The sequence below is a fragment of the Calonectris borealis genome, chromosome 18 (assembly GCF_964195595.1).
Source record: "Calonectris borealis chromosome 18, bCalBor7.hap1.2, whole genome shotgun sequence".
NCBI classification, from domain to species: Eukaryota; Metazoa; Chordata; class Aves; order Procellariiformes; family Procellariidae; genus Calonectris; species Calonectris borealis.
The window spans coordinates 8,905,171-9,190,381 of NC_134329.1; the positions used below are offsets into that span (position 1 = coordinate 8,905,171).

General features: G+C 45.2%; 8 protein-coding genes across 38 annotated transcripts; 3 read left to right on the forward strand and 5 right to left on the reverse strand.

Annotated features, from left to right (window-relative positions):
* Positions 1-3,896: 3,896 nt before the first annotated feature.
* ABCB9 (ATP binding cassette subfamily B member 9) lies at positions 3,897-19,674 on the reverse strand. The gene is made up of 12 exons (XM_075167764.1): positions 19,556-19,674; positions 17,295-17,990; positions 16,812-16,926; positions 16,170-16,300; positions 14,630-14,835; positions 13,485-13,682; positions 11,766-11,894; positions 10,202-10,390; positions 9,455-9,628; positions 7,892-8,051; positions 6,867-7,003; positions 3,897-5,683 (listed from the first exon to the last, which is right to left on the reverse strand). The coding sequence occupies exons 2-12, from the start codon at positions 17,905-17,907 to the stop codon at positions 5,345-5,347; spliced, it is 2,391 nt and encodes a 796-aa protein (XP_075023865.1). The 5' UTR covers positions 17,908-17,990; positions 19,556-19,674; the 3' UTR covers positions 3,897-5,344.
* Positions 19,675-27,495: 7,821 nt separating this feature from the next.
* OGFOD2 (2-oxoglutarate and iron dependent oxygenase domain containing 2) lies at positions 27,496-34,351 on the forward strand. Of its 4 annotated transcripts, none has more exons than XM_075167781.1 (7): positions 27,496-27,708; positions 27,795-27,851; positions 29,843-29,953; positions 30,957-31,056; positions 32,137-32,261; positions 32,743-33,000; positions 33,668-34,351. In XM_075167781.1, exons 1-7 carry the CDS (start codon positions 27,586-27,588, stop codon positions 33,941-33,943), a joined length of 1,050 nt encoding a protein of 349 aa, XP_075023882.1. In that variant the 5' UTR covers positions 27,496-27,585; the 3' UTR covers positions 33,944-34,351. The 4 variants fall into 4 exon arrangements, with proteins under 4 accessions (XP_075023882.1, XP_075023883.1, XP_075023885.1 ...); XM_075167782.1 differs by having other exon boundaries at positions 27,520-27,708; positions 29,843-29,960; positions 30,985-31,056; XM_075167783.1 differs by lacking the exons at positions 27,496-27,708; positions 27,795-27,851 and having other exon boundaries at positions 29,936-29,953; positions 30,985-31,056.
* ARL6IP4 (ARF like GTPase 6 interacting protein 4) lies at positions 27,833-46,689 on the forward strand. 6 transcript variants are annotated; one of them, XM_075167786.1, is made up of 8 exons: positions 35,447-35,567; positions 37,387-37,589; positions 37,960-38,292; positions 38,757-38,874; positions 40,304-40,373; positions 40,597-40,772; positions 41,688-43,157; positions 45,117-46,689. In XM_075167786.1, exons 2-6 carry the CDS (start codon positions 37,397-37,399, stop codon positions 40,651-40,653), a joined length of 771 nt encoding a protein of 256 aa, XP_075023887.1. In that variant the 5' UTR covers positions 35,447-35,567; positions 37,387-37,396; the 3' UTR covers positions 40,654-40,772; positions 41,688-43,157; positions 45,117-46,689. The 6 variants fall into 6 exon arrangements, with proteins under 6 accessions (XP_075023890.1, XP_075023889.1, XP_075023887.1 ...); XM_075167787.1 differs by lacking the exon at positions 45,117-46,689 and having other exon boundaries at positions 41,688-41,827; positions 42,999-43,344; XM_075167789.1 differs by lacking the exons at positions 35,447-35,567; positions 45,117-46,689 and adding an exon at positions 27,833-27,851 and having other exon boundaries at positions 41,688-43,344.
* On the reverse strand, positions 41,716-183,080 carry PITPNM2 (phosphatidylinositol transfer protein membrane associated 2). 9 transcript variants are annotated; one of them, XM_075167765.1, is made up of 32 exons: positions 177,533-179,949; positions 174,698-174,926; positions 173,902-174,011; positions 171,190-171,428; positions 170,147-170,242; positions 166,616-166,715; positions 113,151-113,324; positions 96,414-96,628; positions 94,643-94,764; positions 92,704-92,937; positions 85,176-85,499; positions 82,111-82,206; positions 80,291-80,368; positions 77,967-78,071; positions 77,034-77,104; positions 73,493-73,737; positions 72,813-73,002; positions 71,662-71,781; positions 71,106-71,317; positions 66,106-66,281; positions 65,540-65,710; positions 62,691-62,840; positions 57,526-57,690; positions 55,507-55,710; positions 53,535-53,683; positions 50,626-50,742; positions 49,762-49,878; positions 48,950-49,098; positions 48,172-48,321; positions 47,900-48,083; positions 46,482-46,610; positions 41,716-46,201 (listed from the first exon to the last, which is right to left on the reverse strand). In XM_075167765.1, the coding sequence occupies exons 7-32, from the start codon at positions 113,226-113,228 to the stop codon at positions 45,857-45,859; spliced, it is 4,296 nt and encodes a 1,431-aa protein (XP_075023866.1). In that variant the 5' UTR covers positions 113,229-113,324; positions 166,616-166,715; positions 170,147-170,242; positions 171,190-171,428; positions 173,902-174,011; positions 174,698-174,926; positions 177,533-179,949; the 3' UTR covers positions 41,716-45,856. The 9 variants fall into 9 exon arrangements, with proteins under 9 accessions (XP_075023866.1, XP_075023867.1, XP_075023870.1 ...); XM_075167766.1 differs by lacking the exons at positions 80,291-80,368; positions 170,147-170,242; positions 171,190-171,428; positions 173,902-174,011; positions 174,698-174,926 and having other exon boundaries at positions 177,466-179,948; XM_075167769.1 differs by lacking the exons at positions 55,507-55,710; positions 170,147-170,242; positions 171,190-171,428; positions 173,902-174,011; positions 174,698-174,926 and having other exon boundaries at positions 177,466-179,947.
* Positions 183,081-185,593: 2,513 nt separating this feature from the next.
* MPHOSPH9 (M-phase phosphoprotein 9) lies at positions 185,594-217,445 on the reverse strand. 6 transcript variants are annotated; one of them, XM_075167775.1, is made up of 24 exons: positions 217,243-217,442; positions 214,594-214,726; positions 213,533-213,683; positions 212,066-212,155; positions 208,590-209,110; positions 206,590-206,713; positions 204,138-204,228; positions 202,675-202,781; positions 202,138-202,263; positions 200,891-201,327; positions 199,808-199,966; positions 198,619-198,706; positions 197,600-197,815; positions 196,702-196,749; positions 196,262-196,326; positions 194,387-194,488; positions 192,690-192,827; positions 191,814-191,989; positions 190,856-191,020; positions 190,407-190,527; positions 189,495-189,598; positions 188,469-188,680; positions 187,856-187,924; positions 185,594-186,660 (listed from the first exon to the last, which is right to left on the reverse strand). In XM_075167775.1, the coding sequence occupies exons 2-24, from the start codon at positions 214,698-214,700 to the stop codon at positions 186,559-186,561; spliced, it is 3,519 nt and encodes a 1,172-aa protein (XP_075023876.1). In that variant the 5' UTR covers positions 214,701-214,726; positions 217,243-217,442; the 3' UTR covers positions 185,594-186,558. The 6 variants fall into 6 exon arrangements, with proteins under 6 accessions (XP_075023876.1, XP_075023878.1, XP_075023877.1 ...); XM_075167777.1 differs by lacking the exon at positions 217,243-217,442 and adding an exon at positions 216,943-216,962; XM_075167776.1 differs by lacking the exon at positions 217,243-217,442 and adding an exon at positions 215,945-216,746.
* A 203-nt stretch (positions 217,446-217,648) lies between these two features.
* Positions 217,649-226,367, forward strand: MTRFR (mitochondrial translation release factor in rescue). Of its 3 annotated transcripts, XR_012676466.1 has the most exons (5): positions 218,216-219,780; positions 220,125-220,435; positions 221,157-221,399; positions 222,470-222,694; positions 225,884-226,367. XR_012676466.1 is itself a non-coding variant. In XM_075167792.1 (4 exons), exons 2-3 carry the CDS (start codon positions 220,160-220,162, stop codon positions 221,367-221,369), a joined length of 489 nt encoding a protein of 162 aa, XP_075023893.1. In that variant the 5' UTR covers positions 217,649-217,765; positions 220,125-220,159; the 3' UTR covers positions 221,370-221,399; positions 222,470-223,462. The 3 variants fall into 3 exon arrangements, 2 of the variants coding, with proteins under 2 accessions (XP_075023893.1, XP_075023892.1); XM_075167792.1 differs by lacking the exons at positions 218,216-219,780; positions 225,884-226,367 and adding an exon at positions 217,649-217,765 and having other exon boundaries at positions 222,470-223,462; XM_075167791.1 differs by lacking the exon at positions 225,884-226,367 and having other exon boundaries at positions 222,470-223,462.
* Positions 222,778-243,059, reverse strand: CDK2AP1 (cyclin dependent kinase 2 associated protein 1). 5 transcript variants are annotated; one of them, XM_075167797.1, is made up of 4 exons: positions 243,037-243,059; positions 227,460-227,566; positions 226,361-226,487; positions 222,778-223,599 (listed from the first exon to the last, which is right to left on the reverse strand). In XM_075167797.1, the coding sequence occupies exons 2-4, from the start codon at positions 227,535-227,537 to the stop codon at positions 223,532-223,534; spliced, it is 273 nt and encodes a 90-aa protein (XP_075023898.1). In that variant the 5' UTR covers positions 227,538-227,566; positions 243,037-243,059; the 3' UTR covers positions 222,778-223,531. The 5 variants fall into 5 exon arrangements, with proteins under 5 accessions (XP_075023898.1, XP_075023896.1, XP_075023894.1 ...); XM_075167795.1 differs by lacking the exon at positions 243,037-243,059 and adding an exon at positions 241,565-241,777; XM_075167793.1 differs by lacking the exon at positions 243,037-243,059 and adding an exon at positions 237,459-237,955.
* Positions 243,060-250,912: 7,853 nt separating this feature from the next.
* On the reverse strand, positions 250,913-283,703 carry SBNO1 (strawberry notch homolog 1). 4 transcript variants are annotated; one of them, XM_075167799.1, is made up of 33 exons: positions 283,527-283,703; positions 276,786-276,919; positions 276,021-276,125; positions 273,917-274,226; positions 272,171-272,215; positions 271,691-271,791; positions 270,432-270,528; positions 269,141-269,301; positions 268,217-268,350; positions 267,973-268,063; positions 266,865-267,026; positions 266,445-266,580; positions 266,266-266,371; positions 264,852-265,005; positions 263,439-263,621; positions 263,132-263,229; positions 262,292-262,443; positions 261,508-261,705; positions 261,042-261,212; positions 260,781-260,950; positions 259,733-259,864; positions 258,374-258,509; positions 257,835-257,947; positions 257,663-257,734; positions 257,080-257,179; positions 256,474-256,548; positions 256,081-256,227; positions 255,907-256,001; positions 255,599-255,691; positions 255,015-255,152; positions 254,244-254,320; positions 253,273-253,466; positions 250,913-252,329 (listed from the first exon to the last, which is right to left on the reverse strand). In XM_075167799.1, exons 2-33 carry the CDS (start codon positions 276,915-276,917, stop codon positions 252,187-252,189), a joined length of 4,221 nt encoding a protein of 1,406 aa, XP_075023900.1. In that variant the 5' UTR covers positions 276,918-276,919; positions 283,527-283,703; the 3' UTR covers positions 250,913-252,186. The 4 variants fall into 4 exon arrangements, with proteins under 4 accessions (XP_075023900.1, XP_075023901.1, XP_075023902.1 ...); XM_075167800.1 differs by lacking the exon at positions 283,527-283,703 and adding an exon at positions 282,539-282,557; XM_075167801.1 differs by lacking the exon at positions 272,171-272,215.
* Positions 283,704-285,211: the final 1,508 nt, after the last annotated feature.

A 285,211-nucleotide genomic window follows, 5' to 3' on the forward strand; every position in this document is an offset into this window, starting at 1 on the left:
ATATACACACACACAAATAGAGGAATTAGTGGAGGGATCAAAAGAAGCCTTTTCTTCCCAAGAACGTTAGTGATTTTAACTTCATAGCATAGCTAAATAATTGGTATGGGGGGAGTGTGGTTTAGAAGAGTCTGACTCAGCTTCATGTTGTAAATCTAGTTTTACCACTGCCTTTCTGCGTGATCCTGAGTGGAGTTCTCAGCTTCCCTCAACCATAGTGCCTTTTGCTTAAAAAGAGGTGTAATAGCAACTGCTCAGTCCCAGGCTGAGAGCGGAGAGGAAAAGTTCACACTGAACGGTTTTGTGGAGGTGCTCTGAGCGAGTGTCTCTGGTGAAGGGCACTACAGTATTGTCAATATGCTGTCGGGAAAGATGGTTTACAGTGACCTTCTAAGGAGCTTTTCTGTAACTATCTAATTTTTGTTTATGTTGCATGGGGTTGATGGGAGTTCACTGCTCTAGACATCAAGGAACGGATTATTTGAATTAGTCAATGGTAATCTGTATTAAAGTTAGAAGCCGCATAATGCAGAACAATGAAGTCCTCGCAAAATGCACAAATGAACATAACTCATTTGTGCTCAAGTACAACATATATTAAAAATACCACTTCTCCCTATGTAGATATGTTTGGGTTCTGGGGATGTTGGAGAGGAGTGTCTATATTAAACATCTGGTCTGCTTTTGAGTACTTTGATCAGCATCTGCATGTGATTGAGTTCTCAAGTTTGGCCAGAAAAGCCGCTGAGGTTGAGACACAAGATAGGGGTCAGCCGCTTTTGTATAATTATGTATTCTATTTGGACAGGTAGGAAGGTGCCTTTCCATTCAGCAGTTTTCACGAAAGATAAAGGTTTTGTGACAGCACATCACTTGGACAGAATATGACGGATTGCAGATAAACTAGGATTTTAGGCTGCAGGGATTATCAAATATTGCAGTGGTGCAGGCTGAGATTTATCAGCTACCAAGCCCTGCTTCCTATTTGCCTTTGCTAAAATCCTTTTGAAGGGTGACAGTATTCATGAACATTAAAACTGTAAGCAGGCAAAGTACAGAATTGTACTTATTACAGGAGAAATGGAACAAAAAATTGGGAAGATTACAGTGGAAACCATGTCATGGTGAATAAGGAGTCAGGCTTCAGTCTTACGGAGAACTGGCATTCAGCCTAGTTTAAATTAGATGTTAGATTTTTTTTTCTTTTAAAACTTGATCCTGGATTTCCTTCTGTCACCTCATATCCTTTTACGGTCAGTACCACTGTAGCCATGCATATTTATTAGACTTAGACATATTTTGCAAGTCACCTTCACAACAACTTCTTTTCTTTTCCTGGAAAAACTGGTTGGATATGTAGAGACTGAATTTGCAAGTCTAATCTTTGGCGTTTATTAACCCTTATTAGTCTGGTTGCTCAATGGACAGATAAGTTTTCAGGCTTATTTGCAGTTTAATTTCCTTCTCTGTATTAATCACGGTCCAGACTTCTGTTTAGATTTCATAATCTAGATTCCTTCACACATGAAAATGACCTGCATATTCAGAATCCTGGGAGAGAAACAGTGGTCCTGCTGTTTGAGAGAGCAACAATTAATCGCTAGTACTTCTCTCCTTTCTTTCAGGGAGCCACAGGCATGAGAAGAGGAGCCGGTTTATATACCTGCAAATACTTTCTTTGCCTTAAGCTCACAGTGAAGCTAGAGTAGAAGAGGCAGATACTGTTTTTCCTCCCCAGACTAAGACGCATCTCTGAACCTCAGCTAGAAGCACTCTGTCTATTTGCTTGTGGTATTTCCAGACCTGCTGAAGGCCTAGAAAGCGCAGCCACTGAAACACACACAGTTGCTTATTGAGGCAGAGGCTGATGCACTGGGAGACAAGTTGTTGGAATAAACACAGCTGTGTTTTTTTCATTACACTGTGTTCTCATTTACTGGGTCAGTCAGCCACATACCTCGTCTGTGCAAAGGTACAGGGGTAAATACATGTCCTTGGGGAATCGCTAGGACTATAGGATCTACTCTTGAACTTCATCTTGGATAGGGTTCTCCAACGTTTAAATGAAATAAAGCTGTGGTTATGCCTATTTCAGGGAATGGTTAGAGCTTATTAATAGTGAGGAAAACAACTTGCTATGGAATATACAGTCAACCTTTGTAATCAATTGTGCTTTCAAACACCTAAGTGCTCCCAGCTCTGCCATGACAGTCTTCAAGCCCTGGTCCCTGAGTTAGGGTTTCAGATAAACCCATCTGAGTTCCCTGTGGAGAAGACTCTTCCTTTTGAGGAGAAGAAACTTTTTATCTGCATGGCTGTAATTGAGAAGCTCCTGAACAGATCTTGTTCACGTTCCCATGGAAATGTCAACCCTTGGCAAACCCACAACCACAAAATACTACAGTTCAGGGTTTCAGAGGGAACAGTGGCCTTGTTTCCAGGAGAATAGCGTGAAAAACAGAGACTGCCCACAGGCAGCGAGGCCCCAGGGACGAGGCAGCTCCAGGAGTCGACTCGTATTCCAGCACTGGAGCAATTCCCACTGCTGCGCTGGGTTAAGCTCATCTTCACTGCCGGGCTTAGGTTGGCTTATGGGCATCTCTGACCCCAGTCTTCACTTCAAAACGAAGTCATAGTTGGAATGATTTTGAAAAGCGGGATTTTCCTGTAGAGTCGCAGGGTTCATGCTGCGCCAGCATTAAATGAATACTGCTGGATCCCTGGTGGTGTGTGGAGCTCCCCACGGGCTTCCAGGCCATAAGAAAACCCTCATGGCTTTTGCATACAGGCAGATCCACTTGTCACACACCAACAGCACAATGAAAGGACTTGTTCAACCCTCGAGATGTAAGGCTCAGTGGAAAAGTAGCCTTCAGTTATCTGGATGCAAAAGAGAGAATTCAGCACCTGTGGCAATGAACAAAGTCGGGCCCCGTTATCAGCTTGGACTGGTGCCACCAGCAGAGGCACTGCCATTTCCAATGTGCCATTTCAGTTGAAGCTGTTTGGACCTGACCTGGCAGTACAATGCTGGGATTATCATCACAACAGGCTTGGGAAGCAGGGCTTCCTTCCTGAAATTCACTGTAGTCTTTGCAATAAAACTAATCCGATTGTATCCTCCAATTCCCCTTTTTGCAACACTGCCTGGGAGGGACACACACGAGATGATCAAATTCTCTTTTCTGGCATCTCTTGTACTAACGAGTATTGCCCTACCAACACTTCCCAGGGTGAGTCGGCTTCCCTAGTTCCCAGGTAACCCAATTTTTTTCCCCCCAGTTTTTCAATTAAGCAGAAATTCATTCCACTTCTATGAACCGCTGGCCGCATTCTGCTCACAGGTACTGATAAAAAGGCAGAATTAATCACTTGCCCTCTGGCGCTGGGTGGAACCCCCAACCTCTTCATACCCACAGTGCAAATTTTCATCAAGCAGGAATGTACTGGCCATTTACTGGAGTGGTGAACTGAGGAGTTCAGAGCCCGACAGAGGTTTCTGAGTGGAGGGAGATAAGACAAAGGGAGCTCTCGTTCTTCCGAGGCACAGATTTTTATCATGTCACAAAAGCAAGCAGCTGAAAAGATTCCAGTCACAAAGCACTGTGCTTTGAGAACGGGTTAGACTGCCTGCCCTTCCGTGTGAGACTGGCTACCGGATGGGATCTGGGATGGAAACAAGTTCTTAAACAGGTTATACCTACTGCTGTGGCTCATAGCGATTATCAGATGCTGAAGTCTTTTACATACCTAATTCCCTGTAGGTTCTTCTTGTCATTCCCTGCAAGGGAGCCAGAACATGTGCAGTGTGCAGCTGTATTCAGCCATCATCTCAGATGAACATCACCTTGAAAACCATGAATGCAAAAAACACCCCCGCTAGATTGGCTCAATGGTGAGTGGCAGAGGTAGTATTTTATTTTTTGAGCATCCCTCCTCAAGGACACTAAAGAGTTTGGAAAACATCACTAAACAAAAACAAAACATTGCCAACAACAAAAATGCAAAACTGCCGAAAAGTAAAACACAGCAGCATTCAAATATCGGAAAACATGAGAGCTAAAGTGCTTGAGATAATTTCTTAACTATGCACAGTCTGAAGTCAATCTTCCCTGTATAAATGCTATTTTTCAATAGCACCTGCCTGGCTGCATAGGTTTCTTCACCAATCTATGGCAGGATAACACTACTAAGCCAGAGCCATTACCCAAAAGGGCTAGGAGCAACGTATTTCTTTCTATCCCGCGTACTAAAAGTAAGTTAATAAATAATATTCAAAGAAACACATTTTAAAGTTCAGGCAGCTGAAGTCAGACTTCAAGGAAAGTGACTGTACGGATTTCCCATGCAGTGAAGTCGCTAGCATGGCCTGAAGCTGAACAAAGCTTTGGTGGGATTTATAAAGTGCTGTCTTTTAGTATTTTATGCCTGTCTTTAGTAGTGTTTTTTTTAAACCAGCACCGGGGTGGTGAGTTAAAAAAATTCTGAAATAACAGACCAATTTTCAGTGGATGCTGGAGCCAGACAGACATTGCACAGTGCACACAAATATATTAAAAAAAAAAACCAACCAAACCCAAACCAAAAAAGCCCAAAACCCAAAACCTAACCCAATTATGGTAAAACTTTTCGTCCTTAAAAACAAACACCCACCAAGCACCAAGAAGAGCAAATCTGAAAGCAACATCTGCCTCCCGGTCCCCTGGCTCGTTCCAGCAAGGACGGTTACTACGTGATACAAGCTCAGCAGCAATGGTTGTGAGCCTGAGCCTGCAGGCACTCAGTGCAAAACTCTCCCGGCATTCAGCCCCGTGGGAGCGATCCAGTTTTCACCGAAGCCAAAGGGAGCTCCTACAGACTTCAGCAGACTTTGGATTGGCCCCATGGATTGATAGCGGGAACAGGACCTTGTTTTACAGTCACTCTTTTTCTATCCAGCCACAAAAACCACCCCCTGAAATTCCTGAAGGGGTTTTCAATTTTCCCCTCCATGCATGCATTTTACACCCATTACAGTTAATAGCAGTTACACATGCATATCAATGGGAGAAAAGTCCCAGTCGAGAGGAATTACTGGTAGTAAGAAAAGAAACCCAGTAGAAACGCTGGGAATTGCTAAAGACCCAACTCCCTGGAAGAAATCCGTTTCCCTGTTTAACCAGCTGGCATCTGCCCGCCGGACCGTAATGCAGGAAGCTCTATAGTGTGTGTTTGTGTGTGCACGGGTGTGTGACGCGCGCGGGGTGAGCGAACGGGCGTCGTTCTGCAGCGCGCGAGCCCGTCGGCAAGCCGCCTCCTGTCTCAGCGTCCCAGCAAGCGTCTCGAGCGCCGGCCCTCGCCGCTCTCACTTGTGAGCCGTGGTGTTGTAATCGTCCTGTGCCACGGCCGGCAGGGAATGGTCTATCCTGAACTCTTCCTCCAGCCCACCGGGCGCCTTCGCTGAATCCCCCCGGGCTGCGGGTTGGCGACTGTCCGCGCCGCCCCCCTCCAGCCCCAGGATCTGTCTCTGCACCAGCTTGGAATAAAGGCCTCCTTCTTCCATCAGCTCCTTGTGCGAGCCCTGCTGCACCACGCGGCCCTTGTCCAGCACAATGATGTTGTGTGCCTTCTCGACAGTGCTCAGCCTGTGAGCTATGACAAGCACCGTGTGGTTCTGCAAGTCGCCGTAAATCGCCTGCTGAATCTGCGCGGGAGGAAAAGACGTTAGTGCCGGAGCGTCGCTGGCTCCGCTTTGGAAGGAAGAACAGCAGCTTTGTGGTCTGCGTTAAGAAACCTCTGGATGGGAGGTTTGCTCTCCTCCGGCTACGCAGAGGAGACACGACTCCCTGCAGCACTACCAGCACCAGCACGTCCATCCCAGCTCCATCTCGCTGTGCACCCCAAAAGACCGTCTCAGTCCAGCCAGCCCGCAGGTGCGGTACGCACACACGCGCTGCCGGGTCTGATCCTGCGAGTTGGGTTCTTGTTAGAGCTGAGCCCCAAATTTGGAGCCCACGTGGTGTTGGCACGGACTGCGGGAAGCCAATACCTGGTAAATGCAGCTGCTCCGAAAAGCTGGGCTATTTCCTGGGTGTATCGAGGCAAAGCAAGAGAGAGTTGTTTTCCAGCCAAGAGACAGACAATGGCGCTAAGTCTACAGGCAGGCAGATGGCCACCCAGCCACATGTCACATTGACACCCCCGGCTATCCAAAACCAGCTCCTGGCTGGCATCAGATACCGCACGCGTGGCTGAGGACCTGCAAGCCCTCGAGCTGCTCCAGGGTCAGATGCTCGCCCTGCCCCGCACCGTGGGCCGGCAGCGCTCATCCTCCGGGACCAGGAGACACGTCCTCTCACCTCCACCTTGACCTAGCTTTCCCTCACGTCATTAAACAGCGAGGCCAAAGTGCTACTGCTGGAGCTGTTTGGCCATCACATCCCAGCCAGATAAACCCAGCTCAATTCACAGAAAGCTCAGGGCCCTTCCCGCCAGCGTAGTTTCTTTGGTGCCTCAGCTGGGATTTTAGCTCAGGCAGTCCGACGCTGCCGGCTGCAGTTTTTGGGGTCTTCCTCCGTATCCTGTCCTCAAAGGCCGCACAGTGCTGCAGTACGCCAACTAACACTTTTCGCGTTTCCAAAACGGGCAGAGAGCCCTATCTCATCAGGTTTGTCAGGCACTGCCTGCTGCGAGCACAGGATTATTCCCTTCTTGGTGGCTACAGCAGTGTTGGAAGCAAATTCCTGCTTAGGAATTAGCGTCTTACCCAAACCTCTGATTGCACCCTGTCAAGACTAAGCTTGTCCACAGGCTGGAAACCGGAGCTACAGTCTTTCCTCCAGACCCAGGTTGCCTCTTTGGCCCAAGCACCCGAGGCACCTACTCACCGCGTGTTCGCTCTCCGCATCCAGCGCGCTCGTGGCTTCATCCAGGATTAGGATGGGGGGGGCTCGGATCAAGGCCCTGGCAATTGCCACTCTCTGCTTCTGGCCACCTGACAGCTGGGCTCCTTTTTCACCTGCCTCTGTTGGGTCAAGAGAGAGAGAAGAAAGGGTCAAAATAAAAACCAAGAGCTGTCATCAAGCTCAGCTCCCAGCCAGCAGCATCAGGATGGTGTCATGGTTTGAAGCAAAGTCCAGGTACACGCTTCTGCTTCTGCTCGCTTGGCAGAGCACTTTAAATGAGTTAAACATCTGCAGTCCTTCTCTCCAGCAGCAAGTTCTCCACTGTTGTCCCAAGGTCTGAGGCGCTGATGCACATGGAAACAACGCAGAGAAGTCCCTGAACCTGGGAGATCATCCAAACCCCGAGCCCCGCTCCCGCCCTGGCCCATGCAGCTGCGTCGCTGCCATCTCTCCCTGCAAGTCGGGCTCCGGAGGGTGTGCAACCGAGGGGAAACCGGGACCTCTCTGCCAGCTCCCTAAAAACACCATCAGTCTGATCTGCCTCCTCACAAAGTCCCACTGTCACAAACGCATCAGCTTTTATTACTATGGATTTATCGCAGGTTTATTTTCTTCCTCTGCAGTGGGGTGGTACGCAGCTAACTGCTTGGGTTCTGGGCTTTTCTCCTGATCGTTGCACTGAAAAACGGCGAGACCGCCAGTGCCACATCTCCGTAACACCGGGAGCCAGACTGGTCCGGCTGGGATGGGGGACGCTCACCCCGCTGCCACAGAGCAGCGGCAGCAGAAACGCTCTCCGGGGATGGGCTCAGAAGTCCTGCGACAGCTCAGTCACCCCAAAAGGCAGCCCGGGTGCTGCACCTCTCCATGTAACCGCCCCTGCAGTGCCTGCGAGCTGCCACGGGCTCGCGTCCATCGCTACCTGCCTGACTTTCCACCCGAGGGGAGGAGTTCTGCCTTCCCTAGGCACAAAAGGCTTTCGAGTGCAAACGGAGGGATTTTGGTACCTGTGTGGTAGCCGTCTTGTAACTCCGTGATGAAGGAGTGCGCGTTGGCCTTCTGGGCAGCCTGAACAACCGACTCGAAGGAGGCTGAAGTTAAGCCGTAAGAAATATTATCCGCAATAGAGCGGGCGAACAGCACCGGCTCTTGGCTCACCAGGGAGATCTGCCCAAAGGAAGGGAAGAGCAGGGGGTCAGGAGCAGAAGACGCGCTGGCCGGTGTCTCGGATCATCGGCATTTGTTCCTGCTGGGTAAGGACTCAAGCGGGCAGAGCCTCACCATTAAACCAAGACACAGAAGTGCCTCAATGTGAGCTTCCAGTGAGGACGCTAACGACGGGGTGCCCAGCGGCAGCCCCAGCCCAGTTTGCATCATCTGCTGAGAAGCCGTTTCGCAGGAAAGAAAACCGATGCAATGCTGGTACGTTGGCATCTGGGATGGGCTTCCCGCTCCAAGATCCTGCCAGGTTTTTGCTCCAGACCTGTCATTCCCATCACTGTTTGCTTTTCCCAGTATGGGAAACCAGTTGCTGGGACAAGGCAGGCTGGAGAGATCCTCTCCCAGGGCCTTGCTGATTTTCTCTTCAAGGCCAGTAATCACGCTTGGGCCACGTGAATGAGCCCTCCTGCATTGTTTAATCCAAAATTAGCAAGTTACGGACATAGTTGCTGCAATTCCTTAATTGCTTAGCAACAGCCTCCCTGTCCTACCTTACAGCCGTTGCTGCTCACGCTCACATTCAGGCTGCTTTGTCAACCTCCCAGTATTGAAAGAAATTGAACCCTCCAAATTATTGCTCAGAACTGGGCATGAAGAGAGCCAGCGGGACACGGTCATATTTTAATTGACTTCTCCCCATGCTCCTAACACCACACCAGGCTCTCTAAACTGAAAGGCTTGTTTGTCTTTTAATTTTCACTCAGCACGGGCAGGGAATGTAAATTAGTCACACGGACTTTGGCTTTCCAGCCTGGCTCTGATCAATTGTTTGCAGGTTTTCCTGCTGCCTGGTGAGGCCGTTTGCTCTGGGGGCAAACAAAGGCGGCAGTTACTTGCAGAGGAGATGAAGGCTGATCTGTGCTGACACACAGACAAGAGCTGAGGGGCCTGGACCCCTCTCCTGGGCGAACCACCCAGCCCCCCTGGTGCCCCAGCTGCTGCCAGGATCCCGAGAGGTTTAACTCCCCATTAGCTGCGAATTACTTTAAGATCTTAAGGTAGAAAGTGCTGGAGGAATGCAAACCACTTTTTTCCAAACCCAATTTAGACGATAATTAATCCAACAACCAAAAACATATTTCTACTGCGTTGGCCAAAAAATACAAAACAAAACATGTTTCTTGTTCTGTTTTCGGAAGACTTCCCCCTCCCCACGAAACCACTCTCCATCCCTTTCCCTTCCGCCCCCACAAATTATCTGAATTCATTTCCTGGACCACCTCCAGCCTCCAGCTTTCTGGACATTTCAGAAGTTGCCAGATCAAATCCAAAGCAACATGCAACGCTACCATCCATCCCCTCTGAGCACGGCAGGCGATAGCTAAAATACACGTATCAGTCGCTCGTACCACTGAGTGCAGGTACTTGTGATCGTACATGTTAATGGGACGCCCGTCCAGCAGCACCTGCCCGTCTTGCAGAGGGTAGAAGTTCTCCAGGATGTTGACACAGGAGCTCTTCCCGCTCCCCGAAGGACCCACCAGCGCCGTCACTTTGCCGGGGTGCAGGGTGAAGGACACATTCTGCAACGCGGACGGGAAAGCATGCTCAGGTCCTGGCTATTCCCAGGGGCCCGGGGCAGTGGCTCGGGCACTATGCAAGAAAGGTAGCCAAAATCTGGCCACGGTGACCCTCCACCTTGGTGACGTGGCCACATCAGCCACCTCTCCTGGCTCTGAGGAAGCCAGAAGCCTGCAAAATTGCTTCAAATTTGCCTGCTGATGTAGCAGGACCTCTAAAAACTGCAAAGCAAACTAACCTCCTCGCTGCTTCCCCCTGCCCCGTGACCCCAGCCCCTCTCCCATGGAAACGGGCTGAGACAGCTTGGCACAAAGCCCTGTACCGTGCTGACGTGTTTAATGCCTGAGCGGGGAACAAGGGGTTTATTAATAAATCTCATTCCTTGTGAGGGAGGCTGGCCCTAAACACCCGCTGTTCCTTATAATCTCTTTTCCAGCATGCCGTCGAGCCTGCCTTTATGCCTCTCCAAAAGGGCAGCTGACATTTCCCGCGGGCTGGGGATCGGTTGTTGCCGCGATGGAGAAGCGGCGCGTGATGCCTCGTGGTGGGGAACGCTCTGCGCCCGCGGGGCTCACCTGGAGGACCTGCGTTGCAGAGCGAGTGCGGTAGGAAAACGTCACGTTTCTGAACTCCACCTTCCCGTCCACGTGGTCTGGGGCCAGGGACCCATCGTTCACCATCGTTGGCTTGCGGTCGATGAACTCGAACACCTTCTCGGCAGCTCCCACTCCCTGCATCAGGCCGCTGTAGACGGAGCCGACGGACTGGAAGGGAAGAGGCAACGGTGAGACCCTCCCACGGGATGGAAAAGGCAATGCGTGTGACTTGTAAGGAGAACGGCTGAAGCATTCCCAAGTCTATCATCTGACATTAACTACAGTCATCAGACACAGAAAAAGAACGCTTTTCCCCCTACGCAGTGTACAGAGGGGATATATGGGCATATCCAGAGAAAGGGCAGCTAAAGGGTTTGTGCATGGGTAGACCCAGAGGGGAACAGAAGAAGGAAACAGATGGATTGGGAAGAGAAGACATGCATCAGGAGTTACGTGACCTCCACCAGAATCCTCCACCCATCTCTCTGCTCAAGACCAGCAGCTCCCCAACCCAATGGTTGAACAGAGTCTACGTACGGCAGCACCTCGCACCAGCTCCCGAGGGCAGCCGGCTCGTCCCTAGCACACGTCTCACGCTGGACCTTTCTAGACAACCGTTTGGCAGCTGATACGGCTGTTCCCTGCCGGGATATGCTCCTAGTGGATTTACCATTGTGCTTTCCCAACTACAACTGTTGCACGCTGACACCGGCTTCGCTAGAATAAACCCCTGTCACTCTGTCGGCTCTTTTCAATATTAAACCCAGAGCTGCAGAACAGCTTGTACTGCAACTGCCCCTCCCATCAGGAGGGGAAAAAAAAAAAACCCCAAACCAAACCCACACCAAAAACACAGCCTGGAAACACCACCAGAGCCTGCAGTCATCCGAACAGATGGTGAGAGCCGGGCACGCTGCCTCCAGCTCTGCTCTGCCGCTGTACAAAGGCTGAAGCGCTGCCGAAACCACGCTTGGCTGCGAGGAAACCTCGACTTGATCATTTCTGCCTCGATTAACCAAGCTTACGCCTTTGCAAGGGGAAGGCAGCCCTGGGTGGGCTCTACCATCCCACCCACAATCCCATCTTGCTAATGCGCTGCCAACGCAGCAGCTTGCAGCCTATTCCAGGGGGAAGAAAAAAAAAAGTGATATAATTAAGTTTTTAACGAAGCCTGAAGTTTAACAGGCAGCTTTGTAATCCCTGCATCCTTCACGCCAAGAAAGGTGCCTGGGAGGCAGCCCAGGCTCTGCCCTTCAGCGGGGCCAGCCTGACCCCCTTGGTCCCAATTGCCTTCTCAGGGGATGAGCTGCTTCGGCTGCCTTCAGGTTGCGAGGCCACAGCAGGAGGGGAGCGGGGCGCAGAGGGGAGAAATTATTAGTTTCGATAAGTTTGATTAGTTTTGCCGGTGGGCAAAGCCACAGCGCCACGGAGATGCGTCGCAGGGAAGTCAGCGCTGGATCTAGCCCTGCGACTGCCCCTGAACCTTCTAGAAGACAAATATCACCTTGATACGGGGTAGCCCAGAGGGAGAAAACAGACTCACCTCCATGCAGTCTCCTAAGACGAACTCGTAAATGATGAAGGATATCAGGTTCCCGCTTGTCATTTGCCCCGAGATCACGAGGTGCCCGCCGTAGTAAAGGATGCTGACCTGGACCACCAGGAGGGTCAGCTGAAAGCAAGAAAACACCCCAAAAATCAGCAAGGACAACTGCGTTTTGGTGCATTTGTGATTACTCACACAACAGCCCACAATACATGTGCTGACATTTATTCTTTGAGCCCCAAACTGAGCATCCCTGACAGCGCACAGCTGACAGCCCCAGCAGCGAGCACGGATCTGAGAGGGAAAAACAACTCAAGTACATGGGCTGATTTAAGGCGCTGGGCTGAGATCTTTCAACAAAGCAGAAGTCCAGAGGGGCAACAACCAAGGAGGGAGAATTGATCTGAAATAATAGAGCATCTCACGAACTTCTCTCTTGGACTAACGTCCTCTACGCTCAAATTATCCAACACATGCAGTCACCTCACCACTAAAATAAACCTTCTGTTACACGAATGTGACACATTTTAATTTAGAGCCAAGAGTTAATGTAAAAAAATCCTCCTTGCATGTACAAGTCCCTGAAGCATAACCTCAACTCTTGCCTGAAATGGGGGGGGGGGACCACCTACTCTAGAAAGGAGAGATCAGCTCTGATACGACAAATACCAGCCCCTGCCTTTATTTAGCCGGTTTTGTTCCACACTGCCTGGGTGCTCAGAAAAGGGGCGATGCCCTGGTGCTCCGTGCGACGTTTGCGGGACAGGCTGTAAATTCACACAGACAAAAATACCGGGGAAAAAAATTCCTCCTCTATTGCTCTGCCACGATCTGACCTTAAGATCCTGCATTCCCTCCGAGAAAGACTCTAGCAGGGCTGTGCTACATCCGTCGGCTTCTTTCTACGTGAGCCCCGCAGGAGCGGTTTTTGGGGGTTTTTGCCTTCTCTGACTCTCTGGGATCTGTGCTGACCCAGTTCATGCTCTGGCTTCACCTGGGAGCTCAGGAACGATGCTAAAAATGCTCCGATTTTGCTTCCAGACTTGGGAAGCCATAAAGTCTCCCGTGGCTGCACGAGGCCACCGTAACTCATAAACCCTTCATCAGAAGCTACTTAGATCCTTGAATGTGCAGAGATAAGGGCAGCCTCACGTGAGGGTTTTGCACAGCTTTAGTTATCAGACAAGGCAGGAGAAGTCCCAAACCATCTGGTCTTGAATGATGAAAAAGCATTTTGGGGGAAAAAAAAAAACAAAAACCCAAAAAAACCCCAAACCCCAGCAGCCTCCCCCTGCCACCACCCACACGCAGAAAATCTCTGTTTCTGAGCAGAAGCTCAACCAACGCCGCGGCTGTTTCCCAGCCGGAGCCCCGGCGATGAGCTGGCACAGGCACGCAATGCAGCAACACAGAAACACGGGGTTTTCCACGACCTTGAGCGGTTATCAATTATATTCTTATTTGCAAGAGAAAACAGACCGTTCGGTGGCACGATGCAGCACTGCCCTAAGGGGAATATATTTTTTGATGAGTGAAAAAAAATACTAATTAAGAGACAGGGGATTACAGGCAGCGGACATCGAGGCTGGGCTCACCCCGCAAAGCTCCCTGGAAGCAGACGCACGCACATCGTGCCGCGCGTGTTTTGGGATCCGAAGCAACGTCCCCTGCCCGTCCCCAGCCCCGCACGGGGAAGCCCCGGCGCCGGCCACCTACCCCGCTGGACCAGACGTAGTAGGTGTAAGCCATGGCCTCCCGCTTGTTGAGTTTGTACACCTGCTGCAGCTTCTGCCAGTACACGTTCGCCTCCGCCTCCTCGTTGGCAAAACTGCGGACGGTCTTCATGGCGGAGATGGTCTCCTCGGCGGTGTTGTTGGCCTTGGCCAGGGCGTTCTGCACGTCCTTGGAGAGCTTCTGCGGGGAGCGGGGGGAGGCAGAGGGGGCTCAGTGGGCGCCGGGCTGCCCGTGGCACCTCTCCCCGCACGCCCCGGGCTCTGCTGGGCTCGGGAGAAGGCGGCACGGTGACGTTTTCCAAGGCCATAGGCAACGAGGCTGAGCGCTGGGATATATCCCACACCTCGGGTCGGCCTGGGGCACTGAGGGGAACGCATCCCTTGTGCTGTCCCCGAGGAGGGACCTGGGCTGCAGGAGGTGCCGTGCCGTGCCCAGGGCCACTTGGGAAACCTGCGGCAGAGCCACTGCTCCGGGTGCCCTGGTGGGACAGGGTCAGCCTGGCCCAGGAGCCCTTCCAGGAGTTTCCACGTCAGGGAGAGGTCTGGAGACCAAGGGCAGCTCCACTCCTCCCACGAGTGACCCGCAGGAGGAGCCATGGCCGGGGGAGGCAGCACCCAAGGACCCCGCTTTGGCAGCGCCCGTGCACGCCGTGTCCCAGCACAGTGGAAAGCTCCAATAACCAACGCGGGGAGCAGCAGTGCAGGACTCGCACGGTCCGTGGGACGCAGTATTAGCCACAGGGGATGGCCCTTGGCCCACGCTAGCCCCAGGGAGAGGGAGGGAGCTCAGCACTGGGTTTAACCCCCACCCGAGCCACTCCAAAGGGAGAGGAGAGGACAGACTGCACGAGGACAGGCAGGCACACACCGACATGCCACGGGCAAGCTACCTCTCCTGTCAGACCTGAGATGCTTCCGCTCCTGAGCACGAAGCAAGGTAAGAGCCGAGGCTATGCTTGTCTGCCCATACAGGTTTAACGCCACCTTCCCGCCCCCACTGCCGGCAGCAACGCACCCAAGCATCAGTCCCACCAGCTCCAAAGCCACCCACCATCTCCACGATGGCTTTATGAAGGGAACAGCCCAGGGTTGCAGCACACCATGGCCATGCCAGCTTCTCCTGCCTACCTTGTAGTACTTCCCGTAGATGTCAGACACCAGCATGATGATGGGGAAGCCCATGAAGGTGACGAGCGAGAGCTTCCAGGAGAGGCTGAACATGAAGAAGATCACCCCCGTGGCCTTCACCACATTGCGCAGGAAGATGTTGATGTTCTGGGAGACCAAGTCGCTCACGATGGTCGTGTCCGATGTCAGGCGGGAGATGACGTCCCCTGCAGCAACGAAGGGTTGGGGAAGGGGAGAGCGGGGACGCGTCACCACAGCAGGTCACTGCCTAGCCACGTCCCACGTCCCATGCCAGGGACCAGACGTCCCCATTCAACCCACCCCTCGCTGGGGGTCTGAAGGGCGGCACGGAAGGGGGGTGACTCTCCACCACTGCGGATGCAAAGCAAAGCAGAGGAGCTTGAATTGCTGCATGCACAAGGGACATGAAATGCATCTGAAGGCATGAGCTACGTCCCTGGGTCACCAAGGATGGCTGCAGGACAGCAAAGGGGACTGCAGCAACACCCTACACCGGAGGGCACCCCGTGGGCACGCAGACGGGCAGCGGGCATGTGGGTGGAGCGTTTGCTGGGCTGCTGAATGCACCTCCAGAGTTGTCAACCCAGCCCTCATTTCTAAAAGATGCCAGGAGCCCTCCAGGAGCTCGCCAGGGACTGCTGGCACCTTTCCCTGCCGTCCTGGCAGGACCAGCCGGGGCCGGGCACAGCACGCCCCTGCGGAGGAGCACGAGGTGGCTTCGGAGGGGGCTGTTTGGGTTTGTTTAGCCGTGTGCCCCGCAGCCTGGAGCCGACCCAGGTGACCCTGAAGATGTGGGTCTAGCTACCAAGGGGTGAAGCTCCTGCGGTGCCCTTTGGTGGAACTGAACGTTACAGCCAGCAAACACCACCCTGAATTCCTCAATGCTTGGCGCGTGTTTGAGGCCAGCTGAACTCCCAAGCTTTTGTGTGTTAGCCCAGGGTTACCCGCATCCCACTTACAATAACATCTCCGGTGTCCTCAGCTACCAGGGCACCGTGCAGCCACTGCTAAATATGGCAACAGCCTCAAAACTAAAAATATCACCAAGAAGAAATTGAATGTGGGAAAAGTTACAGCGGGTTGGGACCACACCAGAGTGGGGACGAGGACAGGACTGAATGGCAAGCAGGGAAAGCCACAAGCGCGCCCAGCAAGCTTCACGCATCTGAGGGGTCCCATGCCCAGAGCAGAGCTGGAGAGCGGCCGACCAGCAGGCACTGACGGGAGGGACGGGAGGAGGAAAGTAGGTGTTTTGGGGGTGAACACGTCAGCCTCGGGGCTGCTGGATGTCAGGCTGATCGGTGGCAATGGGACATCCCCAGGGTGCCGGGGTCCCAACCCCACAGTGGGAGGCACCCGAAAGGGAAGAGCTTTCTGCCGCTCTTCCTGAACACGAGCGTTTGGGTGCCGTCTCTGGCTGCCCCCGGTCTGCTACGTGCTGGTAGGGCAAACCAAGGGGAAAAAAATACCGGGATGGGATAGAGGGGTTTGAGCAAATCCGGGGGAAAGAGGAACCAACCTGTGCGATTCTCATCAAAGAAACTCATCTCCTGAGACACCAGCGACCTGAAGAGGCAGTTGCGAAGGCGAATGTTCAGTCTTGCAAATACGAGCGTAAAAACGCCGCCCCGGATACCTGCGGCAAATGAGCTAATTGCAGATAAGAAACGTTATAGACCAATGGACACAAAACCCGCTCCTCAGCAACACAAACACCCCGATGCCCGGGCCGAGGGCTTGGGCAATGCTGTGCTGGTACCACTTTCCACCCCGGGAAGCGATGGCTAATCCAGCCCACACCTCCTCTGGGTGCTACCAGCACTGGGACAGCTGGTCCTAACCCCGGGGGTGACAAGCTTCGGGAGGGGACGCAGCGCTGCCGGGACAGCGTTCCCCGGGGAGCCCGTTCCCTGTGTCCGCTCCTGCTCCCCCACCACCAGCAGACAGATGTGGAGGGCTACGCAACGGCCTCGTGACTGCCACCACGGCCTCTCTACACCGTGACGGCGCAGAGAAATCAAAGCGCGTCCCTGGGGTCCGGCAGGGACCCGGCGGAGCGGCTGCAGGTGAGGCAGCCCGTGCACACCACTGCCACCGCGAGCTCCTGCGGGAAAACCCCAAACTCCTCCTCGGCAGGGCCAAAACCAGCCCCTGCGATTACCTTCCTATGGCAAGCAGCGACATGACCAGCACCGCCGTGGAGAAGCGGTCCATGCTCTTCTGCACCACGATGCCGTCGATGGCCAGCCCCGTGTAGTAGGGCAGGAAGGTCTCTCCTGCCGGGCAAGCACAGGACAGGGGGTTTCAGCCCCTCCGCGTGGGATCGGCACAGGACCTGTATTTCCAACTGCAACAGCCTGTGGACAACCCCACCCCCACCATGAAGATACTCGGCCATTGCATGAGATGTCTCAGGAGGCACAGCTCTAAGTGGCACACGGGGATGTTTAATTTCCCGGTGTATTTTATCCCCTATTGCATTTTTTTTGCCCCATTGCATTTTTCACCCAGGCCGTGCAGGACGTGCCACCCAGCACACCCAAAGAAGCAAGCCTGGGGTGCTGCCAAGTGCCCCCCGCCATGGCTCTTTCCCTCCCAGCGAGGATGGGAGCACACCGCGGCCCCCCCGGGTCCCTTCGCTCACCCAGCGCAGCCACGAGGAGGAAGAAGGAGGCGATGCCCAGGAAGAAGGCATCCGGCTTGGTGTAGGACAGCAGCTTATGGATGGTGGGACCCGCCGCCTCCTCCCGCTTGTCCCGCGGGGCGCCGCCGTCACAGCTCTCCTCCGCCTCGGCGCGGGACTCGGAGCCGGGTCCCAGCGCCTCGCGGGAGGAGGTGACGCAGGCCAGCAGCTGCCACAGCCCGAAGGTGGCCGCCAGCGCCACGTAGGTCCAGGCAAAGAGCCCCCAGAACCAGGGATCCCTGATGGTCCTCCGCACCTCCGAGTAGAGCAGCAGCTTCACCATCATGTAGATGCCCATGAGGAGGCAGACGACGGCGATGAAGGTCCGCGATGCCCTGAGGCGCCGGGGGCCGTAGGCCGTGTTGGTGGCCACCCCGATGGCAGCCCCCAGCAGCACGCAGCTGCGGTAGAGGCAGCCCCCCCAGATGTCCAGCAGCGAGTTAAAGATGTTGAAGTGCCGCAGGTCCTGCAGGACATCCCGGCCGCCCCGGCCGTGGGTGTAGAGCAGCGTGGTGACCACCACATCGGCCCCGCTGAGTGCCAGCGTGCTGGCCACCGCCTTCCAGGCGCGCATCCTCGCCACTGGGCTGGGGGGGGGTCACCGAGGCGGTGGGGGGCAGCCCTAGCACGGGGAGGACGTGGTCATGTCGGCCTCTGCTGCGGGGCGAGAAGAAGGGGACGGGGTTGTTATTCGCCCTGCGGAGGTGGCGGGGAAAGGGAAGCAGGATGGGGGGACAACCGTGCCAGCTCCCCAGCAGCCCGTCCTGACCCCTAACGCCGCTATCTACTCCTTCCTCCCCTCGCCTGCTGCATACGCTCCAAGATATTTCATAAAATGAGAAGCACAAATGAAGACAAACTTCCCTCCCAGAAGCCTGCACCCATCCTGAATCCCACAGCAGAAATCTGCACGTCTCGGTGGGAAACTTCGTCCCCGCTTGCTGTGGCGGCTGCGGGGCCACGAGGTCACCAGCAGCTGGGCGATGCTGGGACATCTGTGCAGCCCACGTGTCCTGCGCTACGGGGCCGTGTAGGTGTTAAACGTGGACATTCGTGACCTGAGAGTCCCTCCCCACCTTTGCCAGGACAAAGCTGAAACCGAGCCCTCAATCAAAACCATATGAAAGCAGAAGGGAGAGCAGCTCGGCTTTGTAACAGCTCCCCTTCGTCAAAAAAAGAATAAATTATAGGAACGGCAGCCTGTCACACCTTGCTGTCCTCAACCCCCTTGAATATTAATTTGGGGTAAGCCGCTAAACCTGCTGCGCAATTCAGCGACACAACAAAAATCCCAGGAGGAAATTAAAAGGGGGTTGGAAATCCACAGCCGCGTCCCGTGGGAGAGGGAAGCTCCAGGGCGGGACGCCGCCTTCGCTGTCACCCGTGGGTCTGCCCAGCAGCCGCGATGGTGGGGCTGGATCTGAATTGACACAGAAAAGGGTGAAAAGCTCGACTTCCATTAAACCCAGCGAGCTGCTCACCTGCTCCTGCGCCATGCCCAGAGGTGCCACGCGTCGGCACGAGGGAGGTACCCGATCCTCAGATTTGTGCTGGCCAAGCAGCTCGTGACGGCGCGCGGTGCGGAAGGCAAGGCACAAAGGATGCCGTGCGTCGGCCACGCTCCGGCCTGCGTGACCGCAACCGCCTCCGCAGCCGCCCGAAAGCAAACCACGGGGAAAAGGGCAACCCTTGGCACCGGCCAAGCAGCACCCTTGGCTGAGAGCGGCTCGGTGGTCGGGCAGGTGAGATAAAAAGCTAAAAAGTGGAGGAAAACGGGGCAGAGGCTGCAATCTGGGGAAGAAGGGGGGTTTGTGGGGTGGGTGGGGAAGGAGGGATGGAGGCAAACCAGAACAGCGGTGTCAGGGAGGAGCTGGACACGCTTCCCAGGGTGCTCGCTGCTGCCATCCGCTGCAAAGCTGCGCGGATCCGGCCCGGTGGAGAAGGAGGAGGAGGAGGAGGAGGAGAAGGAGGAGGAGGAGGAGGCGGCGGCGGCCACCGCAGCTCCCTGCCACCCGCAAAGGTGTCCCCAGCTACAAAGCTGGAGATGCCGAAGCTCCCCAGCCTCATCCCTGCCTCCCCCCGAACGAGGTGCTCCTCCCGGGGGAGACGCCCGGGAAGGGCCGTGCCCGCCATAGCAAGGAGCGGGGCGGGGGGAAACACCCGGTTTCCCCCTTTGCAGCGCAAGGGCAACGCAGTCCCGGCCCGCTCGGGCGGGGTCTTACCGGCGGCGGCAGCGGCGGCGGGGATCAGCCCGGTCCTGCCCGGCGGCGCGTCCCGGGAACAAGGTCGGCAGGGGGCGTGGCTTCCGCGCTAACCACGCCCCCGTCGCCACGCCCCGTCGCTGCGGTGCGCTCCCGGCCCCGCCCGCGGTTTAACCGGGCAGGGGCGTGGCGGGGGCCCGGCTACCGGGTCTGGGAGGGGTACCCGGCCCCCCGCTACCCCCCCGCCCGGTTAAAACCTGCCCCGACTCAGCAAGGACGGCCCCAGGATTTTCCCCACCTTAGAAAGTTGTGGGTTTTTTTCCCCAAAATAAATTTTAATTTTTTTAAAAAATTTTTTCTAGTAGTTTATTGGTTTTATTTAATTTCTGCAGCAGAGGGGGAAAATACAACACACGAGTTGGCTTTAAAAACAACCAGGACAAGGGCTCAACATCGTTTTTAAATTAACCCCTAAATAGGGGCTTGACAGGGGTTTAAATTAACCAGAGGAATCCAGTTTCAAGAACTCCAATTTATAAATTATTTTTTCTCTTCAAGTCCCCGCGCCAGCTCCGGAGGGATGGCCGTGCTCAGACTCTTCCCTGGCCAGCATCTGTGCATCCAGCTGGGCTATATAGGTGACAGAGGGGCTGGTCGGTGTCACTATGGCAAGGTTTCCCTATGTTTTTGGAGTGCTGGACTTAAAAACACCCCTATACCCCTCGCCAGGGTAGGAACAGGCTGCAGGATTCCTGCAGTTCGCTCCATTTCTGGAGAGAATAAAACGGCGACGTTACAAAGGAAAAATGCATTTTTCTCTGCCTGGATAACCAAAAATAAAAATATCACGTTCTGTTATCAATTTTATTTCTGCTAATTAGTGCTTAAAACTAAAAAAAGCTCACTTCAAGCCATTCCCACGTCCACTGGGAATGCAGTCAGACCTGACGTGACCCTTCCCGGTTCAGGCGGATAGTGGAGAGGACACTTTTAAGCTGTAGGAAACAAACTGCAATGTGGCTAAGCCAGGTGTAGTTTCTTGTTCTCTTCTCATCTGCACCCAGATCACGCCCCAGGCTTTGATGCAATTCCTCCCAAAAGGGCAGTTTCCACACCATAGTCAAGGTGGAGCTTTTTTGGCAAGACCGAGTCTCTCGCTGCCAAAGCGTAAATGAGGATGGTGCCACGTTCCTCGCTCGGAGGGATGGTCCGAGGGCAAATCTGGACTGGGAAGGGACTGAACAGACACCCTTGTCTGAACCTTCCCCTTCCTTTCTCCCCAGGACAGAGCAGGCACGTCTGCACCCTGGACTCCCATGCAGCTGGACCACAAACCTCGGGGACAGTTTGTGCTACCATCCCCAGACCTGCGGGACCCCCAAAAAAAGCCCCAGAGGCTAACTGGTTTTCTTCACGCTGGATATACTCTGCTCAGGCGGCAGGACCGTCTCGATCTGGAACGACACAAACTGGCCCTTCTTCAGCTTCTTCAGGGAGCTGGCAGCGTTGCTCCCAAACACGTTGTCTTCCACCTTGAAAGCAAGAGAGGGCAGGCCCCGACTTTTCCTTTTCACACTCTTCCGCTCCCGCTTGTAGGCTGTGGTCATGTTGGCGATCACCTGTAAAGCAGATTGAGTGGGTTGGGCCTTGAGACGCCGCTTAAAAATCAACTCGCATCCTTCTCACGCGAGCTCGGCAAGTGAGAGCTGGCGCTGCAGCGTGCAGAGCTCAGCTTGACAAGCCAAGGCTGTTGCAGCAAGCTCCTGGCTGCACCCCGGAGCAAGGGAGGGACCAAGCAAGGTCTTTCCAGCCTTATTCTCACCAACTTCAAACTAGCACAAGACCTAACATTAAGAAATCTGTGATTTCATGGCTGTGCTCAGAGAAGCCATTAGTTCTCCATCAGTAGAGGGCAGAAGGGGATCTAGGCTGGAGTAACAGGGAGCCAAAGGAAGCTTTTATCACCTCCTGTTAATTACAGCCCAATCCTGGCCTGTCTGCAGGCAAGTGTCAGCGACCTGGACACCAGAAGTGCCCTTACAGAGAGGGCAGGATGCTTCAGCGTTACCTAGACGGAGCTCTTGCTGCCCCGTGCCACGATGTGCACCTCCATTTCACGAAAGGGGAATCCCAGCTAGCGAGCCTGAGCTGCCAAAGGGATCAGCTGGGAATAGATCCCACATGTTCAGCTCCCAGGCCTCCTCCCTCCTGTCCCGTTTTACTGCTGCTATTGCCTGGCAAGAAGAATCACAGTCCAGCTGGGATCAGAGAGGACCACATAACCCTGTCTGAGTCTAAGAAATGACTGAGCAAACAAAGCACTTGAGCCTTGTCTATTATTTTTTGGCACGTAGATCGCCAAGCACTTTACAGGGGACACTGAGGTCATTTTTCAAGTCAGGGAAACCAAGAAACGGACAGACAGAATGAGTTGCCCAAGGTCACCCAGCACATTAGGGAAAGTCGGGAACTGAATGCTGGCCTTGCTCCCCAAACCCAGCTCTCTGCCCACTGGGCCACTAGTCTTCATGGTAGCCCCAGCCTCCCCAGTTTCAATCCTCCCATTTTGGGGCAGGGTTACTTTTAACATTCTTAATTACACATCATGTGCCTAAGGGCTTTTTGTCCCTGCCTAAGGACGGACTCCCTTGGCTGATTTGAGATGCAGATTACAAGGCAGAGAGCTGGGCAGGCTGGGACACAGCTCTCATTAGCCTTGACGGGGTAAGCCGTTCCCTCCTATTTCATCACCCAGCTCTGAGCAGCAACGCCACCACCTTCCTCGTGGCACCAAACAGTGCCAGCTCAGAGGGTCCTGCTCTGCTTCTGCTGCCCTTGGCACGCATCGAGGTGCCAGCTTCCACCTCTCCTCTCAGCCCAGGACTGTGGAGTCTCAGGCAGATGCTCAACTGGCATCTGCCTCGTTCCTTCCCAGCCGAACACGCGGCCTCCCTGCCACGCTCGAGCCCGTCCTGCTGTGCTCGGTGACAGGAGAGAGCCCGCAGGCAAAGGGCTCCTGTGAGATGGCATTTCTGGAGAGATGGGGCCAGGGGCTCTCTCTGGGCGCCTGATTAGGCGCACGCTGTGGCGTGATCCTTGTATGGGCAAATCCCTTCTGTGCAGCTCTTGCGCAGCCTGGTGCAAGGTACCCTGGGGGGAGCTTAGCTGCAAAATGATTTCAAGGCGCTGTAAGACTTACAATTTCTTTCACCGCATTCTGCTGCTCCTGAACCGCGGCTGTGAACGGCGGGAGGCTATCTGCCTTACCGGAGCTAGCCCCCTGCTCTTTAGAGTCCTTGACAAAATCCACCTGCAAGGTACAGATATTTGGGTGTTACTCTGTAACTGCGCCGGTGGCAAACCCCCTACAAGACTCTCCTTCGTCGAGAAGTTACCTCGGACGACAGGCACACGTATCTGTTGAACATGAGGAAGAAGGGGGTGTACTTCGTGACGGAGTTGACCGAGGTGCGGAAATCGAAGAGCACGGGGTCGAGGTTGGTGTCCCATTCACTGGGCTTCTCGTTCACCACATTGCAGATGGAGGATTTGAGCACCTCGGCGTTGCGGTCGTCCAGGCCTGCGCAGTCTGCGGGGTCTGCGGGGGTGAGGATCTGTGAGATGTTCCAGCGCTCGCATAAATGCCGGCTGACCTGCAAAGGCAGGGGGCCATGCCCACGGGAGAACAAGGCGGGTTTGCACCACAGCAGCTAGCAGCCTCCACAGCGCAAGACGGCACCGTCCCTGTGCCAGGAGGTGCTGCTTAGCAGGAAAAGCTCCCCAGAAAAGTTAGAGCCTGACAAAACGTTTTGCAACGACTGTTCCCGTGCTTGAGGCTTTCCACAGCACTGGGAAGCTCGGTTAACCCCAGGGTAGGGCAGGAATCTCACGGACATCGTCTCACAGAACCTTTCTTTCTGAGCAGAAAGGCTGCATTGTGGCTGGAGGACTTGCACCACAGAACCACAACCTTAAATCCCTAACAGGGTGAAAGCACTGGCAAATAATCTACTGCTGGCAACAGGGCTGGCGCAGGGAGAAGGCAGCATCAGCTCCTTGCACCTCCTAGATGGCACGCTGCAGCTCTGCCTCGGGACCCATCGCCCAAAAAAACCTGCTCAAGATCACGTTGCTTCTCCCTGAAGCATCCAGCACCTGACCTACCTCCTCACAGAAGTCCCACGTCTGACTGGCGTAAATGTTCTTGGATGCTCCAAACCTGAAAAAAGAAGAGGACACGCAACTGGTTTTACTCCAGCAGCTGCAGGGCAGAGCCAGAGTTCAACCCTCACGGGATACAAAAGGGACAGAGGCCTTCCAGTGGAGCTGGTGCGAAAGAGCCTGGCATGACCTCACCTCCCCAAGAGCAGAGAGCGGTGTGCTGGCTCCATCTGTTCCAAAACAGCCAAGCCTGTTTGCTTTTGAATGATAAGGCAGCAGGAGAAACAAGCAAAGTTTCTTGCTCTGAATGCAAATCCCTGCTGGCCACATGCATTCTCCACAAGGTCATGTGGTGACATGCACCATGTGAGCACAAAATAAACACTTTTAGGGGTCAGGGGATGGTTTAAAACTTCTGCAGACAACTGGGGGCACCAGCTCTTTTGGCCTTGCAGCTACTCAGAGAACCACTTCTGCCTCTTTCTCCCCTCCCCTGATAACAAGAGAACAGGCTCTTCCCAAGTACTTTGTAAAGAGCAACTGAGAGGCACCGCATGGCCTCTCCTGTAGAAAGGGAGAGTTCCTGCTCTTGTGGGGAACCATCTCGTGGACGTGGAGTATTTTTGCAACACACATCCCAGCGCGCCCCATCTCACCACAGAGGTGCAATGTAACCAACAGCAGAAGAGCCTACCTGTAAAAAATGGTAGCTAGGGCTTTAGCCACTGATAAGGGATCTTTCTTCTGCAGAGGAGCAGCCTCAACCCACTTAGTGAAGTAGTCGGTCACAAGGAGGACGTGTGTATTGCTCTGGCTCGTCTCAGGAAAAGGTCCTGCATAAACAAGCATCAAGAAAAATCAATGTGATGCCGTAATATCACCCAAATGAGGAAAGTTAAAAACCCAGTCCAGCAAAACAATGACTGCGAAAACGACCACGACTCTCTTTCTGCAATGTCTTTGGCCAGTACATTTCTGTGACCTTTGTCAGCAAAAATATACCCATCAGAGTCTCAATTCTGGGAAGTAACGCGCGCCCACAACTCCCATTGCGTGCGGAGAGGGAGCCGAGCCAGTCACGCGGATCAGGCTGCACCTTGGTAGGCTGCTACGGCCTCCTTGCACCTCCTCACCGCAGACGCAGGCAGCTTTCACTCACGTGCGGCAGTAAGTCTGCCACGCTTCCTGACGGCTGGCGCAGAAGCCTTGAAAAGCCTGTCTGTCAGCCGCAAACACTCACCGTGAATGTCTAATCCCAGCACTTCCCAGGGTGATTCCACTTTGACAGGCCTTGCTTTCCGCGATACGTTTTTGTTGTGCTCTGCGTTCTGGCACGTTTCACACATTTTGATCTGGAAAGGGAAAAGGCGCATCCAAGGACTTTAAAATATGCTGATGAATTCTGTCAGATTCAGACTGGACAGGTTACAAACGGATGGGAGGGACAGCACGTCTGAGCAGCTTCCTTCTACCCGATAAAAATAGCGGGACGCAAGAAAAAGAGAACAAAACACAACAGGCCGACACAGCTTACCTTTCACAAAACTCACCTGACAACTTTCTCTGACACAATAACCAATTTTCTCAATGTGGCCTATAGCTAAGACATTTCTCACCCTGTTTTTAGGCAAATATTTATTGTATTTTAAACTTTTACTGCCGGCTAGAAAAATCATCAGCCCTAGGATGCTGGAAGAGCGCGAGCTGCTCGGACCATGCAACGCAACCACACTTCTTCAAACCACACTGTTGCAGAGCCCTGCTGCAGGGAACTTTAAGCAATAAAACAGGAGAGGCAAAGCAGCGGAGGAGAGCCGGCGGAAACACTGCGCTCCTCCTGTTACAATAGTTTAGAGAACTGAGGAGCTCTGGTAGGAATCCAGACTGCTCAAAGCTAGGCCCAGCAACACTCGTGTGAAATAATCCCACCTTCCCATGCTGGCCAAAACTGCCCTGCACGAGGAGGCCTACCTGCGCAGGTTTCCTGACGCTCGGGGGAAAGACATCCAATCTATCCAGCTGTCTCGGGACGTTCCAACAGTTTCACCTGCAGAGTTACTTAGTGCGTGGCTTCAAAGCAACAGGCACTAGAAACGACATCAACCCTGCATCAGGGCTCTTCTAGCTGCTCACTTGGGACTGCTGCCTGAACGTCCTGGGAAATACTCGTGTCTTTGACACGGTCAATGCTCTCAACTTACCCAGTCCACAACATCCTTCACAATCCCCAGCCAGTAGTACCGGCTCTGAATCCGGTGCACGGTCTTTTTCTGGCCCAGATGGTTCCCGATTTCGGTGAAATGGCTCTCCAGAAAGACTTGCCGCCTCCGTTCAGGATCCACAATCACCTCACGCTTTTCCTCCTTCTTGGGTCCCACATAGTAGAGGCAGCCGCCTGTAAATGTGAGACGTTTATCTAAAACGACACACCCTCACAGTCATGTCAGCTACTCAGTCCCAGGGAAAGGGTAATTTTCTACAGCAGGAAAAACAGGTGAGACACAACAAAGGTGGACTGCTGCCTTGGGAGCCTCTGTAACACCTCTGGAGAAGCTGCTAAACTGGAATCACCCCCAGATGAACCCAGGGACCTCTTTTCTGTACCCAGAGCTGAGCAAATTCCTCTGCTGAGATAAAGCCCCCTCGGTCTCCGAGTCCGGCTGTGGCCTACCCCGCGGTGCACCGGTGCTACCCCAGGTTGCCGCAATCCCCACTCTGCGCCCCAAAAGCGATGCCAAGGCACAGAGACGGCACGGGAGAGGCGGTGGGTACCAGCAATGGTCCCACGGCTCCCTCTCCGCAGAGCGCCAAGAAGCCACACACCCTCCCCGTGCTGTGGGGAAGGTACATCTGTCCTGGGGGCAGGCGCGCCTTTGCCTTCGTGCCAGCGGGTCGCTGTCCCCGCACGCCTCTGCAGCGTCCCTGGGCCCTCCCCACCCGCTCGGGCCCTTCATCCCCGGGGGGAGGCCGCGGCCAAGGGCAAGGCGGGCGCTGTGCCCCCCCCTCCCCGCCTCGGCAGGCCCTATCCGGGCTGTCCCGCCTGTGCCACCCCGGGTCCCCACCGTCGACGACGAACTTCTGGGCGTAACGCTTGAGGTTCTTCCTCTTGATGGAGCAGAAGCTGGGCGGGAAGCAGCCCTCGGCCAACAGCCGGTAGATATCCTCGAACTTGCTGCTGGGGCCGCACGATTCGGCCGCCACCACCTCCTCCTCGGCCACCTGCAGCGCCGAGTCCATGGCCAGCATGGGCCGGGCCGGGCCGGGCCGGGCCGGGCCGGGGCTGCCCCCCCCCCGCCGGGCACGGCCCCCGCCCGCGCGTGCACAACGGCCGCTGCGCGTGCACCCACGGCCGCGCGCCCAAGTGCGAGCACGACCCTGGGGAAGGGAGGGGCGTGGCCGTGGCTCTCAGGGACCGTCTGCAAATAACTCTCGGCGACCGTTGCCGCTCCGAGCAGGCCCGGCCCCGCTCCTCGGCTCCTGTCAAGGGAGCGGCTGTCCCGCCCGCGGCGCCGTCGTCCCCTGCGGTGTCAGCGCGGGACCCGGGCGCTCCTCGCCCGCCTCAGTGCCGAGTCAGCCGCGGGGCCGACACGGGCTGGAAGTGCGTCCTGGGCCTTGCTACAAGCATTGGGGCGGGGGTGGGGGCTGTGGGGAAACGGCATCGCTGCAGCCCCCGGCCGTGGTGACGCCACCGAAATTACGAAAAAGAAACATAAAGTGGGAGAAAACGGGCAAGTTTCGCCTCCCCTCGTTCTTCTCCCCGTTGGGAATTTGTCGACGCGCCCTCGCTCACACCGCCTCGTCCGGAAGCGGCGCTCCCCGCTGCGCGGCGGAGCCGTTTGGCAGCTGGACCCGCACCCGGCACCGCCCCTGCACGGCCGCCGGTGGGAAACATGTCCGCGGGCCGCCCGTTCCTGGCCTGCGCCTGCTTCTTCTCGGACAACGTCTTCGTGGGGCGCTACGGGCTGCACGTCCGGTACCGGGACGAGGGGCAGCTCCGCCGCGACCACGGGCGGGTAACGGCGGGGCGGCGGGCACCCCCCACCCGATCGCGGTGGCGGCCGAGGCCGGGCGGTGGGGTGACGGGCCGCGTGTGTTGCAGGCGCTGCGGGAGCGGGGCTGCCGGAGCGAGGAGGACTTCAGAGCCGCGCTGCGGGAGGTGAGCGCGGCTTCGCCCGTAAATCCTGTCAGAGCGGGCCGGGGGCTTCGCTTCCCGGGGAGGGGGTGGCTTCTCGCAGGGAGCGGGGGAGGACCCGGGGAGCCGCCGCCTCAGGGGGGGCCTGGACAGCGCACCCCGGCTCCCCTCAGGGGACCCCCCCTTCACGGGGGGGTTTCCACACACAGGGGTGGCCCGGGGGGCGGTGGTCTGAGCGCTGAGCGGAGCCGGGGAGACTGGCTGAAGCCACAAGCCCCTGAGAGAACTGGGGCAGGGCTGCCCGGCCCCTGGTCCTGACCAAACCCGCTGCCGGGCGGGGAGCGAAGGGAGAAATTCCCCTCGGGGCTGGCGCCCTGGTCCGGGGCTGGATGCTGTCGGAGGCGCCTCTGTACTGGCAACACCCTGGAAGTAAATACCCTTCTGGTTTGTCCTCCCTCATCCCTTCTTTTCTTAATTGCCTTTAAAGGGTGCCTTGAGGTGGGATCAGCAGGATCCTACCGAGCTCACGCGGGGAAGGCGGCACTGCGTGTCGCAAGAATCTCCCCAGGGCGCTCTCCTAAGGAGGGATCTGTCTGCCTTTCCAGGCCAGGGGCAGAGATCTGTCACACAACCAGCTCCCGTTTCACCCCAACACTAAGGGGACAGACAGGTTCCTTCAGGGATCTTTGGCAGGATGATGGCAGCACTAAATCGTAGTTACAATTAAAGCTTTATTTTGTTAACAGGATGTTATGATTAGTGTAGCAGAGAATTTATGATTAGAACAGCACAGGATTTCTACAGGCAGAATCAATGTAGCACAATAAGCACCGTAATACAGAATTTATAATACAACTTAACAGGATTTCTAGATCCTAATTTAATTATAATTTCTAATCAGCTAGATCTTAACTTAACTTAATTTCTCATCACCTGGACCCTCTGCAGATCAGGTCAGATCTTAACACATGGTTTGCTGTATCAATATAACAATCATAATCTAGACTCAAAAATCATATAAAAGAATACGAGTCACTCAGTCCTCGGAGGAAGCAGATGACGGTGGAGGCGTCCCTGGCCGTGGCGGGTCACGGCTCTCACTGTCCAGCAGCAGTTCCAGTCCAAGTTCCCCACTTAGGACTTGTAACTGCTTGATTTTATAGACAGTGCTCTGGGTGCTGTTACGCTTCCCTGTTCTGTGACAGGGTCATCAACAACACCTGGCTGGCCGGGTGCCTGGGACCTTCAAGGCCGGCAAGGAAGGGAGTAATCGGCCTGGCACCCAGGAACCTTGAGGCTAGTAGGGAGGGGAAGAAGAAATCTGTTTGGTTCATCTACTTGGCTCACAGGACCTTCAGGGCCTGATAATGAGGGAAAAGGAAGGAATACATGACCCGCTCGGTCACAGAGAATGGCTGCTTGACTTATAAAATGGTGTTAGTTATGCTAACCACATTACCAGGGGTCAGGAGCAGGGGGTACCGATCACACCCTCATTCCTTTTTTGCTGAGGAATGTTATAAACTAATCTTATGGATTGTTATTAAATAGGAAGAGCTGCCTGAATCAGCTGCTACTACAGCTGTTTCCTCTGAAATGACAGATTAGCCTGTCCCCACAACACTTAGCAGTAATCCCTTCATGACAAGTCCCGTCTCCCTCCCAACAAATGTCTTTATTTTGGACAATGCTTATATTGTCAGAACATAAGCCAGAGGCGTCAGAATGCCTGAAAGGGCTGAAACCTTGCAGCTCCCCTTGACACATCCATGGAAAGACTTCAGTTATTTTTTAAGCCATCCGTAATGAGAACGTGTCTCAAATCCGCCTTAGGCATTTGGCTTTTCAGATATTTATTGGACTTGTCTTGACTACAGAAAAACAAAGGCATACACTCTGTCTCCCAGAGGTGCCCAGAACAAAAATAACTGGTTTAAAACAATGAGCAAATTCCTGGAATTGTTTTAGCTATCCCTTTTGATTTTCTAACAATATGCTCTATTGTTTACTTGTAGATTGAGGCAGAAGTGCAGAGAAGAAAACAGTTAATTCATCAGTCAGTGGAACGCAAAGCCATCATCTCAAAGTGCTACAAACAAGAACACCCAGAAGTGTACATTCTGCAGGTAGACAGTATGTTTGGAATCTATTTTGCACCCAAGCAATTGCCTGACAGTTTATTTTTGCAGTAGGAAGCCCTCTTCTTGGGATTGCCCACAGTGCTAGAGCTGGACTGAACTAAAACCAAAGTGTGGCGTGTTAAAACCGAATTAAAAACTTTCACAGCGTAGCATATTCTCCAGGCAAGAGTCTGCCTGGCTTAGAGCCAGGTAAGGGTCATTCTGTATTGAAGCTGCGCCAGCACCTGGTACTGGACTCAGAATACCCTTAGTAATTTAGACCTAAGCATCATTGCAGCAAACAGGGTCGGTGAGGTCTAACGACCAGCCAGAGAAATTAGCATTTATGGGCTTAACACACAGACAAGTTACTGGTGACTGTTGTCTGAAGGGGGGCAGCGGGCTGCTTGCGTGTATACACCCCACCGCAAATGCAGGGTAGCCCTCGTTGTTGTGGGCTACTCTGCTTTGAATTTCCTGGTGTTTGCCAGACCCAAGACTTCCCAGCTGGATAATTACCACAGAGCAGCAGTAACACACAAACGAGTTCGCGCAGATTTACTGCTCCACAATCCTATAGTAACAAGTTCTGCCCTTGTCTGTCATGATCTGTGTGGGGAACTGCTTACAGCAGAGCGTAGTCACGCTGTTGTGCTGAGGCCATAACAAGATGCTAAATCTGCTAGGAAAGACTTTGCGCTTACCTGTTAGGAGTCCATACGGCGAGCCAGGCTCTTTCCTATCACGCTGAGGATAAATCTGACCAGTTATACTTAGAAACCCATGAACTAGAGCAAGCAGCAACTTACCTAAACCGCCAAGAAAAACACCAGTAATGTTCTGCATTTCCTGCCACAGAAGTAACCCAAGTGTGACCATCAGCCTTGCTCCCCAGACTCTACATATTTTCCTGTGGCTGCCTGGAAGTCCATTTCCCTCTTGGGCTGTAAAAGACTGTGCAGGCTAATTGTGTTTCTGTGTATTTTTATCATCCTTCCCTTGATGCCAGGATTCATTCCTGGCCCCAAATTTTCTAGAAATCGTGAGATACTGCACATCGCCGGATGCGCATCTCCATGGCCTCCTGTGCTACGTCGAGTCCTTCTCAGGTAAAGAAAACAACACATCAGCCACAAAGATCTCCCCGTGTGACACTGCAGCTTCAGTGATGACAGCTGTTTTCAAGCCCTGTCTTTAATAGCTCAGATTTGATACACAGTTGAGACAAACAGGATGTTATTTTCTACTTGACGAGAGCCTCTGGAGAGGCAGTATTGTGCAGCAGTTACGCTCGGGATGAGATCCTGTTTTCTGCTTTTCCAATCCCAGTCTGCTGATGTCTCACCAGAGGCTCTAGCTGCAGCAGGGCTGGGGTTTTGGTTGTACCACAGCCTCACGGGGGAGCCTGCTGAAGGAGCACTGTTAGCCTGGGGAGCTTGGTTTTCCCTCCCCAAGTGCTTTACCATTTCAGACAATCCCTGTTGGTTAGTCTGAGTGAAATAGTTTCAGTCTTTTAAAAAGAGATCTGGGTTTTAAGCTTCCCTGGAGGCATCTGTGAAACTCTCTCCCTACCAGAAATGCTGACAAAATGTAGAGGGGAAGCTGTAAAGTTGCCTCCTTTTCTCAAGACAAAAAGAAAGACACAAATGTGTATGTGCAGGGCTCCTGGATTTGTCCAAGGCACGATTTCCAGACGCACAGCCTTTTCACACTGTCCTTATCTCAGCCTCTATATCCTCGATACTGAGGTCCCCTTACACAGACCTGAAAGGCAGCTCGGAAGGCCTGGTCTTCCCAGAAGGTTGGCACTGGATGAGTGAATCCCGCATCCCTGGAATGACCTTGAGTCTCCTTCTTGCAGGAGGCTGTATTCAGCCGGCCTGTGATGGGCCGCTGATTCACTGCCCTCCCTCTAGACCCTCTCAAAACATTTCCATGGCACCTACAGCAGGCATTTAAATCAGCGCCAGATCTCCTGGAAACGAGAGGCCAACATGAAAAACAACAAACACATCCCAGAGCCGATCCTGGGGAATGGTTCCAGCCCTTTGAGCAGCCTGAGCACAAGTGAAGCGTGCGGGTCCTGCGTCCTCACTGACACCAGCGCAGTATAGCCAGACAGCATGACCGCCAAGAACACTCTCGCCTGTTATTTTCCCCAGCAAACGGTGTCTCCCTTCTTTTGACAGATAAGAGGATCTATCGACTCCCAGTGTTCACAGAGGAATTCTGCCAAGCCTTTGTGGATGAGCTGGAGAACTTTGAGCGGTCAGACATGCCTAAAGGCAGGCCCAACACTATGAATAACTATGGGGTAGGACTCACTAGCTCTTGTGCTTCTTTAGGGGGAGTGTTCACAAGCAGATTCTGTTTACCTCCTCGCTTCGCATTCCTTTCCCTTCCGAAATGCCTGTAATTTGAGCACAGAGCAGTTTGAGTGCAGCCTCTTTGAAGTGAACAGGTTGAGGGAATGCGTGTTACACAGACAAAAGGACAGGGGAATGCAGGAAAGGGGCTGGGAGTTGGTATCTCAGAGCAAAGAGCACCTTGTATTTAAGCAATACACATTTAAATCAGGGAGTCTATTGTTAAAGAACACAACTTTTGATCTTTGTCTTTTCCCCATCACTTTCCACCTTGATCCTCCTCCTTTTGCCTGTAGCTGGAGCCTTTGCTCTAAAGTTCTTTATCTAAGCAAGCAGCAGGGTTGGAAGAGAACAAGACAGCTCTGCAGCTGCTCTGATGAGCAGCAGGTATAGTTGGTCAGCTGTTCCCGTCTCCTCTCTTTGAGACAGGTTTTGCTAAATGAGCTTGGGATGGATGAAGCATTCATCACACCCCTGCGTGAAAAATACCTGCGGCCCATAACGGCACTGCTTTATCCCGACTTGGGAGGCGCTTGTCTGGACAGCCATAAGGCATTTGTTGTCAAGTACTCGCTACACGAAGATCTGGATTTGAGCTCTCACTATGACAATGCAGAAGTCACCCTAAACGTTTCACTGGGAAAAGACTTCACAGAAGGCAACTTGTACTTTGGGGATTTCAGCCAGGTACTGAGCATGTTCCTAATCTGGACCCTGATTCTATTCCCCTCTACCCCCTCACCCCCTCAGTTTCAAGGCATTAACGGTGTTTTAAAAAACAATTATTCACTTCCGACAGTCAAACCTGCTGTGTCCCTTCCCCATTTTTTTAAATGTCTTGGTTATACAGGATTCTTTTCTGCTACAAGCATGTGACCAATATTCAAGCTTCAAAGAGAGGACAGAGACAGCTATCGTAGTAGAAACGAGTGAAACAAAGCAGCCCATCTTTCCACAACTGAAATAGTGAACAGGGAGTCCTGAGAGGGAGAGAGAAGACATTTATTTCAGATGAGACTTAAACCTAAATCTGAAGTCCCTATTTCCAGGGGACTCCTGGCAAGAGAAGGGTAAAAGCTCCCATACACTGGTGAAAGAGTTTTTTTCGTTGAAACTCTGTCTTTAAATTCCCTCTGGGCCTGGCACTCAGAATGTCTTACTTGAAAACAGTTGTACTAAACTGCTGCCAAGCCACCACTGAAGTGGCTGCATTTCAGAGGTGCAGTGACTCCTCTCCGTGTTGCTCACTGGGTGCTGTGGGTGAAGAGGTGACAAGTGAAAGCTTCACCTGTTTGAGTATTGTTCTGCTAGGGACTTTCTGGTGTAATGCTGTATCCGCCTCCCTTTGTTCCAGGATCCTACCCCCGTGCCAAAGTACATAGAGATCGAACATGTGGGAGCCCAGGGGCTGTTACACCGAGGAGGGCAGATCCACGGGGCGCTTCCCATTGCCTCCGGGGAACGCTGGAACCTCATTATTTGGATGAGATCATCTGCCATCCGCAACCAGCTCTGCCCCATGTGCAACAAGAAACCCGAGCTGGTGGAAGCAGAGGGGTTTGGAGACGGGTTCACAGAACCTCTTGAAGATGACGTGCCCGAGACTGTGAATCTCTGTTCCTTGTGGTAGCAGACAGTAGGGCCTGGTTTCTCCAGACCAAGTTGCCTAAATCTCCTTTCTGACCTCTCGGACTGCACTAACAGACTCTTTGACGGGTGCACGAGTCATGTAAGAAGTAGCGTGGCCTTGGAAAGTGATGCAAAACCGGTCCTGCTGGGGTTAGGGAAGCCAGCTGCTTGGGCAGCTGAAGGAGCGGGTACTCGGGCTGGCCAGGGCTCACGCGCGGGCTGGAGGACTGCGTGGAAGACGTAGAAAGCCTCAACACTTTGATTCACTGCAAAGGCTCTGTAAATATTTTCAGGTGTACGGGGAAAACGCCCAAAGCTGCTTGGCCTTTGTGCAGACCCCTGTGCCAACAGCAGCGTCGTGGGTCCCGCTGTAAACGGGAAAGAACGGTACAATAAAGCCCTGCACTTAGCACGGCTCTGCTATTTGTCCTCTTCCAGGGGAAGGGGAAGAGCTTTTTGTTGCTGGGTGACAGTGAAGGATCTGCTCAAAAGTGAGATACAGGTGATTCGCAACAGGCTGCTGGGAATGGCCTGGAATTATCGTCACCGTTTACCTAACCCCGGCTCAGAAAAATCCATCAGGAGCAATATAGGGAGAGCTGATCCCACAGGGTGGCTGAGAGGATCTCTGAAGGCCTCCACGAGCTCTTTTGAGCAGAAATTTCCCTTTCAAAGGTAGCGAGAATGTTGTTAACAAGCAGAGATGGGTTTTAGAGACACGGCTCTGGGAGCTACCTGCACTTAGCAAAATTTCCAGAGGAAGGCAAGAGCGTACATTTAACTCCCTTCCTTTAGTTACGTGAACAAGTGAAAATAGAAAATAACCGTCTCAACCTGGGTGCAGCAGGCAGGCCTGGGACTTCTTCATTTGGCACCAAGATCTTAATTTGGCAGCTGATGCGTTAGGGGGGTCAAGTGCTTTCCCGTCTTACTGCCGGCTGGCTGGAATCACAGCCTCTCCCATCTACAAAACAAATTAAAGCAGCCAAATATCTTTTGATTTGGTGGCCGCCTTTGGCTCTGTGGGAGGTTAATTGTCTGTATTTGATACACACGTCTACGTTGAAACACAAACGCCACTGCGTTTGTAAGGGGCTTTTTCATTTATTCAACGCGATAATGGCAGCGTGCGGACTTTGCATCATCGATAATTGTGAAAGGTGAGGGTGCTGATTTAAACCTTCCCAGCAGATCCGCTGTATTTTTGGCCGGGGATGCCATTAGCACGTGGCGCTGATTAGCTTTTCATTAGCAAAACCCATTAAAATTGCGTCTCGGGAAGGAAACGGGCTGTTGTGTTTGTGCATGGAGCCAAAGGGCTGCTATCAAGAAAACCAATTGTCAAATCTTCACTTCCTTCAGCAGAAAACGTTAGCGCTTCCTCTCTGCGCCTGAATGAGGCCCAGAAAATTAAGCCACAGGGCAATACCGGTGCTGGCCCAGCGGCTGCTCCCGGGGCTGGGCGGGCCCGGCGGACCCCGGAACCAAAGAGAGCGGCGCGGCTGCCCGCCGGCCCCGCGCACGGCGGCCGGAAGTGGCCGGGGGAAGGCCAGCGCGGGCCCGGCGGCGGGTGCCCCGCTCGGTGCCGGCGGGGCGGTGCGGGGGCCCGGCCCGGCCCGGCCGCGGTGAGTCCCTCCCTCCTCCCCTCCTTCCTCCTCTTACCTGCGGCGGGGCCGGGCCGGAGCGGCCGTCCGGGCTGAGGACACCGGGGGCGGGGGCGAGGGGGGGTGGGGGGAAGGAAACGCATGCGCTGTTAAAGAGGCGGACACGGCGGGCGGGGGGGGGCGCGCTTTTAAAGGGGCCGCACCTTGCGCCGGGCTCTTAAAGGGCCAGTGCATCTAGTACTGAGCTCTTAAAGTGCCAGTGCACCCCGCGCAGGTTCTTAAAGGGGGAGCACGCCTGGTGCTAAGCTCTTAAAGAGCCAGAACACCTCGTGTTGAGCTCTTAAAGGGCCAGTGCACCTTGTGCCAAGCTCTTAAAGGGCCAGCACACCTCGTGTTGAGCTCTTAAAGGGCCAGCATGCCGCAGGCTCCCTGGTTGGGGCGAGAGGGAAGGGGCTGCCCCTCCGGCTGCGGCAGGGGCAGAGCAGTAGCCGGGCTCTCGGCCCCCTGCCAAGGGCCGGGCGTGGGCGAAGCTGGGTGGGCAGGAGGAGCCGCCCCACTGTGGCCACGAGTGGAGGCGAGACCCCAGCTTTGGGGTGCCACCAGCCTGGGGTGCTGCCGGGATTCGGGGCTCGTCCCCTTCCCACGGCGTCGCCCTGGACTCGCCGGGATGCTCCTGTCGGAGCCCAACTCCGCATCCATTCACCCTGTTGCCGCGGTCGTATAGAAGCGGGTCCTGCCACCACGGCCACGGATGGAGCGGACCCCAGACTCAAACGCCGTCCCACCAGCAAGGCCCTGGTGTGAGGGACGGCTGCTGGGTGCGTGTCGGTGAAGGACTGTCATCCTCAGAAACTTCCCTGCGTGTCCTTAATTGTTTTGGGTTTTTTTCTCTGATTGAAATTTCCGTTTGGAAATCAATCAAAGGCCTGATTCGCTTGGGAGCGAATCGCCACTTGGGAACGTCGAGGTGGTAAACATGCAATTAATTAAATGCGGTAGTTGGAAGGTGGCTGTGAGAAAGCATTTCCCAGATACTGCTCTGCCAACGGTGCCAGTTTGTTTTTTAAATTAATGAGAGCATATATCATGCCATCTCTGGCCTGTGGCTGCTGGCAGCCGGTCGGGCTGATGGACGGGGATGCCAGCTCAGTGCATAATCTGTTTTCTAAAAGTAAATTGGAATATTAAAAATTCATTCCTTCCCTTGGCTTGCGCCTGCTCTCGGCATTTTAAATAACGGGGTGATTGACTCCGTGTTCAGCTTGGGGAGGACGTTTCATTCTGCTGACTGTCGCTGCAGCATCCATCACACCTTGCCGGCGTCCGTCTGCAGGTGCAGCGTGTCACCTCCTCCCGACGGCTCCCAGCCCCGTGGGGCGGTCACGGCCCGGGGGCTGTCCCCGGGGCCATGGGGCACAGCGTTGCCTGCAGACCCCAACCCCGACGGGGATCAGCCCCTTTCTTTCTTAGTCATCACATCTAGGGACAAACGCGAGAAGCATTTCACGCTTCTGGTGGAGCTTTCACGCCCAGCCTGCTCGGAGACGGTTGTCTCGAGGGGATGGCAGTGCTGTCCCTGCGCGCCCCCAGCTCTCTGCTGAGGACTCCCATTTTGTGGGTTGGTGAAATTCGGTTTAGCCACGGCTGTGTGATGGGTGACCCCAACTGCCCCGGCGCGTTGGGAGCCCAGCGAGAGCAGGCATGAGCGTCGAGCTCAGGAGCAGGTCTTCCAGGGCTGGTTGGCTCAGGGTTGGATTTAAGGTTTTGGGGGCTGCTGGACGCGTTGCGGCTGAGCGAGGGTGGTCTCCCCTGTGGCACTGATGTAACCCGTTCCCTCCAGGGGCTGACGCATGATGGCCCACAGCCAGTCTCGGAAGCGATCGCGAAGCAGGAGCAAAAGCAATTCTCGGAGCAGACAGGAGAGGAAGGAGAAGAAAAAGAGGAAAAGCAGCAAGGACTCACGCCGGGGCAGCAGCTCTCCTCCGAGGAAGCGGACCTCTGGGTCTCACAGACACAAGTCGAGCTCAGCGGCAGCTAGGGAAGGTAGGGAACGGCCCGCGACCCCGCGCTTTCACCACATTTTCCTGGGGCAGGTGCACAGAGGGGGCGAGGTGGGAGAAGAGGGTCCCTGCTTTTAGCTAAATCGGTGTCTCTTGCCTTGCTGTGCACTTTGTGCCCATTTTAGTTTCGTTCTGACAAGTGCGGAGCCCCACAGCCCCTCCGCGTGCTGGTCCGGCCGCACGGTGCTGCACGCCGTGATGTGTTAAAGGTGTCAGCACAGAGGGGCCTTTGCCCCGGCTTTGGGGGCTTTGCTGTTCAGGCAAGAAAGACACCGGGCTGGGAGGGGGTGACCAGCATCCCTGCTGCCGCGGGGCCAGAGCTGCTCCACTCAGCCTCTTCTTACGTATTGCAGAAAAGAAGAAAGAAGGAAAGGACAAAAAGAAGAGGAAGGCAAGTACCTCTTCCTCTGAGACAGCATCTTCATCCACCAGCTCCTCCTCGTCTTCCTCTTCCTCCAGCTCTTCTGATGACTCCAGTGACAGTGACTCCAAAACGAAGAAGAGTCGACACAGCAAAAAAAAGCGAGCGAAACAGAAAGACAAGAAGAAGAAGAAGAAGAGAATAAAGAAGAAATCAAAAAAGAAGTCAAAGGAAAGGGCTAAGGAGGAGAAAGCCAAGGGAGAAGTGGTGCCCGGCCCCTCGCTGGAGCAGTGGCAGAAGGAGTCACTGGTGGACTCTGGACCAGGTAACGATGGCGTTTCCCTCCTGCTGAAGCCAGGGCACACAAGTGCCGCGCTGGGGAAAGACGCTCGCACGTCGCCCTTCCCCGCAGCACGCGAGGTGTCTGCGGGAGGCAGGGCTCTGTACAGAGAGGAGCTCCTGACGCTCCTCTCTCCCGCTTACCGTGGCCGCCTTCGAGCCACACCAAGTAAACGTAAGGAGCCACATTCAGCGAGTCATTTGTGAAGTGTTCAGATGTAGTTTATAGATGTGAGCAGGGAGCAAAGGTGCCAGATGGAAGGTCATGGTCAGCAGTAACAAACTGGCAAAGCTGGTACTGGCTTTGGGACATGAAGTGGCCCTTCCTTTGCGTGGTTCATCACTGAACCCCGAGTACCGCCGGGAAGCTGGCGCGGCATGCGTGTCTTTTCATGTCAGGCGTGGTGCTGTGCCCCACGAGCACGGCTCTGACGAACTGATGCATTCCAGTTTTGACAGACGAACAAAAATCCCGAATCCAGGCTATGAAGCCAATGACAAAGGAAGAATGGGACGCGAGGCAGAGTGTCATAAGGAGAGTTGTGGATCCCGAAACAGGGAGAACCAGGTATGATCCCTGGGGAGAAGGGAGGCAGGTTGTCCATCCCCATCCGTGGTGTGTGGGTTGGAGGATGCCGGTCCACAGCACTGCAGTACCGTGCGTGGACCCAGGTCCCCGTCAGCAGCAAAGGCCTGAGCCGATCCCTCGTAGATCCCCTCCCATCAAACCTGGTGTAATCACCCAGAAAGTGACGTGTTTGACACCAAATTATCGAGTTGTGCTGGGCCTCCATGCAAGGGGCGCTGGGCTGCGTCCCAAGCCAGAGCTGTGGGACGCAGACGGCAGAGCAGCTCGCTGCTGGAGGCAGCAGGTTTGTTCCTTGCGCTGTGAAGGGTTCAGCTTCTTCCCATTAAATGGGGCTCTGCAAGCAGGGGCAGAGCGGGAGCCAGAGGGGTGGCTGACACCTCCTTACCCCACTGCTTCACCTACCTGCTTTTCGGCTCCGAAGCACACACGCAGTCAGCCCCGGTTAGCACCAGGGTGCAAGTGTGCGTGCCCCTTGGGGTTACAGACAACAATCAAACCGAAGTTTGTTTAGCTGCCAAATAGAAATGACCCAGTTTTTAATAAACTGCATCTTCTCAGCAAGCAGAAAACATCACGCTGAAGAGAATTGGGTGTGACAAGTCCAGGCTTAAAATAGAAGGCAGCCTACGGGGCTCAGGGAGGTGTGGAACAAAGGTCGGTTCCCCGTAAGGCATGTAATGAAGACAATTAAATTTCTGTTCATGTTTGGAGGTGTGAGCCGCCTCCGACACTGCTTGGAATTCACTCAGCAAGATGCTCCCCGGTCTGGCTGCCTTTCAGGCCCAAACTGGCTCCTGTTTCTGAATGGCTTTGCAGTTTCCTGGGGCAGCCAGGACCAGACCTGAACTCTGTGAAGAAAAGGAAGGGGTTTTGCAGGGATTGGGGCTTTGCTGTTGACAGCGAAGCCTCTGCAGATGGTTGAGTGCAGGAGATGCTTTTATTGCGAGTGTTTTCTCCTGCCGTGTGCAAGTGCGACTGGCTCTGCACACAGCAGACCGTGCCCACCGCCTGGGGCAGGGGCGGCTGGCCCATGCAGGAGGATGCTGATTTCTCAGGGGACCACACCTGTCCTTGCTGCGGCGTGGTGACATTAATCCCACAGGAGCAACGGCAAAGCCTGCCGAGCTATTGAAACTTGATACGGCCAAAAAAAATTAAAAAAAAAGTCACCTAATGCAACTTCAGGGGTAGGTCGTCGCTGGCCTTGCCGAGAGGTGCATCAGCCCGGCACCTGGTGCCAGGCACGTACCGCTGTGAGGGAGCCGGTGACCGCGCGCCTGCGCTGGGGAACAACGGCAGCCCTCGGGGGGGGCTGGGGGGTCAGCGCCTTCTGCGGCTGGAAAACAGCGTGGCTGGCAGGAACTTGCCGGTAGCCCTCATGGCTCACGGGCCCGTGCTTCTCTTCCAGGCTTATTAAGGGAGACGGAGAAGTACTAGAAGAAATCGTCAGCAAGGAGAGACACAAGGAGATTAACAAGGTAGTGGGGCCTTGCCACCAGCGTGAGCTGCTGATGGGTGGGTGGGCGCAGCTGGGGAGCTGCTGCACCCAGAGCCGTTGTCTTGCCTCCCTGGGGACCCCACCGACTCTACCAGGGCAAACGGAGCCCTGGCAGCTCTGCGGGGGCCCCCACGGGTGGGTGCTGGTGGTCCTTCATCCCTGGGCAGGCGGTGCTGTGAGCACCCGTGTTTCTCCCTTTGCAGCAAGCCACCCGGGGGGACGGGCTGGCCTTCCAGGCGAGGACGGGGATGCTGCAGTGAGCACGTGAGCGCCAGCCGAGCCGGGAGCCTGTCCTGCTGCCGGCGCCAGCCTCTGTCTCTGGACCACGCAGGCAGCACCGCGTCAGGATGCTTCCCCAGGGGCAGCTTCCAGCCGCTCTGTAAGTTACTGACCGGGAAGGAGAGTGGCTTTAATCGTTCATCTCCCAGTAAACAGCTTCTCCCCTCCCTCTCCTGACTGGGGCCAGCGTGGCTGTAACGCGCTTGGACCTGCTTGCCCCGATGCCCCTTTCAAGGCCGAAGGAGCTCAGCAGCACGGGATGGGCTCGCTGGCCCTGAGCACCTAGAGGTGCTGCTGCCCCTCAGCTCTGGGCTTCGGTGGGCAGGAGCCAACGCTGCGGCCAGGACAGGGTATGCACCGGGACTGCAAAATACGCAGCTGGCTGCCACTCCTTCCCTTCAGGGGCTGCTCTCGGCCCCTTCCTTGCTGGATCTGCGTGCCCCGTGCTTACCCGGTGCTGCAGGCTTGGGGGCCCTTCGTGCTCACCCACCCCGCTCAGAGAGGGGGGGCTGTGCCGCTGCGTGGCTCTGCTCAGGCTGCAGCTCTCCTCGGCGCCCTGGAGTGCCACGCTGCGCTGTGCCCCAGGGGCTTTACTCAGCCCTTCTGCAGCTTCATCTCATCGGGTGGCGCTGGGGGAGGACAGGCCTGGCACGCTGCACTGGGGTGCGGGCGGGCGTGTTTTGCCTTGCTGTCTGTTCCCGCATGCGACTTGCGTTCCTTCCCCACAGCGCAGGCCCCGGGCAGCGTTAGGGTTCTGGGACCCGTGCCCATGGCCGCTGTAAAGCAAACAGCTGGCCTTTCCCCCACTGCAAAGTCCATAAATCTACAAACTGTAAAAAAAAAAAAGGAAAAAAAAAAAAAAAGGACAAATGGGTTAAAGGACAAACGGGTCCAAGGACAAATGGGTCCTGCAGGACTGATCTGCGCGGAGGGTTTCCACGGTCTGTTCGTTGCTGTAACCCCATTAAACTGGCGCCTGCTCACGTCTTGGGTTTTGTGACTTGTCTGTTTCTAGAGCCTCCCAAAAAAAGCAGACAGAGAAGAGCCTTCCCATTTCTTTAATCTGTGTAACTCACAATGATACTGTACACAAAGCACACCCAGGCATTGGAACGATGCACTAACAGCAAGGAGGAGAAGGAAGTTGTACAGAAGGTTTGTCACACACAAGCGAGTCGTCGGCACGGTACTGTACAGACAGGGGCGTACCCAGCGCGGCTGCCGGCGCCCTCGGGCATGCCCTCCGGTGGTTCCCCACACACACGTCTGTTACCCCTAAAGCAATTTTTTATAAATAAAATATAACTAACATCGTTGGAATATAAAATTGACAGTCGAGGGTATCAACAGGCAGAGGGTGCTGAGGACAGGGAGGGGACCGTAAGGCTTCTAGAACTAATAGGAAATGCAGCAAACGGTGGCGATACCTGAAGAAGGGGCTGCTACAGCAAGCACGGCGGCTGCTGGGCGGAGCGGGAGTTTGTTAGTAACCCTTTGGCTAGTTACTGCTCTCGGCTCGCGTATCGGACACTGTAAACGTTTTTGGTATTAGAATTTCGCCTCATCTGACTGAGTGATCTAGCAAACCCAGGAAACAACTCGGAGGGAATGCATGGGCTCCTCTTTATTTTTAAAAGACTTTAAAGGGACAGCGTCAGGTAGAAAGTCTGGCCCAATAGTGCAGTAATAGAAAAAGCTGCTTTTTATAAAAAATCTGAGCTCCACAGCAGAGTTTGATTCCCATGGAAACAATTTAAAAAAAAAAAAACAAAAACCAAGAAACAAAAAAAAGACCGAGGCAGCCTGTGCGGCGCGGGCTGTATTGTGCTAGTGTGTGAGAACAGGACGTAGGCTGCCGGAGAAGCGGCGCGACTGTCGCAGGGCGTGCTGATGGCTGCCCAGACAACGGTGATAGGGAGGAGTACAAGAAACTTGATATTCTTTCATTTTGAAGCAAATGAGTTATTTGTAACAAAGATAAATTAGGTCTTTAACCTGACAGTGCCCCTTTAGTAAGGATGGAATATACATTCATCTTTCCCTCACTGCATCCAAACGGATCCTCTTCCATACGCGTGGAAAGGCATCGGGTCACATGCATTGCTCTCCAAAACAGCTCGGAACAAACAGGTTATAAACACAGAGTTAAACTATTGCTATTGTTCTTTGAGTGAGTAGCACGTTGATCTTTGCTTCGGATAGATGAGTGCCAGATGGGGGCGGGTGAGGATAGATTGATGTAGACTATGATGGACTGAATCGGTGGAGAAAAACTTATTGGCGTATTTCCTGGTACCTACACCCACCTCATCTGGTATTATTGCAGCAATAAAGGTCCTGCTCTACAGTTGCTTCTCCGTGTTGGATCCGTACAACAGATGGGGGGCCAGGGAAAGGACCCGGGCAAGTTTCAAGAAGCTCAACAAGGTGCTGTGATTGTCAGTCTAACTGTTAGTAGCTGTTTAAAACATGAAGTGATGGAGAGGTGAGTATAATATTGCACTTCTGCATTCATTGACAGTTACATTAAACTTGGTCCATAAAATAATTGCTTTGTACATAATGCCTGAAACAAAAAGCTACATTTTTAAATATTAATAAACCCTGAAGGTTCCAGTCCCTCCAGACATTTTTCTTCCTCTACATAAATAAATAACTTTCAATTTTATATATCCACTTTTTATGTTGAACATTTACATTCGCCTCTGTTTTACACTATCTACACATAAGAAAATGTGAACATCCGGTCAGCATTGGAAAATGTACAGATCATGCCTTGGTTGTGGGCTTGGAGGAAAGCTGAATTTTGCAAAGGCCATATCCAAATTTGCAGAAATTATTTTGTGATGTGGTTTGGTGACTTCACAGGATGGATTGTGGCTTGGCTTCCTACTCGGATGGCATCTGGTTGATATAACATTCGACTAGCGAAAAGCTGGGACAATTCACATTGTTTTTAAACCCAGTAAGCTCTGGATGTACATTCAGAGAGAGCTAAGCTGAGTCAGCAGAAAGGGAAGTCAGTTTTTGGTAACAAAAGTCATCAGATACATTCTGTCATTGAGTCGTTATCAAAGAGAAGTGGTTAAACATTTTGCAGCCAGGCTGCAAGACGTGGGAGATGCACGGGGCGGCGGGCGGGCAGTTGGGTTTGAGCGCTCCACCGGCTCGGACGCCGTCGGCAGCTCAGCACTGTCCCTCCTCCGCCTCCGCTGCCACCCTCCACGTGAGATCTACCTTGGATGTCTGATGAGTTAGATTTGCCTACCGTGGCCCAGAGCCAATTAGCAGAGCAGCGTTCACAGTGCTGTGTGTCTCAGTGCGGCCGTCCTGCACTTCATATTGAAACAGTTAATAAAATGAAGCAGCCAGTCTAAAAAATTCTTTGTTATAAATAAGATCCTCATAAGTAGAAAGTGATATAAAGACAGGAAAGTGTGGTGGGGGAAAGCAGGGTTACACACAGTCGGGGAGCTCGGTAGGACTATAAAATCTCCACGTGAAGAGGCCAACTGGAGTCTGTAAATGGGCACCCCGGATGCCCCTCGCCCCGGGAGGCGTGTGCGAGGAGGGGACCGGGCCCTTCGCCGGGGCCAGGCTGACCCGCGAGGGACAGGACTAAGGGGCTTTTTGGCAAGCCCTCGCTCAGGCACTGTTCTCCTCCGCTGCTGCAGAGCGACGCGCTCCCGTTCCTGCACCGCACACGTCTCGGTGTCACCGGGCGTGCCAGCCAGCAGCGAGCGCTTCGCCCTGCGCACCGGCAGCTCCCCTCTGCCACGCACCCAGCCCCGGCTCGCTCCAGCAGCACACAAACCACCAGCTCAGGCACATCCACTGAGAAACACACCAGGAAAATTAAGATATGGCCTTTTCTTAAGGTTGCCTGACATTGTTGGCACACTTCCTTACAGTCTCCTTACTGCTGGAAAAACTTCTGCACAGATTTTTTTTTTTTTTAAATATATACATATACATATATATGTGTGTGTGCATATGTATATGCATATATGTATATATATACACACACACCCTGGCTTAGCAATATTTCATTGTCATGCACTACAAACAGTTAGGTGTAGCTACATGAGATGGTAACAGGTTTCCATTCTAAAAATCATCAGTGCAAAAAACAATGAGGTTTTACAGTTCAGTAACTACAGGTAAAAGAAGCGAGTCTAGTTCCCATGAAAGCTGCTACTGAACTTGGAGAGAACCTGGGAAGAAGAAAACGTCTCAGAGGTGGGTGTTGAGAGAGTCAGACCCTGCATTTGGATGAGAACTGCAATGCAATCTAGCTGCTGAGTGCCTTCAGCTGCTTCCAAATATATGGTGGTTACTTTTGGAAATAATATCTAGCGAGAGTATTTGGAGACTTTAACAGCAAATTAAGTGTCTGAGGTTTGTAACAGCTCAAACAAAATAGCTTGTATTCCTCTTTTAATAGGTCAACGCATTAAATTCCATCGGCTTCTGAAAGGTCTCTTTAAAAAAATAACAGTAGTAACAATAACGACCCCACTTGCTTGGGCGTGAATCTGCCGACATTCTGCCTCTACCAACAGCATCGACACATCTTTATGCTCTGCCACTGCACGTACTCCTTGAGAAAGTGGCTGAACTTGAAGCGCTCTGTACAGTAAAGCTCTCGGTTGCTCTGCCTGGCACAGCCCACGATAAATCCCTCGCTTGGGGCTGTCTGTGCCGAGGAAAGGGCACGCGTATCGAACCCCAACCCCGCCCCGGGCCGGCACCGGCAGAGCACCTCAGGCTGACGCCTGGGACAACCAAGAACAAGTTCCCCCAGCCTCATCCCCTGTTCTGTGGCTCTGAGGACAGCACTCGGTCACGCGTATCGGAGCGATGGCTAACAAGGCGAGGAGGCACGTATTTACAGTCACTAGACCTGGATAAGAGAAGGAGGCAGGAGAGAGCGCGATCTTGACCTGGAGACTTTTCCCCCCCAATTTCCAGCTGTTCCTTGGGCTCATGCTGCACAAACCTGACGCTCCCGCTGCAAGGCCTGCACGTTCTGCGTGGGAAACATCCCGTCTCTTCCCAGAATACCATGATGTTATTAGAGTAGCACCATATTTACCCTTCCAGCCCGTAACGCCGGCCTCGTCCCTCTTTCCTTTTGTTTTCTCCTCCCGTGGCTGCAGCCGACGGTCGCTGCCTCTGGCCTGGCTACTTCTGCCCCAAGAGGCCAGACTCCAGCCGGGACGCAGCGCTCCGGCCCCAGCACCCCGTGGCGATGCTCATGCTTCTTTGGCTGCGTTCCCTGTCCCTCTCCTTGTCGCTGTCGGACTGGCTCTGGGTGCGCTCGGGGCGGTGGCTGGCGCTGCCGCCGGTGGCCGAAGGCTGGGAGGAGATGGTCCGCAGCAGGTGATTCCTCTTGCGCAGGAACTCGGTCTGGCTGGGCAGCCCGAAGCTGCCTTTCCGCAGCGCCATGCGCGTGGTGTTCTTGGCGGGACGCGAGCGGTGGTTGTACTCCAGCTGGGCCAGGTGGGCTGCGTACCCCTCCGTGATGAACTGCGAGACAAGAGGGATGAGGGCAGGCGTTAGAGGGATGGGACACGTTTCCCTGATAGCCACTGGTACCCAAATGCGTTTGCGGTACCAGGTTCTCTGGGGTGAGGTACAAGACATGGAGCCACTCAGACGGATGTGATGGGTCCTGGTCTGTGGGACAGTTCCTGTCCTCTTGGCAAAGACTAGCTCCGTCACCAGTTCTAAGGTGACCAAATACCCATCGCCCTCCCATGGGAGACCCTTGGCAGCCCCTCCAGGGCTCCGACAAGCTGGCTCCTACCTGACACTGGCTCTGCAGCTTCTTGGTGGGTCGGCCAACGATGTAGATGTGCGTGGGCGGGAGGCTGATGGAGCTGTACACAGAGATGTCCTTAGTAGATCCATACGCCGCATGGATCCTCATGTGGAGCTGGGGAGAGAAAGCAACACGCGGTCACAACATACGGGCGCCCCGTGCTGCTCAACAGGCAGGGCTTTTTTTTTTTTTTTTTTTTTTAATAAATAGTATTTGTGGGAATCTCAGGTCAATCACTTATGTAAAGTTCCCTGCTGGATAATGCACCGCTGTGCAAAGCGCTAATTAACCGAGCCGGGGATGTTTACAGGCCAGAACAAGAGGAGTAACCGCAATATGAAAGCAGATCTCCGCTTGCTGATCCATGGCCTTTCCTTGAGGTCTGCGGGGGGCAGGGACGCCGCACGCTTCACTGCCTGCTTGTCACTGGGGGAGAGGAGCGGTTTGCAACCCCCTGTGCAGTAATCATTAGCGGGGAGCGTTCCCCTCCGCCAGCCATGCAATTCTGCTGTTTAACTCTGCTGGGCACGGGGAGAAGAGACAGGCAGCAAAATACGCTGCTTTTCAGGGGTTCGCCCGCCTCCGCTCCGAGCAGAGAGCAGCTCCTGGCCAGCCCCTTCCTTAGGGGCTGAAGCAGGGGCTGGCAGGGGAGGCGCGGACACTGGTGCCACCACAGACCGGCCGGCTTTGTCCCCGGGGCCGCAGGCAGGCCAGGGAGATGCAGAGGAAACCTCTGGCCCTGGTCACAAACTCGTTCTTCTGGAGGACAAGGGAGAGCAGGCAGCAAGTCAGCGCCGGCTGCTCCCGCCACTGTGACTCGGGCCGAAACGAGAGTCCGAGAGAGTTAACGAGGGGCTTCCCTGCTGTTCAAGGCAGGGCACAAGTGCTCGGGACGCTGGCAGTTCCTTCACTTGCCAGACAGAGAAAATCTTGGTTTATCTGGAGCTTTTCTGAGGCTCTGGGCTGAGCGACATTAAGACCTCTCTGGGGTCGAATGCTTGGGAAGATGCTCTGTGGAGTCCCCCGTCAAGGCTGGGTGGTGCAAGGCCGTTTCTGCAGCAGCTCCATGCCCTCTCAGACCTGCTGGTTACACCACAGGCAACCAGAAAGCCACCAAACAGGTGAAAAAAGTGCATGTGTGGGGAACGGGAGGCACTGCTGCCTCTGTTTCATTAGCCGTTTGGTGTTGGAAGGACCGGTGATGGAGCAGTGCAGAGCAGAGATGACACAATTCAACAGCGTAGACGCTTTTGTAGGGCAATAAAAGGATGAAAATAAAATGAACAGATTAATCTTCCACTGCGGGGCACATCGCTGCCAAGAGACTGGTGCTGACAGGGGCAATCGGACGAGGAGCAATCTAAACGCGTGCTACGATCGTATTTCAGCAGACCCAGGCTTACGTCTGTGATGAGGGATTTCAGGAAGTTGGCCTTGTGCCGCAGCGGGTCGTGAACGAGCCCATCGCAGAAGGAGACGATCCCATGGGGGAAGTTGTGCTGTGCTAACCACGCTACCACCCTCTGCTTCTGCATGTCAGGGCGGCCCGTGACGTAGATAATGAGGTAGCCGAGGTCTTGCCAGTGCCTAGGAGGAAAGCCAGAAGTCAACGGATTGCAGACCTAGAGCAACGCCAGGGTAAAACAGACCGACTGCCCCAGCCCCTGCCGCTGACCTTACAACGTCGACCGCTCCGGCGCGGACTTTGGGGTCGCTGCCCATGATGGATACACTGGCTGCAAAGGAGCCGTCGATGCTGAACACCACGAACTCCGTCCCCTTCGGCAGGACCGTGATGTAGCTGTCTGCGTACGTGTGGTCGCCCCTGAAAGGTATTTATAGGCATCAAGATATAGAGGTTCTTTCAGAAGGTATCACCGAGTCCTGCAGCGCATCACAAGCCCAAAGCAGCACCCAGATCCGGCCCAAAGCCTCTAACAGCGATGCCACCCTCAGTTACGGCAGCGACAGGCGCTGCATGAAGGCCTCTGTGTTAAAGTGGGGCTGATAATAGTACTCTGGAGCTCTGGCATCAGTGACTCAAAAAAATACTCCTAGACAACCATTGCTGGGTTCACCATTGAGAAGATGCTCCTCTCCCCCCCCTTTCCAGAGCTCAACACCAGCAATTGGAGCTAAGCTGGAGCCTCTGGGCTCTCAATTATCATGAGTACAAAGTTCTGTCCCTCCAGGACAAGTTTATGGTCTTTAAAAAATGCTCAATTGTGCAGTTTTGCAGAAGACTGTTGATGATGTAGGAGTCAGAATAAAACGTGGATCTTCCTCTTACAGCTGTGGAGTACAAATGACTTTGTCCCTGCTGCTGGCAAACCAGGCTCTGAACCCACCCAACAATCAGAGCCACCCCACAAGGAGGGACCATATTCTAGAGTCATCAGATTCCACTTTTGTTCCTCTTGCGAACTAAGCCCCGGCACCCCAAGGTACCTCACCTGACCACCATCTTGACGGGGTACACGCCAATGCCCAGGCGCCGGTTCTCAGGGATGACGTAAGAAATCCTGCCACTGCTGTTGCTGATTTCGGTGTCAAAGTAAACCCACTCTCCTGAGGGCGGCTGGGTCATGATGTGAATGTCCACCTGGGAAGACAGCAAGGCTGGGTCAACAACAGCATTCAGGACACAGATGAGTAGAATCACAGAATCATAGAATCGTTTGGGTTGGAAGGGACCTTTAAAGCTCATCCAGTCCAACCCCCCTGCCACGGGCAGCGACACCTTCAACCAGACCAGGTTGCTCAGAGCCCCGTCCAACCTGACCTGGAATGTTCCCAGGGATGGGGCATCGACCACCTCTCTGGGCAACCTGTGCCAGGGTGTCACCACCCTCATTGTAAACAATTTCTTCCTTATATCTAATCTAAATCTACCTTCTTTCAGTTTAAAACCATTCTCCCTGGAATGATAATAGAACAGGCCAAGCACAGGGACCTTCCACCCAAGCCCCTTTGGGCGGCAGCAGGGCTGGGTCCTGCTTCCACCCTCCCCACTTCACAGAACTGAGCTGAGGAGCATCCAAACATCAGGATGCTGGAATGAAACCTGGCCTCGGTGGGAAAGACCTCCATGATGAACGCTGCTGCTGGTAGGAGGCACCACACAAGTCTGAGCAGGGGAACCTGCCAAGACGCAAAGGTAGCAAACCCCGTCAGGGACCAAGGGAGCACCGGCCAGCACCGCCTCCGTCCCTGTCCCCCACACTTCTCACCCCATGGCGGGCAACCCCCATAGCAGACACAGTACCTTTTCTCCTGTGAGTGTGACCATATCTAACGGACCGTACATAAACCTTCCAGTTAAGGTCTGGGGCCCATCTTCATTAGCGATGGTGTCATTTATCCTGTGGTTGGCTGTGACGTTCTGCGTCAGAGGGAAAGGGGGGAAAAGGAAAAAAAAAAAAAAGGAAAGAAAAAAGTTTGCAGCGATGGACAGCCTCACAGGGAAACGCCACATACAACCGGACAAACTGGAGTGTGGGTTTCTCTGTGCCATTCCCCCCCCCACTCCACCCACAGCTCTCAGCTTTAGAAAAGCATTCGACCCGCGGCAGAGGTGAGACTCTGTGCCCCGCATTGATGGGGTGGATTCGAGTGTTCAGGGCTGAAGAGCCAATTTCAATGGCAGTTTGTACGCGCCACTCTGACACCGTCTGTTAACTCTTACGCTTTGGATTTAGGAAGCAATACAGCTGCCAGAGAAATTTGCTGACACTGCTTCAGACCTAGCAGAGAATTGCCCTCTTCTGGGAACTGGAGACATTTCCTGGGAGCGAAGGGCATTTACCGAGCAGAGAACTTGCATTATTGGACTTTGAAAGACGTTCCCTCCCTTTCCCTGACCCACAGCCAACGCTTTCTGTATTTTACGTAGACTCAAGGCCAAGAGGAGACCTTGCTGGTACAGATCTTTTGGGTCGCTCTCACACAACTACACGGGTGGGATATAATCACTAATATATACCAGCAGTGCAACGGGACCCTCTGTCTCTGCCGTGGACGGACACAGCCGTGCCCACGCTGGCCACCTTCAGTGCCGCCCTTGCAGCCCAAAGCGAAACCCCTCAACAGGACGGCGCTTCCCCCTGCCGCAGCCCCAAAACGCCCTTACCCGGAGCTTCACGTGCGTCCTCTTGCGGAGCCACTTCTCGCGAGGCTTGGAGGGGGTGAAGACGGACACCTCCTTCCCATCCAGCTCCAAAACGCTCGAGTTCTCGTGCCTCATCACCTGCGGGAGGACAGATCCCACCGACACATCAGCCACTCGCGCAGGGACCCCCCTCCTCCTGCCCACGCTGTTCTGCATCTCCCGAGCCAGCCCTGAGTAAGGGCAAGGCCCGGACAGAGGCAGCCCGAGTTTGCCTGCCGGGCGTTCGGCTTGTCAGCTTGCAGGTTGTACAGGCTGCTCCCTTAATTGCAAGGACAAGTGGTCTCCTCTGAACTAGCAAAGCCTGCGGCCAGCACTGACTTAATCCCGGCTGGGACGCAGCTTATTTAGATTGTCAGGAGGTACAAAACTGACTCAAACACAGCAGGACGAGATCTGCGCTTACGTATCTGCCCTTCCTCCAGGTGTTCATTAGTCTCTTCCCACAGCCTGCGAGGGACCGGTCTCCTTCAAATGCACGTTTTCTGCCGTTCCCATACCAGACCTAGCACCAGCTGCTCTCACCAGCCTCATGCCAACACGTGCCGTTCCTTCAGCTCATTTCGTATTTCTATTTAAACACATTTTGGACTGCTCCTGTCCCATGGCTTTTGCTCCTCATTTTGAGAGGAGACAAAACTATTGATTTGACCCCGGCGGAAGCAGGCAGGGGTCCGGCTCGGCCAGGCACAAGGCAGTGCCCAGGGTGTCTGTCCATCCTGACTTCATCTGCGAGGTTGACAAAGCTGGTGGGATGTCACTGGACCAGAGGATCAGGGGGGGAAGGTGATGCCCACCAGCCAGCCTTTGGAGGCAATTCCTGCCTGTCACCAGGGTGCGGGCAGGGATGGGGAAGCAGGATTAGATCCCACCTAGACTGCTCTTCTGCTCTTAGGCTCTAGAAGGGAAAGGGAGGAATAACACCACAGACCCCAAAGGTGAGGGGACATCCCAAAGACTGCTGTAAGACTGGGAGATGACCCTGCACAGAGAACTCCAAAATCCGCAGCAGTCGATAGTGACCCCGACCCTCCAAAAAATTAAGGAGCCTCTTAAACATATGCTCTTTTACAAAGTCTGGAACATATTTTGTGTGATCACCAGCTCTCCAGCTGACCCAGGCTGTAGTGGTCTGACACAGGCCAGCTCGCCTTGCAGAGCTGAAGCTGTTTTTCTTCCAGGGAAATGGAAAAAGGACCCCAGGGAGGATGAGCTTGCTGGGGTGGGAGTTCATGGCAATCCAAGGTAAACAAAATAACAAGTTTTACTGAAAATTATTTAAATCAGGAATCTATTTCGAGTCCTATTTGGGCTTGTTTTAACAAGATTTAATCTTTGGAGACTAAAACTATTCAACAGCTTACTTTTACGTTTTGTCCAGAGATGACTTTCAAAGGCAATTAGAAACAAGTCCTTATTAGGGGAAGAAGTGGCATGGTGCTCTGGAAGGACAGCAAGAAGACAAGGAATAAGAAAACCCCCGGTCTCAAGGCAGAGACGAGTGAGTAGAGACAGGCATAGGGGAAGGGGGGTGCCAGGCTACTGAGGCAGGTACCAGCAGGCTTTGAATGGACGGAGAGGTACCTCAAGCCACAAGATATGAAGCCCACGCTGTGCTATAGATCCAGGTTCGGGCTGAATACTGAGTAATTGGCTATTTCTTGAGTGGAGCATTTTGCGTACGAGACTGTCGTGACTGTTCCCACTCATACACAATTACGGGTCTCTCTCTTGAGCCCCATTAGGGGCTGGGGTTTCACAGCAGCTGATCCAGCAAGGTGTGTGCAAGCACAGAGACGTCTCGCTGGGCTAGATACAGCCCGGGAAGAAAGGGTTTCACTGGATTATCGCTACCGCTCAGCTGCCACCAGCACTGACATCTCTGTTGTTTATGGTTCCCACACTATTTGGAAGATAGCACTGAAAGAAAGTTTGCCAACAGAATTATAAATAATTGAGAGCTGCAGTCGAGGAGGCTGGAAGAGAGCGGGGACGGCTTAACAGCTGAGCTAACACAAAGCAAACCCAAGAGCCGACGCGGGCAACACAATCCACAGAGTTGCTTTTAGTTTTGTTTTTTCCAGCTCTGTGCTCTAAGTACCGTTCCTCGGGGGGTTCATACTTTGAAAGGCAAATAACTCCCACTCATCCCCAAGGAACTGAAGGAAAAATATTTCTTTTAGGAAAAAAACATTTTGAACAGTAAATTTAAATCTCAGGCCAAATGTAGGTTGATAGTGTCCAATATGTCAGACTCCAGCAAACCCCGTTCACCCAGCCCCAGGAGAACTGCTTTGTACCGGAGGAACGAAGGCTAAATCCCAATGCAGTGACGATAGTCTGAGTTCCTAGAGGAGACCACAATAACTTAGAAAGCCAAAATGGAGAGCCCAACCCTGTCTATCAACTCACATCAAATTCATACAAAACAGCTCCTTCGGTTTTATTGTATTTGCTGCTATTTTTATTTGTACATCGAGAAGTTTCCTCTAAGTTTCAGACTTGAGATCCAAACTCACGCACAGGAGAACAGCTCACTTCAAGAAACAAGTGCCACCGACTTTAGCAACCAACGGCCTTGGGCTCACTCCATGTCTCCCTGGCGAGCCCATCTGAAACCTGCTCCGATGACAAAACCCAGACCCAAACTAGCCAGGCGTGACAGCACACGTCCGTGAAGTTTGCACGCGTGCAGCTCTGCTAACCACACAGGTGAGGAACAAAAAGAAGGGGAAGAAAATGGACCTGCAGTGGCAAGGGGTATTTTTTCATCTCTATACGTCAACGAGAGTTAAGGAAGGTGCAGTGGAAAAAAACAGAGCCCAAAATATTTTTCAGCCCAAGGGAGATCAGGGGAGGGGGGACGATTGTACCTGTCTCAGCAGGAAGGAGACAACGTCTGTGGACTCCCAGTAGCTCGCGTGGAAGAGGTGCGGCAAAGCGACCGTCGGGAAAGCCGTCAGAGCGTCGGGACAGTAGAGCGCGTAGTCGATCCTTTTGGTTCCCCACCACTTGGCAGCAACTAGAAGCAAAAGACTCGTTCAGACAAAGGGGGTCCACGCGCACGCGCGGTCTCTGTCACAAACGGCATTTCGAGGCTCTGGCTCCTCGCCCCAGGTATGCCGGGAGGTTGCTCCCTGCCTGGTCGCACTGCTAAGAGGGAACAACCGACCCAGGGCTCAGCGTTTGCTCAAACCAAGGGAGGAACACACAGGGGCACCACCACCTGAGCTCTCCTTTATTTAAGCAAATAGGAAGGTACTAGAGGGCGGGTATTAATTGGCCATTAGTCCAGACCCCAGGGAAGGGGCCCAAGGCTCATGAGCAATGAGCCTGGGAATCCACGTGCCAAAACGTAAGACAGAAACGCATCTCCCTGGAGCTGTGGGAGGAAGGGTGTGTGTGCTCTGCTCACCACAGCACCTGCCCAGGCCATCTCCAGCCCCACATCCAACTCCTTTAGCTTTCACCAAGCAATAAAAGACCCTTTGGCATCCAGATACTGGCCACACTAAAGAGGATCTGAATACTGGAAGCCCACGAGAGATGCTAAAAGGCACCCCAAGGCAGGGTGCTATAGCATGCGCTGCTGGGATCGGCAGTTCCCAACAAGTCCTGGTTGCCCTCCTGGGCTACCACATTGCAGGCAACCGAGACATCCAGCCCAGCCTCCCCAGGAGCACAGCCTCTGCAGTGGCCAACAAGAAAAGTTGGGGGGCCGGGCCTCCATTGCATGTGGGACTGAAAAATACACTCGGACTCGGGTGGGCAAGGTTAGAGACAACGCAGAAGAGTTTCTCCCCCAGGGAGTCAACAACTCGCACACACGTGACCGACAGCCACCGTGCACCCATGGGACACCACCACACTTCAACGCTGCCCTGAACGCTGCCCACGCAGGCATCCTTTCCGACTCCCTAGCAATGAGCACATCTCGGGCTCAGACCCCAAAGGCGTGGGCTGCTTTCCCAGCAGTGAGGAGTCCTCAACCCCCACGTGCTCTGGCCTGGAAAAGCAGCAATGGAAAGAGAAGATGGATCAGATCAAGAGAGCAACAGGAGGAGCTGCGTTTGCATGCAGGTTGCAAGCTGGGGCTTTGACAAGGGCCTTCTCAAGCTTGGTTTTTCTCTGTGACAATGTTCCCCTTTCATGGACTTCCAGGAAAGCTGCCAGGTATAAGGTACGATCCACCAAACCCCTCTTGGTATGGGAAATCTAGCTGGTGATGAGCACAGATGCTCACTGAAAAAATGGATCCACCAGCTCCTTCCAGGGACCTACACAAAGCTCCCACCGCAGCAACGTGCAGAGGTTTATGGCATCGGCACATCCCCGTGGCCCAGCCCTGGCTGTGCTGAGTGCCCAGGCCACCCTCTCCTAATGGCCCTTGCACTCCTAAAGAGCCATGGGAAGCAGGAGGAGAGTGTTGATGGATCGACACGGCTTTTCCAGAGCACACAGGCACCTCCTCGCAGTCATTTCTGACTCCCCGTCTTCCAAATCGGCAGCTCCTGGTCACGTCCCAACCTTTCATTTCTCATGCAAGTCCCCAGCTTGGGTAATTTCAGATTCTTTGTAGGAAGCAGACCAGATTTACTCTTCCATGCTCAAAAGACAATGGTGGAGGCAGAAGCGTTGTCCCCAAAGCTCTGCCCAGAAGAACTCCTGCTCTTGCCAAGTTGTTAGCCGTGTTAGGATCGATCTTTGGAGCAAAGTGACAGAAATACTTGTTAAAATGCAATCAGAAATTGCAAGTGCCTCAGTGAAAGCGCATAGATTTGTTGTGAAGTTCTGGGACTATCGAATGAGAAAGGAGGTCGACCGGAGTGGCTCTCTCCAGAATACCTGTCTTGATGTCCAGGTCGGGCATCCGAAGAGCACGGTCCGCAGCCTGACTCCATGGCCCTTTGAGCTTTCCTCCCTTCGAAGGGATTTCAGGTTTATGCTGCCTATGTCTCTTGGACGAGGTTTGGGTAGGGGATTTGTGAGGGAGGGCGAGTTGGGACAGAAGGCTAAGCCCTCTACAATGATTAAGGTGGTGTTTGGTTTCTAAAAGGAGAAACAAAATTAAAAAAAAAAAAGCAGAAATCACACTTCTTATTATGGCACAGACATGCCGCAGGCAACACCTCCAGAAATTCACAGCGCAGGGGAAGCTGCACCCTAGGGAGGCTCCGGACCTCCTCCAGCTCTCCCTGCGGGAGAAGCACGGGATAAGCATCCAACCCTCAATGCCACGGCTTCACATTACCACCGCGCTAAGAAGGTCGAGCGCAAGAGCTGCAAAGCCAGAGCCAGGGCTCCGAGGACACGTCGGCGCTGGGCAGGCGCAGGGGACGCGCGCAGCCCACGCCGGGGCCAGGCTCTTCCTCTCCCATCTCAGAAACAGATTTTGAGGGCTGTGAAGTGCGTGGAGGAATAAATTACACAAACCAGAAGCTAAATAATCGGGAAGAGCGTGGGGAAAGCGAAGAGAGGCAAGCGTTGCGTGGGGCTGATCCTGCCGGCAGCTCGCAGAGGCAGGATCCTTCCGTCGTGTCAGGCGGGCCTTCAGGCATCGCCCCGGCGTAAACACTTCATAACGAACAACCACCGTCCCCCGCGTCCCCTCCCGGCCGGCCGAGCTCGGCAGCTCTCCGTGGGTGTGAAACCAGCACAAAACAAACACCTTCTCCCCCAGGAGCCTTCTTCCAAAGCAGATTAATATTTAGCAAGTGCTTGGCAAGATGTCTTACCAGGACAAATATAAAAACGCACACGGGGAGCGCGGCGTCAGCTCTCGGATGTGCTTTAGGAAAAAAACCCTTGTTTGTCAGAGCACGGGCAGTTTATTTCTGCCGCCGAGTGTCGCCTCAAACAGGGCAAGAAGTTACGGCAGCCCCTGACCTTCAGCCACTAACACTTGCCTCGGGGAGCGTTATTAACCTCAGCAATTAATTATGAAGTGAGTTGTTCATAGCCCTGTAGTCTAACATGCCAGGAATGGAGTATCTCTAAATTTTTGCCATCTTCTGGAACAAGAGTTTGGGCTGAAGGGTTTTTTTTGTTGTTGGTTTTTAATTTGTTTGGTTTTCAGCCTTTTTCTGTCTGAGTTATCAGAGGTCCCTGAGGACACAGACTGTTAATCTCACACTTCAGCTGAAATGAAGAAGGGGCTGAACCGTTAACAAAGGCTCTTGTTCTCCACTGTATTAGCTGGGAAGTTATACGGGTCTTGGGAAGAATAACAAAAAATCCCTTTATTCCTCATTCGGCTCTGGGATATGGGTCATGACTGGCCGACTCTCTGAGCTGCCCTGCAGGCTCCAGAAGAGCTGAATTGCTAAAGCAAAGTAATAAATAACCCAAACCTGATTTTCTTTTCCAGCATTACAGAGGGGCTTACTCATCCCCATTTCTGCGGACCACATTTAAGTGATCTGCATCAAGCCACACACCACATCCTGCATTATCAGTCTGGCAGTGCTGATCCCTACCAGTTCTGCACGACTTATTGACAGCAGCGCAGAAACATCGCTTTGGATTAACCCTCACCAGGCACAGCAGCCAAATGGTACTCAGAGTTATCAATTATAATTTTTTTTTCACAAGTTACCACCAGCACAGTCCAACATGCATAACACAGCGGTGGCCCCTGTATTATAATCAAATATATCATCTGTTCCTCCAGGGGATATGATAACACGCGGCACTGACTATGACAAAACCGGGAGAAGGCGGAATAATTCAAATTTTTCGTTATAAACGGAAAGTATAACCCCAGACAGACAGACAGACAGAAGCTGCGTGGCTCTGGCCCGGTGCGTGGTGCTGAGAGAGCGGTGCGGCAGCGAGCGGTCGTCTCGGAGGGGGTGAAACACTTACTGTTGGCTATGTTGGAAGCAGTGTAACTGTCTGCCATTCCTGAGACCTGGCTGGCAATGCTGATCTCACTGGCTCTCCGGAAGCCCCTGAACTGAGGGGCTGAAATGGGGGTGGACAGGGACGCGCTTTCCATGAAGACGGCACCATGAGACTGAACAACATCTGCTACAAAGTTGAAACAGGGAAATCAAAATATTAGACCAACAGACAGAGGCTGGGCAAGATGAACTGGAGGGGAGGAAGGAGGCAAACAAGGCTGGTAGATGCAAAAACCCTTCAGAACTGATTGGAATGAAAAAAACATTTCATCGGGGCTCTGATTTGAAAAGAAAGCAAACACCACAGCAGGCAAAGAGACATGTGGCTGGAGGAGCAGTCTTTGATTGAGAGAAGCAAAATAAGTAGCTCAAAAAACAAATGGAAAACCCCAAAGAAAAATCCAGGCAGACTTATTCAAGCAGCAGTAACAGAAGCATGTGTCATACATACGGATGTGAATATACACAACTTCATATATTCCCATCAAGACAAAATAACCAAGGTAAGGAGAACAACAAAAAACAATCTTAGAAAGGGGATATTTGTTTTCTTGAAACATTTAGACTTAAATGAACATCTCCAAGATAGAAGCATTAATGCAAAAAAAAAAAAAAAAAAAATCAAGAAAACATTTTCATGCCTGGCAGGGACTAAATTTGAACTTGTATTTTATTGCTAATGGATACAGCCAACACTCGTTAAACTGAAGTAAGGGCTGTTGAAAGAAAGGAGTCTGGTGCTGAGCACTTACATCTCCAATCGGTGTTGGCGGATCGGGGAGCGCTCAGTCTCTGTCAAAACAGAGCTTCTTTTGTACAACGTGCAAGACTGGATTTTTAGATCCCAACTTGAGGTTTACCAAGTGTGGCCTAACCCTTTAGTACATAAATACAGAAAAGGAGGATTTAAAGTCATGCTCACATGGACCTTATACATGTATCGGAGGGAAATGGACCTAATATGTTCAGGACTGGCAAACCGAGAGATGCTGAAAGTCACGATAAAATCTCTGCATTTCAGTTTTCTCCCCTCTGTGGATGCTACGAGGCTGAATTAAGTGTCTCTGGAATATCCCAAGATCCTGCAGAGGGTTTGTAATGCCAATACCGAGTACTTCATAGCAGGCAGCACCGGTATGACACTAAGATGCCAAAGCAAAGCTACTTACTGTCGTTTTAACATCGCCCGTCTCTGCTGTACCTGGGGAGCAGCATCTGAACTTTAGTCCCAGGTATCAGACAGGGCACAGGATTGTGCCCAGCCAGGCAGCAGATGCCAAGGGAACGCAAGTGCATTACTCCCACACACCAACATCCTCCGCCTATTTCAGCCAGTATAGATATCCTTGGATTTCATCCCAGTCTGCGGCTGACACGGGGCGTTGTTTTGGCAACTGGTTTATTTTAATATCGATCTTTTTTGCTTGAGGCTACTGATTTGCTTCCTCCGATCTCTCAGTTCGCAGCAGCAGTGTCTGTGCCCACACAAATCCTGCTGCAGCCGAGGGAAAGGGAACGTATGAAGCAGAAAATGTGTAGCTAAGTGTTGGTAAAAGAGTTCTGTTCTCTGCAGGGAAAATCAGGCCACAAGCTGCTCTGTGTAAAAGCTTTGTGGACTGCGAGATCTGAGCCCTAGTGGGAGCCTGACCTGATGATGAGCTGCACACACTGCCCACGTTATGCCTGAAAGGCCATTACCGGCATCACTTTCTCAGCACTTTCCTCCTCTTTTCACCTTGCCTTGAGCTGCTGGCTGTCAAGGCTGCTACTGGTATCTGCAGCCCAGCCAGCCCCACCGGGCCAGCACGGCTTTCTTACTGCAGAAAGCACCAGCACAAGAGGAGACAGTTCAAGCAGAGGCTGTACTCGGAGAACACGAGCCAAGCCAGGAGCTGCGTCCAACCCCACAAAGGTCTCAGGGGTAAAGGGTCTCGTTCCCATTGCTGCGTGACCTGGGACAACCCTCTCAGCCCTTCCCTGGTTCCCCCTTCCTCTCCTTTCCCTTGCTCATACAGACTGTGAGATCCTTCTGCAATTACGCCCTTGTGTCACATCAGACGGGCGCCCCGACACCGCTGTCGGACAGATGACGGCCATCAGCTTCCCTGAACTCGGTCAGATGCAATGAGAGGTTTGGCTTTGTCTACACTAGGAAAAATGCCAGGTTCAGATTTAACTAACACCTACCAGCGAAGCCTGAACTTCTTCCTCTCCCTTAAATATAAAACATCTGTGGCTTGAATTAGGACGCAGCTGGAAGACACGCTAAAGAGCATTACAGCAATGCCACACAGGAGAAAAGCCTGGGCCAAATGTGGTGCTGCCTGCGTTGATCATGGCTCCGGCTCCATTAGCGTGTCTTCACTTAGCTCTGTCTGAACTTTATCTCCTTTTTTGAGGGCCCAGAAAGTGGAAAGTGAATAAAGGAAGAAACAGTGGTATTTTGGGCTTGCTTTTTTTAGCCAATCTCACTTTCCTGGGCCTGACTGGAGATTTTTGAATACAACGAGTTTGAAGCAAAAACCAACCTCACCAGCCCTTCCAACACCATCCTACCTAGTGTCGCCACAGGAGTAATTTTCACTCCTATGAAAGCCTAAACTGTTTTAGCATTACTGAACTGTTCAGCTTGGTATCGTCCGCGTTGATGGCAGGAGTCTGCTCTGCAGGGGACAAAGTGCTGCCCAACAGCAGCGCTCGCTCCTATGCTCCAGCCCGCTCGGGTTGCTCTCGTGTTTCGCCCTTTTTCCAAGCTACACGCCCTGAAAAAGGACAGTTTCTAAGAAAAACAAGGGCCAGGAAGAGGCAGGGCAGGAAGCGTAGACAGAAAACCTGTTTTATGCATCACTGCCCCTTCAGCCAAGTTTCCTCGACCCCAAAGCTGCAGTGACAGCGACTTCCAGATAAAACCCTGGGACCTGACTTACAGAAAAAAACCCTAACAACGTATTTCCTAAACTCTGCGTATTCTTGGCACCAAATCCCTTGTGCAGCACCGCTCTTGCAATTTTGAAACCAAGCTTTTTTGGGGAGTGTGGTGACCAGGGTGGGACGTCGCAGATGCTGCCAGGTCGGCACGGGCTGACCCCAGCACCTGCAACCGCTCCTGCTCTCTAAGGGCCACGTCTTCTGCATTGCAGAGGTGGCATCCCCAGCCGCAGCTCAGGTCCTGACAATCGCGGGGAGGTTTCTCAGGCAAGCAAGGGTGAAGTCGGGCGGCTGGACCAGGACCAGCAGCAGCAAGACTTTCATCAGGATTAGCTGTTCACTTGGGTCACTAGATAAGGACAGGGGTGCCATCGGTTTACTGCTCTGGCTGAAGCGTACTTTGTACCATGTCTGAGGGCAGGCTTTGGCAGAAGAAGGAAGCTTCAGGAAGAGGAGACCTGCCTCGAGCGGTGCCCTGAGCACCCTCGCTCCCAGCAAACGACCTGCCGCTGCTCGAACTGCAGCACGCACGCGCCGGGCCAGTGCAACCAACTGAGATTTAACTGCACTTCCAGAAGAGCTGACATAAGAAGCAAAATCACCTTTTTTTTTTTTTGCCTACCTATGGATCTTTAATACTCATTTCAGTGCTGTGCCTTTTCATTTATCGACTCGTTTGTCAATGTTCTTACTAATTGTTTCCCACTAAGTGAACGGCACTGGGCCATCTCCTAATGTACTGCTGGCACTGTGTTAAGTCCTTGGGGTATCTGAATGGCAGATTTCAGTATGTGCTATTTGCAGGCTGAGCTGTGGCACTGAAGCGGGAAATACTGAAAGCAATCAAAAATATATAAAGTTCAATAAAAATAAAAAAAAAAAAAAAAAAAAAAAGAAAAGCCAGCCAGCTGCTCAGCACAGGCCAGACCCTGCTTACACTGGAGTCACTGGCCAGCACTGGGCACTCTGCAGTCGCTACCCTGAGATCAAGAGCAGCATAGATTTCTGTTGTCTGTAAGTTTTTACGATTCTGGAAATTTCCCACAGACCAGTGGCTGAACTGGGATTCAGCACTTGCTACAGTCAAGCCAAGCACTGCTTGGCCACGCTGTGCTCTTGACACACAAGGTAAAGAGCAGAGAAGCTTCTAAAAGCTCTGTCCTGACAGCAGGAAATATCAGATGACAGTTAAATGGCATTTCATCAAAGTGATTAATTAATAGTACCAGATCCTTTCCCTCTGCTTTGTTACAGAACACCACAGCACAGGCAACATGGCAACTGCGTACCTAAAAATCATCTACACCTTCAAAAGACAAAGGGAGAGACTATCTGGAATAGTCAGCAACGTTGCCATCCTGTATGACCACATAACGTATTGGACTGCTCATAAACAGCAAGGGTCAGCTTGTTAAAGACAACAAGGCAGCAGAACCAAGCTCTCAATGCAAAACACTGAAAAAGGGGTGAGAACAGGCAAGTAAGACACACGGGGAAGAAAAAACTAAAACAAAGTGAAGTCTCATTAAAAACGCAGATGTAGCACCAACCACAACCAGAATAAATGAGGCCATGCAGCGTTTATGATGGAAAATAAGGCAAAACAAATGCATCAAACTTTGCTTTTAAGGCAGAAGTCGAGAAATTAATTTTTAAAAGCCGACACGTATAGCCACCTTGGGGTCTGAAAGCCTCAGTCACTGTATCCAGCAGAGCCACAAGAAGTGTCCAACCACGAAATACTCAAACGGACAAAATCTGTTCTGACACAGACATTAATTAGACTTCTGGCCACGGTGCAGCGTGGCTGACTGCTGGGGAGACACACACTGCAGACAACCAACCCATTCCCAGGGGATCCTGCGCACGAGCAGGGCCACCCAGGGACTCTGTCTCGCTCTGCCAAAGCCTCTTTCCAGCAGCGTAGCCACCACAAATGGAAAAAAGCAAGTACGTGGCAGCAGTCTCCCCTTCCACCGTCAACACCGGAATGGGACAGAGTCTGTAATCCCAGCTCGTTCTGTGGACGGTGGGTCTCCCAGACCAGGTGTACCCAAGCATGATCCCAAGGGGTTATTTCATGTGGCACAGCCTGAGACACAGCATGAAGATTTCAACTCCAGGAGGCAACAGTACGATCTCCAAAAAGCACCCCAAGTACCCAACACCACAGACAATGCAAAAGTGTAGATTACACACACTCAGCAAAACCAGCACTTTTATTGGAAACATCTTGCCAATTCAGTACGGGAACAGGGATACTCGTTTCCATGAAGCTGTCCTGGTGCTGGAGAGCACCCAGAGGGCTACTTTCCATGAGGAGGATGGGATTGTTCTGGATTGTCTCAACTAGAAGCAGATGGGGAAAAAACAAAACAAAACAAAACAGAAGGACAAAGAACAACAGACATGCGGCCACAAAGTGTTAACATACAAACAGTTACAACTGAGCACTTCAACTATGAGTCTTCAATGAAAGGACAACCTTCAAATAGAGTAAAAGAAACAAAACGTGGGTGACTTTCCAAACAGACTTACATCAGAGAGATTAACTGGTAGCAGAGTAGCTACCAGTTAGATTAGAGATTAACTGGTTGCACAACAATGGCATTTCAACAAGGAAAGAAAAGGGAGTCCTCTTAACCAGCTTCTCCAATGAGCCAAATCCATAAATACCCAGCAGATCCAGAGAAATCTTTTTACTACGTGGAAAAAAACTATGCTGTAAGGGGAGATTTACTTGAATCAGACTCACAGCCTACATAGTGCAAAGCACAGGAGTAAGCAAGATGTGAATTCCATTTCACTCTGCAAGTTGGTTGTAACGAAGCAGGGACCCAACATTTAGTACAGATGGGAAAACGAGGGGGGAAAAAAAGTCTAAGAGGCTTTCTGAATCATGGACTTTAAACAAGCTAGCTATTTGCACGAGGAAATATGCACAAGCAGTGTTACAGAAGGTTTTGTACATAACTGATTATAATTGAGCACCTGAATTTTACGTGATCACCGAATCATATAGCTTAATTATAGCAGCAATTAACTTTTCTGGAGCGCCCTACAGTGAACACTAACTTCAGTAGCAGCTTTGCAGATCATGGTTAGAACAGTCCTTCTGGGTAATGTGTAAATCACAAACTAATGGAAAGGAATAGCCTGTTACTTCATGATAAGCAAATTAAAAGGCTTTGTCTTACACAAGAAGAGAATTTAAAGCTGCTTTTTTGTCAGTTTTATTCATCACAGCAGAGCAGCATCTCTTAAAATAACAAGGCTCAAACCCGGAGAGGGTTTTGAAATCACTCTACCCTTCTCATAGTTGAGCTAATTGCTGTTTAACTCTTCTCCACTACATCGCAAGTGTCTCTCTAAATACAGCCAACCCAAAGGTCTAGGGAGGCACAGCAAACTAAAAAGGTCCCTGCTGTTGCACAGAACGGTAACCTGAATGCAAGTTGCTCAGTGTCAACGGGCCTTTTACCTCTGGCTTCAGTGAGAACAGGGAATCTGAAATGTATTTAAGAGGAAGAAGGTAAGACGTTTAGGATTTTTTTTTTTTTTAAGAAGCCACTTGCAGCTGATACCTAGAATACACCCAAAAATCAAATTGCTTTTCAAGTTGCTATAGATTCCCCAAGCTGTTGTAACTGGACTGGGTACAAATGTAATTGTGGGTGGATCCATTTTTAAAAAGTATTGCAGCAAAATCTTTGCTAAATTTGACAAGTGAGTGGGGCCTGCAGAAAGTATTTTATTCACTTTATTAAACATGGGTCTTAGTTTATGCCCATTTAACAAATCAGACCTCCAGATTCAGCAATTACAATAGAATCTTTAAAGATACTGATACATAGGAGACCACTGCTTTGCATTTTCAATTTGAAAGTGATGCAGAGTATCACCCAATTATTCAGCTCTAGATATATATTCCTCTTCATTCAGTCCTGCATGATTCAAATATTTATCAAACGGAAAGCTACCAGAGCTTTGGGAAAAAAACAACCAAATCCCAATCTTTCTAGCTGGTGGCTTTGATATTCTACTCTGGTTTGCCAGCGTGATTTCTTGTGGGCTGTAAATCTAGTTTTATAGTGGCGACTCTCAGTTGCAATGTTGGCTTTAAGTAGCCATTGACTAACAACCTCTAACAAGGGAAAAATGATGGTGCAAATTTTCTTCCTGCCCCAAAGCCCTGACCCTGCAGGGAACCAAAGCTTTAGGTGAAGCAGAAAGGTCAAATTTAGTTCTGCACAGTGGTGAGCTTCCCCGAGAGCTCCTTGCAATGAGAGCCTGCACTGAAATGGCAACAGACCATGAGAGTCTAGGCACAGAGGTGAGGTGAAGATGGTAGGAAATATAATTTATTTTATTAGATCAACTGCAAGAGCACTGATGTAATGGGAGCTGAGGCAGGGCACGGGCAGGACACAGTTGTTTCAAATGCAACCCGGTAAGACAAAAGGGCATGCACACAGCCATTTTAGACTTTGTAACTGCTGCAACTGGGGCAGAGCAAGTGAAGAGGCCACTGATGGCAGAGGACTCCTAGGTGTCCTAGGAACACAAAGTGTCTCACTGGCAAGGTGGCAAGGGCAAGGCACTGTCACCAGCCCACCGATCTGCAGTAGCCTGTCCCATGAAAAAGCACAGTTTGCAACCAAGTAAATCATCTCGTTACCTCACTGTTGACTCTGCTCCTTCCAGTCTTCACTGGCCCTCCAAGCATCAAAGTCCTAAACTCAGCCAAGTTAATCATGTTTCATGCAGTCCTAAGCACAAGCAGCGGCTTGGGTCAGTCAGGGACCTTCACAGAGAGGTCACCACATCATGACTCTCAGAAGCTGATGGCCTTTGTGTGACAAGCGAAGGGCATATGGGTCACAAGGCACTGATTTTGTTGGAAGAAAACTACTTTACTGGTACATCAGGAATAAAGCTAACATTATAGGGCCAATTCTCCTTCTTGTCATTCCCAATTGCTTTGATAATTTCACGTGAAGTGCGGATATAACCCTTTAGACAGCTAATATGGATCCAAAGTGACTTACCCAGAACAGCAGAATTGCCATCACCCAGTGGGAACCTCTGGTAACGGGGAATATTAAAGGGGGGCAAAAGGTAGAACTTCCTCTCCAGAAGAGGCTCGAGGCGTGAAGCAGATGGGTCTGCAGGGTGGAACAGGTTATAGACCTGCTGACAAGCTGGTCTGAGCTGAAAGACTAAAAAGATGAAGAAAAAAACCTTCAAGTATCAAAAGGTTATTTTTAGAATATTGTAAATATTTGTCTGTAAAAAGGGCAACTGTTGGGTTAAAAGCAAGCGCTAAGGATTTATCATTTCCCTCATCTTCCATTTTAGCCAACTGAAACAATTTATTACAATATTTATAGACTCAAGAATTGCCCAGTATTTTTAATGTTTGGAAGTACATTGCAAATAAATTGTATAATCAGTACTGGCTAGAGCACAAAGTGATCTGCTTCATTATGGTGCAATAAATATTATATATAAATGTCTGGTTTTTACTAGTCTGTCTCATCAAATTACTGGATTTGTAGCAGGAGGTGCTTACACCATCTACTAAGTGAGCTCAGCAGTTTACATCAGGACTTACTGTCAAGAGCAGGAATGACAGTTTTTCGCAGTGCAAGAACCAGACCCAAGGGAGAGCCAAAGAGGAAGAAGTCGGTGATCTCAAATTCAAACTTTCCAATATTTCCTCCATCCAACATAGTAGAGCTACTAGATCGCCTGGATCCTGGGTCATTTCTCAGCACACTAGAATGTAAACTGGGACAAGAACAGGAGTTAAAGTCAAAATTTTATTCACGCTCTTTTTTCATAATTGAAGGCCAGATAAGTGATTGACAGGGAATATAATTTCTATCTCTTTAGTGAAGGAACTGTGCCAATCAACCCACCATGCCTCAGTACTACAGTTTTACTAGCCAGTAAAACGTCCCCCCAAACAATTACCCCATTTCACTGGCATAATTTAGACCGTACAAATCCAAGCTTCAAGTGGGTTCATTTACACACTCCTATCTCCTCAAAATGTTTTTTCTTTGAGGAGTCAAAGTCTTGGTTGCTGCTAGCAGAATAATCATTTGCGAGATAAAATAACCAGCAAGCCGCAATTACTAGAGTAGCAGGGAAAAAAGGAGGTTTACAGTGATTCACTGCATTACACACATTACTGCTACGCCTTCTGGTTATCAACATTTGAGTTCCTTCCATCACCTTATTCTCAAATGTTACGGAAAGCTGTGCTTACCCATTTCTTCCTCGTGGAAGTAGTTGGACAAATGTTACAGGATTGAAAAGGAAAAAGAAAAAGAAAACGGGAGAAGAGAGAGAAGAAAAATCAAAATCTGCAAAAGGGTTTCTAATATCCTTGTGCACCAAGTTTGCACCACAGCTTCCATGCATGTGTATGGCATTCCCTGGGAATAGGAATTTGGGGTAATTAACTCAGTGGCCATATGGTAAATTTTATTTATCGTGCACCCAGGACTCGCCCACTTCTCTTCTGCCCAGGAGGCCACATCTGTGAAGTTATTGCCAAACTACTTCTCCACCCCAGCCCAACTACTCCAGGTAACTGCACTTGAAAAGAATAACGATATAAAACACTTCTAGCTTCCCCCACCTCTTTCAGGTGTCAAATCTCTTTGTAAAACTGAACCTGTGTGCAGTGCAGGCGGGGCAATACACAGGTTTAACAGAGAGATTTAGATTCACGTATCGCTTAGACACTGAGGAATAAGAAGCAGGAGCTCTTAGATGAAAATCCCGGGAATCCACCCCCCTGTTAGGAAGCAGTGCTTCTTTGCTGTCTACATCTGGGATTAGACAGCGAAATGACAGATGGGTAACACTAATAACCCGGTTCACAAAAGGGTTTCTGAGATTCTTCTGTTACCACCCAAAAGCAATAAGCTGCAATTTCTTCTGCTCTCCGGGTTCTACAGATTCAGATGGCAGCCTTGCCGGGTTATCGTCGTTATAATTAGAGGCGAAGAGTTGAAGGCAGAGTACCAGCAGTGACTTAACAGGGTGTTTGCAAACACTTTAAAAAGCATCCGAACAGGTTCTATAAAATGTGTAGGATAAATGGATACCTACATTCGGGTTGGATAAAAGGTTTACTGGCCTGGAGTCAGGGATCATGCAAATGCAACAGCCTCTTGCCAGCTCTGTGGCCCCAAGTCAAAATCCCAGGTGGTCACCAGCACTTGCCGTGTCTCCGTATGCAATAGCACTCGCCCATCGAGGCCACTTCCGAACGCAGCGTGCTGGCTGCCCAGCTGGGCAGCGATGTCCCAGTGCTGCTGCGCTCGTGGAAACAGGGTGCTCACTCCCCACCATCTGTAGCACCGGAGCAGTTGCTCACACACACTCCTCCTCTTGGAAGGCCATTCAATACATGAGCAGCTGAAAATACTCACAGATTTGGGAAGAAAAATGGGTTTCACTCGGACTTTGTTTTCCTGCTTTGGCAAATAACGCGTCAACCCAGAGACAGCACCTCTGCTGCCCACCACTCCCAAAGGATGCTAAAAACCCTTCTTCTCAGGCCGCACTGTCACGTATTCCCTAAAGGCGCAGGCATGCTCACGCACAGTACTATTCTCCTGGTTAGAAACCGCAGGGAAATAACAGCTTACTTATGCCAGACATACGTATCATGGAAAGTCAAAACAGTGATGTCAAAAACGAGAGGAACAGGAGGTTACAGCAGCGACAGCTAAAATGAGCATGTTCCCATTTTTGTGATGTGAACGAGCTTCCCTGAGATCACGCTGCCAAGACGCGCAACGCTGAAACACATCTAAAAACAAGCCACCTTCAGTGAAGCTACAATTATTTCAGCCGACAAGACTGCAATGCATTAAGTTTGCTGTGTGTACGGAATACAAAGTCATTTAGAACCTGTTCGGTTTTGCCGAAGACAGGGCGCCAGCAATGCGATTCAAAGAAAGGCACCAAAGGAAAGGCTATCCTGACGGCAGGTGTGTTACAGCAGGACGGGTGCAAGGGGTTTTGTGTGTATTCTACCCATCTTCCCACGGCATCTCTTTGTGGGGAACGGAAGAGAATGAGAGCGCTCATACCGCTAAGCAATTTGAACAGCTCCTCTCCTTTTACTGGGAACTTTACAGTCTTTTCAGCAATCAAAAGAAATGAGAGCCAAGGGGAACTCTGAATCTGTCATGCTCCAAGCAACCTACAGTGCCCTGTTCTCTCTTTAAAAAGCAGCAGATGTACTGTGTGCATTAATTAAACAAGAGCTTATGGATTTCAGAAGCAAATCAACTCATTTACAATAATACAAGTACAGCACAGCCAGAAATAATGTAGTTGTGCAGAAGGACTGAATTTAAAAATAAATGTGTGATTGTAATCTCCAGATGCTGCTCTGGCTTGCTGGGCATTATCCCAGAGAAGCGGGTAGGTCTGACACATGAATAAAAATGAGTGTCTTTGGCACAAGCTGAAACCTGCGATAGGCTCGGACAGAACGGCCCCCGTACCCCAGGTTGCCCGGTCGCTGAGCCCGTTAGGAAAACTTGGCTCTGTTCTGCCAATCTCCTGCACGAAGTGGCGTCACATCAGGGCTTGGTTTTTGTAAGAGAAAATCATTATTTAGTGGCAGAGAGGCCGAAGGGGCGTTCTGCTGATGACTGTGCGGCTCAGTAATGACGGCTGTAAGCACAAGGTCCAGGGGTGCGACGCCCTGCCGTCACGCAGGAGGGGAAGAGGTGAATCACTGCACCTGAGCCCTCCCTGCGGCAGGGAGCGGAGGGAGAGAGATGCGGAGAGAGCTCGTACAGCAGCTTCACACTGCTCCTTTCCCTGAGCGAATCTTGCTCGTGAGCTGTGGGAAGAGACTCATTTTTGACCCAAGGTCTAAAGTAGATTTAAAAAAAATGCAAAACCCTAAAAGAAGTAGAGATGCACCAATCCAGCGGCGCACTGAACACTGACACCCTTGCCAGGGACCCCCAAGCGCTTCCTGTTGGGAGTGGGCACAACGCTTAGGAGATGGAGCAGGAAGCACCAGGACAAAGCTATTTGAAATGACAAACTGCAATCCCTTATCCACGTCAGGCCCGGGGCTTATTCTAAACTAGGTGTAAAACCGCAGCAAGATGCCAGCCCACTTTCCTTAGCTCAGCCCATGCCCCTGAGGTCAAGAACAAGGAGGAGAACGAGCACATTTTTGCACAACTCGTATTTTCTCCCGTAATACAGGAGGCTGTTTGATAAGGTATGAACAAGAGACTGATCGCCTTTTATTAACCTGCTGGAAATAGCCGAGAAGCTTATTGTGGTTTTTGTAAATGCAGCTGTCTTTCTGAATATAGTATCTCTGTGCACCAACGACATTCACTTTGATACTTTCTCTCGCCTATGAATCTTTTACAAAAGGGCCTCTGACATGGCAGGACACCAGTCCCGGTGCTGGAGCAACAATTGCAAGTAGTGAAGGAGGGGCAGAAGTGCAGGACAAGCCTTCAGCTCGGCACAGGGCAAAAGGAACAGCCTGGGGCGCAGCTGCAATGCAGATAATGGTGTTTTGTTGCGGGGGGGACATTGCTCCCCAGTACCCGGGACATGGGGGAAGAGGGATTAAGAGGATGTTGCAGTTCCTCGGGGCGTGCAGGAGGAAAAGGTCTGGGCTATCCAATTCCACAGGCTGAAGAACATGATTCAGGCAGAAAAAGCCTCCAGGCTTACAGGAGTAATCCCTGAACAGTCAGCGGCAATGGAAAGACTGCTATGAAAATTTCATCGGTTATGTTAACGGATACCTTTCTGAAAGTCCATTTGAAGAAGCTTAGGAATGTGATACTGAGGGCTTCGATAGTGAGTAAGAAATTTGAAACATGATCTTGGTGCAACAGAGCAGCCCTGCCAAGGGACAGAATACAATCCCCCGTCCTCGCTCCATACAGGAGGCTCAGGTTACTTTGCCAAATAAGTCACAGAGAAAGAACAATCCTCGCCTGTAGTTGAAGGTTGCTCCATGAACCAGCCAACCAGCTAGGTTCAGGATGTCTCATCCAGAGCACCCTGCCACCATGACAGCAGAAACCTGCTCCTGCAACAGGAAAGGGCACCACAATTCAATCTCACACCTGAACCAGGCCAAAATTAAAGGATACTTGGCTCACGCCCACCTTTCCCAAGAACAGGCCAGCCAACTCAGAATCAGCTTTCAGAGATGCTTTGAAATTAATACAACACTGGATTCCCGGTTCTGCTTCACCGTCTTCCCTCGCACGATTTCTACATTTGCTTTATGACCTCCATCCCGCACTTGCAGCGCAGCAAAAAAGCAGTTACCCGACAGCCTTGGCTGTCAAACGACAGAACGAAGGGCTTCTTGCCGTTGTAGTACAGATGCAGCAGAGCAGCTGGATTCTCTCACTGCCACTCAGCAGGAGAGCTGTTAATTTTTTTTTGCATATCCAACACACTGCAATCTATACCCCTCTAATCTTTCCTCCACCTTGCTTATCACAGGATGACAAAGCAACATTCGGGTTGCACAGATGCACCAATCTCAGCTCCAGAATATCGCTGGTTCTGTTCCTTCAAAAATCTTACCTTGAAAGAAAGGCTTGATGCTGCTTTATCGTATCCAGTTCATAGGTTGATGAATCACTCCTTTTTCGTGGCAGTTGCTTCTTTGGATCTTCTCCGTTGCTACGGGGAATATCAATGTTGCTCCTGCTGAGGTGTCTGCTGGCTTCCAGATTAGAGCCACTGGAACAATAGCTGTTGTTCACCGTCATTCCAGGAGACAGGAGGTCGGTATCCTGGGATTTGAAATACACGGATTTACCACTCTGACAGCTGAATCAGGAATACACCCACATTATATCCTCCTTACTCCATCTACCCCAAGATCCAGTTGAGAGCAATGCAGAACCTCAGCCCAAAGCACCTCCTAAGGAAGCAGGTGTGGGTGATGCTTCACACCAGAGGGTTCAGAGCAAACGCACCCAAATTGAGACACAGATGCACCTTAAGACACATGTTTGCCACTGATAAGGAAGAGAGTTTTTGTTGTTTCATGAAAAGATCCTTACTAAAAACCGGGGCCATGGAGGCGCTGTGGCCAGCAGACCTATTCCCAGTAGACACTGGGAGCCAGCATTACCTGGACACTCACAACGCTTCCTCGCCGACTGCTGTTCTGGCTCTCAGACACAGTCTGATTGCTGTAGCATAAGGCATCAAATCCCAGAATTCCTCCAACACAGTCCCCTACCAAGCAGACCTGAAAAAGGCAACAGAAGCAGGGGAGGAGGAAAAAAAAAAAGCGCCTTGACTTCAGTTCAGAAATGACAGTTAAAAAGAGTGCTGGATTACACCTAGGAAAGCTGCAGTAAACAGGATGCCCAGTTCTTTCATCAGTAAAACTATTCAGTCAATTAACATCCACTCATACCCTGCAGACTCTCGTTATCTAACACAGCTGATGTGTTGTGGCTGTCCCCACCAGCCGACCGGAGCGAAGTGAAAGCAACACAGAGCACTGACTACAGCGCGAACTCAGAAAACCAAGCTTGATTCCCTCCTTCCAGCTGCCCGTGCTACTTCAGGCAAGCTTCCCTGCGCTTCTGCCCCCCATTTGTACCCTGGGGAGATAACGCTGTCCTGCCCCCGAGGGTATTGAGCAGACAGGCACAATAAAGCACTGAGACCCCTGGGAGGAGAGGGCTGTCTGGGTCCCCGCGCACAGCGCTGGCTGGGAAGGAGCTCAGGGTGGATAAATCACACTACAGCAGTGCAACGTGACAGCTAGCCCCATAGCTCAAACCTCCCAGGGCTAGAGAGTCACTTTGCTTGCAGAGATGTGAGGCTCAGTCATGGTCTTCTATGGGGCGCAGCAGCTGCAGAGTCTCAAAAAAGAAACCCACTTCTGCGACAACTCCCGTGCGAGCCGCTGAAGGTCCTTTAAAGATGGGAATGCTTAAACAGCCTTGGTTTGCAATGGGAGCAGAGATCATGTTTAGTAACACAGGTAGCATTCCTGATTTGGAAACTTGTGTCATGCTGAAAATTGATTAACTTCACAGCTTTGTAGCTTCATTTCTGCACACAAGTTCAGACTTTGCTTTGAATCCCAAAGGTTCGAGACAGAGCATAAGCAATAATCTCTCTCTCTCTCAGAAAGAAATGGAATCACAACACTTTCTTATTGCAGCTCAACACTGTCATGTTTCCATCCCTCCTGAGAGATTAATGGAAAAGAGAGCTTCAGCAGGAAATTGCTTCGCTTGCTCTTCCTTTCAGCCGCTGGCTCACCTGGCCGTTGAATGACATGCCCTCCTGGGATCTGATGAACTCGCTGTAGGCCTGGTTGGCTCTGACGATGACTGTGGCTACCGCTTCTTGGTACTGCGGGGATGATGTTGCTAGCAGAGGGAGCGCAGCAAGGGGAATGTGATCCTGGCTGTTGGACAGGCAGCCTTCGTCATAACTGTACGGGCTGAGGCTGGATAGAGCAAGAGACATTGGAAATATTCAGCCTAACATACAGAGCGGGGAAAACCACTCGCAGACAGTTCAGTCAGTATTGCAGTTCATTAAAAAAAAAAGCCTCAAGATAGAAAGGCCATTTATTCCACTGTGAATGGGTGAGAGCTTAATAAATCTTTCCCTCCCATCAAACGTAAATCTTCAAGGACAACATACTTACATTGACAGAACAACCCTCAGACAAGGAATTAAAGCCCTAGTATTTATTGGATTAATTAGAATAAATCAATCTCAGAACTCTTGCTGCATGATTACTGTATTCACTGCAGCTAAGTATGAAATCAAGATTGAATGCCTGGCTAGTGTATTAATAAGTGCATTCTCAAAGCATGGTCAGAGCTTTCAATACTACATGCAGAACATTTCAGGGAAGCAAATAAAAAACCCCAAAAACCAAGAGTGAAATTTTATACGTGTGTCTCCGTGACAAAGTAGCATCAACTTACCTGGACACCAGCGAAAACGCTTCGGAGCAGATGGCTGGGCAAGGGACCAGCCTGATGGCAATGTGTCCAAGAGCAGCTGGGTAATGTACCCTCATCACTGTGTCAAACACTGTCGCGATGGTGTTGACATCCCCTTGCTTAGAGCTCTGGTCACCGCTTCCTGAGTCCAGGATGTTCCCTCCATGGAGTACCAAGAGGAGGACATGGATTTTACTTGGCTGCATTAATGGCTGCACTGATTCATCCTAGGTAGGAATGAAAGAGAGCACGGTAGAAAGGCTTATTTTGCAAAGAGGTTTTATTTGGTCCAAGTGCATTTTATGCAAATTTTATCACCTTTTCTTCCCCAAGCTCACACATGGTGCATACAATAAATGCACCATCCACATCAAGTCGAGTCAGGGATGAGGCAAACAACAATCTGCGAAGCAAGGTGTTTCCAGCAGAAACGGAATTAGCCACGATACAAGGCCTTGGCAAGCCCCCATCTAGAAGGCTGAGTTCAGTTTGGGCCATCCACACACGAAGGTAATTGCCATGTGAGAAGGACCACAGAAGGACAAGAAGCATGGAGACTTTCTGAGCAGAGACTGAAAGAGTTCAGCTTGATTTGCTTTACAAAGCTACCTGAGAATGAAATGCCTGCTCTCAAACACAGTGGAGATGAGTAAAGAAAGCCAGGCAGGGAAGAGAGGCACTTCAGTCAAAGCTTGCAGGCACAAGCACAAGAGTCTGAACTGATCCCGAATAAGTGTAGACTGAAAATCAGGTTTCTAAACACAGGAGATACGAGGTTTTAGAATAACATCTGCAGGTTTGTGGGTAAGAAACTAAACTGTCTTCAAGAAGGAATGTGCTTCATTTATGGAAAAGGGCATTAGATACACCTGGATAAAACAGCTGAGAACCCGACTACTCCTTCCAGGTCTCTCACCCTACACATGCGCATGCACAAATGCACACACACAGCCTCAGCGTAACTGACTGTCCTAAGCAGAAGGAATGCTGAAAGTAAAAAAAAAAATTGCGTAAAATTGTAACCAGGTAAAACACTGCAGCAGTACAGACATTACTTGTGTGCGTTAGAGTGGAAAAATAAAGAAATAAAAGATGGGTGTTGCTTTCTGTTGGGGTGCTGAGCTCAGCTGCAGCAGTTGACAGTAAAACGCAGTCAGCAAAATTAACAAACGAGGTCAAACATGTCAGCAAGTGGCAAGTTACGGGGGAAAGAAGTTGCAGGAAGAGGTCAGTCATTGTATCTGTTTGCCTAAGACAGAAGTTATAAATAAGACTTCAGATTTGCTTATTCTCTTGCAGAAGAGGAACTGAAAAAAACTTCAAGACCCCGTGACCCAAGGACTGGCCAACATCTGGCTGGGAGATTGCTGCATGATCACGGAACAGGTTTTTATTTTGGCTGTCCAGGTCTTTTGCTTATTATGTTGAATCAATTCCTTGCCTAAACAGACAGGCTGTAGTTTGGGCAAAGGAGGGAATTGTATCTGAACTCGGGGGTGGGTTATCGTTAAGGGCCCTGCTAGAAGAGCTGTAAGCCCAATCCTGGTGCCCCAGGAGCAGGTACAGGAGCATCCATTTGTATTGGTTGCATATTATAACACAACAGAGCAGTAACTATTTTTAATATCTATTCACTACCAGGGCTTTCAGTGTTTACGGCTCCCATACGGACTCAAATCCCCCACCCCAACACCTTTGAGATGTGAAAGCAGGCACTGATCTTTCCCCCTGTGCCTTATCCCTGGTGCTAGCAGAGACAATATTTGATAACATCCTGGGCAACTCCCTGTGGAGGCAGAGAAAGAGCCATCGGGAGGGGGTGTGGAAGGCGGGGAGGGCAGCAGTATTTTCCATTTGGCAAATTCTTCTCATTTTAGCATCTTTAGTCACCTGTTGTCCTTTGAGCAGTGACTGAGTCCCTGACAAACCTGCTGGTGGGAGGAAAGCATGCCCAGGCACACATTAGCAACCTAACAACTAGCTTACATTTTTACCAGAGAATGTTAAAGCATGTCTTAATACACAGCCCACCAGAAGTATTAAAATTCACATCCAAGTCTGTAATAAAGATTTTCCAGACCTCCTGCATAAGAATGGCCTTTAATTATTTAGTACCATTACACTGTATTAATGCCTGCTCTTTAAACCTTCTCTGATTCCAGTTTACAGCGCCTGCAAAGTGAACTTTTGCCTGGCTGGAGGCATGGGAGGAGCACTCTCAGCATCTCAGCACGGCTTTTGCTTTCAGACAAACGTTTTAAGTGCTCATTTGGAGAACAACATGAGTCACCAAGCTCAGGTCATCCAGAAGTTTATCAGCAGTCATTTGGAGGCACCTTTCCCTTTCAGTTCATTAACCTCTGCTCTTGAAGGGAGTGGGGGACATGCAAGGAACTGCTCATTAGTTTAGGGAGGTGAGGTGGTTCTTCAGAATATTCTTGTAAGATCTAGAGAGTCTTAAGACACCTGATTCCTGAACCACCTTTTGGTGATGGAGGCTCTTAACCTGAAAATCACTGCCATGCTGGCTAGGAATTTCACACTATTTTAATAGGCTGTTTGTGAACAACCACAAATAACTGTCTTTTTCATCTCACTTTGAAGTCCGTTCTTTTTCTAAAATGAAGGCAGAAACGGGAGGGGGTTGAGTTCGTACAGCCCTCTGAAGAAGACAATAAGTTCTCCACACCATCTTGAGCTCCAAGAGAAGTCTTAGGGCTGTGACTTGCTTATCTTGGGGTGGCTGGAGCCGTTCCCATCCCCAGCCACTCTCCCCATGCCCCTGAGCTCTCAGTCTGTTACGAAAAAGCCAAATCACCGTGAACTTCCAGCCTGGCACACAGAGTAATACCAAAACCACGCTCATGGTCTTTGATAGACCACAACATAACTTAGGCACTCTGCAAGCAGCTACGTCATCTCTGGAGCACAGACAGGCAGATGCTTTCAGGGTAGGATGAGCACAGCCACTCAAGATGCACCGTCTCACTGGGACGCTGAATTGCAAAAGCCTGTATATGCAAGTCTAGAAAGCCGAGGTGGATGGGTGTGTTATTTTTTATTTATTATTTTATCCAGAGCGCTGGTACAGGCTATGCTATAACTGGTTTCCAACAAGACCCTGAGCAGCTCCAAAGAGTGGGCTACAGCCGAGCTATGTCACTTGGACCCGCACCTTAGTGCTGCAGTAACCGAGGTGTCTCCCACTCCCACCAACACGCTAGCTCATTCGGCATTAGCAGGATAGCGCTACCCGGCAGTGCCTCAGGCTGCAGTTATCCCCACAGGATCAGTGGTTTTTTCCAGCTGGATATCTGACACTGCCTGCAAACTACCAAGCATTTTCCATATGATGTTCAAAACACGGTGAAATAATCCCTTAAACCTAGCCACGAGGTACACAGCGTCGGTGTGGTTCCAAATGACACACCGCTCGCAGTGAAGGGAGCCGTTTACCCCATTTACCCCACACAGACACGTTCCAGCAACAAAGGATCTCGTTACAAGAAACCGAAGCACTTACTTCAATGATGCTGAGCCTCTCCACGCTGGAGCCCACGTGGTACTCTGCTGATGTCTCGTGATACAAGTCACCTGGAAGCACAGAGGTTTAAAACGTCAGCACTGCAAGATGCTATTTGGCAAAGACGTTCTTCCATAAAGACACTGTTTGTGCCAATGCCTCTCAGCCTCTTCTGCCTCACATCGCCTTAATTATTTCATCAAATTCCCCTCTCCCTCCCTCCCTCCCGCCTCCTTCCACCTGAGAAGCCTGGGCAATGCTGGGTCACTTATTTTCCAGCATAATGGTAAGCACTGAGGACATTAGTGAGCTCTTCTCTCATTACAGAGATCCAGTATCATTGCTTTATTAAGGATGGCAACAATGGGAAATCCCTGCACGATTGTCAGAAACGATTGGTTTGTGGGAAAATAAAAGGAATTGCTTGAACTACGCTGGGGGAGCAGAGATCTGATACATTCATACGTCTGTGCCTACACAGACTTTGTACTTATATCATCTTCCACCATGCTGCTACATGAATCGATCTGGCTGAGGAGCTAGCTTCCTTTCAAAACTTCATAATGATGAGCAGAAAATAAAACCGAGGCAGATACAGACAAGAAAAAAGGATGGAGCAAGAGGAAAGAAGAGTCAGGAGAAATTCAAGTCATTCAAGACGGAGCTGGCATATTTCATCATTATACGAGAGAATCCTGGCTGTCGCACAAAGGAGCCTAACCAACGCGGAAAATAAAAGACAATCAAGAGCTATCCCAGCTCCCACTGGGCAATTCTTTTTCAGCAGCATGGGCAGTCATTTTTATGCTCTGCCTCAGCTTCTCCTTTTGTGAGATGAGGATAACAAGTTTTACCTTTTTCAGAATGTGGCTGTAACAATTGCCTGGAAATACTGTAAAATATCACATGCAGTTTTTACTTAAGAAAAATTACCCTGGACATCATCGCATTCGGGGGTTTCAATTTTATCCATCAGATCATTGGAACTCCATTTGGTTATTTCTTTCGGGAACATTTCCTCATTGTCAGACAAGTCCTCTTTAAAAAACAGATTTTTTTGAGAGTCACACACACACAAATATGTACACAGACAAGAGCACAGAACAGAATTTTAAATAAAAGTAAGGTCCCATAACTCTATGTAATCTTATAAACATTTGGATGGCTGAAGTCATAATAAAAACATGATACTTTACCAGCTTTTGTTATATAGAAACCAAAGCACCTTTTGCAAAGCAAACAAAATGTTTTAGTTGCATGTTTTTAACAAACAAAATTCCTAAAGCATGGAAAAAATAACATGGATTTTTAACGCTACCATTTCAGGTACCAAGTTTGACGTTTTTCTTGCCATACTGATGATGCTAAAGCAGCCAGAATGCTCCAGTACAGGAGAGGACAAAGCAACGTTTGCCGCTGGGATCCTCCCAGACCTGTTTGAAAGCTGTGGGATGTCTTTGGGGGAAGCAGTGACAAGGCTCACTATTGTTAATAGGTCCAAACACCCAAAAAAGCATGAGTAATAAAGGAAACGTGAACTCCCTAGGCTATCTTTAGCCTGATTTCCTAAGGAGATGAGACTTGTTGGATCACACTGAGTGCGTGTGTCTGCCATTTCCCTCCTCCCTCAGGATCTTCTGAATCCCCTGGCTCAGTTCAACTACAGTTGGTAAAGAATAAGGGTCCCAAAAATATCATGTTCCCAGAAGTGTAATGAAAAGGAAAAGACACATAAAGGAGAGACCCTATAAAACACCCCACAGTAGTATCCAAACATAAGAAAGATTAATAGCCTTGCTCTATAGCAGGCATCAGAGGAGTTATGCCAGGTTAGGGGAGAAAGGGGGGCTGTCAGGCGGGCGACACTGGAAGGCAGGCTTGTGCTTTGTGCCCACGCCGCGCGGTGCTGGGCTGCAGAGCCCTAATTCACCGCAGTGGAAGCCTGACACAGGCAGGAGTCCAGCCTCGCCAGCCCACGGGCCTCTGCTGGCACATCCACACGGAAACAAGGAGCTGAGCCCTGCGGAGGCATCACTAAACAGGCCATTAGCAGCCGTGGCACTGGAAGAATTCATCCCAGTGCCCCCACCGGACACCCCCCACACCCAGCCCCATGCCTGCTGCCCTGGGCTAGGTTACCCCAACACGTGTGGACTCCCCCCGGGAGCGGCTGAGCTCGCTCTCAGCCCAAGCCTGAACACCGGGCGGCCAGCCTGGAGCTGAGACAGGGCTGGCAGCGATGTTCATGTCAAACCAGAGGTCCTCTGAGACAGCAGCAGCCTGATGGCTCCTTTATCGGGTGAGGGCACGGACCCAGCGCGAGCTGGGCAGGGCAACACGCGGCCCCCACGCTTCGTGCTTAATCCCGGCAGGTTCTTGGGAAGGAAACAGAGCCCCGGAGCTCCCGCCTGAAGCCACGGGGAAACCAAACAATGGCAATGCAAGTCTTACAAAGATGCCTTTGGTATGGGTTGCTGGTTCCTTTTTTCCGCTCCTTTCTCTTTTCTTTTTTTACATTGAGGATGTATCTTTTACTGTTACAGAGGTTAAGTGCTTTCTAATTTATTTATTGTTCTGTGCTTAGTATTTCTTTCCTGAAAATTTTGGGCTTGTAAATTTAATAAAGAGTTATAAACATAATAATAACAGCAGTAATTACAGATGTCTTCAAGATCTAAAAGCTGTAATCTTCAGAGTCCCAGACTAGGATTCCCCCTTTCCTGTTGCTCTACAGTTACTAAGAAAATAATTAGTTGGAAGAATCCTAGGATGGGGAACAAAAAGATTATGAAATATATTCATCTTTCCAATCTGAGCAATGGCTTAAAAAGATATATATATATGTGAAGGGGACTAAGTGCAGAGCCAAGCAAAGACCGATTATTTTTAGGAGTTTCTATTTACACTTCGACGATATAGAGAGAGTGACCTGGAAACTTTGCATCAGCATGCCATTTCCTTTTTCAGCTATGGAAAAAATGTGAGTAAATCCCCATTTCCCTGCACAAGGGAGTGCGGAGCTACCTGCTCAGAGCAAGTGGGAAGCGCAAGCATGCAACACGCATGCTGGCAGAGAATGAAGAGGAAGATTGCACTCAAAGCTCCTCCAGCAACTTAATCTAAATATTAAACTTATTTCCTTGAGAGGTTTAATTACAGCCCTTATTGCTGCTCAAGTGATCATTGAATGGGATATTACTCCTGTTATTAGCATTTATTACAGGATAGATATTAGATATTACTGTATTTGTCACTACCTTTACCAGAGTATGCCAGTGAATGAGTGGGAAGCCAGCGACAAGAAATCTTCTCGGGCTCAGGTTCCGCCCACTGCGCTGCGAGGAAATGTGTGTGTACATATGGGAAGCACTTCTGAGGAACTCTGCTCGCTGTTGACTCACATCCTGATCTGTGCCAGTTCCCATGGTACCGACCCCGCAAGCCTCCCGCAGGATGCGCTGCAAGCGGTGCTCCATCCCGGCTCACAGAGCTGGGGCTGGGACATCTCATCTGCCGGCCAAGGGGCAACAAGAGGTCCCTCCCGAAGAGAGGGCTGTGTTGAAAGGCACACACATCGAGGCTTCAACTCGTAAGCCAAAATCCCCTCAGACTTTTCAAACCCAACTGTGCGGACTGCAGAGGACAATCTGTACGTAAATGGAGACACGCTGTGTGCTAGCGGAAGAGGAGCTGCTTTTTCTGCGAGCAAGCTCCTAGAAGTATTGCCACAGAGGTGCTGATACCAACTGTGGCACAAGGCTCATTTTTGTTAATTCTCCTTCACAGGCCTGTTAGGAGCACATCAGGGATTCCCTGGGGGCCTGGATGCCAGGCAGAGCCGTCTCTATCTCAATTTTATTACTGAGTAATTAAAAAGGCAAAAAAGAGGGGGGATAGCAATGATGCCGTTTTGATGACTCACTTCTCTTTTTTTGTATGTATATTGCTACAATAAATCCCTTACATAGTTTCTGTAGATGCTACATAAGTTAATAAATAGAGACACTTAAACTAAGTTAGCCCTTCTCCTTCCAGGCAAGAGACACATTCATCCCCTGACTCGCACGCATCCTGGCCATTTAAGCTGCTATTGTGCAAGTCACTACTCCACAATAGCATGCCACTTTCTACCCCAGAATTTGAGATACATGCCTAAATACTTGATGCGAGAACTTTTCTGGAACACGATACTATCAATTTTTTGAGACTGAACTTTAGCTGAACATCGGTGAAATCCATCTGAACGTCAGTGAAATTCTGCTTTACAAAACTGGGGCATCATCCTCTAACAAGTGCATTTCACAGAAAGGTCACCAACTTCATCAGCACACGGTGCGCATCTAACTTAGATTAGCATTACAAGCTGAGAGGAGTCCATCTGTTGTCAGTAGAGACGGAGCCCTTCAGGCTTAAATGCGCATTAAAGTACAATATATAAAATGGGTGCAGCGGAACAAAGCTTCTTCACACACACATGCACAGAGAAAAAAAATAACAGAGCTTTCTCCTAATACGGATAGTCAAAATTACTTTGAGAATTCTGGACTCAACACCGATTAATTTTGGCACCTGAAGTACCTTCCTGCATTCACTATTGTATTTCTTGGAACGGGAGAATAAGGAGTTAATAAAGGCAAACTTGGGTCTTTTCAGGCCCAGACAGGACAATTAATCATATCTCCTACTGATTAAAAAATAAATCACAAAAATAAGCAGTCATACTGAATCAGAATCATTAGGACACACCCTAGTCCAGTTAGTATTGCTGAATTTCACCCAAACTCATTTGCACCAAATAAAATACAGCTCCAAAGGTTAAGACTGTTCAAGATCCCTACAAATAGATCACACTGAATCTGAAATGTTGCTGCATTAAATATAAGAGTCTGCTGGGTGATGCTGGGGATGCTTGAAGAAGCTGCACTGATGCTGCACGTATCTTGGTTAGAAAGGAAAAGACTTCAAACAAAGCAAAGAAGTCTCGCTTCCTTCCCTGCTCACCCCCCACCCTCATGCCTTCCGTTCTCTTACCCCACCATTTCAGGAAACGAACGATGGCGATTTAGGCTCCACATACCATGTGCATCAAAGAATTCATCATCTGAGCTGTCATCTGAATCTCTGGCAATGCTCTGCATCCTCCACTCGGAGATACTATGGCGTGAGGGACTTGCTGGAAAAAAAAAAGCCTTATGCGATACGCTACATCGACAAGACGGAGAGTTCCCAACATGATCTTTGCTGGAGGAAGAGTCGTGTGTTCTCTATGAAAATTCACTGCTGCAATACTGAAAACACAAAACCCCGATGATGCTGGTGTGATGTCAGTGTACCGCTTTACAGATCCTGCTTGTTTACTGTTGTTAGAACCTGCCAGCAAGATGCTACATTAAAGCAAGCTGTTTGTATCACTCTTATGCTATTTTGAATGGCAGCTATTTATAATTGTTAGTAGGACGTGCAAAATCAGCTGGGTTTTAAAGTTTGCAATTAGGAAGGAAGCAGGCTGATTGGAAGCTTTCTTCGTGCCTCTAATCAGCACACAAACCATGCCTCTGCTTCGCTAACTTTCGGGCGGGTAGCTAAGCAGAGCAGCCTGGATAGAAATAATCTGTTTTCTGGAAGGAAATTGCTTCCACACAAATTGGATTAGAGATCTATTTAAACTTTAAACTTGAATGATTTAAACAACATGCTATCCAACTACTTCATAGGGAGCTGTCAGAGCAGCTGTCCTGACGGAGCGAGGAGAAAACCCAACGGTCCTTTTGGTTCCTGTTTGCCCTCCTGTTCTCACACCTACCTGCTCCCTTTCATTTTCCCCTCCAGAGTTCCCTGTGCTAAATATAAACATATTACGGCTTTTTTCCTCTTCTTTTTTTTTTTTCAGATATAATTTAGCAATGATCCAGCCTGAACTCTTCTTGGCTGAACTTGTTAGAGAACAGCCGTCTGCTGAAAGGAGCACTGTCCAGAGAAAGACGAGAGAGAGGGTTTCTCCCCTCTTTCAGATAGTTCTTGCCTGTCACACAGCGCACACAAAGCGCTTGCGGCAGCCACCTAACGCAACACTGCAAAAACCTGAGGTGACTGACAAATTCTCATTTAGCATATACAAAGAGGCTGAAAGCTTCTGGTTACTGTGACAGCTGCAGGAGCCGTTTCATGCTATTGTAAGAGTGTTCAATCTGTAAGTCAAATTCTTCTAATTTTGCTACCCGGTTCTCACATGGAAAGAGGATGGAGACCCTGTGCGGAGTCATCTAATTGCAGCTTAGCATCGGCTCAGCAGCCCCCAACTACCCCACCGCCCACCCTGTCGGGAGCAGCAAGCGAGGAGGTTGGCAGAGCAGAGCTAATTCACGCTGGAGTGACGTCAAGGCACTCGCATAATAGTGGCTAAAAATAGAGCATATAATAACATATGGGATGGCGACAAGGGTCCTGCTATCACCAGAGGTCTCGCTCAGATGGTATAGAAAGGACCCAGATCTTCTGGAGAAAAGGCGTTGCTTTTTTCAGCTGGAGGTAGCGGTAAGTCGAGACGCCCTCCTTGCTTCCATATGTTAATATGCTGCCAGCACGAAGAAGGATTAAAATATCTGCATGACGTACTTCCCAGCACATCACAATTCATTTCTTTCATTACTTTGTCTTGTAAAAGCTGAGACATTCTGCAGTTTAAAAGAAATTCATGCTTTGCTACCGGTCAAAACCTTCAAGTGAAATCCTAAGAGGTCTGAAAACTACAGCTTCCAATGAACACGTCAGCAGTGGAAGAGGGGGTTCATAACAAAGAGCATGAGAGACGGGCACATCAATATAAAATCCTGGTGCAAGCAAAGCAGCCGGCATTTTTATCTTTATATAATGATTTATGAAGCATCTGGTAGGTTCTTCCCTGGGGCTCACTCCAGTGAGTCATCGCGAGGTAAAACTACTGCTCATCTCTCGTGATGAAATCAGTGATGAAAGAAAAATGGAGACTCAACTTACAATGTTTAGTGCATCTGAGAGATGGAGAAGTTTCACTCACCTAGATGTCCCCTTCCACCGTCACTGGAAGAAACGCTGCCCCTTGGGGTTTTCAGAAAAATCAAGAATTTTTGGCCTCTTGCTGTGAGAGCTATTAGCTGCACTCGACTAAAAGGAGAGGGAATTGCTGAGGGTTCAAGCCTTCTGGCTGGAACTCGCTGGGGATTCACCCCTTGGTACCGAACGGCCCGAGGAAAGGAAGAGTTTAGTACAGCAGAAAAAGGTGACGGCCTAGGGAGAGGTGAATGACAGAATTCAGGACTCAAAGCCGAGTCCTTACAGGGTATCCATAGCGGGGGCTTTAACAGCAAAATCCTGAAAGCTTCCGGAATGGTACTTAAAAGGGAATATAAACGCAATCCAAGGGCCCACCTCATCCCAGGCTGTGAGGTTTGGTCTCCAAACAGCTACCGCACATCATCACCAGTGGATGGCGGCAGCCCCCACCCACTTTTTTGGGGGTACCTGCCTTAACCTCCCCAGTAGCTAACGGGGGTGCTTCGCTGTGTGAGCTACACCGCCGCACCCACGGAGCCAAACACCCGCTTTTGAAATGAATGGCACGCAGTAGCGGGTAAGCCCGGCCACGGCGCACGGGTGCCCGCTGTAGCTGCCTCCTGCAAAACGAGAGGCAGGTAACAGCGACCCACAGCCCGGCCGGCCGTGTGACGCAGCAGACAAGCAGACAGCCAGAAAGGGAACACCGCTGAAGGACCAGGCCTTATAAAGCCACCAGTGGCTCTCGGGTAGCAAGGACTAACTCCCTCTGTGCCGCTGTTTGTCTTCTTCTGAGACCCAACGCTGCCAGCCAGCTGCTGCCTGCTCTTCTACCGTTTTTTCATAGTTTCTCTGCTTGTGAGATCGGCAAAAATTCTGCCACGTGCCACTGAGTCACGGTTATGGGATTACTAGAAACATTCTCAAACCTGTAACAGGTCACCTGAGAAGACTGAGCCTGCAACACCAGCAGAGAAGGCCTCTCAGTTTTAACTCACAGGAGAAATATGTATTGTCCCAAAGGTGCCAGCCACAAGGAGGCATGGTCCTACCTCCCGAAAGCCCAACCTCCCTGCAGTTCAGAAGAGCAAGTCATTAGCAGCATCTTACCTCCTCTCTTTGAAGATCGTGAGGACTTGGAAGAGGTGGACCACTGCTTGGTGAGTGATCTCCCAGAGGCTGTTTCGCTATTACCAGCGGCATCCTCTGTGTCAACAGGTGAAACTGTGTTGGCTTCCACATCCTTCTCACCAGGAGTGTCTTTGACACCGTGCTGCTCGGTATCATTTTCACTGCAGAACTGGGCCATCTTCTGAGCCAGCATCAACTGTGCCTCCTTCTCCAGCTGCCGGATATCCTCAATGGTGAGCCCATACCATTCGTCCTGCCAGCACCAAGCCTGCCGATGGGCACGGACCATGACCTTCCGCAAGCCTGCAAAGCCAAAATGCCCCTGTCACCAGTGCTACAAACTGCAGGAATCGATGTGTTCCGTTCTCCAAAACCTCAAGACACCGTGGCAAGGATATTACAGTGGCATCAAAACCACAATGCTATGGACCTTCATATAGCAAGCGTCAGGATGACAAATTGGTCACTTCACGTACTTTATTCCTCAATTCTTGCTAACCAACCATGCACTGAAAAATGAGCCAGTCTTCTGCGACTGCTTTCAACTTGGGAAGGGATTTCCTAATTCTGGATGGAGGACTTTGTTCTGTGACTGCCTGCTCCACCAAGGAGGAGCCACGCATAGACCACAATTGCAACTCCCATGAAGTTCTGGGAAGTTGTAACATTTGGATCTGGCCTTCAAAGTGAAGTATGTTCCCAGAAGAAAAAAAAAAAGAAAAAAGCCAACATCAACAACAAAAACCACTGATTTTTTTTACGGAGAGTTTCAAGTGGTTCCTTGATGAACACTACATAGCCCACCACAATTGTTACGATGGAAGCACACCCCCATCAGCAGTGCTAAGACTAAAACCCCTCCTTTCCTTGGAAACGTGGTTTCTGCACCTGGTTTTTATACATTAGCGAAACAGCATCACAAATATGAGCTTCTGAGATAATGGGATGGAAAGCAAAGTAAGGGAGGGAATAAAGGCGCTTTATTTTGCAGACATCATCTGTCTTCTGCTGCGTGAGAAGAATGAAGTGGGTAAAGCCAATTTAAAATATTTCAACGTATCATATATTTGAAAGGAAGAACTGTCTCAACATCAACACACAATGCTCCTGACCAGGCAAGAGAAACTTTCCTCCAAGACTTAAACTTGTTATCTAACATCACCATACCACCAAGACTTTTAAAACAGTCACTCAGGATTTTCGACCAATATTATTGCTTAAAAGCTCACGACAGGTCAAAGCTCCAAACTGCTATTTATTACTGATGGAGGCACACAGCAGTAACGGTGCTTTTAAAAGCTTCTATAAATACTGACAAACTAATCCTCAGGAGCCCTTCTGAGAAAGAAAAGAAAAAAAAAAAAAAAATCAATGAATATTTTCCCCCCTTTAATTATTGGGAAACTGAGGCAGAGATGGGTTGAAGGACATGCCAAAAGCAGCAGTGGGATTTGTTGTCAGTGGGATTATGGACCCACAGTCCTCCCATGGATCCTCTGGAGCAGAAACACACTGTGCCAAAACGCTGGCAGGCAGGGTTGCCGTCCTCTCACCCTAATGAAGACCCTGGCCGAAGAGCACAGGCCACACCACCACCGCTGCTATTACAATATAGAGTGCAATCTACACGCTACATTACAATCATTTAGCTTTTGGGAGCTGCAGAGCGAGCTCTCTAAGCACCACCAAGAGGAAAGACAGCCCTCCATTTCCAGGAGCACAGCCAAAGCTGGATGGTCCCACTGCACGCAGGTGTTTCTAAGGTGCTTCATCGTTGTACAGAAAATCTTAGATCTCACAGTTTCTATGATGTTCACCCTAAACATCCCTTTTGTTTTCAGCAATTACTTTTTTTTTCCCCTAAACGCACAAAAAGCTTATTTTTATATGTTTATTTCCTTCCAGGTCTGGGCACTTCCTTGTCTACTCTGCTCTTTGGTTGGTTCTTAATGCCACCAGCCATCACAAGTCAACCTGTCAGGAGGAAATAGCCATTGAGATCAGCAGCTAACGCGATGGACCAGCTCAACCTGAACTTCATTTGCACAGTAAGATTAAATCTATCAATATTTCATGCATTTCTCTGCCTGACGTTCAGAAGGGAGCTCCGCATACGAGAGGCAAGTGTGAGCCAGCAGACTGTGACCTTCTGGGGGCAGAACAAGGGGCCTTGGCAACTTAATTCTGTTCAACCTTAGTTGAGATTCAGAGTTATTTCCCCCACCAGATTACTTTTTGCACAACTACAGGAGAATGTTTTAGCCTCTTCACCTCCTGTTATGATTGACAATCAGCAGAGCTTAAAGATGAAAATTAAACTCCCATCACATCCACACTGAAAGCCAAGAAAACATTTCCCTCGCTGTAATTCAGTTGCCAACACCATAACCATCTTGGGACTTCCACATCCACAATGTCCGCTTCTACTTTACTTGAAACACCTTGAAAACTGACGGTGATCAGACACAGAAGCAGACAGCCCCCTCGCTCTCATCCCAAGGCTTCCTCCATTCCAGGGCTCAGCAGCCTCCACTCTTGCTCCTGGATCCAGCCTTGAGGTATCAACGCACCAACTCCTCGGAAATCCTCTGTGTAAAGGCACAGATGCCACTGACCGCGTATCTTTGTTTTAATGGACTAACACCTAGGGAACATGAAAACCACTTGGGGGTAAAAAAAAAGTCCCCTGAAGTTCTCCTCTGCCTTCTTTCACTTCATCTCTTAGATCACAAAAATCGCCTGTATTGCTTCCTCCCAACCCACAGACCTCCCCACCTGCACTGCTCTCATCACTTTAATTAGACATCCCAAATCACCCTTCCTTGTTCTTTTGAAAATAGGATGGCATTACAGGGCTTCACGACTGTTGTGCCTCTATCACTCTAGATTAGTTATGACGTCAGAAAGACTGAGATTATTTTCCAGACTCGGGCTTTCACCTGGGATGTGTAAGCGATGCCACATTTCTCTTTCTTAAACACAGGGAGAAAACCTGGAAGAGAATGAGGCTGTCCAGGTACAAAAGAAATTGAAAAAATAAAAGTCACGGCTTGCAGAAAAAAATCTTCACTGCTAGGGATGGAAAACTTGAGTGTTTCCTCAGTGCCCAGCAGTGAGGGCATCACTGAGCTGATCTTCAGCCTGCAGCGCTGAAGCCTCCCAGCAGGCAGCAGAGACCCAGAGGAGTCACCGAGTGTCCCCACGCAGCTACATCGATTCAAGATCCAGCTACAAATGACTGATCTCACCTGTCCAGACACTGCTTCCCTCCCTGTGCAATTGAAAAAATAAAGTTTTAAAGCATTTTTTTTTATCAAAATGTTAGAGAGAAACAAGCTTTTTATTTGAAAAGTGAAAAGGAGGGGACAGATCAGATCCAGGAAACAGAGTGTAAGTGGGAAAAACTCTTTTTAACAGATCAGAGACACCCATCAGGACAGCTGAAGGCATCTGTGGTCCACTTCGCTTTTGTTTTTCTCTCTGGCAGGAGAGGAGGTGCAAACATCTCCTGCTCAGCCTGAGAAGTCCCTGTGCTTTCAAGCCAAGCCTCATGGCCGGCTACAGCCCCTTTGGCAGTTTGCCGTGCCAACCCGTGGCATGCTGCCCCCGGGTAGGGGGAGCTGGCGGGAGGACAGGTTGGGTACAGCATCCCACCGGTCACCTTATTCCAGGTCGGACAGAATGCGACAAACCCAGTGGAGATGAGGCTCCGGGCAATGCAACGCTCCTCCATCCCCCCTGCCACCACCTTCTCACCCACAGAGCAAACAAACCCAGCAGTATGGAAGAACCGCAGGGTAGGAGATGCTCTCACAAAGAGGTGTCTCTGGTGTGAAGAGAGAACCGAGTGGCACAGGAGAATCAGGGAGGATTTCAGAGTAGGTTTTCCCCCTCCACCCGGCGTGCACTACGCTCATCTGAGCCTTCTTTCCCAGAATCGGAGGATAACTCCACAGTCTGGACAGGCAAGTCACACAGCGAAGTCAATCAGAAATAATGGGAACAGGTTTTTTATAAAGATGCAGGTACCAGTTGATTTCAGGAATATCAGCAGTTAAACAGACCGTTATTTCTCTAGAGCCCACAATGCTTTGGTCTAAAAAAAAAAAACCAAGGAAACCACACATGCACAAACGTACACATGCAGATTGAGTTCAGAAGTACCCGTCATTGTTGCGTTGATTTAATTATAACATTTCCTACTGTGTTGTGCAGAAAGATCATTTGTGAAGAGTCTAGCAGGGTGCAAACATTTAAATCACTTGCCTTTCAACTCACCACCTCAACAACTCAGAGACTGGTTAAATCCATGAGGTGCTGACTCTTGTAAATGATTTGTCTGCAGATTGTGCTGTTGAACTTAATCTTACAAAAGGAACTGTAAATGACCATGAGGCAAGCCAGGACAGAGAGGGCTCTTTAGCTGAATTTAAAAAGCTTTTGTCTATAGTTCTGGGTTTGTTTTTCAACATGAAGTAAAAATAGTAAATGTAACAAAAACTCAATGCAAAAAACCAAAACAGATCAAAAAACCCACCACCAAATCCTGCCCCAAACCCCCTCAATTATCCATATAAAGCAACTGTTCAGACACCCACCAACCATGTACCCAGTGGCAACACCCCAAAGCATTTTATAATGTACTCTCACAATTTCCTGGCAGCAGATAAAGGATGCCTGATTTTCCCTGTGCAACACTCTTTCCTTGACAGTCACAACAGATCCCATAACCTTCTCAGAACCGTTCTGGTTGTCTGAATGTACCCGATCAAAGGCAACCTGCAGTTATATCTGCTTGCTTCCCTACGCTCCCTTGCTCAGACCACTCACAAAGAAAAGCCTGCGGTCACATCCACATCACGCTAACTGCAACCTGCCTACCCTCGAAAAGACAAAAGTCTACCTGCAGGCCCCAACGGGCAGTACCCTTCTGGATGAACTTTCTCATTTGAGTGCTTTAGTGAAACAAAACTTCTGCAAAAGAGCTTTCTAAAACCACCTCCACTTCAGCACTGTGCAACAATTTGGGTATATTTAGCCCAAGATGCAGTGGCTTAGACAAAGCTCCAGTTACTGGGATGGGAGCACACTTTGCCGTGGTATATAATCAATAACCCATACACAGTCAACAACGCTTGTTTAACAACAAAAGAATCATAGCCCACGTGCACCATTAGGAAGCAAGTGGGAGCAGAACATTATGCAGTGCCAGTCCAATTAAACTTAAATTCTATGGGAAAGGAGTAAAAAAGCATACAAATATTACAGCCAAGTAGACTAATAGCCCACAATTTTAGTCCGTGCCTCAGGCTGTCAAAGCGCTGAGTAACTGTCCAATTAGTCATCAGAAAAAATGGCTGTTGCACTCCGTAAGACTGAGAATGTTTCAACACCATCCCCCAGAGTTACTCCCTCCGCGCTCAGTAGCTTTTCTACATATCACAATCCATCCATCACTTAACTCGGACGTGTTCTTTCAACCCATTCTCTAATTTTATTTTGCTCCGCTAAGTACTGCTCCCCTCCTTGGGCAGAGTTTGGATCCCGTTCTTGGCTTCTCCCTCCGTTTGCTTGCTGGCTTGGCAACCCTGCACGGAGAGACCTAATTCCCCAAGAAACGAATTCGCAGGAGCTGGGAACAGACGAACCAGGAAAAAAATGCCAAGGAGGGGCTGGCCCACAAGAACATCTCTGGCACCTGAGAGCGTGGTCCACCATCAACTGCACAATGCACAAAGGTCTCCTTCTGCTTTCGGTCACCAGTTGAAACGACAAAACTGGGATCAGCATATCAGCCTGGTCAGTCATGCTGTAGCCCGCATCTTTCCAACTTAAACATCCTCATACCTTGCTGTCTTTGGTACTCGTGCTACGGCACTTTTCCCACTCACTAATGGCTTCCCCATGGCTATCCCATTGCAGCGGAAGGCTACACATCATCTGTAGGTACCCAAAGCTTTTGCTTTGACTTTTCACTCACTCAACTTTGTCTTGCCTTAAAGACTTTTCTGATTTCATGCTTCTTAACCACTTTGAAAAACAGTATTTGCCATCATTTTAACAGAGTGGAAAGGCTTTTGAAAGGCAGACAATGAGCTGGCTCAGCTCTCCGCAAAGCCTCAATCAAGAGGAAAATGGCAGGCAATCTTTCATGAAATACAAAAGAAACATTTCTAAGGGACCACAGTTTAATCTATGCCAAACACCTCTGAACAACTGGAAGAGTCACATGCTGCTTCTTCATTTAACAGATACAATGGAGTTGTTATTCTGCCCCCATGTTTTGCAGTATACACTGAATTAACCCATGTCACCGAAACGCCAAGGGAGTTCATTGCAGAGAGCCACTTGTAATACAGTCTATAACAGGTAAAACCTTCCATCGGGGGTAAAGTAAAACCAAAGGAGCTTTAAGAAAGCAACCTGTGACTATTCAGAGAGCAGTGCACACTATTCTCCACTGCTCTATCAGTGTTTTCCACATTAGCTCTCAGGAGCACGGTATGACTGAAGAGAGCTATAAAATTACTTACTTACGCTAGCATCAGGCACTTCAAAGAAGCTTTGCATATAGAAAGGACAGCTGTAGAGGTCATGTAGGAGGATTTACTGCATACAGAAAGCAGATGGCATCCTTTACGCAGCCTTTCTTTGGCCTTCTCTTTGCCAGAGGACAGCCATATCTCTGCGCTTTTTTTGAAATGGGAATGCTTCTTTAAAACATTCTTTAAGTTTTCCACCTGGCCATAGATCCTGTCACTTGTGGCAAGGCTCAGAAACTATATCAATCGTGTTACAGATTTTCTGCAAAGAACAAATTACTGCCAGCACTGCTACCACCTGGTCTGTCTCCACTTAGGTACTTCTGGGACACGCCACCACCTCCTGAAAAGCATTGACCTAAGAACGATGCATCAATCAAAGCAGCACATTTACTCACAACTAAGAGCTGTCAATGACCCATGGTGGGTTATAGCACAGTGAGGTGGGGAGCCCTGAACGCCACAGCCTGGAGGACAGGGATGTATGAGCACACAGAGACCCACCAGCCCTGCCACAAGGCAGGTAGAAACTAGGGACGCTCCAGGGAGTGGTTTTCTGGAACCACTTAGGACCCACAAGTGAAGCTCAATTCTTTGAGCAGCCCTTGAGGATTTTGTTCACAATAAAGAAAACGGGCAAATTTTGAAAATGATCTGGAAAAGTTAAACAGACAGATCCTTCTCTAAAAAAGAGAGAATGCAAGATCTTGCCTACACAGGACTTGAAACCCTTTCCATGGCTACATGTGGTTTGGATTCATACATACCATGATTACAAGTGATAGAATAACATGATTTTTTTCTGAACTGACCCACAGCTCTGCAAAAAGAGTAATCAGATCTGAGAACCTCTTCACAGACATGTCTTGGGATATGATACATTGCACATACCTCACCTCTGTGTTTCAATTCAGAAACAACATTAAGGAGTTGACAGTGAACTTTGCAAGACTATAAATGCTCACCAACATCATGGATAAACCTCTCGATTTTCGACTGCATCCCCCAGTATCTGAACTCGACTTTACACAGTTTATATGCACACATGATGGGGTATTTCCCAGGGTTGTTCTTGTACTCTTGAATCCAGTCTTCTGAGAGGGGGCCTCTTTTAGTCTTCACTGATTTATACAGCTTTGGATCCTCCTCAGCTTTGTATTCATGTGGAGGGATAGGATCTTTAACAATATCAATAGGATCTATAGAAAGAGAATAGAAACAGTTAGACGTTTCCTCTTCCTGAACAAAAGAAGAAAATATAATTTCTCAGGAGTTATTTCTGTTTTAGTAAGTACCAGAAGCATTACAGCAATTTTGTTTCTTTTTACTTACACTTAAACAACTGATATTTGAATTGTTTATACGTTGCTGCTGGGCAGTGATCAGCTCTGCCAGAGGAACTAGTACGCACAGTTCCAGCAAACAGAGGCTTTGCTCCAAATAGATGTTTTTGCCCACAGTGACTGCAGATCCACAGCACTCTGGCAGATGCTCACTCCATCTTTCCAGCTCCAAAAAGATCTTTTGCACATTCCATCTTTCAGCTTTTCTAATATCACTCACAGTGCTATAGCTCTGTCTCGTCTGAGACTGTTAAATATACCTGCCCTTTCTTAGCACTGTTACGGAAAAGGCACTACCCACTCAACCTCTTATCTTTGGAGCCCATCAAGTGAGGTTACTGGTAACTCCTCACACGCTATTGTTACACCAGATGTACTATGGAAGGCAGAAAGTTTAACTTAAGTCCTAATTAACACTTCAACAACAGAGAAGTGGAAACTGCAATGGGAGCAGAGTGAATGAACGTATTTTAAGGACCAGGAACCCCCACCCCAGACCTCAGCAAAAACATCTGAAGTTTGGATTGAAGGGCAGGATCGCACTTCCCAAGAAACGACAGCTCTTCTGACACTTCTGAGTGAGGCAGCGTGACTCAAGTCTATTTGTTCAGTACTGAAAGCCCGATCAGATGGGCTTAGGAATGAGGACAGTCAAACTGAAGTTCAAAACGAAGTTTAAATTAAGTAACACTCAAGTAAAACTGCACGGGGTTTCTGCCATGTCCCGCACGTCAGCAGCGCTCAAGGAGCCGGAGCAGCCACTAGATGTCCTTCCCCAGAGCTCCCGCTGCGGCCAGCGCAGCAGGGCACTGCCAGAAGCCAGCCGAGCTCAACACTTCTCCGGTCTCAGCAGCTTCAGAGCAAGGGATGCTTCAGTTTCCGTGGCTGTAATTGCCAGCACTCCCTGCCACGCAGTTAGGTCTCCGGCAAACGCCATGGCACGGACCACGAAGGACAGCAAGGCAGAGGAATTGCTACAACACTTGCCATTCTTTGCCTTTTTATAAGATGTTCCCTTTTGCCTTTTCTCATTAAAGCCCTACATATGTAAGGCTCATTAACCCAATCTGCCAAAGACAGCTGGGAAGCTGAAGTGTTCACCTGCATGAGGGCAAGACTAAAGGGAGAGGAAGCAAAAATGAGATACACCTTCATGTTTCAGAAGTGCAGATAGGAATGATTTTCATATACACAAAGGAGCTACACAATTATACAGCAATATTTTCCTCTTCTATGGTTATTTCTACTTATTACCCTCAAAATCATTAGATGCCTTACTCCCCTTGGGAGCTGCACAAATAAGACAGGAAAGCATCAGCTTCAATTTACAGAGGGGGGATTCAAATTATTTCCATGTGATTTACATCAAGCCTAGAAGAGAACTCAGGTGTCCTCACTCTGGATGTAACCCTACCCCGCAGCCTGACACCAACGGGGGTGCAGGTGTATGTTGGGGGGGGGGGGGGGATGGACAGGCAGATGGGACACACTAAGCAACATCCTTTACACAGCAAAAAAAAAAGCAGAATAAAGGAAAAAGTAAAAGAAAAAGGCTATTCACCTAGAATGGTTTGTCTTTTTTCTGCAGGAGAAAGGTTGAACACGTTGACATGCTCTCCTGGATCAGTTTTGTAGTACGTCTCAATATCAATAGAGAATTTCTCCACAAAAGGACACGTATACCTGAAAACGAGAACAACGCAGCTTAGAGTAAATCCTGCTTGGCTTGGCAAGTGGAGAAAATGCAGCCTCTAAACCACTCACTCGCGACACTAAGATGTACAAAAGTCAGCCTCAAATCCAAGGCAGCCTTCACTCATGTTTTACTTCAGATATCCTTAAAATACCATCTGTACAGATTAAAGAGATTTTCTTTCATAACTTAAGACAGGAGCTCGCCTCGGACGTGTAGCTTCACTGGAATAACTCTGGTTTAAAAAAAACCCCAAGCCCACAGGAAAAGGGTGTGCTCCCCACGAGGTGTTACATGGATTACAGGTGAGAAGATAGCAAGGTGCCCCATGCAGTTACTGGAGACCGGGCACCCACATTGACCAAGAAACAACTTCCCAGCTGGCAACAAGCAAGCAGAAAGCCCGAGGGGACCACCAAGTCTTCTCACTTTGCAGAGACACGGACAAAAACCTGCAACTTAATTTGACAATGTCTCCTCCAGGATACTATTAGCAGGACAGACTGTTTTTAAAGGAGCAGTTTTCAGCAAGGAGATAACTTTTGGGCCCGCTATACTAACAAGTTAAGTTATGACACAGATACTAACACCAGGACACCCTGGAAATGCACCTCTACCAGGAGAAAAGCAGAGCTGTTGCCTGGAATCTATGGCAGAATAAAATACAGACTGGTTCTGTGCAGCGCCAGGTTTCCAGGTCAACTGATTGACTCACGGGCATTTCAAGAGAATAGATAAAAACAGACTGGAGTGGACTTTAATCACTTGAAAGTCAGACATTATATTTAGTCATGAGCAACTGCCCGTATGCAGACATTGACTCCCACCTTCCCCCAGACCAATGTTACTTGTAGAGACCAGCTAAAACAGAACTATGAAACTTTTCTAAGATTTTTGATAAAAATCAAAATATCCATTAAAGCTTTTTTGTTATGAAAGATGACAGCAATATCAGACTTCTAAACCTGAAAAAGGGAAAATGGTCTAAACCAGAGTAACTGGCATAAAGGCTATTTATTCCAGGGTATCTGAAGTCCTCCCAGACAAAATCAGCCAAAACGAGGAGGTCCCAGAGGGCTCCACAGAGCCTCTGGCGCTCGTCCCTTCTCAGGGTGAAAACTGTAGGATGTAGGTTTGTAATTTCCTAGCTAAATGACAGCAAGACTGTTCCCAGAAAAGAAGCACCGAATTTATTTGTTTATTTATTAAGATTTTTCTCTCCCCACACTTTCCCCCCTAGAACAAATGAATCCTGTCTTACTTGACAGTGCTCAACATGACAACTGTCCCATCACCCTGTACATAACTTCACTGAGCTAGCAGGTATCTGCAACGTTAAGTAGAACATGTAGTGCAGGATACAAGACTAAATAAAAACCACTCAAGATTTCCCACACTTTTATGGACAAAACAGCTCACATTTTAGACCAACCAGCCACAAATTCTGAAGTACTTATGCAGTCAGCTCAGGCAACACTCGCACTCCTGAGATAAAGCACCGCGTAAGAATTTTAGGACTTGACCCCAGTTTCTCTAAAGGATATTACAGGAGATGGAAGAGATGCCACTGCCACACAGAGTGCCATCAAATCCTCTCTCTCAAGTAGGGAAACAGCTCTGGACATCTCGTAAGTTTTACCTCGTCCTTGTATAAGGATATGCGTTCCACGATTCCTCTTCAACTCGCAGAGCTGCCTTGGGCAATATTGACCGAAACCAGCTGGGTATGTGCATACCAATGTGGTACACTTTGTGAGTATACTGCCCGTTGCCTCCCGGTCCATCCATGTATGGCCTGTTCTCCAGGATCTCTACTCCACTGCCTTCCCCACATGTCTCCTCTCTGCTCTTTTTCTGAAAGGGAAAATATATCACAGTCAATCCCCCCAGTGCATTGTACACACCACGGTCTCAAAGCACATGAACATAAGGGATGGTTTCTAGGACTCCTTTTGAGCAGTGCTTCATACAGACAGCAGAACTGTAGCAGCACCCTGGCAGTAAGATTACCAAACCTAGAGATTAAAAAGGAAAGACTTAGAGTCTCACCTGGCCAACACAGGAACGGAGATCTGATTTACTAGGGATCCTGTAAAAATCTGGATTTGGACACTAAGAGACAGTTTGAATGGAGACCTAATGGCACATCAACTCCTGCTCCTCCAATAGGTTCCGCATGGCTCTTCCTGAGAGCACACTAAGGCTTGGCTCCAGCTGCGACCCACCCAACGGCACAAAAAGCTGTCACATCAGCGGGTGACACGGCGAAGGGGGGTTCGTCCAACTTGGCAGATTCTTGCGGTGTTGTATCAGCGTGAAGAATCCTACACACACTCGGCGCAACATCACGGTACTAGAGACTATTTTAGGACCTAAAACCACAGGATTTGGGGACTTGTTGCTTGTGGTCTGGCAGGGCAGCAGCTCTCCAAGAACAGCTTGGAGACTCTGCTCTGCTAATTAAGATATTTAGAAGAAACAACCCAAGTTTGCCAGAATGCACGCAGCACCCCCAGGCAGCCTCCGTATTTTGGCTTATTTGTAGGATTGTCCCTCATTGAGAAACCTGGCAAAAATTCCTTCAATAAAAAAATACTAATTTCAATGCTTCTAAGAAGAGCTAGAGGCAAACCAAATATTTATTCATTTGTAACAGATTTCAGCAGATTGGATGAGGTATAACCTTCATCATTCCCAAACAACAGATTCATATTGTTAGTATTTTGAGTTTATTGTTTGTATTTGAGAGGACAGTACTTTGGAAATTAAGGAAAAAAAAAGGAATTTTATACAAGAATCAACTGTGAAATGTAACACAATAACAACCTCTCATTTCTGGCATACAAACAATTCAAAGGATAACACGGTTTAACAGAAAATGATTAATAAGATGCAAGAGATCAGCTTCTTGTCTTTTGAGGACAGGATGATAAGCCAACACAGCTATTTAGAAGTAAATAGCCCTCTTTTTAAAGAACTCTCAAGCGATTTTAAATTTAAACAGCTGTAACCAACAATTCTAAATAACTGACAATCTAAAATAGTCATTTTTTTCCCATTCCACAAACTGCAATAGTCCTGCAAAAAAAAAGCACTTTTTTACAGTTTATATCTAACATTCATCTGGCAGTTCATAAAAACACACATCCTCTTAAAACAAATTACTGTCTTTCAGTTCTTATATAAGCACTGACCAAGTCCTGTACAAATATTTATGACAATAACATTAAATAATCTTGATGACCTAAAAATCTGGTTAATTCAAAGGTCTCGGGAAAAGGCAGTAACCCAGCAGGCACAGTGAATGTGTCAGACAGAATAATAGCACAGCATCTGCTCTGAGCAGTTGATACAAGTTATGGAGATCTAGAGTTTTATTATATGGCAGAAGCACATGCAAACCATAAGCAGAGGAAAGACGGGTTCTCTTCGTGCCAAGTTATCCCATGTAGAATCGTCCATCAGCCGGATTTAAAACTCCATTCTAGATTGCACGGTTACCAGCAATTCCAGTCAAATCTGCAAGTCCTCAGTTGGACCAAAACATATTTAGGAGTTTTTCAATTTCAAAAGAAATCCACAGCACTGAGTGGACTCAGCACCTCCTAAGACTGTGCCAAGCCGGACCTACATAGAACTGGGTCCCCAGATCTACAAACGCTTGTATTGAATTAGAAAACCAAAACACTGAAGATTTATTTGTTTTAATAGCCATGGCTGATATGAAAATGGACAAAAACACCCTCTAGGCTTTCTTCCTCAGAATGCAATTTCATACTCTTCCTTTCAGAGCTACATCTGAGATACGCCTTACGCCTTGCCTTCCTCTTACAGCTCTCCACCTCTCGAAGCTCTTCAGAGGGCCATGCAAGGGGCCAGCTGCTTCCACGGCCAGTTCAAGATCCTGTGCTTCAGGTCAAGATTCTGGCTTCAGCTCCCATCAAACAGATCAGCAGCAGCCAGGGAGCTCTCCTGCAATATGTGTCTCCTTTTATCGAAGCCCCTGGCACCCCACCCTGCAATACCACGTCACCCTTGCTTAATACAGTTCCCAAAAAAGCTCTGTTTTCTTCTGTTGCATTTCCTGATGGATTGAAGATGGATCAAAGCAGGAGGTTTCTCCCCAACTTGATCCATTTGAGAAGACTAAAGACAAGCATTCAAAGCAAAGCCAGCCTCTGATGCTCTCCTGAACTGTGACTTCTCCATGAGAGGAAGATTCAAGCTGGGGTGAACAGGACACGGACACTTGCCTATGCCCTCAGCCCCCAAATAGAACTCTTCTGGTCCACGCCCTCATCAGTATTACCCATCTTTGGGGATGAAACATCCTTAAGTCTCTGCCCAGGTTTCAGTTGAGGAACCTATCTTTTTTTATTTCAACACAGGAAGAAATGGTTTACATCTGAAGCAGTTCAGAAAAACAAACTCCAATTCTTTCATAACTGTGGGGCTCAGGAGGGCCTCTGCCCAAACCCTTCTGGTTTGAAGCCCAGCAGTTGTGATAGCTCAGACACATACAGCTAACACTAACATTCTCCACTTTTCTTTCCCCCATTTAGCCAGTTCTGACAAAAATCTCTCTGCATGAAGATGAGCTGCCTGGTTCTCATCCTACAGCTAGAACCCTGGTGAACTTGCAATATCGGCCAATTTTTTCTTTACATGAATACTTCCCTAAGCAGCTTTTCCACATGACCTGGTAATGCTAACACTCAGCTTCTCAGACAGAGCTGTCTGATCGTGGGAGCTGTGACGGGTGGCATGGTGTTATGGTCCCAACACCACTTTGCGAGGGAAGGAAGAAGGGAAAAACCCAAATTTGGGTTTTCTCTTTGCGGAAGCCAGTTTGCATCCCACTTCTGATTTCTGGTTATTTTATTCACGTCTATGCACCTGCAGGAGACGGCGAACCCTATTCTGAGAGCAGGGCATGCTTCCTCCTCCAGCCTTTCCAGATGACCAACTCCAGCCCACAGCCTCTTCCACCCGGTTGCAAGCCTTAAGCAAATTTTGGCCCTACACTTTGCTCCTGCTTGTCGTTTATCTGCGTAAGATATGACAAGGGACAGGAAGAACATTTTCTTAGATGAATGTGAAATAAGAGCTGCACCTCTGCATGACAAAAAAAAAAAAAAATCAGAGCTGCAAAGTTTATATCCCAAACTATCTTTTGAGCCAGGACTTTTGAGCCAGGCCAATTTATACTCAAAACACAACATAACTTATCGCTGGGAAGGATAGTACGATCGAAGAAAAACTCCACACGATAAACCACACAAAGCCGCTTCCCAGCCCTGCATGCTCTCATACTTACCAGTTAGCTTGCCAAGAAGGCAACAAGCCGCAGTGAGGTCAGGAAGGACCAAGAAAGTCAGGTTAGATGGTGAACAGTACAATTACTAACCAGTCACAAAGACAAAAAGAAGATATGTTTCTGAGACAATAAAAATAAAGACATCAGCCACAGACACTTGAGGGACCAGGATGATACTCTGCGCATAAGTGGTACTGTGAAAGTACAGCACTTACGGAAGTGAAGAGCAATTTGCTTTTCAACCATATAGCCTCTCCACGTCTATTGTGACTCAGCTACAGCATGGAGAGGGCTTGTCACAAAGAAGTGGTCTGTAAACAACAATTAAAAAATAACCATCGATTAGGAAAGCATTTGGCTTGAAAAGTGCCTGGTGAGCCCTCTCCAAAGAATATCTGTCTGCTGGGAGTGGCAGATGTGCAGGCATTTTAGGGTCAGTCTTGAAGGTTTCAGCCTCACAGACCCATGCCCCTGTGAGAAGCAGAGACTTCATTTAGCAGATTACCTGTGTTATTACTACTTGCCACTAAGTGACAACAGTACCTTCCCTCTACAGAAATATCTGAGGAATGGTCCCCAACAAAATCAAAGAGTAGCTAACAGCCTTTATATGCAAGTTATCTAAGCCGTAATCACAGTAAACCGTCTTATATCGTATTACAACAGGAAATCCAGTCATCCCTTTAGAAGTCCCTCTCTTCTGCTGATGACATTCCATGTTCTGCACAGCCCCATCAATAGCTTTCCAGGACAGATGGTGACACAGATCCCTTCTAGCTAAAGTAATAGCATTAAATTACTCATAACAGGGAACCCAGAGAAGCAGATGCACCATGATTAGCAAGAATGCCAGTTACTTAAAGGCTTCTATTAAAATAAATCTCTTGGCGCAGCAGCATAGCATGGGACACAGCACATGACCTCAGCATAACAATCATAGATGAATAATTCCCACGAATGTCATCTAAACATTGGGCTAGCCTAACCCCATTTATCATCTGCCCTTCACAACAGGAGACAAACGGCTGTAAACAAAGCCTTCCACTAGCAAAGTCAGGTTGATCAGTTCTCAGATCTTCCATCCCCTCTCCCAGTCAGAAACGTGCCTCACTACCAGCTAACAACGTGGAGCACATCTCGCAAAGCCTTAGTCCAGCAAACTTGACCTGGCACAGCTGAGTGGGACCAGGTAACTAAACGCGACTTGTATGCTTTTCTAGTGGGGTACAGCTCAGTAAAGGAATGATGGTTGATGGCAATAGAAACCCTACAACTTGAGGAGTCTCGCTACAGCTGAGGAACAGCATTCACAGAACAAGAACACATAATGCTGGTTAAAACAGCTAAGGTACGCCTTACCCTATCAGCTGGAGAAATACAGAATTCAGGCTGTGGAAATTAGACTTGCCTCATAGTGTTTTGCTTTTGGTGAATTAGAAGAAAAACCAACCCCACCAACCAACGCAGTATTGCTCAGAACACCACCGAGAAGAATATTATCCTAAACCAACAGAGTCCTTCTCCTTACGTTTCAGCTCCGGAGTAAAGCACAGGCTGCACACGGGCTCAGGTGCAGACACAGAGAATCTCTGCAAAGCCTACAGCAGCACTGCAAACAGCTCAATGCTTTAGTTTCTCCCAAAGTTGTTTTTTTTTATTGTAACCTACTACTTTGAGCACCGCAATGGTACTGCAGAGAACAGTAAAGACAGGGTAGGTTGCATCGGCATAATAGGCGATCCAGGTATTGTTCTAGCTTTTAAAAATAGATTTTTACCTTGTTTACCACTGATTATTGTTTACAGTACAACCCTCAATCTAAATAAGTTAGATAGCGATTACAAAAGATTGACATGCTTTAGCTTCACGATGAAGTTTCTTGGTGTATTATGGCAATGTATTTACACAGTAACAGTGGCCTACTTCGATGACCCGTGAGAGTTTTGATTTGAGATTATTCGAATTACGAAGACTGACAGCACTATGCTTGGTAGACCTATTGTCCATGAATAATGAAGACACAAATCATTGTCTGGAAACAATAACCAGAAGATTTTTGTTTTTTTTTTTCTTCCAGCTCCCACTTGGCAACAGGGTATTTTGATAGTCCAGAGAAATTCTTCTGGGAGAATCCATTAAAATAACACTGAAGTCTTGGGATTTTTTTATCCCATTTAGACACAGATATGGATACAAGAAGTTATAGCTGGTTGATGGTTTCAGTTAACAACAGCAAACAAAGGCATCTATGGAACCACTGAACAAGAACATGACAGCAAATATCCCCAGAGGATCCTGCTGACATACTTGCTCATACTGTTGTGGCAAGGGAGGCTGAGAAAACATTCTCTATGGCCAATTACTAATTTTTTATTGTTTTGGATGCTAAGGCTACCACAAATGCCAATTAAGTCCCCAGAAACAGACCTGTCCTTTGGGAACCAGAGAAAGTCTAAATTGCCTCACGCAATCCACCAGACAACAAAAATGCCTGAAGCTGCTTAGGGTGGATGACTCCTGCCACCACTGGATAGCTTTCAAGACCTGGTTTCACTCCTAAGACCTATGTTTTAATTTTTTTTTCTGTTAAGTTTTAGAAAGGAAGTACAAAGGCACCTAAGATGTAAAGGGTTGAGTAACAAAATTTAGGCTGGGAGAGGAATAAACTACTTGTTTTCAATCTTTTCCATACGTTAAGGGAAAAATATTCCCAACTATCTCCGGTTGGACATTATTTAGGCTGACAGAAATTTCACTCTTCTAATTGATTTTCCAAAGCGGTGCCTTCTTCCCATCACCAACTGCCTTCCTCGATCTGCTGCAGGCAGCTGCCCACCAGCCACCCTCATCTCCTACCGCAGGCACTGTGCAAGAGCGGAAGCTGCGTGTACTAAGAAGGTACCAGTTGGACTATGACTGGTGCGTTGCACCAGCCTTTTACAGAAATGCTGGGAGAGGTTCTAAGCAATGCAGCCCGTTAGCCTCAGCCATGTATCTGGGCTTATTGTGGCAATACCAGCATTCAAACACCACAAATAAAACAGCATGACAACAGATGCACAGTTTCAGCCATAGCTGCTGCAAGCCAGAATTAAACAGCACCTAAAACCAGAAAGCCAATGAGAGAGATACTGGAAAATACCAAAAGGTCCTGAAACTAAAGCATGGTTTATTCTTAACACATTTTCCCAGCACAGGATTTCTGTCCACGGATAACCCGTACAGTGACGATGTGCATGCACATGGGTGTATCCATTCTATCTTCAGCTGTCTCTCGCTGCGGTATGACTCAGCTCTGCGTTCTGTTAACCACTCCTTTTCGAGCATTTGAACTGACATCTAATTCATTACGAGCAATCTGCTTTCACCACCGGCAACCTTCTGCCTGCTGATACAGATATCCATGGATATCACAGACTAGGCACCACTCACGGTCAGTATTTACTGCAGGTCATCAAAAATCAGGTCTTTGACTATGAAAACAAAATGTTTGTTTACCCTAAAAGTACAATAGATTCATACTTCCCAAGCTGGTTTTTGTTGTTTTTTTTTCTTTTTAAAATGTGTGTGTCAAAGACCTGAAACACATAATTAAAATCATATCACCATAATCAGGGTGATACCTGAGCAAAAGGCTTTTTTCAGTGTGAAAGAAGTGAGCAGAGGAGATGGTACTATTTCACTCTTACAGAAGCCAAGAAGGAGAACTTCTGATCAGATCAAAACCAACATAATTTTATCAGTGCATAAAATGTTCTAAGAGCAAACAGGAAGTTACATGAATTAAATTAAAAATAAAAATCACCCTTACTATTATTAATGCAGTAGAGTGCTGAAGTAGAACAGCACACACAACTTCTTGCTGTCAAAGGCTTTTGCGCCACAGTCAGAACAGCTGAGTCCTCTCCCATTAAAGATGATGGAATCAACAAGAGAGCACCATTTTGAAGAGGGAGAAAGTCACCTGAAGACACAGAGCTGCTGGCAGGGCTACGTCTAGCGGCCAGATCTTTCAAGCCCCATTTCAGCATCCTAACCATGATGCAGCAGTCTTCTTCATGGGGCTTGAGTAGGGACCTTTACCAAAATACAGCCAAACAGTCCTCAAACAGGGAAGACAGGGAAGCTTCTCTACTCCTGTTTTGCAGGAGTTGAGCAGAGTCTTATTGTATTGGAAAGACAATATTAAAGGTAGGCCGGAGCTAGGAACCCTGTTACCCCAGGGATGGGTTTTAATAGTACTTTTGAGCCTGCGCTTTGTAAGGTACAGATCAGAAACAATCCACGTCAAGTTGGACTGACAGTCCTTCAACCACAAAATTGCTGGAGGATAGTGAAACTTGTGAGTTTTGTTCTTGTTACTCAAAGGCAAGGCTTACTATATCTCATCGTGCGCAGTTAAGTTGGCACTGCTTTAATGGGAAACCAAGTCCAACTGCAATGGGATTTCCCATTCTCTCCAGTAACACTTCTCATGCCCTTTCAGAAGTTGCGAACACCACAGGACCACGTTTTTGTTTATACCATGTGCATCACGTTACGAATGCAGGCAACTTGAAGCTGCAACATCTGTTTCCATGGCAATGGGACTGCATCAGCAATCCACTGGGTTTAGTTTAGGCCATCTTCAGCACTGCATGCAAATCATTACTGGTAACAGCAAACCAAGTGATGTCACCAGTAACCATGGTGCCCACAGCTGAGGGTTCCGCATGCCCTTTGCGCTCTAACATGCATCCTTCACGCATGACAATTATTTTAATCCAATTAGCGCTGTTAAAAAAAAATACATGAAGGGCCAGTGTCAATAGTTATTTAGCAAAGGAAGGTTAGTTTGAGTCAACAAGATAACAATCAGAACATGAGGCTTTACAATAGCACTTTGACTCCTAGCCTCATTGTACTGTATACACAGAAATGACCTGAAACCCTGGGGAGAGCGGAAAGAAATCTGTTCCTCATCAATGGCTTTATTAATAAAGGCAAAAGAGCAGCTGTTTTAAACATCCTCCTTCTAGGTTTGATCAATGGCTGGGCAATACAGTGCTTCCCTCCACCTAGGCAATACCCCTTCCCCCAAACACCGGTGCTTCTCCAGCTGAACATAAAACCTGGTCTTAAGTGTTCCAGTCGAAAACAAACAAAAGGAGTCCCAAAATAAGAGAGAGAGAGCTGTAAAGTGTGTGTGTGTGGAGGGAAATCAGAAGACTCCCCATCCTGGCAGAAACGTAGTCAACCATGCCATGAAAAGACTGCCACTTCCCAGGCTGCTGTATCAGATGGCCAACGAGGAGAGCTCTGTCAATACGGAGACATTTCAACATGTCACAGAGACCTAAGACTTTGCTGACCATGAGCACAGCCTCCTCCGGATCCACTCACTTTACAGATCAACAAACCACCTTCACATCCCTGCCCAACACTGGGTTTGGAAGCGATGCATCCTCCTGGCAGATCAGAAGTCCCAGCAGCGACTCGGCCTCGGCAGGAATGGGGCTGTCCCACATGCTCTGGAGCTGGGTGTTACGCTCAGAGCTGTCAGGACAGCCAAGTACCTTGTGCGCTCCCCCCTCGCGACAGGCTGGTTTCACTGGGCATATCCAACCACATTAGCTTATAGGCAGAAGATTTTGATAGCAACCACAAAGTAGTTAGCATCTATCTTCCCAATCCAGCACTGATTAGCTGCAATTTCCAGGAGGGCTCCCCTTTGGGTCCTTCCCAGCTTTGCAGGGAGTTGGCATCTGATCACCTCCCTGCCTGCAGCAGGGATATTATGGGGCTCTTCCCTCAGGTCTACAAAACAAGAATTGGGACCATCACACAGGAATTGCTGGCCTTTTGTCCTGTGCTTCCATCACTGTGTAGTGCCGCCTCTAAGGAGATATTAAGCATACAAGGAGAAAGAAGAGGATGTCACCCATGAAGGGTCTTCTTGTCAGAGAGAAGCACACGTAGAGCTGCTTTCTGACGTGAGGTACGTCCAGGAGATCCCGGGTCTGTTCCTGCCACCCCTTCACTCTCCCAAGAGCTGTTTGAGGTTACAGCCCTTTGCAGCTGCAAGAACCTCCTCCCTCTGGGTTTCCAGCCCAAAATCCTGCAAGGCTCCCAGCCAGCAGAAGCAGAGCAAAGCTGAGCATGCAGAAGGCCCTGAAGAAGGGACCATTCTCGCCCAAGCAAGTGCAGGTTACCTGCACCGCATCTGCAGCACCATCATTCTTGGCTGCTTTTCTTGTAAGCTAAAACGCGCTCCTAAAAAAAGCCCTAAAAGTTAAAGGCAGGACAGGTTGCCAGCAGCAGACTCTCGCAAGACAGAGCAGAAATACGTGCAGCATCAATTTGTACAAACGTTGTATGCACTGCATTATTTAGAATCAGGTCTAGATATTAATGAAGCTGTTTGTACAAAACCAGGATATTTTGGGGACAATCAATTGTGCAGGACTATAAATAATTTACAGCATTAAGAGAACCGTTCTCATGGCCACTCATTAATCACTCTGCCTTACAAAGACGCCCAGTCACATTCCTATGGAGCCAGGGCTGGATGTGCCAGAAGCACATGAATTAGGAATCACTTTATTATGGAGATACCTCAAACTTGTTTACCCCACATGCTCCATCTTTCAAAATGTCTGCTACAATTCCAGCTCAGTATTTCGTCCTACCTTGAGTATTTCCTTCCCTGTCTTTAAACAGATTTTTCACTGTATTAACTATTCCACAGACACTGTCTGTGAGAATTACTGCCCCTAGTTTAAACGGAGGTAAAGCAAGTTGCCCATTATTATATTGTGAGTCAGAGACAAAATTTCAACTCAGAGTGTTTTGGATCAATTCTGATCCTCTGACTACATCCCTTAGATTTTAGGAACCCAATGCAACTATTCACTAACAATAGGCTGTATGCTAAAATACTGGAGGACTGGCTTAAAGAAATCCACACAGTTTTCCTAATACTTAATTCATTACTTGCCTTCAGGTATTTGAAAAAGTGAGAACCTAATCTGGGTCAACAGTCAAGATACTGTCCAGAGGTAGACAGGTCAGAAATTTTCTTTCATAAGAATAGAATAAAGAAGGAAAAAGGATTTTTGATAGCCACAAGCTCAGTGGGATTGTCAGTGCTGCATCCTGTATTAAAACCAGTACAAATCTGAAGTTTAAAATATTTTTTGTATTATAACCTTATCTCAGCTTCACTCAGTTTTGTTAGAGAGCACGTGAACTGTCAAGGCAACATAGTTCGCTACTCTAAAACCAATCTTTTTTTCACCAGATATGGAATAACAGCCAATTTAAGAACTGTTCCAGGATAAAGGAAAAAAAAGGAAATGCAAAAAAGATGTTTGCTATTTCTGTATGTTTTCCCAAAATGCTAACCCGTACGGGTGTCGCTGTCACCTGTGCAAATCAGACCGCAGGTCTGGTAGCAGTGAACGTACCTGTACCGCCCTTGTTCTCAAAGCTAAGCGACTGCAAGCATCTTACTCTCCTCTTTCAAAAGGATGCAAGGCCCCATGATCACAAAGAAAAGGTTATGAAAACCAGAGGAAGAAGAGGGAACATAGAAGTCTCAGGTTTTGAATGCTGCAGCATAGAAATTGGTGGAAAAGCTTCAAACCAGGCTTTGGCTTTTAGACTTGTGAACCTTCCAGGGTCTCTGGAGCTGTCAGCAGTGTCACCTGCTTTTAAAATTAAAGCATAGATGTCTATCTGTCCAGATGGCCAAGGCATCTGCAAACGAAACAAAAATAATCAGCAATCCTGTTCTTCAGTGTCCAGAGATGAAGGGTTAGTTTGTTTTCTCCCACTCAATCAATCTCCCACCATCTGCTGAGCCTGCTGGCAATTGCTAAGTGTAGCTAACAGTTTAAGGGACATGACTTTTGCACCCAGGTATCAGGATATGGCCTAAAGAATCACCACCACCAAGCACATTTTTTCAGTCTATTCTCGAAGGTGCTATCTGAGCGCTACGCGCAAACGAAGGAGAAAACAGGACAGTGCAGGGGTCTGGAGACTGAGATGACGGACAAAAGCATGATCCTTCGGAAAGGAGGGAAGCGACTCAGGGTACTCCATCGGCAGTCACGACAGGTGAGTACAGCACGCCGCAGATGCTTGGAAACACGCTCTGATTTTTCAGGGAAGGCAATAAATGCAAAGCCCTGAGGGACTGTAGAAGAGAGGCTCATGTTAAAAGATGAGAAGAGCCCTCGATGCCCAGGATCCTGCCCGAGTTCAGCGGACAGTGCTGAGCAGACGGGTTACCTTTAACAGACTGCCTCCAAGGCCGGAGTCCTTCCCCAGCCGCGGACCCTCAAAGTGCTGAATGACAAAGTATTAACGTTACTAGCTTATAAGGATGACGCAGCATCTTAAAATAAGTCTTATCCTCAAAAGGCAATCACTAGGTCCAGAAGAGTATTTGTAACGTACGCTATCTTTGGAGGAAGGTCACAAGTATTCAGAAAAAACTGCGTGGAGAAAACAAGGACCGCAGTTATTCACAGCACAGAAAGTAAACTATGCACACTGATATAAATATAAGATTTAATAACAAGAGGAATTATCTCGTCTTATGTAAGGTTCAGAAGGGCAACAGTCTCTCAGAATCTCATGGCATATGGAACCACAGTAATGAACGGTATTAAGACGATAAATGGACTGACCTTTGGCTAATAATATACTGATCTTTCTGACCGACGCATTCAGATCTTGGAATACAAGCTTTTATGAGACACACGTAACATTAAAGTGTGCGTTGTTTCTGGGGTGAGGGGGAGGCGTGCAGGAAGGTAGGTTCCCTAAACACACAAGAAAAGGAAGCAAGTGTTACAGGAAAGGATAGCTGTTACGACACAAACTTAGGACACTTAGAACAGGAAGAATTAAGAGATCCTTTTATAAGCTCTACCTAATGTATAAAACAGAACGGTCCTATCCTTTGTGTCCAAGAGGCTTCACAGTCCTCGCAGAGCCAGAAATGTTGCATGTGCCTGTGATGTGATGTGCAGAGTCAGAGAAGACATCCAGGACAGAGTCCTCGGTTCAGCATTTCTGCAGGAAGAAAGAAATCCCTACAGACGCTCTCAGTTGTCCCCTCCATAAATGGTTTGTGCTTCATGAAACTCATTTCAGTGTGTCTCTAGTTGCTTTCTGCTTATGTTACGATAGGAGACTGCAGTTTCCCCGGATCAAACTGCAGCTCTCTGAGTCCTATGGGCGACTCTCAAGGTCAAGTTTATCCAGAGATCTCTCATCCTCAGAACCAGGACAGACTTTTAAATGTGTGTACAGATTTTAGGAAAAAGTTACGCTATAAAACTATTGTCTAGAAAAGAGGTACAAAGAATGATTTCACTGTTTAGAAATATTTTGCCTGTTTTATGCACCAGAATAAAAACAGATCACAGTGGAAAGGAAGATCACTGGTTCCGAGCTCAGATATAAGAATCAGTACGTTTTAACTTGGATAGCAAAAGAGACAAAAACTCAGCAATGATGTAAAAAACGCCTTGTGCATATGGAAGAGCTAACACCTAACTGCTCTGCGGCTAATGCAGCAAGGGCTCCCAACCTGAACACGTTGGCAACACTGCATCAGAGGTTTCCCATGAAAATATGGACATTGATAGCCTAAAATTTTATTGAGGAAAACAATTCCGTTCAGATCTGCTAGGCTTCAAGTCAAGGGTACATTAAGCCCTTCGATGTAATGTAAAATTAACTTATTTATGGAAGAATTTAAGTGCTATTTAAAGTACTAAAACCACTGTCTCTGTAGATAATATTTCAGAAGCTAGCAGAAAGCAGCACTTAAGAGACTTGTTGCTCCCCTACCCCCACCCTCAAATTAGAAAAAAAAAAAAAAAATTAAAAAGCAAAGCAGCAGGCCACTCACCTCAGTTTTCACAGTTTTATACACCAGCCTGGAGAAATTTAAGTATAAGAGGAATTACAGAGCAACACGGGCACGCACACAATGATTTATTGCATGTCTCGCCTGCCTAGCGGTGCAGAGAACCAACAGAGATGCTGGATTATATACTGCACAGTTTTAATTCTCCCATCCAGTGAACACAGTAAATATGAGTACAGCCTGTCCCAGTTTAATGGAAGGATCCTTTGCTACTTGGGCGTAATGCTGCTCACATCAAATCCGGTGGAAATTTTTGTTAAAACTTCTAAGAAGAAGGAGGGACTCTCCTCTCGTGAAAGGAGGTGAAAGGACCTTCCACTGCAAAGCAAAAACCTCCATGAAAACATCTTTGAAAAGTGCTCGCAGTACTACAGCATGAGTCTGGACATCCCTGCCCACGTGGCTTTGAGGCACTACGTCCACAGAAAGGGTTCCCAGAGCAACTGCATGGGCCAGTTGCTTCATCCCTCAGGTCAGAAGGTCCTTTTGGGAAACTTTCATTTGGAGGATACTGGAATCTAGGAAAATTATCTGATTGCTCTTAAAAGAGCAACTTTATACCAACTGGTTTGGAGTTTAATGGGGATCTTCACTCACGAGCTCGGAGTTAAACGAGTGATCAACTTCAAGTACATGCTTAAGGCTCTCTAAATCCCTTGAGGAATAATTGTGACATCTCCTTTTTTACACTGTTAGAAAACTGCTTGTTATGGGACCAGGCCGACTAGTGTCTCCAGCAATAACGACACCGTACTGTACACAACAATGTCTTTGAAATGAACCTTCCGCTTTTAAGAATCGCTCCTCTCCCCGGGAACTACTTTAAATCATTCTGTTCTACATTTCAGCCAAAGATTTCTAAGAAATGCCTCTACACTGCTGTTTTATACAGATATTTCAGCTTGTTCCCCTAAGGGGGTTCAAAATACAGAACTTGCTTCTCCTGTGGCCTCCTTACGTGTTTCAGAGGAAAAAAAAAAAGACAGACATGAAGCACTTTCTCATTCTCTGAAAAGAACAGAAGTCATGCTCCCCACTGCTCTCACCCCAGCGCGTGTCTCAAAGACAAAACCTCCACTTTTAAATCAAACTGAAGAAAAAGGACATTTGATATCATGGTCTAGGAAAAGCTCCCATTGAAGTCAGCAGGAATCTTTCCACCAATTTCAGGCAGAGTTGAAGCAGATTGCTACCAAACACTAAGAAACAGAATATAAACTCACATTCTACCCTAAGTGGGTTTTCTGGTTTTGTTATTTCTTTTTTTCAAATTTGAGCTGAGACTAGTATTTTCAATAGAAAGCACAGCTAACTTTTCCTCTTGTACTACTTGTACACGTAATGCAGTAAAGTCACTTGCTTGTCATGCACTTCTCCAGCTCACCTGGATCCTGGGCTACATTCCGTATTTCCAGCTCACTCCCCTGCTCCGGGTAAGTGGAGGGAGATCAGAGACTTGACACCAGCTATTGCACCTGGTCTAAGAGCAAACCTTACTCTGCTGCGTATCAATGCGCTAGAAAATTCGAGCAGGTCTGAAGCAGGGCTGGATGGCAACTCGAAGGTGTAGTTTCTCGAGTACTTTCCTGGGCCAGTGAACTTCCCCTTGCATGAAACCCTCATGGTTTATCTAGTTCTTTGACATTAAGATACGGCCAAAATCACTGTCAAGTGAACAAAATGGAATCCAACGTTCTGCATTAATAAAATAAAAATAAATATTTTAACTTCTGAAAGCAAACAGCAAATTTAGCTCCCTGACCAAGTCCTCCACAGCTCGCAGGAGGCCCCCACAGACACTCCCCCGTTAACGATTCATCCGCCGTTAAATGAGGTGGGCTCCTCCTTCTTAATCAGATCATTCTCCTGTACGCTCTGCTGCTCACTGACAAGTTCTGTATAGCTAATACAGTGCTTCCATCACCATCTCTTTATTCAAAACAGCTGAGCCAAATTTGGAAGAAAAAGTTGTAACAAAATAATTACACCAATATTCAAAGCAGCTACAGCATCAGGAAAAGATACACAAAAATGAAGCCACTTAAGAAAAGTGTTTATTTGTTTATGCTAACATTTAGGTTAAACACACAAAGAAGATACATTTGTGTCAGAAAAAGGAATTTGACTGTTATTACTGGAAAACACACACGGTACACTGTTTTAACAAGTCAAGTCCAAGTGCATGAGTCCTTAAAGGAACACAGTTGGATGGTTGGGGGAGAAATGGGGGAGTTGTGCTTTTGCTTTGGTTCTTGGGGGTTGGTTTTTTTCCTTAATTCATTTTAGGTTTCAAGCCAAAGTAGATTTTTCTAGCATTGCTTCATCCTGCCACAGAAAGTTGAGTTCTACTGCAAACTCAATATTAGATGTGTGTTTTGCTGGATGAGCAAAATTAAATTTTATTTAAAGCGTGGGACAATGAAATAACACTTTGGATTCATTTCCTTTTAAAAACGCTCCTGGTTGGATTTCAAACACTGTGAGAATATGGGCACAGAGGATTTGAGTTACAAAAAACCAACATTTTAATTAACTGCTTTACTGAAGACAGGGAATTCAACAAAAATTCCCATCAGTATTCAGAAGCCTATTAAAAATAATCTAAGTTTTATGCCTAAACTGATTATATCTGTTTCATAGTGGTATATAAGCAAAGAAATATTACATCTAGATTTTTTCCTCCCCGAAATTCAAAGTTATGCCTTGGTTTACCCTCTCAAATTTATACTAGACTGTTTCTTCCCAACAAAAGAGCACAAGCCTTTGGTTTGCAGCTGGAACTGGCATGATCAGTAACCACAGCCCAACTGGGAAGCAGTGGCTGCTTAAGCCCTGCAGCTTGATCACTTCCCCGGGAGGTACCCACACACTCAGGCTCAGTGCTGCTTTCCGCAGGAGTAGCCTACCCATGAGCCGTTGTTTCCCCAGGTAGGTCAAACAGAGGTTCTCTAATTTAAGGACAAGAGGAGGCAAGTCATAAACTGAAGTTTGTATTACTTTTCCCCCCGTGCTCCTCTATAAGCACGCGGCAAACTTCAAATTTAAAACATCTAATTCTTTAGCAATATTCCACTCTTCCACACAGAGCCCTGCGTTAGCCTGCACCCATCCGCACGGGCTGAAACGTTACTGACCTGTATCATGTACAGCTGCGCAATTCGATATTCTTCCACACTCATCGGAAGAGGAATACGATATTCCTTTATGAGCATTTTGAATACAAAAATCTTTTGTCCACTCAGAAACACAATCCAGAAACTTTTAGTAAAGGCTCCTTAAATAATGGCAAGCAAACGCATTGAGGATCCCTGAAACAGAGTGAGAGAGAGAGAAAGAAAAAAAAAAAAGAGAAGCAGTTATTTTCCATTCTTATTCGAGAACGTCCTAGTAAAAAAAAAAAACAACAACACGCAAACATTAATTTTTATAATAGCAATAAGCTTAATAGCAGAAAAAAGAATCCCTGGAGTGCTACCAGACCCTTGGTATCAAACCGAACAGAATCTTTTAGAAGAATTTTGATTTGCTTCATGGGATACCATCAAAGCTATTACCTCCTGACCTTTGCCACCATATCAATCAGATTTTCACATGCAATAGCATCTCCATGGAAGAGATGTGACAAAAGCTCAGAATGAATAGGCAGACTTTCTGTTGCTAGACAATAAAGTATCCCTCCAATGTCAGCAAGACACCAGAGATGCACCCACTCAAAGGTATCAGGTTTTATCCTCTTACATTCATTCAGCAGCAAAAAAAAAAAAGCAATTATTACATTTCCTCGGCCCTCGGTAACACCCTGATGAAGAAAGTAATTTGGATTCTAACAATGAAGACAACAGAAATGTACTTTTCTTCCCTGCTTTATTCTGAATTACTGTCTTGCTAGGACTCCTTCTCTTTCACCTCCAAAGTAGCCTACAGGTAAAATCCTCCTGCCACCAATGTCGATGCCAGACTCATTTTTACACTCCCGCTGCATAAGAATACAGCCAAAGATCAAACTGTAACATAAAAAAAAAAATCCCATTATACCCCAGTTTGAGGTAATTTAATAAAATTATTTCTTAAGAATACAGCATTTACTACATCAAGGGTTAATGCAGTAACTTTTCAAATATTCTTAAGATTCCCTATGAGCTGCAGGTAAAGGCAACAAATTCACGTGAGGCGGGGGTGCAGATGCCTGGTGAGGCAGAGAGGGCACAAGAAGGGAAGCTGTCTGCTGTCAGGCCAGATCAGGCTCGGCAGGATGCGATGACCGCTCTCCCAGCGTGCAAAGCACTCGCCTCGCTCCTTCGCATCACCAAAATCCACCTTTCTGCTATGCCTGCTTTTTGGAAGTCTTCAGATACAGCCGCTGGAGTGAAAACTGCCCCAAACTCTATGGCTGGGGAAAAGAAGCCCAGAATAAAAACAACCAACTTATCTAGTGGGTTAAACCGTGCTCTGGGAACCAGGAAACCACACCACTACCAACAGGTCTCAGCGCTACTTGGTGTTTGCACAGCACTTCACCGACCTTTTACGAGGTTTAGAGAGGTTAAAGCACATGCCCACGGTCACAGAGCAACCAGGGACAAAATCCAGTATTTATAACCCAGGTCTACAGACTTCTAATCTGCGTAGGACTCAAAGGGCACTGCAACATCTCCCGTCTCGCAGCAGACCTGACCCACTGCTGACTACACGCTGGGCGCTGCTCACCGCACCCCAGCCCAAGGGTCTGCCCGACCCAGGCACACAGCCCCCGCACCGCCGTGCTCTTAGTTTGCTTTCGTTTGATTGCTGCATTTCTAATTTGGCAATAAAGCCCCTCCATCCCGGACCGAGTCTTCTGGAATAGCTATCCATCTAGTGCTGCATCATCTAAACAATTTACTTTCAAATTCAATTCTCTGTTTCATTTTACTGCTGGCAGAGCAATCTGTGTGTGCGGAGGGAGGGAATAAAAAAGTCTTTGCCATGGCAAACCCTGTAGAGAATAATTCTGGAAAGACTGCGCTTCCGGACACTGCCATGCCCAGGTGCAGAAGTGCATGCATCCACATGCACGTGCAGGATTTCCTCCATCAAACTAATCCTCCAGAACAGGTGGAGATAATCTCATTAAGTGGTTTTTAATTAGTGGCATGGCAAAGAACAACAGTAACCACCAGAGGATGGACCTCAAGCACTGGCCCCAGATCTGCATTGGTACAACGCTAGGATCCCAATTCTTGGAGCTAATGGCAGTGGGAGACCTAGCTACATGTCTTGAGCAGTTCATTATGCTTTAGAGATCTTTGAAAATTAGATTTAAAAGCTTCCCCCCCGCCCCGTTCCCCAAATGCTCTGAAAGCGATTGTGCTCCCACCATAGGGACATCAGTCACACCTGCCTTTGCTGCTTGCTAAAAACAGGATATTTCTATCGATTGGAAGAGATGAATAAAACAAAAAATAGAACCTTAAAAGCAATAAAATGGCAGGAAACCAGTACCAAGATGGAAAAAATGTGTTTTTAATGAAGTGCCAGGCAGGTAATAATTCAGACAGCCAGGACATAAGAGGGCTTATTTTATTACAGACTAAAACACGCAACCGTTTCAGCTCCAAGCAGGCACAGCGGCAGCCACCAGCAGCAGCCACGAAGCACCCAGCGTGCTCCTGGTCCAGCTTCCTGCTTGGCTTTTACCAGAGCTGAGGTTTTGCTGTAAAGTTCCCCTTCAGGTTTCTACTTCCCCGTGGTCAATGTTTAAAAGCAGTGTTTCGGCTCAGCCTGCAGGTCTCCAGGCAGCAGCAGGTCCTGATGATGTGCCCATTGGAAAGGCAACACTCCCAAAAACTCCCCCGGCAGCCGCCCACTCCAGCCACTGCAACCAGTCCCCGAAAGCTGGGTAGAAAACAACCCTGGAAACACACTGGGCAAAACAAGAACCAAACTGCAACCTCAAACTGAGGGGGCCAGCAGGAAAACGGACCTGGAATCAGCAGCCTGACCCTGAAGAAGACACAAAGAGAGCAAACCCGACTTGTTTGCCCTTTTTTTTGTTTGTTTGCTTGTTGTGTTTGGTTTTTTTTTTAAAGCTAGACTGGTTAAAAAAAAATTTATCAAGATAAGTTTGCAGCCTGGGCTGCCTTTGAGCTGAAAATAACCTGCCCTAACCCTTCTAAGAGCAGTGGAGCCCAGATGGCAAACCATGACAGATAAACATGAGTTCTCACCAGATTCAGACCTTGGGGAACAGCATGCCAGGTGGGATAGAGGTGACAAAATCACGCTCTCAGACAACTCACTGAGGACAGCAACCTCCTTCCAAAATCTTGGGACTAGAGAATCAAAGCTCACCAAGACCACTTACTATTGTCCAAACAAAACACAGAATTTTGACTGCAGACATGATGGCTGCTACGGAGAGAAGAGAAACCCCTTCTGGAAGCAAGGGAGCCACGACACAGCTTTGGAAAACAGCTGTGTCCCTGGCACTTACCCACGTCTGGCCCATTGCTACGAACAGCCAGAGGTGTTTGAACGGAGATGCTCAATGTGCCGGGATTAGCAAGCAGCCAGCGTTTCGAAGCAGGCTGGATTTTGGTTGTCCAGCCACCAAGCACCAAACTGGACTTTCTATGGGTTTGCCAAACCCCCGCGGCCACACAACCAGGACCGGTGGCAACCCAAAGTGGTTTGCAAAACTCAGCTTGCAGCCGGCTTCTCTCAGCAAGAGGAAAACAACGGTGATGCAGGACATTTCCAGACTTGCTGCTGTTTCTGCTATAGCCAAGTGGCACATTTGTACAGGCCGTTATTCAATTTATACACAGAGCTGTAGTAACTATGAAAGCCAGGCGCATAATTTTATACCTCAATTATTTTAAAATCAGGTTCTCAAAGCATCATAATTACGCTCCAGAGTCAATATCCTGCTGCGATGAGTCAGGGCCACCTCTGAGCTATTGCTTCAGGCTGTCTGAAGACACAGTGTGCTGCCTTCACTTCTGATTTTATTGGTTTCCCCCACAAAAATAATAAACTTTTTAAGAAAGTGCCCTTCCTTTAAAGCGGGGGGGACTATCGCGATCTGCAGAGTCTGAACAAATCAAGACAGCCAGCAAAATCTCTCTGTTTAGCCCATGAACTTGGTGTTTGGGGTTGTCACTTTGGGAACATCAGGGCCAGCCTCCCTGTTACTAAACGAGGTAGCAGAGGACTGATGACAACTGACAGCTTGTAATTAAGGAATAAGAGTTATTTAAACTGCACTACTGGAGTCCTGGAGGCCAAACCCCGGCCAGGCTTGACAGGCTGGCCTTGAAGGGTATGGAAACTGAGTATTACAGCAAAAATCCTGGCTCCTCGACATGTTGGTTGGGTCCAGTGCAGGAAAACCCCTCACGCCAGTGGGTTCAGGCTACAAAAGGGCTGTTACTGCCCTGTTCCCAGCTGTGCTGTTACAGCTCTCCTAGCTGTCACCTCAACAACTGATTTTTGACCATGTGAGCTTTTGAACTCACGTTTTTCATGTCCAGGCTGCTGAGCACAGGCTTTTTAGGGCTGGAGCGACCTACACCACGGCAGCAACAACCCACCCCGTGGCATGGCTGCTATTTCCTATTTTCAACAGGGAAGAAAAAGCCCTAGATGCAGAGAACAACTATAATGAGCTTTTTCTAGCCTCACGCAGGAGGTTCATTTCACATTATTTTAAAGTTGAAAGACTCACCCTAGGAAGGAAAAACCCATCACGGAGGGTCGCACAGCAGCCAGGGGCAGAGGCAGGTATCAGCCCTGGAATTGCAGTCTCAGGTTCTTTTAACCGCCGCCTGCTCAGGGCTGTGCTGCCTTTTGAAGTTGAGAAAAATCTCCCCTATGAAAGATCACACTCATGAGCTAAAGATCGATATCCTTGACTCAGCTATTGAACAACTTTCCTTGCAATATTTTCACATAATTGAGAAATGAAAGATAACTAACAGAAACAACTGTAAGAAAACCAAGCCAAACATGTAATGGCAAAAGGACAAGCAAAGGCATTTTCTGGAGACCTCACCTACCTCCCTAAAGACTTTCTTTAGGTTCTCTACATCTCCTTATCCACTCAAACAGATACCTCCTTGAAGAAAGTGGTATCAAAGAGACGTTAGCTTTGGCCCCAAGTGTATCAAACACTTGGACTTTGGGAAGCAACACCAGGCTTAGCAGCCTGGATACCTTCCCTCTCCTGCAGAGTTGCCTGAAGGAGAATACAGTGCCCTCCCACGACTGGAAGCGCTGCATACATACTGCGCTTGGATTTATTTATGCCGTTAGGAGAAGCAGCATAAATGTGAAACAGATTCCTAGCGCCTAAGTCAGCATTTTTTAAAGGCAGCCTCAACACTCACACCTTGATTAATGCGGCACTCTCCTTCCTGGCCCAAAAGCAGTCTCGCTCAGCTTTATCTATCCAGAATATCGCTGCTGCAAAGACCATTCCCTTTATCTGTCACTCTGATCCCGTTTGTCCATGGTGTCCCTGCTTCTCAAGAGAAGCTTTCCATCAGCATCTGCAAAACATCATTGTCGAACGCTCCTCAGCCCTTGCTCCTACCCGACCCTTGGCAAGGGCTGCAGCACACGATCCATCACGCGGACCGGCGCGGCCTCGTAATTGTCCTGCCCACATCCCGCTGCCGTCTCATCGGGAAGCACCGCGGGACAGAGAGGAACAACTTCTTTTGTGAATGCATGATGCTTAGTGCAATATTGGCTGGAGCACCAAACATTTAACCTTCACATCAAAAGGTTAAAATACCCCAACGTTTCCATTTAGTAACTTTGTGGTTACCATTATCTGCCATAACACTCAACACTGCACTCAGAACTGTCTCTCACGCACACACGTGCGATAAACTGAAGAGATAGAATGAGCTTTTTAAAATCAGCAGTTTTCAGTTTTCGTAGTGTGGGTTGGACCTGCTGACCGACAGCTAAGCAGATTTAAAAACTCACCAGGCCTGGGGGGGGGGGGGGGGGGGGCGGATCAAAAGTTAAAGCTCCTTAACAGCGCACAGTTGACATGCTCACTGCTTAAAGGCTACTGTGTCAGTAAGTAACGTTCTTTGTAATCGTACATCTAATCTGTCACATTTTTTTCAAATAGAAGTTTTTATGCAGATGCTTACACATCCAAGTTTCAAGCTTACATCACATCCGACAGTGAATCAGCAGCTAATGAACGTTTCCCCACTTTGCAAAGCCACAATACAGTCCTCCCAGCGCTGGAGTAGCGGCAGCGGACGGCCGAGGTTGGCAGCTGAGCTGGGAGCTCCCTGTACCTGTCTCCACCGGGTCTACAGCCTACAATACAGTCAGAGAAAAAGGAAGGGGAGGAAGAGGAAGAGGAAAATGCAAGCATGTGTGGAAATCAGTTTTCCTCGGGTGTAAACCTCAGGGCAATCTCAAAAGATATCTCAAATGCAGATAGCAATGGGCTGGGGATAAAACACTGCTTGAAAAGACAGACACAGCAAGCAAACAAGTCACATTTACAGTACTTGATCTTTTTTCCACTATTAGATACAATTTGACGTCATTTATAGAATTTAAGAGCTCATTGTAAAGCAGACGTTTATTACAACAGAAGGATGGAATCAGTCCAAATGCAATATAGCTACACTGGAGCTATTAAATCTTGTTATAGTTCACTGGGCAGCCAAATACTAGCTTGAAGCGGGGAGTGGGGGGAAGGGGAAAAAAAGAAGTAACACCACACCAAAGAGTGCACACACACCCCCACCACCTTTTCTCCTTAAATATTGCAGGATATTGTACTGTTTCTTCATACTTTCCATTCCTATTACTCCTTTAACATCTGGGGAGAGAAAAACTTTACTCCCTTCCTTCTGCTTTGTAGGTGATGCTGCAGTGCAAAGCCAGCCAGCCCTCTCTATTCACAGTGACTTCAAGGGGACCAGGTGAAGTCCAGCAGCTGAACTTTGGTTGGAAAATTAACGTTTCAAGTCCTGCCATGCCTGGAGGTTATGCAATAATGAACTAATAAAGAAGCCATTAAAAGAACTAATATGCACACTGAAGTCACAGATGAGTTCAGAGGGAGAGACAAATCAGCTGCTAATCCTTTCGCTGATGCTGGGAATAAAGCTGAATATTAAAAAGAACGCATCTGAAATTAAAGGTTAAAAGTTTCCAAATAGTCTGCACGAACAGAGCAGCCACAAAACCCAGCATCCTGTGGCCTCGCTGCAGAGCCAGACTCCTCTGTTCAGCTGAGCTAAAGGAACTGGGCAGCCCCTGCTTTTAACAGGTTGCTCTTAGTCCAAGTCTCTCAGCATTACATGCTGAAAATAGGCAGACATTACACACACGCATATAAATACATAGAGATGTGTAACATATATTTTATATATAGACACATATATATAGACACACATATATATACACACACAGAAACAAAAATAAAAGCAGCATTGACAATGTGATAAGTGCAGTGTGTTGGCTGAAAACAGACTGAAAATTGCTGGCGGACGAGTAAATTACTATAAAGAAAAATCTATGCAATGCTACAGGCATACAGCAATGGACAGCATTTTCCTTTCACTTATGGCACATCCATTAGCTGAAGGCCACTGCCACGCAGAAGTCTGCATGCTCTGTGGGCAGTGGTGGCAGGGAGATGGGATGCCGGCCAAGTTAAAAAAAAAACAGAAACAAAACAAGTGTATCTAATTTCCAAGGTAGCCTCCCTGGGAGACTATTGCATTTACACTTCACATCTCTGGGTGCTACAATCGCTCTTCCTGAGGAAATTCAGGAGGAGAGTGAGCAGAAGTGCGCCTGGTGCAGTCCCCACCAGTTGGTCAAAGCTTCACTTGGATTAAGAAATAAAACGCCAACAACAAACCCAACCATGCTCTTAATGTCCTGTGGAACAATCCTTTTACCTAGCTCAGAGCAAAAATGCTGGCAGCAGCGACGCATGGGAATTTATAGAGAAAGACCGAGAGTGAACCGGAGTCAAGAGGTGACCTCACCTGTCTAACACCATCCCTCTTCTCAATCTCTCCGTTAGTTGCTGCACTGGAAATTACATTAAAACTATCCGATAGCCTCCCTTTTTTCCTTTTTTTATTACAATGACAAGAGTAGAAAGTCATGAGAACTCCCAGTCTTTAATCTTACCTGCCACTAAGCATGAAAATAAGAAATTGAGGGTAAGAAATGTCGAGAACAGCGAGGCTGAGGTGCAAGAGCTCTGCAAACCGCTGGTGACCAGCTCACCCAGAGGGTCCCCAGGCACCCAGCTGAGCACAAACCCAGCCCAGACCTACCATGCTCAGACTTGCTTTGAAGACAAACGGCCTTACAGCTAAAGCTGCCCAGGAAACAGGACTATTTATCTTTTCTTAAAGAAAAAATTAGGAATGAAGAAAAACACTTCAAGCTGCAGAAACAAAGAATCTTGGAGTCTCCAGATTGTTTACAGACTTAAAAGGCTTTTGCTGTCTAGTCTCTGTTATCCTCACTACAGTTCAAGCCCGTCTCTTCTTGTGCTAACCTCAGGAGAGACAGCAAATGGTTCATTAACTATTTTCTTCCACAGTTCCTCTTTTTCATGTTCAAAGACGCATGCGATGCCTCTCTCTCCCATCTTTCTTCTTCACCCCTTCTCCCACCGATCCTCATCTTAAGACCGGTGTGAGCCACAGCCGTCCTGAAGAACGAGGATAACTTCATGTCTTTCCTGTGTTGTTCCTATCCCCCAGCACAATATTTGCCACCGGCATAAGGCAGCTGATGGCCTCTCAGTCCAAAACCCGCTGCAGCCTTATCTCATCTCCCACAGAATGGCAACCACACCAGTCATTCCCCATTTTATAGTTTATTCATGGGCCTTTGCACTCATCTTTTCCAAATTATAGCCTGTTTCAGACTATTTCTCAAGGTTATTTTGAATTTTTATCTCCAAATACCTGCAGATCCACTAAACCTGTTTTTGAGACACAAAAACGCTATTTTGGGATTTGAGTCAACACGGGACAGACTCTGGATTGCTTGCTCAGTAACTCCCTGTCAAACTGAAAGGAGACATCAACAGCTACTCCACTTTTTTAGTAGTTACAGTCTAGATGGAAATAACATTTTATTACCTCACTTATGGAAATATCATCTAGAAAAGGGAATGAACATTCATAGCTGGTTTAAAAACTGGAGGGAAACACTGTATGATTGCAAAGTCAGTGTTATAGCACCGTAATAGTTCACACTGGTTTCATTAGGCTGAGATTTGCCTTGCCTAAAGGCAAAACAGGGATAGAGAAAATAAGTCCTACTCCATCAGAAGAAACTTATAATGACACCTAAAATTCTTGCATGGGAAGCAAGACAAACGCAGCAGTGAAGGTTGATAAATAATGTTGCAATTGAGATTGAAAGTAAGAGGCCATTTTGCACAAGAGCAGTAAACGTTTAATATCTCTGTTGCTTCTTTCATCCATAACACCAACAGATTAACAAGGTTTCTGTGGCTGCGTAATTTCTTTGGAGTTTTGATCTTGAAAATAATTACACTAAATATTTCATAAGTGCCTCTGAAAGTGTTTTTTTTTTAATAAAGAAAAAAGAATCACTAGCTGCTCTCAGATTACAGCAGGATAATGAAGGCGCACAGATAATCAATAACCATTTTCAGTTCGTTATTCAGCACATTTTGGGCTGTTGTTATTTCTTCCTCTCCACCATTCCACATCCCACATACAGAATGATGTAGCATTTTTAAACCATCAGATCTTACTGCTTTTGCAAATCATCCTTAATGCTAACCACAACATGGAACCCACAGCCTCTAATAACGCCTACATAATTTATAGGTTTCCAGGGTGTTTTCGGCTAAGCAGATTGCAAGCTGAGGCAGAGGAGGCCAAATTGAACTACATGCCAGACCGGTGGAGCTTCTTCTTTGGCCTGGGTAACAAATCGCTGGGTAATTTCTGTTGCTTATCCCTCAACTTTTTAAGAGGTCTACAGAAGGGTAAAGTTTTGTTTTAAGAAGTTAAAGTCACTTCAACAGTCCCCAGCTCAAGGGCCATGGGACAGGTAACTCCAGGCTCCTCCGCGGGGAGCTGCCGTGGGGCTGGCGCTGCTGATGGGGCCAGGCCCTTCGCTTTGCCCCAGATCCAGCTGCTGCACTGCGGCCACTGCTGCACCTCCATAAAACTCGGGACCTCTGCAGGTTTTTCCAGCACCTGGGGTAATGTCTTCCGGGAAGAAGAAACACCACTGCATTGCTAGCGGTAGGGACTGAACGGAGTCACAGTGGTTCTGACCCAGGAGAGAAATATTTTCATGTGCTGCTGGAAAAGGAGACACCATTCAGTCACACGAGGATTAAACCAGGAGCCTTCTGGAAGCAGGAGAAAGTCCTCCCCGGAGGAGGCTAATTAACACCTGCCTCTGCCTTCCCACTGGAGAATACACATTTGCAAAACAACTGAGGCTGAAGTGGTTTTAAAGCTCTAAAAGAGAGCAGCTTTTCCTAAGAACTACATAATATTGGTTCATCCATTAAGACCCAAGACTGGCCCAAGCAGCCTAACCCCAACGCTAGAAGAGTTATTTTTCCATTATGCATCCAGGAGGGATATACATCCCGGCACATTTCCCACAGAGTTCATACAATGACAAAGACAATTCCTGGTGGTAAATCTCCCTCTAACAGCGTGGTGACTCATTGCTGGAGCGCTGCTGGCTGCCAACATTTTCCTACGCTACTGCCCAGTCATCTCCAGGGGTGACAAGCCCAGGACCAGTGCCATCATCCTGGAAACTGCTGTGACCGCTGTGCTTGGTGAGATGAGAAGCCCTGAAGCAAGATGAAGGCCTGAAGCTGCATTTTTACTTCTCCGCACCAGATAAAGAGCCCCTTTGCAGCTGGGGGGATGTCTCACATGCTTCTTCCAAAGCAGGATGCAATGGCCAGTTCAGGCAACGAGAGACTCCAGGGATACTGCCAAGTGTTAATACTGCCAAGTGTTAATTTTCCCACCTCCCCTAGGAAAACCCAAAACATCCTCCCACACGCCTCCAAAAACAACCCAAGGGACATACTATGATCACTTAAAATATAGCTGGAGCTGGAAACTGAATCCAGGACTTGGGGAGGAGAAAGGCACATGGATGAATCTATCAGACCACGCTCACTTTCCAAGAGCGTGAGCAGCAGAAAAGCAGCTACGATGCTAAGAAAATCAAAACCTTACGATTACAGAGTGGAGTTAAATTGGAAACTGCATGAGACATCAGCATCTCCACTGTAACCCCCAAACTCCCAAACTTGATTTATTAGTTTAGCTAGAAATTTGGAAAAAACATACTATTTATTGGTGCCTTTTTTTTTCCCCTCTAAATAACCAAGTTTTCATGGCAAAGAAATGGAAGTGGACAGTCTGTTATATAGACACAATGCGGGAGGCAAATTGAATGTGTATTTTGCAGTTAGATACAGGCTGGAGAGACGAAAGACACAAAACGTTGCCATACGGTATTGGAAGGGAAAGTCAAATTACACCTCTACCTTCAATGCAAGCAAACCCTAGAAATGAAATTTAAAAAGCATCCACAACAAATATCTGCAAAGCATTTAAAGTGCTATTTTAAAAAACAAAACAACAAACAAAACCCACACATACATTTGGTTTCACCTTCTTGCTATTTTTTTTTTCTTTTTTAATCACCTCTTCAATTCCTTCTCTGAACATCCCAAGCACCTTCTCAACAGCCCTGATACTTCTCTACCACCACAGCCATCCATCTTCGGATTTCCCACAACACAGAGAAACCTTCACGAACCTCAAGGCAGAGGAGACCTGCAGTAAAGTCAATTATAATAAAACACCCAGGTGCTGAGACAGAATCAGACTGGAGGAGGCTGATTACACTGCAGAGAGTGACATTGTCACTCCCAGGAGGGAAGTCAGCTGCACCTTTGTATATTTAACTTCTGAACAAGCTTTTCTGAACACAGAGTGGAGCGTGTTTCTACATAATACTTATAAACCCTTCGCTAGATTAAACTCAGGGCCAACTGTATTGTCTTGCATTTGTTTGGTTTTCTTGACACGCAAGTCACTTGCCATTTCCATCATTTTGCAGACTTGTCGTGAAACAAGATGTGATATAATAAGGAAAGAAAATGGTACTGTGAAAGGAACACGAGCACCTCCAGCCAGCCTGGACACCCTCAGCCCGAAACCCTCAAGTCCCATCAGGGCAGGCTCCAAAAAAAATAATAATAAATGATGAATTCGCTGCAAGCCAAGGACAGCGAGGAGTGCCTGAGGAGACAAATGCAGGTACTGGCAAGAAGAGAGGAAACAACACTATTTGACTGAGTCACCCAACCTGAGCATGCACACGCGGAGCAGAGCCTGCAAGAGCAGCCGTGCCTGGCTGGTGCCCAGCTGTACTCCTCGCAGCCATCTCACAGTGCTTGATAGATGCATTAAAGCTCTGCCCTGGCCTCCAGAGCCAGGGCAACTATCATTATCCCTCATTTGCAGCGAAATTGAGGTACAGAAAGAAAGGTGATCTGGCCCAACATCCAAGAGGATTAATGACGGAGCAGATTCAGGAGTTTCTGGGTCCAGCTTTTGCCACAAAATAATTTTTTTTAAATAGAGGAGGGAGTAGGGGAGCTCAAGTAAATTAAGTTTCCCTGATAACTATCCCAATTCTGCAAGAATAAAATGCGTAAGAAATTTTTTTTCTTCTTCTTACCACCTGCCTTTGGAGCTACCAGTAATTTCTGCAGAAAATAAAATCATTCCTGGAAATTATCACAGTTAATAAATCTCTCCAAGAATCCAGAGGTTCTCTGCACACATCCCACCCCATCTCCCGTAGCACGTAGACATGCCCTTTTCCTGCAGAAAAGCACCTGAAAGCTTCACGAACTTTTCTGTTTTGTTTAAGTCTGGGTAGATCCAGATTTGCTTGATGCGGTAACTTGAATGAAGACGAGCAGAGCCGCCCAGGCAGCCTGCCACCACGTGCGGCTTCATGACACTCGGAATAAGCACGGCCACAACCAAACGCTCACCCCTCCCTCTTCTACAAGGCCTACAGATCTCCTGCCTGTTTCTACAAATGACAAGGAAAGAAGCTAGTCAGGATCAAAAGATGCTCAAACCTCACTTACAGCAGTATCCTCAAAACCCTGTGCAAATAACCCTCGCTGTGGGTAACATTATCAGATGTAATTAAGTTGTGCTCTGAACCAAACAGTGGCATTAATACCTTGGGAATCACAAAACAAACTACCTTTTCAGCTGTCAAATCCACAAGACAAAACTCTCAAGCAATTCCTTTGACCTTTTATTATTATGACCCATTTTGCCGTTGAACCGCTTCCGTAGCTTCTCCCCGCTGCCACCCGTTTCAAAAAGCCAAGATCTGGCTTCACTCAGACTCCTCTCCAGGAAACAATTCTCCTTCCTACGGAGAATTTCTGAACGTAACAAAGCATTCACCAGCCCTAGACCACATATTGCGGTTTCAGCCCAACAAGGCAAGCAGAGAGCTTTCCCAAGGGTAGATTTCTCATGTTCCTTGAGGCCTTGTGTGGAATTCTGTGTGGTTTTATGCCTCAAAGTAAATTGGATTTCAACTGTCTTCTCCAACTAAAAATTAAACTTCACAAGTCAGGGTGTCCTACAACAAGGGGTCATTCTGTGCACATGGGGAAAAAGAAAGCAATTTATGAGGATCAAAACAAAATGAAATCTGTTTCATGACTCCAAGGTTGGTTCAAATAAACTTTTCTCCTCTGTTCCCCACCAAATATCCAAATTGTACCTGGAGTGTCCTTTTTTGAAGCGTCCTTTGTAAGAAAGTGTTACAAAAGCAAGTCCACAAAGAGTTACGGCACAAAATTTTCCTTTTCATTAGATTCGTCATAGGTTGGAAACCTTGTTCCAGCCTGACGACGGCTGAGGAAGCAAAGCACAGAGCAGAAAGTGCCAAACCCTATCCGTTCAGGTTCCAGGGACAGCTCTGAAGGCCTGGATCGAGTGGTGCAGTTTCCTGTCCTGGCTTTGCAACTCTCGCTATGGTCTGGCCAGTTGTTTCACACCTTGAGAATTTCTCCATCCTCGCTGTTATGTCAGCTATCAGATAGCAGGAGTGCCGCACAGCCTTTGCAAGGGCCCCACATGCCCTTCATTAAAGGGCATTACAGCTGTATTTATATCTGACATAAATCTGCTTTGTAAACAGTGACCTGATTCGGGATCTGGACTTTCTTAGACGGCAAAGTCAAGAGCACACGTGTATGCTGGCCCCTAACGGGCAGCACCAGACCTGCCTGACCACGAGAGAAGATGCTGCTCACCGTCCTCGCCTGCTGCAAGCGTGACGGCATCTAAAAGCCTCTGGAACTGGCACGTGGAAAGTGAAAAATCAGCAGAAGCTGGAGGTTTTGGCACATCCAGAAAGCATAACAGTGCCTTGCAGGGAGAGGAGCCAGAGGGCTTGAACATTTCAACTTTGGCCACAGCATGGCATGAAGAAAAGGACAATTATTCTGAGCGATAAGTTACCTGCATTTTACAGGTAACGCAAGTGTCCGAGGGACAGTTAAGTTTGGATGGTTTAGTCCAAACTTCACCACAAATGCGGGCTCACAGTCAAACCAGAAATCAGTAGCTGAACTGAAAATAATATCCAAGTTCTCACTGCAGGCACCAGACCCTGTTTTCTCATCTCATTTCTATTTTTCTATTTGCTGCCAATTCAAAACGCTCTGACAAAAAAGTCGGCCCATTAGGCTTGCTCTTGGAAGTCTTAAGCTCTTATATATGAAGTTGGTATTATCAACAGAGCCCATAAATTGCAGCTAAAGTACATAAAGGAAGCAGTCATGACATAGCCCCAATTTAATCTGTATCGGGTCGCTAGTCAAAGAAGTGTTTTTCAAAATGTTAATTAATTTTTAAAAGAATGGATTAAAGGGGGTTCTCAATTAATAGAATACTTTAAGGAGACAAGCTAGAGAGGATTGTCCATTTTATTAATATAGCAATTTAACAGCTATTCAACATCTAATAACTTCTCATTAAAAGGCAACCCTCCCCCTTTTCCAGATTAGCTACCCATTTGTCAGACACAATACAGCTTCATTAGCCTAAAAGTTCAATTTCTGCTTTTCCACAGATTTGCTTTTATTTTGCTTGTATCAGTAACCTAAAATCCTGAAAGAGAGCAAAGTCCAGAAATCAATAACACAACCAGTGCATTAGCCTTTCACGAGTTCTGGATGCTATTTGGATGTAGCATTCCCAGCAATGCCAGCTGCCACAGCACATACAGGCAGTGGCTGCAAGAGCCAGGTAGGAAACCCCTGGCTCTACCTACCCAACGCTGCCCAAACGCACAAGACAAAGGCTCGTCCATGAGCTGTACCTCGTCTGAAAGAGCACACAAATGATGCATTTTTCCAACACCTTTTCCACCCAAGTACTATCCAGCAGCACCTCGTAGCCCACCTGGAATTGCAGGGTGTCATTGAAAAAAGGACATACAGCAATTGCCACTTTTACCAGGAGGTTCAGTTCTTACTACAACCTTGAAATTTCAGATTAAGCACGGTCTTCACATATATAACGCACAAGTAGACACATTGTTCTGGGTGGTCGTTTTAAGCAGCAAGGATATGGTCAACCCACGCTGAGGCTGCACAGACCTCGGAGCAGAGCCGGCTGAGCGCGAGGTAACTGCTGCCGGTCAGAGCTCAGGCAGGATAGCAGGGACAAGTCCTGGGGTAGGGCACCAGCAACATGCAGTCCTCAACACCTCTAAAGAAACATATACCTAGATGTCTTATGAACACTGGCAAGAGACACATTGGCAGAGAAAAGCTCCTGTCAGTAAATAAGTAAATAAATAAAACCAGAAAAGCCCTATGACTCCAGTAGGACAGGGGGAGCACTACCGAGCGGAGAGGCAGGCGCCACACGAGAGCAGTACGGCAGCAGCCCCGTGCTCGGTGTCTGGCCTCATTACTGCGACCTCAGACCTCGGCGCAGAAGGACTCTATCTGCATGGATTTCACTGCAGGATCAGAGCTCTAGAAAGTCCGTATAAAAAGATTACAGAAACTGAAAGAGGTTACAACTAAGGCTAATACCACCCAAAGGCTAAAGCAAACAAAAACATTCCAGTCTATCAGCTTTATCTGCAAAAACTATTCAAGCTACTCAAGACCGTAACAGCCATATGCACAGGCTTTAATAAAAAGGGACACCTTTCCCCCAGCTCCTGCTGTTGCAATTTTAAGAAACGAATCCAGACATCAGCAGAAGGGGAAGTTCAAAATATATATAAGGCATCGGTTTCCAAGAGAATATTTATCATGTCACGTGGGACCAACATTTTTAGCCAACTTGGCAGAAAATAGACAAGCTGCAAAGCTACCCTAAAAATACCAGTCATGATAATTACAAGAAAGAAAAGCAAAGCATAAGCAATAGCAGCACTAACAATCCATACTTTTAGTGACACCCTGCTAACCATTTTTTTGGTTTTGGTTTGTTGTTTGTTTTGGTTTTTGTTTTTTTTTTTTTTAATTACATACACCACTTCTAAAAGATTGTCTCAGCTGCTCAGGTGTGCAATTTGTGTGTTTAGTTTTATGTCATACAATTAAGATACAAGCCAAGCTTATTCCAGACTGATGCCTTATGGCTTCATCTGTGTGATTTACTAATGTATTTATCCCTCTCCACCTCTCTTCAGCACAGTACTATGAAGTTTCTGAATTCTGGAAGTCAGCTGCCCCCAACAGACACATTCATAACACTCCCAGCTGTAAGCAGGGCACCAAGCTGTGATGGGATGAAGAAATCCTGGAGAGAGATTAGGGGGAAAAAAAAAAAAAGACCAAAAAAAAAAGACAAATTGCCATTGTGCATCAGCTTCACGGTCCATCTCACACGGTGTGGTGTCTGAGAGCTGGGCAACGGGTGCTTTAAAGGATGCCCATAACTAATATAAGCCATTAGTTATATCATACCTGCCCATACAGGCAGCCTCTCCAAACCTCAGCCTGCTAGAGGCAGGGTTATGTCTCACATAACATGCAATATGAAGCTCTCTTTCCTACCAGGAGTAGGAATGCTATCTGAGGAACAGCAAGGCAGCTAGAAGGAAAGTGAATCAGCGCATCATTATTTGGGAACTGAAGAACTTCGGCCCTGAGGGCAGACCATCGGCTCGCCCAGACTGACAGCTCCACTGGGGTGGCAGTTCTCATCAGAGGCAATTCCTTGCAAAAACAAAGCAAGGAGGAGCAGAAAAAGGTAATTTGAAATTGTGCTTCTTGTGTGAGGTTAACAAAGTACGGGGTCCTTAATCACTTTCCTAGTTGCTTTTCCCCTGAAGATGAGTGCTGCGTACCATAGCCTGTCTGCCCTGCTGATGTCTTCCATTCATTCACCATTACTTTTTAGTGCAATTATACAGACAAAAGATCAGAAGAGAGAAACCACCAGGAGGGGCGGGGGGGGAAAAACACCACACAAAACCCATGGCATCAACAATTATGTAAATCCAGGACCTTATCCTCTCTGTTCTCCCACTAAAATACAACCTTTTGCCAAGAACCAGCTACCCCTCCTTCCTCAGGACAGCACTATCCAGCTTCAGCATTTTTAATAAAATTGATAAAGATCAAAAACATCCAAAAGCTAGTAAAAAGCTTAAGAACTAAGCCCTAGGCCAGAGGTGGAGAGGCGAGAAGCTGGCTGACCAGCCAGACAGGAGCCACACGTGGGTGAGATGCCTCCTGGGCCATGCACTGGTGACAGCGGCTCTTCCCAAGGCATGAGCCAGAACACAAACCAGCTCCTGCGATGAATAACTGCGGGGCTTCCAGGAGTCAACAGTTGTAAAAGAAAACTTATTTTTGTCACTAAAATCAGCAAGGGTGACTCACAATAGGCTCGGGGAGCTTCGCTGATGAGTTTCATTGTTATGCAGTCACTTTTCACCCTTAATTTTCAAAAATAGCCTGAGTGACAATAATGACAATAGAGCGTAATAGCCATAATTAACTAACCCAAGAGAAAACTTCCAAGTTCCAAACTAACTGGAATTGCTACTTCTAAAAATACATCCAAAATGAGTGATGCAGTCGATCCCTGTTGATTAGTGAAATTAGAAGAGAAAAATCTAAGGGGATTGGCCATTATCTTCTGCAAATTCAGCAACAAGATCCCAACAGCCCCGTCAGGAGAAAGAACAGGAGCAAGCACCGTTCAGAGGGCTGGCTTCGAGGATGATTTACTGCCAAATACATTAGATGCATCTCCCACTTAAAAAATAAATAGGTCTAACTGTATCAAAACCAAGGAAAATCATTGCCTTCTCAATCACAGGTTAATGCTTTTTTTCCCAGCAGGGCTAAAGAGGAAAAAAGGACAATGGCATGCTTTGAAAATTACTTGCCAACTAACTGATGGCTCACTACATACATTTTGGAAAGTTTTCCGTCTTACATTTTACACAACTGAAACCACTCTGAAAGGGATTGAAAGCACCAGCACTGAGAAGCCGACATGAAATTTGCTCCATTGTCTTGGTCAATGCAAAGAGCAACACAGAAGAGCAGACTTGTTAAGCTAGCGGTCAAATTTAGGACAACCACTACCGTTTCTTAAAGCACCAAAGTTGGCTGGAATCTTTATTTAGGACTGAAGTCCAGTAGCTTTCCTCTGAATAGGGGATAACGTGGAAACTATTCTCCTTGTGGAGTTTATTTTGAGCTGAAAATATTTTCCAGTTTCACGCTGACCGACAGGACTGTAACTACATTGTGTTACAGAATAATGACCGAATTTTCAAAGCCTGTCACAGGGGAAAATAGGGAAAGCTACATTTTCCTCTTTACGGTATTTGTTCCTGCAAAAGTTTTTACAGTTTCACAATAAGGTCATGTGCTCCTTTAGCACAAAAGGACCCAAATAAACAGAGCACAGCTATCTATTCCATCTGTCATTCCAGGCAACATGAAGTAATCAGATTAGTCAAACAGTTATAAATTGACCATATCTGAAGGAGAAGGAAGTAATTTTCTCATATTCCCCTCCCTGGCAATCACCTCCAAGATTTTCAAAACAACAGTATCAGCCTCCCAAACGCTTCCCAGTACTGAGCTCCTCTGGGATTTAGGGACAAATTCCTTCAGCCTCTCTGGAAGCCTCTGCTTAGCTTTTCACATTTATTGGAGAAAATGGTTTGCTAAGATGACATGGCAAAAGCATGCATTAATACCGCTAGTTTTATCCACACCTCCGGTGATGTTCTCAAAGAGCGTTCTTTTGAATGGCTACAGAAACCCTCTTGGGAGAGGCCCTTCCACTCTCTTCATCCAAGCCAACACGCGTTGGGTGCCGCACAAGGGGAGATTACAAGGACAAAGCGGATGATTTTCTGTGTTCCTCCAGCATCTTCCATCCCGAGTGGCCCAGCACCTCTTAATTCAGAAATGCCGCCAGACCAAAGGCAATGGGAGCATCCAGGAAGAAAGCTAATGAGCATGAGGAGGTTTTAAAGGTCCCACTCAAAAGAACAGAGTGAACTGCAAAACAAGTATTTGCACCAAAGGCAGCAATCTCTGAAATCCCACCTTGGCCCCTTATTTATGGTTTGAGGTGCCCTAGGACCCGTGCTTAAGTTATCACTTAACGTCCTACTCAAAGTGGGAGGGCATTAGTTAACTAAACACATTTATACCTTTAGAGTTCAGTTCTTATACCCGAAGACACTTAGACTATCTGCCATCTGTACTAAACAGTTCTTTGGAAGAAGCTCGCTAAGCCGGTATGGCAGATGAGCACGCACGAAGTTATGGTAACAGCAAGCGCAGCCCACTTAAAGCTCTTCAACTGCGAGGGTGATTGACAGTATTTCCAGATTAAAAGCCTTGTTCAACACAGAACCGTCAGCTAGACAATGCCACATGTTTCTTTTTGTGAATGGCAAGTTGCTGGTTTGCTGGAACACAAGATGCCTCATTTTTTCCCCATAAGACACCACTAATCCTGTATGCAGAGCTAAAATACCTCCGCTGCCCAGTCTGGTGTTCTCAATGTTGAGAAATGCTGGAAAAGAGAGTGCTTGGACTCAAAATAAGGGGAGTTAAAAGAAATGACAGCAGTTTTTACTTTAAAATGCATGTAGCTTTGTGGACAGAGCTAGGAACACTCCCAGTTCCCTTAGATGTTTTAGCATGTACCAATTCTTCTGAAAAGGGTGGTAGAGACAAACCTTTCACTTGATAGGAACGTCCTTCTCGGGGTCAGCCACGGAAGCCCCTCTTCTCCTCCACTCCCCAAACCAACAGTCCCATCGCTTGGACTGCTCCTAGCATGCATCACACACCAGGGGACTGGTGACCATAAGGTCCATCCTCAAGCCCACCTGGCAATGTCACCTTCTGCTGCTTTTTGGCTTGATTTCTCAACTCCAGAAGATGGAGAAGGCATCTCTCTTGGATTGCCATTTCTGTAACTGGCACCCCTAGTTAATGTCAAACATCCCCTGCCCCTTTCCTGAAGCACGATTCAGGCACAAAATTAGCAATACAGAGAGTGACTGTGCTGCAGTCATGAGGGTTACTACACACCACCCAAACCCATGACATTTCCATAGAAACCACAGGGGGAAAGAGAAAAGCCTCAAAAAGCTGACACGATAAAACACACATGGTGAAATAAGTAATTCTGGTGGGAAAAAATATACATGCGCAAGATCCTCCCCAGTTCTCCAGCAGCTCGGGCATTCAGAGGTAACACAGTTAACACCAAACTGATGGCAACAAAACTTTTTTCAACCCCTCAGGCTGCCTGATGGGAATAGCCATGCTTTCCCTGTAGGGATATTTCAGAGGACAAACTTGTTGGGCATTATAAGCAACTTTCTTCCCTGTTACTCGAGGGTGTTCTTGTTAGTGACACTAAACACAAAGGAACATTGTTAATTTTTCCTTAGATTGGGTAAAGCCTTCCAGAACATACGTTTTCTTCATTAGCAGGATCAATCAAGCAAATAAATACAGGAATATGCAAGAGAAGCAATTTATTCTTTTGGTCAAACAAACATCCCTGCAGAGAAAAAACACCCAACAAAAAACCACATTACTACCAACGGCACAGATTTCCAGCTGTAAGCTAATAAGCCAGTCCCAGCAAAAAAAAAAAAGAGCTTAAATATGTTCCTTTATACTTGCCTACTTCAGAGATGTGGTTTTGTGTGGCAACAAAAAAGAAAGAGAAAAAGAAAAAAAAAACAAAAAACAAAAAACAAAAACACACCACTCAGGAATGCTAAGCAATGGCTTTTAAATAATTCGGGATGCTCTGCTCTTCTTATGGAAAACTAGCCATATTCCAGTGCTTGGTAGAAGCAAGCCAGCTCCACCGGGAGAGACAAACATGCATGGAAGGAAGATGTTTGTTACAAACTGAATCATTCGGTGAGATGCCTGATGCATCTCCAAACCCTTCCCAGATAGAGGAATAACATCCACAGCTTGCCCGGTGCTAAGCTCAATTGACTACACACTACAGTACCTTTCTACAAAAGCCAGAAATAAAAGCCAAGCCAAATTCCAGGAGGTTTGGAAGCAAATCTGGACACAAACACTTTTCAAAAGGTCAGAGATGTTCGGTTCAGGCTCATTATCTCAAAGAACAACAAATTTTAGTGTGACTGTCACCGGAACTGTACAGAAATTCCCACGACAAACACCATCTTCACGCAATAAAAAGCAAACTTGCTTACCGTGGCACAACACGAAGCTGCCTGCAGTACTTAAAGAGAAGCTGTTCTGCTCAAACAGCCCACCTCAAATTAACATCGCTTGCTCCAGGCACACATGCACTCAGATCATGTGCAAGTTACACCGAGCAGCTCACGCCACTGAATCTTTGCTGTTCCCTCTGCTCAGCTTATACAAGTCTACGAATCGCACCAGTCGTCAAATGGGGAGCTACACGAGCAAGAATGCAATGTGTGCATCTTGTTCTCCTATTATGGTTGTGATGTTATGAGCTGATTGCCCCTGTTTTTCTCTTTGGTAAGCCAAAGATTTACCACTAGCATCTTTCATAGTTAGCACATGACTTTTCTGCTTAGGAAAAAAAACATGATTGCTTTTTGGGTCTTGAAAAATACTTCGGTCTGATGGACGTGTTTTTTCTGGAATTAGTTTCTAAATATATACTCTACCTACCACTTCATCAAAAGCAGAGCTAAAGACACTAACAAGTCAATACATTAAACGGTCTATCTTGTTAGAGCTTTTACAGCTACTTAATAATGAGTTCTGGTAACTGCTGCCTGTGTATCTTTATTATTGTAAGAGAGCCTTTTAAAAAAATAAAGTCTGTGTAATAGCATAACCTTTCCTTTCAGTTGCATAAAAATGCCATGCTCCAATCAATATCATCATTAGCAAAAAACTAAAAAAAGATCAGCAGAAGCTATAAAATACAATAAATTACATTCTGAGAACAGCTTTACTGCCACCATATTTTATAGAAATCCTATTTAAAATTCACACGTGAAAAAAAATTAGAGATACACGAAAAAGCAAATCTGGACAGGACATAGAGCAAATATGTTGTGTTCTCTGACAAGCGGGATAATAAAAGCAGAATGATAGACTAGAATCTGACCTTTAAGGGTCAGTCACATTTTCCATGTGCTGTTAAATATCTCTTGCAAAAGCGGGAGGGGGGAGAGAATCAATTCATTAAAAAAACCCGTCAGTATTTACATGAAGTAACCAGTGAGAAATTATTTTACAAATCAGAGCAAATCTCCCATTACTTATCTGGACAAGAAGAAAGTTTAGCGTCACTCTGCCAATATTTTGGCATTTAAAGGTTTTACACATCTCACAGAGTTTGAGCCTCTGAAAACAGATAGGCGCTTCCATCGCACAAAATAACATGCATTCCTCCCTCTCTAAGTACAGAGGCACTGCAGGGCACAGCAGCTGAGTTCACAGAGCACGAGAAGAGCGTAAGCATTTCTTTAGCCAATAAAAACAAGATTCAAAACAAAGCTACAAATATAAACTCAACCTGGACCATGAGCCTGCTTAGGGAACAAGCTGTTTGCCCTTTAGCTTTACTTACCTTCCTGAACAAAAAGTCATTAAAAGATGCTGACACGTGGAATCAAAGTTGCTGCCACCTCGTTACCTGGACTAAGGAGCCATAACAGCCCCCACCTCTTCATCATCTCCAACCAGTATAGAATCCGACATTTATTAAGAATATCCAGTCATTAGGATTCCACATTAAACAAAAACAAACAGGTCGAAAATTTACTACATCTTAAAAAAAGAAAAAAAAAAAAAAGGAGCAAGCCGCAGTGCTTTTTCTGGTTGCTCATTTCACAAAAGCTTGGAACATCTGCAGGAACGGTATATCCCAGGGCGTACTTACTATTTATTCTCAGGCATATTTCAAACCACCACCCTTTGCCAGAGCTGGCTGGCTGAAAACACGACCCTGCGGCCGCCCACCTCCAGGCTGCATTCCCAAGCGGGGACGACACCGCACGGGGTGGCAAGCGAACACCGAGGCTGCGGGTCCTGTGCAAGGCACTGGCCACCTTCCGTCCTCCTCTATGAACGCTGCTCATCTCACCTATGGCAAAGATTTCCTTCATTTGGCTTTTCTGGACTGAAGCTACTTTCAGTCAGACTCGGGAAGATGAAAGGAAAGGAGATACAGAGGCATGGTTAGAAGTAGAAGTAATTAGGATGCCAGAAACCAAATCAAAACGAAAACACAGATTTTAAGGAGTCCACTCCTATTCATCTCAGTCTGAGGGGATAATAAATGTTTCTATTCTAATGACGATCTTCGATGGAAAAACTCAGTATTTGGTACAGGAAAAATTAACTAAACAAGCAAGCAGTATTTCCATTTATTTCCATTTCCTTAGCTATGCCAGGTAAGATTACCTCCACTGCATGTTTCCACACACTATTCAAAAATCAGAAGCATCCCTAATTTAAATCAAAAAGAGGAATTTGAGACACTTTAGCCAGGTGATGCTCCCCAAGCAGAGCAAATACAGCAATCCTGTAATTCTCTTTGAAAAGTTGGGGGTTTAGGGTTATTTTTTTTCCAGGGATTTTTTGTTTAATGGTACGCTTTTTTCCTTTTCACCTTTCTGCCAGCTTCTCTAGAAAACAAAACAAGCCTCTGTGACTAATCCTTAGCTTTGCCAGCTGACAAAAACCACTGCATTACCACACCACGTTTAAAATAAAAAGAAAATTACAATTTATCTTTGGGGGAGGGGAAAACGTGAAGCACACTGGTCCTCTGCTTTCCCCCTCATCCCCGAGGCATCGCCCTGCACCGACAGCCTTAACGACCCCGGGCTGGCGCTGCTCCCTTGCTTGGGGGAAGCCTGTACAGTACGGTGATGCAGACTGACCGGGCAGAAAAACCACGTTAAGAAAGAGAGAGAACTGCCTCTCCGCGATGCAGGAACCGCTGTGAGAAGTTGCCATGGAGAAAAGGGAACTGCTGAAGTGTCTTGAGGTACACGGTGCCGAGAGACATTACAGCAAAGCCAGAGGGAATACAGAAGCAAATGGATTTAAGTGCTCCCACAAACCTGAAGCTTCCAGACGAGAAATTACCAGTAATTACTAATAATATAATTTTCATGCAGCACTCATCAGCATGAACCAGTTCTGTCCTCACAACAAAGAGGAACAACAAAAGCCACAAACAGTTACCAAATTAGCTTATTAAGATCTCTGGGATTTTTTTGAACCTTCATAACCATCAAAATTGGTCTGAATGCACAAACATGATTACAATAAAAAGGCCCAGATATCTTCTGGACATGGCAGCACATCAGATACATCCGCATACTGCAGAAAGCATGCACCGAGGAAGCTCTCTTTCAAGGGAACGAGGGCTGCTCCCTCGGAGTCACCACCCGTCCTGCAACGCTGCTCCTTTGTGGGAAAAACTGCTGTGCGGGAGGAATTTAGGAGCTGTTACCCAGTTTCAAACATGCTCCTCTAAAAGAGCACACACTTACCAAATGGCAGAGGTAGCTAAGCAGACTGTCCAGACCACAGCTCATGCAAAAAAAAACCCCAAACACAAAAACCCAACAGTACAGTTAAGAGGTGCTAACTAAGAGCCCAAAGGCTGCAGCTAATTTTCCTCCTGTGTCTGTCCCTATTTCCCATCAAAGTACAGCCCCATAAGTCAGAAAGCCATGATCAGACACTCTCTTCATTAAGATCCAGGCACAGGCAACACTGCCTATGGACGAAAGCAGCTTCGTCTGTCTGGAACATCTGCGTCCATCAGAAATTTAACCTCCAGGATGAGAAGGTCACAGGGCCTCTACTGATGGCCCAGTGAAGAAGATGCAATCGTTTCATCAGCAAGGTGAAGCAAGTTGTGAAGAGAAGAGAGGTGCAGCAGGACAGAGGAGGGCTTCGCCCAGCTCTGCAGAGCCCTTCCCACCGCCTCTCGTCGGGAGCTGGGGCACCAGGAGGGGAGAGGAGCCGGTCGGAGGCCGCTGTCCCCAGCCGGCAGGAACAGCAGCCAGACCAGGACACAGCTCATACCAGAGACATTTTTAGCACGAAGAAGGAAAGAGAGCACTAGCTATCCTGTATTACTGCATCCACTCAGTTTCCAGAATTTCTAACTCTGTAATGATATGGTTCCTGGAAGAGCACTTCTAACCGAATTAGAGGACATCTCGTGAGCAACACCCTTGGCAGCAAGAAGACCATGATGTGGAAAGACTCCTGACTGCGTCCAGGCCCTCCGTAATTCAGTTACATGTCCCTTTTAGCAGAGGTGAGAGGCAGGTGTTTTAAAAGCAGCCTGCTCTTAAGTTCGTGTTTTGTGGTTAGGGTTTTTTGTTGTTGGTTTTTTGGGGTTTATTTTTGGTGGTGGTTTTTTTCGGTTGTTTTGGTTTTTTGTTTTTTGTTTTTTTTTTTTTTTTTTTTCCTTGTCCCCCCCCTTATTTCTTTTAAGTAGTAAAATGAATCGCTGTTCTTTCTCCTTTACCAATATTGGTTGTGCTGCTGAGAAAGTCCTTGCACCAGAGCAATACTCAACTCGGAGATGAAGCATGGACTTGGTTTTCTTTTGAGCAGGAAGGACAGAGACTCTAAGAAGCTTCACCTTACACTAACCAGGTCTGGCATTGCCCAGACACGCTTGCTTAAGGAATTTTTATGCAGTGGAAGAAGAGATTTTCCATAGCGACAAATACTTTATACAGTTGTCCAAACTAAAACACCCATTTGACAGTAGATTCAGCCTATCCTTGGATTCATTCATGCTCTGAAACATGCCCTTAAAAGGAGTTAGTTATTCTTTTGCATTAGGCAAAGCTGTGTTAAAATGTTTGTTTCCGATGGCACAGGGAGACAGACATCAGGAGGAAGCAAGCTGTGTCTGAAGAGCAGAATTTCTGGCAGATGGGTCAAGAGCAGCAGCTGTGCTCACAGAAAACACATGCATCTTTACATACTTAGGGTTGCCATTTGGAAAACATCACATGAGATAGTTTATGGCAAGGGGAAAAGCGACCGTTTTTGACAACAGGTGTCAGGATACTGTTCTCCTGAACCTTTCCAGCGGGTGCTGCAGATGGATGTCTCATTGGGCAGGGAAAAGATCAACATTAATAATGAAGCTGTACCAGTTCATGACAGTACCAAAATACCACGTAGAAATACCTATCTTTACTGCAGTGTGACCACCACATGCATGAGAACAGCCCTCACTTGTCCCAGCCCAAGTTGAGCCACTGCTGTTCCCAAAGAGGCTTGAATTTCCTCGGCAGCACTGCGGCCCTGTGCTGTACTCCCTGTGCACATCAGGAGCACGGTTCTCTTCTCCCAGGGAGAGGGCAGAATTTACCCACACAATGCACAAGGGATGTGAAAGGGAAGAACCAAAAAAGTGACGTGCTTTAGCCTACGTCCTTGATGTGAAGCAGGTGCCCAGCGGAGGGATGACCAAGGGAGACTGAACCTGAGCAGCCAGAGCCCAGTTAAGACTGAAATGAAAGAGTTCATGCTTAATATACAAATGACCAGGTTTTACAGTGCTGCTCATTACACACCACTTTCTGCAGCAAAGTCAAAAAGCAGCTCCACAGATTCTCTGTGAGTCAGCCAGGCAAGCTCGGTAAAGGCAAAAGGGCTGCTGCTGGATTTACTAAACCGTGTCACGGAAAGAGCTACAGATGCCTTATCATCACTGAAATGTTACAGAGATAACGTATGTGTGTTAGCTGCCTCCTGGAAACGCAGCTAAGGGCACTTTTATGCTTATTCTGCATTGAAACCAGTGTATCAAATCTTTTATGCTAACAGAAGTTCCAGCCAGCCAGCAGAAAATGACAGCATCAACATTACCACCCCATATTTTTGAATTGCCCTGGCCTCAGCAGGCTCGCTCTAGCCCTTCTTTCAAGATGTTATAAGTGGATTATTTTCCGCAGGTAGGGCCAGGAATTGTTACAAGCAGAACAAGTAATGAGTTTACCAAATCCCTTATGCCAGTTACACTTAAAACGCTGCCCTAAACCCACTACGTGGTAACAGTAATTAAATAAGCAACAACATTGTGCTCCCAGGATTTTCCCATTGAAGGACTGGAAAGCACTTAAAGAAGCCTTTGTCATGCAGCCGTGTAGGTGCAGCTTTGCTCTTTCCTCCAGGTGAGGTTGGGGAGGCAGCACTCCATTTTCAGAGGAGCGCTACGTAGGTTAACAAGCACTCTTGTTTTCTCCCTGTAGCTCAGGGATACAGAGGAACATGAAGTGCAATGTGAACATCTGGTTTAGCGAACACACACAAAAGGGCTGCAATAAGAGGAAGAAGGGCATTAGAGATAATCGTGCCAAAGACGGAGCCAGTCCTACGAGCCTTCTGCGAGCCACTAAGGATTACTCCCGAAAAATCAGCCTGTTGTAGAGAAGAAAGCAGGGCAGCAGAAGGATAACTCAGTTAGCAGCACTGATTATAAAGGAAAATAAATCATCATTTCTGTTGCAGGTGCCCTCAGCATCATTTCAAAAGATTACCCTACTGAAAGCACCTCTTCAGCCTGGTAAGATCAGCAGGATTCAGGAGGAGGAGATCACCTCTGAGTGCCTAGCTGAACTTAATTCTGCGTGGCAAGTCCTGTAACAGAAATACACTCTTGCCCTCACCCGGGCCAGCAACCGAGGAGCTGACAAGCAGGAAAGCCGTTTGCTTCATCACATATTCAACAGGGTCATTTCTTCTCAGTTGTTATTCCGAGGACTCGGTCCTTCAACTATTTGCTCTTTATGCACATAGTTCATCTGAGCGTGCCTCCTACTTGTAAGCATTCACAAGCCTTCAGATAAGACTTGCTCTATTCACAAATAGCAGAGCTCAAACAGAGAAAGATCCCAGCATTAGTCAGAGCTATTGAGAGAAGGGAAATTAGATAGCAGATACAGCGAGAAAGCCTAAGCATGTGTGTTGCATATTTAAATGACACCGACATTTCTTCAAAGCCTCATTGGGGTTTTTATGGTTTGGGGGGTTTCTTTGGGGTTTTTTGGGGGGTTTGGGTTTTTTTATTTGGAAGGTTGTAAAGGTAAGTTTCTTACCAAAAATGATCAAGCAGCTGTTATCGTCACAGTGGGAAAGGAAGAGGGTAGGGAGAGGCTGAATACCGTATAATTAATATCCAAGCTTACTGTGGAACAACAAGAAAGCATGGCTAAAAGGAGCAGAAAAGTCAAACTAGAAAAAAAAACCCACACCACAAAACCCCACGCACACACAACCCAGAGAGTTTAGATGCTTAACGTATTGTCACAAGAGACAGATTGCCCAGAGCAAAGTACACACAGATGAGGAGGGACCCGTGCAGCGTGCGATGTGCTCACACCAAGCGGCAATGCCCATTTCACTCTGCGCTGCTATGTGCTCAAAGAGAAACGTGAAGGGGTTCACGCTTCCTTGACACCTGGTCCTGGCTGAAGGCTGGAAAACACATGACTTCTGCTAATAAGTCCCTTAATTTATTAAGGGAACTTCTCATCATAGAAAAAAAGCTATACCCACTGGAAACCACACTTAGTGAACACAGCAACTAATAAATACAAAGACAAGCCAAGAAATTTATGTTGCTATATCTTAATTCCTTACCTCACTTAGCTAAACTATAAACTAACATTTTTTTTCTTCTTCTGTTAAGATTCCCCTCCCCCCCCATAACTGGCATATTGCATTATTGCTCCATTGCCGTTTCGAGGATTTTTAGCCCCCCCGCAGTCCAAGAAATCATCTGCCACTTCACGCCCCAAACCTGTGAAAACACGTGCAGACAGACAGCTTTCCTGAACTTGAGGCTACAAATGTAGCTAGGTAGCACAGTCCTGTTTTGTGCTGCTTCAGGAGAAAAAACAAGAGTGAAAAACCAAACACTAAACCTTTAGAGAAACCCTTTTTTGCTCCATCAACCAGTTGCACTGAAACCAGGTTCTCACAACAAGGCTTTGGCAATCCCTCGCTCCCTTCTTTTACACTAAGCAAACGGATCCACCTGCAGCGTTACACTGCACCGCAGACACTTCTCTTCCAAAAGCGCCCACTCTCAATTTTCATCCTTTGCTGTACATGAACACGATAACCTCTCTTCAGACTAAAAACCACATAAAATAGTTACAGGTTGAAGAACATGCAGGAACAGCAAAATAAAACTAGCGTTTCTGACATTATTGTGCTGGTGAGTCATCAATTAATTCTTGTTTGTCAGCTCCTGTAAAGGCCAAGATCTTCAAGGGGCCAACAGACGCTTGGCTGAGACGGCAGCCAGGCTCGGGCCCCGATGCCCAGAGCCAGAAATGCCCTTTCCCCCCTTTAACCGTTAGCTGCCAACAAAGCAGGAAGGGATCAGAGAGGAACTTCGAGTGACAACGTCCTTCCCTCCAGCCCCTCTCCCAACCACGGGCTCCACGACGCGGCACTCGGCACACAAACTCCAGCAGTATTTAAGCCAAGCCCGACTCTGCCAGTCAGTTTTGTGCCTCTGGGGAAGGGGCTCTTCCATCACAAAAACCCAGGGTTTAGTTTCTGTCCCTGGCGCAGTTTTACTCCAGATTCGGCAAATGACCTTTTGTCGCCCAGCCAGAAGCCCTTGGCCGCAGGTGGCAGGTCTAACAGATGCCCAGACCCCAAGTAACAGCAGCAGCAGATCAAAAAGCACCATCGCACCGACACGGAACGACAGAGGCAATACAAAACGCAGCTCGCTTCAAGCTGAGGCCGAAGCAGTTCAGGGGATTCGTTTGCATAGTTTGCCCTTCATTAAGATCCTGTTGGCTGGGATGCAGAGGGGAAAATCAGGGATGTATTTGTATTTAATGGCAGGGACCACATAATAATTTGCAGTCTCTATTCCCAAGTGTCACATATATCACTTTTATTGAACACATGCTTTATTTCCTTTATTCTTACTTTCCAGTTTTTCTTTTCTATGGCGACCCACTGTGTCCTTCCTACACTTTTGCCTTCTCCCCTACCATGAGCTCTGCTTGAGCAAAGCTTTGCAGAACAGAAAAATCTGTCCCCTGCTGGAGCCAGCCAGATCAGACTCTTTTCCCTAAAGGAAACAGCTTTTAAATATAATAGTAATCTTCCACAACTCAGAGCTAGGAAAGCTGGCAATCGACAATACCAAAAAACCCAAGTCAGCGGGGACCAAAAGTCAAGTTTCTTATCCCTAAAAACAGTTTCCACACATTCCCCGTTGCCTTGCAAATTTAGATCAGCTAAAAAAGAATCACCACAAGGGGAATGGAGCTTGTTCAGTGGCCCACACAGCTTTCTCCAAGCAGGATCCGAGGTATAGTGTTCAAAAGTCCCATTAATAAAGTAGCAGCCTTTTGATGTTTACGTGGCTTAACGCTTTTGGGAAACAGGGCTTGAGTACATTGGTGATCCAGTATGCTACCGGAAAATTGTGCTTCTGGTGCTTAAAAGCTTGTGGATCTAGGAAAATTCGAGTTAGGAGATTGGTTTTGAGCAATAAAACCTCACACTGAGCAGCTTGGGTTTTCCTTTGCTAATTATCAAAAACCAATGTTGGCAAGGAATATTACATGCTTATCCAATGGATTCAATAAAAGATTGCTCATTTGTGCACATTCTGAAAGGGCAACCCTTCTGCCTCGCCTCTCTTTCACTGTTATATTTAAATACCTTAATATTTTAATCTTTTAAAAGCACAAGCAATTTAACTCTTCTTTAAAAATAAATAGGGTGGGGAATGTGATCATTTTTAGAAAGCAGTATCTAGAGAAAAATTTTAATGTAGATACAGACATGTTTCAATACACCTAAAGCATGCAGAAGGTCAATCCAAAGTCACAAGGGACTGGCAATTTTGGATGCCCAAACTGACACCTTCTTTTAAAAGGAACACGGATTTTAAGAGATAAACCTGCAACCACCTACTAATCTCCTGAAAAGACAGAGGAGCAAACAGACTTTCAGCACTTCAGAGGAATATTTCCCTCCATGTTTTACAATAAAAAGATAAATAATAATAATAATAAAAAAGAGACAGAAGGAGACAGACACACATCTGGGTTATGTTCTAAATGTAATTAGAAGCCTGACAACAGGACAGAATAATGTCAAACAAATTACAAGCAATGTGTTTTCATTCACAGGGTGACAAGTCAACAGGCAGTCAGTTAATTTTAAGACTGATTATGTACCAACTCCTTAAATAAAATAAACACACTCACATACACGTAAAGCAACAGGGAGTCCAAACACACCATCGATCTCCCTTTGGGCAGGGCTGAACATCTCGGTTGTATCTGAGAAATAATGAGTGTGAGTACTTTAGGGAGGTTTGTTTTACAAGCAGCTGCCGCTCCTTTCCCGGTGCCCAAACCAACGTGCTTTGGACCCCAGACTTGGAGCTGCTAAGCACCTTCAACAGTCACTAAACACCGACACAAGCATATATAAATGCATATATAAAATGACACCACGGAGCGCAACTCCCACTCGCAGTCCTGCCTGAGGCGATAACCTTCGGAGGAAAAGCCGCAGGATCCTGAACAAAGGTCTCTGGAGACCAGCACCTTCGTGCCGCTCAGATGACTTCTCTCCCAGGTTCTCCAGCGCTCCCGGATACCCCAGCGTGCAGACAGGGAAGGGCTTTGCCCTCCGGCCTCGGGTACCCTTCCAGGGGCTGACTGGCACACCCCCTTCCCACCCAGGGGCTCTTAGGCATCTGGTTTTAGGGTTTGGGGTTTTTTTGGTCAGGGTAGGGAAATGCAGCCCCACAAGCAGAGGGGAACCTGCTAGCTGAGAACTGCACACTCTGAATCAAAGTAACTGTCAAACTGGGCAGTGATGGTGGAAACAAGACTTCTCTCCCAAGTGAGATGGCTCTGCCAAAAAGCTTTTCAGAGTAGATCAAGCCTCAAAAACTTAAAGTGCTGCCGGTAACAGACTACAGACTGAGCAGGGACAAAAGCAGCTACAAAACACTCCACAATATTCCCCATCCTGAACTTTAAGGTCCCACTGGAGGACAGCTCTGCTGCGGGTAAAAGCACCTAAAGACGACTGATCGCAATCCCTGGGCAAACTGGGATGTGTTCTTACAGGAAAGCAGTGCCTCTCCTTCTCACGATGTCCAGGCAGCTCCTGCCCGACAGCGGGTTTCCCAGCACAGAGCTGCACCCCTGCTCCAAGGGACCCATTCTGCTTCCCACATCAGCACCTGCAGGGACCAATTTATACAAAGCTTCAACTTTCCACTTCTGAGGCAATTTAAAAAACAAAACCAAAACCAAAACCAACCAAAAAACCCAAAAATCTTTATCCACCAAGTAGCAGAGGGGGAAGATGTACAGCCGGGGGAGCTGGGGAGAGCAGTTGCAGAGGGCAGCTCTTCATTTCCTTGCAGCAAAAAGAACTACCTATTTGTTTGAATGATGGTGACTGCACGGGAACACCAGTGCAGAGCCAAAAAGACGACAGCTATGACGTAAATAGAGGGGAAAAGCAAACAGACTCAGTGCAAAGCGTTAAGGCGGCAATGGGACATGGTGGTGGAGACGCCAGGCTGCAAGGAGAAACAATGCAGCAAGACAGAATGACAGATGAAAAAAGAAAGGTTACAAAAGCAGAACAGACTAGAAAGGCACTTACAGGATAATAATCCTTGCCTGTGTTTCTAATTATATCTGTAATACTTAAAGCTGAAAGGATTTTAGAAGGCAATTTACTTTTCGTCCTCTGTGCCATTTTCTGTTGGCGTTTGCCGCAAATGCCTGAAGAGAAATGGTTGGATTCAGTCTCTGCTAACGCGTGTGTGCAGCTGGGGTGAAACGCTTCCCAGGAAACTCTGCAAGGGACAGAGCTGAACTGGCTAAGATCCCCCCACCGGGGCAGGGGGCAGCCCCCATCAGACGTCCACCTGCCCTCAAACCTGCCAGTGGAAATGCAAATCCAGCAACGCCCCTGCAGTAACTCCAGGCACCTTCTGGTGAAAATTTTAACGAACCACAAAGCTGTGGAACAGCACCAGACTGGAAGTTAGACATCAACTCCAAATCCTTTGAATAAATAAATATACAGGCAGTTTAGGATGGGCTATGCTGAAGGCTGGTGAGACCAGCTGGAACGATGACAACCCAACAGAACCATGCCTGGGCAGGAGCAGACATGGAAAGTAGGAGAGTCATCTTGTTAAATTTCTCTGGACTCTTCAAGCCGTTCTTTAGAGCTTCACGTTAACCTATTAATACATCTACAAGCTTATAGCTGTGAACAGCTTCATTTAAATTAGATCTCTGAAGCATGAACTGGCCCAAACTACTCAAATTTAAAACAAGAGGAAATAATAGGTATTAGATTAACCAAGTAAAGATATATCAATTTTAATTGTAGAGCTATTCAGAGTAGAGTACTCTGGAGAGGAAAAAATACTTAGCCTATGTCCTTGGGAGTAGTAGTGCTTAGGTTTAATCTGGAGTGTTGTCACTCTACAGAGTTGTAGCGCTCTGAGAATTTTAATGCCATATGACAGACTTCAAGAAGTCAACCCAAATTTCAGAACACCAAAGCTTGTTACAAACAGTCAGTCAGGACAAACATCCTAACTGGAAGCACTTTAAGTTTGGAAATACACAAACATAATGAAAACTGCAGCAGCACTACCAGTGCACTCTGAGAATTAATGTTGCCGTCTGAAGGGAAGGGGAACATCTCAGCACTCGCTATCTGCTGCGTGATTCAAGAGCCTGGCACATGCGCTGACACCTGAATCTCCCTGCTAATTAGTGTCTTCTACCCAGAAATAGGGGGAAGGGAAAGACTTTTGGAAAAGAAAAATTACACCAGAGATGTTGTTATAACAGTTCAGAATTTTTCCAGTAATGCTTCAAAATGCTGCAGTGAGAGATCTTACCCAACAGCTTACAGATACAAGGCGGTAATATTTATCATCACTGCCTTCCCCAGCTCAGTATGCTGAAAGCACACAGAGAAAAAAAAACCATACAGCCTTGGTGTTTGGGGGGGCAGGGTTGTTTGGTTTGGGGTTTTTTGGTTGCTTTTTTTTTTCTAAAAAACTACTGATAACTGAATCAAACCGGAAAAAAAGAGCACAGCCTTTGTAAACCGCACTAGACCTTGTCCCACAGCAACGATAAACACACTTTTGCAAAAGGACAAAATGGCTACAACATATTGAGCAGACATTCCGAGATCTCTAAAATTATCTTTCTGAGCGTCGACTGAAGAGGCTGAATCCCAGGCTCGGCGTGAACAACATGGCCCGAGACTCAGACACCCCACAATGCAAGACATGAAGGCCGCCATCCTCCCAGCCGACTGCTCTGGGAGGTTTTGTACGCCAAGAATATGCCTATTCTTGGGAAGGGCTCTTTCAATTGGTGTTTTCTTAACCAAAAGCTTATGAGCAAAGGGCCTCGCTGCTCTCTAGAAACAGCCAAGAGTCTGAGCCCAAACCGAGGACAAGTGAGAGCCAGTTTGAACCCCGTACAAAAATGAAGCAGCCAGAGGCAGCTGACAGCATTGCTGACGGGGCCCCGAACCACCCCGCCGCTTCCACCGCTGCCGTAAAAAGCATCAGGGCTACCATGTTGCACCTGCAATTATTTTAAGCAATCAGCTTTAGAAAAACACTAATAAGTAAGGTTCGTTCCTCCTTTCTCATAACAGTACAACTTGTACTTAACCTTCCTGTCACTAAAGAAATACTCCATTTAAGAAAGCAGCACAGTATCAATTTAACAACCGAGGAAACAATACCTTCACGTTGTTACGCCTGTTAACCTTTGATTTACAACTACGTTTTTGTCAGTTTGTTTTTTAAATTAAGATGCTTATATCCTGAAGGGTTACAAAGTTCACTCTATTAAATTAACATCTGCTATAAATAATGCACTACCGGAGAGTCAAAGAACATCTACAAAGCACTAAAAACAGGTGACTGAGCATTAAACAGTCTTTCTTTGAACAACTTAAAAAGATAATAAACACCTGAAAACTAAATTCCTCCTTTGCACACATTTTTGGTATAAGAATAGTCAGCTCCAAATAATTTGCTTTGTGGTTGCTGTCAAGAGAGCCCTGAGCAAGAGAGCGCAGCTCTGCGCCGAGCTGCGGGGAACAGCTGACGTGGAAGCAGAGGCTCCCGGGGACGGAGAATTTGTTGACCCCATGTGTAGGTTATAACACTGACTGACCTCCCAAAGCAGTTTTCATTAATAAAAGGTTTCCAAAACCAGCCTTTCTCCTTCCCTAGCCCCAGAGGAAGCTTTACACAAGACTCCTGGAGACCAGTCCTGCCCTCTCTCCCTCCCCCCCCCCCCCCCCCATTTTTTTTATTTTTTTTAAGATAGGAAAATCACGTTCAGCAATTTCTTACGCTATATGGGTATGGGTAACAGGAGAAAACAGTCAGCAGATCATACGGCATTGGCTTCCCTGCCAATAGGAGCAGTACGTGCTCAGTGTAAAGGTTGTATTTTTTATTTACGTGAATCCATGGAGCTCGCTGCTATCATATTCAAGTACCCGCTGTCACTTCTGCACCATTTTAAAAAGGCAAAGGAAATAAAAGGCATAAATTATCTCCTAAACCAAGCACATTTTTTTTGTGCTGAAGTCTTCGGTGAAGAAATATAAAACACAATTGCAACAAGAGCTCAGATTGCTGCTTTAGACTCTAATGGCTTCGTAACAGTAATTAAGGCTTCTTCCTGACTTCATAACTATGCCATAATGCATTTATCAAAAGCACTTTACCACAATGGACACATTCACTCTTTCTGCAATATTTCGACAGCTCCCTTTGGACGCTATCAGTAGATAAAATCTTATGTGGTCCAATTAAAGAAAGCATAAATCCAAATAATTTCTCTGTGGCTATCTTGTTTTGAATTCATTGCTCTGTCAAATTTTTAAATGGAAAACGGATAACTGTTTTGAATACAGTAAAAAACTTCCTCCCCAGAACAACTCTGGGATGCCGAGTCTTCCTTGAGAGCCACAGGAAGGAAGGAGAGGAGTGTTACTCAGGAGCTTTGTTTTTATCACAGAAGGAGGAGAGGTTTTGACAGCAGAGAGACTATTGTCAAGTGCATTTGGACTCACGTCAAGTCTCTGCCTTGACAAATTGGACTGGGAGTCCTTTCACAGTGAAAGTGCACGAGAGAACATAACATGCAATGCAGAGCCATTTCTCCACTTCAATGAAAAGCAGAAGGGAATTACAGATCTCTCTTCCCCTTCCTCCCATCCAATTGCCTCCAACAGGCTGCAACAAGCACAGCACAGCAGGGACACGTTCACAGATGTGAGCATCCTCCCACTAGTCCCTTACCCACGCAAACCCCACTATTTTATTGTGGGGAATACAAATTGCTGCCGCCAGCTGAGCTCCAGGAGGAGCGGCACATGTGCGAAGCTCACACTGTGTAATGACTGCTACCGAAAGTGCAAATGCAAGTGGGTGAGTATTGGCATGAACCATGCAGAGTGTAGCTAAAATTAGGGCTAGCAATATGGAGAATCCATAATATCCTCTGCACCTGGGTAGCTCAGTGCGCTCTAGCCCAAACATGCTTTAACTGGAGGGAGGGTAAAAGGGGGAAGTTGCAAAATATACATGACCTTCCTCACCATTTTTTCCACCAAAAGAGGTTTTGCATTAGCCATCCTGCAGCAACAGCTCAAAAGATTTTAGGGTGGAGACAACTGGGAACACATTACCCTTTCTTTGAGCACATGAAAGATTATTTTAAACCAAACCAGCAGGTACTCTGTTCTAGCAACAATCCTCAATCTTTGCCATACATTTCTCCCCTCATCTCTTAACTGCTACGCTGGGGAAAATTTGACAGTATGTTTAAATATAGGATTATTAGTATTAGGTCAGTATTCAAGCCCGAAGTAACAAAAACCCACTTCACATAAGGGATGCAGAGTGCTTAGCATCCCTTCCCGGTTAATCTGTATTGTTTGCTCCCTTGGTGTGGAAGGTTTCACACCGATGAGTTCTGACTGCTCCTTAGTACCGGGAGAGCTGTGGGCAGTAACCTGACCAGGACTCTTTTCGGTGTAGTTCTGCGCCCCCCCGATTTTAGTATCCTTTGCAAAAATCACAGAATTTCTCTAACAGTATCAGAGAGAGAGGCAAAGCAGCCCGGCAGCATGCAAAGGAGCTCTTGGGTTTTTGTGTCTGGGTTGGAGGGGGTGGGGGGGAAGATTTGTCAAGAAACCTTCTAGAAACCCTAGGGGTGAAAGGAGAGTAATAGAATTGGCTACAGTAAATGAAAAGCATAATTCAAATGCTGACATGTACTTCACCAAGCTGTTCTTTAAACTACATGGGAAGGAGCTGCACCAAACTCCATTTAAAGAAGAAAAAAGGTGGGGGGGGAAGCTTAGGTACAGTATTATCCAGGGGCTGTTCCTGAGGCCTCCATCCAGAAACAGACTACCCAGCTTTCATTCAATAAGGTACTGCTACAACAAAATTACCTCCTGGGTGCTAATGGTTTCTTAGTCATAAACAGCCTCTTTAAATAAGGAAAAAAAGTGCTTATCAAGGAATTTGCCACACATTTCCTTCAATAAATCCTTCCTCCATTCAGTGCTTCCCAACAGGAGCTGGTCTACCAACTACCATCACCAGTAATTCTCTCTCACCAGGGGGAAAGTAAAATAAAAAATTCAGACCATAAAAATATCTCTTTTATCACAGCAGAAAGTTATTATGAGCCTTCATGCTGCCTGGCTGATGTCTGTGCACACTGATGGTCCCCTCTTTCTCCATTAATTGCCTGCAGAGGGAGAAGGAAAAAATGCTGACCATGTAAGTTGCGTCCAGAGACTCAAGGTAATCATACTCATTTAATTTTATTTGTAGTAACAAGTATTTTATTTATTTGATTTTATTTACACCAAGAAGAATAGGTCTAAAGGCTCCTGGCAAAAGCATCCCGTTAGGAGAGCTGGGTGAGCTGACATCACGCTGTGCCAGGTATTCCCCTTCCGAACCACCTACTCTTGGCATATGCCAGAAAAAGGAGAGAGAAGGAAAAAAAAAAAAGATCCCCCTCTAATTTCCCAGAGCTCCTGACAGTTCCTATCTGCTTGGTTTGTTCTCTGCCAGCTCCAGATTTCTTGGCCAGTGCCCTACTCCGGAGAACGTCTCTCTTTGGGCAGCCAACTTGCTTTCTAGTGGAGTCGGAGCAGAGGGACTGCCTGCAGAAACCCAGGGAGAGCTACGGCCGACACTGAACAAGGAGTGCACCTACAGGCTCCTACCCAGAGCTCAGAACTACTGGAAACACCCTTGACTTCCAGACTTTCCCAGCCCAGCACACATGCCAGAGACAAGAGAGGACGTGCCAGCTCTCCCCAGGACTGCTCACACGTTCCAAGTCCAGGTGGTGACAGGGTAGGACCGCACGTCACACACCTCGGTGCTGCGTTTGCAGCGGGGCAAGCAGACGCCAGCAGGCAAAGCCTCCCAGCTGTAAGACCCCACTGCCAGAAGAGCTCACCAGGCACGGTGAGGAGCCCGAGGGAACGAGCACTGCCCAACCCATGGTCCCCTTTGCAGGGCTCTTGCACCACGCTCCTCAACAGGGAACGCCAGGAGGTCAAACTGGTCTGGAGAGAAGCGGCTTGGACCACGCTGGACTGTCAAATCAGCCTCCACAGGGAACAGGGCAGCAGCCCTGGGGCTGGGCAAAGAGCTGGTAAGGCAGGGAACAAGATACATTTTCCTTAAGCAAAGCCCAGCCAGAGAGATGGGCAACTCTTGTCCTCCAAATGCAGAAGCTTATTCCTTGTAAAAAGTTTACATAAACTAAAGAAACTATAATAAAGTTTTATCGCTTCCTACACCCAGTCCTCAAGGGAGTCCCAGCAAACCTCTGCAGGCAGCCGCAGCAAGAGCCTGGGATTGCGCTGCATCCCATCTGAAGGGCGGGGGGAAAAATTCCTGCTGGCAATCAAAAGCGTCAAACAGAAATTCAGGATATATTCAGCTCCAAATCAGAAAATAAAAAAAGTTAAAAAAAATACTTCATCCATGCTTGTAAGCTGGTCACACCCATAAGCTCTCCAGAGAAGTTTTACAGCTTGTAAAACCCTCATAATTCATTTGGAAAGAAACCACAGTCTGTGCTGCAGCCACAGAAGTGTAAGGTTTTACGGGGGGGGAAGGGATGCCTTAATACGGGGATACGTAAAGAGCACTAATACACTTCAGGGCCCAGCTACAAGCACAAAAGAGGGGAAAATAGAAGGGTTTCTGCCTTATATCCACAAGACACTTTATGCAGAGAAAAGCACACCGCTTTATTTATACAGAAGTTTTCTTTTCAGCGTGCACCACTTAGCTATCCATTATCAGCCCAAAAACAAGAGGGCACAGGAGACTAATGAACAGCATGAGCAGGAAATACAAAGATGTGGAGCAAGATTTAAAGCACAAATGATTCAGGCGCTCTTGTATTTTACAGAAGGTCATTCACTGGGCCTTTATACTTCATTTATCAAATTACATCTGAATTGGTGCAGTCATCCTGATTCAAGAAACCATCACGCATCTTTTCCCTTCAAAAGGGGAAATAAATACTTTATCTGTAAAACATTTTGCATCAGAGGATCTCCGAGTCCTTCTCCGGCATTTTGACTCATAAAACCACCCAGGCAGACAGCTGCTTACCCTACACATGGCCTTCAGAGGAGCAAAGAAGTGAAGTGTTTTGCCCATAACGGCTCGGGCAGTCACATAGCCAGATCTCAGACCTACACCTCCTCCCTTGAGATGCACCTGACTGAGCCAATTACACATGTTGCTACCCTATACGAGTGGGATTTTATAGCCTCTGTTTTTCTAGTGCTTTCCTTGTCATCATAAACATCCCAGTGTTTGCTCACAAATTGTTCCATTAAAAACAAATATGCTGCCACTCCACAGCAGTGGAATTTGCTGCAGAAAATCATCAAGAGAACAGCACTGTCTTGCCAGCCACCTGCACCACCTCCCCCTTTAACTCAAACCCAGAGGCATGTTACAATTACATTATTCCAACTAAATAAAATTATTTTCCCCTGTTCCAAGACATAAAACAACCACATTATTATGGCCATAGCCACTGTGATTTAATAATTTAAACAAAAGACACACACAATGATAGGAACATAGTAAGTAGCACAGCACTTCATTACGGCTGGAACCAGTATTTATGATCCCTGAAACCAAAGATGGTCTAGAAAATTATATGCCCAAATGCGTCACTTCAAAATTACAACTTAATCATATAATGTTCAGCACAGAGCTTTAAAAAACACTGATCATCTTTTGTTTTTTTCCAGGGTAAAGAAAAGCTCTGAGAGATAATAAATCATTTAATGCATCGGTGGAAGCAGCTTACTTACGAAACAGGATTTGCAATGCAAAAAGTGAATCATGAAGCGTCACCTTCACACTTCACCCTTCCTCACGCATTGCTATTGAAGACTGTCTCTCCAACTCGCCCACTGCCTCCTACAGCAGGTCAGTGACAGGGACAGTCGCCCATTTCTCCATCATCCATCTGTAGGAAAGGGTTCATCATGCTCTCCGAGCTATGCGAGAAACGAGCTGAAATGCAAGCCAGCCACCCAAGATCTGCAACTGCTTTGAAAGCTCTAGACCATGCTGTACGAAGAAGTTAATCTAGTAAAAATGCTTTGGACATGTAGCCACAGCCCAAATACAGTTCTTCGCCAAGACTGAGGACAATATGTTATTAACTAAAGTTTAATTATATCCACAAACATACATTTCTAGCTGAGGCATACAACCATGTCTCTGTAGATTTGTTTGTTCTTCTAGCAGTCCCATTAAGAAATTAGTTTTGTGTTCACTTTCATAGCCCAGAACACACATTTATCTGGTATTAAATTTGCTCCTGTTTTGTCTCCATAGGAATTTTACTGGTTCCATATTATTTAAATTATGTCAGAAATAGACAACATTTCACAAAGGACTCTCTAATCAGTGGCTAATAAGGGCGGGCTGCAATACAGCATTTATATAACATTGGTAAGATTATTTTCAAAAGACAAAGCACAGTTTCAAAAAACAAGCTATTTTCTCCCCACCAATCAAGTGTGGAAATTAAGTAGATCTTAATTATTATTACATTCGCAATGCCTTGGATTAGGTGAGATCAATTTCCAACAAGTATCATTCCCTATAGAAAGAAGAATCTGGTTACTTGTAACATACAGACAACATATTTTTCTTTTAAGAGGAATTTTGCAGGAAGAATGAGTCAGCAGCAGACACCCAGCCAGGTCTGTACACCCAACCAACAACCGCTACATGAGCTTCAGCAGGGAAACCTTCCCAACCCTCAAAGACCCACGTATAAGACAGTCACGTTGAAAGGCTGCCCACTCTCCCCAGAACAACCCAGTAACCCGACTGCCACAGAAGCAATGCAAGTAGCTCTGAATATTTTATCTCTTCCCACACTCTTTCAAGTGCATCAACCGTACGTGCCAGTGAAGAGCGCGCGCTCCATTCTAATGGAAGAGGCAGAATTCAATTAATGACGCCAATCTTTAAAAGTCAGCAGAGACTGCAGAAATGGCTCATTCGGGAAATTTTTCTTTCTGAAAGCTTCTGTGCGCTATAATAAAGCAACTATTGCAAGCATTTATTTATTAATACAGGAAGATTTATTTATGAGAGATCTGCAATCAGCTTAGCCTCTGAAAGCGCAGCTTGATGTAGCTTAGCCTCTGGCCAGAATTTCTCCTCCGCTTTTACGTCAGGAAGCGGCATCCATTAGCGCAGGGGTTAGTTGAGAATAGCCCAGGCGACACCTCGGCACTCACTCAGACTCAAGGCTGCCAAAACCCGCGGGCAGCCTGCAGTCACCCAAGCTCCACTCCTATGCCGGGCTTCGCTACGGTGGAGGGAAAGAGGCAGACTCCGCAGGCAAGGAAAGCTGGTAGGTGGCCCAGCCAGGGCGTGCAGGATGGCTTTTGTGAAAGGAGCTAGAGAATTGCTGCCTTCCCTTAAATTACCATGGCAGGTAGAATTACGGAAGGCTGCTAGTGTGAAGTAAGTTACCCAAACTCTGCTTTTCTGCGAGAGGAAGACCAGTGTCGGATGGCTGCAGCACAGAAGATGCAACACCAGCACATCAACGTGTCTCTGCTGGGGAGAATACCTCCCAGTGCTACCAGCAACCAGAGGCTGGACAATAGAGCCACTTGATTTAAAGCAACTGTACTATTAACTTAACATATTTATTTACAATACAGGCTAGTTTATATTTAAAAGAAAGGGAAAGGGAATGGCAGAGAGAGCTATTTCAATTCGTAAGAGACAGCTATTAAGACAACACTAAGAAGTGGGGAAGGGAAGTTTTCCCAATGGTTTCACTACATTCTTCCATCATGATTTCACAAAGCCCGAGGAGTCAATAAAAGCGTATTTTAGGTCTTCAAGGAAGCAGATCCACATACTGCCTTGACTCTCTCTGTTACAAGAGACAAACCCAAAGGAAAGCATTGCCCAGATCCTAAACATCAGGATCCTAGTCCTCTTCAGCTTGTCCTTTATCACTAGTAACAGCCATGGTGATAACAGTAAGACCGAGTACAGCTGTCTAGAGAGACGGCAGCGACTGCACTGAACACGCCACGAAACTAAACGCAATCCTCGCCAACACAGAACACGCACAGATCTAAAAGCAAGGGCAGTTTTTCACCAGCAGTAGCCTGGGATCATGAAAACCGCTTCCTGCCGTCCCACCTCCTGAACTTCCTGCCGTCCTGTCCAGGGAATACGCCTTTGTCCCGGACCACGACCTGCAGAAAACAGCCATCCGCCCAGACGTGAGCACTAAGAAGTCCCTCCAGCACAGCCAGAGTGCTGGGACAGTCCCTTCCCTCCAGGTTATCGGAAGTTCAGCTCTGCAGAGCAGCAGTGCTCTACCCACCACGACCTTGCAAAGGGACACCCTCCGTGCCACGCTGCTTCTGGCTCCTTACAATGAAATCACTGGTACCAGGTCAAAATTGAGCATCCGTGTCCTCAGAACACAGGGAGGGAGAGAATTGCTCATCACTACCTCTGACACAAAACAGCAAAATCAATTACCACAGATGACATCTTGCATATTAACTATATACTTAAAAAATTGAGATGTTAACATTTGCCATTGCTGTATCTCCCTCAGAGCCTCTTCCCTGAGCCCCTGGAAACGCAGCAGGGTGCTCAAAGCAATGGGGAGCGCAGACCAAAAGGCGGACTTAAAACAAAAGAGAAATGGCTCAAGAAGTTTGTTCCACCTGCAGAGGAAATGACCATAAGGGCGAGGAAGTAGCATTAAAAATGTCCACTGGAAAGAATGGCATCAGACAACTGCCTAAGAGACCGTGCAGCCAATTCAGTCAGCTGCCAACCGCTGGTATCACAAGACTTGCAATACTTCTGCTCGGGCTCAGGTGCTGCACTTTCCTATCCAGGAGTCTCACGCACAGGCAGGAGTGCTCTTGGGCACCCACCTGCACCGTCCACGCGCCTGCCCCTCCGCTGAACATCTCCTCAGCTCCACAAACCACAGAGACACGCTTGGCTGCTGCTGACGTGGTCACGAAAGGGACAAGAGTGCTCATATAATCCTTGAGAGGCCAGTACCTGTGGGGCAGTAACTCCCGGGGTGCTGGGGAGCCCCTAAGTCACTCAGACAGGAGCATCTCTGCCCACATCCTCCGCTTCCATCTCACGCGGTAGTTTCTCGCCAGCACAGCTTGTGCCGACAACTGAAGACTCAAAGGCAAATAAAAAACCCCTACACTTCTTAATCTGATTCATGCTTTTTTAATGACTGGAGTTAGTATCACGTGGAAAGCATCTTTTGCAGGATACTACTTTGACCACTGCTGTTCATAAATATAAAAAGACTTGCTAATGCTCTGCTAAACTTCTCACAGAAGTATTTATATCAGCACCCCTCTATTTTTTTCCAACAATAATCTAATTCATGTGCCTCTTATCTTAGCTATGAAACAGCATGTTAAATCCAAGATCACAGCTCATTTAGATAAATGGAATCGGGCACATCCAGCGAGTCATTCCTGCTGTGACATTTCTACTATTGACAGAGTTATTTCCAGGCCCAGCGTGGGCAGGGAACTGGGAGGACTCGCACACTTCAGCACAGTCACTGCCCCTCACTGAGGACGCACAGGAACAGCCAAATTTTCAAAAGGGACTCTACCTGGCTCTAGTCACATGTTAATAAGCATTCTGGCAGCATTTCCCAGAAATAACCTTCAACAGTTACCCAGAAACATAAACCTCAAAATAACAAAAAAGAAAAGAACTTTTATTGGTAGACTGCGTTCTAGCTACATGCAGAAAAATTAGTAGACGGAGTCATTGATCAAGGGAATAGCTCAAATTAATTTCAAGGTTATTTTCGTAGACAGTCCTTTTATAAACACAAATAGTGCTGTCAGAAAGTTTCCCTTCCCTTGTTCTTTTACTCTCCATAAGCTCTTAAGAATATAGCTGAACCTTATGGGCCTCTATAGGACTTCAGAGCACCTAGTGGAACCTAAGCACTTAGTAGGCAATGAGCTGAAGTGAGCCTATTGCTCTAGAGCTGAACAGTTAAATCATCCAGAATAGATTAAAATTTCCAATCAAATAAATTGAAAGTTCTCCTTCAGCACTAAACGGTTCCCCTTGTCTCTAGGGCTCCATCCCCATATTCCCTTCCAATCTGAATAAATATGGTATTTGCATCCCCCCCCCCTTTTTTTTTTTAAATAAACACAACTGCTGGGATGATGCAGAAACAGCATCAGTCAAAGGATTTTCTTTAGACACTCAGAGCACTCCTGATCTGCATATTGATTTCAACTCACCATTCTTCATGAACAAAATGGATACACGAGAGACTCTGTCAATACATTTTCTGGTGCAACTTTCTCTCCGCTCACAGCCAGCAAGCCCGTGCACACAGATTAACGCAAACTCGTACTGCAGAACATACCGGTGAGAACTGGTACTTTTTGGACAATTTCCACTTGAAGCTGTAAAGCTGAGATGCAGCCACACCCATCAGAACACTTCTAGTGCCAGGGCTCAGCCGAGGTTATCTCACTGATAACCCACATACCCCCGGGGACATTTGTGCAATGTGCACATCCACACACTGATGTTTCAAAGGACATAAACCAAAACTTGGCTGTAGCACGTAATTTCCCAGCACTGCCTCAGAGCGCTGCGTGAGACACGCTCCGCTCAGCCGTCAGAAAGGAAGCTGGCCTTGATTTAGAGGGGTGTATGTGCTTTGTATAAGTGCATACATAACAGCATGCTACTGCCCATTAACAATTTTACACCTTCCTGAAAATCATATTTTCAGCCAAAAGAAACGCTTCTGATTATTAAGACAAGGATCTCTATACCATATATCCCAGAAATTAATCATTCCTGTACTCCGCTAAGACCCATCACAAGGTAGCCTGCCTCTGGAAAATTAACTGCTATGAGTTAGTCAAAACCACATACAATTTAAGGATTTTCATACATTCTCTTACTCAGGTAGAATCCTCTCTTCAACCCTTCTCTCCAGCAATCAAGCATTTATTGGATCTGGCATAAATATTCAACCCATGCTGCTCATCAGTCTGGTTGGAGAGAGGTGGGGGGGGTTACACCTAAAGTCCTAGGGCGGGTTCTCCTCTTACAAAGTTTTGCTTTTGGCCTCAATGGAAGTAGGACTAGACCCTAAATAGGTCCACTCACAATGACATAGGGGAGCTTGAAATGGATGAAGGAAGACAATACAAGGAAAAAGCATCTCAAAGCAGGATAGTTTAATCAGATAAGGGTGTATTCTATGCAACAAAAAGAAGCTAAGATCACCCTTATCTGCAATACATCAAGTATCTTTTGCTTCCAAAAGCCCTTAAGGCTGCAGAGGTTTCAGTTACCTTTTCCCCCTCTATTTCCACTAGCATTAATACTCTTCCTTAGAAGTCTGCTGCCAGCCGCTGCATGGTCTCTCTGGATATCATGAATTAAATTCTCGGTTTTTCTGACTTTTTCCACCGTTAGAAGGACATTTATCAGGTTAAGCCCAGATTTCTTCCCCTGTCTTACCAGCAGAGTTTTGGATGACTAATCAAAAGTCTGAATATATTTTAAAGATCTAATTCTCCCTTCACTATTTATACTAGTCAATGTCACTTTGACACTATTCTGGCTTTCATCTGCAAAAAACTTTCCGACTTAAATTCCCTTAAAATGAACATGCTCTCATAAGCAGACAAGAGTGCTATTCGCTCCATCTTTCCCTCCCCCAAGTTAGCTTCAGCTGCCACCAAAAACACAGTAAGCATTTTCCTTCTTGGGAACTATGTGTTCTTGCAGTTATATTCAGTGGACCAGAAGAGTCTGGCATCGGAAAAAGAACAATTTGATTTCTTGGACTCACTGCAAGAAAACCTGTCTTGGCCAAATACAGTTATTACCACCAAGAACCAAGAATTCAGTTAAATTAAAGATGCCCCAGGCAACGAATATTGGCTATACAAACAGTGATCAAGCATTCACCCACTACAGATACAGCTTTGGGGCTTTGACTGCTCTTTAAAGGGTGTTTCTTCCTGCAGTTATAAATAACTGCGAGCAAAACACTCACTTTGTAAGTTAGCGTAAAGATTTTCAGAACTGCCATCCATGAATCACTACCACTACTTTAGTAAACAGAAAGTAGTCAACAGCTCTTGAGAACCTTTCACGTTTGTCTCGCTTTCCAGTTTGTTCTGATCTGAAAGTACATTTCAGCTTAATTCAGACTGAGCATTTCAGTCAAGGTCAAATCTACTATTTTCACCATGATTTGTATTGCCTTCTTTCACCTATAATCCCTGTAATTTCTAATTCTATGCCAAGATATAAAGAGGGCAATATGGCCTGCAAAGGCAGCTGCACCTTAGACCTACCTTGAGATACTGAACCTGGGGGTGCCCCTTCATGTCAGGGAAGAGAGAGCTGCCACGTTCAGACGGCTAATCCTTGTGGGACAATACTTCGACGCTGCAGAGAACACTACCTCTGGGCAGCAGCGAGGAAAAAGTACAAAAAGACAAAACGGATACAAACCATCTTCCTAACAATCAGCTCAAGGCAACAGTTTTCCACTGATCATTTCTACCACGGGTTCCACCTTTTGGCTCGCCACGTGCAAGCCCAGTCCTCAGGCCACAAAAACATCTCTGACAACTTCCAAGCGAGTCAGGTCTCCACCCAGATCGGCCTCTACTTTAAGTGGCCGCCTCTCACTTCATTAACTGCCCCTTTCCATCACACTATTAAGGTATGGTAAAAGCAGATCTGCAAGCACATGCCTTGCTGTCCCCTCCAGGAAGGGTCCTACCTCATTTCACAGGAAGGGCGCCAATGGGAATTTTATCCAATGTCACGGTGAATTGCATAGCATCTGCTCTTTGCTATGCTCAGGACAACCTTCTCTATAGAGCTTTTCCATGAGGGGTTCTTCATCAGGTCTTATTTTTAAAGAATCTGGGCCAAGTCATCCCTGCTGTAGCTTTAATGACGTCAATGAGCTACGGCAGAGGTGAAATTGGGCCATTATTTTTTATGTCCATATGTCATGTGCCCATTAAAGAAAAAAGAAAATGCAAAAGATGATCAAGGAAAAAAAGAAATGTTATTGAATCAAAAAGCTATCCTGTGCAGAGATTAACATCTAGATATGGAATGTTTCTCTTTTGTTCCTGCTGTACATTTATAAATACAACAGTTTTTGGAAAAAGAAATACTTCCGTAGTGTCAAGGTACAATGCAAGTTCTGTAGTGACAAATTATATTCACATTTTGTGTTCTGTTTTGATAAAAAATTACAAGAAAATCTTTACCAGGAAAAGGCCTCTTCAAAACTCAACAAAAGTAAGCAACACAGTTGCCAGCAACTGTTAGTTTCTCCACCATAAGCCAGTATTAATCATACTCTGCGTATCACCACCCAGTAGTAAAGCCCAATGGACCTTGTTCTGAGCTTATTTCTTAGTAAATCCGAAACAGGATTATACAAATATCAAAAGCAAAAATATGAAATATAAGTTTAAACCTAAGCAGTGTTTTCTGTGAATATTCAAAGCCTCAAACACCAACATGGAAAGGGACGCAGCTGAGGAGACCAAGCCTGCCAGATGTAGGACACCAGCTGCGAACAACAGCAGCAACAGCCGCCGCAACACATCGCGATTCCGTGCTGATTTTCAGAAGGCTGAACTGTATCATTTATCTTGAGCGAGCGTGCATACATGTTTTCCACCCACCGTGCCCCAGACCATCAGCCCCGGGCTGTAAGCAGCGACTCGGGCTAGCCAAACCACAAGATGCATCACAGCCAGCGAGCCCTACGACCAGAAATTCTCAACTCCATATTCCAAAGCCCACTTAACCGACATTTAAGCGTGTGAGTAACCATATTCATATGAACATAGGAAAATTACTCCATATGCTTAGAGAGTCACGCCAATGAGCCTTTAAAGCTAGACAGCAGATTTTTCAGAACTGTCCAGGAACAGCACCAGATCACAGGAGCCTGGTGTTCAGGGCCTCTACTTTGTAGATAACTTTTATTTCAAAGCTGAATGGAAGATTCCTTTGAAATCTTTGACCCTAATTCTCCAAGTCTCAGATTTAGCCAAAGACTAAGCCTTCTTTGTAAAGGCCTTTTTTCCAATTGTTTTGCCTTTGCATTAATGAGTTCTTTTTCCCACAATAAGCCAGAACAGTTTGGGGTCTTGGTTTTTTTTCTTTTTATTATTTTTATTTCTCTCCTCCCGCCCCCCCCATTCCAGCACTGGAATCAAAATAACTTGAGATGGAAAACGTGTGACCTCCCAAGCCTTTATTTACAGTATCACAAACCACAAGGGAAGGATCTGTCCAAGTTTTCCAGCTGGAATGGGAACAGCAGGGAAAAACGTGCCCTCATTTTTGCAGCCGTGATATTTAACACATCACAGGGGAGAAGGATGGGGAGGAGGTAGGAGAGTTAGAAGCAAGTAAAGATGCCATGGGAATATCAAGTGATGAGGTCTCAGCCACACAGGTAGGTTCACATGATTACATCCTTTCTCCCCAGAAATAAACAAGAGCTTTGTACATGCAAATGTAATTGCAAAACCAGTCTGACACATATTTAATGGGGTTACTTCCTGATTTTTACATTATAGAAGATTGTAAAATATAGAAACCTTCTGGACTTCACCTGAATTTGTATTAGTGCTGTAACGATCTCTCTTCATGCCACCATCCCCCAAATTACTACAACAAAGACTTTGTCAAAAACAAGAAGCCTAGAAGCAGCGGAATCTTCCTCAGATATTTAAACAGCACAGACAAACACAAATGAACAAGGTTTACATCTATAGAAAGTTACTTGCAGCAGGAAACTGTCAGTTAGTTTGTGGTTACAACCACACCAGTGTCGCAGCTTTTTCCTCCCAGCTAAATACGTATGTCCAAACAGTTCCTCGTGTCTAGTGTTTCTATTGTAAAAGAAGGAAAACAACCGAAAGAAAAACTCACCCATATTTCCACTAGAAATATGGACTAGTGCCAGACTACACAGGAGACTATCTTTTTTGAAAAGGGATCCTTCTGTACCTTTCCAAACATTTATGTTCTAGACTGTGAGGTCTAACTCAGTTTACCTGTAACTACCTCCTACCTTTACGAGATCCCATTCCCCCTCCCTTACCTATTAGCAGCTTCCCCTTTTCCCTGCCTGGCACTTAACAAGTGCCACACTAACCCACAACCTTTACACACTGAGATAGGGGAATGCCACAATTGTACTGCTCCGTTACGCTGCCAAACCGGGTTCCTCTCCTTACCAGTACAAAAGCAGCCATCACCCAGCTCTCTGAAGTGTTATCACCTTGATCTAACTCACTGTAAAGTGTTTTGCAGTATAGTCTATGAAGGATCCAACACGAGGATAAGGTTTCTCTTCATTCAGTTGGTTTCCATAAACTCACCCCTCACAAGGGGTACAATTCTCATGTTAGGGGACGCAGAAAAAGTAAGATTCAGCCCCAATTTGTGTCCATATAAAAGGGCACAGGGCTCTGGAAGGGGAAAACCTTGTCACATTACACAGCCAGGGGTGGAAACGTACCTAAAAATCACAGCACAGCGTGGCACAGGCACAAAGGCAGGTGCTGCAGGCAAGGCAGGGAGTGCTAGAAGGGCATCAGAAGGAACCGATTGCAAAGCAAACCTGTGCTTCCTTTTGACAGGACACCATACATTCTTTCCGTGATGTCCACAAATTGTTTAGAGGGGACACCACTTCCCCAGTGCACAAGAACTCTGCCCCCAACCCGCCTCACATCTTCTCAGGCTAAGGCACCCTGTAATTCCACCTGCTTTCACCTCATCCGCTTTGCCCTCTCCCATGTATGAGCCTCCTGCCCAACGTCAGCCTCTGCCTCTTCCTACAGAGCGAAACGCTCACTCCTCATCCCAACCAGGCTTCTGCGGTTGCAGGACTAGTGGAAACACAAAAAGGCAGTGCAGTGCCCTGGACAGCTAGAAGTGAGGATGCTGAGGGACAGAGCAGCAGGTACCTCCTCATTCTGCATCAGCATCCTCCATCTCCCCATATCACACTGCTTCCCCCACTGGCTTCTTGACAAGGTCCCACAGCCATGCTTCCAACATCACAGGCACTTACACTTGCGTACGCACACATGTCCCTCACATTCTGCTCCGCCTTTCTGCTTGCACCAGGGATTGAGGACGCTTTCCTAGATTTTGAAATAATTGTATGCACAATACTCCCAGGTATGACTTTCAGAGGAACCTCCTTCCACCATTTTCACCCTGTCCAGAAGTTTGGATTCAAAGCCTCCGGGTTTGGAAAACAAAGGGCTGCACAGGGATGCTGGCAGAATGGAGGGGAAAATTACCCGGTGCCTACAGCATTTTCCTGGACGTTGCTATTCAGCTGTTTGTTTGCATGAATGCTGCATTCCCTGACAAGGTTAAAAACCCATTTTTCTCCCCACTTTCCTTACCTGCCAATCCACAGACATTACTTGCTCTCTAGTAATGCAAGCCGCATGGATTCATTTTGCTGTGAATACGATTCTGAAGGCAGTATCCCCTCAGAGCCACAGCCTCAGAGCGATGTTCAGGGTTTGCATTGCCAAGGATTGCATTTCTTCTTTGCTGTTACCACTAATTCAGGGAAACACACTCTCCTCTACAACAGCCTACGGGGGAGCAAAGGGAGAGTGCATGATCTAAAGCAAGGGAAGCAAAGCTCCTGGGGCATAGATATTCTCCCTCAGCACAGGAGCACAATGGCAATTAATACCTCTATGAGCATAAACTCCTCTGTTAAAGCTGCTGACAGCAGCTTTTGTTCCCAAAGAGACCTGTCCGCAGCTCCTTCAGAGAGCTGCGGTGGGCAGAAGAGAAGCTGCCGGGCTCTCTCCCGAGGAAATCAGGTATCCCACAGACTGGCCCTCGGCCCTGCTAATCCTAAAGGGAGAGGTTTCAGGAAGGGAATCGACATGGGGAATGGTGATGAATTCATTGGCAGCCAATTTCCCGACAGGAGATAATTAAGGTATTCAAATCACCCTTAGGTTTTCAAGGATTTCTGGTAAAGATATTGCATGTTAATACAGAGCTGGTGTCACTGTGGTTTCAGTGTAACTGCTGCAACCCCGAGGTATAAATCCAGAGAAACTGAAAAGACATTTCAGTCTGATAAGTGAACAGTCTCAGATCCAAACTCATTTATCCTTTCTCTGTTCTTCCCAGCAATTCATATCTCTTAAAGCAAAAACCAGCAATTTTTGAGTTTTAACATCCACCAGCAAAAATGCAAAGTTGCCATACCACAGTATCACTGCAAAGAGAAACATTTGGTGGAGTTAAAAACACCCTTTCTGATAGAGAGGGGAGGGAAAAGAAAAACAAAAACAAAAAAATTGAGCGGTGAGGAATGTACTGGCGGAAAATAAGAAGATGCAAAACTACACAGTCAGTCTAAAGGCTGACATCCCATCTATTGAAAAACTCCTGTTCAGCCACTAATTTTGTAGGCAGATTTAACACTATGATATATATTTCTGGAACTTACACAAGAGAGGTTTGGTGAGAGCTCAACCATACACAGTGAACCCACAAGCAACACGCCAACGGTTACAGCATAAGGGACTAGCAGGTACACACATTCATAAAAAGCATAAAATCTCTTAAAATTTACTTGTTAAAAAACACCACAGGGTGCTTGCTTCCCCATCTACGCTCTTTACTCTGCATGTCCATCCTCTCAGCAACGTAAAGCAAATTAAAAGTTCAGACGGCAAAAAAAGGTGGAAATTAACAACAATTTTATGGTAGTAACGGAGGTTCACACTGTTTATTTCAACACAAATAAAATGCAACAAGGTTCAGATTTTTGGGGGGAAAGACCCACACAAGATTTAAACATCCACAAAAAAATTATGTTAATTTTACATCCTGTGAAGCCATTCTCCCTTTTAATTTATTTATTTGAAAGATTTTAAATAAACAAGGATGCTGACTAAGCAGAAAAAGGCAGGGAGCACGAGTTTTCTTTAGAAAGAGGTTTATTACCAAAACACATGTCTATGCCATTTAAGCCAACCATGCCCTGTGACTGCCAAGCCCTGCTCAAAGGCAACTCATACAGCCATTCTTCCAGACTCCATTTTATCGCGTTTCCCCCTGAGCATCTGTTCAAGTGGAACCCAAGCTAAGGTTAATCCCCCCTCTCTCACCAGCAGCGAGCTAGTATCCATCAGACTCTTACCATTCTCCCTAGTAACATTTAAATGTTTTTTTCTAACATAGAAGAAAAAGAACAGCCATCGAGCTGAAATGCCAGAACCTACCTTCTGCAAAAAATCTCTCTAGATGCTTCTGAATGCAGGAGGGAGTGAAGACAGCATTGCTGAAAAAGGATGTCACTGTTGGTCCACATGTGTCAACATCCTAGAGAAAGATAAAACACAGTTGCTTAACTGCCATGCCCATGGGAAATCGACAGCAAGAATAAAAGCTGCGTTATTTTCACAGTTATACCATGCTAATGGCTCCTATGCAAACAACATAAAGCTACAACATTTTATAATTGCACATCAGAGTTTCTCTGCAGACATCCCTCCGGTATGTCAGAAATTCAATACGTGATAGTAGGCGGCAATGAACACCTCAGGGATTTAAAGTGCGTTCCAAGCCATGAGTCATCGTCATCTCTAACTCATGGAAATTTAAAAAAAAAAAAGAAAGAAAAACCACACACGCGCGCATTGCACTGACCACTCTCATGTGCTCGCTCTATACAACACCATAACTTCCCCCTACAGCGTTTCCATTTTAAATAGGGTGTTGAATGATTTCCACGAAGGGGACATCATCACAGACAAAAAACATCACATCGCAGCGTTCTTCCAGATAGCTCCCCGGAGACCAGGCACAATCCCACATTCGAGGGTGGAAACGGAGCTGGAGCTGCCTTTATAAACCCCCCAAGTCCCTCCACACCTGAGGAGGAGTGAGGAGAAGGCACCTCCCATGGCTGCCACAGAGGACGGTGCAGCCAGGCCCAGAGGACGGCAAAGACAGTGGCGGTGAACCGGCAGCGCCCAGGAGGACGGATCCAGCTCCCTTCCCGCACAGCTGGGGAAATGTCAACCCCAGGCAGCCCATTTACACCTCACTTTCCAGCCATCAGCTACCTGCTTTCCCCCCAAGGCTGATTTTTGTCAGGAGAGCTGAGGGCCAGAAAGAACTTGTAACCATTACCTGCCGAGCAGCCTATGCGGTTTGCTTCGTTATGCCAAGCAGCTCGTTGCCCTTCTAAGAGATTCCTTCAGGCAGAGTCTCATCATTACCTCCAACCACTGGAAACTGTTTTTAATGCTGCTTTTAAAGCATCTGGTTTGCACTTTAGGGCACACACATGTGCTCCCCCCTCCCAGCCATCACCCCCCTCTCTTCTTAGATCTCCCCAAGTATATTCAAGTTCCTTTAGGTCGTCTTTAATTCCTTGGCTTATCCTCGGTTTGTCTGCCCCGGCTGTCCTCCAAGCAACAGCCAGAACAGAGCAACGGCTCTCGGAAGCGCAAGGTCTAACAGGGCGGATGGAGAAGGGAAGGCTGGGGTATTTGCAGCCGTTCCCCTGACAAGGGACCCACGGGCAGCCAGCACGGCTTCAGGAAGCCGACGGGGATCAGAAGATAGCTTGGCTCTGCACGCGAGGAGGACGGGGCCTCAGCAGCTCCCACACACGCTTGAAAACACCCGCTCAGATTAAAGCTGCCTTTCACTCGCTAAACTCCCCGGCAGCAGAAATATTCCTTTCCCCTTCGGGTCAGGAAGGGCACAGTTTTCCTTTCCTGTAGCAGGAGCTGTGTTTTGCACCAGAACATGCAAATCTGGGTCCACATCCACAGAAAAAAAGGCATCTCCTCGATTAGGACCTGGAGCCAAGCCTTAAGACCAGCACCCACAACCAGACTTACAAAAAAAAAAAAAAAACCACAAACCCAAAAAACCTCAATATACTCTGCTCCCTGCACCAAAGAACCTGACATGCTTGGAAAAACCATTGATACCTTTATCTGCGATACCCTGCTTCAGTTAACAGACAGATTTATCTGTTACCAACAATTAAGAAAAAACTAACCACTCCTTACTCTTGTACCTTCTTGCACAGCAATTTAAAACAATAATAGTGCTTGCACAGGTCAGATTCATCCCAGAGGAAGAGCAAACGTGAGTAACATTTCAGGACCATTAATCTCAGAGATCTCGCCAAGAACAAGCAGACCAACAGCTTAAAAATATATTTAGTCCACAAATGCTTATTAACATCATTTGCTGATTCACAGCTGAGCCAGTTGCATGGAGCCCAAGTGCCACTTCTGCTTTCCCAGGCTGGCTTTAGAAAAGAAAAGTTGAAAGAGTTGGGCATTAAGCTGCTTAACCCATCTCAAAACCTCCCGCAATGCAACGCTTAGATGTGGATCTGCCTGGGCTGGAAACTACGGGTCCAGCCTGTAGACCTAAGGTTTAGGAGTCTGAGCTGAGTTTTAAAGACAAGGGATTTCCATGTGCTAGGTCTGGCTCACGTACAGCTTTCCACTGTGGTCTCAAAGCAGCCACCACACATCTACGTCCCCATGTGCGCAGCACAGAGGAAACGCTCCTGCCACACGACGGTATTGCAGTGTTTGCCAGGCACTTTGAGAGGTGAAAGCACCACGTACGAACAGCCAAGCCGATCCAACCATCCAGGGTGAGCTACAATTCAGTATTTGTAACACGTACATAGATGCAGTTGTCTTATGTACTCACTAGATGCCATTCCTCGGTGTCACCCAAATACGATTGCAATGTGCTACAAAGCTGAATCTTAGTTTTCTTTTCTTTTATTGACTATTGCTTTTGTTCCCAATATTAATACAGTCAAGACCAGGTCATAAATAAAATGCACTCTGCAGGCTTACAATAAAATTAACAGTGAAAAACATTACTACTTGAAAAACATTACTACTTTTAAAATTACATCTTGAAATCAACTGAAGAAAAATATCTGATGATTTGATAGAGATAAATCTGTGTCAAGAATTTGTGTGTACGCTTTGGGGCAGAATTAACCCAGTAAATTCTTAGGGAATCCTTTAAGTAAAAATTTTTTTCATAAAGGGAAATTTAAAGTGTTTCTTCCCCTACTGTTATACACAATGCAATGATTTAAAGCCCAAAAGAATTTTCTCTCTAAATCATCTATTCAAATCTGTATGATGGAAATATATTTAAATATCACATTTTAATCTTGCTTTGCATTTGAACTTTTAAACGCTTTTCCAGGAAAGCATCTCATTAGTCCTTTTAGCCATTCTACTATACTGATCTGCAAGTAAACAAGAATCCTCACATTACCTTTCTTTTTTTAAAGGATTAATTATATCTACATAGTTTTTTTAATCCAATATACATCTAGTCTGATTGAGTCTTACCACTTTTTAAATGTCATACAGTAATTCACTCCTCATCAACTGCATCGGGATTTGTCAACATCCATTCTACATTTGCTTTCACAAGCTAGACGAGTTTCTATAGATGCTGGATATGCTGGACAACATCATCCCAGAAGGAACATCCACCATAACCTACACTTAAGTAAATGAATTTAAAAAAAATTGAGTCAGCCCAGATGCCTGCTCTGTTTCACTGGTTTTGCAGAGCAGAGCGCAGCTCTCGGAATCAGCAGGGGCCTGGACCCACGGTTTCAGAAAGAGTTTCAGTGTTCGGGTGACCCACTGTGGGGGCAAGCTTGAAAGCCTCACTGGGTAGCTCTGCAAACCTGAAAGAGCAGACACAAAACCTCCTCCATTTAAGAAAATCAATCTTCCTACCTGCTTTATTCTTTTCTGTTTTGGGGTTGGTTTTTTTTTCCTTTTTTGTAGATTGGGGAAGGATGACAAAACTTCTTATTTTCAGTGACAGCAAGTCTGAAACAATTATTCCAAACAGAAAGACAGAGTTCTCTACACGCTTGCTAACAGTACTGAAATGAAAAGTGATTAAAAGCAAAAACATTTCTGAACAACAGGAACTGAAAGTATTGCCTTTGGAAAAAGGTAAACACCAGCATTTTCTCTACAGTAAACACTGAAAGTAACAGATAATTATGTAGTCTAGGACATTATGACATATTTATAAAACTTGTTTTCTGGAATAATCATACACAATTCACCTTGACTGTATTCCCAACTCATCACTTGTTAAAGTCACTGCAGTTTGCAGAGGCCTCACTGATGCTATTCTCAATCTATTTATTTTTAGGTGTGAGAACAGACTACCAATGCAAAATTTAAACTTAAAAATTGTCAGTTTTAAGCCTCTTTTAGATTGATAATAATTAACCCTGTCTGCATTTCAGAAACATTTTGTGATAAGTGGTAAACAAATACACAATTAAAACTGCTTCTGTTTTAAAATTATACTACTGAAATGCGGGAGACTTCAGCATTATTAAGCAAGGTGGTAAAGCAAACCACCAGGAAAAAGCAACCCAACAAAAACATTGAGAAACACGAATTAATGCAAGAGTTCCCAAAAGGCTAGAAGAACATTTTTATTACGGGTGATCTGCAAAGATGAGCGTTACAAACTTCCTCCCTTCCCCGAAAGGCTTTCAGGGAAGCATCTCTCCAGGGAAGTCTCTGGGCATCCCAGCGGCTCAGAACCGAACCCATGCAAAGACCACGTTTGGCTTCGGAGCAGCAGGATAGTTCATCACGAGAGGCACAGGAAAGCAGACCACAGCTATTAGTAGACAGATTCACATGCAAATACCTTTTGCAAGGGGATGAGGTGCCACCCAGCAGGTGGCAAGAGCTATTTTTTAGCACAAACGTTGAAAACACTATATTACACTAACAGAACTGGCATTTACCTTTCCATGGAGGGCGACTAATTATAAGATGCTTTCTGCTGGCTTCTGAAGGCTTCTCTGCTTAACTGATGTGTTACGCTCCACTTCTCAGGCCTTCCTCCTAAGAGGTACCATCGCTGCCACCACTAAAACACTTTCTATTGGTGGGACGGGCGAGTTCCCACCTTGCCGTTACCTGAACAAACACGCTTGGTGACCACAGACCAGAACACACCGGCCTCACACCTGAGATGAGAGTCCTGTCGAGTAAGGGCAAAGGTAGTAGAAAGCGAGATTCGCATGCTGTTTCTGCAAAGTCAGAGACACTGACAGCGCTACCTTGCAGGGAAAAATGAACTAGCAAAATTGTTCCTAGCGAACACCACAGCTGTTCTAGCTCAGCCTACTGCTCTTGTACAATCTGCGTTAATAAATACTAAGCCTTAACAAGTGTCAGCTGTGGTCAGACACTGCATGCCCATGGTTTGGAAGCATCAGTTTCAGACCACAGATAGTCACAAGAGTCCTTTATCCTCAGAGAAGGTGTTTTCTGTTCTCCTATCAGTCACCCTAAAACAATACGGGGATCTAAGTGAGCAACTAAAAAGCAACAAAACCAGAGAGAAAAACTCAAAATCCCGAAGAGCTCTGTAATCAGAGGTACAGGCTCCAGGATGTGCCAGGAAATTAAATCAATATGCAAGATAAATGCAGCAGTTAACCAGAAAATACGAGCAGCTTGGAAAGGCACCCAGACCATTTTCCCCTGTCTGATGGTTGTAGCATCTGGACCCTCCGAAGTGCCTCTGGGGTTACGTTCCCTAAGGAGCACAGGGTCCTGGCCTCGCTGTAAGCAGCCAGACCAAAGGGGAAGGGAGAGAAAGAAAGCAAACAGCAAAATGTTTCCAGAAAGCTGCCTGGGCTCTGGACCTTGCTGTAGCTATAACGAGCTTTTCATTTGCAAAGCCCTCTCCCGCCTTTCTTAAAAGTCATTATTCCCTTACATGAAATAGGAGGCTGGGGTGCGAACTGTTACAACCCGTTGCTATGATTAGGCTGCAAGAAAAATACATTAAAAATCTACCAACCCTACACTCTGTATGCACTCTTACAAGATTTTTATGCACCTCACATCAGACTCTGTAAGGTGGGAAGAGTTCACATTCAACATCACACACCGACAGAGACAACCTGTTCCCCGTATCCTCCAGGACACCTCACCTTCCCGGGCAGAGGATGTCCTTCTGCCTCCACGCTGGGATCCCAGGAACTGCAAACACCAGCATCTGCTCCACGCTGGCGTGGTATTTTGAGGTGGGCAGTTACGGATTCAGATCTTAAAAAGCAGCTTTTATAAGCATCTCTTTAGAATCGAGTTTCAAACTCCCCTCTGAGAGAAGTATAACCTATGAATTTTTTTTTTCAGGAGCACAAAAGTGGGGGGGGGGGGGGGAGGAAAAAAAAAAAAAAGAAAAAGCCTCTTGGTGGGTTCAGCACCTGTGTATGCTACAGGCACTTCATGTCTTATGCATGAGAATGCTATCACTCCTGTGAAGATTTCTAAGTGAATCAGCCAGACTGGGTCTCTACAGGAGGACCTTTTTTCCAAAAATTTATTTTAATTCCACCATTTGATTTCTATTACTTTCCAGTCATTTCTTGCTAGGTGTATTTCAAGCAGAGAACTCTACATCAGCTTCCACTTTGCCCCTTCCCATAAAATGTGGCAATTAGCACGGAAAAATTACTCAGCTATGCAGTATTTCACCTTAAATAAAGCAGTTCAAGAAATAATACACCATTTAATTGGTACTTGACAGGCAGGGAAGAAACACAGTGTCTCAGTAACATGCTTAAAGAGGGGCTGAAATCCATTCGTAGACCTTGATGGAAGCCCGTCCTTGTCAAGGAAACCCACAATCCATAATAATGCTCAGTATTGTGCTTTTATCCTCCGTTTTATCAGAGCTCATCTGCTGATCAATGAGGAGTCCCATGGAATAGCACTTTGAATTTCAATGTCAACACAGCAGTACTGTGGTAATGATCAAAAATATTTACATATTGCCTCATTGATCGTGGGGTGTTCTTTTCCAACCATCTGGCTACTGGGCACCAATTGTTTTTTTTACTTTTATTTCATTTTTAGGGTTTTATATAGTTGTAAAGCAGGTTATTTGAACACCTTTACAGCTAACATCCAGCATTCCACCTGAATCAGGTTCTCCTGTTATTTTTAACCCAGAACATTAGCAATAGCATTAATCAATTTCATCCCATCTCAGGGACGGGAAAAAAAATAATTTTCTTAACGAGGACAAAACCAAAAAAAACCCGACAAACACCTGCTCCGTGCTTACCAGAATGATGTGCCAATTCAGCTACAAGGTCTCATTTTTAATGTGACTCAAGGGTGTCACCATTTTGACAACAGATGAGTCAAATGGAAATATGTCACTCACTGCGCTTGTTGCTAGCCTCAAGATAAAGAAACCCTGTAAGGGCTGTTTTTTCCACCTCCAGATGGAATACCTTATGATAACTGCAATACTAAGCCCCTGGGCTCCGCAGCGTGTGCCTGTGTTTATACTGCCTTTAGTAACTGCTCAAGTTATCCAAGCCAGGCGGTTCAAGCCAGCTGCTGCCATACAGACTGCAAGGCTAAAGCTTAAACAAGCACCAATTAGTCTCCCTTGCCTTCCCCCGGCCGTGTCTGTGCACCCAGAGACTCACCCAGCTCACCCCGGCTGTCACCCGCAGCGCTTCGCACCTGCGGCAGGCTGGGCACGCCTCGCCGGGCTGCAACCTCTGACACTCGACAGGTCCAGAGATACCAACCTGGACTACATAAAGCAAAAAACTGGGGTGAGAAACAGGGATTGAACCTCAAGGAAACACAAACAAAAGCAAAAAGCACCTCTCTGCAAGGTGCTCTGAGCACCAACGTGTTGCCCTCCCCCCGCACAGCACAAGGAGTTTTAGTGAACTCTTGCCTAGCTGATCCCAGGTTTCCACATAAAAATAAATTTTAAAAAAGCTTTGAAAAGCTTATCTGCATATATTCTTCTAGAAAGTTGAACAGCGAGTTAAATAAAATATGCAGGAAAGACTGACATCTACAAGATCTACAAGTTTGCTGCAAGAGACATCTGCAGAATACTTGATAGGAATATTAAAAAGGTGGCTCTCAAACAGTTGTCAAACTGATTTCATGGGGTTTTTTTGGTGGCTCCAAACTTGTTTATAATCAGAAGCTGACTCTCCCAGCTACTGGTGCCATAAACTTGATTTAGGAAGAATGGGAGGTCTGAAAGTCAAATTATACTCTGCCTTTAAGCCAGGAATAAAAAAATCGTCTCTCAACACAGTTTAGCTGAGGATTTTGGTAATGATGTTTAAGATAAAAACATTCTTACCTCTTTTTTCAGTTCTACTTTGATAAGGAATAAAACACAAGTTCTGTCAGCAAAACGACACACAGACAACATAAGAGAGAGCGGGGGGGAGGGAAGTGCTCTAACATATCTACCTTTGATAATACAGATGCTCCATTAGACAATGAAATCTCCTCTCTATGTCAAGTTCCCTTTTCTGCTGGGGCAACTGTATGGAGAAGGATGGAAAGAGGACAGAAGGCTGCTCTTTCCCCTACATTCACTCCGCCTAGACAACCCAGATGTTTTTGCAGACGTGATGCGGTAGATCTGGCTCTTGACCTAATGAGGTCCACTGAAGGCCAGGCACAGAAGGAAAAGCACCTATGAAATGTAGGGAGCAGTTTTCCTTACAGCTTTGCATAAATAATTATTGCTGTTAGAAATCAGTTTATAAGATTGTATAACTCTGAAAAGTTTTACTATCCCAAGTCTTTCCCTCCCACACCCGGACGCAGTGATGCTGCATTTCCAATTGAACTATTTCAGCACAGCCTCAAGCGGAGATATCGAAGCGCACACCCTCAGCAAGGCAAGTCAAACCATCTCTTGCTCTTCTAAACAAAATGATAGATTAAAACTGGGAAGCCAGAGCAACACACAGCAGCTGTACTAAAAAGGTTAATCCTTCGAGTAGGCTTGCCGAAATATGCTCTTCCCTCTCACAGAGGTAGTGTGTTAGACAAATGTGCCTTTTTGAAAAGCCTATTTATAGGCATTAAATGTAGCAAAAGACAACATTAAAAATTATTCCGTAGTGCCAAACCAGACAAAGGACACATGGTGTCCATGCTAAACACATTTTTGAGGATATTTGCTGGAAGACATTTACCATCTGTTGAAGTTAAAACTTGGAACAGTATTTTACAATCCAGATACAGGTTAGACAAATAATGGGTCCCAAGAGTCTGGATAAATGATGCTTAAAAACAAGAGAGAGAGGGAAAACAAAACAAGCTATCTGCTCTTCTCCTTCTCCATCAGTTTGCTTTGGTGGATCAGCAGCCTAAAAGCACCATGCTAGTCCTGCCCAAAAAATAACAGCCCACCTGGAAACAAGGTCCCTTACAAGACGAGCCACCTCACTAGCACAGCCCAGGAAGATTGAGGGTTGGACTGGAAAACAGAGCAAAACCGGAGGCAGAAAACTCTGGGATTTTTACTGTCTCTTCAACGGAGCTGTGACCTGCAACATTTCAGACGTCTGCTACTGGTTTCCCCTTGTTTAAAACAGAAGCGATCCTCCACCTTTGCTTCTAAAGAGCACTGAAAGTCAGCCACGGAGCGTGCCACCGAGGAGATGAGGATGGCAGAGGAAAAGCAAGCAAGAGGCCTTCCTCCCCCTTCTGTTCTTTTTCACAAAGTATCTCCGAGTTATTTACATACTCGTATCCTGAACTCCCCCTCCGGTTTCACAGTTTGCAATTAACTCTGCATTCTGCTGGAGATAACACATGTTTAGCTTTCAGCATGTTTAGGCTAGAACACCCTCTGAACGTAACGCCAGGTCACCAAGCCCACAGAGGGAAGTATTTCCAGATGCAGAGACTGGCTAGAAGATAATAGACAGAAATATGAGGCTCCATCTCTCCACCACCCTGAAGAAATCAACCTACTCGGTGAAGGAGACAACTAAACAGCTTGGCAACGCCTACAACTGGTGCTCAACCTCAGATCCAGCAAAAAGATGTAAATATTTAGATTTCAATTTCATCTGATATGATAAATATAAAATGTCTATTTCCTTCTTTTTAAAAAAAAAAAGTAGCATTAAAATAGGTAAGCCACCCACATAGAGAAAATGTTTCTGCAGTGTTTCCACCTTTAGAAGGAGGTTGTTTAAGTTATGGTATTGATCTTGAAACAAATTACAGTCACAAGTGAAGTTACTCCCGTTGAATTGTCTTCTGATGCATATAAAAGATAATTACACCACATATCTATATATAAACACGTACATAACATTGTTTTGCTGTTCATTCCAAACATCTAGTGGCCGATGGCAGCACGTTATTTTTTACCTCCTAAGAAATGCCCACGGCCCTTCAGGGTTCCCTGTGGAGTGATAACTCTGACTCCAACCCAAATCATCTGAAAAAAGCCCCAGAGCGATCCACTAAGTCCCAAACCAGACTCCTTACGAGTTACCCATACCAGACACAGCAGAAGCTGAACTGCAGTTTACCACGGCTGTACTATAAAAACCTGAAATCCTTCCGTAACCTTTTAAAGCACATAATGGAATTAAGGCCCCACTACACATCCAGAGTTAAGTCATGCAAATATCAAACTTCGGAGCTGGAGATAACACGGCCTCGCCCCTAAAGCGCCAAGATATGCCAAAGCGCTCAACGTGCTGATGTGATTACACACTCCCACCCTCCAAATTAGTTATCGTGCCATTAAAGAGAAATGCCTTCCCAGGTCACTGCTCTGCGGGTTAAGCCAGCTAATATGCTTGAATTAGTGTCCCGAAGCTGAGCGATCGTTACGTAAGTGCCAGCAATCCAAACAAGTCAGAGTTGACTTCCCTGTCCATGACAAGAATCGCTGCCGCGATGACGAATTATGAAACCTTCAGCTGTTCGTTCACTATTATCTTTCCCAAGTCCTCCTACTTACGCTGCAGTGATCAGATGTGCCTTTCCAGCTAGCAGCAAACTACCTCTTGTTTCATTATGGATTGTCTGCTCCCCCAACCCCAACCAGACTATAGGAATTGTTGGGAAAAAAATAAACAAACGAAACCAAGTAGAAATCCCTGTATCTGGTCTCTGACAGGAGACTGAGCTGTTTAAAGGACAGAAAGGATGAATGGTGAATCATTTTCCCTCGTCGTGTCGAGAGAGTCTCTCCAATTTACCTAAGCTCAACTGCCTTCCTGCAGAGGAGAGTTTTAAGGTTCCTGCCTACAACGTCACAGCACTCACCAACCTCAGCTGTCCAAACACGACCAAGTCGAGACTGTAAAAGCTGTGCACAGTCCTCGCTATCCAAGATATTCGGCGCTCAGGGTGGGGTTTTTTTTGTGGAAAAAACCTTGAGGTCCACAAGGACACAGATTTCTGGATGTTGTAGCTCTTCAAATCTGTCTGAACAAGATTTTCTGGAGCCTGTTTAAAAGTCAGAAGATCCTAATTTGGAATCCTTAAGCACTAGCTCGGTAAGGAGAAGCCGAAGATCAGCCTTTGCTGTGAAGGGTTGTTGGAAGACGCAGCCGCTGCTCAGGGTGCCCTCGCTCCTACCCGGACAGCTGCATTCTGCCCGGCAGACTTCGTTATCAACCGAGGTGTTTGCTTTCCGTTCCTGCCCTCCATGGCATTGCGGCTGCAGAGTCAGAGCGCTGGTATGTGCCCTCCCGCCAGGCAGCGGCCAGGAGGACGCAGGAGCAATGACCCCGACACCTTCCCTCCCGAACGACACTTCAACTCCAGCCCTGCCAGGGCTGGCGGCTTCGCTGAAGCTTTCCACACCGTTCGTTAACCACCAAACCCAAGATAACCGTTATCCTTGTTACCATCCCTTGCACGTGGAAGCCCACACGCAGGAGACGCTGTCTTCCCTCTCAGTAAGAGGCACTACATTTCTCCTCCTGGATGGTCTTTCATTGCAAAGCCAGCACCTCCTTGCTGGGACCTCCTCAGATCTGCCCAAGCTCTCCAGGGCAGGTTTTAGCCCTACGCTTATCAGTTTCTTCCTGCTCTTTCATGGCAAATCATGCAGCTCCCTGCACCCAGGTGTGCTCAACAACTATTTATCTCCACTTGCCTAAGCAACTTCTTATTTCTTCTCCCGTCTGCAGCTTCACCCTGTGTCAAACACACTCAGGGTGGGCTGCAGGACAGTGGGAAGCAGCTCTGTCTCCAGATGCTGCCATCTCTCAGGAGGTCCCCTGGGTCCCCACAGCCACCCCTCAAAAAGAAAGATACCTTTTTCCCAACTGGTTTCTAAGTTCCCCAGTGGGATTTACTGAAGCATTTTGCTGTGAGCTTCTAGGGACTCTTTTTTTTTTTTTTTTTAAATTAGAAAACCACCATTGAAACAGTCACACCTGCGAAACCCTCACCTATGGAAAATGCACAAGTATGACTTCAGGAGCTCTGCGGATTGACTTGGCACTGTGCTGATTAAAACTCCCTGAAGTGATAGCATCTGAGTTAGCCCAATGCTAAATTGTTTTGCTTTTCTTACACTAAGTACATCTAAATATCATTTATTACTTTGTTCATGTAAAATTTCGTAGGACTCTTGGCATGGACACCAGGATGAGAATTTCCATTCACACTGGATACTACAGAACATTTTTGTTTATAAGATGCTTTCAGGCTCAAAATTAAATTTAGACATATCTTACTAATTTTGGGAGATAAACAGAAATATTAATTGCATCATACCCTATGTCAGCCAACTTTAAAATTAAATTAGAAGGCATCTTCACCATTTAGAGAAATTGGCTATTAAGAACACTATGGTGTTTAGAGGTTTTTCCTTCCAAGAAAATAAAAATAAAGAGAAGACAGACATTGATGTCTGTTCCTCTCCTTGAAATGAGGCATGTCTCTCGAATAAGAGGAAACCTAAAAGAAAAACATATTGTGGAAAAAAAAAAAAACCCTTTCTCAATGGATCGTGCTGGTCCCAGAACAGGACGTTACCGTGAATATGCATGAACGGCATGAGTCAAACTACACTCAGGAGTAAGCATCAGCTTTCATTTGCCATTTTCTGAAGCCTTCCAGTCAGGCTGCCAAGACAGCAACCGAATGACAAGATTTTTATGCAAATGTAGGGGGGAGATTAATGCTGTTTTGGACTACTTGGAGGAACCTTCTTTAAATTAGCTTGCTTGAAGGATGTGCTGCTTCTCTATTTGGCCAACTCGCAGATGCAATAACAAGTTGTGAATAAAAAGAGACTAATTACTTAAATTCAAACCCCCTTAGCACCACTGTCAGTTGCAAGTTTTGAGAATTTCTATTTAAACAAAAAAAAAAAAAAAAAAATCAGGACAAGGTCTTTCCAAACTGGTTGCTGTCAACTAAAATGAGAAGTTAGATAAAACTCCCACATGCCAGATGGTAAATCACAATAAATGCTTGGGCTGTTAGATGCACAATAAGCAACAAACGCATTGAAATACCATCAGAAGCAAACAAAAATAGAAAGGATATTTTAATAAGATCTTGTCGTTTCAGGGAAAGATCTTTGTTAAGCTCATCAGAATCGAAAGTCATACATTGAGGGCTTCTTACTTTCCTCACCACCTCAGGTAAGCACGAGGAACAACTAACGATTTCAGCAGTTACGTTAGGTTAAAGGCTACTGTCAGCAAGAGCCTTGAAGTTCACTATTTAGACATTACTTATGTCCCTTTCTGCCAAGTTACTTAAAAAATATTGTTAAAGGATACCAGGGAATTGTTTACTCAAACCATTACTGTTTCCTGAACACAGATGCAAGAAAAAGTTATATTAAGAAGATAAACAGCTGCTACTGTATGCTGTTTAAATGGTAACAAAAGCATCTAAGGGCCATAAAGGGAATAGTAAGGGAATTAAAAAGCATTTTTATGCATGAAGATGGCTAACATCCGTACATTCATTAAAGTGGTATCAACCATGCTTTTAATTAAAAGTTAGTGACAGAAACTTAAATATGATTAATGAAACCTAGCAGCCTACCAGAAGTCTGCTCTATCAAAAGCAAGCAGCACAACACGCTGCGTTTCCAGCCCTTGCTTGCTCGTTTCTCTTTCCCCCTCTCAGAGATGCTGCCACGATCCAAATACAAGGACCACGAAGCAGCATTCCTGTAAAAAACAGCAAGCCAGGACAAGTCTGCAACTGTGCTTTCGTGCTTGGCCATTCTTTATTTTGTATATCCCGAGGAGGCATCTCAATTACCAAGCAGCCCGGGGCCAAGACAACGAGCTGGTTACCTGTCAGAACAACCAGCTATAAAGCTATGGACCATTGCAGGCACGAGGTCTGCCAACGGCCGGGAAAAAGGCTGCTCTACAAACAGCAGCCTTCGATTCAGCAGTGGAAAAAATCACTCAGAAGCCAGCGCTGAACTCTGTAACGCAGTCAGTCTTCTTGTGTTACTCGGGAGCACAACGCAGTCATGACAAAAATAAACTACGTGATAAAAATACAGCGCGAGCAAAAAGATGTGGGCACGGAGAGGGAATTAGTATGCAATAGGAGAAAAAGGAGTCCTACAGGCCACAGATATTTCAACATGCAATCAAACCACCTCCCATTTAAGTCCTGATGTCCGCGAAGACTCATCTATTACCATTGTCCTGTTGAACCGCTGTCATGTACAGAGCTAAGCACATGCAGATTATGTCTTCAAAGACTGAAGACATTTTTTGGCATCGTATTACCCACTTAGCTGCTTCCAGATGCACAGAGCACATAGAAGATGGAAGCTCTCACTTTAGAGCAGGTATTAACACAGAAGAAACTTTTTTTTTTACTTAAATACACCATTTAAATAAACTTTGCCTCAGTCATGGCATAAGACGTGACAGGATTGAATCGTGTGGCTGACTGAACAGGGCACTACTCTGAGGGGTTCCCCGTTCCTGGGCTCCAGCCCCAGGTTGAGCACCCCAGTGCACTCCTCAGTGCTCCTACTTCTTCAGTGCAGTGAGAGGGGTTGGGGAGGAGGTGAAGGAAGGGATTTAACCCTCCCGCAGCTGGACAGAAAGCTAAAGTTGTTCATGCTGTGGCCTGCTGCCGTGGGGCAGCAGCAGCATACTCCGGAAGGGAGTTGTTCGGGAGCACCAGGCAGGGCCCCTTCTGTCAAGCGATGGGGAGGCCAGGAGAAGGAACCGGCAGAGAGGATCCCCTCTTGTAGCCCATCATCCAGCCAAGGAACGGGCATTCTGCTCTTTCTAAAGGGAAAATCTCTTCCTCCTGCCCTCCCCGGGGGGGCACCGCCTCAGCAGCCCATTTCCAGTCAGCCACCCAGCAGCTCACTGCCCGCAGCGGGGTCTCGAGCCCTGAAAGCCCACGAGGTTCTTCCTCAGCTGCAATTAGTCAAAGGCGTTTCTGTGAGGCCGCTGCAAGGTCTCACCCCTCTTCTCCTACCACAGGCAGGGAGGCCATGCCCGGGCAGCACCTTCGCTCCCTCCTCACGGCCAGGCCTCGTCCGAGGGGCTCGCGGGCCACCGCCATCCCCACCGCACGACAAGTCTCCACCCGGAGACTCTGCCAAAGCTGAATTCGTCGAAATTCAAGCCTGAGAGATGCGGTAACCCAGCAGGGAGGACAAGGAGGGCCACGGCCAGGGCGAAGGCTCTCCCGCGGGCAGGGTCCGCTCTGGCCTCACACGTACGGCGCTTGCAGGCTGCCGGCACGGTTCCCCCACATCCGGCACCGCTTCCTGCACGTCCAGCCACGACCTACCGAAAACGCTCCCTCTGCCATCACAAAACGCCCGGTGCGGAGGGTGCCCGTCCCCGGCTGTCAAACGCCGACACTCAAACCACGACCGAGGGCAAAGGAGAAAGGTGTCTGCTGCCTACGACCCGCCAGCACTGAGAGAAAGGCATAACGGGGGGTCGGGGGGGTCTCACACAACCCAACCTCACCAGTACACCAGCGGGGTGCGTTAGAGCACGGCTATGAATCCCTCGTTATTTTGTGTGCAGTAATTAGGAGCCGAGGCAGCGTGCCGCTACGGCTGCAGCGCCCGCAGACCCCGCGGCGCAGCAGACCTGTCCCTCCCTGGCATTTACTCCTCTATTCGGGAAACTTTTACCGCCGACGCATCCCGCTGGCGGCGGCGACGAGACAGCCCGACCCCGCTCAGGCCGCGGGAGCGCCCGGAGGTACCGGCCCGGCACCCGCTCGCGCCGCGGCCCGCAGGGGCCGTTCCTCCGCCGCCGGCCGCCGAGGCCCCGGGGAGGGGCCCGCCGAGCCGCCCCGGCCCCTCGGGGAGGTGAAGCCGCCCCGCGGGCCCGGCCTCACCCCCTCGCCCTCCCCTCAGGCCCGCGGCGGTTCCCGCCCCCGCTGAGGCACGGCCCGGGGGGCCGCCAGGTGCCGGGGCCCGCCCCGCCGCCCCCCGCGCGTCCCCCCACCACGCACCGGCTGCTCCCGGCGCAGCGGACGCGGCTCCCGCTGGTGCTGCTGCTGATGCCGCCGCGGCTCGGCGGCTGCCGCTCCCTACGAGTCGCTGCCTGCCGACATGCCCGCGCTCCGTTGGCATAATCCCCGGCGAGGGTGGGCCGGGCGCAGGCAGCTCCTCGCCCGCCGGCTCTGCCGCGGCGCGGGGACGGCGGAGGCGGGGGGAGGCGAGGCGGGCGGGCCGCCGCAGCTGCGGGGAGGGGGGGGAAGCGGGGAAGGCGATGAACGCCGGCGCTGCCCCTGCCCCGCTGCGGCGGCCGCCGGCCGAACAGCTTTATTCCCCCGCCCGAGCCGTGCCCACCGCCGCGGGGAGCCGCCACTTCCTTCCCCGCGCCGGGCCGGCGCTCCCGCACGGCGGGCGGGCGGGCGGGCGGGACGGGGGCGCCGCCTGCCGGCCGCGGCGGGGAGCGCCGGCGGGGCCCGTAACCGCCCCGCTCTGCCGGGCCGCGCGCGAAGCCGCGGGGCCGCCGCGCGCGTTCAGCGGCGGGCTGGGCGCCTCGCCCCGGCCGGCACCCGGGCGCGGGCTGCGGGTGCTCTTACCGCCCTCCTCCAGACGCTGCCCCGCGCCGGGTTCCCTCCCCTGCTCGGCACCTTCACCGGTGCGCGCAGGAAGGGTAACTAACGGCTACGGGGCGAAACTTCCCCCGGCCGGTCTCTGCTCTAGCCCTGCCCTTGGCACCGGGCTTTTTGCAGACTGGAGCAGTGCTGGTTACTCCTGTAACTTTGCTCTCTGCAAAGACTGGAAAAAAAATCACTAAAGGTTTAGCAATCATTTTGTTCAGAAACCTCAGAAAAAACCTAACAAAATCTGCTACCATTTTAAATGTTTGTCAATTTGCTGCATTTTTTCTTTTTTTAAGGATGCATCACTTCACCGCTTCTGTTCCACTCCGCAAATACAAACCACTACCAGCAACCTCGTTAAGTCCTGGATAATTCCAAATGCACCAGCTCCAAGCAAGCTGCACAGCTGATGCTTCAAGCTCTTCACCCCCAAGGACTCCCCCGGACCTCACCAAAACCCGCTCCGTTTCTGCTCTCACTGGGAGGATACCCGCACTCCTGCGTGCTACCCCCCAAAGCCAGAGCTAGCCTGCCCAGTACAGGAGTTTGGTTTGCAGCCACCGCCTGCATTGCCACAGTAAGTTCTAGCCTGCATCATAGCTCTTTTCAGAGACAAAGTTCCCAGCGGAAGGCAGATTATACCCAAAGCTATCAATGGTACAGAGACTTTTTTTTTTTTAAATTTGCCTTTTAGAGATGTGGACAAATAGAAATTTTGTTTTCCAAAGGTTAAATCTCAGAGTTGAAGGATTTGTAATGTTTATTATCATAGAGAAAACTATGCATGGGAGTGTCTTGTAAGGGCAGTCTGAGACAGAGCAAAGCCTGGGGCTCCCAGCAAAACCTAGTAGATCTGGAAAGGCAATAAATGTCTACATAGCTGAGAGGTGTCAGGTGGAAGAACGCAAGAGGAAGATGATTGAAGTCCTCCTCAGAGGTAGCATAAGCTTCTGCTTTTCTGGAAGTCCTTATTTGTCCCCAAATATGGAACAAGGCAATTTGCTCATGTTCAGGGGAAGAATTTTAAAAGGGATTTAAAAAAAAAAAAAAAAAAAAAGACAGCGTCCAGCAAAGTGCACAGCAAGCGCAGTCACGTTTTCCACAGTAAACATGTACTTCATGTGCCCCACTTTTTGATGCTTCGGGTGTGATTTTCAGAAGCACTGAGCATTCAGGCCTCCCACTGATTTAATCTGGAACTGCAGATTCTCTGCCCCTCTGAAGAATCAGGCCGAAGGCACCATACAGGTCACCCGAAGCCAGACATTTATTTGAAAACGTTGTCCTAGAAGTTTACTAAGAGCAACACTTACATTTCCCCCCCACTTCAGTGTTATAATAGAACAGAAATAGCCTGAAGAGCTCCAACAGATGGAGGAGGACTTTTGATTAAAAAATAAATTCTGACTCACAATTCAGTATTCTGGATGTAATTAAAAAAAAAAAAAAAGAGGACATGAATATGAACAGCACTGGAAAGAATGGAGTGGAGATAAAGGGAGGTTATAAGGAAAGGCAGCGAAATAGCTTAACCAATTTACCTGCTTACTTCTAACGCCTGCCAGGAAATGTCTGCTTGTTTTTTTGGTGTAGTGCTGATGAAAGAAAACAAGACCATGATGAAAGAAATCAAGACCATTAATGGACTTGTGAAATTTTCCTGTGATGGATTCCTTGGAAAAATGCTCCTGGCTGAATGTTACTTTTGAAAGACATTTTTAAATTGTACCTGTTAATAACTTACAATGATGGGGAAAAATTCTTCAGCTAAATAGTAGAGCTGCACGGGGAAGTCAAGATTCTCTTTTCCTCCCTCAACCCCTTTTGAGTAAAAATTACAAGCAAGAATATGAAATACCATCAAAATTGTACATCTGTGTAGCCTGGAAGTATATTTGAGCAAGTTATCTCCAAGCATTCAGAGCCAATTTCGACATTTTAGAGTAAAGGGGAAAATGAGTAACTAACATCTTTGACTTCTCCCCAACTCTGATCTTGTATTAGCAGAACCCACAGGGCAGAAGCAGCTGCACAAAATAAAATTTTTTTGAAAAGGCTGTGCATGGGTAGGACGGTTCTTCATCAAGTATCTTAAAACACAGCACTCTAATTTTAGAATCAGACCTTCACAAGCTTCCTTTATGACAGCTATTCTGGCCTTATAATCACATCATTGGTGGCTAAACATCTTGAACAAGGACAGAATTTGAAACACACAATATGATTAAAAACTACATTATCGCTGATGTAATATCCCAGAACCTATTATTGTTCTTGGGCAGGAGGAAAGAATCTAATTAAACATTTATTTAATATTAAAATACAAACTGAAATATCAATGTTGGACAGTAATTCAGCAATATGCCAACTAGCAAATACGTATTTTTCACCGAGAAAAATGCATGTATGTTCACAAATTCAGCTTGGATTTGATTTGGAAATGTATGCGATCAGAACACTGGCATGGCACAAACCCCAGTCTGGCGTATTAAAACAGTAACTTCGGTTAAGTAGTTACAGTCCTGGAGCGTCAGCTGGAGTTGAGTTGCTCACTGGGAGACAGGATGGCTGCTGTCAGTCTCATGAATCCTGGTACTCGCGGTATCGAAACACTACTCACTGCGACTGTTGGGAGACATCCAATAATTTAGAGCAATATTTTCCTAACACAGCCAGTGGCAACCAAACTAGCAAAACACATACCGATTTGCAGCCAGCCAGCCATAACGGAAGTATTGCTCACAGTTTTGTCACAATGAAAAATATCCATGTTATAAGGTGTAAATTAAAAGGATTTACCATATAACAGTAGTTATCTTTAACACAGGTAATTCATGTTGCTTTTTGTATTAAAGTTCAAAATTTCCTACTGGCTAATATTTACATCATACCATAAATATTTATAAAATAGTGAGGAAAACGAAGTGCAAAAAGATAACACTATCATTTTCAGAAAACAAGCTGCCTTTTAGTTTCTTTTTCTTATTATAAATTGAATATCACTATTTAAAAATAATTAATATTTCTAAAAATATTACAATACAGGATAAACATTGATTTCTCAAGCGTAACAAAAATATGTTTAAAATATAGGTGGCTGTTTGAAGTACAAAATATTGCTGTTTGTAAAGGGTAACATGGTTGTAAAACTACTATTGAGGGTTTATAAAAATACAAAACAATTTGCATTTACTGAGTGCATAATTACATATTAGTGCAAAAAAAAAAAAAGCATATTTGCATTTAAGAGAGAATTGTCAAAGATTTGCAGAGGTATGTAAAACATGAAATCTTTTCAGAGTCATGCGTATTGACCCCAAATCTCTATTAATCCTTTCCAAACGATCTTCCAGGGCTTCCTAAAAGAAACAGTTAAAGAAAAGGGGGGGGGAAAAAAAGGATTTAATAACATAGAACAAAATGCAATGATCCTTCTAAAATGAAGAAACTACTATTATTCCTATATTCAACTGGTATCCTTTCTGAAGCATTGCTAGCATTCTGTTAGCACCCAAAAACTAGAGCCAGACCTACAAACTTTTCATATTATTTTTATGTATGTGTGTGTATTTGTGGGTTGTTGGCTTTTTTTAAAAACTGTTTCAGGTATTTTGTTTTGTTTGGTTGGTTTTTTTTTTTTCAATGTGACTTATGAAACTTCATGAGGTAAACTTGACAAGAATTAGGACAGGCTGCTAATTAGGGAGACACATTTAGGAAGCAGCTGACCACTATAATGAGTGGCAGTATTGATTTACTGGAATGGACTTTTACTTTCAAATTGATAAATTGATAACAAGCCCTGGGATTACAATTTAGGAAATTCTGAAGTTGTAGGATTCGCACCTCTAAAACACAACTTTGAGACACTTGTTTTTACTAAGAGAGTCTGCAGAACTTTCCAAAGAAGGCACTCTCCTGTATTCCACCTACACTACTTATTTTTGCCTTCTTATTTTCTTCTTTATATTTTCAAGTAGACAAAACCCAAACAAACAAACAAACCTAAACTTTGCACTTTCTTCTACAGTACAACATCCTCTCATACAGTTTCAGGGATCTATTTCATAGTCACTGCATTTTCTTAATATATTGCTTTTATCTACCTCTCAGTGTTACCGCAAGAACAGACTTCTTGCAGTAATTCGGAAAAATGCATCCCATGTATAAAAAATAGAAGATATAAAGAGTCTTATGCAGAATATACACTATGTAGTGTGTGTATGTATATATATGTATACACACACATACTTTTTCTTTATATGCATATATATACACACACTCACACAAAAGAAAAGTTGACAGTTTGTGGCGGGGGGGTGGAAATCCAATGTTTGCAGGGCTAATTACTCTTTTCTGAATCACTTGCATACAAATTATCCAGACTTACACAGATTCAAAATTCAAGCCATATTCAGGAACAATTCTCAGTGGTATGGAAAAATTCCCACAGTAATCGTGCTTACTCTGTAGCGGAACTTTCATCTACACTACATATTCTCAAATTGTGGAAGAGCAACTTAAGAGAACAGTCATATGTAGAAGCTTTTTCACCTGATTTAATCTTGCTTGCAAGGTCATTCTTCCACCAGAACAAGGTATTCGACTCAATGCAGCCTCAATCTAATAACAGAAAATACTTCAGCTGTAAATTATAGTTTCAAGAGCCAATATAAGCCTTCCTAACTCATCTTACAAAAAGAGAGGTGAGGTGTGTAGATTACAGATATACGTCCAGTCTTGTTCTTAAACACTAACTTATGCTTCCATAATACTCTGCCATACAAAACTGATACAAAAGTTAACATTCATAAGCAGACCTTCTCAAGGATCATTTTGAATAGAACACTCTCACTTGCCAGAATAACCTTCCTTGTTTGAAAGGCTGATTTAAAGCATTGCCCATTAAGGAAGAAAGTAAATTCACTCCAACTGTTCCATTCACACCGTGTTTATGTTAAAGTGACTCTCCTTTAATGAAGTTAGGGACAGAAAAGGACTGGAGTATGAGAAGTAGAGCAGGGAATGATAATGGCACATTCATAGGGTAACACTAGAAATTGTGCATGAATTTCAGCCATGCATTGCATAGGTATACAGCTACATCCCTCACCTCTCATACAATGCAATTATATTTCATCACAAGTTTAAAATAAAAGTATTTTGCCTGTTGCTTTTCTTGAGTCAGCTCATCAAAAAGCCTCTCTGTTTCAGCCAGAGTCTTAATCCTTGCTGCATATTTGAAGTCTCCCTCACAAGGTGATAGCACTGGCTCATATTTTTGTGCTACGCTCCTCTCGTCCCAAGCTGTCGCCTTCTTCATTCCAGTATTGATGGATTCAGCACAGGAGCTGTGTCTGACGCCTGAATGCTGCCTTCCTATCAACAAAATAGGGGTCTTTTTATTTGCTTTGTAATTGTCTGTGCAATTATTACATAGGACAGGAAAACAAACTAGTAACAAGAAAAGCAGTGTGACCTTGGAGGTATATAAACTGAGGACAGTGACTAGCAAAGCCGCATTAGCTTGGCTTAAGCACACTTCCCAGAAGAATACAAAACATCTGTATGGGTCATCTTTCAAACGATCTTTATAACACAGCATATTTTTTGGTTAACAAACAAATTACTGTACTGCGCTAATTAGGAATTACTTTTACTGGTACAACATTTCTAAATGTCACCAAGTAGACTAGTTGTCATGAAAACACTAGTCTAAATAAATGCATTAATAAAAACAAAAGCAGAACATTGTGACAAGAATTACAAAAGTGAGAAAAGATTTGGTTCAATCAATCATTTAAAAAACCTGAAACAGCTGGTTTTATAATGCAATGTTTAGCAATAGAATTTTATTAGTATGACTGAGTACGTTCATCTTAATGTAGACCCTGCTAAGATATGTATTGTGTAACTGAGTTAAGCATAGGAAAACATATTGCCCTTCTTTCTCAATTTAATTATTTTTGTTGTTCCATTGTGTTTGTGCACACACACATATACATAAAAATAAAATACTGTATGAATGGTATTTCTCTGACTACAGTAATAAGAGAAGATTTAGAGGATTTTTAAAAGCTGGACTTCATAGAGTAAAGTGTCAGCTTTCTATTTAAGCAGCTGTTACCAACGTGGAAGAAATTATGGTAAAAAAAAAAAACCCAAACAGTTTTCCCCCACTTTGACAGATTACCTTCTACATCATCTAGTGAGAGAAACTGGAGCCTTTTTCTTGCGTTATTGTGCTGTAAAGTAGATGTAGGACCAGTTTCCAGGTCATCTAGAAGTATGTCAAATCTACAGAGCAGGAAGCACACAGTTACTTGCTGGAAATCATGTATTAAGCAATACAATATTTTCTACTTTTTCACCTTTTGGTTAAATAAACAATTTTTTTATAAAACAATTTCTATCCCACAGGCATTGCAAGTCTTCTGATTACTGCTCATAGTACCATACCCTAACATACTCCTCTTTGCACACACCAAAATACCTCATTCATGTGACTTTCTTTCAGAAGCAGGCCAAGCTGTCACTCACGAACACACTGAGCTCCCATGTTGTCATTCTCAAGAACCATCAAAGTGGTGCTAGACATTTCTTCTTCCTCAAGCACATGTCCTACACTTCAATCTCGCACCCAAGTATCTTCTCAAACTCTACATAGCCTTGCCAAGCAAAGATCTCTATAGAAACCATAGTATCTAGTACAGTTAGCAGAAAGTTAAGTTTATATATTTTTAACATGCTTGTAGGTGCCATGACAGGTAGGTAGATACTACTTTCAACTTTTATTTACTTCTCCTGATATGCAGCACATAGATCCGGACTTACTCCACAGAACGATTCTATAACTTCTTTGTCACTGATCAATGTTGTGTCAATAGTAAACCCAATATCTTATCTTGGTGAATGCTAAAGATGGGAAATCGTTCTAGATATTTCTTGCCAGATTTTAAAAAAATAAAACTTAGCTTTGTATTCAGAAATCTTCACGACTCATTTTCTAGGACTTCTAATGAACAACTAACAGCAGCATTAAGCCTGCATAAACATACTGCTGCTATAATAGTGATCAGAACACAATTGTATTCACAAGATGTACCTTGTCACTGTGTTTTCATTTTTGCTAAGCAAATGGCTAAATCCAGGAGAGAGGTTTTCTTTTGGAGATCGTTTTGGACTGTATGTCACAGACACTGGTGCCAACATTATATCTCTTCTTGCTGCAAAAGACAAAGTATGTCTAACTCCCTAAAACTTCTCCCAATGCAGTATCTCCCACTCATGTGATCAGATGCTTACATCTTAAAAGAACACTTTTCAAAGCCGTCTACATGTTTATTTAAATTGAATGAAAAGTGCATCGCAACATAGAAAAATGAAAATAAACTTAGAACTCTCACGTTTTCTATGATTATAGACAACCTTTTTTTCCCCAGACTATCTGTTAGAATAATGCAGAAATCCTATCTTTATTTTATTTCTTCTCGAGCAGTCTTTCATTATTTGTTTCTACTTTTTGTGTAACACAAACTTCAGAAAACCACTTACTTGGAGTATTTGATTTCCTGTTTGAAGGAGGAAGGGACGATGACCTCAGGCCAGAAGGGGAGCTGTACCGTTTTGGTCTGTGTTGGTCTTTACCTTTCTCTGGGGATCGGTTAGCAACTACAGAAGTTTCAACAAACCCAACAGTTTGACGTCGATTTGATGTTTCTAATTAAAAGGAAGAAGTTGTTATATTAATCAATCCTTTTCCATACAAGAACTCACAAATATTCCCCCTGTACTCAGCTTTTACTGCACAAAGACTGCACTTAGTCTGCCTCACGTCAACATATTTGTGATGTTTTGCTCAAGTCTTGCTTCCTGCTCATCATATTCATGAAACACATAGTTTAACTCATTAAAAAGGATCCTTTGCAGCACCCGTGGGAGAAGTGATGCTAAATAACACTGATTTAATAAAGAGACAGTGGAAAGCAGGACAAAAGCATCTTTTGGGAAAGAGGATTGGAGTACCTGCCTGAACCAAGAATATAAGCATTTAAGAAAGTCTCAATGTTTTCTAATTACAAGGTTTCCTCAATCAGTGTTGTTAGAACAGCTCAGCGCAGTCCTGCAGTACACATGCCAGCTTTCTTAATAACATTCTGATACAACACCATGAGAACAAAACTAAAATGGATGTACAGCCAGCCAGAGATTTGTTAGGACTCCATTAACTGTTTATAAATACTGAGATATTCTTAGAAAAAAAGGACATTAACTACTCTCTAGCTTGAGACCTAACAGCAACCTTTGCATTCCCTCTATTTTAAACAAGTCACTTAGCTATATATAATTTTGAATTTTCTTACGAAAACTCTAGAAGTTTGCGTGCTAAAATTGTTTTTAAAGTCCATCAGGCTTGAGTGATGGGTTAATGCTGAGAATAACAAAACTAAAAGACATGCAAACAAAGAAAAGCCAGTAAAGACAAGTTCAGGAATACAAAAATAAAATTTACTAGTTGATGTGTCTTCTTTTTCTGTTTGTGTACCCCAATCTTTAAATGCTTTTCCTTCTTCAAGTTCTTTAAAAGCTTTTATAATTGGTGCTTCTGACATCTCATTTTCTTTCTTTTCTATTGTGTTTGTTGAAGAGTCTTCTTGTGAGGAGTCTTTTTCAGGAGGAGAATGGTGCCTTAAAGAATGCGAGGTGGTGAAGGAAAAAAAAGCATCAAGTTTTTTTACTTTATTTCATATATGCAAATACTAGCTGAATGAACAAAAACCTGGAGAAATTTAGTTTGAGATTTACCATCGTCAAACGAAGAATTTTAAGGGTGCTTTTTAATTTCAGCCAAGAACCTCAGAGGATTGTGTTGCAGCCAATTCAAGAATCTGAAGTTGAACAGTGCAAGTTAAATTTGGTGACTTGACATGTTCTTAGAACTAAATAGGTCCTGACAGAGGCTTAGTAAGGCGGCAAACTACTAAATTACACCCTAAATTACACCTGAAGCTTCATACTGGTGGAAAGCTGCAGCCAACCGCTACAGCTCACATCCAGTGCAACAGAGCACATTGTGTCCAAACTCAGAGTAGAATTGGACACAAACACGGAGAGCATAAAGACAGTGGCACAAGATGCGGTTGAAGATTTCTGATATTTCAAGGAAGGTGCTGAAGGCTGCTGCTGCTTGCTTCATACCAGGTTAGTGAAGGAAGAAGGAATTTGTTTTTAAGGAATTGTATAGCATCTACAACGTGAAGAAATTTTTTTAGAATCGTATTTCACAAGTAGAAAATCTAGAAATATGAATCTAGTCAAGTCTGGATAAAACTATTTTTAGAAGTGTTCAACTTTACATCACAGCGGAGACTGAAGGAAACCGACTCACCTAGAAGGAACATAGGTTTCTTCTAATCGGTTATCTTTTGGGCTTTCCTGCACTTCCAAAGGCTGACCAGTAAAGATTGAATACTCTGCTCCTGGTATCAACCACTTTCGCCTGCTGACATCAGGAGTTGCCAACTTACTGTGAGAACAAAAACAACCTTCTAAATTATGAAACGCTTTGAATTTTTCTTTCTTTTTTTTTTTTTTATTTAAGAAAAAAAAAAGATTAAGAAAATCCAGTTATTTATTCTAGCTAAACAGAAACTATAACAAATATACAATAAACCTGTAAACACCGTGGAAAAACAATTGCTTTTTAAAACATGTTTGTAAAGTAAAAATAAATTTTAAAAAATCATATATTGAGGTTTCAGTCTAAATTACACAATATGCTCAGAATGCAGAACTCTACAAAAATCTTCTTCTAATTTATTGCTGCTTACTCAGACTGAGGTTTGGGTAACAAGTAGTTCTCAACTACTTAAACAAAAACATTTTGATGTAGATTACTTCAATAGTTCAGAGCATCTGACCCCAGCTTTCCTTTTGACACCATTTATTAGTCACTAAGAAACATAAAAAATAAAAAACACAAACAAGAAAAAGTCACTGTTGATGACCCGAGAGTGATATTAATAATAAGCATCAATGAGTGTATTATTGTTTTGAAATATCAAAAGAAAAATGTGATTTTTATACACAGGAAAGTAGATGATAATTAGGGAAAAAAGGTTCTTGTTTACTCAAGCTATTCTATAAATCTATCCTGCTGTGCATTCAATTGGAATGAGGCTTTCTTTGAGCCTTTGAGATCAGTTAGGGACAGATTAACTTCCAAATCCATACTGGCTCTTCCATCCTCCTCCCTGGTGAACATGGTCTGCCATGTTCAGGTCTTCCTTTTTTACATTCATTGTTGAGGGATCTTGTTCATAAATATTAAAATAGCTCTAAACAGAAATCTGTCCCTGTAATATATTAATACATAAATTACTTGCATCTTCATAATCATCAAAAATCAGATCCCCCAAAATACTACTGTTCAATATATACAAATGGACATCCACAAAACATGTTACATTATTATTTTGTGCTTCACAACATCAGTGTTCAGCTGGGAGAGACACCCAAGAAGCCATAACCAAGAAATAAAAAAAAAAAGGGGAGAGGATGACAAAGCTTTTCAGGTCTTTTAAAACATAAAAGGGGCAAAACAGAATACAGGCCAACTTTAATTTCCTTAACATAAATTCACAATTCAAACTAGAGTATGCATTCTAATTGAACTTCCACTCTACTCTCAGGATACCTGTACAAACTATATTTAGAAAGATAAAACACAGTAATCAGTCTTTCAAATCAATGACAGAGACACAAAGAAAACCTCTAAAGTCTAATGGGACTATTAGATTTTATTCCCAAGATCTTTGTAAAGCATGGGAATCCCTATTCAGCTGAGCAACTGAGACCTAACAAACACTCATTTAGGAAGACTAGAGACAAGTCACACATATATTATCCAAAGTATTTATTTGTTTTTAATAATTTCTTGGCATGTGAAGTCTCTGGATTACGTCACGTGTTTAATCCAGTTTAGCCTATGGACTGCCATCTTCTTCATCCATTTTTAGCCAAAACACATTAAAAAGTATTCTAAAACACATGACTTGTTTTCACATTGTTGGAATATTCACTTACCTGGCACAGGAGGTTCTTAAACGACTTTCCGTAACAGGGCGAAGTTTCAACATATTTTCATGTTCTACCTGCTTGAGCTGAGCTTCAAGTTTTGAAATTGTCCTAATATGGATGTAGCAAAGATGCATTATAAGATGATTTAAAAGACATAAAGGAGGTATCATATTTCTTAGTTTACTCATTCAGATACCCTGGGTGAAGCAGAAGAACAAGAGCAACTACTACATTTCTATCTATCTATCTAAATACGTATATAAATGTGTATTTGAATTCTAAGTTAAATAAGTTAGGTAATCTAGCTAGAAAGACAGGACCAGGAAATATTGCTGTGGATCAAAGCATTCAACTCAGAGGGGTTGGGGAAAACAAAACAAGAACATTTTTCTTCCTTGAAACGATGTATTTATACAAAGGCCTCCCTGACTCTGGTTTTAATGAGTGGCTCCTTGTCCTGTGTGTCACTCAGGTAACTCCACCAATCTGCTGCTCAGGCTCTTCATGTAATTTTCCTCTCCCCCACATACTGCAGTCCACATCTTCAGTAAACCAGCCCTTGGCAATGCAACACAATCTTAGACATTCCCCAGTTGGAGGATAGAAATAGAGGGGTTTGGAGCAGGATATAAAAATCTCCGTTTTCCACTACAATTTCCCCAGTCTGGCATGGTCCCTAGCTAGCAGCATCAAGAATCAGGCAGGAAAACAGAAGCACCAATACTTGACTGAACTGTCCTTCATACTATCTTCATTTCCTCAACAGTCCCAATAAAAATTGAATGCAAAGTTTTGGCTTCCTTCTATTCCTTTCTTAAATTCTTCCTATTCATTCTTTCTACTCTTCTTGAAAAATCAGGTGATCTGAACAGCAAAGAAAAGGACTGTGACATCTCCCAGATATCCATTTGCTATTTTTCTGGTTTTGGCTGAAGACTATGCACAGGTTAATGCTTGGTGGCAATGACATTTGGAATGAATTTTGAGGTGAAACTTGTAGCCATATTTCTAGAAGAATCATCAAAAACCACCCATAAAAAAATATCTTCCTAACAGTATATAGAGCAGTTTCCGCTGCTCATATAAAAACATAAAAGGAAATTATGACAGGACATGCCCACAAAAGAACCTCAAAGGGAGTTGAATGACGTGAAACATCACCTCATTACAGTTCTACAATGCCTGCCCTAGAGCCCTCCCAGATGTCCTCTCCTCCCACCTCTCTAGACTTTCCTGAGCAAGTGTGCTGTTTAACACCCTTGACAAGGAATAGCTGAGAAATCCCAAGCTAGAGGCTACGTTTAAACTGTAAACCTCTGGGTGGTCACATACGTCTTGCCTAGGGCCTACCCGGAAAGTATAAAGCTCAATGGATTTCTGTTCTCCCAACCAAAAAATAGATCCAGATGAGGGACATCCATAGGAGGTATTACTCCTGCTCTATACACGGAACACCTTTCTGTCCTTTATTCATGCCTAGGAGCCATAATCTTGAACAGCAAACTCCCGTCAGCATCCTTGCTCCCGAAAACCAGAGCAGAGACTCGTTAGCTGAAGTTGGGGGCTCCCGAGGAGACAACTGCAGCAGAGAAAGCCTGAGCAGCAGAGTGGCTGGGCTAGCTGAGTGACAACCATCAGAAAGGAAGCAATTAATTACATCCCACTGGAAGACATTGTGATCAAGGAAGTAGAAAAAAACACATATCCTAAAATAACAAGATTTTTACAATGTGTACAAAGTAACATAAAGCAACATGAAATGCTTCATAAGATGTAATTAAAATTGCAAGATCTACAGCCTTCATAATCTAGGAGTAAATGTTTAGGCCATTGCCTGTATTTCATACTGTTAAAATAGTAGTAACACAGTTTCGCATTTACCTTTTCAGATCAGAAATCTGCGTGTTTGCATCAAGCAATTTGTTTTCAGTTGCATTTAACGTATCCTACAAGCACACAAGGAAAAAAAGTAAAAAGCCTAGAAACTACAGAAGTGTATTAAAAGAAAAGTAAGTAACTGTTTTCAACACTGATGTACAATGTGTTAAATATGCTTTCCTATTTGAAAGGGAGGTCCATTCAATTTCTTTGGCTGATTTGGCAGTATTTTTGCTGTCTATGACTGGAAAATGATACATTCTAAACTCCCTCATTTTCCCTTTCCTGGGCTCTGAAGATATAGTAAAAAGCTATCAGTTAAAATAAATATGCATCTTTCCGTATAATCTTTTTCAAAATACTTAAGTTAACTCAGTTAATTCTATGGCACATAACCACAAATTTTGCATGTTTGTTTTTTTAATTAACTAGCATGTACTTACCTTTACTCTTTCATGTTCTTTTCCAAGCGACTCATATTCTCCTAAAAGCTAAAACAAAACAAAAAAAGAACACACAAACCCACACTGAGACTATATAGAATGAACAGTTTTGTTGACTGCTGTAAAATCATCTGAATTGCTTGTCTAACATGCAGAAGCACTACAGGGCATACGGAGTGTACTTTAATAGTATTTGTTAAGTTCTAGCATCTTCTAATTATAATAAGAAGTTAGACAGGACAAGAGGAGACAGAGCTACTTACACAACATATTTCTGCTTTTCAAATGATTTATCTCTAAGGAAACTGATGGAGCTGAATGAACCAGTAAAATTCCTTACTGACTTTAAAGCTGATTTTGTATTTTGAAATTTTAATTCTAAAAAAGGAGTTAAAGCATGAAGTAACTTTTCTAGCCAATCTATTTAAACATTCCATAAAGCTATTACTGAAGAATCAAACGAATAATTCCTTTAAGTCAGTCTAAAATCATACATAAAATTAACAGTTTTAGCAAGTTGTGATGACTTATGAAAGAAATTCAGTCCATTCCCACTAAGCTTAAGGAAAAAATAACTTGTTCCAAAATAATTTCCTGTGATACCTCTAAAAATAAAATGAACTAATAGCACATAGAGTGATAAAATACCTGAGACAGACTATGGCAAGTGTTATCACATCAAGTACACCTGCTGCCTTCAATAATTGTTTTTAAATATCTATTAGGTCTGTAGTATCACCTAACACCTAGCCTACTAAGTAGTCAGCTGAATAACTTCTGTTCTCTTGGATGACTTTACAATGGTAGACTTTGAGTAGTTTTCCAAAACACCCAGGACTTGCTGTGCTCGTAACATGCTGTGCAACTGCAAACACCTTTGCCCATTTTTTTTACTTACATTTTGAAACATTTTATTTTCTTCCTTTAGCCTTGTATTTTTATTATCAGATAACTTGTAAGCCTTTTCAAATGCTTCCTCTAGATCTTTAAGCCTTGATTTTAGTCGACTGATAGTGTTATCCTTCTCTTTATTATTTGTGCGCATTTCTTCAATACGTTCTTGCAAAACTTTGGAAGTATTACTGACTGCATAAAAGCGTTCTCTCCAATCTGTCTGTAGGGGAAAAAACATTCATTATAATGCTTAACTAGCAGATTTTCATTTCAGTACAAAGCATAATCTAAGATCATCTAAATAGAAATCAAGGATACATCTGTACATTAACTAAAGAAGATTTTTGCTCATTTCTGTGATGTATAAAGAATGAAAATGAAGACTAAAAACCCCAAAGATGTATTTATTTTATAGGACTTAAAATATCTAGAGATTAGGCCTCTAATCCCAGCTGACTGTCTTGCTTCCCAGCATAGAAAAATGTCTAAAAGAGGTGCAATGAATTAGTCTCTCCAGGTGTCTAACTTCCATGAAAAAATGTCCCGCTCTTTGATCAATAAATACAGTTAACTAGTCATAAGTTAACTGGGCTGACCTAGCCAGAAAGACTGTATAAATATACTTTGAGATAGTCTTTTTGCCCCAGTGCAGATGAGATTTGCTTTTATGACAGCTCTAATAAGGAGTCATAAGAGGAAGTAATTAAATCCATTGGAAAAAAAAAAAAATCTAAAGAGAGATTATCATAAACACATCACAATATTTCACTCTTAAACTTTGCCTGATCCCTGATAACTTGGAAAGGTTGTTCATAAGCAAAAGTGATGATTCAAGTAGGGAGTCTTAAGAAACTCAGCTAGAAAAGTCACTGGTGTAACATATTGGCTGATGTCATATATTAAGGAGAAAGGTTGAAAATAAAGAGAGAAAGGTATGGAAACACAGATCATCTTGATAGTGAACATGTGCATTCTCTTACCCTTTTAGTCAAAAAGCAACTTGAACTAAGAACATATACTTACCACTTGCTTTTCTAGCATATTATTCTTATTTTCAAGGGCTTTTATGCGAGCACTTGCTTCATTCAGAGCCGCATCTAATTGGTCACACCTATTCAAAAGATACAGATTACAAAAATATCTTGAAATTTTAAAATAATAAATCTACATTTTATAGCCTTCTTTCCTTCCTCAAGGATGCCCACGAATTTTGGTGCCCAGACTGTGACCTCCTCCCATAGCCTTCGGCCACTGCAGCGAGCACCCAGCGTCTCTGCTCGGAAGGGCTGTGGTGCTCATGGCAGGCAAGCAGCAAACTGGGAACATGCGCAGAGACTCCAGATGGCTCGGAGCGTAAGAGCTGCAGAACCAAAAGCAGCTCAGATGCACCAGAGCAGAGTTCCACTTCAGCTAATTGATGATGCTGTGTGGTAATTAATGACTGAAATCATATCGCAAGCTACTTTAACTCAATAAATGACTGCTCAGAAGTCACTTTTATAGTTAGAACACGCTAGTGCTGGAAGGTAAGTACAAAAGAGTCCCAGCTACCCAGACACTTTTTCAATTATTCCGAAGGGTGTAAATTTCATAAAGTATTTTAGCTGTCTAAATTTGCAGTATGTATTTTGACTAGCAGTAATTATATAAAAATCACATCGAACTTCTATAAATAGCAAACATTCAAGCTGTATCTAATGGAATATATTGGTGAGGCACACAGACTCCACTAATAATATCTGGTCAAAGAGCATTGACTGGCAAATTCGCTTTATAAAGCTACCAATGAATTCAAGATTGGTCCTATATCATCTGTAGTTCTGACATGAAAGGTAAAGGAAGATGATGTTCACCAGCATGACAGGCAAGCACTATCTTACAACATAGAGAGTTCCATTACAAATTGCTTAGGACTACCTCTGCCTTGAGCAAAACTTATACTGGCTTCAGCAAAAATCAGGTCAAACAAGACCTCTGGTCCAAACATCACACTTGCTGCCTAACAATAATTTTAAACTAATCTTAAACAGCTGCACTAAATAATGCAAAACTTATATTTAATAGGAAAGTATTAGCATCATAGATGCATGAAATCTTCAAAATTGAAGAGTGACATAAACTTTTCAAGATATTCTAAACAAGCATACTCAGTTTTTAAAGCGGAAAGAATATCATGTAACAGAGGAAGAGGACAAGTAAGGACAAACAGTACCTGTCAGCAAGATTTTGATTGATTTTCTTCAACTCTTCAGATGAAGCAGTTTTATGGCTTGCCTCTAGCTGCTGTTTTAAGTTGTGTATCTCAGAGTCATAGTAAGCTCGTAGATCAGCTATGTGTCGAGCATGTTTCTCCCTCAAGTTCTGCCTAATCCTATTTTCAAAATTAAGAACAAAAAAATTTCCAGCTATCCACATGACCATGTATGAACTCAGCATATATATCTCTCTTACAGAACTTTGTTGCATTCAAATTAAAGCAAAGAAAGCTTCGTCGTCTAAGGTAGTGGTGTCAGACACATAAGGCTCACATAGAAGTCTTCATATTAATACAAATATTAATAATATAATATATACAAATACAATACAAAGCTTTATGCTCTCTTCTCTCCTTTGCTATGCACTAGAAACTATGCATGTAAAATTAAAATAGGAAAACCCAAACACTGAACTATCTTGAAACCATGACCCCTACATAAGCCCTCACACATGGAATATATGCCATGGCTGCTTGTCCATGTGCAAATCATGAGAACTTCAATAGCGAATGGGGGATATTTATTTTTCCTAAGTACAGTAATTCTGTGCTTCTCCCACCATTTCACTCTAAATAGGAAAACATAACCCCCACAGAACTTTGAAATTCTCTGCCTAAATTAACTCCCTCATACAGCCTATGAAGGAAGTATGTATTTTTATTTTAGTGTATAAAAAGAAATAACCAAAGCATTAAAACATAGAAAATTGTTTTGCCTTCCTGTTAGGGCTTCGACATCCAAGGAAGACAGAGCACAAATATTGTGCCTTAGATTAAACAGTATGGTCTAAAGAAGATTAAATAGTACGGTCTAAAGAAAGACAATTGTAAGAAGTGGAAAATGACTGTTCTATTTATACGCCATCTGTACTTCAAGGGAGAGGAAACAAAAGAAGAAAGAAAAAAAAGCAGCAATGTCCAGCTATGTTCTAAGCAAACAGAATTCACATACTTTGTTCGTTTTACTAGTATTGTTAAGTTTCACTTCTTTCATGAAAGTACCAACTCTACGACTTTTAAAAAAGAAAAAAAATTACTTACTTTGACATTACCACAGGATCTTCAACAGATGTCACTGAAAGACTATATTCTGGCAAACTGTTGTCAGCACACTGAGTAATAGAAGATGGAGTTAGAGTCAGTGTTTCTTCCTCCTCAGTGTCGACTAAATTATCATTATCGGCATCCATATATGCCATTGGAAAGGGACAGCCAGTCTTGTTTTCATTCTGGAATGGGTGATCTCTCCAGAGATCCAAATGCACAGCTCTGCTGCTGGCAGGATATTTTGGAGAATCATCTAACTGAGATGAACTACTTGTCTGTGAAAAAGAGTCTGTGTCACAATGACTGGAAAATCCGGGCTCTGCCATAGAGTCTGGAGAAAAAGGAGTAGTCTCTTCAGGAATATTGAAAAAACAGCGTCCTGGGTTCTGCTGACCTGGTTTCATATGCAGGGTTGGGTCCAATGTCAAGATCTAGGAAATAAGTTATAATGCTAAAAAAATAATGATTTAACTTTTGTTCCTGTAAATGGAGTTTATCTGAAGACATTAGTAATCCATATAATATATTGCAAGAATTATATTGAATATTACTACAATCATTTGGTAGTGACAAGCAAGATGAAAGAACCTGTAACAGCTTAGATGATGACACATATTCCCCACATTTGCAACTTAAGTTTCTAAGTTTCCATTAAGAATAAAAGACATATCTAACATCTGTAGCTGTCTAGAAAACCTTTGAAATTTCAGTTATTTAAATAGCAGGACTATGCTGTCTGTTTGTAGGTTGAAACAATAACCTTGTACAGTTACGAAAATCACTTCATGGATTATACGAACAAGATGGTCACACAGTAGCTATCATTACTGGATTCTGTACAAGACTGAAAGCTGTATAAAGAAACAGATATGAAAAAGAGTATTTCCACAACCTGTTCTTCTGTTTCACGGGTTGACTGAACTTGTCTTGTGGGAAGTAGTAAGAAAACCCTGCTTCTGTGACTGCAGTTCCACGTGCATTTCATCAGCTGCAGCCTCAGCATAAGCAGATTCGTCCCTGCACCATCCTCAAGGTTGTGCGGCAAAGGTGCTTGTTTACCCAGGGTATTCTTAGAGGTTCTTTTCAGCTGGATCCCTTCCCAATCTGGTTCATCACACAGCTGCACAAATTGCTGTTCCAGCACAACACTGGAGGTGGCAGCAGGGGCCAATTAATGTGAAACCAGCCTGTAACCGATCGTATCTTCAAACTGAGACGTGAAGTAAAGAAATTAATGTTACCTCTGGTGGGTGACTTGACTGGGAAGAAGGCATAAAATTCTGGTCTGGCAGCTGCTTGTTTTCCCTTTGTCTTTTCTGATAAATATCCTTCAATGACGACAACTTCATTTCATCAGCAGAAGACAACTTCAACAGGCAAAATCGCTACATTACTTTTTCTGAACACAATCCTCCATCCCCAATAGAGATAAGCAAGTTCTGGGGTGGCTTTAGCTAATAAAGCAGTTCAGAACAGAACAAGGCTTTATTCCATGCACCCAGTTTAAAAAATGGTCTTCAATGAGGCACATACACCTTTAATATATTAGTTAGTCTCTTTTCATCTCCTATACACACAATTTCTTTCAAATGACAAAAGAAGGTCAATAAATTCCAAGTGACATTAGTGGGGGTAAAAGAATAATGAAGAAACAGAATATGAGAGACTGAACTAACAAGAGTTCTCACAGAAAAGTTAGTTCCTGGAGGACTGTCGTGGAAAAAAGCAAAGACAACAAGCAACTATAAGACAACTTTTAAAACACGTACAAAGTTTACCTCATCTGGTGATACTTTTGCAGAGAAAATATCAGCAAACTCACTTCTGAAATTCTCTGGTAAAGAGTGATACATCTCCTTTTCATCTAATTTCCAGTATGAAAGTCCTGATAAGAAGAAACATTGAAAGAAAAAAAAAAATTACAAATTTCAAGCGCTTGGCTATAAAACAGGAATCCCAAAATCCATTAGTAAAATATTACTTTGTCAGCTAACAAGAATGCTGTATTAATTATTTGCATCTATTGCTTAAGGATCTTACTAAAGCATTTGTTACCAGAAGTTACAAAAATCTCGATGCAAAGCACAAGCAACATGACCAGTATTACAGCACACAGCATCAGTAATGAAAGCTATAAACCAGTGAAAACATACAGATTTAATCTTGGTGTTCAAGGAACAAATCCTCATTTACCGCAAACTTTTATATTTCTACTGATTCCAGTGATAGCACTTAAAACTTGTATTACCCAAGGAATAATCCTAGACAGCCATTTGATACTACAAGCTCTCCAGTTTGGTACTCAACAGCACTCTATAGGATGCAAAAAGACAGACTGCCAGGACTAAGAGGGATGGCACAAGAGGAACGGATACAGTCTCAATCCCACTTCAATTTCTTATATATGTCCCTCTCTCAATGGGTTGTGAAGAAGCAATAAATATACACAGTTTGCAGAGCTGCATCTCTGTGCCCCTGTTTGTTACTGAAATGAATCCACCCTGTTACGATCAAAATATGTGAATTAGTTGTTTGGCTTTCACAAAAACAAAAAACAAAAACCAAAAGCAACAACAAAAAAAAGCCACCACCACACAAAAAACCCACCCACCCACAACACCCCAACACCAAAAACCACCCACACAAAAAAAACCCAACCAAACCCCCAAAAACACAAAAAAACACCACCAACCACCCCTCACACATGCACCCCAAAACAACAAAAGCAAAACCATACCAAAACACAAAAAAGCACATCCCCCCCCCCAAATTAAAGAATCACCGCATTACACACTGCATTATTTCGTCCTTGTCTATTCACACAATTATCGAATCATGCCCTTGGCTTACAGGAATTCTGCCTCTATTACCATGCACTCCTGTGATTACTAGAACAATGATGCTAATATTTTAAAGATCATTTGGTACCCTACCATAATTTTAATAGTGATTACATTATGAAACAGTTTTAAACATAAAGCTCAGCTTTGAAACGTTGAGAAATTTGAAGAAAAAAATTGCTGCGTGTCCTACATCTGCCAGCAATGATACACCAGAGGTACCATCAGTTTGAAAAGCAAGAGCAAGAAAAGCAGAATTATGCGATATCAAAGTTTAATAGCTTGTCAGTACTCAAACCCTCCTCGCTTCCCCAGAGTTATTGGACATGAATTCTAGTAAGAGTTTTAAAAAGCGAGAATTCAAAAGAAAAGGAAATTTCAGTACAAGAAATTAACTATACCTGAAGCTTCAGACACTAAGGAATTTGGACTTTCATTCGGTTGATTGAGGTAAAAAGTGTAACGTGGCAAAGCAGCATCAGTAAGGTTTGTCTAAAATTACAAGGGAAAACAAATTTATAAGGAAAATTGCAAGGCAAGGAAAAAAAAATCAAGGATATAATTTTTAGAAATTGCATGTAAATGTTATTAGTCTTTTTAAGCAAAGAAATTAAATTAATTATACAGCATGATCCAAACCTATACAATTTATATTCAGGTCAATCACAGTCAAAAGGGGACTAAGCCACATAATTAAAAGATACTCATATTTTCTAAGTCATATGCCTGTCTGCTTGTGGAGCATTTTTGAGATTAACTGTTAGAAAAATACACATTTTGGACAGCCATCTGAACTTTCTTGCTCCTTAAGAGGTGCAAGTATATAGAGGGATGACTTACCAATAAAGTGTTACTATTTCCTCATCCTAAGATTGGAATTTCTTATATTCAGCTGTTATGACTCCACCTACCACAAATCTGGAGGTAAACACTATCATCTCAGATAGACAAGACACTACATACCCTTCTTCTCATCACTCCGAACTTTCTAAGCAACCTCCCCAGCTAATTATAGAAGTAACTTTGAAAAGGGTGGGACCAACACATGGAAAAAAATTCTCATAATTTAAGATTTGCTACAACTCTCCTCTTCCTTAATCAAAGGAAGAAGTGTCATTGATATGACACAGCAATACAAGAGCAACTGTCATCTCACATTGCTCTTTTCTACTGTACTTAGGACTTTTTGTTCCATTACAGCGGCTTAACAGTCATGCTACTTGGCAAATGTATACAGCTCATACAACTGAGGACTAGAACAGGATAGTAACCATTGAGTTAACAAAAGCAAGTAAGAAAAAAAATTTAGAACTAAAGCTTTTCAAGTTTTTGCATGAAGTACTATCTCACCTCAAGGCTATTTTGTCCCTCTTAATGTTTTTATTTAGGTATTCTCCTTTGCCTAAGGAGGAAGAAAGGAAAATGAAGGAGTATCAATTGAATTCTTACAAAGGAACAGAAAGATAAAAGTATTTTCAAAATCTGAATTTCTGGCACTAATTTCCTTAGGCACCCTCCTGTAGCAGAGAGAGAAAAGAAACAATCCCCAGCAAATAAATTTGACTCCTGCTTTGAAATATCCCCTTAGAGGAACATCTTGTTTCCACTGACAATAGCAGACAACTAAACAGAGCAAGCCCAAACAGCTACTCTTACCCTTTCTGGATCACCCTCAAAGTGACCACAGGAAAGAAAACAGACCCTGCCTTGAATCAAGTGATTCATATTTGCTAGTTCTCCTATTCTCTAGAATAGGTAGAGCCATTCACAGAGTTTCAGGAATTATTTCCTTAAAAATAGCATAAGGGAAGAGGTTTGTGACAATTAATATACGGAAAGTAATTCTAAAACTTCATAGTTACATGTATGATGATTACTCATACAATCATGTTGCATAATGTTCTTTTGGATGGGAAATATTATATGTCATTAAACTTCCCTTCCCAAAATAATCAGATTTGTGGGCATACACAATTATTAACTCAAGAATATAGGGGGAACAAACCAAATTCTTGTCAAAAGAAGTGTGTTGAGCCGATTCAGCAGTCACAGCAATAGGCATTATTACAAATGGTTCTGAAGAGCCGACTAGATTTTCTAAATGTCTGTTGTGGGGATTGGTTACTTTTAGCAACCAGTGCTGTAACTGGTTGGAGTAGTTCAATTTAGCCAAATCATATTCATACATGGGCATAAAAGAATGTATTATTCTTACATAAACAATACAAAAAATAAAAATAAAAACCCCATGTTTGGATTTTAGCAGAAGAGACTGCTAAGAACACTAAAAAAGCCCAAACCAAACTAAACTAAAAGATCCCTGCAACTTAAAATCCCAATCTGAAAGAATACTATCTGCCCTGATCAAAGTGGCTAATGCCTCCAGACGCAAAGAGTTCTGTGTACTAAAAGAGACATTACCAGCTGAAATCAAAGATCCTTCCAAAAATTTGTTATGGAAGTTACGCATGCCAGCCACTATAACAGGGTTCGACTCTAGGTTTCCTTCTACAAATTACAGGGCACAATAAATTACCATGACCTGAAGCTTCAATTGAGAATGTGACTATTATCTCTAAACGGAAGGAACATGTGCCACTTAGGTAAATTAAGACAAAAATTAGGCAAGGAATAAAATAAGCCAAAATAACTATGTGAGTAAACATAGAATGATCCAAGAAGTAAACTCTGCTCACATGAGCTTTAAACATATGAATGGGAACACCACTACACAAATGCTTAAAGCTAAGTATGAAAGCACCTGCTGAATCACAACATACTGTAACACTGAAAAAATACCAGTGACAAGAACAAAATTAGAAAAACATCATAAAATAAAAAAAAGATACTTACATTCTCAAGTGGTAATTTATTTGCTTGCTCATTTTCTTGCATAGAGTTCACACATACTACTTCAGCATTTATTCTTTTTGGTTGGTTTTGTTTCAACTTTTGTGCCCATGATGTTAAAGATTTACTAGATGGTAAGAAACACATATATACACCGTAAATACATATGCCCTTCTCAGTGGAGACATGAAATCAATTTCTTCTTCAAGGTGAAACACAGGCACTAAACTCCACTGCCTTTGCGCATTTTTGAGAAGCAATATGAAGGAATGAATGCTGAAATGTTTTAGGGCTCTTTTTTTAAAAAGTAAAACAAAACAAGAACAACAAAAAAACCCACACACAAACAAATCACTGAAAGGAAAGGTGCTAATCAACTGCACCCATAATCAAAATGGCTTTCCTACTACAAAAAAATTGTAAAAAAGAGCTCCATATTTTTAGCCAGGTAACTATTTTTTCATCTGGTCAAGCAGATACTGATCAAAACCACAAAATCAAGCTGGAATGTAAATGCAGTGTTTTTTCTTATTGTGTTATCAGTCTGGTTGTAAAGATTATGTCAGCTAAGACACAGTAAGGATGCCTTCCAACTCAAAGAATCTTCAAGGATAAGAAAGATCAAAACAAGATAAAGAAGGAAACGAGGGGGAAAAAAAAAAGTAGAAGAACAGAAACAAAAAGAGACATCCTGAAATTCTTCTTAGAAGTAGATGTGGAACAGTTTTCCCATTTTGTTAAAAAGCGACCCTTTGAAAAACTACATATTGTCTCAGTTTGGGACATACAGTGGAAAGAATGAAAAAAGGTTACAACTAAAAATTAAAAAACAACAACAAACACAGTTTGGGTTAACTGAACTATTCAGTTTGGTTTGAGCCCTTTGGTTTGAACCCTTTCTTCCTTCAAACTGAGTTCATATTACAAAACAGAAAGCAATTTCAAAGAAAAAAACTTGTATTTTTTTATAAAAAGGACAAAAAAAATCATACATGAATGATTTCAAAAGTTGTCTTACAAAGGTTTTTCAAACTGAAAAACACTCTTTGAATTGAGCTTCTCCAGCTCTACATTTCCCTGGCAGTCCATGAATTGCAACTACAGTACCTCATAGAACTGTGCAACATGAATCAAACACTGGAATAAATCCCAGCAGAAGGGAGGAAGAGAACATACACATCAATTAGGTTAAGATCTACTTTAAATGCTGAAATAAGACATTTCCAAAACAAATTCTCTAAAGAAAGCTGGTTCTGTGTTTTATCTACTAGCAAAATGCACGTTCATTTTCACGATTCTCCGTTTTCCCAATAGAGAGAAAGTTTTTATCTCTGCAAACTACTACCAGGGACTCACAGGCAACATGCTGCCCACAAGACCTCTGATAACTGCTCGTGACCACATGAAGCCACTGCCGTTACAGCCTAGTCTGACAGGGAGACTAAAGCACATTGTTAAGCTCTGTGCAACTAGAGCAGTGCTTGGTCAGTATTATTGCCAAATCTTTCAAAAAAATCTTGGTAGATCCACCCACCTATTGAATAGAGCAAAACAAAGATTAACCAAAAAACCCACAAAAACCCAAACATGTGTGGCTGCTGTCTGACACAATTTATTACTGTAATGCATGCATATAAGCTTGCAAAAAAGACTGGTTGAGCACAATCGCAAAATATCAGTCATACAAAATTGGTAATCAGCACCTAAAATTCTGGTGCGCAGATAAACACTATATGCAAACTATATCTTAGCTTATATTTGTAGAGGAAAGTGGATTTTCATATTTTTCCCCAAACTATCTACAACAGAAAAACACTGCAGATGCAAATATGCATCACGCAGAAACATCAGGCTGAACAAATAACTTTATCTACCAGGCAGCATAGTATTTTTTACAATCAAGAGGTTCCATTCAATTCTTACATGTTTCCAGTTACCAACAGTTGTTTACTGAATGGGGACTGTCTACAATAAATTAACATATTTGAAAATTTATCACTTACCTGGCTTTTTTCCCACACTGAGCTTCATCAACTTTATGTTCAAATTCAGCAGGAAAAACTAAAATATCATTCCTTCCTGATGAAAAATTTTCCTCTATTTTTTGGGGGAAAAGTTCTCTTTTATTTTGAACACTGGCTACAACTGCGTCACTCTGCAATACTGCTGCATCACCCTGTCCTTGTAAAGTTTTGTCCATGTAGTCTGTGCGTTTGTTAACGTCGTTAGCTTTGCTAGGGTTCAGTTCGGAGGCAGAAAGCGTACCATACCCGCTATTCATTGAAGCATCATTTGCAAAACATTCCTGATGCAGATCAGATGCATTTGGCTGACTTTCTGCTTCATTAGATCTAAGTTGATTGACAATACACTCATTTTCTTCAAAGATTTCAGAACGCATCCCCATTTGACTTTCTAGTGATGAAAAAGTGTCTGTAAGCTGGGCAGGCAAACTTCTGCTCTTGCCGGCACCCCAATTGCTGCTCTGCAATTTCACTAACTGCCTTATCTCATCCTGAATCAGCTATAGGAAAACAAAAGGCAAAATTCCTATGAGATTGTGCCACAAATCACACTTATATTTTGATGCATCTTTAATTCATGTTATTAGTGAGAGAATTAGAGTACTTACTTCAAATAACTCAGATTTTTCAATGTGTAGACATCTCATGCATTAAGTAGATATATGCATACTGTGCATAACAGTAAAATGGCCATGGTAACAACCCTTAATTCCATGCAGTGAATTACAGGTCTCAGTAGTCCTTTATTAATGTAAAAAACCATGCATGCATGTATTCACTATATGCCTTCAGAACTATAGTTACCTACCAGCCAGCTTATAGACTATATAGGTATGTCATTAGAAGCGGACAAAAGTATTTTGCTAAATTTAGGTCTAAAAGAATTTATAACTTGGATATACATTTTTAAAGATTGCAAGGACGCTTTAATGGCAGTATAAACCATTACTCTATTACACTAAAAGGAATAATATACCTCTGTAAGATTATTTGCATAAAACTTGTCTTTAAAATACCTGATTTAGATAATATGTTATTAGGCAGTTCATATAATAAAAAGATCTGCATTTTGATTGTTTTGGTATCTGATGGAGTGGAGCAAACCTATAACTAGATCACTAGATTTAACAGGTGACTTACTCTTTAGTCTACAATGTCTGTGAAGAGTTATTTCAGTATATTAGATAAGTAATATTTTTTAAAGTTTTACAGTTGCATACTGAAACAGCTCTGAGAAACAACTAATGCTTTTGAAAAGGGCTATGAAAAGTGCTAGTGCCCATGGCTGTGTCCTTTGGCCAGCGATCAGCACTTCTGCAGAGTTATATTGAGATTACTGAACTCTGCATGAACACACAACTCTCATTACACGTTACAAGACCAGAGTATATAGTTGTTTTCAAGAACATATTTCAAACTAATTCCCTCATTAGGGATGAGGAAAAAAAAAAAAAGAATTTGCAATAATTTTAAGAACATGGAACTCTACTAATGTTTTTTCACAGAACTACAGTACATTACTCACATATGAATAGCAAGTGGAAAGCACAAATTGAACAAAAATCATTTGTTCTCTGAAAGTAAGAAATAAAATATAAGACTTAATTTCAGAGGAACCTACATGTAATGCTAGTCAGAACCAAGCCTCATATGTTTTATTAACTTGCAATAGAATTAACAATTGAATTTCAGCTCAGTCTCTTAAAAAAACAAACCAAACAAAAAAAGGGATGAAGTTTTCTGTCAAAACAAAGTTTTTTCGTTGTGCTAATGACTTCAGTCATGACTGCAGCAATCATTTGCATTTTAATTCTGTGATTCAACTCTGTTGAGGCAGGTAGGGAAGGGAGAACAAAAAGGAAGAAACACAATTGTGGGGGGGGGGAAACCAAACTGATCAGATTCTCTGCTGACGTTCAATCTTTTGTCATTAACATCTTGTGCGGGAAAAGTGAACGGCTACTATTCGAATTAAATAGCATTTTTACTTCTCTTTGCATAGTCACAAATAATTCCAAGAGAAGAAAAGACCTGGGAAAAATGACATTTCTATAGTTTTGGGATTGTAGGTAACTTTTTTCTTAAATCCTCTTCAATAAAGTCTGATCTTAGGATGATCTCAGGTGGTGATAGTTTGTCATTAGCACACTTGTCTTCTAGTGTATAAATCACTTAAGCCAAGGACTGACCCCACTGATTCCAAAATGAACTCAAGGTCTTTTGGATCCATGGATGAAGATGCATTTTTTATAAACACAGTTGGTCTTGAAACACAGCGTAGAGCAAGCTTTATCTCAGAGTCATATCAATGCTAATGCAGCATCTTGCTTTTCTACCCCAAACAGTAGATTAATATTTCTGTCTTTTTGTTATTCTTATTAGAATGTGTTGAGTTGCCTGTATTTCAGTATTTTCACGAGGTCACTGGCATACCAGTTTAAGTTTGGAATAGCTCCATCTATTTTATCTAATGCACTCATACAACTGAAAGTAAGTTATAGCTGTTGATTTTGTATTTAGAGTGGCAATTCATGCAGTTAGTAAGTCCCTGCTGATACCACAAACTCAACTCTTCCAGAGGTAGCCTTTCCTATTAAGAAAGACAGAAACTGGCAAAGCCAACACAATGGATTAGTCAAGACTACGATTAGCAACCAGTAAATCAAACCACCACGGTAAGAGGAAGGAAATACAAGGGTAAGGAAACACTGGCGGGACAAAAATAACAAGATGGTGGGGAAGGTGGGGAGATGAGGGGGGAGAAACAGGAGATAGGATAAAAGGACAGTACCTCTTGTTAATTCAGTTCAGGAACTGTTGATAACTACTAGTGTAGAGGGCATCAGGAAAGGGAAGGGAAAAACAGCAACCAAAATGATGAAGATATTAAGCGTTATATATTTATAGAATTACTGTCTCTTATACATACATATACATTTTTCTGTTTTAATGGATAAATATGGTTCAGCAAAAATGTGAATCTTCACATGGGTAATTTTTCATTCGTAGAAAGGAGACTGTTGAAATAAGTGTTCTGCTATTACAGTGAATGTTTTCCTATGCTATATACTGTCTAGATGAGGGAATGACAAGTTGCATAATGTTTTCTAATGAAGAGAAAACTGCAATTAAATGAGAAATGATAAAGTCTAACAGGCATACTGAACCAAATGTTTGTGAAAACGAAACAACTGAAAACAAGTAATCCAAGAATCTTCACTTCTGAAACGGTTCCCACCAGTTACTTTGTTAATTAGCCAAGGCTGTCTCAAATATGCATCCTGTAAATCTGCATTCCAGTCATCCACTGCCATTAACTGCCAGTCTGAATATTCTTACAGAAAAAGGTAGGAGTGCCAGAGACCATATTGCATTGTTTTGGAGGGGGGTGGGATGGAGGGGAGAGAAAAGAAACATTCAGTCTAACCTACCTACATGAACAAATCATTACTTACTTGGATTTGATGGTGGAACTGCTCTCGCTGGGCAACTATTTGTTCCTGACATTGTTTTTCTACCCGTCTCAATAACTGTAGCCACCTTGTCTATTAAATCACAAAGTAAAATAATTAAAGCACAGTCATATTGCATCTCTTACCTTTTACTCTAGCTACAAAATAGTTTGTCAATCTTATACTTAGGTGTTGATGTAATACCAAGTTTAATAAAAGCACTGTGGTTGTCCACCCCACACTACATGCAGCCCCCTATCATGTCAATCAATGGAAACAATTCACTATGGACACATTCACTTAAAAAAAGGTCCTTCTAGACAGCAAGATAACATCTCTAAATTTAAGTTTGGTTTTAAAAAAAACAAACAAAGAAATGAACAAGGGAAGAGAGTTATTCTATTTTAAAAAATCAAATTACTTAAAAGTAGAAACAGCTGGCAGGAAAGTACAGTCAAATTTTGGAAATGTTGATTCCAGTTCAATAAATTATAGGCAATTTTAAAATTGATAATTAAACATCCCTACGTCCAGTGAACCATTCGCTTCAATAAGAAACTCTTCCCTTCGACAATCCAACTAAAGGCCATGATGCATAACTATTTAGTGAAAACAAAAAGATAATAAAAAAAAATCAAATATATAGGGTTCCTAAAATGTGGTAAAATCTGAATTTTAAAAACTATTTTATGCTAATGTTTATGGAGCCTCATACTTGAAGCACAGCACACGGGACACAGAACGCATGTGCCTAGACACAGACATCTATATTCTTTTCTTGGAGCTGTTAAAGAGCACCCAAATTAAGCATCTGTCAAGAGACAGTTTGATGGACCACAGCCAGAAAGCTCAAAAATTCTGCAGGAACAAGCCCATGATGTGGAAACCTGATGTTCCTTATGGAGACTAAAAATAATGATAAATTTAAAATAAAAAAGGACAAAACCAACATTTAAAAAAAAGGGTTTGAGAGAATGAGCTCATTGAACCTACATCATGATTTTTGTGTTGTTTTAAATCTGGAAACAAACTAATCATCTACACATCCTTACAAATGGTATAAATAAATAATTCAACTAAAATAGAGCCATTTTTAGAAAGAAAACTTCTAATTTCTAGGATCACTTCAGACCAGTTTGAAGTGCTACAATTTTAAAGGTTTAAATTTTTCAGTTCAAAAACTTGCAATCTTTGCGTACTGTAACTTTGAAAAAAAATTCACATCTGTATTGTAAAACACTACAATAAAAAGCCAAGATATTGTAAAAAGCTAAGATAAAATTGTAATAAAATCCATCCACGTGATTAGTTCATACATTGTAAAAGGATTTGTCCCATCATGAAGAATAAACACATACATATATAGATCTTACTGCTAAACTATATAATCATTAGATCTGTCTTCCAAAATGCGAAGCCAATACATTAATATAATTAATTTTTTTTTAAATAAACCTTAACATCAAATACCTCGCAGTTCTTCACAATTTCTGAGTCAGCATTTCCAATGTTCTGGATATCTTGCATAAAGGAGGCAAGTAGCTCAACAGAACCAGGCATTAACGAGGACCTGGTATTCCCTGAGTAACCAGAAACTCCATTGGAATTGGATGAGGGACTTCTAGTGAAACATGAGGAAAAAACATTTCAATTATTTATTGTGCCAGTTGTCCAACATAGTGGCCAAAATAATATACTACGTATGCTATACAGTCATAAAAGAATTATGCACTTAATTTACATTGTGGCCCTCATCAAGCTGAAGAAAAACCCTGATACCTTCACAAGAACGAGGATGGTTTTCAAGAAAATGTCTTTCAAGAAAAAGCATGCTTCATTCTTATCTTACATACTACTAAAACACAGTAGCTTTCCAAGAAGAGACAGCATAATTAGCACAGTATCACTGCTCACTAGTACAAATGTCGATAAATACAGCTTTTCATCAAACCTATCTGCTGCTTCGTAGATTCTGAGATATACAGATATAAGCCTCTGCGTAACAATGATTTATGAAATCCAAGACTACTGCCCCTTTTGAGAAGTTACATATGTAGTAAGCAACTTGTAATTCTCATCTTAACAGGTCGGTCAAGAAAAACCTCTCCTAATCTCTCATTTAGGCCATTAGTCCGTATTTGCGCTTCTTATTCACTTGGGAATACCTTGGGCATTGAACAGAGAAACGATTCAGTTTTTCTAAGCTGCTGTTCTCTACAAATGACTTAGCATAATGCACGATCTTTCCAAAGAATGATCTCTTACAATTTGTCCAAGACAGGTTTTCCCCTCCCCCATTCTAAGAGACACAAGGCTGTGGAAGTTACTAAGTTTTTAAGGAAGACTTGACAGTTCTTTCAGTAAGGCTTTTCTCATTAAGGATTATACCTCAAATTTAAAAAAAACCCTAAAATATATTGCAGAGTATTACATATTATTTCACCTTAGTAACAATGTTACTGTAAAAGCATACTAACTAAGCAAAACAAAAATAATAAAAATATTTGTTAGGAATTCCTTCAACACATTACCTGTTACAATTCAAGTTACAGACAGAGCTGTGGGTATTTTTGATACCAGAGTCTGCAGAAGATGAAGGGATTTCTTGCACAGTATTCACCACGTCACAGTTTTCCATATCTTAGGCTCAAGTATGACATTACCCTGAAAATATAAAGAAGTAAGCATCACCCTCATATTTTAAAAAGCCATTTGGCTTTGTTGTTTGAAAAAACAGTATTTGATTAAAAAGAAACAGTTGTTTCAGCCAAAACACCCCAGAAAGTGCTAGCATTCCACAGCCAACCTCTCTTCCTGGTCCTGTGCTATGCTTGCAAAGTGGTGCTATTTGTTCCACCTTGCACTTGCTGGGACTCCTACAAATCAAAGAGATTCCTAGCAGTGCATCACACATCTAGACTGGGCTGTAAAGGGTGTCTGAATCCAAAACATTCCACGTAGAACAGGGTTTTGTTTGGTTGTTTTTTTAAATGTGAGGCTCCACAGACATTTTTTGAGACTTCTGTGAAAGGGCCTATTATCAATGTATTTAAATCTGCCGAACGGGGATCTGCACCTTCACTGGAAGAAACACACCCCCCAGAAAAGAAAATTGAGACCCACTGAGTTAGACTGCAGTTGACCAATTCTGCCATTTGTGTGTGTAATATTTACCTTGCTTTTTTCACAGAACACTTGTTTTATTATTACTATATAATGTTAATTCAAAAAGCTTTGAAACCGTTTTGAGCTACATTTCTTACCAATTAACAATAAAATGTAGTCAAACAGGAATCCCACAGCAGTTAAAAACAGCAGCTGGTTAACTGAAAGCATCATAAATAAATAAATACAAAATACTCGCACTCAAAGCAGCAGTTTGCAAGAGCGGCTGTAGAGAGACTAAAACATTCTTCTGGTTTCCATACTTCCACTACGAAAAAACTTGAAATACATTGATTAATTAGTTCTCCTATAGTGCTTATTTCAGCATCTTCTACACCCTGGTGAATTCATCCTATGTTCTATCACTGAACAAAAACCTTACGATCATTTCACGGATGGAGAACAAAAAGAGACATTAAGAAATATCATCCTAGTAGTCTGTGATAATACCAAGAATAAATCCCTACTGCCTTAAAGAAGCACACCACCTTCAAAGCACAACCATTCTTCTTTACAGGGCTTACAAGGACATGCTACTGGCTTCTACACATTTAATTTTTCATTATTTGTAAGTACATAGAGACACATCTCTAACAGATAGCGTCAGAAGTATAAAAAAGTATTTCCACCAGAAGGAAACTGATGGACAGTGGTCCGATTTTTCCCTGTTTATTGGAGCCCGTTTCGCTTTAGCAGACATGTTTTCCAAGTACTCACTCAAGCTATCTCCTTTGAGTAGGGCTGAAAACACAAGAATTGGAAGAAAGTTATCACAGATACACATATCCCTTTGGCGGAACTTCTTGGGATAAAACAAAGGAAAAAAAAAGCCTTTCTTCTTTTTCTAGTGGTGAGAAGTCTCAAAAACTTGAAGGCTGTCAGGCATCTAACCTGACAGATAAAGCACAAGCTGCAAGTGTCTCTGGAGCAGCTGGATGGCAGTGGTGGGGGCTACATCAGTCACCCCCATCTCCCCGGGATGAAATCATGGGTGGCCTATCTCAGCAGCACAGCGGATGGGTGGGACTTAGCTGTGACACAGGCTCGTTTCATAACGTCGTTAGAAGACTGCTCGCAATAAAAAAAAAAATTATTAAGTGAGCTATAACTCGGCTGAGGAACAGCTAAGCTGTCATCTATTGTTTCCATAGCACAGAACAATCCTTATAGTGCCAAGTCCCTACATGAAGGAGTGGGATTAAAAAAAAATATACTGCCAAGGTATTTTGACTCATAAGTATCAGTGCTGATTTAGATGCCAACACCTGGGCCAGCACAGACCCAGAGACCGCGGTTCTGCATCTCTTCCTGAGCGAGATCCGATTCCTGCTGTTCGCTAAGGGGTGACAGGGCGCCTGGGTCCCCGCTTCTCCTCCCACCGCCAGGCCCCCATCTCCCCGGCTTCCCAAGGACTTCCTGAGGGACCCTGAGGAGGGACAACGAGCCTCCGGGCTCTAAAGCCCCGGTCCCCTCAGGGGACGCCCTCGCCTCAAAAGCTAGGCCCCCTCTGGGGACCCCCTCCCCTCACAAGTGACCCCCTCTCGCCACGTCTGCCCCCTCAGGGTCGCCTCCCCTCAATTAGCAACCTCCTCCCCAACGCTGTCCCCCTCCCCCCCCGCCGGGTCTCCTCCTCTCATATGTGACCCCCACCCTCCAACACTGCCCCTCAGGCTCCGCTCCGCTCCGCTCCCCTCCCCTCATAAGTCACCCCTTACCCTCAGCCCCGTCCCCCTCAGGGTCCCCTCCCTTCACAAGTGACCCCCTCCCCCAGGGACTCCGCCCCCACCGCCCCCCCTCAGGTCAAGCTCCGCCCCCACGCTCCCATTGGGCAGCTGCCCCTCGCGCTCCGGGATGTTGACAGCGCCGCCGTCTCGGATTGGCTGGCGGGCCCGCCACTCGTCAGGGAAAGGGGCGGTGCGGTGGAGGCGGCCTCGCGGCGCTGGGACGCGGCCAAGTGGAGCGGCGCTGCCGGCTCTGGCCCCACCAGCTGCCCTCAGGGCTCGCCCGGTTCCTACCCGCATTTCTGGAAGCCCACGAGGAGGCGTCCGCAGCGGCCCGAGAGCTGCCTCCTCCAGCGACCGTTAGGCGATAAACAGGCGCGGCCCGCCGCCTCCTTCCCGGTGATTGGCGGCCGAGTTTCGAAGGTGGTGGGGTAGAGGGCACTCAAGACGGAGCCCAGCTCGATGATTGGCCGTCTTGACCGCGCGCCACGCCGCGCTTTCCACTCTGATTCGCTACGTGGAAAAGTACGCGCGCCGCCGCGAAGGGATTGGCTAGTGCGGCTACGCGCCGCACGGTTTGCCAGAACCTGATTGGTAGTGGATGGAAGGCGTGCGTAAGCCCGCCCCTTGAGCAGCGATTGGCTTCCCAAGTGCCAATTAGCCTGGCGGTAACGCCCGCCTTCATGAGGTGCGCATGCGCAAAGGCGGCCCTCGGTGGAGGGGCCGGCATAGAGTGGCATCCGCGTGCGCACCCGAGCGCGCCTGCGCAGTGCGGGGCGCAGGAGGGGGCGGTGGCGCTCGCCCCGAGTCGCCTGAGGTAAGAGGCGGCGGCGGGGCGGGGGGCGGCGTGGGGAGCGTCCCGGGCCCGCGGGGAGCTGCCCTCGGCTCCTCCCCAGCCCCTGCGGGCTGCGGCGAGGCCCGGTTCGTGACTTCAGTCCGGCGCGGAGGCGGCAGGCCTGGGAGGGCCGGGGTCGTGGCGCGGGGACCGCGAAGCCGCCGGTCGCGGGCGGCCCCTGCCCTCGCCTCGCTACCGGCGTGTGGCAGCGTGCCCCTTCGGGCCCTCGGCGGCTGTCAGCTCTGCTGGTATCTCGCTGCTCGCTTTGTCCTGGAGGGGTGGGACAACAAATGCAGTTGTTACGAGTTTTTCAGCAAAACAGTTGCTTTAAAAAAAACCCGGAAGATTAGTGTTCTTATTGACACAACTCTTCTGTAGTCTATGCTTAAAAATCTCAAAAGCAAAGCTGCTTTTTTTTTTTTTTTTTAGAAATAAAGCATTATTATCTTAAGGTCTTCTTTGCATTATAAGGCAGGTATTTTTTGGAGACTTTTTGTGCTAAGTGAAATCTCGAGAAAACTCTCTTGTGTCTTCTAGGTTTAGTCTTTATAGCTGCAGTGTCAAGTAGTAGCAATAGGCTTACAGTGAACATGATTTTTTACCTTGACTTACCTGTGAAGACCAGGCAGCTCGCAGAGTTGTCAGTCTTGGTTTCAAAACAAGCTACTTTAAATGGGCAGTACCCACATGAAACCTGCTTTTGAGTAAAGGCTCACTTCAGAGCTAGGTAATAGTTCTGCTGATTTTTTTCTGCATGTTTTTGGCAGCAAAAAAACCCGTTACTACCTTCTAGTGCCACCAAGTGGACATCTTTACTTGCCAATAAAAGCTTTCTCGAAAACTATTTTTATTTCAACAGTTATGTTCAACTTTTATGGATGTTTATTGCTAAGTGCCACTTCTTCACATGCTGAAGTATTTTCTTCTGAATCAAATAAAATATTTCAAGCATAACAGCATGTATTGCTTTAATTGCTCACCTAATGCCTTGTTGAAGAGTGCTGTTTGATAGCCATAGAACCTGACATTCCTCGTTATCCATGAGGATAACACATACTTCCATGCATACTTTTCTGCCTTTGTTAATAACTTGACCTGGGGAAAATCGCCATGTGAAGTAGTAGTTGAAAACCCGGTGGTCTGTTTACTCCTCCATTCTTTTTCCTCCATCAAAGCTATACGATGGACTATATAGAAAGTTATGAGAGTAGAGCAGGATGGGGAAGCTTGTTAACAGGATCAACACAGAAGAATACTTCTGATTTGAAACGGAGTTTTCCACATTTGCTATATTAGACCACTCACCAAATCCTATGCACACTAGAGCCTGACCTCAAAATTTGGAAACCACTGTAATGGAGCAAAGTCAAAAGCCAAGTCTAGGTCATGTCATCTGTTTAGATAAGGATTACTCTGTTTCCTGTACTAACCCAGCATTAAAAAGGAATCTCAGAACTCAAAATCATAAATCACACTGTAACTGTAAATATACATACCAGAGTTCTGCTGTGTACCGTTAGTCGGGTGTTTTGGCTGAGCAGTCATGCATCGTTCTTGCAGGTAAAAATCCATCTTTGCATTCTGACTTGTTTAAACTACTTGAGCTGTTCTGCCAGATCTGACTTCTGATATCCATATCCTTGGGACAGAAGTGTTCTACATACAGTATTGGGGTTTTTTTGATTGTTTTGTTTTCCCTCTACCTCCTCTTTGCAGTCTTCCATGACTGTAACCCAGCGAACTTGGGAAGCCAAGACGTTATTAGGCCAGTTACATTATGTAAATTTGCTGCTTCTTCCAGCAGAGGTTTCTTGCAGTAGTTCAGAGCCCTGTTTAAAGCAACCTGCCCCTGCAGCAGGATTCCTGCACCCTCACCTGCCCTCCCTTGACGTAGTTCAAGCATGTGTCGACATGTGCATTGGAGGTACTGTTGCCAGCAAGACGCAACCTGGGCATGAGCGGAGTGTCCACAAAGGCTTCCCAGTCAGACGGTACAGGTCAGACTGCAAGACAGAAATACCCTCTCTTTTCTCGCCTTTTTTTTTTAAGATATCTTTAGTATTTTCCAAGTGTTGGTAGGAGTACTAATTTATTTACTGTTTTCCAGATCGCTTTCAACAACAAAATAATAATCTTGACTATTTTAAGAAACCTAATTGCAATGACAACTGAAATTCCATTTGGAATGGTAAATATTTCAAGGCAAATGCCTATGAAACTGGTTCAAATATCCTTGAAAATAAATCTGAGTATCAAAATATCGCTCAAGACATGCAGCTAAACTAGATCATCTTAAGACAAGGATTCTCATGGCAAACTCCATTCCCCACCTGTATTTCAGGTTTCATTCCAGAGAAACTGTGTCCTCGATTCTGTATGAATGTTCCAAGTTTATTTCATTTTACATTCTTACTGAGAGAAGTACGAACACCGTCATGGAGACCATGGATTTTGAGGAAGCAGCAATTTTCTCTGCCCAGAGTGCCCTTACTTCAGGCAGCACGAAAGAAGAACTCTCTCAATCTCCTTGGACTAACTGAGGCAGAATTAGAAGAACAGTTTGTAAGAGGTGATGGCCCAGGAGGTCAAGCCACAAATAAGACAAACAACTGTGTTGTCTTGAAGCATATTCCATCTGGAATTGTAGTAAAGGTAATTATATTTTATTTCATTAAGTCACAAATTGCATCATGTTTTCCAAGTCTCCTTTCATAGTAAAGCACAATCACAGTGCCAATGTCATGGAGGGTAAGTTTGTATGTATTATAAAGAATCTCAGCAAGAAGCAGTTTTGGCTATCAGTAGATTAATGAACTTGCGGTCATAACTGATCTTCCTGGCTTTTGACATGCAGTACTATTTTGTAGTTTTCGATAAAATGTATCTTCATTGTAGCTGCCTTTCAGCGGCAGCTGTCACATTCCTATCGCTCTTGTGAGTTAGTTAGAATGTCTTCCTTAACAAATTGATCATACTCACTTTGCATTCTTTTTCAGCATTATTCTTACCTACTTCTTGAGGATTAATACTTTGAAATTAATCTTTGCTTCCTTATCACAAGGAGAAGACACAGTTAAGTTAAACTCAGAAAAAGCTTTCCAGGGTAATATGGAAGCAATCTTGTTCACTGACAGAATTAAAGATTAATGCAAAAGCCAGTCTGACAAGTTACAGTAGCAAATAATTATTAGACAGCCTCTCCAAAATATGTCACCTGGATACAAAAGTTCCAGTTCTTGGCAGGAGGATGCTCTTGGCTTGGGGGAGAGGGGAGTTTCTTTACTATAATGGCAGGAATATGTAGACTGAAAGGGAAAGCAGACGAATAAACACGTTAAAGTTCCAGTAAAAATGTCCTATTATATTTCTTCAGTGTCATCAAACAAGATCAGTGGAGAAGAACCGAAAGATAGCCAGAGAAATCCTGCAGGAAAAAGTTGACCTTTTCTACAAAGGTGAAGATAGTGATATTTTTAAAGAGAAGAAAGCATCAGAGAAGAAGAAGCAAGAGAAAAAAAGAAGAGCAAAGGAAAACCTAGAAAGGAAAAAGCATTTTAAAGAGATGCAACAACTGGATAAGAAATAAACATGTGAAATACTGACTTGCCCTAGTAGGGTAAGGGAAACGTTTGTCATTATACCTAAACAGAGTTTTCAAACGAACAGATGATGTAGGGCTTCATAAGCACAACTGAAATACTGAGTAGTGACCTGCTATTAAAACCGAAGTGATAAAAGCAGTCATGTATTCCTACTTCTGTCTGCCATCATCTCATTAATCCCATTTAGCAATCAGTTTTTCTGCCAAGTTCACAAGATGATAAACAAATCCTTGTTAAAAAGGAACTATAAACTTTCCACCGTTGTTAATAGAGACAAAAAAAATTCCATAGATCGCTTTCTCCCTGGATGATACCTTATGATGCTTCGTAGGAGATCCAACACGTAAGGAGAACAGCCCTAAAAGGTTGTAACTTTCCATCCTTACTCAGGGAATGCCTCTGCTGACATAAATCCTTTAAGAACAGTGACCAGGTTTAGACAGTGGTTCTGATGGTGTGAGCAGACACGCTGATGGAAGAGGCACCGGTCACTGGTTGCTTCCTTCAGATCTGTTAGCTGAACAAATGCTCTCTCCTACTCAATTCTGAATGAAGTTTAAACAGAAGCTTTATAAATCTTACCTGGAGTGACGATGAGCATTGGGGGGGGAAGGCAGTCCTGCAAGTGAGGGTTGGTCAGTCGTGTTCTTCAAGTTCAAAAGTAACATTGGGTCATTACAGAGAAAGAACAACATGCGTTGGAAGCTGCCTCCCAAGGCAACAGAATCCAGTTCATCCAAGCTGTGAAGTAATTAACCTTGCCTCTTAATACAGTATTTTCTTCAAGTATCCATAGCTCCGTATGTATTAGATATCCCAGATATCCTATCTTCCTTAGGATTTAGATTTGATTATACAATAGTGAATGACAGTCATTTATTATGTTTATGCTGTGCTGCAGTTAAGCTTGCGCATTTTGGTATCTTCACTCATTTTGACAGTTTCCCATTTTATGCAAACACATGCAGCTGCTTTTCCTTTGTTACTGTTACTTTGGAACCACTAGTGAAGTATACTTTCCTATTTTGATCCTGTTAAGAACTCTTAATTGCTTAACCAGAACTTCTCTTTAATTTTTGCACAGCACCCTCACCGGCCGCCACCAAGTTCTCACCTTCAGCAGTGAAGGGAGAGCGCTTCAAGAACTGAAGCCACAGTATGTATTTTGAAAGCAATGGAGACTACAAGCAACAACACCGTCTTCTTACAGAGATCGACAGCATCTGGACTGTACCACGGATGGAAACTCTCCAGCAATCTGCAGGCCTGTTCCCTTGTCTGTTCCCAAACTTGAGCCTCCTGCATGAAGGTTAAATCTTTATCTGTTGAGAGTTATTGTTCATGGAGTATGAATCTGATTAAACTGACTGTACATAGTTTTAATACAAACTGTTAATGAAAATAAGCTTTATTACGTCAAGTAATAAATACATACAAAGATGCAAATAACAGTTTTAGTAATTTATCCAGAATTTTCGTTTTTTGGCAAACTTTAAACTGAAATCTCCAGCCTTAATGTAGAAATTAGCTTTCCAGGACCTTGTTATTATTTAATAGGTTTCCCTATTTTCCATATAACTCATGCACTTTAAATGGACTTCAAAGCACTAACAGTCATGCAAATGTTTATGCAAAACGAACAAAAAAGGAAAAATAAGAGAAAGGGAAGGTTATTTCTAAGCAGGGTCTATGCTGTATGACAAATTGTGACTTAGCAGACTACTAGGTACAGCATGCTATTCTGCATTTATTAAAAAAAAATCCTTAGAGCTTATGTCAAACTTTGAAAGATTGACAGTTTGGGGTTAAGTGAATATAGTCAAAGGAAAAAAACAGAATGAGACTGTGGCTGGATAAGAAGAGAACTGAAATATAGCCTGGGAGAGAAAGAGCATTCCTCTGCATGCAGTTCAGTTTTCATGTTTTAGAAACATTTTAGGGAGTTTTAATGTCTTTACAAAATGCAAACCCTCAGTAAGTTGAAAAAATCCTTGTTTTCTCATTCTTAACTATACATTTGGGCAAAACAAGAAAGGTAAAACATTCAAAATAAAGGAAATTTGTCTGAATGTTTCAAGAGTCAAAAGGAATAAGTGTTACTTTTTCTTCATTAAGAGATGGAAAATCTTGCAACTGAATTAGTGGGCTAGGATCTTGCATTTCGTTCCGTCTCAGCCAAGCATTCCCGAACTAATCCTCTAGCATGAATAATGCCTGCAAAAGAATTGTACGTATTTTAAATCATCTCATTCAGGTCACATTTGCAATGACAGTCCAGAGAAAGGTTTACGTATTTCTGTCCCGAGTTGCCAAGGCTACCACAGCATGCCTCAGAAAAGGGAGAGATCCCTCACTTCCCAAACATCAGCTGCTGCTAAACTTAAGTTTGCTTCCCCAAACTGGCACCATAAATTGAAAAGGGACTAAACCAGGAATCAGAGCACGGTCAGATTTGTAGGTCTGCAGTGACAGGTATATCTTAATGTCCAGTGCAGGCCTATTTAAAATCAGAGACTTAACAGAAAGAAAAAAAAATCATCTTACCTACTTAATTTTGCTACAGTGGAAAGAAAAAAAATACAAAGTTATTTGGGGAGTCATTTTAGCAAGCTCTTCAAGTCTTAATACCTTGGAATAGTTCTCCTCGGAGAGGATGCATCAAAATCCAAGCCTTCATAATACTGCTTAAACACAGAAGTTGTGTCTCTTGTAAGAATAAGAAGAAATTTTTTATAGTGTGTGCAAAAAGTTACCTTCTAACACTGGCTCAGCTCCCAGTGTAAATCATCACCACTTTACATGCTGCCATATCTACTCTCATCTGATAGACATAATGTGGAATTTTCCACTACCAGTCCTGTTGCCTTGAGTTCCAGCAATCTGGACCTTGATTCTTAATCCTAGAACTAAATCTAGATTCATGTTCACAGAGCTGCTGAAAGAACAGAGCTTGAGAGAGATTTTAAAATGAGAGACGGACAGATTTTTCTACATCAAACGAGGTTATATTTTACTGACAGAACAAGATAGAAGGCGATTTCTCTGCTCAATCATGCTCCTTAACAAGGTGGAGAAAGGACAATAAGGCAATAGATGAGGTTTAATCTCTATTTAGAGATAATGAATTCTCTTTCTAGAAGGCTGCTAGCCCAGATCACAGCAACGGCCTTTACATCCAAGGACTACTGACTTGGGACTTGACAGGTACAGACAAGTAAAGCTGCATCCTGCAACTGTGGGATGCAGAAACACGTACTCAAAGCAGTGCATTAGGATCCTGGATCTGGTGGCAGGATGCCCAGTTTATGCAGCAGAACTACCCTGAATTATGTAGAACACTGGGAATTTGGCCAATTTTAAAGGTCAGTAGCCTCTGTGCTTAGGAGCGGGTGGAGCTGGGGACAGGGACTTTATTCAGGAATAACCTCCGCGTGGCCATGGAGGCTGCAGTCACGTGGCTACCCTCAATCACTTTTGCTCTCACATTTGCACATGCTCCTTTAGCCATTAGGCTCCCAAAATGGAAAGAGAGGTATGTTTGTGACCAAAAGATGGCAGCAGAAAGTATTTATTTGGGATTCTTTGCAACACTGGCAAGTCACAGTGGCCGCACTGAATCTTAAACCTACGTTAGCCCTCAAACTAAATACTCACTGCAAGAAGCAGCAAAACAACAACCTCACCAAACTGAACCATTCAGTTCAGAGAACGTCTGCATCTCTCCCGGTCTCTCTCAAGATGTCCCCATTAGCCTATTGCCATTCATGATCTATTAATACTGACTCAGGCAATGCAATAAAGAGAGACTCCAGCAACATTGATTTTAGCTGGGCCAGATTCCACTTACCACTCATCAGCAGACTTTATTGCATCCTTTCCCAGAACAGCTACTAGTCATTTTATTGCATGTCATGGCAGATATATTACTCTCCCGTAATGGTTGAGCCTTAAATAAAGCTTTGTAGTCTTGGGTAAATGTAAGGGGGATTTGCAAGGTGGTGAAGTTAGTCTGTTACAGTAACACTCCCATTCAGAGTTGAATGCATGAGCCCAACCCAGCACAAGGACCAAGGAAAGGGAGGAAAAGGTAACTACATTATACTGGCAAAGGACAGAACTGCCACCCCAAATGGCCTTTCAGGGTCATTTCAGGAGCTGGAGCAGTGGAATGTCCCTCTGCTCCTTCAGAAATATCCCTCTCACGTCCCCTGCAGAGGACAATGTCAAGCTGATGTCAGCAGTGGGGCATGCAAGGGTTTCTTTTACACTGCAAGGAAAGGGCATTTATTACCCCTTTTAGCTGACAAAGCAAAGCTAAAGAGACCTCATCAGCCAGGCCTAAAAGCTTCTATGTCCCTTACTAGTGGACTCTTAATGACATCCACTTGACACCAGGTAATGGAGCCTAAGCAGCCCAGCACTCCACAGAGAGGAGGAAGGTGTGTTTGACATCTCAGTCTGAACAGCCTTCACTGACAACCTTTTTTTTTTTCTGCAGCTCTTCTCTCCACCAGCCTCAGTGTGAATTACCACAATGTAGTATTTCTTTAGGCAAAATGCACTTCAGTAAAGACTCTTGGGTCAAGTAGATGGGTGATGTATATGAGAAAAAGTAAACAATGCTTGGTTGTATATTTTGGAGACTGGCAAGAAAAGGGAATTGAAGGGGCAAGTAAGTCACCAGTAACCTAGCAGCACATACCCATTAGACACCTTAAGGGTTCTAAAATAAGGTTTGAATTATTAACTGAAACTCCCCTTGTGCACATGAAACACATTTGGTCACTGGTTTATCTATCAAATACAGCGTAAATAGAGTATCCCAAGGTTTCAGTTGCTTGTTTAGTTTAATGATGAGCTCAAGACAGCTGTCTCCTTTCAAAGGAAACAGTTGTCATGAAGCTGAATACAAGTAGTCAGTGCACGAAGTGTATGTGACATAACTTTTTTTTTTTTTAATAAATTTAAACATTACCTCTTTTTAGTCTCTCCATCGCACTTTTACTCCCAGCGTATGTGGGTCTAATCTCTTTTCCTAATTCTTCTATGATAGCTAGAAGTTCTGCATATTTGCTTTGCGGTACTTGACTGCTGCTGGTACCCTGTAGTTGAAAGTAGATTAATCTCAAGTAAATACCGCTGAAAACAAAATAGTTACAACAAACAGCAACTGGAAATTCATGGAGGACCAGAAATAGCCCTGGAAGCCACTTTTTATAAAAAAAAAAAAATCAGGTTTATTATATAAACATGATTTTCTTTTTGCGGTTGCTGCTACAGTTGGACACAATGCTACGTGCTCTTCAAAAATCAGGATCAACTGGGAGGATGCAGATTGGGACCTTAGGTGGGACAGAAGTTAAAACAGTCCTGCAAGAACAGCAAACTGAGAACTGCTTATTTAACTCTCTTTCTGCTTTTTCAATGTTTAGGTGTGTATTTTGTGGAGAAGTTAGCTAAGCAGGGAGAGTGAGAAGCAGATATAAACAAAACTGCCCATATGATAAGGGAAATCCTATGAAGTCAAAATACATTTCACAGAAAGTTTACCGCCGGATTCCTGAAGCAGCCCACAGGACAGTCTGTGAGACTGAATTTTAGAGTATAAATTTGCCAAAGAAAAACAGTATAGAAATATTCATTTTTTAACACATAATTTTGAAATCTACCAAATACAGCATGAATAGAGTGAGACCAAATTCGTGAGACTAAATTCATGAGACTAAATTTTAGAGTATAAATTTGCCAAAGAAAAACAGTATAGACATATTCATTTTTTAACAAGTAATTTTGAAATATGTTAGAGCCCTTATGATCAGAACATAACTGAAGACATTTTTCACTGTGACTCAGAAGGGATGGGACTAACAGTTAATTAGTAACCAATCTCACTCAGCACTCTGCTTAGTCTAATTTGATCCCAAGACACTGCGATGAATCAGTCTGCCATTTGGGTTTGATTTCACATCTTGGTGGGAGGGAGGAACACCTCAGATTACAGGCCACAATCCATGCTACTATGCAAACGTAGGGTCAGTGATCGGATTAAAGAAAAACAACAAGCAGAGCTGTACCTGCATCCCTTGTGTATAGCCTAGAGATGGGGGTCCGTAGTCATTTAGAAGCTGTCTGTATTGCGCAGATGTTGCCATACTTGTGGAGGGAGAGTGAACGCTCCCAGCTGTAAGAGAAAAAAAAAATGTTATTATCTAAAGATTAATTAGTCTGTTACACTGGGACACATTTTGGATCACTTTTTTCTAAAGCTGTGACCTCTCACCTTTGTCTAAGCCCGCTAATGCCATTTCAGAGTCACGCTATTTGCTAGGAAGAGAATGGTTAAATTAATGCTTCTCTAACGTTTGCTGTACATTTGAAAATAGCACAGCCTGCAACATTATCAGTACAAATTGTTTGCCTAAAAGTGAAACAGTGTAGCATGACAGGTTGTTCTGCCTAGACAAACTGTAAATATTAAGGAGCCCTATTTTTGCATATATACATTCCACATAGATGAGTCTAATGTACTGTACTATTTTTACTTTTTCAGTGCAAGTTATCTGAAAGTAATTTTGCAACTCAAAGTGTCATCACATGGTCAATGCAAGTTACCCTCAGTACTATTTTCAGCCAATGCCAAAACTATTCATAGGGAACCGTTAGTTGAGGTATATCAGATCTGCTGCTCATTGTACGACATCGGAGGCGAAGAGTGCTACCATTACTCCTCTTTGTGTGATACAAACATTTTTAGCCAGTCATATTGTGCTATATAAGTAAACCAAAGGAAAAATAACATCAGTTCCGGTTATGGTTACTTTTTCTAAAGTTATAAAAGACTATATTCAGATCTACACGGTTTTGAGTCAGCTAAGAGTTACAGAAACAGACTCTAATGTGACCATTGCCAAACTGCTCCAGAAATGAACAATCAAAACACTTCTTCCCCCTTGCCCCCCAAGGGTAAGAATCTGGGTTTGAGAAAAAACTTTTAGATTTTTCTTAGGGGGCTTAATTATGCTGCCCATTTCACAACGGTGTTAGAGGACCTGCTGATTATGGACTGTACACTCAGGACTAAAGGAGCATTACACCATTCAACTTGTTCACTCTTGCAGCTGAAGTGCCCCTGCATCCACTGATGCTGCTGTCTTTGCCCGTAGGCACAGACACAGACTGCCCGCTGTCTGAAATCTTCCCCCTTACAAACTCCTTTGCTGAAAATTCCCAACTGTCTTTCTTATGAGGAACAGATCTCATTTACCAGCCTTCATTTAAATCTAAATTAAACTGATGCTAAAAGTCACTGGGGCTCAGAACTATATAAATCTCTAGCTTTGTTTTAAAGTTGCAAGTGATTTCATTCATATTTTCCCCTCACTACAAAAAGAAAAAGCCAGCAGTTACACTGTAAAAGGCACTGCTGAACATACTGGAACAGACTCTTGTCCTCAGTTGGGAAGTCTCTTTCCACTTCAGAATTAATCACAGAGTATCACTGTGGTGTTGTCTTCATTACAAGAGGAGAGCGTGTTCTTAATTTTAACTACTTAACCGGATGTGAAATCCTAAAAAAGCTAAATTGCACTGGTCACTAGGTCACCTTAAAAAAAGCAAGGTTTTTCTCTGTCTTTAACTAAAGCTGCTGAATTTTATGGCATTACAATCTGCATTTCCATTGCTAAGGTTTCACATTTTGCTAAAGCCTAGTAAAACCCAAAAAAACTAAACAGACCCATAGAGTACGGCACTGTGAAGGAACACCAAAGTTGTCAGCTATTCTCTCAATTAGTTCTTCACATTATCAGCTCAAAATACATGCACAATTGTAAGATTTCTGTATGTACAACTAAGTCAGTATTTCAAGTCCAGATGACTGAATTTCAACAATTATCAAACATGACACAACAGCAAACCGCATCTTTCCTCCAAGGACTTCAAAATGCTTCAAAAACATTAATGAGCTCCTTGTGCTGCAAGGTAAGAAGGTTTAATTACATCAATTAAGCAGAGAAAGACTTAAGCGATTTTTCCTCATGTACAATAAAACAAAAGACTCATCCTGCAAAGACTTGTTCCTGAACTGTTATTGCATTACATACAAGACCTGGGAGCTCCAAACTGCTTCAGAATTAAGGCAAGGACTCTGATGACCAGGCTCAGGAATCCTGCTCTACCCACTGAGCAAACCTTAGCTGCAGCCCATGCGAAACAAAATCCAATTTATTGCCACCATATTGGTTAATGATAATATAGTACAGATAATTTAGGGATTGTTTCAGATTATGTTGGCTTAAGCAATGACACGTGCTTGGTCTGTACGAAATAACACAGCAGGGTATGTCTAGATAAGAAAGAAAACCCTACTAGAAACATGATGTGCCAAGACAAAGCAGCGAATCTAAGGGCTGACTGAGAAAGTTTCACAGATGTGAAATCCAGCAACATACGGCGCTGCAGTGGACAGTAGTTGTTCTCAGCATGGGAGCTTGAATCCAGCAGTGACTCGGTCAACACTGAATGACAAAAACAAACAAGAACTTTCAGTAGGCAACTATGAGTAAGAACCTGCCGCCGGAGTTGGAGCATCGCTCCGGATTTGAATTAGCAGTCAGATCAGTAGAGTAGCGTCGCCTCGGCAGCCAGAGGTGCTGTATTGTCTACTGTACCCACGACATATGCAGAGCTGTGCTGCAGACACTAGAGGCCATTGCTGAGTACGGCATGCCCTGCCAAATGACAGATCGTGGTAACCATGGTGAGTTTACCCGTTTCTTTGCAGTCTGCATCAAAAATGTAATAAGACATAATGCCATGCGCCGACCACTTTATCAGCAGCAGCAGGCCCAGAGAACAAAGAAAAGGATTTGACTTGGCCATGGTACCAGCCTCCATACACCCATGTCAGAAGTTGTGCCAGGCAAACTCAGCTGGAGGGGGGAAAAAAATGAAAAATCCTTGATTTCACCTCAATTTAAGATGATGCAATCATGAAAATGAAATTGATTGTGGGGGTATTAGTATCTCACAGGGTAACGGACCTTGAGTTTTTTGACCTATCACTTTGTATGTTAATCTCAAGGAGAAGCCCTGGGTCTTGGATGACTATTACTCAATTAACCCAAAATACATCTGCATGTCTGAACATCCTGTATATCTCAGATTAAAAAAAAAAAAAAAAAAATCACCAGCTATTGCTATTATAGTTAGCATGAAAAATTAGGCCAGGAAGTCCCAGAGTCAATACCCAGTCAAAAATCCGTGTGATGATTAGGTATTCACTAGAGAGAAAAAAGGAGGGGGGATCTAAATTGAGGCTTGCTCTCTCTCGTTAAAATGACAATGGAGACAAGACAGTTAAGAACTGACAGAATTGAAAAGGGGGTGTGCTTGGTACTGAATTTAAGTGACACCCTGTATCACATCCCAAATTGTCTTAGTGCTTGCTGCTGTTTAAAACCTAAATTAATATACACACTTTCCTCCCTCCACTTTCCTAATTAAATGTACACAAAACCTTTTATATATCCATTTATTCTTGTGCCAACGTCTTTTATTTCTGTATTCAAACCGAAGACTGCCAGAAGCATTTTTCCCCACAAAAATATAGTGATTTTCTTGTTAATCGATCTTTATTAATTGGGGGGGGGGGCTAACAATACAGCAAACAAATGAGATTTTTGTGTCAAAATCTCCTCCTTCCAGGAGTCTCTCTGAGCCCAAATTAACACCTTGGGAGACAAAGGATCTAAAATCAATCTTTGTTTGCCTAAAATCCCACTGACCAGGAATCTTGCCATTAATTTCTGATATGTTTGTAGGGATCCCTTCAGCTCCTTTGCTACTGTCTCCAAGCCTGAGCAATGATACCAATTTGCTGATCTAAGTTTTAATACTTAATTCTATTGCTGCTGCTTGCGGGAAGAATAACTGGGAAGGCAGCTTACTGTGCACCCTGCAAGGAAGCAGTGGGAGCAGGAACGCTGGGGTACACTCACCTGATCCACTCCCAGCAGATGCCATGGCATCTACACAGCTCAACTGCCACCCTGTTTTACTCTCACAAGCAGCAAAGTAAAATCAGGAATATTTACTCAACTCACCGAGTTACTCATGTAGAACTGACTTAGACAAGCCAAGAGCCAACCCCATTGGATACGTGTTCCTCTACTACCCTGTACTTTGTAAGATCGTATAAAACTGCATAGGTAAACTCCTGCCATTTTACAAACTCTTTCTACACATGAACACGACAGCACATAAGAAGAAATACTTGTAGCCTGGAGTTTATCCAAGGTACATGGTATAGTCTGTGGAATCTCACTGCTTCTACCTCTATTTCACAGTTTCTTCAAGCTGAGGTTGCTTGCAACATAAAGGCTGTTGCTGTTTAGATGGCTAGCAGTCATCACCTCTTTATACAAAGCCCGGTGCTGGGGGTTACTGCCTCTGCCACACAACTGGAGGACATTCCTCATCTGCTTCAGATGATGGCAGTTTGATTCCTGACAGTATGCGGTATGAGACAACCAGGCTGGAATATTTTAACTGAGAGGATATAAATTTTTCTGTCCTAAACCGGACAACTTTACAAGAAAACACATGAGAAATGTTCATGTAAGCTGCTCTGCCAACGTACATTGCGAGGCATCTTCAAGCACAAGGGGAGCAGTAACATCTTCAAACAGCACAGCCATTTCTGCAGCAAGTATCTGAACACAACCTGAATCACAGTTGTAGCATTTTGGCTGACTACAAGAATATTTGATTCCTTAGCCCTCTATGCACTTTGGTTCAAGTTCAACAAGAACTCCTTGCCATCCATGGGACACCACATGCATGTCTATACAAGCAGATCTACTGCACAACCAAGCCACACACTGAACTCTGCAGGAGTTCCCAACCCAGAGTGAAAACAGACAGCCCCCATTTCCCCCAACCTTCCAATAAATTTTTAATTTAAAATAATGGACCCTGTTCTCATTTGCACAGAACATTCGTTATATTCCTTGTATTTTCACCCACTATTTCCCCCTTAAACAGCCCTTGTGGTAGAAACAGACCTTTCTTTGAATAAAACTATCTCCTTTTAAAAAAATCCCGTGCACACACACATAAATATGTTCTCAAGAACTAGGACATTCTTTATCGTAACAGCCAAAGGCCTTGCTCTTTTGATCTATCACACTCTGGGCCCTTCCCCTAGTACTCTCGTTCTATTTAATCTTTCGATGTGGATAACGGTCATGTTTTATGTCTCCTCTTCCTACGCCCCGCCTTTTTTTTTTTTTTAAATCAGAAAAACAAAAGACAGTCACTTGGACTCCCCATCACTCTTCTTTTCTAGCTTAAGACATAGGATATTTCTACACGAGCAAGTTATTTGGCACAACAGGAAAGGATCAAAAGATGAAAGCATTTGGTGCATGTACACCACATGTAGTTGGGGTGAGTGGGTACGACTTAAGACTCGATTTTAGTCCGGTCCCCCAGACTAAGTGTCTGTATCGTGGGTATGGTTCAAAGCTGCCCAATCTTTGGTTTGGACGCTTGTGTTCCCACTAAGGGATGAAGCATCAGTGTTGCACAACTGGAGCAACTTCTGGTTTACTTTTAGCCAAAAGGAATCAAGTTAGCATGAACCAAAACCACTGCAGCTCAACCAACATGTGATGGGTGCAGACGATGAGGAGATTTGCTTATTGTGAAAACTACACCATTGCTCTGAAGCTAAATACTCAGGTAGTCAAAGCCAAAAATGCCAGTTTTCTGTACGTCCAAACAAGTCCACCTGAAAATTGCTAATTCTGACACGTTTAGTGTGCTTCTTTTCAGATCATTTTTAACTTCACATGGACTTTAAGAAATCGGGGAACCAGCAAATTTCAGTTAGATTGGAGGGGGGAGTGTATTTCCTATAAATTATCCCCTCTGCTAAGGCATGAGCACTTTGCTTTCTGCTCTGCCTACAAACAGTATTCTTTCCAGTACTCCCACTCCAAAAACAACCTCTCAATATGGACAATATCAAACATAAGCTATCTCTATAAAGGGCGACAAGCAAGCCATTTGCTCATGCAAGTCTGCACTGCAGTCTTAATAATATAAGGAATAGCTTAGTGTTCTTGCTATCATTTCTGAGGACTGAATGAAATCGGTCTCTCCAGTTGCAAGCTACAGCCCCAGTTAGGGAAACTATTTTCATTTCACCTCTCCGTGAGAATTTGCACTTTTCACCAAGAAACTTCTGGTTGCTGTGAGGCGCTGCAGGTGCACTGACAGCCCTGTTGGTCCTCAGCTACAGCAGTACCCATTGAACAGGTCACCACTTGCTCATGCGGAGCCAAGACGCAGCTCCTTCCCTTGTCACAGTCTGCTATAATTTGTTTTTCCAGATCCTACATACAACAGTTTTTAAGCTTTATTGCAGGAACAGAGTTTTGTCTTGAAACCAGACATTTCTGCAAGAATTAGAATAAAACCAAAGGAAAATCCCAAGCTGTTTCTGCTGGCTTCTGTATCTTAAAACTACTTTTCTCTGACCTGTGCATACTCTGAACAAAACAGGAATGCTGGTGAATATCCACAGAGCCAGAAAACACATGGAAACAAGGGGAAAGGCAAACTACAGACCAGTTCACAGCTTGTGTAACTCTCTCTGGTTCCACTGAAGTCAATGGAGATGCTCTACTTCACCTGAGCAGCTGGCCCTCTTACAGAGAAATAGAGTCAAACAATATGAAACACAAGACAGACGAGGAGGAAACTACTTCGCAGGATTCAGTATGATAAACAAGAGAATACAAACAGATCACAACATGGCTGTTTAGAAAGGGTAACAGAGGTTCCTCTGGGACACTGCAGGGTCAGGTGAGGCTGTGAAGGCAGAGCCACAGCATCGCAGGTCCCTAAGAGAGCGCCTTTTTACCGCCCAGGTAGAAAAGATGCTTGGGCAGGAGATTAAATAGGGCTCCCCAAGCACAGTTTGGAACTGACAGCCTGGGGTGCTACACACAGGGGCCCAATTCCCAGAGCACAGGCCCTCCAGGAAGGTGACTGGTAATTCGGACAAAACACCGCAAGCCTGGTTGCAGACACCCTGGGCCAAGTGTCACCACTGACCTGGGCAACGGGGAAGAGGAATAGGCACCAAATTCTGCTGTAACAACACATTCTTCTTCCCTCAGCCTGGTGTAAGGCAGAAGAGTCAGCACCCAGATGCTTCCAGCATCCTGAGTCACTTGTGGAGCAGCTGCATTTTCCTCACCCGCAGTCATCCCCGGATCTGCCGACAACCCACGGAGGCTTCCTCCCCATGTTACCTCCCCCCCAAACAGCTCCTCTCCCTCAGGACTTTAGTCCAGGTTTTTGAGTCCCCAACATGCTCCCCTGCAAGAACCAGTCACCCACCAACCACAACTGCTTCATCTCACTGATCCACTTACTGAGTGCAGTTTAAACATGATTTTGCAGAGTGGCCACTCTCAGTCTAAACTTGAAAGGAGTTAGCTCTGCAGCAAGGACGCAGCTCCAGGAGCTGAGTCGACACTGCCTTTCCAAATACTCCTGCACCAGAAGCCCTGCACTGCAGGGAAGCAGCATTACCTCCCGGAGGAAAATCCCTGTGAGATCCACAGCTGGCCAGAGCCCTCCGTCGGCCGAGACCAAAATATTCAGCATTCATACAGAGAGGCTTCTGCAGGGCTGATTTCAGGCCAAAAGGGACAGATTTCCTGTTTTCCTCTCCTCTGCAGGACGGGGCGGGGGGGGGTCCTTCACCCCAGGTTTGGAAGCAAACCTAGGATTTCTACTCCTGGCTGAGGGGCATTTAATTTAAGCACAATAGAGAAGCAATCTCCTTCAACTCAGAATTAAGCTCCAGAAAGGAGGGGGCCATTTGCAGTCATATCACTCTGAATGCGATATGTGCAACTGCAAGGACTGCTTTGTCTAACTCCCTTGGCCTTAGGCCACGGTGCTGGCAATACCACTAGCTAGAGGAAGAGCTGGTGCGTGAGGATAATGGCAGAAGACAGGGAGGGAAGAGAGAGCCCATTTTGGATTCAGAGGAGGACGTTCTTTCATTGAAAAGATTCTGGGGGTGTTGAGGATGATCCGAACTCAGAAGAGAGGACAACTTAGACAGGAATAGTTCCAGCATGACAGCAAACTGCTGCTAACTTGCCATTACGAGGAAAAAAGGAGCGGGGAGGGGAAAAGGGAAAGATAAAACTGCATGAAAGAATCTAAAACCCTGATCGCAGCCGGAGCGTTAGAAACCACACAGACACGGCAGCAAGAGGACTGGAGACAGAAACTTCACCACTCAGCTCGCATTGTGAGCGGCATGTCTGACCCGGGATTTTGCAGTCCTTACTCGCAGCGCAGCCAGACTCGGATCCCCCCCATAGCATGACCTAATCCCCACCCCTCACCCACCATCGCAAAATACCACCTTTGTTTTCCCTGCAATTTTACGGCTGTTCCGGAGAGCAAGGCACAGGTTCTCGTGGGAGCCGACAGGAGAACGGTTTCCCTTGCTGGGCTTTGTTTTGTTTCTTTTTTCCTCCGGTGACACTTCTGCTTTTTGTCAAACAATCCTCAGCACATCCCCTGCTTCCTGACCCCGTTGCAGAGCAGCGCTCGGGCCCACGGTGCTCCCCACACACAAGCCGGGCACACCGAGCCTTTACACGCTCGCAGCCCCGCCGAGCTCAGCTCCACACAGGAGCAAAGTGTCTGAGGCACAGGGGACCTCGGTTCATCCACCAGCTGGTGACGGTTCCTTGCAGTAAAATAAGATTGCCGCTCTCCTGGTAGCTAGAGTAGAGGTGCATCTTGTTGACCCCTTTCGTTCATCAATCTCCCAGGATTACAACCACAAACGGCGCTGTAAAAATCACCGAGGCAGATTTCCCTCCCTCCTAAACCCAAGTGCAAAACTTTCCCTTCTCAACAGGAAAAAAAAAAAAACAAAACAGCCTTATTTCTGGCTGCGGATGGTCTGATGCCAGCCCTGCAGGCTGGGGCTGCGGGGAAGGGAGAAGGGAATATTATTTTCTTAAGTCAGAACCAACTTCTCCATTTTGGTTCTGTTTAATACTAGCCGACGCGCACAGATTAGCGAGATCCCCTTCAAATATCCCACAGCGAAGCAATTGCTGCTGCGGCTTTGTTCAGACTGCACCGACTTACACACACTCCCCGCGACGGAGACCCACTTTTAGAGCAAACACCTCAGCCCAAGAAAACACTCGCCTGCTGTAACCTTCGGAAATTAGGGAGGGGAAAAAAAAGGGGGGGATGTAGTGGAAAGAAAAAAAAAGTTAATGCCATCAAGGAAACTTTTTAGAGAGGAAAGTTGGAAAGACTCCTGTACAGATCCAAGGAGAGGAATAATTTTTAAAAAGGGCTTGTGTAAGAAATGAAGAGCAACTGCTGCCCCCCCTTCCAAAAAATCTCCAGCGAGGAGAGGGCTCGTCCGCCCGGGCTGCTCCGCGGAGCCGGGAGACTCTGCGGGGGGAGCGGGGACCGAGGCCCCCCTGAAGCGCTGGCGGCCCCCCCCGGCGGCCGAGGGTGCGGGGCCGGGGTCCCGGGCGGCCCCTCCGCCTGAGGAGAGCGGCCCGGGGCGGCCCCTCCGCCTGAGGAGAGCGGCTCGGCGGCCGCGCGCGTGAGGCGAGGCGCGGCGCGAGCGGCACTTGCGGCGTCCCGCCAGCAGCGGTCCTCGCTGAGGCGCCGGCGGAATATTCCTGATCCAGATCAATCAGCCGCCCCGGGGAGCCGAGCATGGAGGAAACCCGGCGGCCGGAGCCCCGGAGCGGCGGCGGCGGCGCGGGGTCGGCCCGGCGGGCGCGGCGCCTCCGCGGAGGGGCGGCGCGGTGCGGGCTAACGGCGCCGGCCGGCGGGCGGGCGCTGGTAATGGCGGCGCGGAGCCGGCGCGGAGCCGCTGCCCCGCCATACCGGACTGGGCAAAAACTCGAGTCCGGGGCTTCCCCCCCAGGTGCCGGTGCGGCACCGCGGCGCCCCGCCGCACGCCTCCCAAACTTGCCACCCAGTTGCCGGCGCGGACTTACCCGGGTTGAGGGGAGTCCCGGGGATGTGGGCGTTCAAGTTGGGCTTGTAAGACATTCCCAGAGACATGGCCAGCGGGAGGAGGAGAAGCGTCCTGAAATTCAGTGAAGCGTCTCCGTGTCTCCCAGACACTTTGGGTTGTTTACAGCAGTAGCAGCACCGGCAAATATGGCCGTCAGTTATATTGACACCCACAATGCAATATATCATCCATACATCATGAGGAGACGCGGATCCAAAAACTTTGGGGGAGACGAGGCAGCCACCCGCCGCGGCGGCCCGGCGCCCCGCGCACCTCGGCGCGGAGGGGGCGCGGAGGGGGCGCGGCGGCGGGGGGTGCCGCGGCCATCCCCTCACAGACAATGGAGCTCCCCTCAGGGACGCCGCCGTGAGAGGAGCCGGGCGGGGAGGGGAGGGCGGGCAGGCGGGCGGCGGGGAGCCCGGCGACGGCGAGAGGGGGGGATGTTTTAATTAACTTCGGAAAGTTTTGGCACAACTTCTCATTTAAATCGGCTCTGCCCGCGCCGTGCGGCGGGGGGGCCGCGGCCAACAGCCCCTGTCAGAGGAGAAAGGCTGACGCGTCCTTCAGGGTGGCCCAAGTGTCGCCGCCTTCCCGCCTCCCCCCCCTCACCTCAAATCAGGCATTCACCTCTGATTTATTCCCCGTCTCCCCCCGCTAATTTCTATGGAAAATACCTGTTGATAATTTTAGAATAAAACATGTTTTTTTTTCCAGATGCCGCCAAGGAAAAATCTGCCTTTGCTTTTTTTTTTTTTTCCTTTTCTTTCAAACCACTACTTCTCTCCACTTGAAGGTTGAAGGTTAATGTAGATTGCAGCTTCTGAAGGATTAAAAAATAAATACAAATCTCGTTGATAATTGACTCATTTTCTGCTTGCAAGCAGCTGTAAAACTTCCCCACCAAAAAAAAAAAAAAAAAAAATTTGTAGGTTAAATTATGAAGCTTTCCAGCCTGCATCTGCCACTTCAGAACTCATCCTTTTCACTGCAAGATACTCAGGTTTGCTCCTTCTGTCTATTAATCTCAAACACACCTCTATAATCATTAAATTACTCCAGCTTTATACCAATATAACTGCTTGGGACCTGGACAACCTCCCCTTCGGTCCCCAGCCTGAGACCCACCAGATAAGACCCACGTGTGTATCTTACCAGAAGCCACTCTGAGATCGCTGAGGCAGTTGGTAGTTTTATTGCACGTGCTAATTAATGTCTATCCAAGGCGATACACTGCTCTTAATGCTGGTGACAGCAAACACAGAGAGCCTGATCCTGCTCCTTGGAAGTCAGGGGCAAATTCCTTTTAAGTGACACTGATTTAGGCCCACAGTATCTCTTACTGTGGACTGCTCTGCAGAGGGAGGCGGGTAGCATCTCCGTTGCGGAGACATGGAAATAGTCACGGAGCAATTCGATGATTTCCTCAGCATAAAGGAGAATTGAGGCAGAGTGGGAAAAGCGAGCCAGCCTTTCAACCCCCCCACCGGCTCATGCCCTAGCGACTGCAAACTGCATGAAAGAACCGTCTAAAAATTATGACTGGTACCAGGTGAAATATGTGATCTTGTTAGGGTTTTGTGTTTTATCTCCAGTCCGAGTGCATGACTCCAGCTATCGTGGCGAAGCCCTGAGTGGCACAGACTATCCTTACATCAACTGATCCAACGGTCTCTTAGAGAGGGGACCTGAGAGCCCCAGGCATACAATTACATGCTCAGTGACAATATTTTCACACTGGTGCTTGAGGCTTTAACTGTGTAATTCTTACTAGAGTCCGGAAAGATTGCACTGGTAAGGCCTCACATCCAGCATTGTGTGAGCGAGAGCTTTGCATCCCTAACGCTTCACTTCCAGATTTGTAAATAACTGCCTTTCTGTTGATTCCTGGAAGGCCAGCGAAGTCCTGCAGGCGAGGGCCATGCCGCTCTGGGATTTTCCATTGCTGTGCGGTTGTTTACAGTCACACCAAGTGAGTGCGAAATGGGAGTGTTCTGAGCTTGCCGTGTTTTTCACGTCTTTACACCAACTCTACAAAACTGCACTCAGAGCAACGCTGTGAAGAACAAGATCCCCTGTGTTTTGCTTGGGTTTTATAATGACAGCTTCAAAATATACAATATTCCGGGGGGGGGGGGTGTAAGGAAACGATCCTGTAAAGATTATCCTTTCTTCAGCACAAGATACTGCGAGCTTTGGAGCAAACTGTGAGGGTCAGGCTCGATGAGATGGTCAGGCTTCTAGGGCCACATTATTTGACCTGCAAGCGGGAACCCAGCAGTACCACATCTCAGTATTTTACGTTTGCTTTGCAGTCTCTGGGCACAGGTAGCAGTGGTGGCACAAGACCCAAGACCCTGTTAAATGACAACCTTACTGCTTGTCCTCAGGCGCTATCGAAGCTTCAACTGACTTTACCAGCTGCCTCTTGGTTTTTTGCAGACACCGCTAAAGTTGGCTTGGGTAGGAAGTACCTGCAAGTTCTTCCTATCTGCCATGTGCTCTGTGGATTCACTTCAGTTGTTTTGAACGAGGTGCGGCCACAAGAATAAAACCACCATCGTGCTGGGGCCCTGGGCCGACTGTTTAGTGGGGTGACCACAGATTCAAGCTCCCTTGGAGTGGCTGCCTGCAATTTAAACCTGTTTTATGTCACAAGCATGGCTTGCACTGCTGAGAGTTGTGTTCTGCACATGCAAACCCTGCATCGAGTCTAACAACTACAGTTCCAGCAGCGTGCATGCTCCAGGCTGTTTGCAGCAAGCCACAGGTCCCTGCTCTGCAGACTGATGGCAGAGTCTTGTTTACTGGCAGCAAAAGCAGCTCTTAATCACCAAGTGGCCAAGTCATAGGAGCAGGAAATACAGCAGAGCCATTTTATCACCCGTGATATTTTCAAGCCTTCTCTACACTAAAAGGTAACTTGAAGATAAATGTGTGTGCTTATGTTTTTCAGCAAGGGAGGATGGACAGTAAGAGGTGCCTGTCTCCAGTCATCTGCAAGCGCAGATGATATATTTTCCAGGTATGGCTACCTCTTCTCAGTTGCATAAGATCTGCAACATTCACCCCGTCCCCCTTCTCTTTTTCTTTTCTTTGTATTTTCTCTGTTCGCTCTCCTGGTTTGACTTTCTCACCTCTGCTCCTCCCAAACCACTGGGAATACTCAGCAGCCAGTGTTTCCACAGAGTAAGCCTTCCAGCCCCTGCTTAGCCAAGCTCTGATTGATCTCAAGGTTTTCCCTTCCCAAAGCTCTGCGAGGTTGGATGCCGTACCCCTCTGGCGAGGGTGTAAGGAATACACATGCAAAGTGGGATGTCGGAAGGCGCTGGCAGCTGGTTGTCAGGACGGCTCTTCCCGGTAGAGCCAGGGGCCTTGGGCCACGCTTTCAGACAAACTTGTTTGTCCCCTTTTATCTGGAAATAAAGCTAAACAGCCATCAGTGTCTGCAAAGCTATGCTGTAACACTCTTGGAGACCTGCAAATGGAGAGCGCAAAGTAGGCTTGTTTCTTATCATCTTGGATTAAATCAACAATGAGAAGAATTAAAGATGGCACAGCAAGACCCTGGTTTTTTTCCTGGCATGTCTTTGACGTGTGAAACATTACATTTGCGCATTAATTTCAATATAATTAATTGTTGTCAGGTTTAATGAATTGAGGACTTGGGGATGTTCTAACTGTCCTTTACCCACCACAGAGACCCGTGTAGCAGCAAGGGGAAAGAGATGGGAAGTTTGTTCCTTTTTCTGGAGAGAGTTCATATTCAAATATTTATCCCCACATTTCTAGGGACCCAGCATCATACATAAAATAATCATAGATGCACCTACTACAAGTTTCTAAGCACTAATTTAATCTGCAAACTCCAAGCACTAATTTAGTCTCCAAACTGCTCTCTTGTGCTAAAACTAAGATGACCATCCAAAATGAAGTGAAAAGTCTCTGATAGGCCTAGGCTGAAAATTAAGCTTTTTAAGTCTTGAGTGAAGGCAGGCTTAACCTTGTTGAAGAGCACAAGTGATAGATGCAAGTGAGTGTTAGCTCTAACAAATAACATTTTAAAAAATACTTTACAGAGCTGAATACCTTTCTTACTGGGGTCGTAATGAGCCAGCACCTCCCGGTGCAGAACACCTCCTTCCCCAGGCCCTGCTCCAGGGACACCTCACACGCGCCTGGGGCTGCCTGGGACACTGGCACAGAGGGAAAATTGTGCATTTTATCCTTTTTGGCTCCATTGTTGCTCCCTTCTTATCGCCTTGCTGCAGCTCCTTGCATTCATGTCTCTGGTCCCTACAACTGCTTCCTGCTGATGGTACAAGGTTTCCCTCCTGCTCTTTTTGTTCCCAAGATAAAGCTGACAGCCCTTGGTGTCCCTCCACTGCGATCTGCTTTTTGGCTGATGTTTGCTGCCTACTGCCCCATCCTCACCAAAATGCACGAGAAGCACCCAATCCTGAAGAGAAATACAGGTTCTCTAGCTCTACCCTGTTGCCTTTTCTTCTCACACCTCAAAATTCCCCTGGAACCTCCGGATTGCTCCCCCCCGTGGGAAACAGTCCTCTGAGACCCTCTGCGATACGGAGTGCCGAAGCCGAAAGTGCTGCGGCAGCAGCCGTGCGCCAGGCCCCAGGAAATCCTCTCCCAGCGCCTGGCCCACGTCAGCAGACAGGCTTGCAACAATTTCGGATCGAAGTTTGGATGCCTATTCCGACCAGGCTCTCCCCTTAAATTCTCCCAGACAAACTTTTTCCCAGCCTAGCCCTGCTCCCCACTTTCAGATGGTTCCTCCCAGGCCAGATGCCGTATTATCTGGAGCGACTTTCCCTCCCAGCCTTGTTTTCCTCCTACTCCTGAGTCCTTTGTCTGGCTGCCAAGCGGAACAGCCCTGCCAGGCAGACAGCTGCTCAGCATCGCCGCGCGGGTGCTGCCCTATGGGCTGAGGAGCCGATTCCAGGCTCGTTCCATCTTTGAGGGGGACGTTCTGCCTTCGAGATGGCGTGTACCAGAAGGAGAAAAAGCAAATAGCACCTGTAAAGCTGTCGGAAGAGACTGGAAAGGTTTAAGATGAAGAGGCCTTAATGCTACTCTGGGTTTACCTTCGCGACAGCGTAAGCAGCAAGCCTGCTCTCTCCTGCTCCGGCTGGAGGTCTCCCTGGAGGACCACAGAGCGGGAATGAGAAGTTTCCAAGCCCTCAGCCACAAAAGCACAGGCCTGGAATCTCTCTAATGAGACTTTTCCTCTTTGCAGTTTGCCAGGCAAACAAGCACCAGGCACCAATATCAAAACCAGCCCAGATTCCAATGAAAACCAGCAAAGAAAATAAGAGCAGAAAGGAAACAGCTTCGTTTTGCTTGTTAAGAACAGGCAAATAAAGCTACTGAGCCCCCCTCAGCCAGCAGGAGAGCTCTCCCTGCCCTGCCGAACAACGGGGTGAAGCCGGGCGCGCTGCCCGGCCGGGGGCTCGGGCCAAGGGGCTCCTCCTTCCTCGCTGTTGCTTGCAGGGACGGATTATCGCGTTATCCCCACGTTACAGGGCTTCCCTGCATCGTCTTACCAGACAAACCAGCGCTCCACCCTGCCCGATTCCTTCAGTTTGCCTGGAAGGACTCTCCCTTCTTGCCCTGCGGGCTGGACTCTGGTTACCCTCCCACTGCTGAGCCCTTGAAGGCTGTGCCAAGGCGGGCGGCCCGGCCCAGGGCGCAGCGAGCTGGCACCGCTGGGCTGCGGCACGGCCCTGCCTCTGCCTCCCGCCCTGTGCGGCTGTGGGCCCGGGGCAGGCAATACCCCACCCTTTGGCGGGGGCAGAGGAGGCTTGGAGACTTGCTTTCATCCCAGCCCTGTCTGGGAAAGCTCCTGAACCCGCTCTGCGTCCAGGAGCTGAGGAATCCACAGCAAAGCTGAGCGCTGGCTCGCCTTGAAGTGCTTCCCGTACACAGGCTGGTGTCAAACACCCAAATGCCTTAATGAGATTGTGCCCCTGTGAAATAAGCATCCACGTGACACCTGCGATGGCTGCAGGATCTAATTACCTTTTGGAGGGACACACTGGGGTTAAGCCTCACAGAAAACCTTCCAAATGCAAACCGAGTGTCATCAGACCAGTGACATATTCCTGAAACAAATAATCAAGAGGCACAAAACACCTCTGTCCCTCATAGCCTCATTGCGACACCAACTGTAAAGCCTGATGGGAGCATCCCTATTTGTTTTGTTACTGGTCATTTGAGCAAAGGAAGTGGAGGAGAGAGTGGAAGCAAAGCCCAGGGCTGGAAAATGGAAATGACTGTGAGGAAAGGAATGTGGAGCTTCACAACAACTCTGGGGCGGGGGGAGAAGAGCACAGGGCAGAGAGAAGGGGGAAGGAGGAAAACCGGGGGGTAAATCGCAGCGACACCACGGCACAGCCTCACAGAGTGCAGCGCATGGCGCGGGCGGCTCCTCGGTGGTCTCCGGTCGGGCGCCGTACGGCCCCCGGCTGACACTGCCGGGCACGGCGCTGCCTTCCTCTGCCCAGGCCAGAGCCTCAGACACAGCTTTTGCCAGGATGAGTTTAAGACATCTGCTGAGTCCCTGCCCTAGGACACCCCCTGATGCCGAAGCGAGAGCCCTGAAGACATCTCTTGCAAGCTGGTGTAAAAGCCTCTGCGCCCAGCTCAGTGAGCGCGTGGGTGTGGAGTCTTGCAGTGCCGATTGCTGGATTTCACTCTCCCAGCCGAGGTGGCGGGACGGGGTGATGCCCACAGCGTTAGGGCTTGGAAATCCTAAGTATTTTTAGGCAGCCAAATAATCAAACTCTGCCTAAACGTCTACCCGCAGAGCGACAGCAGCAGCCTACTGCCCTGTAATACCTCCTGATGCTGCCTACGAACCCCTTCTTCTCCCCCTACAGAGGCGAAGAGAGGAGCTGCGGGGTCCCCCCCAGTCTCTCTGCAGCAGACACCCTGTGGGTCCTCCCCGCGGAGCCGCTGGCCAGCCGGCCGCCCCTGCGGACGCTGCAGCCCGGCAGCCGCCGCGCCGGCCCCGTCGGGGGGCTCTACGTGCGCGCACAGAAAGGGAGGGACAATCCCAGATGTGAAGGATTTACAGCCCTGGCAGACGCTCGTCACAGGAGATAGCGTCGTCTGTAATTTAAATAGCGCAGTCTGAGGCCGAGACTTGCCTCGAACACAGCGCGGCTGAGGCACGAGCCAAAGGCAGAGCCCCCGAGGCCCTGACGCGTGGTCCACCTGCCCAAAAGGGCTTGCAGGAGGGCAGGCCAGGCCCTGGCATCCTCCCCTCCCCAGGAGCGCGCGGGCCTGGGACGTGCTTTTCTCTTGCCGGGGGAAAGGGAGGAAACACCAGTGTTTTGCTCGAGTCCACCCTGGGAAGCAGCAAAGGGCCAGTGGACGCACGTGGCTCAGCAGCCACCTTGCAGCCCCAAAGCCCGAGCTGGGGGTGGGAAAATTGGGGGGCCCTTCACAAAAGCAGGCAGGAGCTGTCGCCAGGAAAGTCCCCATCCCGAGCGCTGCCTGCGCGAAGCGGCACTGCCCGCTCCCAAAGCCCCGTGCTCCTGTACGGAGAGGGCAGCGCTGGGGTGGTTTGCAGAGACCAGCGGCAGGCTCAGATCCTCACTGTTTCATTGCTCACATCTATGTTTTTATTCACTCCAAGTAACTTCAGGGGAGATCTTACCGGCAGTAATTAAATCACTTGCACCCTGGTTTATGATTTAACTTAGTCACTCCGGCTAAGCTGATACAGATCTCTGTTTCATGCCCTGCAATTCATTGTATATTTAGCAGGCAGAGTCAATTCTTCCAGCTTATAAATGTGAAAGGAAGGAATATATAAAGCAGACCTGGACTTCCAAAAGTAGAAGCTCACGAGCTGCCTCTCTGGCATTTTTAAGGTGTATTATTTACATATTGGAAAAAAGCCAACCAAAACCTCTCTTAAGACATTTCTCCCTTACTTACAGAACAAAGTCTACTGCTTTATGAAAATGAATAATTAAATTCTGAGGTTTGGGCATCTTCATTTATTGCTGAGAACTTGGCATCATCACCTTTCCAGATTTGGGGAAAATGAGAAGAAAAGTCAATATAAAATGATTCACAAAAATAAGGTTACATTAGCCTGTTTATCCCAAACTAGCTCTTTGGACAAAGGAAAGACACTTGCATGCTCTGCGTGGAATATGAAGAAGTTGATACTTTCCAATCCTGACACAGTTTTTATAAACTCTCCTCCCTTTTTTAAGACCATTACAATTAGCATTCGAAGAATGTAATGAATCTGCTCTTAACTACCACTAAAGCCAGTTCAATTAACTGGTGAAATTAACCAGGTGAAGTGCCAGGTATTTAAATGGATTGAAAGAAAAGGCATTTGGATTATTACAACATGACTTCTACTAGTCTGAAGGATCCTAAAATGGAGCGACAATGAATATGTTTAATGTATGCAGAAGTATTGCTGAAAGGCATTCCAGGACAACCAACCTATGTGGCTAAGTTCCACAATAGAAAACCAAAAGGGAAAAAAAACCCAAAGTAGTAGTTGGTTTAATTTATTTAACATTTTTTTACCAAAAAAAAACCTCTATACAGAATTCATCATGTTCCACAGTTTGTCATTTTTGTGAGTATAAATCTTTCTAAACATTGCTGTAATACTTTATTGCAGGGCTCTCAAAGTTCTGCCCCTTTGTATGAGGACAGTCGGCGTGCCCAGGTATGGTCTGCTGGCACGGAGAACGCAGGGAGACGCAGCGCAATGCTGCGCTGGAGGATGAAGTCTTTAAGGTTGGCAAAGGTTTCCAATTAGGGCAGGCGATAAAAAGAACACAATTCATCTTAAATGTTACACGTCTTTGGAATTCTGTCACGTTGGACTATTAAAGGTGTAGACTGAAGAAGTACTAATAGCGAAGTCTTACTTTAAAAAAACAGCGCATCCTTTGCGCAGAGGTGTCTCACAGCAAAAGTTACTGCAGGGGTGCGGTACGGCCCCTCCACAGGATTGCTGGAAGGTGCTGCGGCAGCGAACACCCACCTCAGATAAAACTCAGTAGGCTGTGGGACTTGATGTCAATGACTGAAAAATAAATCAAATGACTTGGCAAATAAAAATGCCGTTAGGCGCCTGCAATGAATCTGGCATTTTACTGGTTATCCTCTCCAAATCAGAAAGTAGATACATAAATATGTATGTAATCAGAAATGTCAGTAGAAATGTCTTTATCCTTCTCAGTGCTAATCAAGTATAGGAAAACTACCCTTCCACAGGTGACCCGTCTCATTAAAGTTATGCCCTAAGCACAACTAAGTTCAGAAACACTAACCAAACTTAGTTTTTACAAAATAAAACTTAACACGTGTTGATTCAGGTATTTAAGTGCTGCAGGACTTTTATAAATAAAACACATCGCTTAAATCTGAATGTATTTCTATATTGGTTAAGCTGCCTGCTTAAGTGCACCAGACCCATTACTTCCCGTCTGTCCTCTCGGCACAGACGTCTTTCTTCCAGAAAGAACCGTCAGCATCCTTTTCGCGTGTGGCGTGCAGTTCTACAAAAACCTGCGGTACCAGTTCACGACACAGCAGGCGAAAAATTCCTTATATGAGTATTGACCTCAGCTTAAACCTGTCCAGTTCCTATTCTTGAATCTTATTTCTGCCTCAAACTTTGTCCCCTCAGAAATTATTTTGGAGCAATTAAGAAACAGTGAAGCACGTCAAAATGAAGTAGGTTCTTGCTAGGTTTTTACTTGTCACTCTTTGGCATAAGCTTTTAGAGGCAAACTGCCCTCAGCTGTTGTAATTGTGGCGGAGAAACACTGGTATTTCCAGTCTTTTCTTCCCTCCTTCGTGTTTTTTTCCTTAAGAAGAGAGTTGTTGCTTTTCAAACTCGGTATACAACCTAGGCAGCAAATGAGGCCAACGCTGCTCTCAGCTGAAGCGTCAGCCCTCGAGGTTTCCCATGTCTCGCTCGGCACTCAGGCATGTTTGTGGTTGCATGGCTTTATTACTGCTGCCAACTTTACCAGGAGAGCCTGTGACACGGACCCATACGCTGCAGCTGCCACTACATGACAAAAACGCCTCCGTTATTTCTCCGCGATCATTGTTAACGCTCGTATTGACCACAGAAACTACCAGAAGTATTTTGTCGCTATTTGCAGCTGGACGCTTCTTGCGATGACTCTCCAGTCAACGGATTTTGCAAACCACTTAATTCAGGAAACCACTGTATGGGCACAGTCCTCCCCAGCAAGAGGAGAAGGGCAAAGCCTGTGTGACAACTGCTGGAAGCTTAAGGGCGAAATAAGAGACAGACAATTCAAGGGATTTCTCATTAATCTCTAACTTCGATATAAATATAGGTATTGGTATCTGGCAATTAAAAGTGTGCACCATTTTTTTCAAAGGTGAGAAAGTTCCATTACCTCCGTTTTGCACATTTAGACATTACATGAAGCTCAAAACTTTCCCAGGAAATACTCTACAACAGATGCATCTTTTCTGCTCTCAAATTACCTGCCTTTCTAGAGTGCTTTTAAGACAGTTAACATTTAATATGAATGTAGTAATTATACTTTTACATGTTAGGACAGTGGGCAGGTCCTATTGCTGATGCATTTAATTCTAGAACTTGTATTGTAGGAGCTCACTGAATGCACCACTGGAGATACTAATAAGTGGAAGAAAATGGAAACGTAGCTCTAGGATTAGAGCTTAAGATCTGAAACGCACTGAAAAGACTAAAGAAAACAAACTACATGAAAATTCAAATATTTGTTTCTCTCTGATACAGGCACTAAGAAGTGAATAGTACCAGTCACTGGAAGACAGCGGGAATCAATTTATCTCAAGAAAATGCATTATACACTAAAAATACAGAATAAAACCACATAGCATCAAAGGGATCATGGAAGACAGACAATTGATAGTTTTGAAAAAAAAGATGACAATGTATAACATCTACAATGTATGCAGACATCCCTTGGAAGTTTTATATATGCTATATATATTTCAAAGTACACATAAACTGCCTGTTCGGCAGGTTGAGAAAATAGGAATACATCTTGGGAAGGTCATGAAGAAAAAAAACACAAAGGAAAACAGAAGTTATTTACATTCAATAATTCAGTAGCCTTTAACATCTCTATATACATACATACTCTTTCTATATATGTACAGACTGTGATGGGATCTGAATGAAGCTTATTCCAAACGCAAAAGAAAAATACAAAAACCCCTTGATAATTCACTTGACAAATGTTTACAGGTCGCAGAGCTTTCTTCATTTACAAAGAAAATGCTACACACTGACTAGACAACTAGCATCTCTGGGGAACTTTAAGTCCTTACAAGAGGTGTGTGTTCCCAACGGACCATACAGCGATTGGAAAAAAAATGGAAAACTTGCTGTTCAGAGGGGGTTTTTAGTGGGTTATAATTGCATTTACTTTGTCAGACATATCTTAAGTACAAAACTAGTTAACAAGTCAAAATTTAGTTGTTGTCAAGGGACAGTTTAAAAAAGAAAACCCAAAATTCTATCCCTTCAATTCCCAAGTCAACTTAAATACGTATCTTCCCCTTCTACAGCATGCTTCCAAAACTCACGTGGTACAGAAATTATTACCATTTTACATTTAGCTTTGTCCCTGTTATCAGAGACATCTATCCTTTATAAATTTTAACCCCATTTCAGATGGTGATTCGTACGAAGCAGATCAATGCCCCACAAGTAGGAAAAATACAGAGACCATTCTTGCCTACCCTGCTAATTTACATGACATGACAATCGGTCTCTCCTTTTTCCTCCCTGTGAGGACGTTTGTCTCATGGGCAGTGCTGCCAGAGGACACCGCATAGCTGTTCCTTATCCCATCCACAGTGCTATTTATATTCCTTTTTTCCCCCTCAAGATTATCAGCAGCTCATGCAAAGAACAAACTCCCACCAAAAAAACACTCCCGAACCACCGAGCACGAATTTTCAAGACAGAAAATGTTTCTGTAGCTTGAAGGCTAATTTTTTTTTTAATGTTAACCTTTAAGATGTTGTAACTCCGGAGCTGTGGATGCAGATGTGTTAGTAACCGAATGCCAAAGCCAAGGCATTGATGGTGGCAAGTAGCAGAGAGCAGGCAAAGGAGAGCAAGTGCGGGAAGGGATTTCTGGAATGGGAACAGTTCTTATGGATCTTACAAGTACTGTCAGGTTTGTCCCCCAGAGGGGAAAAAAGTCCATGGGAAGTTTAAGAGGGTGTGAGTGAACAGCATATGCTATGAACTCCCGAAATAAAGTAGCGTGGCTTAGTTATTGATACAGAGAATATCCGATTCAGTATTTGCTCATCCCAACAGCCAAAGTTAGCACAATAGGCCGAGAAAAGCACTTAGGAACTGAAGTGTATTTAAATAATGACTTGTTTTAAAAAAAAAAAAATCACTATTTGTGAACCTACCACTTCTAGAACCATCTTACTGAGATTAAGATCTATGCTAACCACCTCAGATGGTGGAAGTTTCTACACCAAATAATAATAATTAAAAAAAAAAACCAAAAAAAAGACAGCGAAGTCCACACACAGCTTGCTGTTACTAGCAATTCATTCACTATCTGCTGCAATAGTAATCTGTCAACATACTTCTCAAAATCCCATTACTTTTCGTGGAACAGGTGCCAAACACACCCAATGGTGGGTACGAAACACATGAACATCCTCCCCCACACCCTGCCTGTGGTCTACAGTTTTCCAGGGCCTAATCAGCTCCTGCTGGTATCACAGCACTCAGGCAAGCTTCCCTTTGCTACCAGAGGATTAAAAAACTCCCCACACACCTACCACCTGCATTACAAGTACTTCACAGAGATGTAGCAGATGCTATGGCAATAGGGAGCATGCCGATTTATTCTAGATCTGTATTTCCAGTTAGTCACAAGCAGGTGCAGGGGATTCATCCCCTCGACCATTTCAGACTGGGAGCTGAGGACAGCAGGCAGACTTCCTTCCCCGACAAGCAGGGGCTCTGTCACTGCACTGGGGTGCCGGCACAGGCAGCGTTAACAGAAGCTCAAGTGAAATAATTCACGTAAGGGAGCTCGCTTCAGCCTGGAGTTGTGGAACTTCTGGCCCCATTACTTATGGAAAAACGCTTTATTACACTTGAATCTGGCTCACCGAGTGTTTACAGAAGTGACATGCGCTACAGTGGATTGCTGCTCTAAGTCTGTCAGGTGAACCTTACTTAAAATATGCATCAAGGTTTAAACACAGTTTACTTCTTGCCTCGTTTATGAGTTCAACTGAAATAGTTGGACTGCAAGACAGAAGCCTGGTTAAAGCAGACTGGAACATGCCAAGTCCTGTCAAATTCCAATTGTACAGACTTGTTAGTTTTTTTGGAATACAGTGATTGCCTAAACAAGACTCCACTTCTTGTTAGTACAATAACTTTTATTTGACATCTACAAGATCATTATCTTGTAGTTTTTTTGGACAGGTTTATACAATCTCAATTTTTCAATAGTGCAACCTGTGCAAGCAAGAAATGACAAACATTGTCCTTCACTTTCTTATAAACATCTACTATTATAGGCAAAACAAAACTTACCCATATTATAGATAAGTGACTATTCACATTTGTACATTACAATTTCTTTTAAACAGCTCCAGATAAACTCTACAATGTCTTACAACATATTAAACAGTATTCAAGTTACTGGGTAACAGAAACAGCACATACAGCGGAACCCTCAAGTGTTTCCCATTCTCTAATTTACAGCTCAAGTAAGGTTTCATCTTACAAGTGACAAATTAAATTACATTAATGAAGTAAAAAATATAAGATTGTATGCGAGATGGAAGTGAATTTGCACTTAAGTTTCCATAACCACCTCGGATTAAGGAAATGCTTCAATTTAAGGAAAATAGGCATCCAGCCATCTTTGCAGTACACATTAGGAATACCATTAATACATTAAAAATGAACTAATTTTAATTTAAGATGTTTATCACAAAAAGAACATGTTGTAGACTCAAATATATAAGCCCCAGGAGAGAACCAGAAAAAATGCAACACCTGGGTATAAACACTATAAAAATGCAATAACCAATGCTGTACAACTAAGATTGTGTTTCTCTCTGAATTCCTGCCTTGTGTTTATCCTGTCCATGCCCGTTTCCAAAGACATGCACTGTCAAACAGAAACTGGGAAGGAACCTGAATGCATGATGTGCAACCTCTAGGTTTCATGCTTTTATAAACTCATAAATTGAAGAGAAAAACCCAATATATATTTTCTATATATATACTCAATACATGCATTCAAGGATATCTCCCACAGCAATGGCATTGATGCACTGCGTTAAACCCTGAGCACTGTATGACAAGATAAAAATAAAGCCTGCTTGGGGATTTTCAAGCATTTTCAAACAAATTGTGGTTTGTAGCTCAAAAGGCCAAAAGTAAAAGCAAACAGGAAGCACTACAGAGAGCATAAGGAAAGACAGATGCACTACCATAAACAACTGCTGGCTTTCAGTTCTACCAACCTTTTTAGATCTCTTTATTCCCAAAGTATTTGAGAGCACACAACTGAACTGAAAAAGTTATATTTCTTTGGAATCTGTCCCTGATTTTTATGCAAGTGATATGCTTTTACAGCCTTTTCCTCAAACACCAAAGTCAACACCTGCAGTTTGTCCTCTTATGCATTGTTGAAATTGGTGATGCTTTGCGGGTGATGCTGCTGCCATATCTGCTGCTGTTGTACTGCAAGCTGTTGAGACTGGTCTGACGTTGACAGGAGGTTTACAAGGGGCGATACACAATTTGCAGGAATGATCAAACCTGAAAACAGCAACAGATCAATTGTTTCATAAGCATGCAAACGATTTGTTCATTAAAACCCCAGGCTGGTGATTCCACCATTTAACTTATGCAACAGTCAAGATTTCCAATGTCAAGTCTAATCAAGCACAGCTACAAGTTCTGCTTCTCAGTAAGAGGTTTATCTTCACTAGATCCCTTTAGCTCATGAGGCAGTACAAAGAAGTTGCCATTTTGCCCCTGAAGACAAATTTTATTCTTATGTTACCCACTGCCACATAAAACGAGAAGTCAGCTACTTTTGCTTTTCTCATCTCACAGAAGTTACACCACCATGAAAGTTTAAACATGAAAAACTTAGTTTCAACATCTTGGAAAACCGTTACTGGAATAGAAGCTGCCATGATATCACACATCCACAGGAAGTCCACAATTAAAAAAAAAAAAAGGAGATTTCAGCCTCTGAAGTACCTGCTATGAGGGCTTCGCTAAGAGGTTTAGCAACAAGAAATGACAATCATCTTGAAGTCATTCTAAATTATTGATTACATGTGGCTTTCAGCAGCTCAAAAGCCATGAAAACAAGCATTTCAAGGGCTTATTCTTTGCCAGAAGTGGGGAAAAAAGTGGAGCCCTTATGGTTTCAAAGGTAGGTTGGCTGAAACAGGCTGAATATGACTTTTTTGTTCCTAGTAAATCAAAAGAACTGAGAGAATAAGTGTTCCAAAACCTGGCTGAAAAAAAATGTCTTCCTTCTTTAACCTGATTCAAAACAGCATTTGTACTACAAATACAGATTTCCACAGTTGTACTTCTGCCTCTCCCTAACATACACACTGACAAGCCTTTTCTCTTGTAAGCATCTTTATAAAGTCTCCTACGTGACTCTCAACACGGCGTGACTTGTAAGTTACAACTACCTTCTACTCCAAGACAGAAATATAGGAGCAGACAAGCCACTTACCTACGATCCTCTGCCCATCTTCTGTTCTTAGACGAACTATTTGCATTTTCACATTTGTACCACTCACAGAGGCTAGAACGCCTTCTACTTTTGTCCAGACACTCAATACTGAACCACACAAGACATAGTAAGTTCGACAGCGGAGTCCCACTTCACAAATTAATCCCAAGCCTGCCTTCTTACAGTTGCCTCTCCTGCAGCAGAGAGAAAAACAAGCTTTCAGAAGAATTCTGCAAACAAAAAGTATCCAATTCAATTAAAATGAGACTTGAAGTTATCTAACGTATTCAGAGTTGAGCAAGGGCTGCAAGTACACAGTAAGGGGAAGATATTTTATCCACAGCATGCCTTTAATGGTAAAGCTTTGAGAAGTGTTGGCCTATTTAGGACCAGATCTTCAAAATGTACGGACAGAGCTTTAAGCCAAAGATATCACTCATTTAGATCACCCAAGAACCTGAAACTGTTACAGATGAAACTGGTATCTCATCAGTATATTTCAGAAGCTGCAATATTAATGTGAAACTCTACCAGTTATGCTGTTCCTCAGGAATTAAGATGTCAGCTGCTGAGGTCAGAGACATACTGTTAGAAGAGGTAGCACATGAACAAGCCATTTCTGACATCCATCTCATCTCTACGTATAAATACTTTCCCCCCCAAATAACATTTGAACTATCCTACGACAATAATAGACCAGATCAAGACACAAAGCACAAGCTACTTCTGGGTCATTATACTTCTACTGGAGTGCAATTTATACATTATACATCTAATATATTAGGACTTTAAGGGCAAGTGCAAAGCTTCATGTTTCCACTTAAAGGTAGGGTCATTTGACTGATCATAGGACAATTTTTCTTAAGCAAGAAACACAAGATTTCACATGAGTAACAGAAGAACAGAGTAGTGATAAACCAGTTTAGGTAAACAGTTTAAGTTAAAGCATCTACGTGCATACAAATACTAACCAATAAGCATGGGTGCAGGTATCTGCAGAAGAATTGTACTGCTCTAACCAGTGTGGCAGAGCATCTTCAGAAGGTACCTGGAAAAACATTCAAAGAGGGAATAATAATAAAGTAAAACACATCAAGACTTGCATAGAACAAAAGCAATTTGGTCATTACTATGAGAAAAGAGGGAGCACCAACATCCTGATGGTGAAGAGAGGTACGTTATCCTGTAATTTCAGGCTATTTGATGGAAATGCCATGTCAAAGGATGAGCAAAATGCTTGAACATAGCAGAATCTCAGAGCTTTTCCAATAATTAACCTGATTCTCAGAGTTTCCTCAAGTTTTTACAAACTCAACACTAAAATTGTTTAAGTGTTAGATATCTTACCAGCCTTTAAACAAAGTAATCCATTACAGTATTTAAAATGTCATCAGCAAACAGCTGAAGCTTCAGAATCATTGCTTAGAATACACTGTTCTTAAATAAGCAGCTATGTACATGTTTGTACACCCTACACAGAAGCAAGACTTTCCCTTGCTAGACCCTAAAAAACTGTCGTTTTATATTACCACACTACAAATTATTTATATTCAGAAAGCTTTAGATATAGGAATGCAGAAACCATGTAGGCCCGCTTAAAAAGACCCAAATACAAGCTCTGCTCTGGAAAAATAAGCCGTTTTTTACTTGCCAGAATTACACACACATACCAGAAAAAGAAAGTCCTTATATTTCTTTTCAATTTTTTTGAAGTTTAAAACTAGCATAATTTTAATTGTTACCTTCTTATATTTCTTTTTCAGGTCTGCACAGGTTTCTAGTTTGAGTTGTTTCCCAGTATTTGGTCTGTACACTAAAAAAAGCTTCTTTTTAGGATTCACTTCTTTTACTAGAATAGCGGTTTTCTTGTTATTTCTTATCTGGAAAAGAAAGACAAACCAAAAACTTCATAAGTTTAAACATGCTGACAGTATCTACCTTAAGTGATTCCATACTGTGTTCTTTACAGAGTAATAGTGCGTGTGTATGTGCAATAAGACAACCAGTAATACTAGGGATACCTTTAGAAGACAGGACCACTAATCTACATTAACCTCACAACTTTTCCCTACAGTGAAAGCATCTGGTTTCTTGATGCAGGTTTAAATAAGAGCTAATTTGTGTTCACATTCCTATCAGAAAATATCCTAGGCAGCTAAAAAGGAGTGCTTCATACTGAGCATTGGAAGCAAAATTAACATGAATTTTAATGTAAGATTGAAAGCATTCTGCAAAACTGAACAGTAAATTTTTCAGAGGAGACAGCGTATTTGGTTAGCCCCCCAAAAACTTCTCTGAACATAATCCAAGAGACAAAGAATCTTACCTGTAGCGATAAATAAAATCCATCATCTGGACCCGTCTGTTCTGCCCAGATCTTAGTTGCTTCATCCCAAGACATTCCTCTCTCTACACTGATCTAGAAGACAGCCATGCAGGGGTATTTTGGAACAGGCTTTAGAACAGTTACAAACATAGGAACTAAAGAACCATAGAACCAAATATTGCCCAGTGAAAGGCCTGGAACCTCCTCTCACTCAGCATATGCTTAGCTTATTGCCACGTTTTTAAAAAAAAACTTATCAACAAGCAAGTTTTATTAGTTCATACAAAGATGATACAGAATTAACTTACTGTGTATAGTTCTACATGTCCAGAGGTAGAATATCCGGGAGTTAAAAACTTCTTAACGTCTGCCTTCCTTACTTTCTCATCCCCAGAGCCCAAATCTTAAAAGGAAAGGATAGAGTTATTCCGTTTCTCTCTTCTTACTTAAGTACAAGAGTACTGAGAAATTGATTTACTCACCTAAGATGCCCATATCGTATCTTCCATTCTTTTTAGCATTTTGAATAACTGCATTTAACGTGTCAGAAAAGTACTGGAATAAAGCATTCTGCTGATGTACTTCCATACCAAGAATTCTATTCAGAAATTTCCCTATATTGTTATAATCTTAAAAAAAGAATAAAGAAATACACGTATTATGTCAAAGATTAAGTTTGATGACAACAAGCTCTCAATCAGTATTTGAAGAGTCTCAAAAAGACTGCTTAAATCCATTCCTTCAGAATGAGGAAAACATTCTGAAGTTCTCAAAAAAAGTCATAGTTACAACTTCAGTTCTGTTGCTAGGAATCCACTATCATGATATATGATATTCCTAGTGACATTCTAAAGATACACTAAACACACAAATACCTTTATCAAGCGTTAGTATTCCAGATCTGTCTTCTACATTTATCAAGCCTACGCCAATCAATCCCTGACGAACATCTAGGAAAAAAAGAAGTTAAATCATAGCTGCTTTGCCATCTAAAAACAAACCAACAAAGTAACAGCTTGTTTAGCAATCTTGTTTCAGGAGCCAATTCCAAACCTTCCGACACCCCTCAAATACATTACTTGCAATTTCTACCTAATACATCAATAACCAAGACAGAACGTTGCCTTCTGTCCTTCCAGGAAGCACAGGCAGGGAAAACCACTAATAGCACTATACATGAGCCCACAGGAGAACAAGATATTGCACCATATAACAGGAAAATAAAGCTAAAGAACTGTATGTAATACTTTGGCCAAACAGATATAGAACATGCCTTATATTGAGAGAGCTCACATATCTTATTTCATACGTGAACTTCCAACGTTCAAGCAACATGCATAGGAATAGCATCCAGTGAGAGCCTATCTGGGCCAGCTGATCGGTTTAAATAGTAACAGTGTTTTCTAGCTCTAAAACTATTTGCATTTTCTGCATACTGGAGAATGATCAAAAGGTAGCTTCATCCAATGAATTATACTTACCTTTGAAGAAGTCTCCAGGAAAATCAGGAGGAGGCGAGACCATCGGGGAGTCTAAGTTCACAATGGATTTCATAACAATCTCTAAAGCATTTCTGCCATACTGCATAAGAAAGAGAAAGCTGCTCTAACAACGTGATCCAGCCTTTGTGCCTCAGCCCCAAGCACACATGGTTTAACAAGCATTTGTAACTCACAATAAAACGTTTTTCACTACAATAATAAAGGGAACCGGTTATTAGCTTTTCAATTATAAACTACACTATATAAACAGCCCAGTCTTAATTTCTAATTAGAATTGCCGAATTAATCTCTCAGTTGTGACTGAAAGGACACATACCATTTACTTAGGACTTGGATTGTTAGCAAATGCAGAAAGTAATTTACACACATATTTGTGTTCCACATGGCTCTGCAAACAGAATTAAGAATGTTTTCTGGCTACCTGAGAAAGAAGCCTCCTATCAGAAAGTAATACAGTTAGAAGTAAAACACTTCACAGTAGATCGAAGAAATCCTTTCTCAACAGGTCATTTGTGGAATAAGCACCACAGCATGAGCTTTCAAACAGAAACAGAACTGTCACCTTGTTGTCAAAATTGAATCTGCTGAGGTCTCGAGTTTCTGTAGCCCGTCTGTCACCATGGGTAAGGGCTCCCTGTTAAGACACACCTTTGTAATTAAATCAAATTTTAAGAAAAATAAATCTAAGCTGTATTTTCTCAAATGAGCGATCAGATTTCTTGAAACAATCTTACCAAGCTCTCCAGTCTTTTTGCAACTATAGATGCAAATCTTTGTTCTCCTGCCAATTCAGAAATTAGGAACACGTACTCCGGAGCAGTCACTTGGTTGGATCTATGAGTTCTTCCTGGATAATTAAGTAGAAGCACATAGGTTAAATACGTTCCACTTCATTGAACATTTCTAATAAACTGTGAATTGTGAAGAGTAAAGAAAAAAGCTAGAACTTAATCCTGCTGAAAATTAGTTTCTAATGTAATACAGCCAATAGAAGGTAGGACACAAACGCTCTGGAGTTGTGGCAACTTCCATAAAGCCACTTGATACATGAAAAAAACCCTAAGCTGCAGTGTAAGTTTGTTTGCCAGGTTTCTTTCAAAACTTTCAAGACTATTAGCTATGACTATAGATAAAGCTGATTCTGTTCACGGGTAAGGAGACTGGAAGGGTCCTTAAGAGGTTGCTTAGTCAATCTTATTTCCCACGAATTAGCAGTAAATTCGGTTAGTATTACTGAGTATGCTAGGGGAAGGATACAGAAAAAGTTATTTACCAAACTGCTGTATTGCTCTATCCGCACTCCACGGCAACTCCAGAGTCATGTGAACTCTCCGTCTCTGATTCTTAGCTCTACGGTCTGCTTGCAACGATATACCAGAGCTGGCAGCCTCCGAAATTATGGCAATGTTCTTTTATTAAGAAAGGAGTTGTTAGTTAGCAATAAATCCAAGATCAAGCTTCAGTTTTCAGTTTCCAAAAAAACTTAATTTTACAATTATTACTAACATGGGTGTGGAATGGTTTCAGTGTTATTTGGTCTTCCTATCACAAGGGCGGGGAGGGGAGAAAAAGTACGGTTCTCTTTATCAGTTAGAAATGCTAACAAGTTTTTTTTTGAGTGAAAGGAGTGGTTTTTGCTTTACTTTTCAGCAACACCTTTGTGTGCAAATGAAGAAAGGCAGCAAGTTGCAGCCTTGCCATTCTAAAGGGCAGGTTTCTCTGACATTGGCCTGCACTTCAGAAAGAAAAGTGGAGTGACACAAGACGACTTGCTCTGGCAGCAAGCAATACAGAGAAGACAAAAAGTTGCTGCTAATACTGTATCTGAATGCATTTGCCTTGAAAGAATGTAAATGTTTTGACTGTGCACAAGTCACTTACAGGAACATGAGTATTTACCCTGAAGTGTAACAGCAGGCCACAGAAGTTCCACACAACAGCTACATTTACTTGATTTGCCCTCTTGTGGTAGGATGTCCCTCAGGAAATTTTTTTTTTTTCTCCTTCTTTTATCAGCTTCAATTCTACCATTATTCCAGTCAGTATTTTCTTTCAGAGTGCAATGTAAAGGACAAAAGGTATCACTCTTCCCAGCATTACTTCTCAATCCTTGTTAAGGTAGACAACCTCCACCTTTTCCCTTCTGCCCCTCACTGCAAGTTTTTTTTCCCCCTCTCAGACCAAGTCAGTCAGTAGTTTTCCCCATTTTTCTATTTCATTATTTCCTCTTGGAAGCAGAGGTACACAGTAATCCAATAAAGGAATCAAAGATGTGGACTGTTTATCTGCCTTTTAAACATTTGCTGTTTTACAAGGCCGGCTTAAAGGCGCTAGCTTTCAGTCTGGCATGCCTGTACATACCTTTTAAGCACAGGCCTCAGTGGCCACCCAAACTACAGCCTGACCTTTAAAGCATGCTGCAGCCACATATTAGACAGGACTACTGAACATACTGGTTTGAAAAACAAAACACACAGCAGTGAACAGAAAATGCTTTGTAACTAGTACTTACTTACAGTTCCTGAAAAGTCACTGTGGGATAATGGTAGAGCCACAACTTGAATAACTTAATCAGTCAATGTTACTACGGCATCTGGCAAGTTTTTCTAAATTGTATCTCTTTAAGGACTACCTTATCTCCATCCATGAACCTCTGCTTTTCCGTGATGTTCAGAATTTCAACGGGCACATCAAGTTCAGATCTTGACTCATAAGATATGCTGCCATCATCATTGCTTACAACTCTCCCTTTCCGGCCTGTCATCTTTAAAAATAAAAGGGAATACAAGCTCATTATAGCAATACCAAAATTATTACACAACCAAAAACTTCAAGCAATGATGCTATTTATTCATACACCAACCTTAAAATAGATTCAGTAATTTACTCCCAAATGCAAAACTACATTAGAGAACCTGGATTATTTTTTGGTTGATGCCATTATCTGCTATGTGGAACGTTTATTTATAGGCAACTCAGAGAATCAAAAGCGTAACAAAGCATATCTCTGTAGAAATGACATAGTATTATACCGCTGTCCATAAAGGATTTACCAAGAGTACTAGGAAAATAAACTGACAGCTGAGATTGTCACCGATTTTAACAGGGTCTTTTAAATCACAATGACGTTTCTACTTGACAGAGACAGGTAGCTTACTAAAGACGTGTTTCTAAAGTTATTGAGAAAAAGAGACAATAAATCATCAGGCTTTTCACTAACGCAGTTTTATTATACAGGTTCTTAATCTTCATTGCCTAGGAAAATGAACTAAAGCTGCTTTCTGTTTTATATATACCAGCTTCAAATTGACTACAGCTAGTTAGAGAAATATACCACTATAAAGCAAAAGAGAAACAAGTATGATTTACCCAACAAGAAACTATCAGTCTCAGATATAACCTATCCACCCATTCAGAGCTCTTCTCTGTATTCTAATACAATCTTCAAGTTTCTTTTTAATTCAGAGGCATTCAGCAAAAGTAACCTATACTCTTATCCTGGTGAGATTACTCTCTAAAACTGCTAAACAAGTTCTCTTTAATAGATACTTAGGTCACATGCAACCTTGAAGAATGACAACACTGATTTACTGCAGCCAGATAATGTAGGCTGTAGTAAAGGCTGTAAGGCTGCAGTAGAAAAAACCATCAGTTTTCTCTTACTGTGAACACCAGCCTACCTCTGCTACATTTTCAGGACCACCCAGTTCATCTATAAGCTCATCCAGTGTATTAGGTGGAAGATCTTCAGCCAGCTTTTCCAGTTTATCAAGCAATTCTTTCTTCATTTGTTGGGCCCTTTCAACAGCATCCTGACTTGTTACAAAGCTGCTGTTTGTGTTACTGTTTGCTGAAATTTAAGAGAGAGACTCTTTAAGATTTAGAATTTCACTGCCTAATTGCTAAGAAAGTGAATCAATGCAGAAGAAACTTATTCTTACCTGATGTGTTGGTACTAGAAGTGGTGGTACCAACAGTGGAAGAAAAACAGCTAGGTCGTTTTGATCCAAGACCAGAAGCTAGTAAGGCACTTTGAATAGAATCTGGGTCTATACTTTTCTTCTTTTTCTTCTCTTTATTTTTTTTATGCTCTTTTCTAATCAACCAGGGATCTGAAGTTAAATAAAGTTATTTTCAAAAAGTTTCGAGCATGTACTAAAAAGCCATCCTTTCCATTGAAAAACTACATACTCATTACAAAAGGTGACTTACAAAGTCTAAACTCTAGTGTGTAAAATCTACTTAAAGAAGATGCAAATCAACATTCTAATACTAGTTCCAGTCTCATTAAACTACATGCTTATCAAACACTCTTATTTTTGGCTCATTGAAATGGTTAGGAAAGACTTTATGCTTACTATCTGCAAGTACAGCTACTTGCTTGATGAAACACTTAAACTGTCTTACCATCCTCATCATCTTCACTGGATTCATCTCTGAATGGGTTGAAGTCGTCATCGTCTCCAGAACTCAAAAATCTGGAGCTCTCATTGTCACTTTCTTCATTGTCTGAAGCATCAGACTCACTTTCACTCTCATCAGAGCTGCTACCTGCAAGGCCACCTGTTTTGCGAGCTTTTTTGGCTTCTCTGCTTATTTCTTCACCTAATTCCATCACCACCATCACCCCAGAAGAAAACAAAAAAATATTAGTTTAGACCTTGTAGTCTAACTTTTGAGGTTTATTTTACCACCACTGCATACAAACTAGAAAAATATTCAACTTCTAAAAATAGAACTGTTTAAAAGAATCTTATTTAAGTTTTAAGTAAGACCTCTCTCCCAAGTTTTTTTCATGATCACCTATTTTTCGGTAAGAATATTCAGTTTGGGAAGGGGGGTGGCATTAGGCTTCTCTTTACTGAGCCTCAAAAAAAGAAAGCAATTATTTGCTTGACTGCATCAGGAAGTGGTCTGACATGTGCAAGGCATTTTGGGATACAGTCCCATACTAGATCAACCCAATTTTGAGCAAAGAAGTAACCAGAATTGACAGGTTATATTGCTTCAGCAGCAGTTTTAAAATCTATTAATGGAAATTTCTAACAAAAGTCTTAGACTTGTAATACATGCTCTTTCATGAATGACTGGACTGATGTTTACATTCCTGTATTTTTTCCAGAGTTCACTCTTGGGCAGCTCCAAAATTGCCATTTTCACTATGGCATTAGTGTAAGAACTTAAGCATTACCTTTCCGTTTCTTTATTTTGTTCTCCTTGCAAGGGCTGTCTCTGGGTGAATTGTTATTACTTTGAGCAGTCAAGTCAATTCCCAACAAGCTAAACAGCTTCTTCCTGTCAGGAGCTGGAAAGTGCTTTTCAATAAGAGACTGGAATACTCCTCTGTTTAAGAAAAAAGGGTTTTTCAGTCGAATTTGCATTTATTTAAAATACAAACCTGTAACATTTTAACAGCTTGCTTGACTTCTCTGAAGAATTATTCCTTGTGAATGCTATTACACAAGCATTCTGTATAATTATCACCCATATTACTGTATTTGTCACCTTCTTAAAAGCAGGAAACATTTATTTTACAGAACTGTTACTTATAACTCGTTAAATTTGGTTTTGGATCAAGTGGTAATGCTACTGCCATTTTCTTATTGCCCGAAGTTTAAATGACAGATTAACTTAATAAATTAAGATCTTCAGCAAGGTAGTCTCAGGATTGGATCTGGCCCATCTGATAAAAGAGGGAACTCATGACTGTAACTTGCTTTGGTATAAATGCAGTGTACATTTGGCAAGTCTTCCCTTCCTCCCCTTTTGAGTAGAACAGTACCAGCTGTTCACACCTGAAAACATAATTTCAGAGTGTCAGTAGAACTAGGAACTCACCGATGGTTCACTTGAGCAATACTGTCAGATTTTATGTACACGCAGCTTAAGTAAAGAACATCGGTACTACAGGATACCCAACTTTCTGTGCAGTGACGCACGTTTTACACATGAAAGGACAAATTACTACGCACACTAAGCTGGATTAAGGTTAGTTTTATGATGGACAGTTCTAACAAAACTTCAATCTTACTTTGCTGTAGAAACAAAGTCATTCAGTTCACCACCACCTTCCTCCAAAGCTTCTAATGTTCTTGCTTCTCCTGTTGACTGCAGGCCAATAACAACACACTAAAGGACAAATGAATACAAGGCATTGTCACTAAGAAAACTGTCTTGCAAGTTTATTTTTGCCTGAATTTCTGCTCATTAAATAGTTTCAATACCATGAAGTACAAAAGCATGCTACTACGTCTGAGAAACTCTTGTGTTGTAAACAAAAAACCCTAATAGCTTTACATTTAACACAGATATTTAAAAATAGGTCTTGATCAACTTACTTTCCCATTCTTGATTTCTTCCCGAGCTAGCTGCACCACCCTCTTCACTTTAGATGCTATGCAAAGGTACTTGAAAAACCTCTGATGAGCTGACCAAAACTGACCCCACATAGACTTTTTCATTCGTTGTTCTGCGTCGATAAGATCGGCCGCTTGTTGAAATCTCTCTCTAGCACTGACCCACTGAAGAAGAAAATGTTAATTGCTTTACACGTCACATTTCAAGGCTACACAGGTACATTGTTTAACATCCAAATAAAGACAGAAGAGAAGTTTAAAGTTACAGTACTATGGGACTGCAAGTCAAGGAAACTCATACATCAAACAAAGCTCACAAAAAAAGAAAATTGGCTTACTAAATTCAGAAGATAATTACTCTCGTAATGAAAAGCAGATACATTTACATTACTACCAATGCAAACATACACAGTATTTTCTAATTACCTAGTTTCTCCATCAATACAGTCAGGTTAAGAAAGCAAAGAGCACTGCCCATACTTAAGTATAAAGCAAGATCCCAAGAAGAGAAAAACCCCACTGCCTTCTTTTCTACAACACTTTGTTATAGCAATTGTTTCCAGATTAAGTAAAGTAAGCTTTGGACACAAGTTTAGTGATTCCTTTAAACAACATTCATAAAGTAAAGTGTTGTTTTAAAGTTGATATTATACACCTGTCAAAAATAATTTTTAATTATTGTAGCTATACAACATGAATACCGAGTCATGCTTAAGCACCTCTTAAGCAGGTAAAGACCCTGCTCATTTTAATCTATGTCCAAGGAGTAATTATTTTTATCTAATACACCACTGGTAATGTGCAAGCAGAATGTACACTCAGGAAAAAGACACTCAGCTTAGCATATGGACAAAAGAATTAAGAACAATGAAAAAGATAACCAGTGGGTGAATAAAGGAAACATTAAAGAGAACCACAGCTTTGATGCTTTAGATTTGATCTGCCATGCGATTAAAACTATCACCCTCACTGTTTAACTACAAGCACCACTCCACCATACCGCTTCAGTGAAGAAGTGCATGCAGCCTGTCTAATGTTTTGCAGCTTGTTCTCAGCTCAGTTGCCTAAAGGGGGAGGACTGGCGCACAAAAATACGACCAACAGGTGAACGGCTTTATCTTAGGCAACAATGACCAAGGTCTCTGTAGTAGTCCTAGAAGGCAGTGGATCTGGCAGATACAGGAAGATGCACCCAAAACTGCAGCTTTTATGACTCAGAACAATAATTAACAGCTTTTGCCAAGTCTTCAATGGAGAAATCTTTACACTAAGATGAGACAAGAAGATGCCATTCCTGTCTCTCAACAGCCTATTTCAGGAGCATTCAAGCTTAAACCAAGTAACTTCAACCTCTCAGAACCCAATACAGAAAGCAAATTTAAAAGGCGTTCTTACCAGTTTCACAGATTTATTGTACATTTTAACATATTCCTGTGAAAGCAGAACTTCATCAATTTTGAAAGTTACACCTGAAAAACTCAACTGTCTTGCTATGTACATTCCTCTCAGCTTCATATCCATAGCAACTATTTCCATGGCACCAACACCTCTAAAATAAAAGAATAAATTAATTAAGTCAATATTAGAATTTTCAAGAGTAAGGATTTGTTAAAAAAAACCCTTAAGTGCTTTAGAAGAAAATAGCATGCTTACAAGTGTGAAGGAATATGTTTTCAGAATCATTAGTACTGTTTGGTTAAACACATAAAATCAGGGAGTCTGGAAATTTAGCCTTCACATAAAACTATATCCCTGCCTCATGAGTATTAAGTGTAGCCCAAGAGGCATAAACACTCAAATAGTTACTTTTTCCTGAATGACCTAGCATGCATTGGGAGACGGTACCTTACAAACTGTAATTGGATAATGAAGTTGATCCAAATACGTAACAAAATCTTGCATTGCAATTTTATAAACTCCACTGAAGATTTAAAATAGTGACTACAAACTGTATTAAGCTATTCAGATTTATGTTGATATGAAAATAATTGAACTAGTAGGTAACTTAAGTTCTTTTCAACAGCAACCCACCTTTAGCAATACTTTGAGAGCACAGAAGTCAACTGCAAAGCTAACAAGCTTGGGCCTGTAATTTCATTACTGCTCCATTGATACATACTCAGTAATGAAGTGGAGACTACACTTGCAGTCTAGAAAAATCACGAATCATGTAGATGGTATGCAAGAAGATGCATACTAAGCCCTACTGTAGCATTCTGAAGCGTTCAAAATTCTTTTTAAGTAGGCAAAACATAATATATTAAGATGCTCAACTACCAAAGAATGTAGCAGTTGCATTTTCTACTGACCTCTGACATATAGTTTTTTTAGTAAGTCTGAAATACGAAGTACTTTGCAACAGCATACATAATTTTTCTGAACTGGGTTCTTATGGCAGAAAGCATAAGAACAAGACTTCTTCCTGTTAAACTGCCTAAGCTGAATGCATAAACACTAGAGGGCTTCTGCACATTGTGAGACATCAACTATACTGAGCATACTCAGTACATACAGTGTGTTTTCACGATGAGCAGCAAAATATTTTCATTTCATAACACCCACATTTTAAGAGGGCTATTTTCCCAGCAAGCTTCTAAAGCTCTGAGTTTTCTGTGAGCGAGGGAAACGTCCCATTTTTTACCACATAAGATAGATCACATTTCTCCTAGATTTAGAAACTAGAGTCAGAAAGTTCTTAGTATGACAGGACAAGTTTGCAGAGGACTATGAGTGAGTGAAGACAAAGGAACTAGAAAGCACAGTCAACCACAACCGCATGCATTCTTGCTATAGCTTTTTGAAATATTACCTTCTTTCAACAGCCTGAATAAAATCGCTGAATTCCCTAAATGGAGTTCCTTCACCCCATATTCCAAGACGGTTCATATATGCCATATTTCTTGGCTCAGATGCACCTAGGAGAAGAACACACTCTGTACCAGTGCCAGTAAAAACAGAGACATTTAATGCAAACCAAATAATACATACCTGTGGCACTAGCATAAACAACCCTGGCTTTTGGAAGTTTATTCTGAAGTTCCAATACAGCCAGACCTGTTTTTGTTGGTTTTGATGAACCAACAGGACACAGATTCTTAGCTTTATGACACTCATCAAATACAATCTGAACTGTAATTAAGGAAAAAACTTTGTCCTGCTTATTTTTAGAATGGGGAGCTAAAACAGAAGACAAGAAAATCTGATAATTACAATAGGTGACAGCAGCAAATTGTAAACTCAAAAAGACACTAGTCATATTTTTCACTAAAAACTTTAGGAAAAATATTTAGCTAGTAAGTCTTTAAGAGCACAATTACCAACACTTGAGCTCTTTACAAGATTGTCTTTAAAGATACAAGCTTAGATAGCAATTTGGTTACAATCAGCTGAACTCCAGATAAAGGATACAACTCCATCAAAGTCTTCACCACACCAGTGAAGAAGCTGCTTTAATCTGGTCTTGTATTTACCACCAGACTGACTTTCACCAATAAGAGAAGAATAGGTAGCAAAGATGACACCTTTCTTCACGCTTCCATTATGTTTGGAAGAAATTTTCCCATACTTGAACTGCAATAAAAAGATAAAAATTACAGAAATTATTAAAAGAGAGCCCTCCTCAAACCCACCTACCATATGATTAAGGCATTCTGGTAGTCTTAAACTTCAGGTGTGTACATTCTGAACCACCTGTATCCCTACATCATGATTAGGGCATAGCTGGCATATGATAATGTGGTTAAGGGGTGATACAGGGCCCTACTTAAGTATATATTTAAGGAAGACTAGATGTGAGGCCTCAAAAGATTAACAGCCACATTCTCTGACTACATGGTTTCCTTAACTTAAATACAATTAACATTTTCGTTTCAATGCATCCCTTAAAGCTAATAGGTCAAGTGTATTTACAGCTGCTACCATAAATGACAAATCTAAAGCTCTGATGTATTTTAGAAATTAAGACTTCACAAAGCAAATATACTAAGTTAAAACAAACTTTAAGTTCAGTGAATTCAACCAGTAATCACACTTCACAATTTATGCAAGTCGCTAATCCTGAGCAGAGGCACAGTCTCCCAAAAATAACTGCACACGCTACTGCTGCTTTAATAAATTACTGAGGAAGTCTATTATTCAAGTATTACATACAAATGTATTACAGATAAAATGTGCGCTGGGAGATAGAAAGGAAAAAATTCAAACGCTACAAAGTCTAAGAAGATTTAAAGGGTATTTCCACTTCTAGAAAATACTCTACTAGTAGTGTCAGCAGTGGTTTGAAGAGTAAAGTTTTTAAAAAAGTATCACATGCTACGACTTAATCCTACAAGGAGCCTATTTACATGATTAACTTAAAGTGGTTCTTCATAAGATTAAGGCCTGTCAAACAAGGCCTAGACAGCAAATTTATTGAAATTAGTACATTCTTGCTCTTAAAACAGTCAACGTGCACAACTTATCACACAAGCGTACCTAAAGTTTTGCCTCAACCGTACATAGTAAAAAGTTTCCACACCTTGTTTAATGAATGAACCAATATGTTTTTTGCTCCAATATCTCTCAAATCTCTTTCAGCATCGTATTTCAGATCATTTGACACGCTAAACCTGAAGATATAAAACAAAGCATATATATTCCGTAAGTTACAGCAGAAGTTCAAAAAGCAGTTGCTAGAACATTTGTTGGAAGACAGATTTTACACTGAATTTAAGTACTATAGTCACTACAGTGTCTGCTCTAACAAATCCTGACACACTTACCAGACTGCTCTTTTTCTGCCTAACAAGTAATTTTCATAGATTATTCCAGCTATGGTCCTTCCTTTTCCTACACCAGCACCATCACCTATCAAGAATCCAGCTCTGTCTCCATTGGGCAGGAATGTTTCATGTTGCTGTAGGAGAAAGAACAAAAAACTCGTACCCGTTCTCCAGAACACATCACTGTGGATTATCAGAAAGAAGCAAACATAAGAAACATCCTATTGGATGACACCAGTGGTGCACCCAGCCAAGCAGCCTCCCGACAGCAGGAAGAGGGGATTTTATTTAGGAAGAGCATATGAGCCTAACTGCTTTACGTGTTCCATTCTCCCTCTTCTTCCCTCAGCACCTAGAATTGCTGTAAAATTGCTCTACACATCTGTCCAATTCCAGCCTACTACCACACTGGCTGCTTTTTTTAACCCGCTGATATGCACCCTGACAGCCTTTTGTGGCAGAAAGACCCAGACATCCACTGCCTGTGTAAAGAAGTATTCTTCTATCCATTTTAAACCAATCTCCTATCAGTTTCACTGAGTTCTGCTTTGTTGTTGTTGTCTTGTTCTCTATACCCCTCCCAAGGATGCCGAACAGTGTTGGCTTTCTTAGCCTGCTGCTGCTGCAGCCATTAAGTTATTTCAGAGAAATAAAAATAACGACTAAGATGTCCTTCCTGAGTTTTAAGACAGTTTGAGATCAGCATCATGGAAGTTTATGGTTTAGACAAAGCACTCCTAGGTGTATTACCTCACATTTATCTGAACTGAAGCTCACCTGCCACCTTCTAATGCAACTCAAACCTTTAAGCTCTTGCTATTTTATCTCCTTGTAAAGCTGACATAGCTGTGCTATGTACTATGATAGTAGTTTTTCTTCTTAAATTCTATGTTAGCTTTTAAGCTGTACTAATGTCTAGCATACCTGGGCTGCGTAAGTGATTGCTTCAAGTTGCAAAGCTGACAACCAGCCACTATCAATTGTTTCTTCTGATATTGATGTCTGGTACCACACATCAGGAGGAGTTACACTGGATAATGAGCTGGTTTCCACTACTGGGTCAGGATGACGTAGACCAATTTTTACTGGTTGAAAAGGGAGGGGGAGGAAGGGAGAAGATGAAAACATAATACAGAGTTCTGTTGCTGCAGCACAGGTTATTATATTTACCAAAACAAATTACAATTGTCCATTGCAAAGGCTGAACTCAAGAACAGCTATGTTTCATTGCAACAGTACGCCAAGTGTTAAACAAACTGCATCGCGTACAAAGGAATACATTAACCTGAATTTATATAACTGCAATCTTAACTTTGTTTCTCTTCTACCACCCTCCCCCAATTTTTATGAAATTAGATAAAATTCAGTTCATAGAAAATTAAAATATTTGTGTACTTGACATGTTTGAGAAAAACTGGTCTGAACCTTGCCTTCCCAAAAGGCCAGAGGCGGCCTCAAGACGCCAGAATCACAAAAGCAACATTCCTCTCACTATTTATATAGTGCTGTTTTTAAGCAGTATGAGAGGAGAAAAGATTTAGAACAGACATGGTTTAATTGCTGACAGATCTCATCAGTGACAATAAAAATTAACCATTTAGCTACAAACCCCATGCAAAATTTTTTGCCTTGCTTTTACAGCAGGTCAGCAATGTACCTAGGAAACACAGTAACAGCTTTTTGTCACTGATTAAATAAAGAAGAGAAAGGAGAAAAAAGAGGAGATGGCAATTAACAGCAGTAAAAGATTCACTTTTTAAAATTTATTTAAAAAACAGCTCTAAGAAGTCAGTCAGGAACAATGCAGGAAGAATGTACTTAGGGTAATTTCACACCAAAAGACTCAAACTAGATTCTTAAATGTAGCAGTGACCACTTAAACCCTTTACAAAACTGCCTCTGCTGAGGCACAAAGCATCTTAACACAGGTAAAAAAGCCTGGTCTTGGTTCATCAATCATATTTCTGAAACAAGTACTGCTCAAAGATACAGTAAACAATTCCTTTTCTATTAAGGAAATCTGTATACCCTCCAAAACCAAGTGCTACAGAAGAGAAAAATTTCCTGGGAAAACCCACCACAAATTCAGGTCCTTTTTACTTGATTCAGATAGCAACTTATCTGTGTTTTGGTGTTAATAACTACAGAAGAGTAAAAAACAAATTAGCTCTCAAAACATTTCAGCCTTTTGACACAACAAAACTTTAGGTCATACATTTTATTGGCATATACTCAGCGTAAGTTTCCGCATGGCCCATTTCTTCTTCATCTTCTTCCTCAGGTTCCTCCTCCTCTTTTACTGCTGGCACTTTCTAGAATAGAGAAATACCTGCATTAGTCAAACAGCACATTATTAATGCTCTATGTCCTGGAAAGTAACATGAGAAATGAAATGAGCACAAACTTGCACTTCAATGTTTTAAAACAAGTACTAGATGAACCGGTGAGCAGCTGGGAAAACTACAGACAGAAACATAGATTTCTTACACTCTGAACAACCCTTCAAAGACACAAAGTCAGGGAATTTCCTCTTCTTTGCAAGGAGATTCAAGTACTCCAAACTCACATAAGCAGAATTAAAAAGGAAACACTTACAGCATTTTAAATCCAAACTATGACTTAAAGAAAACTGCCCTGAAAACAAAACAGCTAGTTAACAGCCAAAACCTAATTTTCAAGTACTGCAGTTTCTCATTCATTACGTAATTTCACAACTTCGGGGAATAGTTATAACAGTCACAATTCTATCCAGCACTCTCTGAAATCTGACAGTTATCCATTTTTCACTGTGATCACAATCAATGTAAATATATGAATATTTTTAAGGTACTCGCTAGATGGCAAATAAAAAGATCGTCCAAAATCACTAATTCAACGTTTAATATAAAAAAGTAATCTGAAGATCCTTCTGTATGCCAGTCACTAAGGAGTACTGTTCATCACAAACTTCAGCCTGATTCTAGCTATCAGTGAAGATGCTGGAACTCAAGTGTTTGCAGCATCAGAACGTATTTTTATTACATTTACAAAATTGAATGATACTCAATTTACAACTTAAATCAAACTGCCTAGAAGGTCAGCCATGCTAGAGAGTGTCTTCTAGTTTCCTCGTTGCTAGTTATATGAATGGGGATATTTTAAAAGAAAACGTCTTAAAACACAGAGCAAGAAATATGCTTATCAGCTTTAATTGGAGCACACCCTTCTTCGTCCACACAATGAGGTTCTGTTAAGGACAGTAATTTCTTGAAATTGTCATTTACTGGATAGGTCATCTGCTCTACACAGCTGTTAGTTTTAGTCATCTAACCAAGTATTCATCTAGTGGAGAAACCAACCTTTTGAACAAACAGATGCACTTGATAATTTTACCACACAAAAGGCATATATGAGTAACTACTGAAACTAGTCACAGACGGTTGTGGCCAATAAAACATACACTCATTTGGCAAATCAACCATTTGTACTACTTACCATGGTAGGTGAAAAACTTCTCATTTTAATATCATTTATCCATATTCTTGCTACCTCTTTTGTGGAAGCCTCCTTCTTCACTGCACCATTGCTTAGATCGGCTACAAAAGAAAAGTTGTGTTTTACAGGAATTCCCTCCAAACATCGACTCAAATTAACATCCTTCTCTATTAACGAGCTGGAAGAGAAGTTTAAGATGTCCAGTAGCACACTGATGCTTCAAGAACGCAGTATTTTTGTCCAAATTAAAAAGTCTCTGAGCAAGGAGTTAAATCCTATTACTTCTTTGACTGAAGAAATTTCCCATGCAATACCACCACATCCAACACAGTTGTGTATTAGTTTCAGTATTTAAAAAAAAAAAAGTATTTTGGACCTTCACCAAATCTACACATGGTATTTAGAAATACTCCATCTTGTGAGCCTTTGAAGTTTAAGAACAAACCAGAAAGCCCAGTGTTTCAACAGAAATGAACTTACCTGGACTGGTGGCATTTACCACCTTAGGAGGAACTACAATTATTTCTGTAAAACAAGAAGTCAACAGTTTGGACTCAATTGTTTGAAGTTTATAACAGGATCCTTCAAGAAGACGATTTATTAACTTTCTTGTCCTTAGCCACACTTGGAAGCAACTGGCAACAGGGCTCAGTATAGAACTAAAAATTTACACACGGATAGATGTAAAACATTGAAAGCAGCTGTCAAGCTTCCATCATGTTGACGGTCAATGCATGTCATAAATTTAGCACAATTGCCCCTAAAAAATGATTACGACAATTGAACGAATAAAGTTTTCCTCAAAGACTTTGCACAGATTAACTTTTTACTGTTTTCCAATCTAGAACTCCTGCTGCCTGAATTGTAAGAAAAGACCATGTTTCCTTCCAAGAGCTTCTCTGCCCTTGAATTTTCTACAAGTATTTGTCTTTTTTTTATAAGCATGAAGAAGGATCCAGAAACACAAGCACACAAGATCAGAAATGCGGTTCTAGAAGTTGCATGTCTCCTTTTCACTTAATACAGAAGCTACAGATTGAACTACTTTCTGCAGCTGTGCCACTACAACAGCTGTGTATTGATGTTACCTATTACTTATGTACTTCTGTGAGTTTTCATTTAGCACAAAGGGGATAAGTCAGTCCTATAAAACCTTCCCCCCCTGCTCTTCTTCACTCCTTTACTGCCCATCCCAACCTCAGCTGGTGTCTCAACTTCAACTTTTGTCAACCACTCCATAACAGAAAGCAATGAAACAACGAGGCACATTCTTCTTTTTGTTTCAGTCCTGACAGCTTCATTTATTGCGCACTCTATCTGCATATGAAAAAATAGGTTACTTCCAGCCCCACCTATAAAAATCAGTAAACCTTATTTCAGAGACAACGAAAATACAGCAATCCAGAAAAAGTCTGCGTACCTTTCAGAAAAAGCAGCAACAGAGATATTTTCAAACTCAACTAGTCTGATCTTAACCTCGTGCTAAAACCAGAATAACTTGAAAGAAACAAATCAAAAATACACACACATGCAGGTTTTCCCTTATATTGAGCTGACCACATATCAGAAATAACATACAAGAAAAGATTATGAAAGGAATCACAAAATGAAGATTTAGAGTGTGGTAATAAAATACTCGTGGCATTTAAGTTAACACCACATTTAAGAAGTAACATGGAAACAAACAGCAAGTTTTTAGGACTTAAGTTTCTGAACACAATAGACCTGATGACTCCCATGAAACATACACGGACAGAGATGTTCTCTCCCAGGAGATGCTTTACAGAAACCCCTTATCATAGGAGCACTAGCATGTACTACAAATCTAGTTTGGAAAATGCTAAAAAAAGTACTCATTTGTCATCGTTCCATAGCAAGTATACAGCAGAACAGAAACTGATATAGACTCAAGTAAGATAGCTTAATTCATGAACATAATTGAAGTAGATTTATTTTACCAATTTGCCAGCTGCATTCTAAAAATGTCATTTTCCTCATTCCTCACAGTAAATCAAAAGCTTAAATTTTTCTAAAAGCCTGTTGTTTTGTATTACTTCACCTTGAATTCTAAAGTTAGAACAGAATTTATCACGTTTTCTGGGCCATTGCATTTTAGTGTGATATTCTACGAATCAATGAAAATACAAGATGTGCAAAGATCTTCACATTATATTATTTCGCTATTTGTCTAAAATACTGTAATTATGAAGAAAGAAGAAAACTTACTTGCCGCTGTTGCTACTGGTTGGGCAATATTAGGAGGTGGCTTCAATTTCATGAGTTCATTAAGACTATTATTCTTTAGCAGATCTTTCAGCTGAATCTGGTCCTTTGAAGGTGTAGTGGTCAAGGCATTGCGTACTGCTGGTGCTGCAACTGAGGGTCGAGTAGTCGTGCTGGTCTGAATGATTTTTGCTACAGTGATAGTCTGCCTCGTAGTTGTAACAGGTGTTGTTTTTGTCATCACTATTGTAGTCCCCAAAGTTGGAAGCTGATTTATTTGATTCAGCACAAAGGTTGTGGTGGATGGTGGTTGCTAGCAACAAAGAATCAGGGAAATATCAGGAGAGAGTGAAAAAAGAAAGGAGACTTTATTAGCCTTTCATCTAGAGCACAGAAGTCACCAGTTTCTAAAAGACTCTTGTAATAAGAAATGTTTTCACATAACATACTGAAGATGGTAGAGTAGTTATCTTGTGGTGTAGCAAGAAGTGTCTATTTATCAATATATTGCAGTATGTATTTTTGAATGGTATTTTTAAATTTTATTTTAAGGTAAGGGAAAGGAAATAAAAACATATGATGAAGGATTCATCACCTAGGCACAAAACATGACTACTACAGGTACAGGAACCCTGAGCTGAAGAGAATTTCCAATATATAAACCAGCTGCATAATTGTCAGAGTAAATAGTCTGGATTACTTAAAGTATATGTGCAGCCTTTCTCAGACACACTGCACTACATCCATCTTGCTGCAGATCTGCTTTTTATATTCTCATTTCAGGTGCAACCACCAGACTATGGTTCTCAGAATTATCTGCAGCTAGAAAAGGTGGTACACAGTTTGGGTACAGGAGACAAGTTTACACAACCTCCCTATCCCCAGAATTTGCATGCAGGGGAAGTAAAAGGCACACGGGACACCTCAAAATGTTTTTCTGCATACTGCTTTGTCCTCCTTTGTGTTCCTTGTCACAGAAATCATATCAACCCACGGGTACGCTAAACTTTCACAGTCTCAATACAAATAGAACTGACATGATGGCCAACTGGCATTTTACAATCGCACCTCTTTCGTTACATTTTACTAATATACGGTATTGGGTTTACGTGGCAAGGTTTTGGTAGCAGGGGGGCTACAGGGGTGGCTTCTGCGAGAAGATGGCAGAAGCTTCCCCCACATTCGATACAGCCAGTTCCACCCAGCTACAAGATGGACCCACCGCTGGCCAAGGCTGAGCCAGTCAGCGATATGGGTAGCGCCTCTGTAATAACATATTTAAGAAAGGGTAAAAACTGCTGCACAATCAGCAACTGGGAGGAGTGAGAACATGGGAGAGAAACAACTATGCAGACACCAAGGTCAGTGAAGAAGGAGGGGGAGGAGGTGCTCCAGGCATCAGAGCAAAGACTCCTCTGCAGCCCGTGGTGAAGCAGGTTGTCCCCCTGCTGCCCACTGAGGTCCACGGTGGAGCAGATATCCACCTGGAGCCAGTGGAGAACCCCACGCCAGAGCAGCTGGGTGTGCCCGAAGGATGCTGTGACCCCGTAGAGAGGAGCCCACACTGGAACAGATTTTCTGGCAGGACCTGTGGCCATGCAGGGGACCCACGCTAAAGCAGTCCGTTCCTGAAGGATTGCACCCCGTCTAAGGACCCATGCTGAAGCAGTTTGTGAAGAACTGCAGCCCGTGGGAAGGACCCAGGTTGGAAAAGTTTGTGAAGGAGCTGCTGGAGCAGGGGAAGAGCATAAGGAGGAAGGAGTGGCAGAGACAATGTGTGATGATGCCGGGAGTAAAGTTGAGCCCAGAAAGAAGGGAGGGGTGGGGGGAAGGTGTTTTTAGATTTGTTCTTATTTCTCATTATCCTACTCCATTGTTAACTGGCAATAAATTAAATTAATTTCCCCAAGTTGAGTCTGTTTTGCCTGTGACAGTAATTGCTGATCTCCCTGTCCTTACCTCAATCCACAACCCTTTCATCCTTTTTTTTTCCTCCCCCCATCCAGCTGAGGAGGGGGAATGACAGAGCGGCTTACTGGGCACCTGGTGTCCAGCCAAGATTAACCCACCACATACACATACAAAATCCTAAAGTACCAGTTCTTACCCGAACATTTAATAAGGCTGGAGTTGATACAGTCTCTGGTTCTTGTTTCACAGCAGCTGTGGCCTCAGTCTCCAAGCCTAGTTCTAACGCACTAAGTGGCACTGACTGCAGAGGAAAGAAAGTAAGCATCAGAAAACACTCACATTAGCAGGGAAAAAACCTTAAGACTAAATATCCACCCACAAAATGGAAGTTAATGGGGAAGTCCTTAACTGTGCTCATTAACAAAGGTTTCACTGAAGATAAAGATCATCAATGGTTGATTGCACATTCAAAGAAGTTAAACATGCAACACCTTGTTAGTTAACTGTGGTGAAAGTGTAATTAGCTTTGTGATGTCACTGTTCAACATACTACTGTTCCCAGTCTATGTCTGAAATGGTTATGTTCTTGCAGATTGAATGCTGTCATGGAGCTTAAACACCATGTCATATTGCACTTTTTGCACATTTTATAGGAGAGCAGTTAGACTCCAGTGATATTAGAGTTCTCCATGGATACATGACAGCATGCCCCCATTTGATGTCCAGAAGTTAAGTATATTTATGTTTATACTGACCTCAATAGTGTATTTCAGATTGCTTTTTTGTGTAAGAGTTTAAAGTTAATCAGCAAGTCATCTTCTAATCTCAGTACTATGAAGCAAGAAATTTTTGAAAACTCCACATTCTTTAACCATTTGCTGTGGACACCACGCCTCCCTCCACAATACATTAAGTACAAGCTCTTATGTCCTCTAGCGAACGACTATGCTCTTGTTTTAACCTGCTGAACAGCTGGAGTTGGTGCTGGATTTGCAAGAACCACGTCCGGCGAGTCAATATCAAATAGATCATTTGGACTGATTCCACTCTCACTCAAAGCAGCAAGCAACAGATCTTGTCCTGGCTCCACCATCTCTAAAAAATTAGAACCATAAATACAAGTTACATTTAATTTTGATTTATTTTGTGCACACATACACACTCACATTTAGAGTTCCCTTTCCTAAATTTAAGGGCATACGTGATGCAGCCTCTTGTATATACAGAGCTTCAGTTTCTAGATTTGCTCTGGCTCTTTTGTTCATTTGTAAATTTTTCCTCTATTTTGTTTTTTAAGATCTTTTCAATATACCCACCATATTTAGAAGCAAGAAGAATGAAATAGTTTAGTACACAAAACGCCATAATACCCGTAAACTTAAAAAGAAAAAAAGATGCTTTTTCTATTCTTCATCGGACTACATTTTTAATCATGACAAGAAATACCAAGAGGCAGAAATGGTGAGACTGTATTATGCTAATGATACGTCTTTGTCAGTGAAGCACACTGCACGAGGGAAGCACAATTAAAACTCATTTAGGTTATCTTGTAACAACAAGTTAGTGATAAAAAGCTTGTAACAAATACTTTTATTTCTTGCTTGCCGTTAGAGTAGGTAGTAATTCATTCATTGGAGAAATTTTGTTTTGCATAGTGGAAAGAACAAATGTTTCGTTATTATAGTATGTTAACTCCATTTTAAATAGGACACTAACATCAGGTCACAGACTCCTTTATGTGTAGGACAAGCAAAGTTAATTTCAAAAAGCTATTCTAGACAGTTTTAAAAGTTATTAAAAAAGCCAAATACTCTATGTTTTAAGATGAAGACGGAAGATAATGTGTTTTGCTTCCTTAAGAAGGAAGCCCGTTTGCCCTAGTACTAAGACAAAAATTAAATGAGTCCACACAACTTAAGCCGTTGCTTATATATTCTAAGATACACCTCAAGTAGAAATTCATTTCACTTATTCTCCACACCCCCCCACAACGCCCACTGGTAACAAGCATCAAAAACTAACAAAGCTGAACACCTACTCTAAAGCAGATAAGAGGACAAAAATATTTATTGGCATTTTAGATACACTCATTCACAGACTCTGAAACAGCATTCACTTGCTTATCCTTCTCTACATGTTCAACTAAGCCACATGCAGCTGGTTGCTCACACACATTACTTAGCACGTTTGGCAGAACAGGTAATTCTTGTAATAAATAAAGCCTCGGGCACTTAATTCTTATTCTTCCCAGTTTTAGTCTGTCCAATAGTAGGGAGACACCTTCTTTTAGTGGACTAATACTGAGATGGTGGCACAATTGAAGCAGTGGATGTAAGATACTGGGACAAGGGGAAGATATACTTTTAAGCATCAAAGACTGTACTACCCAAAAGAATAGCAAAGCAACAAACGATAATTGGTGGGACTGTTACTGACCACACGCAATCCCATTAAACACCACTCGCTGTGTCAGAACTAGACTCTGCTTTTATTTTTTTTTTTAAAAGGCATTCGAGGTGATCAGATAAATTGGCAGAATGGCCTGGTTTGTAGTTATCAGGTACAGAAGATATTAAGAAATATTAAGACATCTAGCAGATTTAATTAACATGGCAGCTCCTTCAAAGGATGTCATCTCCCACTAGTCTTGTCTCCTAGAACCCTGAATGGGTCAAGAAAAATGAATAAGAACAGACTGTTAGCTTTACTTTTCAGAAGGCTTAAGCCTCCCGTCTCAAAAAAGGGGACTACACATATATATTAATTGGGTAGGATAAGTCCTTAATTTTCATCAGACTAAAATACTAACAGCAATCATCGTATCTAAGTTTAGAAGCTTACAGCATTGTTTACTAATGAGAAACAGGTGAGAGGAGAAAGATTAAGTCTGCAGATAGTTTTAGTTTATCAGTACTTTTGGTGTTAGGAACTTGAGAGCAGCCATTGAAGGTGAATTTCTCCACAGAAGGGGAATTAACACTGGTTACCCTGTCAAACCAGCAGCTCCGGAACACTTTACAATCGTAACTTTACAGTGTCAATTTGGGAAAGAGGCATGAGCACTCTTCCACATAGTGCGACACCTTTGCTCAACATGGTCAAACAAACAAAAATGTCTACATGTAAAAAGGGAAAAAAATGTCAGTTATGTCATTATTTAGTCTGCATGTAGTTGTGATCAGGCCATCTCTAACAGAAGGTATGACTAAAAGTCGGTTGAAAGAGAAGTGGCTATACTGAATAGAGGCATGGAAAGTCAGAAGCTTGGGGCTGTTTACTTAAAAGAGAACTAGGAAAAAAAAATTACTCAGATAACTTCTAGTCTACTCTTGCAATATATGAAGGAAAGGTCTTTCTATGAAGAGACTCAAAGCAAAACCAAGGCTAGAAAAACCACATGCCAACACCACACTATAAAAAACATCTCCAACCATCCCAAAATGGTGCCACAACGTATGAAGTCTGTTTCAAGTCAAGTTTAACATATCCACAATGACACCGAATTCTACATTTTTAACCTTTAAAAACACGATGGCTTAGATATCATAAGACAATCTCACCAAGTTCGGAAAAAAACATTCATAGCAGTAATACTTTAATTGCTTCCTTCAAAGTTTTCACTAGATGACTAGTGATACAAACTAGTATAGCAATTCCTACAATTCCAGAATAAGTATCTTCGGTTTAGAAGCACCCCTTTCTTAGCAGGGCTGTTTTCACATAAGAAGTCCCCCAGCTGCATCTCTCATGCTAACACCAACTTTAACAGTCTTAAAAATTAGCGGTTGCTAACAATGCAGCAAAAAGCTAAGTAGAACAACAGCAATTGTTTATTTGTCTGTCAGACAGTTTGGACAATGAAAGTTTGACTAATTTCACTTATTTTGTTTCTGTACACTAGGAACAAAGCTGCATTATTTGAAACTGGAACAAAAGGAATTCTGAACTTCTAGAATTTTTACATTAAAAATCACTGAATACTCAGCACTAATTTTAGGCTTTGTAAAACTTCCAAGCACCATCGCTGCCCTCCCCCCACCCTGTAATGTCTCCTTCCCCCCAAACAGTTTTAATTTAGTAAGGAAATTAAGTGAGAAAAAAAACAAACAGGAGAAGCTGCATCATGATAGCTTAGTTCATTTTTTTGTGACATACACTAGTCAAGCTTAAAACGTTATCAAGCTGAAACAGCTCCATAATCTTACAAGGTAGGAGGCTCCTTAGTTAACATAAGTGAAAGCGACTTTATCAAGCTCTGCAGCTCAGCTTTGGCAATACTATATAAGGACCTGTTTGCCACATCTTAAAAATCTCCAAAAGAAAATACTTATAAAAAAGTTGTGAATATTACAAGCTGTTCCCTGAGCATTTCACCAGTCAAAGAACTGTTCTGAGCATGCAGAATCTTGCAGATAAGGTTGTCTATGTTTAGTCAGGTTGTCCAATGTCACTGAGCAGGAATCAACCTGTTACATAAAACTAAAAAACCACATATTTATAAAATTTCAGAAGTAGTAGTATCTAAATTATTTTCTTTCTATTAAGAAAAAATATAAACTGCTGCCATTTCAAGAAAGGCTATCAAAACACACCAAGCATTTTTGTAAGGTGCTCTTCTGCTGAAGAATATAGCCTAAAACTTTGATAAAAAGACAGTTCTGCTATCACTGCACATTATGTAAATAACTTCCGATTTAAAGATACAAAACCAGAATGCCATGTTTAATATTATGTCATGTATCCATGCCAACCCGGCTCTCTCCCTCCCTCCATTTTAGCTTTGGTACAAAGAAGCAAAACAAAAAAGAAAAAAAAAAGAGAGATTCTAACACACATGTAGAGCAACCTGCTCACCATTTCCCCTAAGAAAAATAATGGTAGAATCCTAAACAACGAAAAGGCTTTTGATTTTTAGGTCTATGAGTTACAGTAACACTGTATACCTAAAGTACTTATTTAAAAATCATAATGAACTATAGTATCACAACTTAGCCCAGATCAAACATCACAATCAACTAGGCACAGCTATTTCCAAACCCTTCAGACATCTGGCCTCTGTGGCGTACCCAACCTGCAAACTTAGGTTTTAATGCTTGGCCTGGGACACTAATGTAGTTAAGCAACTCTCATTCTCCTTTTATTAGAAGGGTTTTTCCCACTGGCTTTCTGAGGAATACATGTCACTTGAACTATACTAGAAACCATTTAAAATATCACACAAATTCTGAAGTGATAGAGAAAAGACAGATAGGTCCCCCAAATTCTCTGGCTGTCTAAACTGTGAGCTATTATCAACCTAATTATTTCACATCTCCATTTGCAGCCTCTCACAACAGAGGCGTAAGGGCTGCTAACCCCCAATCCCACACAACAGGATTCTCTGGATATCCAGATGGGTTCTGCTCATCTCGCAGCTTTTGGCTCCAGAAGGCAACCTGGGTAAAAACAAAAAAGAAAAAACCCAACCAATCCAATCCCTTCTGGTCCTTTCCAAGTCACCTGCCAATCAAAGAGTAAAACACTAATTAACTGAACTCGCTCGTCCTTACATGCTTTAATCTCAAGACTAATAGTTACCATTGCATTTAAATGTACAAAGTTAACTTCTGATTTTTGCGAAAACGATTCTAATCCTGTAAAAAACATACCAGTTTTTCAAACGCTGGTTACCTCTCTAAAGTCAAACTTGTAAGGACATGAGGCACAGTTCACAATACTGTGGGATTCAACTCTGCCTCAAAGCTCTTATGACTGTTCTATGAGATTTACAGCAGGCAGGATACACAGCCTAAAAATGTGAAATTCAGAAGTTAAAGAGACTAAACAATGCAATGATTTGGCATGAAATCAGCTTTCAGGCTAAATGGTTGGAGGTGATAATTTAGCCAGTAGTGAAAATTTTTTAAGAAGTAAAAACCCAGAAGAGATAAGAATAGTATCTGAGCGCTGAACCCTTCCTTAGTTTTGGCCTGGGTGTCAGTTCTAGGTGTATCTCAAGGCACAAGAAATGCACTAACCGTATCTGCTACCTACTTTAACAGCTTTCAGTGTAGCTATCAGACAGTTTTGACACCAAAGAACTTGTCTGGACCTCAAGAAAAACTGCCCACATTTTATTTTTAAAGACTAAGATTGCATTCAAATATAACATATCATGCCCGTAAGGAAGATACAGAAAAACAATCCAAATGTCATGCCGTTACCCAACTTCTGCAACAGTAAATTCTTTGCTTTACATCAATTCCAGTTTTTCAATTTAGGGCAGGGGAAAAAAAAAAGCTTGCAAAACATTCATGTATGTATTTAAAGCATTTTAATCCAGACACAACCCATGTACTCTAAAGCCAAACAGTCTATCACTGAGTTAATTCTTAACTCTAGAGCAAGTAAAAAAAAAAAAGAAATTATTAGCATGAACAAACGATCTAAAGCTATCTAATACACCCATTCAACCTTTTTTTAAAGTGTTTAAACGATTGGCCTCATCTTTAATAGGTATCAAACATCTAAAACCAGACTATGAGTACCTGGAAGAAAGCACAAGAGTTCGAATTTATAGCCTCAAACAGTGTGTGGAACCTGGTCAGCTAAAAATAATAATGAAACAACCGAAGAAGGAAAAAAAAAAAACAAAAAAAAAAAAAAGAAGAAAACCCCACAAGGCCTCTTCCCCTTCAGACTGTCAGGGCATTTTTATGTTAAACAATTACTCACCCTAGCAACCCCTGTTTGAGGTGCGCTCGTTAAGAGTCACTGGACTTTGAGGCCGGGTCTGTCGTTCAGCCCCACCGCTCGCTCCCCGGGAGCTGCGGGGCCCCCGGAGGGCTCGGCTGGGCGGGCCGGCCCCGCGGGAGGGTCCCCGGCTCCCAGCCTCGCCACCTTCCCCACCAACACGTGTTCCCGACATAAACTTCCGGGTTGGGCTAGAATTGGCTGCGTAATCGTGTCCCATGCACGACTTTTTGTTTTCAGACCTTCATCTCTTTAAAGATCCCTTTAATAGCATTAGGATCCCGGAGAAGGGCGAAAGGTTGCGTCTCACGGCAGCCTTTAGAGCCACTCAAGCACCATAAATCACCCCCCACTCCCCCCGCCTCGTTTCACCAGAGCGGCTCCATTTCAAACCTTAACAATTAACCCAGCCACGGAAAGAGCGCACAAAGACGAGCGGCGCGGACCCGGCCGGGAGACGCCGCGGTCCCGATGCCATTTTGCCCGGGCAGGGCGGAGGGAGGCCAGCCCCACCGCCGCCCCCCACCCCCGCGCCGCCAGCTCCGCTCAACCGCTACCGAAACATTTCCTCAGAGCCAGGGGGCTTCGCCGCCCGCCCCTCCGCCCCCACACGCCCTCCGGCACAAAGTTTGCCCGACTCCCGGGGAAGCGGCGGCTCCGCCGAGGCAGCGGCGCCCTCCCCCGCACGCCGCGCCGCCCCTGGCCCACCGGGGACCCCCGGCGGGAACGGCCGCGCGGCCCGCCCCAGGCTGAGAAGCCAAGGGAGACGCGGAGCTCGCTGCCGGCACGGCGGCCTCCCTCCCAGACAACCCCCCCACCGCCGCCGTGGGCCCCGCCGCCCGGTGCGGAGCGGTGGGGGACTGAGGGGAGGGGACCCCCGGGGGCGCCGCGGCGACCCCGCTGCGCAGGGAGCGCCCCGAGGCGGCCGAGCAGGCCCCACAGTCAGGCGAAAGGGCGGAGCGGTACTCACTCTCTCTCGCTCTCGGTCCTCCCGCGGCCGGTCCTGGAAGTCTCCGCCGCTGGCCCCGCCGCCCGCCGCTTTCTAACTCACCGCCGCCATCTTTGCCCTCCCTCCCCTCTCACAGGGGAGGGGGAGGGGAGGGGGGTTGGGGCCGCCCGCCGCGCCGCACCACGTGACCGCCGCCGCACCTCCCCCCGCCCAACGCGGCGCACCCTCCCCACGTGACACCAGCCACCGCCCGCCGCTGGAGCGCGCTCCGCGCCACGTGACCCAGCCCCCTCCACCCTGGCCTCTAGTCACGTGGCCGGCTGCCGCCGCCGCTGTCTCGCGCCCATCCCCCCACCCCCCCAACCGCCGCTGCCGCCGCCGGGCTTTGGCGCGCGCTCCCCGCGCTCCCCCGTCACGTGACATGGCGCTCCTCGTTTTTCCCTGCCACAGCAACAGGGGCAGGCAGCAAGCTCCCAAAAAAAAACCCCGGCGTCTCCAGCGTCCTCAAAAAGCGACGTCCCCGCGGGCGGGCCCGGCCCTGGGGCGGCGGCCGGAGTCGAGAGTGGCGATCTGGGCCCGGTTCCCGGTGGGTGGGGGAGGGGAAGGCGGAGGCGAAAACGGCTGCAAGCGGTCACGTGATCCCGGCTCCTCCAAGATGGCGGCTGCCGCGAGGACGCGAGAGGCAGCGCTCTCGCGAGATCCTGCTCTTCTCGAGGCATCATGGGGGGAAAAAAGAAGGGGGGCCGGAGGCGGGGACGCCGCGAAGCGCGGGCAGCGGGCAGGGGCGTCTTGTGTCCGCGCGGAGGAGGCCGTGCTCGTGCGCATGCGCGCTGCGCACCTGTCTGAGGCGGCGCGCGGCGTTGGCGGCGGTTGGGAGCTGCGCTGAGCTGAGCGGGCGGGGCGCAGTGCTCGGCCTCCTGGGGCTGCCGGCCTGAGGAGAAACGGTGTTGTCTCAGCCTTCCCCCGCCCGTGCTCCCGCTGATGAACGCGTCTCCCTTCAGGCGGCCCCTCGGTTCCACCCCGCCGCGGTTGGCACTGGTGTTCCTGTGGGCGCCTCCCTGTGAAAGCACGCTGAGGCGGCTTTGTCGGGCTCCGAGTACTCTGGCGGGGTCGGTGCCACCCCGTCCTGGGGATATGTACAGCCCCCACCCCGTGCTCTCATAGTCCCACGACTTCGGTGTTTCCCTCACAGAAGCTTCCTGGACTCTTCTAGGAGAATGAGGGGTGTCGGAGCGGTGCCTTTCAGAGGGCCATTCCTGCTGACCGGCCTGGGAAGGCCACACCTGTGGGGATGTGCTGGCACATGAGTTTTCCTTTGCAAATATTCTACAAGCTGCTAACGCGAAATTTTCTGCTGCAAAGAGCTAACTATGCTTGAAAACCTGATGACTAGTTATGCTAGTTTTACGTTTGGAGAGAGCTTTTTAGCCCTTAAGGCCCTCTGACTGACAGATTTTTGCAAAAAGAGACAGTCCTCCATTAGAACATTTTCCCAGTTGTGTAAGAACAGAAAAATTTTTAAGAATTTCAACGTAAAATTGATGCAGACATAAAGTGTGGGCAGTCATGAAATCTGCTTAAAATGTTCACTACTGCTCATTCAATTTTATACAAATTTACTTATTTTATCATTAGACGAACTTAACAAGGATTAAAATAACCAATAAAGGATTAGACAGATTTAGGCTAAGCTATTTAAAGACAAA

What these genes read in the sequence shown, in the direction of transcription:
- PITPNM2 (XM_075167765.1), bottom strand. Translation starts at nt 113,228, where the DNA reads ATGCTCATAAAGGAATATCGTATTCCTCTTCCGATGAGTGTGGAAGAA. An exon ending in ACGATCTTCAAAGAGAGGAG is followed by an intron (nt 82,207 to 85,175) that starts GTAAGATGCTGC and finishes TTTTTTTTCCAG; the next exon opens with CAAGTCCCTCACGCCATAGT. An exon ending in TGCTTCCAACATAGCCAACA is followed by an intron (nt 55,711 to 57,525) that starts GTAAGTGTTTCA and finishes TTCTCCTTTTAG; the next exon opens with AAACCAAACACCACCTTAAT.
- CDK2AP1 (XM_075167793.1), bottom strand. Translation starts at nt 237,666, where the DNA reads ATGATATATTGCATTGTGGGTGTCAATATAACTGACGGCCATATTTGC. An exon ending in CGGGACTCCCCTCAACCCGG is followed by an intron (nt 227,567 to 237,458) that starts GTAAGTCCGCGC and finishes TTTCTCTTACAG; the next exon opens with CTGGGAGCGTTCACTCTCCC. An exon ending in GATGGAGAGACTAAAAAGAG is followed by an intron (nt 223,600 to 226,360) that starts GTAATGTTTAAA and finishes ATTCTTTTGCAG; the next exon opens with GCATTATTCATGCTAGAGGA.
- ARL6IP4 (XM_075167789.1), top strand. Translation starts at nt 37,397, where the DNA reads ATGATGGCCCACAGCCAGTCTCGGAAGCGATCGCGAAGCAGGAGCAAA. An exon ending in ACTGGTGGACTCTGGACCAG is followed by an intron (nt 38,293 to 38,756) that starts GTAACGATGGCG and finishes GATGCATTCCAG; the next exon opens with TTTTGACAGACGAACAAAAA. An exon ending in CCCGAAACAGGGAGAACCAG is followed by an intron (nt 38,875 to 40,303) that starts GTATGATCCCTG and finishes CTTCTCTTCCAG; the next exon opens with GCTTATTAAGGGAGACGGAG.
- MTRFR (XM_075167791.1), top strand. Translation starts at nt 219,738, where the DNA reads ATGAGCGGAGTGTCCACAAAGGCTTCCCAGTCAGACGGTACAG. An exon ending in TTCCCAGTCAGACGGTACAG is followed by an intron (nt 219,781 to 220,124) that starts GTCAGACTGCAA and finishes CCTGTATTTCAG; the next exon opens with GTTTCATTCCAGAGAAACTG. An exon ending in CATCTGGAATTGTAGTAAAG is followed by an intron (nt 220,436 to 221,156) that starts GTAATTATATTT and finishes ATATTTCTTCAG; the next exon opens with TGTCATCAAACAAGATCAGT.
- SBNO1 (XM_075167799.1), bottom strand. Translation starts at nt 276,917, where the DNA reads ATGGTGGAGCCAGGACAAGATCTGTTGCTTGCTGCTTTGAGTGAGAGT. An exon ending in GTCCTGAAAATGTAGCAGAG is followed by an intron (nt 259,865 to 260,780) that starts GTAGGCTGGTGT and finishes TTATTTTTAAAG; the next exon opens with ATGACAGGCCGGAAAGGGAG. An exon ending in GATTCAATTTTGACAACAAG is followed by an intron (nt 257,180 to 257,662) that starts GTGACAGTTCTG and finishes TTTCTTATGCAG; the next exon opens with TATGGCAGAAATGCTTTAGA.
- OGFOD2 (XM_075167781.1), top strand. Translation starts at nt 27,586, where the DNA reads ATGTCCGCGGGCCGCCCGTTCCTGGCCTGCGCCTGCTTCTTCTCGGAC. An exon ending in TCAGAGCCGCGCTGCGGGAG is followed by an intron (nt 27,852 to 29,842) that starts GTGAGCGCGGCT and finishes GTTTACTTGTAG; the next exon opens with ATTGAGGCAGAAGTGCAGAG. An exon ending in ACACTATGAATAACTATGGG is followed by an intron (nt 32,262 to 32,742) that starts GTAGGACTCACT and finishes TCTTTGAGACAG; the next exon opens with GTTTTGCTAAATGAGCTTGG.
- ABCB9 (XM_075167764.1), bottom strand. Translation starts at nt 17,907, where the DNA reads ATGCGCGCCTGGAAGGCGGTGGCCAGCACGCTGGCACTCAGCGGGGCC. An exon ending in TCGCTGCTTGCCATAGGAAG is followed by an intron (nt 16,301 to 16,811) that starts GTAATCGCAGGG and finishes ATCTGCAATTAG; the next exon opens with CTCATTTGCCGCAGGTATCC. An exon ending in ACAAGACGGCTACCACACAG is followed by an intron (nt 7,004 to 7,891) that starts GTACCAAAATCC and finishes TTGACCCAACAG; the next exon opens with AGGCAGGTGAAAAAGGAGCC.
- MPHOSPH9 (XM_075167775.1), bottom strand. Translation starts at nt 214,700, where the DNA reads ATGGAAAACTGTGACGTGGTGAATACTGTGCAAGAAATCCCTTCATCT. An exon ending in TGTAACTTGAATTGTAACAG is followed by an intron (nt 213,684 to 214,593) that starts GTAATGTGTTGA and finishes ATGTTTCACTAG; the next exon opens with AAGTCCCTCATCCAATTCCA. An exon ending in TGACTCAAGAAAAGCAACAG is followed by an intron (nt 187,925 to 188,468) that starts GCAAAATACTTT and finishes TTCTGTTATTAG; the next exon opens with ATTGAGGCTGCATTGAGTCG.